The following is a 266,361-nucleotide window of genomic DNA, read 5'->3' as shown; positions in this document are numbered from 1 at the left end:
TTTTCAAGATTACTGTACATTTTTTGGGTAATATCAGTATATGCTATGTTGTAGTGACCACAATATCTGCCTCCATTTCTCAGTGTTTCTGACTTAGTCGCAGAACCATTTTAAAAGACCTGGTTTGATAGCCTACTTAGATCAGGGCTTCGTTTTCTTTTTGTCTCCTTTATCATTTCTTTTTTTCCCATATGAAATATAAAATGGCATTCCAGTGGATAAAACAAAACAATTTTGAGCTGTTCTGGTTAAAGCCATGTTAGGGATCCCAAAACCTGCCCAGTGGGCCTCCTTTACCATTCTCCCCTCCTCTTCTACCCCCCTCTCATCATGAGAACCCCCAAGTTCTCTCTGTCAAGCCACAGGGCTTATGAACACAGATAGAAACCAACTGGCTTGCTGTCATATTCTACTGTCCTGTTAAAATCTCAATATTTGAAATACTCTGCTGTTCTATTATTCCGGTGACAGAGCAGAAATTAGCTTATTAAATAAGCTAATGTGTGACTTCAGTACCTGTGCTCAGTCAATAGACATTTGTGGAGTGTGTTCTCACTACATGTCAGGCTCTGCTAAGTGCAAGGAATACCTGTGAAAAGGACAGGGACTTTGCCTTCACAGAGGTCAGTGCAGTAAGAGATACTGATAGTACAATGTACCAAATATGATGATAGGGTGAACACAGAGGAGAACATAGAATATGTCCTGATCCACCCAGCAGGAGCATGGTGGATCAGGCAAGCCTTGCTTGTTGGAGGTGGTGATATAGTTACAGACCTGTGAAAAGCTTGGAAAGGAGTTTTCTAGCTAGGAAGATAACATGTACCCACAGGCCCCATTGCTCATCTGAGGGACTGGAAGGAGCTCTGTTTCAATGGAGCATGAAATGTATGGTATCAGAACAGTAAGAGGAGAGAAAGATGAAGCTACGGAGGTGAGCAGAGTCCACATCACAAACGGTCTTATAAGTCATTGCTAAGAGTCTGAACTTTAGCTGGAGGGCAATGTAAAGCTGTTGCAAGACTGTAATCAGGGAAATGATTTGATCAATTCAGCTGTAGTGTGAAGAATGGCAGCAAGACTGATCAATGAGATCAATGTGGAGAATGTGTAGTCATCGAGATGAGAGACGATGGTGGTCTGAATCAGAAAATCGCCATTGAGATGGAGAAGATGGATGGATTCAAGAGATACGTAAAAGCTGGAATCAGCAAGACTTCCTTGATTGAATATGGGGCATGAGGGTAGGGGAAAGGAAAGGATAATGCCCAGGTTTCTAGCTTGAGCCACTGAGTAGATGGTGATTCCTTCACCAATATAAGGGCATTAATATGTGTAGAAAGATAATGAGTTTTATTTTGGACATGTTGTGGGACATGTCTATAAGACAATTAAGTGGAAATAGAGTGCAGTTGTGTATAAGGATAAGAAGATCAGAAAAACTATCGGCTAAAGATAAAGATTCAGGAGTCATTAGCATACATGGTAGGTGGTACTTGAAGACATGAAAATATATAAGCTATCCAGAAGATTTTTTAGAGAAACGAAGAGAGGATCTAGAACAGAACCTTACAGGACAAGCACATATGTAAGGGGTAAACAGAAGACAGGCCCCAAAGGAAACAGAGAAAAAAAGAACAGAGGTAGAAAATAAATTTCTTGGAAGCCAAAGGAAAAGAGTGTTTCAAGGAGATAGTTGTTGACTATGTTGAATTTTGCTAAGAAACAATGGAGAACTGTTCTTTGGATTTAGGAAGAAGGCAGTCATTAGTGACCTTGGTGAAAATAGTCTCAGCGGAAGTAATAAGAGTAGAAATCACATTGCTATAGGGTCAAAGGAAAGGGGGAAAGTAGAAACAATAGTGCAAACAGTTCTTAGGAAGCTTGCTCTGAAAGGAAACAAGAGAGATGGTTGGCTGGGCGCAGTGGCTCACACCTATAATCCCAGTACTTTGGGAGGCTGAGGTGGGTGCATCACCTGAGGTCAGGAGTTTGAGACCAGCCTGGCCAACATGGTGAAACCCCGTCTCTACTAAAAATACTAAAATACACAAATTAGGTGGATGTGGTGGTGGGTGCCTATAATCCCAGCTACTTGGGAGGCTGAAGCAGGAGAATTGCTTGAACCCTGGGGCAGGGCGGGGCAGGGAGGTTGCAGTGAGCCAAGATCACGCCACTTCACTCCAGCCTGGGCGAAACTCTGTCTCAAAAAAAAAGAGAAAGAGGTGGCGACACAAGAACAGAAACATGAAATCAAAGCAGGGTTTTTTGTTTTTGTTTTTTTTAATTCAAGAGACTTGATGTGTAGAAATATTTATGGAAAAGAGAGTGTTGTCTTATTAATTTTATAGAACCTCAAAGAGGTTAAGCAGCTTGCCCTAAAGTCACACAACCAGCAGAGTTAGGATGCAAACCCAGGTCTGTCTGACTAAAGTAAATACAAACATAAAGAGTGTACAACTTGGCTCTAAGTACTGGCTTCTCAATAGAATTCACGAGATCAGAATCATATTCCAATTAGCACTACTAGAAAAAAATATATGTATCTTGTTTTCAGCCCTATTAAGAGACCAAGAAACTGAAGCTAAAAGTAAGTATCTGGCTTAAGCTTACGTAGATCACTATTGGCAAATCAGGTCCAGGGGAGTTCCTCGCTCTTAGTCTTCTCATATTCTACCTTTCATAGCATTTCCGTTTGGTTAAGGAGCCAATTTGGAGTTGGAGAACAAAGCATAAAGTATCTTAGTATAACAACTAATTGGATTATGCTATTTAGATTTGCCATATACATGTCTGTATCACAGCAAGGGAAACTGCCAACAGAGTAAACAGACAACCTATAGAATGAGAGAAAATATTTGCAAACTATGCATCCAACAAAGGTTTAGTATGCAGAATCTATAAGGAACTTAAACAACTCAACAAGGAAAAACCACATAACACCATTAAAAAGTGAGCAAAAGACATAAACAGAAACTTTTCAAAAGATATCCAAGAAGCCAACAAACATATGAAAAAACATTCAACATCACTAATCATCAGAGAAATGCAAATCAAAACCACAATGAGATATCATCTCAGCCAGGTGCAGTAGCTCACACCTGTAATCCCAGCACTTTGGGAGGCCAAGGCGGGCAGATCACAAGGTCAGGAGTTCAAGACCAACGTGGCCAACATGGTGAAACCCTGTCTCTACTAAAAATACAAAAAATTAGCTTGGTGTGGTGACACACACTTGTAGTCCCAGCTACTTGGGAGGCTGAGGCAGAAGAATCACTTGTACCCGGGAGGCGGGGGTTGCAGTGAGCCAAGATCATGCCATTGCACTCCAGCCTGGGCAACAGAGTGAGGCTTCATCTCAAAAAAAAAAAAAAAAAAAAAAAGATATATCATCTGACCCGTGACAGAATGGCTTTTAAAAGCCAGAAAATAATAGATGCTGGCAAGGCTGGAGAGAAAAAGAAGCACTTACATGCTATTGGTGGGAATGTAAAAGAGTTCAGCCAATGTGGAAAGCAGTTTTATTTCTCAAAGAACTTAAAACAGAACCACTACTTAACTCAGCAATGAGATTATATGCTCAAAGAAAAGTAAATCGTTCTATGAAAAAGACACATGCACTCACACATTAATCATAGCACTATTCAGAACAGAAAAGACATGGAATCAACTAGGTACCCATCAACAATGGATTGGATAAAGAAAATGTGGTACATATATACCATGGAATACTATGCAGCCATAAAAAGAACAAAGCCACGTCCTTTACAGTAACATGGATGTAGCTGCAGGCCATTATGCTAAGCAAATTAGCAAAGGAACAGGAAACCAAATACTGTATCATGTTCTCACTTACAAGTAGGAACTAAACATTGGGTACACATGGACATAAAGGTGAGAACAACAGGGCCGGGCACAGTGGCTCATGCCTGTAATCGCGCACTTTGGGAGGCCAGGGTAGACAGATCGCATGAGGTCAGGAGTTCGAGACCAGCCTTGCCAACATGGTGAAACCCCCATCTCTACTACAGATATAAAAATTAGTCTGGTGTGGTGGCACATGCTTGTAATCCCAGCTACTTGGGAGGCTGAGATAGGAGAATGCTTGAACCCAGGAGGCAGAGGTTGCAGTGAGCCAAGAACGTGCCACTGAACTCCAGCCTGGGCAACAAGAGTGAAACTCTATTTAAAAAAAAAAAAAGAGAGAGAGAAAAACAGACACTGGGGACTACTAGAAGCAGGAGAGAGGAAGGGGGACAGGGGCTGGAAAACTACCTATTGGGTACTATGCTCAGTACCCAATAGGCAGTGGAAGTAATAAGCGTAGAAGTTAATGATCCTGGGTGATGGGGTATTTCATACCTCAAACCTCAGTGTCATGTAATAAACTCATGTACCAAACCTGCACACATACCTCCTAAATCTAAAATAAAAGTTGATATTATATTTTTTAAGTTTTTAATATACACATGGGATAAAATTTTATGGTATTTCTCACATATACTCCCACACTCACAGTACATGTAAACACTAATGAAAATATGCAACTAAAATCTAACCCAGCAATTGCACTCCTGGACATTTATGCCAGAGAAAAGAAAACACATTCACACAGAAACGTGAATGCTCATAGTGGCTGTATTTGTAACAGCAAAAAAAGTAATCAGCATCAATGTCCTTCAACAGGTGAACGGTTAAATAAACTGTGGTGCATACATACCATGAAATACTACTCTGTAATCAAAAGGAGCAAACAATTGATACACACAAGTTGGATGTATGTCCAGGGAATTTTGCTGGGGGAAAAAGAAAGCCCATTCCAAAAGATTACATGCTATATGATTCCATTTACATAAAATGACAAACTTATAGAGATAGACAGCAGATTAGTGGTTGCCACGGGTCGTATTGGGATGGGGAATTGGGAGGAAAGTAGGTGTGGTTATAAAAGGGCGAAAACTGTTCAATATCTTCATCGGTTGATACACGAGTCTACATGGGTGATAAAATTGTATAGAGCTTAATACACACACAAGGCCGGGCGCGGTGGCTCACGCTTGTAATCCCAGCACTTTGGGAGGCCGAGGCAGGCGGATCACGAGGTCAGGAGATCGAGACCACGGTGAAACCCCGTCTCTACTAAAAAAATACAAAAAATTAGCCGGGCGTGGTGGCGGGCGCCTGTAGTCCCAGCTACTTGGAGAGGCTGAGGCAGGAGAATGGCGTGAACCCGGGAGGCGGAGCTTGCAGTGAGCCGAGATTGCGCCACTGCACTCCAGCCTGGGCGACAGAGTGAGACTCCATCTCAAAAAAAAAAACAAAACAAAAAAACAAATTTGAGTAGGACCCAAGAATCTCATCATGAGAACATGGTCAGTATTTGTCTTGCTCACAACTTTATTCCCGACATCTAGCACAAGGTCTAGCACATAGCAGAAGCTTAGAAAATATTTGTTAAGTGAGTGAATTTCTATGACAGAAAGAAATTCAGGGGAGTCTTTCTTTTCCTTGGCCATCCAGAAATAGATGTTTGAGTTATTGAAGTGCCCCTGTCCTCAAATTATCCCTGCCAAACTTGGCAACCATTTTACCTACTGAAAAGAAACTCCATCAAAAGTCTAAGATAAAAAGGAATGATAAAATAACAAAACAAACTTTTGACCCACTTTGTTGTGCATTGAAAGGCACACTTTGGCAGACAAAAAGGCTCAGTACTATGTAATTGTCATCAGTGTTTCACTTAATATTTTAATGAGCTAAGCAACTGACATTTTGACTGAACACATGCCTCTGGTGGCTCTTGTTGCTAAGCAAAAAAGTGTATAAAAAGCTTGTTGTCCTTTTTTTTAAAAAAAAAATAATTTCTTAAAACGTAAATACATCCCAACTGCCACTTGGATTTATACAGAGACAATTCCTGTCATCCTTCCTCCTTCCTTCCCAAGCCAGCTCTTCTCATCGTTTCCTCTCCTCCCACAGAGTTGCTGAGTTGGGTTCCACGCTCCTCTGCTGGTTCCTGGATTCCGAGCAGATCCTTCTGAGCCAGGACATGTCTGCCAGGACAGGCAGTGCCGTTTTTAGCTATTTCTCTCCTCTCTTCTCCTCAACCTTCCACAGAACAACATTTGTACATTTATTTTAATATTCCTTCTTCTTTCGATTCAGCTGGCTGTCTTAACGTTTTCTCTACATCTGACACTTCTCTCCATTTGCTCCGTGATTTTCTTTTTTACTCCTCTCTCTTTTTTCTCCTTTTCATTTTCCTTTCTCTGGTAGGGGTGGTTGGTTGGAATTCCCACGATGATCAAAAGGCGATTTTTGAGAAACAGGGGAGATGGGTGATGTGCAAAATCAGGAGGGAATCACAGCAAACGGAATACTCTTTAAGCAATTAGATATTTATATTCTTTCTTTGCCAGCCCTTGAAAATAAGCATTGTAATTATCCCATCATACAGATGGAATAACTAAGAACTAAGAGGTTAAACAATGATCCAGCTGGGCACGGTGGCTCACGCCTATAATCCCAGCACTTTGGGAGGCCGAGGTGGGCAGATGATAAGGTCAGGAGATTGAGACCATCCTGGCCAACATTGTGAAACCCCATCTCTATTAAAAATATAAAAATTAGCTGGGCATGGTGGCGCACACCTGTAGTCCCAGCTACTAGGGAGGCAGAGGCAGGAGAATCACTTGAACCCGGGAGGCAGAGGTTGCAGTGAGCCGAGATCGCACCACCGCACTGCAGCCTGGGTGACAGAGCTAGACTCCATCTCAAAAAAAAAAAAAAAAAGCCTTTCAAGGTCTGACAGAGAGTAAATGGCAGAACCAAGATTTAGACTCAGGCAGTGTGACTCCAGATCCCACTCTTACCACTGTCTTCCCCTATCTTGTGTGAGCTGAGATGTGAATAGGGATGAATATAAGTGACAGTAAACACATAGAGGAGAGGGCAAGTTTGGGGAACCATAACATCGACAGAGAAGTAACTAGGAAACAAAAATCTAGCAAACTTAAGAGGCTCATTTGTGACATCGTTTGGGAGGGGAAAAACATGTAAGGTTCATATTTGGGAGATTTGGGTTGGAATGACACTTTCATTCCTTGTTAGCATGTTATTTAACCTCTCTAAGCCTCTATTTCCTCATCTCTAAACGGAAATAGCACACATTTCACAGTTTAATGGCAAGGATTTTTAAAAGATAACATGTGAAAAGGCTTTGTAAACTGTGGAGTTCTATGCAAATATCTTTCTTCCTCTTGGCTTCTTCCCCTCTGTAACAGAAAGTAGATTTCAGAATAGGGACTCAAGAAGCAAATGCAGAATAAAGGACGCTCCAGGAAGCTGGGGCAATTCTTGCAGGCCGTCTTTAGTCTAGGAGTTACTCTTCTCTAGCCTGAACTCTGGGAGGTTTATGAGACCCATCCTATCTCAGCAGCACAGAGAAAAAACAGTTTTGCCAAAGGCATTAAACATTTTCCTACTGGAGGAGAGTTGCACTTTTAACCTCCAGCATTTTTTGAATTTTATGAAATACAATGAGAACAGAAATGGCCAAAACAAAGGAATACCAAACACTACACTTAAAAAACTGAACTTTTAGAAAATATGGAAAAACTGTGGAGTTTGTATATCAGCTCTAATCAAATGAGATGGGGAAAGAGGCGAGGTGGCCATGGGACATGGTCTGGAATAACAGCAGGGGCTGATCAGTAGATGAGCAAGTGGCCCTTGACAGGGGAAGATCTCAAGCCCAACACAAGAGCCACCTCCCCCAGCCACCAGTGGGTTTTAATACAGGGAACAATTTGGAGCCATTGGCAAGTCAGACAATACTAGCTGGCAGAAAATTCAATCTATCGCATTTTGAGGACTTCTCCCCATTCCTAAAGCTCTGGTCTAAGTGCTAAAGACATAGCAATAAGGACAGGAAGCTCACTACCCTCAAGGAGCTTACATTCTAGGACCCAGCTGGGTGGGGGTAAGAAGTCTAAATGAAGCAGATAATTTCAGAGAAAGTGCTAAGGAACACATAGGAGATGCTCAGTAATATTTCTTAAATGGATGGATGGATAAGTGAAGCTTAGGGTTCTCTCGAAAGACCATCTTTGTACAATGAGGCATTCAAGCCACCTGTCTTCATTGGGAATGCCATTTAATACATTCATTCAAATTCTTTTAATCATTCAGACAACAGTTCTTTTTTTTTGAGACGGAGTCTAGCTCTGTTGCCCAGGCTGGAGTGCAGTGGCATAGTCTCGGCTCACTGCAACCTCCACCTCCTGTGTTCAAGAGATTCTCTTGCCTCAGCCTCCCAAGTAGCTGGGATTACAGGCACCCACCACCACGCCCAGCTAATTTTTGTATTTTTGGTAGAGACGAGGTTTCACTGTGTTGGCCAGGCTGGTCTCGAACTCCTGACCTCATGATCTGCCCACCTCAGCCTCCCAAAGTGCTAGGATTACAAGCGTGAGCCACCGCGCCCAGCCCAGACAACAGTTCTTTTTTTTTTTTTTTTTTTTTTTTCCAGACGGAGTCTCGCTCTTTTGCCCAGGCTGGACTGCAGTGGCACTATCCCGGCTCACTGCAAGCTCCGCCTCCCGGATTCACGCCATTCTCCTGCCTCAGCCTCCCGAGTAGCTTGGAGTACAAGCGCCCGCCACTGCGCCCAACTAATTTTTTGTATTTTTAGTAGAGACGAGGTTTCATCATGTTAGCCAGGATGGTCTCGATCTCCTGACCTCATGATCTGCCCGCCTCGGCCTCCCAAAGTGCTGGGATTACAGACGTGAGCCACCGCGCCCGGCCAACAGTTCTTAAGTATCTATTACATGCAGGCACTATGCTAGGCCCTAGGGATATGAAGACAAAACCTACTCCAGAGGCCCAATAACCCTTTCATCAAAAATCAGCTTCTACCGACTCTATTTGTTCTATCTTCTGCCAATTTTGCCCACTTTCAGATTCAGCCTGAATGTGTCTCCTGCCGGGAGAGCCATAAAAGGCTCTGTGCCGAAAGACTTGCAGAGCCTGGATGGCCCAGGCTTGCAATCTAGGCTCAGTAAGATGTGACATTTTCACAAGGCAGGTGGCTCCATGCTGGAGTTTCCCATCACCCGAGAATCTCACGCTGAACTACTAATGACAACGGGAGCTCATCATAAGGTAGTGTAGTGACCGATTCTCTCCCAGTCATGAGCACACGTACCATACTGTTTCATCTGTGGCTGGGTGACCCAACCACAGAACATTCTAGAAGTCTAAGTCTGACTTCTGTAAAGAGGAGTAGGAAATTGTCAAAGAGAAAGAGTCCTACTTGCTGCAATTTCCACAGGGTAGGAAAAAAATCCTGTCACTGCCATATAGGGCCCCTTACCGCTGGATCTCTCTGGACTCGCAATCATGCATAGGCACATACACAGAATAGCCTTAGCCATCTTATTATCAATATTAAAAAAAATTGGCCAGTTCTTTTATTTTATTTATTTATTTTTTTTTTCCTGAGAGAGAGTCTCGCTCTGTCACCCAGGCTGGAGTGCAGTGGCGCAATCTCAGCTCACTGCAACCTCCGCCTCCCGGGTTTAAGTGATTCTCCTGCCTTAGCCTCCTGAGTAGCTGGGATTACAGGCGTGCATTACCACGCCCGGCTAATTTTTTATTTTTTTTATTAGAGATGGAGTTTCACGACGTTGGTCAGGCTGATCTCCAACTCCTGACTTCATGATGCGCCCACCTCGGCCTCCCAAAGTGTTGGGATTACAGGCGTGAGCCACCGAAAAATTGTCCAGTTCTGTAGTGTCTTTTCCTTTCTGAATTTCATGATACCGTTGAGAAAAGCCTGATCTTTCTTGCCAAGATACAGCACTGTCTTCCCAGTGCCTGTTAATACTCTTTTATTTTATTATTTAAGTGAAGAAAGCTTACTGAGCTGACAAAAACATTTAGATTGTGACTTCAAAATTGTGACCAGAGAAGGCTGAATTTGTGAGTTGTTTAAAGAAATGAAAATCTGCCCAGATGAGAAGCTGGAAAGGCTCAGGAAGAAACACAGGTGATGGGAAAGGAATATAATCTACCCCCAGGCTGAGCAGGGAGCAAACCGAAAAAGACAACATGGAATAAGAGCACATTATGTCTAACTGAAAATTGTTGTCAATCTTTCCTCTCCAAAAAAAAAAAAGATGTTTTAATATGTAAGAATAAATGCATGTGTCAAATGGGGTTGTTTGCAAACACTCAATTATTATTGCACAGCAGGACCACACGGCTCTCTTACTCTCCCTTTTGAGCTGGGTGACAACGACAGGAAGAAGAGATCTGAAACATGTTTAAATTTTAGCAGACAGGCCTTCTGGAGGAAAGTCGATCCATAAATCTAAAACATAAATAAACAAGCCACCATCTTAGACAATGTTCTTGAAAAAAGGACAGGAGGGCCGGGCGCGGTGGCTCACGCTTGTAATCCCAGCACTTTGGGAGGCCGAGGCGGGAGGATCACGAGGTCAGGAGATCGAGACCACAATGAAACCCCATCTCTACTAAAAATACAAAAAAAAAATTAGCCGGGCGTGGTGGCGGGCGCCTGTAGTCCCAGCTACTCGGAGAGGCTGAGGCAGGAGAATGGCGTGAACCCGGGAGGCAGAGCTTGCAGTGAGCCGAAATTGCGCCACTGCACTTCAGCCTGGGCGACAGAGCGAGACTCCGTCTCAAAAAAAAAAAAAAGATAAAAAAAAAAAAAGAAAAAAGGACAGGAGACAAATCCGCCTTAAGTTGACAGGTTAACGTTGGAAAAGCGGACCTGGATTCTGTTTGCTTCAATAAAGGACTATAATTGCTGTTCTCTCTAACCTCAGATCCACCCCTCCTGGCACACACACCCATGGACCCTTCCCAGAGATCAATGTGACTATCTCTGTAGCATGCTGAGTTATGTCGTTGGCCTCTTTGGCTCAGCGTTAGTGGTGGAGCCTAGGAATTAGTACGTTGGATTTTCTGGATATGCCTTGGTTTGATTTGTTACTATTCCTTTGCTTTAAGTGGTAGAATCTGTTTTTCTTTTTTTTAAATTTACATATATCATAATAGGCCATAAGTAAGAGCAGTAATGTGACTAATACAAATTTTACATTCTATACTATTATTAGTATGAACTTTGGTAACCCTATGGGGTGATTTTAATTTTGTTTTGACTGTTAAGGAGAACTGATTATGACTTAAACTCTTCTTCAAGATAAAAAGTTCTGTTATGAACCCTAGATTCAGTACTTCAAACGGGAAAACCTTAGCTTTATTTTGGATACTCAGTGAAGTGATATACTCCTGGACAAATGAAGGGAGAGAAGAGGGTGGCAGGGAGGGGGAAGGGCCTTAAACGCAACTATTCCTCTAGATCAGCATCTCTGTATCAGTTTTTTTTTGTTTTTGTTTTTTGAGACGGAGTCTTGCTCTGTTGCCCAGGCTGGAGTGCAGTGGCGCGATCTCGGCTCACTGCAAGCTCCGCCTCCCAGGTTCACGCCATTCTCCTGCCTCATCCTCCCGAGTAGCTGGGACTACAGGTGCCTGCCAACACGCCCGGCTAATTTTTTCTATTTTTAGTAGAGACGGGGTTTCACCGTGTTAGCTAGGATGGTCTCGATCTCCTGACCTCGTGATCCGCCCGCCTCGGCCTCCCAAAGTGCTGGGATTACAGGCGTGAGCCACCGTGCCTGGCCTATATCAGGTCTTAAGTAACAGAACAAACTCAGTTGTAAATGGTTTGTTCTGAAAAATGCAACTGAATATTTTCTTAAGGAATGAAGCCTGGGAAGAATCAAGAAGGGTGAGAACTATTTTCTCTTCAGTGGTTAATACAGTGCCTGGCATAGAAAAAGTGTTGTATAAATAATATATATATATATGTTTTTTTTTATTTTATTTCTTTTTTTTTTTTTTAATTTTTTTTTTAGACAGTCTCACTCTGTCGCCCAGGCTGGAGTGCAGTGGGGCGATCTCAGCTCACTGCAACCTCTGCCTCCCAGGTTCAAGCAATTCTCCTGCCTCAACCTCCTGAGTAGCTGGGATTAAAGGCGTGAGCCACCACGCCCAGCTAATTTTTTTGTAATTTTAGTCAAGACAGGGTTTCACCATGTTGGTCAGGATGGTCTCGAACTCCTGACCTCGTGATTCGCCTGCCTCGGCCTTCCAAAGTGCTGGGATTATAGGCATGAGCCACCGCGCCCAGCCTAAATAATATTTTTAATGAGTGGATGTGCCATTATCCTCCATTAGTATAATTGTCAAGCATCTAACAAAACACCAAAAACTGATTGAGATCAATAACCACTGTATTTGAAGTTTTCAACTTGCCCCACTAACAATACTTTGTCAGCATTCCAGGTGGATGGCAGAATGAACTGACTTACCCTCTCTATGGCCTGGCCTCTTTATCTTTTTTTTTTTTTTTTCTTTTTTTTTGAGATGGAGTCTCGCTCTGTCGCCCAGGCTGGAGTGCGGTGGCGCAATCTTGGCTCACTGCAAGCTCCGCCTCCCAGGTTCACGCCATTCTCCTGCCTCAGCCTCTCCGAGTAGCTGGGACTACAGGTGCCCGCCACCACGCCCGGCTAATTTTTTGTATTTTTAGTAGAGACAGGGTTTCACCGTGGTCTGGATCTCCTGACCTCGTGATCCGCCCGCCTCGGCCTCCCAAAGTGCTGGGATTACAAGCGTGAGCCACCGCGCCCGGCTGGGCCTCTTTATCTTTAAAAGCTGAAAAATGGCCGGGTGCGGTGGCTCACGCCTGTAATCCCAGAACTTTGGGAGGCCGAGGCGGGTGGATCACGAGGTCAGGAGTTCGAGACCAGCCTGACCAACCTGATGAAACCCCCATCTCTACTAAATACAAAAAATTAGCCGGGCATGGTGGCGCATGCCTGTAATCCCAGCTACTTGGGAGGCTGAGGCAGGAGAATCGCTTGAACCTAGGAGGTGGAGATTGCAGTGAGCTTAGATTGCACCATTGCACTCCAGCCTGGACAACAAGAGAGAAACAACATCTCAAAAAAAAAAAAAAATTAATTAAAAAAAAAGCTGAAGGATCAGCGGGGCGCAGTGGCTCACGTCTGTAATCCCAGCACTTTGGGAGGCTGAGGCGGTGGATCACCTGAGGTCAGGAGTTCGAGACCAGCCTGACCAACATGGCGAAACCCTGTCTCTACTAAAAATACAAAAAATTAGCCGGGCTGCGGTCCCAGCTACTCGGGAGGCTGAGGCAGGAGAGTCGCTTGAACCCAGAAGGCAGAGGTTGCAGTGGGCAGAGATCACACTGTTGCACTCCAGCCTAGGCAATAAGAGAGAAACTCCGTCTCACACACACACACACACACACACGCACGCACAAAAAAAAAAAAAAAAAAAAAAAAAAGCTGAAGGATCCCTCACCTGTAAGACCAATGGGAGTAGAGGAGGGCTGTCTGATACTAGTCTAGTAATCCTTTTTTGTTCCACTGCTTGTCACTACATCTTCACTTTCTGCAGAAGGGCAGTGACATATCTCAAGGCCAGAGAAACAAAGGTCTGGGAAATTTACAAACCACGCGTTCATCCCTTGAATCATATAATGTGTAAGACAAAGTATGAGTCAAAGAGAAAGGGTAATCTTCTGTTGATGTTGGCTTTGCTGTGTTTTATTTTATTTCATTTTATTTAGAATGCCTTGTTTAGAATGTGAGTGCTATACTTGTATGCCACCAAGAAGAAACCTTCTGTACCTCAAAAGATTTTTTTATTTGATAGAAGCAATAAAACTTACAAAACTGCTAATGTATTCACTTGTGAGCTTCCGAACCTTCTCCACCCTTTGCTTCTTTGCAGCCGTAAAATATGTTTTGCCCCAGTGCCACCAAGACCATGAGCACACTCTGCCATCCTCAGCCACTTTGAGGCCAAACATGATACTTCACTCCATTTAAAAAAAAAAAAAAGAAATCAAATTTCAAAAGTGTTAATGATTAGTCTAGATTTCTGAGGCATATTCCAGAAAGACAGATGTTATAATGGCACAGCAGTTTCACTAGAAAACACCAACCACAAAGTCCTCCTATCTGTTTACCACTGGTTCTCAAAAATACCCAGGTGGGGCCCATCCAGACTAATAGAATCTGAATTGCTGAAAGTGAAACTCAGGTTTCCTAGTTTTAAAAACTCCCCAGGAGATTCTAATGGAAAATTAAGGTTGAAAACCCCTCTAGCCTTTCTCCTCCCCCACATCTCTTTTCTAATGCAAAACAATTTAGTTCTCTCCTTGCTCCCCTTTACCTCACTCAGCAAAACAAGGTTTCTCATTAAGATACATCCTCCTTAGAAGGTTATAGGTAAGTAGAAAAGTTTCGCCATCACAAATAATTTTCTTCTGGTGATGTGTAGAATTAGTATCTTTTAGAATAACCCAGGTATATGTCTCCTTTTATCGGAGCCAGGAGGCCGAATATGCACATACTGCAAGGAACTTGGTACGGCATTTAACAAATAAGGTAACTGCTCAACGGGTTCACCTTGCCTGCTGCTGAGACAGAGCCGATTTATCAAGACAGGGGAATTGCAATACAGAAAGAGTTTAACTCACGCAATAAAGAGTTTAATCCGGCTGTATGGGAGACTGGAATTTTATTAGTACTCAAATCAGTCTCCCTGAAAACTCGGGAATCAGGGTTTTTAAGGATAATTTGGTGGGTAGGGAGTTGGAGAGTGGGGAGCTGCTGATTGGTCAGGTCAGAGATGAAATCATAGGGAGTCGAAACCGTCCTCTTGCGCTGAGTCAGTTCCTGGGTGGGGGCCACAAGACAGGATGAGCCAGTTTATCCGTCTGGGTAGTGCCAGCTGATCCGTCAAGTGTAGGGTCTGCAAAGTATGTTAAGCACTGATCTTAGGTTTTACAATAGTGATGTTATCCCCAGGAACAATTTGAGGAGGTTCAGAATCTCCAGCTGCATGACTCCTAAACCATAATTTCTAATCCGGTAGCTAATTTGCTAGTTCTAAAAAAGCAGTCTAGTCCCCAGGCAGGAAGGGGGTTTGTTTTGCGAAAGGGCTGTTATTGTCTTTGTTTGAAAGCTAAACTGTAAACTAAATTTCTTCCAAAGTTAGTTGGGCCCACGCCCAGGCATGAACAAAGACAGCTTGGAGGTTAGAAGCAAGATGGAGTCAGTTAGATCAGTCATAATTTTCTCATTTATAATTTTTGCAAAGGCGGTTTCAGTAACAGCCTTGAACTGGGATTTGAAAGACACACTCGGCCGGGTGCGGTGGCTTACGCCTGTAATCGCAGCACTTTGGGAGGTCAAGGTGGGCAGATCACGAGGTCAAGAGTTCGAGGCCAGCCTGGCCAACATGGTGAAACCGCCGTCTCTACTATGAATACAAAAATTAGTCAGGTGTGGTGGCACGTGCCTGTAGTCCCAGCTACTCGGGAGGCTGAGGCAGGAGAATCGCTTGAACCCGGGGGCAGAGGTTGCAGTGAGTCGAGATCATGCCACTGCACTCCAACCTGGGTGACAGAACAAGACTCTGTCTGGAGAAAAAAAGAAAAAAAAACAGAAAGACACACTGATTTTCAGGCAGAAGCACTGGCACTGGAATCATTCTGGTAGGTGGCTACATGTCCTCTTTGTAAATATTCAAGAAATGAGATTCCACATTCTTTCAGCAAACTCTGACAGTGTTAAACAAAAATAACCAAAAAAGTGGTCATTAGCTGAGCTGAGAGGACACTACTAGCCATCAGATCAGATTCCTTCTTTTTGTATTCTCCTTCTTTTTGTTACCTTTTTCCTGAATTAATCGCTGTATTTCTATACTTAAATAAGGGCAATGAGCTGTAGTAGAAAGGACAAGGGGTCTGGGGTAGGTCAAAGTCATTTTAAGATTTCAAGGAACAGAATCTACTCAAGCTAGATCAGTGTTCTCAGCTGTGGTCTGAGTTTCTGGTGATTTCCATCCGGTGGGCCTGGGAGAGGGTCCAGACATCATCTGTAGCTTTTTTTTTTTTAATTTTTTAATTTTTTTGAGACAAGATCTCCCTCTGTGCCCCAGGCAGGAGTGCAGTGGTGTGATCTTGGCTCACTGCAGCATCCACCTCCCTGGCTCAAGCAATCCTCCCGCTTCAGCCTCCCACGTAAGTGGATGTACAAGCATACACCACCACACCCAGCTAATTTTTGTATTTTTTGTAGAGACAGGGTTTGGCCATGTTGCCTAGGCTAGTCTCTGACTCCTGAGGTCAAGCAATCTGCCTGCCTTGGCCTCCCAGAGTGCTGGGATTACAGGCCTGAGCCATTGCACCTGGCCTATCTGTAGCTTTAAATGTTACACATACACTTGTCCCTCAGTGGCCCCTGGTCTCTCCTTCTCTCTGCCTGTGCTTCATTCCTGCCATAGAGAGCTGATTCCTTGGCTACTATACCATCATGCCTGTGGCTCTGGTTTCTCAGGGCACCAACTCTGGGCCCCAGTCTGCAGAACATTTCAGAACTGCCTCTCAGTTCAAATTTCAGAGCAAATATGTCTGCTCACAGCACAGCAAATACATTGCTTCTTCTCTGATCTTTGATCAAATATTGGCCCACCCCCATTTAGAATATATGACTTTGACCATGATACTTGAACTCTGAGTTCTCATGTAAAACAGAAATACAAGCTGGGCATGGTGGCTCACGCCTGTAATCCCAGCACTTTGGGAGGCCAAGGCAGGCGGATCATGAGGTCAGGAGATTGAGACCACCCTGGCTAACAAGGTGAAACCCCGTCTCTACTAAAAATACAAAAAATTAGCCAGGCGTGTGGCGGGCGCCTGTAGTCCCAGCTACTCGGGAGGCTGAGGCAGGAGAATGGCGTGAACATGGGAAGCGGAGCTTGCAGTGAGCTGAGATGGCGCCACCACACTCCAGCCTGGGCGACGGAGTGAGACTCTGTCTCAAAAAAAAAAAAAATTTCCACTTCACTGTGCTACTGTAAGATAAGGATTAAATGCATATATATATGTATATTGCAACTATCACAATGCCTGGCACCTGCCAGTCAGTTTCTATTAGCCTTTCAAACAAAGTGGCAATGCTAAGAGCCCTATGTGCTGTTCGTCTCACCCCCACCTCTAAAGAGTCTGCACAGACAGCCTCAGTGCAGTCAAATAAGGCCTGTTGCTTTTCGTTTTCCTCATATTTGCCAAGAGCCATTTTCATAACTCTTTAGTACAGAAATAGGAAGGAAAACTGCTGAAACTTGAAGTGGTTTGACTTACTTTTGTTACTCTCTAGTTGAGAAGAGAATAAGACTAAAGACCAAAATGAAATTTTTGCTTCGGGCGTGTGGGCTTAATTCATCTGTGCTATCACTCTCGTGGCCCTGAGAAATAGGGGCCGCTCTAAGTAGGCACATGGTAACCACCTACTGATCTGTTTTTGTTAAAGTGTCTTCTGTATTTTCATTTGTACTTGTTTTAAATTTTGTGAGTCTTCTGGAAGTAGACAAAGATTAAACATGGGTAGCAGGTTTTATTTCTTTTCCTTCTGTCTCCTGACGTGTTTCCTATTTCTTTGTTGGGTAGAATTAGCGTGTTTCCTTTGTTTTTAATAGTTCCTTAAACTTTCAGTCCTACTCAGCCCTATTTTAAGTTACTTTGTCTTGTTGTTTTTTGCTTTTGGTCAGTGGAGGGACTCTACAGCTTGTCAGGATGGGCCTCTGTAGGATGAAAACTAGAGAGAAAATTCTGACAAGTAGAGTTTTTTCTTTGATTAGCTTTCTCATGTGAAGTCAAGTCCTCTGTTTGCCTCACAGGACAGGTGGTGAAGAAGCTTTTTAGATCTTTTTTCTTCTAGGAAAGCTTGCACATCTGGAGCACCGCCCTCCTTTCTTATTTTTTGCTATGTTGTTCAAAGCTTTTTAAGAAAAAAAAAAAACATAAACAGCAAAGAAAAAAATTGATTTTTCATACCAAGATGGCTTTTGTTGGATGCCCTCAACTGCAGAGACATATTTAAAGGGCAGCTGGCCACCTTCTTTTGAGGTCAGACAGCTGACTCTTAATCATATTGACAATTTCTGGCTGGGAAGAAACATCTAAAAAACGTATTATGAAACATAAAAGTGGAGGCAGCTCTTTACCTTGCCACTTCCCTCTCCAGTCTCTACAGGGGCTCCTCCAAACAAAGCTCATGCTCCAAGACTGGCAGGCCCACTTCTTCTATCTCATTCGCCTTTGCAGCCTTTGAACCACCTCTCATCCTCCCGTCTCTCACAGCCTCACCTCTCTAGGTAGTTGGAACCTTACGCTTTGGAGATGAGGAAAATTTAATGCCTCAATGACAACTTCAAATGGCATTTTAGCCCCTACAGAAATGAATAAATCATCAGATTCACTTTTCATGTGGGAACTGAAAGGGATTATAGACCACAAGAACTTCAGGATCCTCATTTGGAACCCTGCTTTAGGAAGGCTTTTTTTTTTTGAGACGGAGTTTCTCTCCTGTCGACCAGGCTGGAGTGCAATGGCACAATCTCGGCTCACTGCAACCTCTGCCTCCCGAGTTCAAGCAATTCTCCTGCCTCAGCCTCCCGAGTAGCTGGGATTACAGGCACCTACCACCATGCCCAGCTAATTTTTGTATTTTTAGTGAAGATGGGGTTTCACCATGTGGCCAGGCTGGTCTTGAACTCCTTACCTCAGGTGATCTGCCCACCTCGGCCTCCCAAAGTGCTGGGATTACAGACGTGAGCCACCACACCTGGTCAGGAAGGCATTTTATATAGACATGCCCTGCCCTTGCCCATGACCCTGAGGACATAGGGCTCTATTTCCACTAGTCAGAAGCCCCTAAGGTGAGGGCTTTCTGAGACAAGAAAAAGTAATTTATGGAAACGGTAATATTTAAGTGATAATAATAGGGGCTTGATTGAACGTTTACTCTGTACCAGGTGCTGTATTCCATGCTTTTATAAGCATTATCTCATTTAATCATCTCACCGATCTTATGAATTTTTCCCCCTGTGATTTCTTCATTGGCAGAGAAGAAAACAAATAAATGCAGTATATCGGAAACAAGTATGTATATGCATGATTTGTAGTGGCCAAACACTGGTAACAACCTGTTAACAGAGGAATATTTAAATACATTTTTTAGTAAAAAAAGCAATTTACAAGGCTGGGCACGGTAGCTCATGCTTGTAATCCCAGCACTTTGGGAGGCCGAGGCAGGTGGATCACTTGGGGTCAGGAGTTGGAGACCAGACTGGCCAACATGGTGAAACCCCGTCTCCACTAAAAAATACAAAAAAATTAGCCAGGTGAAGTGGCATGCGCCTGTAATCTCAGCTACTCGGGAGGCTGAAGCAGGAGAATCGCTTGAACCTAGGAGACAGAGGTTGCAGTGAGCAGAGATCGCGCCACTGCACTCCAGCCTGAGTGACAAAGCAAGACTCCAGCTCAAAAAAACAAAACAAAACAAAACCCTTTCTTAGCTAGAAGGAAAGATGAGAAGTAAAGGTCAAAAGAAATTTGGTGGGTGCAGCAAACCAACATGGCACATGGATACATATGTAACAAACCTGCACATTGTGCACATGTACCCCAAAACCTAAAGTATAACAATAAAATAAAATAAAAAAAGAAATTTGGATATTATTAAAATTTAACACAAAGTAAGAACTAGGAAACCACAGCTTCTCCAATAAAACCCCTGACCCATTTAGACTAGTTTCTTGGTCCTGCTTTAAGTATATGGTTTACTGGACTGTCAAGCATAGCATCCTCTTGGGATATTGATAGACTATCTAGTGCAGTGAATAGGTAGGGTGACAGTATAATCTATCATACAAATCAGAACACTTTTAAGAATGAATGGGAGCCGGGCGCGGTGGCTCATGCTTGTAATCCCAGCACTTTGGGAGGCCAAGGCGGGCAGATCACGAGGTCAGGAGATCGAGACCACGGTGAAACCCCGTCTCTACTAAAAATACAAAAAATTAGCCGGACGTGGTGGCGGGCGCCTGTAGTCCCAGCTACTCGAAGAGGCTGAGGCAGGAGAATGGCATGAACCCGGGAGGCGGAGCTTGCAGTGAGCCGAGATCGTGCCACTGCACTCCAGCCTGGGCGACAGAGCGAGACTCCGTCTCAAAAAAAAAAAAAAAAAAAAAAAAAAAAAGAATGAATGGGAGTGCTATTGTTAATTGCCCCAGGCAACAGGTATAAACCAGGAGCATCCTGAGCAGACCAGGACATGCGGTTTGCCTATTAACAGGAGACCCTACAGAGAGCAAGCTCCACACAATCCCAAATACAGCTGTGACTCGGATCCAGGTTCTGCCCTCCCTTGGCTCCAGGGCTCCTTCGTGATCTAACATCCTGTTACTTCATCTGTGTTTTCAAATGTCATGTCTTTTTCCTGCTTATCCTCTGACTGATTTCAGGTATCTCTGCCCCAGCAGACTCCCTGAGGTTAATAGCCTCCACTCGTGTCTCCAAGGGAAAGAGGTCATCCTCCACCAAGGAGAATAGAACACACAGACACTGTCTCAGTCTCATCCTCGATAAACTGCTGCATGATCACTGCCGTCTGCCGAAGACCAGCAGCAGGGCAGAACAAAACAGATGTACGGGAACTCCATGCGGAGAAGCAGCCTTGATCACCATCTATTCAGGGATGCTCAAGGAGACTGGGCAGTCTAAGCTCCAGTGGACTGAAGAAAAGACAAAAAGAGGCAGAGGAAATCCAAAAAGTAGAATGTCAGACTATATTCCACTTAAATTGTCTCAGTCATTTGTTAGGAAGAAAGTACAGAGCCCTGACCCCAAAATAAAGCAAATCCTCATTTTGTCCTCTTCAAAATGAAATGGACTGCTGGCTGGGTGCGGTGGCTCAGGCCTGTAATCCCAGCACTTTGGGAGGCCGAGGCGGGCTGCTCGCCTGAGGTCAGGAGTTCAAGACCAGCCTGGCCAACATGGCGAAACCCCATCTCTACTAAAAATAGAAAAATTAGCTGGGCATGTTGGTGGGTGCCTGTAATCCCAGCTACTCGGGAGGCTGAGGCAAGAGGGTCACTTGAACCTGGGAGGCAGAGGTTGCAGTGAGCCAAGATCATGCCATTGCACTCCAGCCTGAGTGACAAGAGTAAGACTTCATCTCAAAAAAATAAAAAATAAGAAATAATAATAATAATACAAAAGTTAGCCGGCTGTGGTGGCGCATGTACATAATCCTAGGTAGTCAGGGGGCTGAGGCAGGAGAATCACTTGAACCCGGGAGGCGAAGGTTGCAGTGAGCAAAGATTGTGCCACTGCACTCCAGCCTGGGTGACAGAGCGAGACTCTGTCTTAAAAAAAAAAAAAAAAAAAAAGAAATGGACTGCAGATGGGAAATTCATCTTCTCTCCTTGCTCACCCCCTGCCACCCATATCACATTATTCACCAGAAGCCTTTTTTTTTTTTTTTCAGATGGAGTTTTGGTCTTGTTTCCCAGGCTGGAGTGCAATGGTACGGTCTCGGCTTACTGCAGCCTCTGCCTCGTGGGTTCAAGGGATTCTCCTGCCTCAGCCTCCTGAGTAGCTGGGATTACAGGTATTCGCCACCATGCCTGGCTAATTTTTCTATTTTTTTTTAGTAGAGACAGAGTTTCACCATGTTGATCAGGCTGGTCTCGAACTCCTGACCTCAGGTGATCTTTCCGTCTTGGCCTCCCAAAGTGCTGGGATTACAGGTGTGAGCCACTGCACCCAGCCCCAGAAGCCTTTTATGCCACATAAAGTATAGCCCAGGAGAGGCCAGACCCATCAATTCATGGACATATATTTGTATCTGTTTTATGGAGTTCTAAGGAATCCTATTTTCATGGAATAGAAAATGTTGTTTAAAAATATCACACACAGGCCGGGTGTGGTGGCTCATGCCCTTAATCCCAGCACTTTGGGAGGCTGAGGCGGGTTGATCATCTGAGGTCAGGAGTTCAAGACCAGGCTTGCTGATATGGCAAAACCCCAGCTCTACTAAAAATACAAAAATTAGCTGGGCATGGTGGCGGGTGCCTGTAGTCCCAGCTACTCGGGAGGCTGAGGCAGGAGAATGGCTTGAACCCAGGAAGCAGAGGTTGCAATGAGCCAAGATCACGCTACTGCACTCCAGCCTGGGTGACAAGAGCGAAACTCTCTAAAAAAAAAACAAAAACAAAAAAACGAAAAACAAAAAAAACGCCACAATTTATTAAATTCATTTCCCTCACCTTTTCAATGTCCATTTACTCTGCTTTCAGCTGTTGGGGTCAGTTGAAACAAATGCTCACTATTTTGTCCCAATGCAAGATCTGGTAGAAACCCTCCCTTACTCAGCTAATTCTTACCCAGATCAGTCATGCAAGTCAAATCATGTCTCCTGGAAAAAAACCAGCTTCCCATGGAAAATGCCCCACAGGACAGCACCAGACAGGTGTTTGCCCTGGGCTGCCGTCCTGGCTGAGGCCTCAGGGGTATCAGAAAGACGCTGCAGACTTGGATGCTCCACCTGCAGAGTCCCCTGCACTGGGGTTATACCCCTACTCTAAGGCCAAGAGTAGATGCAGTCTAAAGGGTCCAAACGAGGAAAATCTTTCCTTGTCCTGTGGTGGGGGATGGAGATGGCTACATGGATGGGCAGAGTGAATTGAGCTCTCTTCTCACGCACAGACTCTTTTATGACTAATCATTAACACCAATGGCTGAGCTGTTTTCTGTACCTTTAGCCATAATTGGATACAGAGGAAGATTCACAAAGACATCTACAGGTCACAGTTGAAACTGGCATAAAAGAAAAAATGGTGTCTTCTTAATGTGCCAATGCTTTAATTTGGATTATCCCATCAAATACCTAAGTCAATTTATTGAAAGTTAATTGGGCCGGGAGTGGTGGCTCAGCCTGTAATCCCAGCACTTTGGCAGGCCAAGGTGGGCGGATCACAAGGTAAGGAGATTGAGACCATCCTGGCTAACACGGTGAAACCCCGTCTCTACTAAAAAATACAAAAAAAAAAAAAAAATTAGCCGGGCATGGTGGCAGACACCTATAGTCCCAGCTACTCGGTAGGCTGAGGCAGGAGAATGGCTTGAACCCGGGAGGCGGAGCTTGCAGTGAGCCGAGATTGCACCACTATATTCCAGCTTGGGCGACAGAGCCTGACTCCGTTTTATTTATTTATTTGTTTGTTTGTTTATTTATTTATTTATTTTTATTTACTTTTTTCTTGAGACGGAGTCTCGCTCTGTCGCCCAGGCTGGAGTGCAGTGGCACGATCTCGGCTCACTGCAAACTCCGCCTCCCGGGTTCACGCCATTCTCCTGCCTCAGCCTCTCCGAGTAGCTGGGACGACAGGCGCCCGCCACCACGCCCGGCTAATTTTTTTTGTATTTTTAGTAGAGACAGGGTTTCACTGTGGTCTCGATCTCCTGACCTCGTGATCCGCCCGCCTCGGCCTCCCAAAGTGCTGGGATTACAAGCGTGAGCCACCGCGCCCGGCACAGCCTGACTCCGTTTAAAAAAAAAAAAAGAAAAAAAAAAGAAAGTTAATTGGACTAAGTTAACTAAGAAGCAATTTCATTTGTTTATTGATGTACAAGTTATCTAGAGTGGGAAGAAAAGAAAAGTGACATTTGTTGAGCATTTACTGCGGGACAAGTCCTGAACTGGGCACTCTACACTCAGATACTTTTTTTATTTTTTTCTGAGACAGGGTCTCCCTCTGTCGCCCAGGCTGGAGTGCAGTAGGGCGATCTGGGCTCACTGCAACCTCTGCCTCCCAAGTTCAAGAGATTATCGTGCCTCAGCCACCTGAGTAGCTGGGACTACAGGCATGCACCGGCACACCAGGCTAATTTTTGTGTTTTTAGCAGAGACAGGGTTTCGCCATGTTGCCCAAACTGGTCTCAAACTCCTGGGCTCAAGTGATCCGCCCGCCTTGGCCTGCCAAAGTGCTGGGATTATAGGCAGGAGCCACCATGCCCAGCCAAGAATACCTTTTAATTTCAGGACAGCCCTCTGAGATGAGCCTTGTTAAATCCATTTACAGACAACTATGACTCAGAGGTGTTAGGTAACTTGCCCAAGTTCCCACAGGGAGGAAATAGAGTAGAAGAGATGGGTTCAAGCCTAGGTCTATTTGAGGCTAGTGCCTACCCTCTTTCCCCTGTACCAGAATAGCCAGGAGCTTTAAATATCTGAGCTGATTATATCCAGAGGTAAAATGTACACAATTATGTGCATATTATGTAGTTGCAATTTACTCTTATCAGATGGATAAAAATGAAAAAATTGGTATTTTTACACAAATAGGACAAATATCCTTGTGGACACCTAACCACTAAGTAAGTAGCAAGGAGAAAAATAACTAAAGGTCCAATCTGGTTTAAACCTTGGTCTAATGTTACCATTTAGGAGCCCTTTGTTTAATGCTCCATCTCTCTAGATAAAAGTGTTTGGTGATTTCTTGGTCTTCTACTGACTCCTCTCTAAGATGGCATTAGACTACATGAATGCATGTAGAGTTGGGTTGTTTGTCCAGAAACTTTGCAATTTCATGATGGATGGGGTCAGAGACCTCAAGCATGATGTCCTCTAGCCCCTTGATCTGCATGTTTTTGTCATTTGTCCACCCAGGTGCTGCTGCCCTGCTAAGGTCTGCTGCTTCTGTTGTTTGTACGTTGTCCTCTGATTTCTTTAGGCTTGGCCAGAGCCGGGTGGTGCCTCCCAGCTACTTAGCAGCCTCACTTCTGTCTTGTTGGGGTTCTTGCTGGAGTCTCTGAGGAGGTCTTCCTACAAATCTCATTAGGGCTGCAGACCCGCACCGCCATCAGCTAAAGTATGATTTTTCTCCTTTGCTCATCCTGCCTCCCCTAGATACATACAGTGACACCACAGACACACATGGGCACAGAACTCAATTAGCCCTCAGGTAAGCTTTCCCACCAACACCCTCAGCATGGTCAGTGCCCCTCCTGGATACCTTCAGGGCATCGTGGAAGCTGGGCAAGACCCCTGGAGGCCTCAACTCTCTGCCTACCAGGTTGTGCCACTCCTTCTCTGACATTAGCATAGAGTATCAATCAATTTTTTGGTCTTATGCACCCACTTTTAGGTTTAGTCAGCAACACAACTATGCCTAGAAAATGTAGGCCTCAATATTTTTACACAAGACAAAAATGAACATCAAGAAAAACCTTAAAAGGTAATTTGGGGAGTGAGAGTGAGAACAGCCTCAAATGTGCAATCTGTGGACTGAAAGATTACTGGAAGGGGAGAGAGAGCGGCCTGCTGATCTCACCTGGACCATGGGGAGATTCACAAAAGGGGCTAGAGGCAGGGCACAGATGTGCATTTTTTCTACTTATGCATTAGATCTGCTTTTCTTTCCTAATTAAATTTTTGTCTTTTACTTAGTGCCAACTAACATAGCCACTTCCTTCTATGAGTCCTGCTATAGTCTGGTCACTGCAGGCCAACTGGGCCAACCTAGAAATGAGCCTTATTCCAGGGATGATCTGATCCTCCCACCGCAGCCTCCTCTACCTTCCTCACCAGCATCTCCTCACCTACTCCATCCACTCTCAGAGCCCCCAAAGAAGTCGCCAATGTACAGAGCAAGCACCCGCACTTCCTACTCCCACCCTCACTCTCAAAGCTTCAACATTGGAGTTTGTATTTTCTGTTGGGCAGATCTGGAATAGAGTATTGATTGTCTCTGCCCTGTTTAAGCTAGACACTAGAGTTGCCAGATGTCTAATTTCAAATATGTAAACCTTTTTCTGAGAAAGAGCAAAACACCAGATGTATAAATGTCCAGAATTAGAAAATATGTCTTTTCTCAAAATGTAACTTTAAATTTTTTTTTTTCTTTTCTTTGAGACGGAGTCTCGCTCTGTCGCCCAGGCTGGAGTGCAGTGGCAGATCTCAGCTCACTGCAACCTCCAACTCCCGGGTTCAAGAGATTCTCCTGCCTCAACCTCCTGAGCAGCTGGGCTTACAGGCACGCGCCACCACGCCCGGCTAATTTTTGTATTTTTAGTACGGACAGGGTTTCTCCATGTTGCTCAGGCTGGTCTTGAACTCCTGACCTTGTGATCTGTCTGACTCAGCCTCCCAAAGTGCTGGAATTACAGGCATGAGCCACCACTCCTGGCCACTTTAAATTCTTTTAAAGTAACCAAATATTCCCAAGTATTTCCAATCTTCTATGACTGCCCTTGTTTTAATACTCAAATAAAATGGCCGGGCCCCGTGGCTCATGCCTGTAATCCCAGCACTTTGGGAGGCCAAGGTGGGTGGATCACCTGAGGTCAGGAGTTCGAGACCAGCCTGGCCAAAATGATGAAACTCTGTCTCTACTAAAAATACAAGAATTAGCTAGGTGTAGCCGGTCATGGTGGTGCGTGCCTGTAATCCCAGCTACTCAGGAGGCTGACACAGGAGAGTCACTTGAACCTGGGAGGCAGAGGTTGCAGTGAGCCGAGACGGTGCCGCTGCCCTCCAGCCTGGGCTACAAGAGCAAAACTCTGTCTCAAAAAAGAAAAAAATGAAGGTAAAAGAATTAGCTAGGTGTGGTGTCACATGCCTGTAGTCCCAGCTACTCAGGAGGCTGAGGCTGAGGCAGGAGGCGGAGGTTGCAGTGAGTGGAGATAGCGCCACTACCCTCCAGCCTGGGCAAACTCTGTCTCAGAAAAAAAAAAAAAAAAAACCTCAAATAAAATGACTCAGGCTATTGTAGAGAGGTCGGAAAAGTTCCTTGAGGCTTCCCAGAGGCTCAATTTCCATACCCTCCTGAAACTGTCCATTTCCACTAAACTCTTGGTATCATTAGTTTACCATCTCTTTTCCTGAAGTGAGTACATCACCCCTGCACTCAGCTTTGCTTCATTCACCCAAAGCACTACTCACCCAAGGATATTTTAAATGCCAGGTTTTATTAATTTGGGGCATTCATTCAGTCATTGAACAAATATTTATTGAGCAGCTAGTACAGACTAGGCCCTGTTTAGGCCTTCGGGATTCATCAGCAAACAAAAGAGACAAACATCTCTGCCCTCATTGAGCTTACATTCCAGGGGAAACTCTGGGACAATAAATACAACAAATGACATGCTATATACTGTGTCTGGTAATAATATGTACATAGAGAAAAACAAAGTAGACGGGATGCAGAGTGCTGGGAAGAGAGTGTGATTATTTTCATTTTTTTTCTTTGTTCTGTTTGGTTTTACTATCTACATAGGAGTTTGATTGTTTAAACAGAGGAGTCAAAAAGGCTTCACTGAGGAGACTTAACATTAGATAAAGTCATGAAGGCAGCACTGGAGACAGCCATACCCAGGTCTGGGGGAAGGACGACCCAGGTAGAGGGAGCAGCAGGTGCAGTTTCTAGGGACAACATCAGGAAGCTAGTGTGGCTGCAGTGGGAACAAGAGAGGGCAGAGCCGAGATGTGATCATAGGGGTAACAGGCCAGGGGTAGGTGGGAAGTGGATTGCATGGGCCAGTAGGCCAGTGTGACCATTAGCTTTTACATGACTATTGCAGGCTCTGGAATAGAGGAGTGATACAATCTAATTTACATTTTAGAAGGATCATCTGGCTCCTGAGTTGAGAAGAGAATGAAACAGGCAAAGGTGGAAGCTAGAAGATGACTTTGGTAGCCATTACAGTAACCCAGGCTAGAGCTGGCGGCTGGAACCAGTGTTCAGGCAATGGCACTAGGAGGAGTGGTTGGGTTATGATACATGTTGAAGATCTGCCAACAGGACTTGCAGATGTGAAAGAATGAGAGGAAGCAAGGATGAAACTTAAGTTTTTAGACTAGGTTTCGGCCTAGGGATGGCGTTGTCATCTACTAAGATGGGACAGAAAAGGAGTAATAACAACACAGATCAGGAAAGAACATTCAACACAGGTCAAGTTGAATGTCGGGCACAGCAATTTATCTGGGCTGTGTCCCTGCAGAGTCCTAACCTCTGGTCTTTTTTTTTTTCTTTCTTTCTTTGAGACAGGGTCTTGCTCTGTTGCTCAGGCTGGAGTGCAGTGGCACAATCTCAGCTCACTGCAACCTCCGCCTCCTGAGTTCAAGTGATGCTCCTGCCTCAGGACCCCGCAAGGCCCTACTAATTTTTGTATTTTTAGTAGAGACAGGGTTCCACCATGTTGGCCAGACTGGTCTCAGACTCCTGACCTAAGAATCTGATCCGCCCACCTCGGGCTCCCAAAGTGCTGGGATTATGGGCGTGAGCCACCGCGCCCGGCCCCCAACCTCTGGTCTTATTGCTGGCCTCCTCTCTCTCCACATTCTTTTTTCTCTGCCACCTCTTCCAGGCTTCCAACCACCTTCCTTGAGCTACTAAACTAGAAACTCCAAGATTTTTATTATTTATTGTGTGCCAATGAACAATCTAGTCTATGTGCTGAAAAAAACTGAAGAAAGCAAGTTCTCAAACTGATTACAAGAAATGTCAAGAGTCTCATTTCAAGCTTGCTGCCAGGACAGAGCCCTCTGAACAAGTCATACGCAAGTGATTCTCTCTTGAGAGAAACATCTATGAAGAAGAAGAAAAGGAAAAAAGAAGACAAGAGGAAAAACAGAATGCAAAAGAGAAAGAAGGTGGAGGTGTTACAAGAAAGAAGACAAGGAAGATGAGTAAATAAAGGATGGATGAAGACTATGTCCAACCAACCTTCCAGGAGAGGTCCTCATCGCAGCGACATCTATCAAGCCTTTTATTTAGGAATGCTAATTACTTCCCAGAAGAGGCCCAGTACCTTTTAAACTATGGAAGAACAATTCTGCCCCTTGCCAGACTTGGGACCATATTCTTTCTCATTGTTTCCCTCCTCTCTATCCACAACCAATAAACCCTACCAAGTTTTACATTTTCCAAAGAAAGATGAGTACTACCCCTTCACTACAGTGCTTCAAAGTAATAGCCATTTCTTTGTGTCTAGCCAGGATTTTTTTTGCCCATAATGTTATGCTCTAAAGGAAAGGTTTCCCTTACATCATATCGTGGTCTGACTTCTGCACATGTGCTGTAATTGGCGTTCCTGCCCTCCACCTGTTTTTTGTGTACAGGGCTCCACTGGTGGTGGGCTCTAGAACAGGAGTTTGGCCAGGACAGTAACAAAAGCACCAACAGCTCAAAGGACCAATCTTACCGACATCATTTTACTTAACCTCTCTGTTAAAGAGAGTTTCTAACATACGCAAAAAATAGGCAGACTTGTACAAAAAACTTCCTAACACCCATCACCAAGCTTCAACCGTTACCAATATAGCTAGTCGTATTTAGTCTGTATCCACACCCTCTTCTCTTTCTCTTGCATTATTTTGAAGCAAATTCTAGACTTCATATCATTTCATCTGGAGATTTTCACTGTTATCTCTAAAGAATAAGGTGGGCCGGGCGTGGTGGCTCATGCCTGTAATCCCAGCACTTTGGGAGGCCGAGGTGGGTGGATCACCAGGTCAGGAGATTGAGACCATCCTGACTAACATGGTGAAACCCCATCTCTATTAAAAATACAAAAAATTAGCCAGGCGTGGTGGCGGGCACCTGTAGTCCCAGCTGCTCGGGAGGCTGAGGCAGGAGAATGGCATGAACCCGGGAGGCAGAGCTTGCAGTGAGCCCAGATCACACCACTGCACTCCAGCCTGGGCAGCAGAGTGAGACTCCATCTCAAAAAAAAAAAAAAAAAAAGAATAAGGTGGATTTTTTAACATATAAACTCAATACCATTATCACAATTTTAAAATCAACAATAATTCATTAATATTAAATATTCAGTAAGAGAGTTCAAATTCTCAACTGCTTCAAGAATGGCATAATTTTATTTTATAATGTGTTTATTTCACTAGGGATCCAAATGAAGTCCACTTGTAATTGATTGGTAAGTCTTTTATGTATTTTATATAGGTTCCCCCACCCCTTCCTTGCAATTTGTTTGTTGAAGAAACCAGGTTTTGGGTCCTGTAGAATTTCTCATAGTCTAGATACTCCTCACTGCCCATCTGTGGTGTAATTTATCATGTATTTCCTATAAATCGGTAGACAAATCCAGACACTGCTGGCTTGTTTTAAAATCACATTTGCCACTTACTTTATTACTATTTCCACTATGTCATCTTACAATTTCTCAGAAGTGTTACATTTGTCTAACTATCAATGTCTCAAATCTTGCAACATTCTTTTAAGGTAAGAAACATTTCATAGGTTTATTCCAAAAGGGCTAGCCATCTTAAATCAAATATTAGGGAAAAATTATTATTTTAGAACCAAAAATTCAATGATAGCTTTTTGACACAAAAGTTTTATTCACATTGAGAACAAAGATTGTCCTAAACCTTGTCTGGAGGCAGAACTTTTTTATGTGATATAATTCACAACCTCCTCTGGGAAGTAATTGGCCTTGCTGTTAAAATGCTTGAGCACTTTTCTGATAGACCTAAATGAGATTAAGGACTTCTGGGAAGCCAGGGTTACCCACCCAGCTGATTGGCTAGCCTAATAATCTTTAACCAGACATTATTTTTTCTTGTATCCAGTTTAACAATGATTAACCATTCACTTTTCCTATACAATTCCTAAAGGGAATCTTAAATTGACACATTTAAAGGTTTTATCCCTTGTGGCTAGCTAGAAATAAAGCTTTGACCCAGGTTTATAATCCATTTGTCTAAGAAGTTGTTTTAACAACACTTAGGAAGAAATACTGTATGTTTTTACTACTTCTTGTGGCTAAAACAGATCATTGAAAGGTATTAAATATATATGCAGGAGCCCTTAAATATATGGAAAATTTGTTTATTTGAATTATCTCAGTACTTTTATTTGACTAATGGAAATCAATTTTTCTTCTTTGGGTAATATAATTCATACTTAGCCACTATCATGGAGTAAAAGATCTTCCTTCAGATTCTCTCTTTTTCTTATTCTTTTTTTTTTTTTTTTAATTTGAGATGGAGTTTTGTTCTTGTTGCCCAGGCTGGAGTGCAATGGCATGATCTCAGCTCACCACAACCTCCACCTCCCAGGTTCAAGTGATTCTCTTGCCTCAGCCTCCCGAACATCTGGGACTACAGGCATGCGTCACCACACCCGGCTAATTTTGTATTTTTAGTAGAAATGGAGTTTCTCTATGTTGGTCAGGCTGGTCTCGAACTCCTGAACTCAGGTGATGCCCCTGCCTCAGCCTCCCAAAGTGCTGGGATTACAGGTGTGAGCCATGGCGCCCAGCCCCTTCAGATTCTTTCTATAAGCAAATTGTGCCTTGGACATAGGCTTTGAATGCTTTGAGAGAACCTCTCTTGATAAGTGGAAATTAAATCATGATTTAATTGTATCAAATGCATTATGGATAATCTATGGGATTTAATGAATCTAATAGGTGAGGTTGAGTTGGTAAGAAGTGAACTTTACTTCTGCGTCTTAAAAAATGCATTTAACTCAATAGGAAGTAACAGATGAGTAACTGGAAAACATTTTAAACTTGATCATAAAGACATAAAAATTGGCCATGTGCAGTGGCTCATGTCTGTAATCCCAGCACTTTGGGAGGCCAAGGCAGGCAGATCATTTGAGCTTAGAAGTTCAAGATCAGCCTGGGCAATATGGCAAAACCCAACCTATACAAAAAAATACCAAAAAATTAGCTGGGCATGGGGGCATGCATCTGTAGTCCTAGCTACTCAGGAGGATGAGGTAGAAATGGATGGCTTGAGCCCAGGAGGCAGAGGTTGCAGTGAGCCGAGATCGCGCCACTGCACTCCAGCCTGGGTAACAGAGCGAGACCCTGTCTCAAAAAAAAGAGAACAGTTTCCGGCCTTGACTACATAATTTTGAAGCCCCTCACTCTATCTCAAATGGTTAGCCAGCTAAAAATCTTCACACAGAATTTATGTTGATATGCAAAACAGCAGGCCCATTCTAGAAAGCCAGTCCAGGTAATTCATACTGGCTCATCTGTTTTCATCAGTCTATACCAAAAGAGAACAGGACTCTCAAATTAAGAAAATGGAATCTAGGGGTAACTGGGAATAATGTGATCTCACAGATGTTTTCAAAGGATTAAAAGTGATAGATATATAAAGCACAAAGCACAGTGTTCATTGTATACATAAGGTACTTATATTATTTTAATATATTGTTATTATTTAACATACTACTTATAGATAATATATATTATTTATATATTGTGATATATTAATTTTTTTTTGAGATGGAGTCTTGCTCTGTCTCCCAGGGTGGAGTGCAATGGTGCCATCTCGGCTCACTGCAAACTCCACCTCCCGGATTCAAGCGATTCTCCTGCCTCAGCCTCCTGAGTAGCTGGGACTACAGGTGCATGCCACCAAGTCTGGCTAATTTTTGTATTTTTAGTAGAGATAGGGTTTCACCATGTTGGCCAGGCTGGTCTTGAACTCCTCACCTCAAGTGATCTGCCTGCCTCGGCCTCCCAAAGTGTTGGGATTATAGGCGTGAGCCACTGCACACAGCCAACACATATTAAATTAATAATATTTATAAGCTCCTTCTTTTTCCCAAAGTCAGAAGATCCACACATGCTCAAGGTCAGGGGTTGTTAATGAAGAAAACCTAAGGTAACCGAAGTAATGATGTTTGTGTAGTGCTTAATAATCTACAAAAATTTGTGGCGTTTTGTTTGTTTTTGTTTTTTTGAGACGGAGTTTTGCTCTTGTTGCCCAGGCTAGAGTACAGTGGCACGATCTTGGCTCACTGCTACCTCCGCCTCCTTGGTTCAAGTGATTCTCCTGCCTCAGGCTCCTGAGTAGCTGGGATTACAGGCGTCCACCACCACAACCGGCTAATTCTTTGTATTTTTAGTAGAGATGGAGTTTCACCATGTTGGCCAGGTTGGTCTTAAACTCCTGACCTCACGTGATCCACCCGCCTCAGCCTCCCAAAGCGCTGGGAATACAGGCGTGAGCCACCACGCCTGGCCCTACAAAAAGAGAACCGTGGAACCCAGCGACTAATGTTCAGCTCAATTAGGATGAACCCAGGCACTTAGCCTTGCAGGAACAATGGCAAGCCTTTAGCGCAATTAGAGTGGCAATGGGCACATCACTGGATCAGGAACACAGTGGACACCTTGCTGGATCCGGAGGCCAAAGCTCAGCTCCAGCCATAACAATCATGGACCAGAAGAGAGTGCAGTTGCAAGATGTAATAGAGTGAAAACAGAACTCCCATACAAAGGGAGGGGACCCAAAGAGGGTAGCCATTGCTGGCTCCAGTGCCTGGGTTTATATCCTGATCATTGTCCCTCCCCCTGTGCTCTCAGCCCATAGATGACTGGCTATTTCTTTATCTTCTGTTTTTGCCTAATTAGCATTTTAATGAACTCCCTTTACTACCTGATTGGTAGTAAATTGGTAGTGGGAGCTAAGTTGCAAGCCCCGTGTTTATGTGGTCACCTTCCCAGCTAGGCTTAGGGATTCTTAGTTGGCCTAGGAAATCCAGCTAGTCCTATCTCTCAATAACACATTGTTCTGTCTGAAATTATTACATTTCCCCATGGTCTCTACTCCAGTCTCTCGAGGAAGGAACTATGCAATGTTTTCATCTGAATCACAAGGCCCACCACAGTCCATGGCAAGTGTCTGGTGTTTTAATGAGGATTAAATAGATAATGCTGTAAAAACTCTCTAAAAATTATAAAATGTGGGCCAGGAGCCATGGCTCACGCCTCTAATCTCAGCACTTTGGGAGGCCAAGGTGGGCGGATCACAAGGTGAAGAGATCAAGACCATCCTGGCCAACATGGTGAAACCCCGTCTCTACTAGGTACAAAAATTAGCTAGGCGTGGTGGCACGCACCTGTAGTCCCAGCTACTCTGGAGGCTGAGGCAGGAGAATTGCTTGAACCCGGGAGGTGGAGGTTGCAGTGAGCCGAGATTGTGCCACTGCACTCCAGCCTGGCGACAGAGCGAGACTCTGTCTCAAAAAAAAAAAAAATTATAAAATGTGACACAAATACAGGCAGCCGTCATTGTTTATTCAATAAAGTTTAAAATGAAGAAATCTATTTAAAAATAAACCCTTTAAAAGATAAAAGAGTACTGACTCTTTAAAAAGAAAAAGTAATAGCACTGAGAAGAAGGTAAGTAGTATACTGACATGGGCAGGCAAAATGAATCACCAAAGTTCCCTGGAGACCTGATGGTCAGACTTTAAATGAACACTTTCTTTGAAACCCTAACTCAATCCCAGGGAAATTGGGAAGTTTTCATTATTCTAATAATTGTGTTATGATTTTAAAAATCTAAAGAAATTGCCACATTCTAGCTTGCTTAATATTTCCACAGTGGAAATAAATGATAATACAGGTTTTACTGAGATTTTCCATTCGGTGAACTCAGCAGGCAAGGAGGTGGCAGCTGAGCTCCGTCAATGAGAAATCAATTTGGGTTAGACTGATATGAAAATTAAACTACTGTAGTGTATCAGAATATGGTAAAGTGCTTTTAAATCTTAGCCTTGGTGATTTATTGAAAAGAAGGAAGTGACTTATTGGAAAGGAGGAGGTAAAGAAGAGAGTAGCAAAAGGAATTAATGATGATGAAAAATAGAAGAAGTGAGCATGCAAGCAACAAATTCCTTCAGTTTTTGCACCTGTGTTTTATTACATTTAAAGGAAAAGCATCGCAGTTGAATTAATTTTATTTTTTCTCTTTTTTAGGCATAGAGAAAAAATTAAGAGATAAGAGAAAGAACTATGGTAAAGTAGAAATGAAAAGGAAGAGTTGTGAGTAACAATAAAATAGTTGGTATAAAAGAGCAAAGGAAAGACATGGAAACCCAAGAAAAAATAGGAGGAAGAGCGGGCAGCGTTGGTCCCTTTGTGTAAAGTATTTTTGTCACTCAAAATTATAAAACAAGTAACTTGATAATGGTTTAATATTTATTTTCTTCTGCTGCCGCAGCTTTAGGCTCATCATCCTACTTATTCTAAAATGGTAAACATTGATGACAAGTAGCCCCTCTTTCTCACTGTACCCTTAAGTTTTTTTTGTTTTGTTTTGTTTTGTTTTTTGTTTTGTTTTGTTTTGTTTTGTTGGAGACTGAGTCTCCCTCTGTCGCCCAGGAGTGCAGTGGCAGGATCTCGGCTCACTGCAAGCTCTGCCTCCCAGGTTCAAGCAATTCTTCTGCCTCAGCCTCCCAAGTAACTGGGACTATAGGCGCCCACCACCATGCCCGGCTAATTTCTTTTGTATTTTAGTAGAGACGGGGTTTCACCCTATTGCCCAGGCTGCCCGCGAACTCCTGAGCTCAGGCAATCCGACCACCTCGGTCAACCAGAGTGCTAGGATTACAGACATGAGCCACCGCGCCCGGCCTACCCTTCAGTATTTTAACAGTTTTTCTTTAGGCCAGAATTTCAAGATCCATATATCTTGAAGTTTGGAGCAACTGCATTGAGATTATTTCTTCCAGAACAATAAAAACAAATTCTCAGTGGTTAGATAGATCATCAAAACATTAATAGTGGCCCAAACTGTTGGACTCCAAGCCTTTCTAAAACTTTAGAAATGAAAACGAAATGGCTGTATTGGTTTTTGTTTGTTTGTTTGTTTGTTTGTTTTGAGACAGAGTTTCGCTCTTGTTGCCCAGGCTGGAGTGCAATGGCGCAATCTCAGCTCACTGCAACCTCTGACTCCCAGATTCAAGCGGTTCTCCTGCCTCAACCTCCCGAGTAGCTGGGATTACAGGCATGAGCCACCACGCCCAGCTAATTTTGTATTTTTAGTAAAGATGGGATTTCTCCATGTTGGTCAGGCTGGTCTCGAACTCCCGACTTCAGGTGATCTGCCTGCCTTAGCCTCCCAAAGTGGTGAGATTACAGGCGTGAGCCACTGCACCCGGCCAAAATGGCTGTATTGTAAGCATCCTCTCTAAGATTGGGATAACTATATCTATAGGTTACAGAGTCTTTGTAAGAAGGAAATGAGTTCATGTATATAAAGCAACAAGAGTGAGGCACATAGCAAGAGCTCTATAGTTGGATTTTGAATGAAGATTCAGATTTAAATATTTGTGCTTGAATTGTTTTAATAACTAAAGCATAAAAAAACATGCTATTTTTAATATCCCCCCCTTTTTTTTTTCTTTTTTTGAGATGGAGTCTCTGTCACCCAGGCTGGAATGCACCATCTCGACTCACTGCAACCTCAGCCTCCCAAGTTCAAGCGATTCTTCCCCCTCAGCCTCCCGAGTAGCTGGGACTACAGGAGTCGGTCACCACGCTGGGCTGATTTTTTTGTATTTTTAGTAGAGAGCAGATTTCACCATGTTGGCTAGGCTGGTCTCAAACTCCTGACCTCAAGTGATCCTCCCAACTTGGCCTCCCAAAGTGCTGGGATTACAGGCCTGAGCCACCTAGCCTGGCCCTTATTCTTATTCTTTTTTTTTTTTTTTTTTTTTTTGAGACAGAGTCTTGCTCTGTCACCCAGGCTGGAGTGCAGTGGCACGATCTTGGCTCACTGCAACCTCTGCCTCCCTGGTTCAAGAGATTCTCCTGCCTCAGCCTCCTGAGTAGGTGGGACTACAGGCGCCCGCCACCGCGCCCGGCTAATTTTTGTATTTTTAGTAGAGACTGGGTTTCACCATATTGGCCTGGCTGGTCTCAAACTCCTGACCTTGTGATCCGCCTGCCTCAAATAAAAGCCGCTTCAATAGAAGTGCTCAAAGAAGGAATGACAAGAACTTCCCTCCTAATGAAAATCTAGCATAAGATGTTCTCCTTTTTCAAAGGAAAACTGGTCCTTGTACTCCTTTTCTGGCATCATGACTTTACAGTCTTTCCTGTCAGGAAAAGATTGCCAACCTGATAGCTCGTACCATTCGTATAAACAGTACAAGCCATGACAGCATCGCTCCAGCCTCCTCGTCTCATTCAGCTTTTCCCTTTTCAGTTTTCCTACAAGGGGCTAGAATGGAGATAGCATAGGTAGATTCTTATACATCTAGCTGTCTTGCTAAAGTAGTGTTGTAAAAACAAATTCATGATGGCAATTTCCTCAAAGGAAAGGGTCAAAAGTGGGCCAAGTAGTTTAATTTTGAAAGTGATTTTAGGACAGGAAATCAGGGATTGTTTGTGGGTAACTCAGGGAGGGCTGAGGATTGTGATGAAGGCACAGATCCTACACCACTTCAGACTTCGTGGGGTCGACCCCTACGAAGCAAAACTTGTAAGCCCTTTGTAGAACAATATCTTATTTTCAGTCCTCTGACTGTCAGTCCTCTGCTCTGGTTAATACCATCAAGGGAATCCTTGCCTGACAGAATGTAATTTAGGATCTATTAAATATGATTACTTGGCCTTGAAAATGATGGATATTGGACAGAATTATAGAATCACTTCACAAAAGAAAAGTCTCTTTTACATCCTTTCTTGTGGAGCCTAAAATGAAGCCTGGGGAAATCCCTCAGAGGGTTGTGGCATTTATAGGTTAGGTTTATGAAAAAGGCAATTGATATTCATATTAAAAACTGTAAAAATTGAGCAAGGTGGAGATAGTGAGCATGCAGACAGCTGTGACGTGTGTCTGAAGGGTGAGTGGCATGTTGGCCAACTGATTTATTTGCTTTAATTACATTAGTAATGTGAAAGCTGACATGATTCGAAACAAGCTCTTTGGGTTTTTCATTCAAATACTAGCCCCAAGTGACTATTTTTTATGGTCCTCCCAATTTCCAATTACTTAAGTGTTCATAGCAGAAATACTTCAGAGTTCATTGCTGGGTTTGCTTTGGAGGTGGCCTATGCTTGAGTTTTTACTTAATTAAATTTTGGTCCTGATTATAAAAGTAATATATGGACATTGAAACAAATGCAAAACATGAAAAATTGCAAAGAAGAAATTAAAACTCACTAACAATTCTGCTACCCAGAGATTGCCACTAACATTTTCCCGTATACTTTCTAGCTTTTTCATATATATGTATATATACAATACGCACACATATATATACATACATACATACAGGTATAGCTCTTTTATTTTAATTATTTAATTGGGCATAATTATCAATTAAGTAATATCAAAAAAGTAATACCAAAACAGTAATATGTACTGTTTTGTAATTTTTTTAACCTTGATACTATAGCAGACCATATTCCCCTATATTTTGATATTATTCTATAATGAGCTATTTAGTGGTTATATATTATTCATTGTGTGTATGTAACATCAATTTTTAAAATAATCTACAGTTGTGGCCAGGCGCGGTGGCTCACACCTGTAATCCCAGCACTTTGGGAGGCCTTGGCGGGTGGATCACAAGGTCAGGAGTTCAAGACCAGACTGGCCAAGATGGTGAAACCCCGTCTCTACTAAAAATACAAAAAATTAGCCAGGCATGGTGGCACGCACCTGTAATCCTAGCTACTCCGAAGGCTGAGGCAAAGAATTGCTTAAACCTGCAGGGGCGGAGGTTGCAGTGAGCCAAGATCGCGCCACTGCACTCCAGCCTGGGCGACAGAGGGAGACTCCGTCTCAAATAATAATAATCATCATCATCATCATCATCATCTGCAGTTTATGGGAATTTCGGAGACCTAGTTACATTTTTTAAAGCCATTATCAGATAAGTCTTTGTAAACATCCCTAGCTATTTAGGATATATTTCCAGATGAGTCACTGTGCCCCAAAGTTTGCAAAAGAATCAGGCTTTTACATGTAGCTGAATTGCACATTTCTCTTACGCAATTTCTACATTACAGTACTTCTTCACTATATCTTCTGTTTATCTTGCCAAGACCAAAAACAACGGAAGTAGCAGATGGAACTGAGATTACCACTATTACATTTCTGCTTGGCCGTGAATTTTGTGTAACAGATAAGGTGAGAGCAGCATTCAAATTCTAAATTACCTCAAAATAAAAGGAAGTAGGGAGGAGGAAATGGGGAGTTACTGTTTAATGGGTGTAAAGTTTTCGTTTTGCAAGATGAAAGGAGTCCTGGAGATGGATGGTGGTGATGGTTGCCCAACAATATGAATGTACTTAATACCAACGAATTGTATACTTAAAAATGGTTAAGATAGTAAATTTTATGTTACGTATATTTCACAACAATAAAAACATGGGGAACTGGAAAAACGAGAAAGCAAATGGAAAAAGTCTTCACTATTTGTGTTGCAGTGGAGCACATTTAGAAATAAGAAATTTTTTTTTTTTTTTTTTAGACGGAGTCTCGCTCTGTTGCCCAGGCTGGAGTGCAATGGCAGGATCTCGGCTCACTGCAAGCTCCGCCTCCCGGGTTCACGCCATTCTCCTGCCTCAGCCTCCCGAGTAGCTGGGACTATAGGTGCCCGCCACCACGCCCGGCTAATTTTTTGTATTTTTTTAGTAGAGACAGGGTTTCACCGTGTTAGCCAGGATGGTCTCAATCTCCTGACCTCATGATCTGCCTGCCTCAGCCTCCCAAAGTGCTGGGATTACAGGCGTGAGCCACTGCGCCCGGCCAAGAAATTGTTTTTATCCCTCAGGCAAAAATGAAAAAAAAAAGGATAGGCTCGCCATATTCCATGATGTTGCAATGCTATAGTAGGTGAAGCCATAATCATAATTAACATTTATATGGCATGAGTTACAGTTTACAAGTGCTTTTGTACACATAATATCATTGGCATAATAACCTTGTGAAATAGTTGAAATAGTTAATTATCTTCACTTTGTATATGAGAACTCTGAGACTAAGGTCAAATAACTTCCCAAGGTGATATGGCTGGCAAAGAGCAGAAGCAAGACATCATTCCAGGGCCCTAACTCTTGCCACAACCGTCTTCTATGAAATATACTCCCATGTCAGCAGCAAAACTCTTAGCTGGCAAAACCATCAGATGTTTTCACTTGAAAAGTCAAATGTTTCGTATATAAACTGACAAGGACAAATATATTTAAGTTGTGTTCAAAGAAAATCTTTAACTTAGAAAACCTGCTTCTGGCCAGGCACAGTGGCTCACGCCTATAATCGCAGCACTTTGGGAGGCCGAGGCGGGCGGATCACCTGAGGTCAGGAGTTCAAGACCAGCCTGACCAATATGGAGAAACCCCATCTCTACTAAAAATATAAAATTAGCTGAGGGTGGTGGCGCATGCCTGTAATCCCAGCTACTTGGGAGGCTGAGGCAGGAGAATCACTTGAACCCAGGAGGTGGAGGTTGTGATGAACTGAGATCGCGCCATTGTATTCCAGCCTGGGCAATAAGAGTGAAACTCTGTCTCAAAAAAAAAAAAAAAAAAAAAAAAGGATACAAAAAGAAAAGCTACGCATTTTCAAATTAAATATTAGAATAAAACTGGAAGTTTTAAATGTAGATTTTCTCTTTTGCTAAGTTTTCTTTGCCTAATTATTTTTGGACACATTTGATCAAAGATTAAGAAGTTGGTATTGGCTATAATTTTTATTAAATATCTTGAATTGCAATAGATGATTTCTGCAACTTTTTAAGATCTCTTAGAGTTTTGTCTTTGGATGATATGCAAATGATTCGATCTGACAAGCAGGTGGTTTTGGTAAACAGAAATCTGGTCTGTGAGATTTGTTTTGCCTGTCAGCCAATTTATCTTTGGAATTACAAGCATCATAGACATGAACATTTCTTATTCTCATATATTGACTAACCACATGCACTCAATACACATTTATTATAGGCCTGCTACATGCCAAGTACTATAAAAATTAGACATGCTCCTAAGGAATTCTCATCATATTAAGCAGAGAAATTAACACATGTACAAATTTTTAGAATGCAATGGGATGAATACAATACTAGAAGTCTATGTACATAATCTGGGGTCACAGAAGCCATCTTTCTCTCAATAAACAAAGATAGCTTTGGCTGGGCACGGTGGCTCACGCCTGTAATCCCAGCACTTTGGGAGGCTGAGGCAGGCAGATCACTAGGTCAAGAGATCAAGACCATCCTGGCCAACATGGTGAAAACTCGTCTCTACTAAAAATACAAAAATTAGACGGGCATGGTGGCACGTACCTGTAGTCCCAGCTACTGGAAAGGCTAAGGCAGGAGAACTGCTTGAACCCAGGAGGCAGAGGTTGCAGTGAGCCAAGATTGCACCACTGCACTCCAGCCTGGCGACAGAGTGAGACTCTGTCTCAAAAAAAAAAAAAAAAAAAAAGATAGCTTCACAGAGGAAGAATCATCTGACTTCAGACTTAAACGATGAAAACACTTCAGAAGGAAAGGGATGGGAAGGTGTATGCACATTTTTTACTCTGTCACTTGCTTTAAGATTAGATATTTTTCTTCAGTTAATAGTAGGGAGCCATGTAATATCAGATGCTCTGAATGTAACATTGAAAACCTCTATAGATTTTACAGTCAGTTCATCATCCTTTCATAGAATCTACATTCTCTTTTTTTTTTTTTTTTTGAGACGGAGTCTCGCTCTGTCGCCCAGGCTGGAGTGCAGTGGCGCTATCTCGGTTCACTGCAACCTCCGCCTCCCAGGTTCACACCATTCTCCTGCCTCAGCCTCCCGAGTAGCTGGGACTACAGGCGCCCGCCACCACACCCAGCTAATTTTTTCTATTTTTAGTAGAGACGGGGTTTCACCGTGTTAGCCAGGATGGTCTCGATCTCCTGACCTGGTGATCCGCCTGCCTTGGCCTCCCAAAGTGCTGGGATTACAGGCGTGAGCCACCGTGCCTGGCTACATTCTTTTAAATTGGCCAAACTGTCTAATTCCACTCTACTTGCCATTAAGTGGATTGGTAACAATGCACTGTTGATCAATAAACATTAAGCTTAATTAATAAGCTCCTTGATTAATTTACCCCTGCATTAGTAGTGTCAGGATGCTCAGCTGCATGGTGAGCCACTCTCATGGAACCATCCATGTGGACTCTAGGCAGTCTTATGCAAATCTGTTTGATTTGAGGCATTTATCTCCAACTCTGTTGTAAACTGTTCTATTATAACTACTGCATTTTCCTTTCTGGTTGAACTACAGTTCAAGAAGTATAGTTGAATTTCGGTAGAATTTTAAGAAAAAAAAAGTACTGCCTGTTATCTACACTGATGCTGGCTACTTTCCCAGTTAAATGGAATTTATAAAATGGTAGTAATGACTTTCTAAGATACTGTATCATCACCCTGTCTTCCTCTCTTATTGGTGTTGATGTAACATGGATCACTGAACAACGTAATCTCCGTTTTATAGTTGAGAGTGATGGTTTCTAGTCAACTGATATATGCGATTTATTCAGAAATCACATCAACTGAGAGGTTCCCAATCAACTATGTTGTGTGTTCTCTTTTAAACATTAATTGAATTTTGAAAAGGAATTTTATATTACTCTAACTTATTTCTGATGATCAAGCAAATCATAAATGGCCTATTGTCTAGAATCCTGAATGGCATCTACCTTGCTTATTTTTTGCTAGTAAATATTTCAGGTTATTTTAAGCTATGCTTGCATTTTCTTACATATTTGAATCAAATAAATAATAGACCAAGCTGAGTGTGGCGGTGCATGCCAGTAGTCCCAACTAAGCAGGAGGATGAGGTGATTGCTTGAGACCAGTGGTTGGAGGTTACAATGAGCTATGATTGTGCCACTGCACTCTATCCTGGACAACAGAGTAGAACCTTGTCTCAATAATAATAAGAAGAGGCCGGGCGCGGTGGCTCACGCTTGTAATCCCAGCACTTTGGGAGGCCGAGGTGGGTGGATCACGAGGTCAGGAGATCGAGACCACGGTGAAACCCCGTCTCTACTAAAAATACAAAAAAAAAAAATTAGCCGGGCGTGGTGGCGGGCGACTGTAGTCCCAGCTACTCGGAGAGGCTGAGGCAGGAGAATGGCGTGAACCTGGGAGGCAGAGCTTGCGGTGAGCCGAGATCCCGCCACTGCACTCCGGCCTGGGCGACAGAGGGAGACTCCGTCTCAAAAATAATAATAATAATAATAATAATAATAATAATAATAATAATAATAAGAAGAAGAAGAAGAAGAAGAAGAAGAAGAAGAAGAAGAAGAAGAAGAAGAAGAAGAAGAAGAAGAAGAAACAGACCAATACTTAGATGGTTTTTCTGTGTAGCCTTATCTCCTTTCACAAAGTTTTATTCTGGATCTTCTCTATATCAGGAGGCTGCTTTAACTTTAATGTGTTTGCCTGGCAAGGGCTTTAAATGCTGTCATTGTCCCTGATTTAGACTTTTGTCCATCAAAGGCTGTGGACTTTTTCTAAGAAAACGAAACCTTGTGAACAGAGTGGTTTAAATATTTGATATTCACTTGTAAAAATGAATTCTGTTGGACTTTCCAGTTCTAGGATTCTATTTGTTTAATGGCAGGGTGGAAACAGATTGTAGTTGCATGAATGTCATCTGGATTATGTCAGGCAAAGAAACATCAAATTTATCCTGAATTAGATCAAATAGAAAACTCCAAAGATTTTAATCGATGTGAAAAAGTCAATTAACAGAATTGGGAATCATAATTTTCAGTGTTTAGATAATATATATTGAAATAACAGTTTCTAAAAAATATTGATTAAAATCCTTGTAAGGGCTTTTGGATTCCATCACATATATTTTATTTCTTGGACTCTTTTGCATCATCAGTGCTGGAGCATCTGTGCAGGCATGTATAATCACACTATGATGCTTCTGTGTGCGGTCCCTGACACAGTGATCTGTTCCCTGCAGAAACAGGAGGTCATGACAACTAAGAAAGCAGAGATTCTACTGTTAGTACAGACAGAGGAAAACAAATTATTTTTTGTCAGTGGATCTGTCTCTTTCCAATTTTTGCAAGAGAATTTCTCTGCAGGTTATTCAGGAACAAATTAGGTATTTGGTCAGTGCAAAACTGAATCTTTTTTTTTTTTTTTGAGACAGAGTCTCACTCTGTCGCCGAGGCTGGAGTGCAGTGGTACGATCTCAGCCCACTGCAAGCTCCGCCTCCCGGGTTCACACCATTCTCCTGCCTCAGCCTCCCAAGTAGCTGGGACTACAGGTGCCCACTACCACACCTGGCTAATTTTTTGTATTTGTAGTAGAGACGGGGTTTCACTGTGTTAGCCAGGATGGTCTCCATCTCCTGACCTCGTGATCCGCCCACCTTGGCCTCCCAAAGTGCTGGTTTGGGAGGTGTGAGCCTCCCAAATTACAGGTGTGAGCCACCACGCCCGGCCCAAAACTGTATCTGTCCATGAATTACATTTTTTTTTTTTTTTAAAGAATGAGTCAGTAAGGGAGTGGCTTTTTTCTGCACCCAGGAAAATGTGTCCATCTTCTTGTGATTAACATGCAGCCGAGTGGAAGTGCCTAGAGTGTTTCATTAGCAACACATACAGTAATGTTTCAACACCACAGGGCTAATTACCTGTCTAATTCAACTGCTTCAGAGAAATCTTGTTTTCTTCCTACGCAAACCTGAAGATGAATAATAAAAATATTAATATTAATTTCTAAAATTAAAAAAATCTATTTATTGACATTAGGGTAATGATTGTCTGATAGCCATAGCTTCTTCCATACCTCTCAGTAAATGCCAAATCTTACCTCAGTAGCCTGTTTTTTTCAAATGTTCCTCTAATAAGGAATAGACATACTAAATCTCTTTTTTTTTTTTGAGATGGAGTTTCGCTCTTGTTGCCCAGGCTGGAGTGCAGTGGCAAGATCTTGGCTCACTGCAACCTCTGCCTCCTGGGTTCAAATGATTCTCCTGCCTCAGCCTCCCAAGTAGCTGGGATTACAAGCATGCACCACCATGCCTGACTAATTTTGTATTTTTAGTAGTGACAGGGTTTCTCCATGTTGGTCAGGTTGGTCTCCAACTCCTGACCTCAGGTGATCTGCCCACCTCAGCCTCCCAAAGTGCTGGGATTACAGGTGTCGGCCACCGCGCCTGGCCTAAATCTCTTATCTAATAATAATAAAACCTAACTTTTGTTGAGCAGTTAATATGTACTTTCCCAAACACATGTGTATAGTATCTCATCTAATCCTCACTACAACTCTGTGAGGTAGGTACTGTCAATAATTCATTCTACAGATGAGTAGATTGAGACACAAAGTGGCTAAATGACAGCTTGAGGTTACATAACCAATAAAAAAAGGAGATGGAGAACATATTAAAAGCCAGATAGATGACTGTCACGTTGCAAGGAAGAAAAGCTTAGTCTTATAAAGCAAACAGAAAATGAAAGAGCTTCCTTTCTGCCATATGAAGACTATAATGAATTTTTTCCTGAAAAATTATTTTAGAAAGCAGGAGTTGCACCAAAACATTATATATACTAACTTTGGAGGGGAGGGGAATTCCTTCAGGCAGTGACCTTTATTACTAAGGCTTGATTTGGAAGCCAACTTTTATAACTCAGTTAAAAACTGCTAAACCCCAGCACTTATATAAAAGAAATGCTGACATGACCTTAATTCCAAAGGTGCGAAGGGTATAATTGAATTTAAGAACAATGCATCTTACCCATTAAATCATTAAATAGATTGTAATAACCTGATACATTTGGTAAGTACTAAATGAAAGTGATTAACAATGATATGCAAGTAAAATGAGCTTGCACTATTAGCTACTGTGTTTTAGGTTGTGTTTGCCAAATATAACATTAAATTATAATACAGTCATTTAGAAAATGTTATGGTAGTATATTTTAAATGTTCCTGAACATGATGCCAACATAGAGAGAGGGGCTGTTAGAATCTACAGAATATTGCCAAATGCTTATGTATTCAGATAGCTTATATTAACAGTTTTTAGAATTAAACCTAATCAGAAATACACATCTTTTTGACCCAAATTTCTGGAGTTCCTCAGGTGATATGGTACGTCCGGTTGAAGAGTGTATATACGGATGCCAAGTAAATGCCAAAACTGGAACATTCCTCCACACAGTTATATATTTGGCACTAGAGAAAAAACATCCAGATGTTTGGCACTATACGACTAAATGCCTAAATCCAAGTGAAATCATGAGTTAAACACACAGTCATGGAATTTAATCAATGTAGTCATCCAGTTGGGTTTATTCTAGCTCAAACAAAATAAAAAAAACAAAGCCAAAATTCTTCTCTTCATTTTCTTTTTTTTTTTTTTTTTAGACAGAGTCTCACTCTTTCCCCCAGGCCAGAGTGCAGTGGCTCTATCTCGGCTCACTGCAAGCTCCGCCTCCCGGGTTCATGCCATTCTCCTGCCTCAGCCTCCCAAGTAGCTGGGACTACAGGTGCCCACCACCGTGCCTGGCTAATTTTTTGTATTTTTAGTAGAGATGGGGTTTCACCATGTTAGCCAGGATGGTCTCGATCTCCTGACCTCGTTCTCTTCATTTTCAAGGGCAGGGCTGAAGACCTGGATTTTCTATTTATATTGTCTCTCTGTTTAATCTGACTGCTTATAGGATCAGTAGTGAAGTGAAATGCACTAATTGTTTCAGTGCAACAGAGAATCCACTAGTGGAAAACGCGTTAGCCCTCAGAATTCCAACGCTTATTTTGATTGGACCTCCTGCTTATTTCCCTATGTAAATGCTAATACAGCAAATGAGAGTTAATATATAAATGAGGATACATCTAATAGCTTTTCCAGGTAAGAGTTGGTCACAATAATTGCAAATATATTCAAATGTTTTATTTTAGGTTTATGTGTAAGCAGTAAGCTATGGATATGAATACGTGCATATATGTTAAAATATATATAACTCAGTGACCTAAAAATTGCATATTTCAAAAAATCACTGCATAGTAAAATAGATTTTTAAAAATCAAGGGCTTAAATTGAATATAAGTGACGCAATTAGTGTAGTAGACCATGGAAAAATGGCTCCTCTTTTTCCTACTCCTTACAATGTGTATGTGCAGCTCTTCCCATCAAGATGTGAAATTCATTAGTCCGCATGCCCACCCGTTGAATCAGGCTGTCTTGTAGATTGCTTTGGTCACTACAATGTGGTGGACATGATGGGATCCCATTCATAGCCAAGGCCTCAAGAGGTGTTATAGGCACTCACTCACTTGCTTCTCTTCCTTTGCCGTGAGAACAGCTCTGGGCTAGCTGCTAAAGAATGAGAGACCACATGAAAGAGGGCTAAATCATCCCAGCTGGGGCCATCCTAGACCAGCCAGCACCACCCCACACTCCGCTGACCCACCAGCTGATCACAGAAACATAAGCAAGACCAACTAAGAATACCTGAGCCTGACGCAGACCAATGAACTCATCTGGCTGACTTGCAGGCTTATAAGGGAGAAATAATAAATGATTGCTTTAAGTCAATAAGTTTAGAGGGTAGTTTCTTATGCCACAATAGATTACTGATACAATTAGTGTCAGACAATATTTTTATAGCAAAATAATAAAAATATCACAGTTATCTCTAAATATTAATGATCCTTGAATTTACATACATTTAATATTTTTTAATGTACTGTCACAGACTAGGCCTGTAGGCAAGACAGATGTGATTATCCTCATTTTAAAGATGAGATAGGCTGGGCACTGTGGCTCACGCCTGTAATCCCAGCACTTTGGGAGGTTGAGGTGGGTGGATCACGAGGTCAAGAGATTGAGAACATCCTGGCCAACATGGTGAAACCCCGTCTCTATTAAAAGTACAAAATTAGCTTGGTGTGGTGCCGCGCACCTGTAGTCCCAGCTACTCCGGAGGCTGAGGCAGGAGAATCGCTTGAATCCGGGAAGTGGAGCTTGCAGTGAGCCGAGATCGCGCCACTGCGCTCCAGCCTGGCAACAGAGCAAGACTCCGTCTCAAAAAACAAAAAAAAGAAAAAAAATCTGCATCCTGGCCAGACACAGTGGCTCATGCCTGTGATCCCAGCACTTTGGGAGGCTGAGGTGGGCGGATTATGAGATCAGGAGTTCAAGACCAGCCTGGCCAACACGGTGAAACCCCATCTCTACTAAAAATACAAAAATTAGCCAGGCATGGTGGCAGGTGCCTCAAGTCCAAGCTACTTGGGAGACTGAGGCAGGAGAATCACTTGAACCCAGAAGGCGGAGGTTACAGTGAGCCAAGATTGTGCCACTGCACTGCAGCCTGGCTGACAGAGCAAGATTCCGTCTCAAAAACAAACAAAACATCTGCATCCTGGTACTGAGATAGCTAACAAAGCAAGCTCTATCCCCACCGTTAGGAAAACTAGGATATCACTCCTCCAATAAACCCCCTAAAATCAAAAAGAGAAAATATCCCGAAATCCTACACATAATTTAATATTAATTGTTGTTGTTTTGTTGTTGCTGTTTTTGTTGTTGACTATCTTAGGCTTCCAAGGAAGGTGTTTACTTTCATTGAGAAGATAAGAGAGCAGGGGAAAAATTCACCTGTCTTACTTTGGTGCCAACCTTTAGGCTACTTAATAAACCAATTAAATTAAAGATTTAGAATGTACAAATCTTTACACCGAGATAACTACTGAGCAATCAATGATAATTAAAAAAATCAATTGGTCTTCTGTAGTAATTAAATTTGTCCACTTAGATATAATTGATTTGTTTGCAACTAATTATCCAAGAAAGGGCTCTGAGGGACTTTTTAGAGACTAAAGGAATTGAGCCAAAGAATCTTCCTAATTTGAAATTGGACTGAATGCCATGTTTTCTCAAAAACTGATTAAGTCTTCCCTAGAAACACAGTATTGAACAAACTCAAATACAGTCAGGAAATCAGTATTTCATTAGAGACAGTTTAGCATAGTAGCTAGTACTCTGTGTGACCATGGGTGAATGACTTAATGTCTGTGTTTCAGTTCTCTCATCCATAAAATGGAGATAATATCTACTTCACAAGTTGTTGTAAGCACTAAGTTAATATTAGTAAAACATTTAGAACAGTGACTGCCTTGTAATAAGCCTCATGTTAATATCATTATTCTTAGTTGTCTCTTGGCACTATTTTTAGAAAGAAGGATAAGATAGTCACCAATTATAAGTTCATTTTATTGTTTTATTCTCACTTGTACCTAATTCCTATAGGCATTTTATATTCAAGGGTGACTATACTACCCTTTCCCACATTATGAGATTCTACTGTTCTTGGGAAGAAAGAGGGCTAAAATAAGGACATGGGAAGTTCACATCGCTGCATGGAATATCTGGTTACAAGTTATTAAGCGATACCCCTTTCTGTCTCATAAGCAATTCATTTCTCAGCACCAGAGGGGAAAAGTAATAATATAATAAAACACAGGATCATCTTATCACTGATGCTCAGCATTTGTATATTCACTTAAAAATGTGGCAGAGCAATTTACTGCAGCCCTCAGGCAGCCTAAATGACATGTTAGGAAGTTATATGGATATGCTATTACCTATTTATTCTGATATTCAATGCAAAAATGTCAGGGAGATTCCTACTTAAGTACACTAAATTACTGACTCCTGGGGCTGGAAAGTACACTAAGAAGCTATTAGCTATTGAACCCATCCCTCGATAAGAATCTATGGCCCGAATAAAGGCAAACCTTTCCAAATTCTGAAGAAAGCTATTAAACTATCTTCTGCATTAAGCTCCTCAGTCTTCCAGGAAATTCTTTTTAAGGTATTCTGGCTTCAGCTTAAGTACATGTGCATTTGTTCTGTCATTTGATGAAATGAAAACAGCTGGTGAACCTTCTTCCCCATGCAGCATTCCTTGAATTATCTTCTTAGTCCTAGACCTATATTTCCCAGTTCTAACCAGACAGATTTATTTGCAAGTCATCCACTTATTCCATAACCTGCTTTCCCATATGAGATTAAATTAAGAATATCCTGACTGGGTGTGGTGGCTCATGCCTGTAATCCCAGCACTTCGGGAGGCTGAGACGGGCAGATCACAAGGTGAGGAGATGGAGACCATCCCAGCTAACACGGTGAAACCCCATCTCTACTAAAAATACAAAAAGTTAGACGGGCGTGGTGGCCAACACCTGTAGTCCCAGCTACTCGGGAGGCTGAGGCAGGAAAATCGCTTGAACACAGGAGGCGGAGGTTGCAGTGAGCCGAGATCGCACCACTGCACTCCAGCCTGCGCGACAGAGCAAGACTCTGTCACAAAAAAAAAAAAAAAAAAGGAAGAAAAGAAAATCCTATGCCCTCTCAGAAAATACAGGAATAATGAGTTGAGCTTTGCAGTCCAGATGTGCCTTCTCCAGCCTTCTAAAATACTCATCAGTCAAATAAGGGTTAAGGAGAAAGAATAGCCCCAAAGTTAGACACTTCTCTATTGTTACTGCCAATGGTAGGTTAGGCTATTTAGCCAAGACTAAGAATATCAGCCCAGAAGACCACCAAGTGTGGTCTTCATGACATATTGTAGACCCTAATATAGAATTAAAAACTGTTTTAAAAAAATTATAAAATAACAAATAAGTGTATGAATTACACTCAAATACAAGCGCTGGTTTTTACTTTTTATTTTTTTATTTCACTTTTTATTTTATTTATTTATTTATTTTTTCTTGAGACGGAGTCTCGCTCTGTCGCCCAGGCCTGAGTGTAGTGGCACAATCTTGGCTCACTGCAAGCTCCGCCTCCCGCTTCACGCCATTCTCCTGCCTCAGTCTCCTGAGTAGCTGGGACTACAGGTGCCAGCCAGCAGGCCCGACTAATTTTTTGTATGTTTAGTAAAGACGGGGTTTCACCGTGTTAGCCAGGATGGTCTGGATCACCTGACCTCGTGGTCCGCCCACCTCGGCCTCCCAAAGTGCTAAGATTACAGGAGTGAGCCACTGAGCCTGGCCATTTTTTTTTTTTTTTTTTTTTTTTTTTTTTTTTTTTTTGAGTTGAAGTCTCGCTCTGTCACCAGGCTGGAGTGCAGTGGCACGATCTTGGCTCACTGCAACCTCTGCCTCCCGGGTTCAAGCAATTCTCCTGCCTTAGCCTCCGGAGTAGCTGAGATTACAGGCGCCCGCCACTAAGCCCGGCTGATTTTTGTATTTTCAGTAGAGGCAGATTTCACCATGTTGGCCAGGATAGTCTCCATCTCTTGATCTCGTGATCTGCCCACCTCGGCCTCCCAAAGTGCTGGGATTACAGGTGTGAGCCACCGCGTCCGGCCTACTTTTTATTTTTTTATTTTATTTTTTATTTTTCTTGAGACAAAGTCTCACTCTATTGCCCAGGCTAGATTGCAGTGGAGCGATCATGGCTCACTGTAACCTTCTGGGTTCAAGCGATTCTCCTGCCTCAGCCTCCCAAGTAGCTGGGATCACAGGTGCACACCACCATGCCTGGCTGGGTTTTTTTGTTTTTCTTTTTGTATTTTTAGTAGACACAGGGTTTCACCACATTAGCCAGGTTAGTCTTGAACTCCTGAACTCAAGTGATCCGCCCGCCTCAGCCTCCCAAAGTGCTGGGATTACAGGCCACTGTGCCCAGCTGAGCTCTGACATTTGTAAATCTACTTCTTAACTAAGGACTTCCAGTATAAAACAGTTGTGAACGCCTGATGTCTTTTTTTTTTTTTTTTTTTTTCAGACGGAGTCTCGCTGTGTTGCCCAGGCTGGAGTGCAATGGCGTGATCTTTGCTCACTGCAACCTCCACCTCCCGGGTTCAAGTGATTCTCCTGCCTCTGCCTCCTGAGTAGCTGGGATTACAGGCACACACCACCACACCCAGATAATTTTTGTGTTTTTAGTAGAGACAGGATTTCACCATGTTGGTCAGGCTGGTCTCGAACTCCTGACCTCGTGATGCGTCCACCTCAGCCTCCCAAAGTTCTGGGATTACAGGTGTGAGCCACCTTGCCCAGCCACCCTGATGTCTTATATAACAAATTAGATTTTGGCTAGGTGTAGTGGCTCATTCCTATAATCCTAGCACTTTCAGAGGCCGTGATGAGAGGATTGCTTGAGGGCAGGAGTTCGAGACCAGCCTGGTCAACATAGCAAGACCCAATCTCTGGAAAAAAAAATTTTTTTTAAAGAAATTAGATTTTTATTTTTGACATTAAGGGCTGGGCGTGATGGCTCATGTCTGTAATCCCAGGACTTTGAGAGGCCAAGGCAGATAGATCACCTGAGGTCAGGAGTGCAAGACCAGCCTGGCCAACATGGTGAAACCCCCAGGCATGGTGGCTCGCGCCTGTAATCCCAGCTACTTGGGAGGCTGGGGCAATCTGCTTGAACCTGGGAGGCAGAGGTTGCAGTGAGCCGAGAGCACGCCACTGCACTCCAGCCTGGGCGACACAGCAAGACCTTGTCTCAAAAAAAAAAAAAAAAAAAAGACATTAGGAAGCATCCATTTCAAAATGACAGACTAAGCACAGTACTACCACCACCACCATTTTTATCCCAATGTCACTAAAATTCCTATTTATTAATATACATTGTACTAAAAAACAAGAAAAATGAACTATTAACTGACCAGAAAGTTGAAAGAATTATTAGAGAAAAAAGGATAAGACTAATGGAGAAAACAGAAAATCTATAGCCCAAATCACCAAAAGGTAAGGAAAGAACTTTCCTAGCAAGCTCTGGAGAAGACCTAAGTTGGACATCAAAATTGAGCTTTCAGACACTAATCAAGGCCATTAATTAAAAAATTTTTTTCAGAAAAATAAAGCAGGTTGGATCTCTTTTCCCACTTCCATAAAAGCAAAATATGTAAGGCTAGCATCTGGTTTTTGTCCCAATAAAAAAATCCCAGAACTTTCAAGATATCACTCTAGCTTTCTAAAGTAGAAAGGCAATTCAGGCAACAAAAAATATTTTTTTAAAATCTAGGACTGGCGTGGTGGCTCACACCTATAATCCCAGCACTTTGGCAGGCCGAGGTGGGCGGATCACGAGGTCAGGAGTTCAAGACCAGTCTGGCAAACATAGCGAAACCCCATCTCTATTAAAAATAGAAAAAATCAGCTGGGCGTGGTGGCAGGCACCTGTAATCCCAGCACTTTGGCAGGCCGAGGTGGGCGGATCACGAGGTCAGGAGTTCAAGACCAGTCTGGCAAACATAGCGAAACCCCATCTCTATTAAAAATAGAAAAAATCAGCTGGGCGTGGTGGCAGGCACCTGTAATCCCAGCTACTCCGGAGGCTGAGGCAGGAGAATCACGTGAACCTGGGAGGCAGAAGTTGCAGTGAGCCGAGATCGTGCCACTGCCCTCCAGCCTGGGCAACAGAGCAAGACTCTGACTCAAAAAAAAAAAAAAAAAAAGATGTTATTTGATGTTAATATATTAATGTTTTACATGCATATGAGAGTCTCATGGAAAAGGAAGTAAAAACCCAAAGAAGCAGTGAGGCCTGAGAGCTTATATGCCATTTTAACAATGAACAACAAATTTGTGGAGAAGTGACAAGACAAAAAAAAAAAGAGCTCGGGTTTCTAGGGGTGGTAAATATATGCAGGAAAGTAAGTGGAAGATAACAGCTATTTTAGTGAGGTTTGTTTATGCAGATTCAAGCTGGTGCCATCTCTAGCAATAAGAGTCATCTCTTTCTGGTATGGGAGAGGGGTGGGGGAAACCTTCACAAAAAGAAAATTTATTCCCTGCTTTTAGACAGAAAAGAGAAGGGTAGAGAGCTTTTCCTGTATGTGCTATTTCTCAATTGCCTTCAGCTCAAAATCATCCTCACACCAAAGTGGCATATTTTGAGCTAGCATGTTCTGATCCCCTTCAGAATCAACTCATCAACTCAACTCGTGATTCTTTTCTTTTTTTTTTTTTTTTTTTTGAGACGGAGTTTCGCTCTTCTTGCCCACGCTGGAGTGCAATGGCGTGATCTCAGCTCACCGAAACCCCCGCCTCCTGGGTTCAAGCACTTCTCCTGTCTCAGCCTCCCGAGTAGCTGGGATTACAGGCATGCACCACTGCACTTGGCTAATTTTGTATTTTTAGTAAAGATGGGGTTTTTCCACTTTAGTCAGGCTGGTCTCAAACTCCCAACCTCAGGTGATCTGCCCACCTCGGCCTCCCAAAGTGCTGGGATTACAGGCATGAGCCACCGTGTCTGGCCCATGATTCCTGAATCTGGTAAATAAAGAGAAGAATTCAACCATTTAACTTGTCCTTTTGTATTTGATACTCAAGTGCACCACTCAGATAGGCCCCTTTGCAACTGAGATGCTCCTTCAGTCCCCAGGAGCCTCCACTGCTAAAGTTCCTCAGCTGAGCCACTCCCAGGAATTGTTATTGGGTAAAGGCAGCTGTCTTACTCAAGATTACACCCTCAACCCAAGGACAGCCCACAGTGATTAGTCAATGCATGGGCAGGGTGGAGGGTATAAAGGCACAGCCTTAACTTTTAGGAGCTATCCCGGCTTTAAAGCTCACTGTAAGATTATCTGGGTTCTTTAAAATTCCATCACAGTTCAACTTCTTTCTCACTCTGTCCCCAACTTTCCTCACTTTCTTACAGGTGTTTTTCCCTAGAGCTTCCTGCTTTAAACCTCTGACATACAATTTTCATCTCAGAGTCTGTTCTCCTGGAAACTGAGCTATGATACTTTCCCATATGAAATACACCTCAGGGTAAAAAATGGTTGATGAGGGAAGGTTCTCTCAAGAATAAATAGAGACTACTCTGGGCACACTGCCTGTGGGTTATCCCTGCTCCACAAGGAGCAATACCAAGAAGGAAAATAATAATTAAAAAATAAATTTGTGGCCAGGCGCGGTGGCTCACGCTTGTAATCCCAGCACTTTGGGAGGCCGAGGCGGGTGGATCACAAGGTCAGGAGATCGAGACCACGGTGAAACCCCGTCTCTACTAAAAAATACAAAAAATTAGCCGGGCGTGGTGGCGGGCGCCTGTAGTCCCAGCTACTCGGAGAGGCTGAGGCAGGAGAATGGCGTGAACCCGGGAGGCGGAGCTTGCAGTGAGCCGAGATCGTGCCACTGCACTCCAGCCTGGGCGACAGAGCGAGACTCCGTCTCAAAAAAAAAAAATAAAAATAAAAATAAAAAAATAAATTTGTAATGAAAAAAGAATCAATAATGGCAGAGCATGGTGGCTCATGCCTGTAATCCCAGCACGTTGGAGGCCAAGGCGGGCAGATCAGTTGAGGCCAGGAGTTTAAGACCAGCCTGGCAACATAGCAAAACCCTGTCTCTACTAAAAACACACACACACACACACACACTCACACGAAAGAAAAAGAATAAATAGAGAAACAACGATACAAGAATAATACCACTGGCCGGGTGCAGTGGCTGGCTCACACCTGTAATCCCAGCACTTTGGGAGGCCGAGGTGGGTGGATCACGAGGCCAGGAGATCAAGACCATCCTGGCTAACACGGTGAAACCCCATCTCTACTAAAACTACAAAAAATTAGCTAGGAGTGGTGACATGTACCTGTAGTTCCAGCTACTCAGGAGGCTGAGGCAGGAGAATCATTTGAACCCAGGAGGTAGAGGTTGCAGTGAGCCGAGATCGCGCCACTGCATTCCAACCTGGGTGACAGAGTGAGACTCCGTGTCAAAAAAAAAAAAAAAAACAATAGCACCACTTTGCAAATTTCTAATTACATACTCTAGGCAATGATCATCAGTGGCTGCTAATATCACAAAAAGAGAGACAGCTGGATATTATGTGCCTCCTGATGGAAGTACACACCACCATCTAGAAGGTATTCTTGCAAAAAATTTTAACCTAAATCAGGCTAAATCTTTAAATCCAGCTAACAGTTTATAAGAGATACAAATATGCAGAGGATACAATCAGAAAAATCCAGAATATAAGAGACTCAACTGGACAACCAAATTTATTCCACATATAGCTTGCAAGGGAAAAGAGAGAGAGAGGAAGGAAGGAGAAACCTATGAACAAATTACAAACGAAGGGACTTTATTTGGTTTGTGATTTTTTAAAAAGCAAAAACTATTAAAATTTTTTTAGACAATCAGAAATTTGAACCCTCATTAGGTATTTGATAATATTAAAGAAATACCAGCCACGCACAGTTCAAGCGACTCTCCTGCCTCAGCCTCCCAAGTAGCTGGGATTACAGGCACCTGCAACCACATCCGGCTAATTTTGTATTTTTAGTAGAGATGGGGTTTCACCATGTTGGCCAGGCTAGTGTTGAACTCCTGGCCTCAGGTGATCTGCCTGCCTCGGCCTCCCAAAGTGCTGAGATTACAGGCGTGAGCCACCATGCCTGGCCAACAATTAATACTTTTTTAGTGCAATTATTTCTCAAATATTTTTACTTGCGAAATCTGGCAACCCTACTTCAAATTCTTTTTCTTGTTTTTCTAGTTAATCATTTTTTGTTTTTTTATCACAATTTGACTGCCTGTCCTAAAATGTTATCCATATGGTACTTCATTAAGGCAGCTAATATTTAAAACCTCTCATGTTAAGAAGCCGAGGGAGATTTCTACTATTGTTACCTTAGAGATGGCAGTTCTGGCACAGGTATTTAATTTTGAGATCTCAAAATACCAGCAGAAAGATTATCCCCTAGAGAATGAGGAATCTGGAAAGTGTTTTTGACAGATCTACCACATTCTTATACCACAAGTGCTGCCACATTGTTCTCTCTCCTCCTCCCCTTTCCTTTGCAATAACACAAACTGTATTAATCAGCCAGATAATGGCAGTGGTGAGTGGCGTTGATGAGAGCCTCCACTGTACTGACTGTGCTTACCCTCCCAGAGGTATGGCTTGAGGTGGGAAAAATGGAAACCAGAAAGCAGTCCCTTTAAAGATGACACATCTCTTCTATGTCTCCACCAAAGGGGACTCATATTTGTATTGTTTCAAAGCACTGTACTTTCCTACAGTTTGCTACTCAGAAAAGCTGGGAGAGGTTGAAGAGGTTAAACAACTGGCAAAAGGTTACACACCTGGCTGGATCTTATATTTCTGATTTGCATCCCAGAATTCTTGGCACCATAATTTGGATAAGGTTGAGCTTTGGTAAAGTTAGAGAATCTATACACTGGAATTCCTGTGAACTGACCACAGTTCCAGTCCCAGCTTTTAGTCCTTCTAGGTAAGGGGCTCACTATGTACATAGCCTCAGACTCTCAGCTCATTCAATCACTCAGTACAGATTTCATGAACGTTGGACTAGCTATGAAGAAACAGTGATGGACAAAACAACAAAAGTCCTGTCTTCAGAGAGCTCACAGTTTAGGGGAAAACAGATAATTGAATACGTAATAATGATGAAATGTGATGAGTGTGGTGATAGGTGTCAGAACATACACTAAGAGTCTCTAAACTCTATGTTGAGGAAGGCTCCCAGAGAAAGCAATGTTTAAGCCTAGACCTAAAAGATGAATAAGAATGAGATAGGTGTAGAGAGTGAGCAGGCAGAAGAGTGTTCCAGGTGGTGGGAATTGTGTGCAAAGGCCTGGAGGAGAACAGAGGTAATGCGGGGATGGGGTGAGACAGAGCAGAACTAAAATGCAGGGATGCATGAGACAGGTCAGTAATTTTGTGCCTCTTCAAACTAATCTTTTTGACATACCTTTTTTTTTTTTTTTCTGATGGAGTCTCGCTCTATCACCCAGGCTGGAGTGCAGTGTCACGATCTCCGCTCACTGCAAGCTCCGCCTCCCAGGTTCAAGCCATTCTCCTGCCTCAGCCCCCCACCCGAGTAGCTGGGACTACAGGCGCCCGCCACCACGCCCGGCTAATTTTTTGTATTTTTTTAGTAGAGACGGGGTTTCACCATATTAGCCAGGATGGTCTCCATCTCCTGACCTTGTGATCCACCCGCCTCAGCCTCTCAAAATGCTGGGATTACAGGTGTGAGCCACCGCGCCCGGCTCTTTTTGACTTATTTTAAAAATATTTATTTAAAGGAAAGGTTTATTAAGTCTGGAGAAGATAAAGTGAAATGTAGTGGAGAGAATGCGGGTGGCTCCCCATTGACTCCTTTGTGATCCTCAGCGGGGCATTTGCATGCCTCGGACCCAAATCTGCAAAGCAAATCAGCCAAACAAAAGGCCTGCACCTAAGAAGACCTGCCCTCCTTAAAGCAGTTAAATGACCATTGATTGTGACTGAAGCAACTCCACGGGGTGCTTGTCCCCCACTCCCAGTCACCGCCCTAAGAAGCTTCTTTTTTTTTTTTTTTTTTTTTTCTGAGACAGAGTCTCACACTGTCGCCCGGGCTGGAGTGCAGTGGCGCAATCTCGGCTCACTGCAACCTCTGCCTCCCAGGTTCAAGCGATTCTCCTTGCCGTAACCTCCCAAGTAGCTGAGATTACAGGTGCCCACCACCACTCCTGGCTAATTTTTTTGTATTTTTAGTAGAGATGGGGTTTCACTATGTTGGCCAGGCTGGTCTTGAACTCCTGACCTCGTGATCTGCCCACCTCGGCCTCCCAAAGTGTTGGGATTACAGGTGTGAGTCACCTCACCTGGTCGAAGCTTCATTATTTCTATCTCATTGTATATATATTTTTTGTTTTAGCACTCTTCCTGACTGGCTGGCTTTCCCAAATTCTGACTTGGTGGGAGGGAGATATGAGGCTGAGGAACTGGCAGGGGCCAAGAGTGTGAAGTTCACACATAGCTCACTCACTGGGCTGAGTCTTCAGGCCCATATGCAAGAACACATCTTGACTAATTGCTGATGTGGGATCAGCAATGTGGAAAAGAGCTGCAGTCCTCCAACCTCCTTAACACCTTACAGATTCCTTGGTCCCATTCCTGACATAATTAAAATCAGAATTTCTAGGGATGGAACTTTGGAATTTGTATTTTCAAATTTCTTTCTGGGTGAATCTGGTATTAAACAACTCTGGGGCTCACCAGACTCTTGTAAAAAGTACACATTTCAGAGCCACTAAAACCTCAATTCAAACTGTGGCTCCAGCATTTACCTGTGTGATCTTGGCAAGTGGTTTTTTGTTTCATTTTGTTTTGTTTTGCCTGAGCTTCAGTTACTCCAGTTGGAGGAGGAGGAGGAGCAGGAGGAGGAGGAGAAGAAGAAAGAGGAGGAGAAGGAGGAGGGGGGGAGGAGGAGGGGGAGGAAGAAATAACCTGGCAAGTGGTTTTTTGCTTCATTTTGCTTTGTTTTACCTGAGCTTCAGTTACTCCAGTTGGAGGAGGAGAAGGGGGGGTGGGGGAGGGAGAAATAACATGGCTAACTTCATATTATTAAAGGGTTAAATGAGGTCATTAATAGCTAGTACTTGACCCAGTAGTCTATAATAGTAGTAGTCCCTATCTTACCTGACCTCACCTTCCCAGGATGCCAAGCTCAATTCTAGTACTAGCTCCTCCTGCAGCCCTACTTGCCGTCTGCTTTTATTTCCGAAGAACTTGTAGTTTTAACCTTTTTTCATTTTATAAGCAGCTTCTGTGGGGAATGACAGAGATAGTGGTCACTCCCTGCTGAGAAGAGGGACTGAAATTGAAGCCATGGGAAAAAGAGTCTGTTTAAACATTTCCCACCCCTGTCTGAGGCCCCACCTCAGGCACAAAAATCTTCCCAAGGAGCTGGTCATCCCTCCTAGTGAATGGATAAAGTTGCTGTAGGCTGATGAGGGTCAATTTGACTTTTTCTTGAACACCAGGCTCAGCACACAGAAATAGTTCTGAGGTAGTGGTGGCACATACACTGTGTTCCCCTAATGATTGGGGGGATCACTTCCAAACACATCCATTCTGTTATTCATTTATTTTTCTTTTTTTTTTCTTTTTGAGACGGAGTCTCGCTCTGTCGCCCAGGCTGGAGTGCAGTGGCACGATCTCGGCTCGCTGCAAGCTCCGCCTCCCGGGTTCATGCCATTCTCCTGCCTCAGCCTCCTGAGTAGGTGGGACTACAGGCACCGGCCAACATGCCCGGCTAATTTTTTTGTACTTTTAGAGAGACGGGGTTTCACTGTGTTTGCCAGGATTATCTCGATCTCCTGACCTCGGGATTCGCCCACCTCTGTCTCCCAAAGCGCTGGGATTACAGGCGTGAGCCACCGCGCCAGGCTTACATCAATTATTTACTAAGAAAAAAACTGTCTATGGAAACAAACATCAGAATTCCCTTTAAAGGCTGGCTGCAGTGGTTCACACCTGTAATCCCAGCACTTTGGGAGGCTGAGGCGGGTGGATTGCCTGAGCTCAGGAGTTCATGACCAGCCTGGACAAAGTGGTGAAACCCCGTCTCTACTAAAAATACAAAAATTAGCTGGGCATGGTGGTGCATGCCTGTAATCCCAGCTACTTGGGAGGCTGAGGCAGGAGAATCACTTGAACCTGGGAGGCAGAGGTTGCAGTGAGCAGAGATCATGCCCCTGCACTCTAGCCTGGGCGACAGAGTGAGACTCCATCTCAAAAACAAAGACAAAAAAAATTTTAAAAATTTTAAAAAATTCCCTTTAACATAAGTACTGGGATTGCTTAGCACATTTTTGTCAGAATCGAGAGTATTCAAACTTGTTTCCATTTTCCTCTAAACATCATCATAAACTAAGCTAAAGCACATTGTTTTATTAAAAACAACATCTTTTCTGATGGTAAAATTGGTATATGTTCATTAAACACAATTCAGAAAATAACAAATATACTATGTAAGGAAGAAAACTTAAACTGTCTCTAATCACCACCATGAAATAATAAAATTAACATTTTGATTTATTTCTTTCAAGTATTTTTTATGCTTGAAAGAATATTTAGTAAAATTAGCATAATTCGATAGACAGTTTCTAAATCATGTTTTTTCACAATATTATATTGTGAATCTTTGGTATATTGCTAACATTTTTCAAAACTAAATTTTTAATGTTAACAGTACTCTAGCATATAGATATTCTATAATTTATTTCCCTGTTGTTGGACTTTTGAGGGTTTTTTCATTTTTTCTGCCATAAATATTAAGAGCTAAGTTTCTTGTTTACACTTTATCTTTGGGAAAACTGACTTAAAGAGTTAAATGGCTTGCCGCAGGGCTGGAACTGGAATACAAATTCTATACTACAGTCTAATTCCCTTTTTCATAGACCACAAATATTAATTTGTTGTAACACTATTAATCAATGCTTAGAGCATATTTGCCACTTCAATACATTTTATTTCCTGGCCTTTATTTCATTTATTTATTTATTTATTTGTTTGTTTGTTTATTTATTCATTCTTTTTTTTTTTTTTTTTGAGACAGAATCTCGCTCTGTCGCCCAGGCTGGAGTGCAGTGGCACAATCTCGGCTCACTGCACGCTCCGCCTCCCGGGTTCACGCCATTCTCCTGCCTCAGCCTCTCCGAGTAGCTGGGACTACAGGCGCCCGCCACCACGCCCGGCTAATTTTTTGTATTTTTAGTAGAGACGGGGTTTCACTGTGGTCTCCATCTCCTGACCTCGTGATCCACCCGCCTCGGCCTCCCAAAGTACTGGGATTATAAGCATGAGCCACCACGCCCGGTTCATTCATTTTTTTTGAGATGGAGTCTCGCTCTGTCACCCAGGCAGGAGTGCAGTGGCACGATCTCTATTCATTGCAACCTCCACCTCTTGGGTTCAAGCAATTCTCCTGCCTCAGCCTCCCACGTAGCTGGGATTACAGGCTGCACCACCATGCCCAGCTAATTTTTGTATTTTTAGTAGAGATGGGGTTTCACCATGTTGGCCAGTCTGGTCTCAAACGCCTGATTTCAGGTCATCCGCCCACTTCAGCTTCCCAAAGTGCTGGGATTACAGGCATGAGCCACCGCACCTGGCCCTGGCCTTTATTTTAAAAGTAAGCATTGGCTGGGCACAGTGGCTCATGCCTGTAATCCCAACACTTTGGAAGGCAGAGGCAGATGGATCACCGGAGGTCAGGCGTTTGAGACTAGCCTGACCAACATGGTGAAACCCCATCTCTACTAAAAAAAAAAAAAAAAAAAAAAACTACAAAAATAAGCCAGGCGTGGTGGCGTGTACCTGTAATCTCAGCTACCAGGGAGGCTGAGGCAGGAAAATCGCTTGAACCTGGGAGGCGGAGGTTGCAGTGAGCTGAGATTGCACCACTGCACTCCAGCCTGGGTAACAAGAGTGAAACTCTGTCTCAAATAAATAAATAAATAATAAAAGCAAGCGTTACCAACAGTATGGGAGAATATGAGTGGAGTATATATGTGGTCCCAAAGTGGGGGTAAGTGGGAGTGAGGAACCCCTGTAACTCCCATCTTCATTTCTGCCTCTTCTCATTGCACCAACTTCCCCAACTGAAACACCTTATACTGATAATATCCTTTCCTGATTTGATTCATAAAACAAAATAAAGTTTCTCCAGTGCTTGGCATATTCATCAAGACATCAGCCCCAGCATTTACATTTTAGTGCTTCCCTCCGTTTCTTTACTTGATTTCCAGTCTGTCTCTCTCTCTCTCACACACACACACGCAGTCTGACTGATCTTTGATTTTCAGTAGAAATTGTTGGTATTTGTAGCTGTGCTTGATCACATAGGTGAAAAGACATACTTACAGAATAAGAACTACCCTGTGACTATCTTTCTTTCATGTTGCTTAAAGCTATACTTCAAAGGAATACAGCACCACGTTAAGGAAAGACCCAGGCCTGAGGACCTAGAAGCCCAAGTTCCAGGTTTTGGGGCTGAGCTTTGTTACTAACTTCAGTCTGACCTTGGACAAGTTTCTTGTCTCTGTGATCACATTCCATCTTTATTAGAGGATTTTGAGGATTCCTTCTATTTCTGACATGAAATACTTTTAAACAGACTTGTTCCTTAGATGCTCTTTTAGAACATCTCTGAACCTTCCCAATTTAAAAAGTAACTTGTTTGAGGTGGCTTCTCTCTGTTCATCAAACATCTTTGCTTCCATTCCTTATATAGGTCCAACCCAAGAGACAACACCTGTAGGAAGGCCTCGTCCCACAGTTTTCTTGTCACCGGCACTGCTTTTGATCCAGTCAACTTGACTGGGATTTCTTTCCTGGGTTCTGTGCTTTAGAGGACCCTACTCTGGATCCCTTCTGGTACCCACTCTCCCCACAGAGTAATAGGCCTGTATGGCCAAGGGGATTGTTCCACCTGGAAACTCCTTCCCTCTTCTAAATAAAGTTCCCCTTACTCAGGAAACCCGTAATTCCCTTGCTGTAAAGTCTGAACCTGCTTCCAGAGGTTGCTTGAGCTTCTGCCCCTCTCTTGTCTTTTTAGGGGTGGATTATACTGCCCAAAGAGTGGTCAAGGGGCAGCTGTGTATGGTGTTTGGAGTTGTGGACAGAGCTTGGATATGTGGGGTAGAGTCTGAGCACTTACAAGTCTCTGCGAGGTCAGTAGGGACAGAAGGTGGGTGGTCCATTGGAGCAGGGTGAGAAACATCCATTGGCACATTCCCATTGAGCTCACAAATGTTGAGAATGAGCCTACTTGTGAGATACACAATTTTGCAAAGCAAGATACAGAGCAGTCAAGGAAAGTAGCTCTTCAAAGATTCTGTGAGTTACCTGTGGCCACATAGGAGGACCCCTCTGTCTGAAGTCAGTGGGCAGTAAAAAGAGGATGAGTCATCTTTCGCTCTAGCTAGATTAAAATTCTGGACACAAAGTTAATTTATAATTTCTTATCTGGACTTCATACTGCCAAGCTAGAGTTATGATGTTATGCACACAAGGTATGATATTATATTAACAGTAATAATAATGACAGTAGATTATTGAGCCTAACCTCATTCCCATGCTCACATTATGTCTCTCTGTTTGTGTTGGTCCATTTTCTTTCAACTTCCCCTGCCCTCCACCATTAAGGTCATTAGGTAAAGCAAAGCAATCTCTTTAGGTTGATTTAGCCAACCTTCAATTAACTAGTAAATCTGAGACCAGAGTTTTAATACATGGCCTATTAAAAAGCATGTAAATCACAAACCTCATTTAGCCATTTCTTACATCACAGTGTTTTTCAGGATTAAAAGTGGTGATTTTATAAATTTGGTCTGTAAATTATATTATTATATTTCAAAAGGATCAAGATGGAAAAGTATGTGCTCTTTAAAATGGTTTCAGTTGTAGTTCTATTCAAGTCAAAAAATTAGCTTGGGAAAATACTACCCAGTCTACAAATTAGCTGGATGACCCTGAACAAGTTATTTACCCCCTTGAGAACTCAATTTCTTTAACTGTAAAATGAGGGGGTAGGATTAGATGGTCTCTAAAGTTCCTTCCAAATCTAAGGTTTTATGATTATCTATGATTTTATAAGCAGTAATGCCTAGAGCTATTTAGCAGAGAAAATTGCAGAATGTAAAAACCTTTAGGTCTTAGTAAAGAAATGAAAAGACCATTCATCAGGAAATGGGGTCAAGTTAGAGAGCAAAGAGTGTAGTTGCCTGAGCAACTCAAGTTTGAAAAGAAATTATTACAGAGCTAAACACAGGCCTTTGCAGGCCAAGGAGAAAGAAAAGAAACAAGAGCTTCATATTTTCCTGATGCTGTCCTGGAAGAGAAATAATAAGATAGCTTTGCTTCACTTTCTGGAACAAGGTGAGAAATAAAAGAAACAAACAAATACATAAAATACCCAACTGTAAGTTGGCTACAGTTGTATCTGCTGTAGTGTCTTTTCTTAGTATATTAATCATAGCCTAAAAGTTTGAAAGCTAACTGTCCATGGGTACATCAGTGGCTACCCACAACATTCTAATTTTCCTTCCCTCTTTCAGCATCGAAATTCCCCATCTTAGTTGGTTTGGGCTGCTGTAATAAAATACCATAAACTAGGTGGCTTATAAACAAAGGAAATGTATTTCTCATAGTTCTAGAGGCAGAGAAGTCCAAGATCAACGTACCAGCAGGTTCTGTTTCTGGTGAGCACCTGCTTTCTGGTTCATAGAGGGTGCCATCTGGCTAAGTCTTCACATGGTAGAAGAGGCAAGGACCTGTCTCTCTTGGGCCTCTTTTATAAGGACGCTAAGCTCTGCCCTCATGTCCTAATAGCTTCTCAAATGCTCCACTTCCCAACACCATCACCTTGAAGGTTGGGATTTCAACATATGAATGGGGAAGGGGGTGACACAAACATTTAGACCATAACATACTCCCTAAGTCCTACAATTTGGCTTCTGTGCTGAAGCTGAGGTTGAAAGCCAGTGTCAAGCCCTCAAATCTTTTTAGTAATGATATGAGGAAATGAGACATTCAAGATTCTTGTGAAATTAAATCATGATGTGCAGCCAACCAAACCACGTGTTTAACTCAAGGCTATAGTCAAAATACTCCAGAGAATGTGGATGCCCCCCAGATGGAGTGACCCATTAGTCCTCCTTTAGAGGAAGTCAGGAACCATACAGTTTGCCTTAGAAGTCTAAGCATATTGAGAGAAAAAAATTTCACACCTGACTCCACATGCTTTGTAATTGATGAAAATACAGGAGATTGCAGGGATGGTGTAGGAAGAAAATAGTAATAAAAGATATGTAAGGCCGGGTGCGGTGGCTCACGCCTGTAATCCCAGCACTTTGGGAGGCCGAGGCAGGTGGATCACAAGGTCAGGAGTTTGAGACCAGCCTGACCAACATTGTGAAACACCGTCTCTACTAAAAATACAAAAATTAGTCTGGTGTGGTGGCGGGCAACTATAATCCCTGCTACTCGGCAGGTTGAGGCAGGAGAATCTCTTGAACCCAAGAGGCAGAGGTTGCAGTGAGCCGAGATCGTGCCACTGCACTCCAGCCTGGGTGATAGAGTGAGACTCCGTCTCAAAAAAATAAAAAAAAAAGATATGTAAAATCTCGGCCGGGCCTGGTGGCTCATGCCTGTAATCCCAGCACTTTGGGAGGCAGAGGCGGGCAGATCACGAGGTCACGAGATGGAGACCATCCTGGCCAACATGGTGAAACCCCATCTCTACTAAAAATTCAAAAATTAGCTGGGCGTGGTGGCACGCACCTGTAATCTCAGCTACTCAGGAGTCTGAGGCAGGAGAATCGCTTGAACCCAGGAGGCAGAGGTTGCAGTGAGCTGAGATTGTGCCACTGCACTCCAGCCTGGCAACAGAGCGAGATTCCGTATCAAATAAAAATAAAAAGAAAAAAGAAAAGAAAGATATGTAAAATCTCAGATCTGGATAATCAGCTCTTCAATAAATAAAATGTGGCATTATTTCTGACAGTTATAATATTAACATTTGAAAATATAGGATATAAATATATATTGTCAATGAATTTTCTCTTATTTTCTATTCCTAAAATTTTCTGTTATGTTCAGAAAATCAAACATTTCCTGAGAATCCAGGTAATTTTCTTTTCTTTTCTTTTTTTTTTTTTTTTTGTTTTTGAGATGGAGTCTTGCTCTGTCACCCAGGCTGAAGTGCAATGGTGTGATCTTGGCTCACTGTAACTTCTGCCTCCCAGGTTCAAGCAATTCTTGGGTCTCAGCCTCCCAGATTACAAGCACCTGCCACCACACCTGGCTAATTTTTGTATTTTTAGTACAGACGAGGTTTTGCCATGTTGCCCAGGCTGGTCTTGAGCTCCTGACCTCAGGTGAGCCACCCACCTTGGCCTCCCAAAGTGCTGGGATTACAGGCATGAGCCACATGTCCAGCCAGAATCCAGATAATTTTCATTGTATTTGTGTTTCCTAATCAATTTCCTTCTTTCTTTTTATTTTTTTTTTTGACAGAGTTTCTCTCTTGATGCCCAGGCTGGAGTGCAGTGGCACAATCTTGCCTCATTGCAACCTCCGCCTCCTAGGTTCAAGTGATTCTCCTGCCTCAGCCTCCCAAGTAGCTGGGATTACAGGCATGCACTACCATGCCCGGCTAATTTTGTATTTTTAGTAGAGATGCGGTTTCATCATGTTGGTCAGGCTGGTCTCCTGACCTCAAGTGATCCACTCACCTCGGCCTCCCAAAGTGTGGGGATTACAGGTGCGGGCCACTGTGCCCAGCCAGAATCCAGATAATTTTCACTGTACTTATGTTTCTTAATCAATTTCTTCTATGTGTTTTTACAAATATTCTCTTCTTATTAGAATGTGTTGTTGAACACAAAGAATTTTTTTTGCATTTTTTTTTTTTTAGTAGAGACTGGTTTCACCATTTGGCCAGGCTGGTCTCGAACTCCTGACCTTGTGATCCACCCACCTCAACCTCCCAAAGTGCTGGCATTACAGGCGTGAGCCATCGCACCTGGCTCATTCTTGTATTTTTAGTGGAGACAGGGTTTCCCCATGTTGACCAGGCTGGTCTCAAACTTTTGACTTCAAGAGATCTGCCCACCTTAGCCTCCCAAAGTGCTGGCATTACAGGCATGAGCCACCACACCAGGCCCACATCACTTTTTAAGAATATTGTCTGGGTGCGGTGGCTCATGCCTGTAATCCCAGCACTTTGGGAGGCCGAGGCGGGTGGATCACGAGGTCAGGAGTTGGAGACCAATCTGGCCAACATGGTGAAATCCCATCTCTACTAAAAGTACAAAAATTAGCTGGGCATGGTGGTGTGCAATTGTAATCCCAGCTACTCGGGGACTGAGACAGGAGAATCACTTACCAGGAGGCGGAGGTTGCAGTGAGCCGAGATTGTGCCATTGCACTCCAGCCTGGGCGACAGAGTGAGACTCTGTTTCAAAAAAAAAAAAAGAATATTATAATCACACCCCAGAAATGGGTTACCATGCACAGTGTGGAATACATAAAACTAAACAAGATTCATTAACAAATGCTTTCAAACTTTGTTGAACAATGAACCAAATTGTTAACTAAAATTTTAAATGTGGCTTCATTGGTTTTTTGCCATTTCCACTTTTCTTACTGTTTCTTCCCATTTTCAGTGGCTTGCTCTCCTGAGCAGGGACAGGAATTCCTGTCCTAAAGTTGGATGACATCTGGCTAGAACCATAAGATGTGTGCTGCGACAGAAACCAGAGCAGCTGGCAATCTGGGAACTGGAACTGTCTTCATCAATTTTGAATATTTGGTCACCTTATCTGAGATTACACATAAACTCACTTTTTTTAAGTCTCTCTGAAGGCAGCTTTTATTGTGTAATTTAAAAAGAATTTTTTAATGTTTTTTAATGATCTGGGTTAATTTTAAACAAGGATTTATGAAATGTGAGCTGGTGCCAGGAAAACGTGGATCAGTTGTTGCTTCCCTAGAGGAAATAGTAGTCTTTTAATAATATATCTTAATAAAATGTCTATATTTCTTTTAGGACTTAAAAAATAGACAAAGCAAAATATGGGTTAAGTAAGGTTTTGTGGTTTGTATGAAAACAAAATTGTGCATGGCCTGAATAAGAAAAAAAAAGTTCTAATTAGACTCTTGGTTCTAGCAAGTAGATACTCATTTAGATGTCCTTAAGAAAAGGTGTTAATTATATGAGTATCATATCATTTAGGATTAACATTGGCTATATGTGACAGACATCCAAAACAGTGGTGGCTTAAATTAGATAGTATTTATCTTTCTTGTAAAACTCCAGAGATAGGCAGTCCGGAACTGTCCTGGCTCCACGTCAATGGACCAGGATCCTTTTCTGCTACAGACTACTAGGATTTCGGTCAATACATAGAAAATCTAGCCAACCGAAAGGAAAGGGGAGGATAAATGGAATTTCCCCTTCCTTTAAAGATGTGTCTAAGAAACTGCATACTCCACTTCCTCTGACAGCACATTAAACAGAATATAATAAAATGGCAGAACTTACCTGAATGGAAGGTTGAGCAGTGTAGTTCTCATACCAGAAAGCTATGTCCCCAGCTAAAAAGTGAAAGGTTCATTAGATAGGAAGATGGCAAAGACAGATATTGGGGAAAATGAGTAGTTCTTTTAACCTTAAAGAATCATCCGTCCCATCTGATAAGCCGTTAGGCTCAATTTCTGCAGCCTTTGCCTTTCCTTCTTAAATAGCCAGCCATCTCCTTGTTCTTTAATCTAGGGGTAAAGAGAATTACAAAAAGAATTAGTCTTCTATGTTTACTTGACACTTTGCCCCTGGAGGGCAGAGCCTGCCATGTCAGGACAGTTTGTGGATGGCTGGAGCTGGAACCAATTAAACCCTAACCATGAGCCTGGAAAACAAGGTCTAGTTAGGAATCAGGAAGAGAAAAACGAATGCTGCAGAAGCCATCAGCAAATATCACAATGTCTAAGAGGCAGCTCTTAGTTAACACCTTCAAATCAGAATTCTTCATTTCTCTTCCAAATTGTACCTCAAAGTGCCCTACCACCCACCCAGTTGTTTAAGCCAAAAATTTAACTGTAATACTTTAGCCTCTTTTCCTTCACTCCTTATATCCAATCTGGACCAGTTACATAATTTGCAGGTTCAGTGAAAAATGAAAACACAAAGATCCTTGTTAAAAAATTATCAAGAATTTCAAGACAGCAATAGCAGAGCATTAAACCAACTGTGGGGTCCTTCTAAGTGTGAGGCCCAGTGCAACTACATAGGAAGGCAGCCCTGCATCCAATATATATCTATATATTTTGCAAGTTCTACCTCTGTGATGGTAAATTTTGTGTGTCCACTTGACTGGGCCATGGTGTGCCTAGACTTTTGATCAAATATCATTCTTGATGTGTCTGTGAAGGTGGTTCTGGATGAGATTAACATGGGAATAGGTAGAGACAAAGTAAAGCAAATTGTCTTCCCTAATGTGTGTCAGTCCCATCCGATCATTTGAAGGCCTGAATAGAACAAAAGGCTGACCTTCCTGGGAAATAGAAGGAACTCCTTCTGCCTGACTGAGCTGGGTCATTAGACTTTTCCTACTTGCAGACTTAAACTGAAACATCAGCTCTTTTTGAGTCTTGAGCCAGGCGGCATTCAGACTGGGACTTTCACCGTCTGTTCTCTTGGTTCTCAGGCCTTCAGACTCAGGCTAGAACTGCATCATCAGCTATCCTGGGTCTTCAGCTTGCCAACTGCAGATCTTGAGCCTTCTTAGCCTCCATAATTGCATGAACCAATTCCTTATAATACTTTCTTTCTCTCTCTCCTTCCTTCCTTCCTTCCTTTTCTTCTTTTTTTTTTTTGAGACGGAGTTTCAAAAAAAACCTCCAGGCTGGAGTGCAATGTTGCAATCTCGGCTCACCGCAACCTCTGCCTCCCAGGTTCAAGCGATTCTCCTGCCTCAGCCTCCCGAGTAGCTGGGACTACAGGAATCCGCCACCACTCCTGGCTACTTTTGTATTTTTAGTAGAGACGGGGTTTCTCCATGTTGGTCAGGCTGGTCTCGAACTCCCGACCTAAGGTGATCCACCCGACTCAGCCTCCCAAAGTGCTGGGATTACAGGCATGAGCCACCGCGCCCAGCCCTTCTTTCCTTCCTTTCTTTTTCTTTCTTTCTTTCTTTCTTTCTTTCTTTCTTTCTTTCTTTCTCTCTTCTTTCTTTCTCTTTCTTTCTTTCTTTCTTTCTTTTCTTTCTTTCTCTCTTTTTGCATATACCTATATATAGATATAAATATATACAGATAGATCAACTACATCCATTTTATACATATATATGTATATATATATATATATATATATATATATATATATATATAACATCCTATTGGTTTATTTCTCTGGAAAACTCTAATACAACCTCCAAAACATTTCTTAAATTGGTACACTTCTCCCCATCTCCATGACAATGTCTCTGGATCTCTGGTTCTGGACTAAGTTCCCAGTACCTGCTTTCACTTTTGCCTCTTCTTCAATGGTGTTCAATGAGACAAGAAAACCACAAGGATAGGCCGGACGCAGTGGCTCACACCTGTAATCCCAGCACTTTGGGAGGCCGAGGTGGGCGGATTACCTGAGGTCAGGAGTTCGAGATCAGCCTGGGCAACACGCTGAAACCCCGTCTCTACTAAAAATACAAAATTAGCCGGGGGTGGTGACACATGCCTGTAATCCCAGCTACTCTGGAGGCTGAAGCAGGAGAATCACTTGAACCTGGGAGGCAGAGGATGTGGTGAGCCGAGATTGCGCCATTGCACTCCAACCTGGGCAACAAGAGTAAATCTCCGTCTCACCAAAAAAAAAAAAAAAAAACCCCACAAGGATGGAGCTAGATATATACATACACACACATATACATACATATGTAACAAAACAAATATATAAAAATCACATGTTTTATGCATAAAAATGTAAATATATAATATATAACATCTTATAGAAAATTTATGTATATAAATATATTTAAAATATAAATATTGATAAAATTTTAACTATAAATTATATATAAATACACTTATATAAAATATAAATAAATTGATATATATATATATATATATATATACACACTTATTATAGAACTTTGACCTTAGAAAACCGTGGGAGCTGCTTAAACACTATATGTGCCTGGTGCCAGAGGTTGGGGCTGGTACTTAGAAGGGATGATGAATGCAAAGTGAGGACATAAGGATCAACTAGCATCTGGAAAGAGAAACACAAACCTACAAGGACAGATCTCTCAGTACCTCCAAGCTTCCACAGATACTCTAATGCTCTGCCCTTAGTCATGGAGCTAAACATGTTTTTGGCCCGGGACTTAGAGAAGCTAAAGGAGAACATCTGGCAGGAGTTGAAGGAACTGTGGGCTGGATGTTGCCCAAGGCCAGCAAGGTGAGTCAGCAGATTACAACAACATGGGTGAACTGGGATGGGTGCCTGTGCCCTGCGCAGACCTTTCAAGTGTAAAAACAAGCTAGCTTCCTTCTCACCTTTCAAATACCATGCAAAATGCCTCCCATGAGGCTTGCTAATCCTGAGTCAGGTAGCAAAGGAAATTCTTGAAAAAAAAATAAAAGGCCAGGCGTCGTGGCTCATGCCTGTAATCCCAGCACTTTGGGAGGCCGAGGCGGGTGGATCATGAGGTCATGAGATCGAGACCATCCTGGCCAACATGGTGAAACCCTGTCTCTACTAAAAATACAAAAATTAGCTGGGCATTGTGGTGGGTGCCTGTAGTCCCAGCTACTTAGGAGGCTGAGGCAGGAGAATCGCTTGAACCAGGGAGGCAGAGGTTGCAGTGAGCCGAGATCACACCACTGCATTCCAGCCTGGTGACAGAGCGAGACTCCATCTCAAAGAAAAAACACACACACACACACACACAAAAAATCTCGGTTTAGCTAAACTGATACAATACAACCCCACACTCCTTCAACTAACTCCAACATGGCAGCAGTAGGGTTCATTTAAAAATACGAATCAGGCTGGGCACGATGACTCAAGTCTGTAAGCCCAGAGCTCTAGGAGGCCAAGGAGGGAAGATCACTCGAGGCCAGGAGTTCAAGACCAGCCTGTGCCACATAGCGAAACCCGATCTCTACAAAAAAATTTAAAAACTAGCCATGTGTGGTGGGTGACATGTGCCTATAGTCTTAGAAACTCGGAGGCTGAGGCAGGAGGATCACTCGAGCTCAGAAGTTGGAGGCTTCAGTGAGCTATAATCACGCCACTGTACTCCACCCTGAACAACATAGCAAGACCTTGTTTCTAGAAAAAGAAATATATATATATATATATATACCCATACATATAAATCAGACCATTTTTCTTTCCTAAAGTCTTCCAAATGCTTCCCATTGCATTTAGAATAAAATCTAAACTCTTTACTGTAGTTTTACAACACTGCATAGGATCTGACCCCTACCACTTCTCAGAGCTTCTTGCATTTTGTACCACTTTCTCCTTGCTCACCATTCCTGAGCCATTGGCCTTCTTTTTTTTTTTTTGGAGATGGAGTCTTGCTCTGTTGCTCAGGCTGGAGTGCAACCTCTGCCTCCCGGGTTCAAGTGATTCTCCTGCCTCAGCCTCCCGAGGAGCTGGGATTACAGGCACCCACCATCATGCCCAGCTAATTTTCTTTTGTTTTGTATTTTTGTAGAGACCAGGCTGGTCTTGAACTCCTGACCTCAGGTGATTGCACTCCTTGGCCTCCCAAAGTGCTGGGATTACAGGCTTGAGCCACCACGCCTGGCCGCCATTGGCCTTCTACCTGTTCTTCAGTCACTGAGGTGATTCCTGCCTGAGAGCCTTTGCACCAGCTGTAACATCTGCTTGCAACATTCTTCCCATTGATTGATCTTCAGGTCACCAGCTCTTTCTTCTTATTCAGATTTCAGCTTAAACATCATCTCCTCGGAGACCTTCCTCCCTGACCACTTAATCTAAAGAAACCCACCATACCTCAATATTCTCTGTCACATCATTCTGTCTTAATAGTCGTTTTCACCATTAGAAATTATCTTATTTATTGTTTGCTTATTTATTTTCTCTTTCCCACCACCATCACTATCAGAATGTAGGCTCTATGATAACAAGGATTTTCTTGTTTCTCTGCTTGGCACATGACAGTGCTCAATAAATGTTTGTTGAGGCAACTGTAAACCAAAAACAAAATTCTAAGCCCCCCAACCAACTGACTGGATCCTTCATCTTAGCCAAGGGCATTCCAAAGTTAACCTCCAAACTAGTTAAGGCCATGATAGGAAGGGGGAGTTGGACATGCCTCATCATACTCTTCTCCCTCTGGAATTCAGGCACAGCTGACCAACATTAACATTAAAACAGAGACTTTAAGACTGACAAAACAGACTGTAGCAATAAGATACCAACATGACAGATGGTAGGCCCTGAAAAAAATAGAAGTATTTTACCCCCAAATATATTTCTTTGATGTATTTTGAAATGGCCTTACAACGTTGTCTCTTGTGGGGGAAATCTACATTTTGTAGAGAATCTACTTCCTTTTCTAGGTCTTTTCCCTGATCCAGGAGACAATTAACTAAGAGTGTGACACCTTTCTAAGTCTGATAAGGAATATCTACAACAAGCTTGTTCAATCCGCACACCACAACAGCTATGAATGTGGTCCAACACAAATTTGTAAACTTTCTTAAAACATTATGAGATTTCTTTGCAATTTTTATTTTTATTTATTTTTTATTTTTGAGAAGGAGTCTGGCTCTGTTGCCTAGGCTAGAGTGCAGCGGCGCGATCTCGGCTCACTGCAACCGCCGCCTCCCGGGTTCAAGCAATTCTCCTGCCTCAGCCTCCTGAGTAGCTAGGACTATAGGCATGTGCCACCACACCCGGCTAATTTTGTATTTTTAGTAGAGATGAGGTTTCACTGTGTCTACGAGGCTGGTCTTGAACTCCTGACCTCAAGCAATCAGCCCATTTCGGCCTCCCAAAGTGCTGGGATTACAGGCGTGAGCCACTGTGCTGGGCCTTGCAATTTTTTTTTAGTATATTCTATGTGTGACCCAAGGCAATTCTTCTTCTTCCAGTGTGGCCCAGGGAACCCAAAAGATTGAACACCCCTGATCTACAATGTATTCTCTCTAAAGCCTGCTACCTGGAGGCTTCATCCACATAGTAAGAACCTTGGTCTCCACAATCCCTAATTCTAACCAAAATACTCCCTTGTATTAATTCCAGGTCTTTAGATAATAGCTTAACTCTTTCAACCAACTGCCAATCAGAAAATATTTGAATTCACCCATAACCTAGAAACCTCCACTCCGAGTTGTCCCACCTTTCCAGACAGAACCAGAAAAATTCGCATCTGACACGTATTGCTTGATGTCTTATGTCTCCCTAAAACATATAAAATATGCTAGGCGCGGTGGCTCACACCTGTAATCCCAGCACTTGGGGAGGCCGAGATGGGCAGATCACCTGAGGTCAGGAGTTTGAGACCAGCCTGGCTAACACGGAGAAACTCGTCTCTACTAAAAATACAAAAAATTAGCCGGGCGTGGTGGCAGGTGCCTGTAGTCCCAGCTACTCAGGAGGCCGAGGCAAGAGAATCACTTGAATGTGGGAGGCGAAGGTTGCAGTGAGCCGAGATGGTGCCACTGCACTCCAGCCTGGGCGACAGAGCGAGACTCTGTCTCAAAAACAAACAAACAAAAACCAAGCTGTAGCCTGACCATCTTGAGCACATGTTCTTAGGACCTCTTAAGACTGTATCTTGGGCCATTATCAGTCACATTTGGGCTCAAGATGAATCTCTTCAAATATTTTACAGAGTTTGACTCTTTTCATTGGCAGAATGAAAAAAAATGGATTGATATGAGTTTATAGGGCTGCTATAACAAAGTACCATAAAATGGGTGGTTTAAAATAACAGAAATTGGGCCAGGCATGGTGGCTCATGCCTGTAATCTCAGCACTTTGGGAGGCCGAGGCGGGCAGATCACTTGAGGCCAGGAGTTCAAGACCAGCCTGGCCAACATGGTGAAACCCCATCTCTACTAAAACAAACAAACAAAAAAAATTAGCCAGGTGTGGTGGCTCATGCTAGTAATACTAGCTACTCAGTAGGCTGAGGTAGGAGAATTGCTTGAACCTGGGAGGCAGAGGTTGTAGCGAGCCGAGACTGCACCACTGCACTCCAGCCTGGGGGACAGAGCAAGACTCTGTCTCAAAAAAAAAAATAAAATAGGGCCAGGTGCAGTGGCTCACGCCTGTAATCCCAGCACTTTGGGAGGCCGAGTCGAGCGGATCACGAGGTCAGGAGATAGAGACCATTCTGGCTAACATGGAGAAACCTCGTCTCTACTAAAAATGCAAAAAATTAGCCGGGCGTGGTGGCGGGCACCTGTAGTCCCAGCTACTCGGGAGGCCGAGGCAGGAGAATGGCGTGAACCTGGGAGGCAGAGCTTGCAGTGAGCCGAGATCGCGCCACTGCACTCCAGCCTGGGCAACAGAGCGAGACTCCATCTCAAAAATAAATAAATAAATAAAATAAAATAACAGAAATTGGCAAGGTGCAGTGGCTCACACCTGTAATCTTGGTACTTTGGGGGCCGAGGCAGGCGGATCACCTGAGGTCGGGAGTTCGGGACCAGCCTGACCAACATGGAGAAACCCCATCTTTACTAAAACTACAAAATTAGCCAGGCATGGTGGCACATGTCTGTAATCCCAGCTACTCCGGAGGCTGAGGCAAGAGAATCGTTTGAACCCGGGATACTGAGGTTGTGGTGAGCCAAGATCGCACCATTGCACTCCAGCCTGGACAACAAGAGCAAAACTCCTTTAAAAAAAAAAAACACATCTACCATCTTCAAGTCATTCATGCGGCCTCATCCCTCCTGGATGTCAGACAAGAATTTGGGTGCCATGAGTGCAGGTGCAAAAGGCTGTCACACTGACCCTCCACTGACCTGTTAACACTCAAGCTGTCTGCAGACTGCAAAGCTAAAAGGGCACTGAAACACTCCTTCTGCAGCTTCATAGGTCATGGGCAACCCCCCAGCCACTGCCGTGGGGGCTGCATGGAGTTTTGCTCCTGCTGGTGCCCAAAAATGCTCACGCCAGCTCCTGAACCTATTCATCTGTGCTTCCCCTCCAGCAAGGGGTAGAACACGGAGGGACCAAGTTAATTGAGTCTGCCCCTGCTGGCACCAAAGTGGCCAGCTAGTTCTAGTCCCTGTGTACTCCAGTTTCTGCCCATGAAGGGGTCAGGGAAATATCCTGCTTTTCATAAGGACACCAGTCGTTGGATTTAGGGTTCATTCTAAAACCTAGATGATTTCACACTGAAAATCCTTAATTACATCTGCAAAGTCTCTTATCCAAATAAAGCCACATTCAAAGCTACTCAGGGTTAGGACTGGAACATATCTTTTTAAGGGACACAGGACAGATTTCAACTCATTACAGGGCTGATTTAAGGTTTCTATCATGCTTGCTTCTTCAACTGAGACAGAGTCCCTTATACTATAAGGCTTACAGATTAGACTCTAAACTTGAAACTGCCTATTAGGACTACTAGTGAATGCTTTATGCCACAAGAAATACAGACATTTTTAGGTAATGAAGAAAGGAAGATTTTTATGTTCCCCTAAAATATTAATATTACAGGAGTGTCAGTGGGGGGTGTGAACAATAATTAATAATTAATTGAATTAATTAATTCCAGAATTAGGAATTTGATTGCAAACCTGTCAATGCACCTCTGAGGGTACGCTGAGTACCTGAATGCTTAACAATACTTGGCAATGTGATAAATTGCCTGGATTTGTAACTAAAGTTTCTGACAATGTAACAGCTGGAAGGAGAAATGACCTTTGTTTTGCATTTGTGTTTAACATTTAAGAGGCTCTAGAAACAAACCGTTCTACATTGCTGTTGGGAAGCCATTTGGAAAAACCAGGCTTGTTGGAACAAGTTGCTATGGGAGGAACTTAAAGCAAAGCATTGCTGGATAAGCTCAAAACTTCCTGTGAAAACTTGAGATATCCTCCCCACCTCTTGTTCCTCAAGAAGTCATTAAAGGGGAGGCAGAGAGAAGACTGAGTATCAAGAGAACTGTTGAGGCCGGGCGTAGTGGCTCACGCCTGTAATCCCAGCACTTTGGGAGGCCGAGGCAGGTGGATCACGAGGTCAAGAGTTGGAGACCAGCCTGGCCAACATGATGAAACCCCGTCTGTACTGAAAACACAAAAATTAGCAAGGCATGGTGGCGTGTGCCTGTAATCCCAGCTACTCGGGAGGCTGAGGCAGGAGAATTGGTTGAATCCGGGAGGCAGAGGTTGCAGTGAACCGAGATTGCACCATTGCACTCCAGCCTGGACAACAGAGCGAGACACTGTCTCAAAAAAAAAAAAAACAAAAAAAACTGTTCAGTGTTAGAAACAGAGGCACCAGTCCAGCCATACAGAGCTGTCAGTGAGGAAGATTACCTTTAGCCACCTGAGTTCAGATTTCTAACTACTAAAACCCTTGATCATAAGGTAAGTAAGTTCTTACTTTGGGTCAGAGAACACAACAAAAAAGCCCGGAACCTTAAATAAAAATCATGCTTACTATTTACCTAATTGGGAAGCCAGAAGAGATCAGTAACATCTCATATATTTACCCCTAGAATCTAGCAGACACCAGAGACAGACTTAAAGCCCACAATACTACTTGCAGATGGGGACTGAGAAAGGAAATGCTTAGTCTGTTCTGGCTTTTGTGAAGCAGGGCATTTTTTTTTTTTTTTTGGTAGACTCTACCTGTGAGAATTCTATCACCAGCCTCCAGAAAGTAAGATCCAGAAACAGGAGAAAGTCACAATGTCAAGCTCACTTCACTCCATAAGCAAAAACCATCGTTTTTCCCACCCTCCTTGGTTGGCTCAGACCCTTGTCCTAAGAGTCAGAGTGAAACCACCTTTGCAAAAATTGTAACTGAGAAAATTGTGACTGACCTAATTGACTCCATCTTACTTTTAAACCTTCAAGTTGTGCTTGTTCATTCTTGGGTGTGGGCCCAACGAACTTTGGGAGGAACTTAGTTTACAGTTTAGCTTTGAAACAAAGACAATAACAGCCCTTTCCCAAAATAAACATCCTTCCTGCCTGGGGGCTAGACTGCTTTTTTTTTTAAGGATTAACAAATTAGCTACAGGACTAGAAATTATGGTTTAGTAGTCATGCAGCTGGAAGTGGCAAGATTCCGAACCTCCTCAAATTGTTCCTGGGAATAACATCACTATTGTAGAACCTAAGATCAGTGCTTGACGTATTTTGCAGACCCTACACTTGATGGATCGGCTGGCACCACCCAGATCAATAAACTGGCTCATCTGGTCTTGTGGCCTCCACCCAGGAAATGACTCAGTATAAGAGGACAGCTTCAACTCCCTATGATTTCATTTGTGAGTCAACCAATCAGCACTCCCGATTCACTGCCCCTGCCCCAACTAAATTATCCTTAAAAACTCTGATCCCTGAGTTCTGGGGGAGGCTGATTTGAGTAATAATAAAATTCCAGTCTCCTGTACAACCAGTTCTGTGTGAATTAAACTCTTGGCTACTGCAATTCCCCTGTCTTGATAAATTAGCTCTGTCTAGGCAGTGGGCAAGGTGGACCCTTTGAGTGGTTACAAGGGGTGCATTCAGTGGGATTGAGAGGTTGGTCCTGACTCTAAATATGAACAACTATGGTGAAAACTCTATGGGGGATTTCTGCCTGCTTCCAGGTAACTCTGGAACCTCAGTACTACCGAATTTGAACTAACACATGGGAAGTGAGGAAGTGGGGCAGGAGTCAGGGTGTGGAATAATGCAATACCTAACCAGACCCAGAAATCCAATAGATATTATCACCAGTGGAGCTTTAGAGATTTCCAGCAATCCTTTAGGAGATTGGGGCTAGCCTGTGAGCTGTAGACAGTCCAACTGCCCTAAGTAAAATACAGTACAGCCGTATTGTGCTTCATCTTCTGATCTCAACTTATCCCCCACCCTCTCCCTGCTCCAAACCCCCCCTACTCCTATGCCACAATGCTCTCAGAAGTTGTGTTGCACAATGTACAAGAAGTTGCAAGTATTATTCTCAAGGAAGTACAGTATATGATGGGAAGGAGAGGGTTCTATTCACCAAAAATCATCTTAAGAAATAAGGATTTCTACTTTGGGAGGCCAAGGTGGGCAGATAACCTCAGGTCCGGAATTGGAGACCAGCCTGACCAACATGGTGAAACTCCGTCTCTACTAAAAATACAAAATTAGCTGGGCACAGTGGTGCATGCCTGTAATCTCAGCTAATCGGGAGGCTGAGGGAGGAGAATCGCTTGAACCCGGGAGGCGGATGTTGCAGTGAGCCAAGATCACGCCATTGCATTCCAGCCTGGGCAACAAGAGCGAAACTCCATCTCCAAAAAAAAAAAAAAAAAAGAAAGGAAGAAAGAAGGATTTCTTTGTTGAAAAAATTCCTTGACAGTTGCTTGGGGGTAGAAACTGACGCCTGAGGGGTACAGATTTGGGTGGACTATCTGCAGAAGGCAAGCAGATGACTTTGTAGGTTGTTCCACAGAGGGAATGGGAAGAGGAGAAAGGAATGATAAGAGAGATGGGATGGAACCAGGAGATGTCAGCTCCTTGCCAGCCTGTCACTTAGGGCAGGAGGCAGCTTTAACACCATTAAAAGTCAATTTCAAAAATGTCTGTTTTTTAGCCGGGTATGGTGGTTCATGCCTGTAACCCCAGCACTTTGGGAGGCCGAGGCGGGCGGATCACCTGAGGTCAGGAGTTTGAGACCAGCCTGCCTAACATGGTGAAACTCCGTTTCTACTTAAAAATACAAAAAAAAAAAAAAAAAAAAAAAAAAAAAAGCCAGGCTTGGAGGCGCGTGCCTATAATCCCAGTTACTCGGGAGGCTGAGGCAGGAGAATCGCTTGAACCCAGGAGCCGGAGGGTGTAGTGAGCTGAGATCGCGCCCTTGCGCTCCAGGTTGGGCAACAGGAGCAGAACTCCGTCTCAAAAAAAAAAAAAAGTTAAAAAAAAAAGTCTGTTTTTAAAATATTCCAAAAAACATGCAAAATATCCTAAAATTATGGACTCCTTTCAAGTACAATTATTTTGGTAAAAGATGAAAGATTTATAGGATCTGAAGAGAAACTAGAGAATCAAGTACAATTATTTGGATAAAAGAAAAAGAAGAAAAATTTTAGAAAGAAAACATTTGCATATAATAACTTTCTGAGCTTCTTGTTAAGAACCTGGTGAGCAGTAGGTGCTCCAATTATTTCCTGCATGAGTGACTCTCCTGCCACTCCCCACTTTCCCAACCTGTACTTCCCACTCCAGCAATTACTTCTATTTCCTGTTTGCCATTCCTTTTCTGTGTGTCTTTTGTGGTTGGAATATTCTCTGCCTGTCTTTCCTTTCCCCATCCTCCTCTAAAAGCACACTCTCTTGTCCACTAAGCAAGTTGCTACTCATTTTTCTCCCTGCCTCCTACTGTCTCCCATGGGCAAGGCAGTCTCTCATTTCTACCAGGTTTCAACTCAAAAATCACAGAAGTGGGCTGAGTGCAGTGGCTCACGCCTGTAATCCCAGCACTTTGGGAGGCTGAGGTGGGTGAATCACCTGAGATCAGGAGTTCAAGACCAGCCTGGCCAACATGGTGCTAAAAATGCGAAATACTAAAAATGCGAAAATTAGCCAGGCATAGTGGCAGGCACCTATAGTTCCAGCTACTTGGGAGGCTGAGGCAGGAGCATCACTTGAACCCAGGAGGCAGAGGTTGCAGTAAGCTGAGATCGTGCCAATGCACTGCAGCCTGAGTGACAGAGCAAGACTCTGTATTTAAAAAAAAAAAAAAACACAGAACTTCTTATTAAGGCCATCTCTGGCCATCTACTAAAATGCCAGCATCCCCACCCACACCCCCAAATCTTTACAGCCCTCTTCTGTGCTTTTTCTCCTCAGTTCTTACTAATATTTAACATATTATATATCTTATTTGATTTGTTGTCTGTCTCCCTCAGTAGAATATAAAATCTATGAAGACATGGATTTTTGACTTTTTGTCTGCTACTCTATCCCCCTTGCCTAGAACAGGACTTGATACACAGCAAGTGCTTAATATATGCAGAATGGATGGATGGATAGATGACTGATTGAAGCTGCAGCTCAGGGACCATCTGCACCTGGAACCCCCAGGCAGATTTAGATGTTCTTTCCTCCTATATATATCTGCTCTTATCATATTGTATTAATACTTGTTTGTATGTTATTTTCCCCTCTGGGCTAGAAACTAATTTAAGGTTCAGGGCCTAACTGCTTCATCTTTATATAATTAGAAGTGAATATTTAGAGCTTGGTACATGATATGTCTTTTCTTTTTTTTTTGAGACAGAGTCTTGCTCTGTCGCCCAGGCTAGAGTGCAGTGGCACATCTTGTCTATTTTTATTATTACTTACTTTTAAGACGGTCTTGCTCTGTCATCCAGGCTAGAGTGCAGTGGCATGAACACAGCTCACTGCAGCCTTGACCTCCTCGGCTAGAGCAATCCTCCCACCTCAGCCTCCTGAGTAGCTGGGACTACAGGCACATACCACCACGCCCGGCTAATTTTCGTATTTTTAGTAGAGACAGGGTTTCACAATGTTGGCCAGGCTGGTCTCGAACTCCTGATCTTGTGATCTACCCGCCTCAGCCTCCCTAAGTGCTGGGATTACAGGTGTGAGCCACCGTGCCCGGCCCAGGTTAAATAACTTCTAAGCACACAACTAGTAAGCTGCAGCATTAAGATACTAACTCAAACGTATGTCATGCACCCCCTTTATTTTTCATTCTCATACTATCTTTTCTTCACCCTGCCACCTCTGCCCTACCATGTTCTGGCCTTCCCCCCCATTTTTTATTTATTCATAGTCTACCCACTACTGCTAGTTCAAATTTCACATATTCAATGAAATCTTCCTTGATTACTCTTATTCATGTTAATTTCTCTTTTTTTCCAGAAGGCTCCTGAGATAACTCTCAGGGTAAATGGGGGAGGTTATGACACGGGGCATGTGGCCTTGGAGAATAGCCTATTCAAGTCCTAACTGCTTTCACACTCTATATTCAGACTCTCCATGCAAAGGCCAATTTGTTTTGCAGGTAATGGATAAAGAACGAATCTCACCCTCCAGTGGTCCCCAATTTCAGGTAGTGTTTTCTCATGATCTAGATGTATCTCCTAAGGCTGATGTGGCTGATGATGGATGCAATTGTTTGCATTATTTGGCTAAGTTTCCCAGGAGTAGCTGCAGAATGGAGCAGATTTACAAGGATTATCTGGACAAACAGCATCTCCACTTTGGGATTAGCATTTAGGACACCAGAAGTCTTTCCTTTCCCTTCTCCACCCCTGCTTCTGTTGGAAGCAGACTGCAACCCCTCCCAAATCTGACTGCTTCAGGGTTCCTACAGGAGAAGCAAAAGCTCATTTCCTATTCGCCATTTCCTCATGCTAACACATCCAAAACAGAGACTTTTTGTTGGCTCAACTGCTTTTATTTTTTTGGTAAAGGAAAATATATCAACATTAGAAACCATTGATTTTTGTTGCTGATGGTCCTCAGAAAGTAATGCAAAAAGTTGCTTAGAGTTAAAAAAGTATGCCTGATAATCTGCTTTCATTTCCTCCTTTCTCAAGGTGATACAATTACAATCAGAACCTGCAAAAAATCCACAATAAATTCTTCTCTAATGTCTTTTGCACTTAAAATCTTTAGTAGATACCTTAGCATCTTATTCAGTAATAACGCGCCAGCTTAGTCTGCAACTATATATTTGGTCTTCAATTGTGACTACATAAAATGCTGAAATATCTGTAACTTAGGAAGCAGCAAAGTTATAAATGCAGGTCTGATATTAGACAACCTGTGTTCAAATCGCACCTCTATCGTTTAACTGTGTGACATTAAGTTCCCTAATGTCTCTGATAGCCTCATTTTCCTCATCTTAAAATGGGATCCTATCATTTCATAAAGTTGTATTCAATATGAGTAATTAATAATGATAATAGTTCTTTGAAGGCCTACTACACCAGGAATTATGTTGGGCACTTCACACTCATTTTATCTAATTGTGAGAACAGGGCTTCGTACACTGTAGACAACCAAAACATACTGAATGATTGAGGCGGGGCTAATGAGGTCCGCAGCTGGCACGCCATTAGAGGAGTCGCGAGTGGAGCTCAGTCACGTCTGTCCACAAAGCGCCTGCGCTTGACCTCTACGTTATATTTACTTTGGCAACGTACAAAGTGGTGAGGACAGACCTAGCCCGGAGGGTCCCTAATACGTTGTCGTCTTCTTATCCCCGGCCCTCTGCGTTAGAGAGGGCTGCCCCGAATGGGCTTCGAACGCTGACTCGCCCTTTTCCAGTCGGCTCTTGAGCCCACTAGTCCGGGCTACAGCATTTTCCTAACCGAGGTTTAGAGGTGAGATGGAAAATGTACCCGTCTTTATTCTATTCTCTCCCCCGCAATGACAGGGTGAATGGCGGTGGGGTTAGGGGCGCGTCTCTGGAGTCCCAGTGCCCTCGGGATCGGAGGGCCGCTCGCAGGCGACAACGGCCCTGAAATTGGGGGAGCTTGTTTCCAGCCGGGCCGTGTCCCTGGGCGCGCCAGAGCGCCGCGCCTGCGCGCTCAGCCAGTTGCCGCGCCGGCCCTGCGGACGTGCGCGCGCTGCCTTCGCGGCACCTGGGCCTGAGGTGCGTGCCTCCCGGGCCCTCGCCAGCTCCAGATGCGTGAGGAGGACTTCAGAAACCCGACTGAGAAGTGGAGCGACCCCCAGGGAGGGTCGGACCTGCCTCAATACCGCCAAGGTGCCTGGGGACCCAGGAACGGGGGCTCCACAACCTCAGTTCCTGAGCTCCTTTTGCTTTCTCACTTCCCCACCTATTGAGTGCGTCTCACGCGGAGCAGAAATTTGAGAGGAAGGCGTAGAGGGATTTTTTTTTTTTCTTGCTGTGGGTTGTATCACATGTGGCGTTTTCATCCTGGCTGCAGCCAAAGCAGTTTTTACCCTTGCCCTTCCTTTCCTGGCGTGGGATTTTGTGGTTTCTGGACTCGGCTCGACCATTACGTGCTTATTATTGGTTGTGGGCCCTTAGAACGAGGACTGTGTGTCGGTGTCCTTTGTCCAGTGTAGTCCACTGGGAGGGAGAGGTGAGGGTTCAAGGCCAAGAGAATGGGCCCGGGGCGAGTGGGGCAGAAGCAGCCGCCGGAGATTATTCCCCAACTGAAAGTTGTGTGTTTCTCTTAGGTCTTTCATTTCTTGTTCGCTTACTTTCGTGAAATCCTCACATCGTTTTAATGATACTAGTCAAGACAAGAAAATCAACAGGCTTTCAGCCTTGAGGCAACATTGGATATTATTGAGGTCAGTTTTTACAGTTTTTACGGTCTTCACGTAGAGTATCTTGTTCTTGTCAGGATAAATTCTGGATTGAACCACTGAGCAGATCTACTATTCTTTTATTTCAGTTTAAGATAAGAAAAATTACAGTCTTTTTTATTTTTATGTTATCAACAACAAAAAAATCGGTTGAAATGGGATTTGGAGCTCCATGAGTGCGTGAGGTGAGGATCCCTAATCTGGCTCTCAAACAAGAGATACGATCACTACTTGCCACTAATGGTTCTAACAATCTAGGGCTCCTAGTAAGTGCTTTTCCATGTGGTGGGAGGCAAGTGACAACAGTTATCCAATCTTAGTGCTAACAATGGATGATTAACCATAGCTCCTTTTTGGTACAGGAACAGTAGGTAGCCAATCCCTGTTTTAGTCAGAGGTGGTTGTGGTGTGTGATTTTTTTCTTTTAGGCGTGTTCCACGAAAGCATTTATTAAAGGGAAGAAGAAACATACAAAAGGAATTGAATCTGGCTCTATACCAAAATCCTCTGTGTGATCATTCAGTCCTGACATTGGACAATTACCAGGCTTTGCCTGACTGGCCTCAAGGGCCAAGCTGCCCTCCCACACCATACTCGATATGGGCCAGTGCATTGCGGTTTTCTGGAGGGGGTTGCAGTCAAGGACTCGCCCTGCCCCTCCTGCTAGATATGCAAATCCCATAACTTCTTTCCTAGCCTGGGTACCTCCATTTGGAGGCCCTCCTAGGAAGGACCATGGCTAAGACACTTTTCTCCATTTTTGACCCAGCTTCTTTCACTCCTAGACCTTCCCCTCCCTTTCCTATTCTAAAGTTCCATAAGAGGCAGGAGATTTTTGTTAGGGGCGCCTTTCAGTGAGAGGATTACCTCATATGCACTGCATCAACTGACCCTCACCCAGTGTCCTTGTATTTAGTAGACCACTGGGGAGCCAGTGCCTCTTTTTACCACTTGCTTGCACTGTCACAGTAAGTGAATAAAGGCTTGATTACTTTTGGTTTGACTCATTGTTCTGATTGACTACCTTGGCACCTAATTGCTGCCAAGTTCTTTGCAGTTCACTGGATTCATGACTTAATTTTAATTATCATGACTGTTGCTCTGTATTGGCATGTTGAGAGATTTTGGAGCTTGTTCACCTGTAATTTCTCTAATTCAAGCTACTGAAAATGCATATTCACAGCACCAAGAGTTGATTGTTGGTTAACATATCTGGGTTATATGATATATTTTATTACTGCTATACTGGCTTACTGTCAGATTATTTTATTTTGCGTGGATTTATGTGGCATTTTCCATTTGGCCTGTAATTAGATGATTTTTATTTAAAATAAATATTTTGGAATAATATGGGCCAAGTGAAGAAAACCAAACACTTGCTTTCTTTAGTAATCTTGTCTCATACTATGGGCCCCTATCTTTCTCACCTTAATAGATCACTTGGCCACTTTGAATAAAGTGGTTGATTCGTTGTCTAGTATGGAGAGGCATGTTAAGAACAGCTTTCATAAACTTTACTTCTTCCTACAGAAGTTTCACAAAACAATATTTATCCTTGCTATATAGTATGCAGTCTGATACTTTCTACTATTATTTGTCCCCTATTTTTATTTGTTTATTTATTTTTAAATTTTTTTTGAGAGTCTCGCTCTGTCTTCCAGGCTGGAGTGCAGTGGTGCGATCTTGGCTGCTCACTGCAACCTCCGTTCTCCTGGGTTCAAGCAATTCTCCTGACTCAGCCTCCCAAGCAGCTGAGATTACAGGCATGTACCACCACACTCGGCTAATTTTTGTATTTTTAGTAGAGACAGGGTTTCACCATGCTGGCCAGGCTGGCCTTGAACTCCTGACCTCAGGTGATCCCCTGCCTCGGCCTCACAAAGTGCTAGGATTACAGGGATAAGCCACTATGCCAGCCTCCGCTCTTATTTTAAATAACAAAGTGCTGATCATGATCTGCTAAGTTGAATTCACAGTCCATTAATGAGTAATATCCTGCAGTTTGAAAAACACTGTGATAAAATAACTAAAGATATTTGTTAAGTAATTTTTTTTTTCTGTTTCTGATTCATATTGCTAAAGAACCACAGTGGGTATGTTTGTGATTTGGGGTTGAAGGTATCTTCTAGGAGAAAATAGTAACACCGTATTTGTTGGATGTTTGCCAGATCAGCTGACAAAAGAACTCCAGACTTAGAACTCTCTGATCTAGAAGATACATTATATTGAAAGAGCTAGCACAGCTTTTAATTTTTTTTTTTTTTAATCTCTGTCTCCTTTATTTAAGGGCAATGCCATAGTAATAATGAAAAGAAAATTGGCTTCTCTGATAGAAGATAGAATATAAGATAGTTATGAAAGTGCTTGCTAAACTTTTTTTTTTTTTTTTTTTTTGAGACAGAGTCTCACTTTGTTGCCCAAGCTGGAGTGCAGTGGTGCAATCTTGGCTCAGTGCAACCTCCACCTCCCTGGTTCAAGCAATTCTCGTGCTGCAGCCTCCCAAGTAGCTGTAATTAACAGACGTGCACTACCACGCCTGGCTAATTTTTGTATTTTTAGTCGAGACGGAGTTTCGCCACGTTGTTCAGGCAGGTCTTAAACTCCTGGCCTCATGTGATCTCCGTGCCTCGGCCTCCCAAAGTGCTGGGATTACAGGTGTGAGCCACTGCACTGGGCCAGTTTTTTTAAATCTTTATATTAATGCTTAAGACCAAAATGACCCTTTTACTATATTGCCTGATGGGCAAAGCACATTCAACTTTCAATTACTTAGTCATAGATAGCTATATAAGTAACCAATTTGTCAATCTTATTACCTCTATGCTTGTCTTTTGGGAATTTCACAACAAAGTGAAACGGAAAATTTTTTTTTGATACGGATTCTCAGCCAGGCTGGATTGCAATGGCACGATCTTAGCTCACTGTAACCTTTGTCTCCTGGGTTCAAGTGATTCTCCTGCCTCAGCCTCCTGAGTAGCTGGGATTACAGGTGTGCACTACCACACCCAGCTAATTTTTGTATTACTAGAAATGGGGTTTCACCATGTTGGCCAGGCTGGTCTCAAAATTCCTGACCTCAGGTGATCCACCAGCCTCGGCCTCCCAAAGTGCGGGATTACAGGCGTGAGCCACGGCGCCAGGCGAGAAATTTTTAAAACCTGTAAATTTAGACAGTGCGTTTATCTCTTATTGAGAAACGCTTAAAAGTGTTACTAAGACAATAAGGATAACATTTTAAAATTTGATTGGCGTTGAGCTAAATATTAGATTTATGTATTGCTTCACTGTTTTTTAGCACATTCATATGCATTATCTCCATTGATTTTTGACAACAGCTTGTGGTGGTAGACAATCCAGGAGACCTTTTCCCCATTTTACAGATGAGAACTCTGTATTTCCTTCTTCCTACCACCTAGATCATATAGTGGCAAATCCAGGACTAGAACCCAGGTCTTCTGGGAATTTTCTCCTAGTCCACACTGTCCTTGTTGGTCTAAAGAAGTAACTGAGAATAAGTCATGTTAAATTTGTGGCTAAGAAATCCAACTATGATAAGTGAAATTTTCTGTTCTAAGAGCATATTTACAATGTGCTATAATTGAATGCAAGTATATCTTATTTTTAGTATTATGTTTTAATTTGTTACCTTTCTAGCCCATTTTTTAAAATGATGGCAACTAAATACTGGCAAATCTACCTAATAATGAAATAGGTAAATTGGAATTAAAATATCTATTTCATGTTAAGAAATTCAGCCTTGTCCTCATTTAATGTAGCATCTCAATTAGAAAAATAGCTTAAAATTGTATTGATTTTTAGATATTTATTTTAAAGACTCATATCTCTGTATGTATAAAATTAGTATTATTATTCTAAGTATTACTTAAAATGATTATTAACTTGTAAACACTAAGTCCAGGTTCTCCTTTACCTTTAATATCTTCAGCCAAAGAACAACTTAAGTTACTTTTCATATGAATAAATAATTTTAAAATTAATGCTTTTTTTCCTTTAATTTTTAGACATCTGTGGAATTTAAGAACAGTATGGAGCTCATCAGAGTATATCATTGAAGAATATGATGGCTGAAAACAATTTAAAAATGCTAAAGATTCAACAGTGTGTGGTAGCCAACAAACTACCTAGAAACAGGCCATATGTTTGCAATATTTGCTTTAAGCACTTTGAAACACCATCAAAATTAGCTAGGCACTATCTCATTCATACTGGTCAAAAGCCATTTGAATGTGATGTGTGTCATAAAACCTTTAGACAACTAGTTCATCTGGAGAGGCATCAACTAACTCATAGTCTGCCTTTTAAATGTAGTATTTGTCAGCGCCACTTTAAAAATCTGAAGACATTTGTGAAGCACCAACAACTTCACAATGAAACCTATCAGAATAATGTTAAACAGGTCAGAAGATTGCTGGAGGCCAAGAAAGAAAAGTCAATGTATGGAGTGTATAATACTTTTACCACAGAGGAAAGATGGGCATTACACCCGTGCTGTAAGTCCGATCCCATGTATAGCATGAAAAGAAGAAAGAATATTCATGCATGTACAATCTGTGGCAAGATGTTTCCATCACAGTCAAAACTTGATAGGCATGTACTTACTCATACTGGTCAGAGGCCTTTTAAATGTGTCTTGTGTACTAAATCTTTTCGACAGTCAACTCACTTAAAAATCCACCAACTTACACATTCAGAAGAAAGACCTTTTCAATGTTGTTTTTGTCAAAAAGGATTTAAGATTCAAAGCAAACTTCTGAAGCATAAACAAATCCATACTAGGAATAAGGCTTTTCGGGCTCTTTTATTAAAGAAGAGGCGTACAGAATCTCGCCCCCTGCCTAATAAGTTAAATGCAAATCAGGGTGGTTTTGAAAACGGTGAGATTGGTGAATCTGAGGAGAATAATCCACTCGATGTCCACTCAATTTATATTGTCCCTTTTCAGTGTCCAAAGTGTGAAAAGTGTTTTGAATCAGAGCAGATTCTCAATGAACACAGCTGTTTTCCTGCTAGAGGTGGCAAAATTCCAAGCAGGTTCAAAAGAAGTTACAACTATAAAACCATTGTTAAAAAAATCTTGGCCAAGCTTAAACGTGCTAGGAGTAAAAAATTAGATAACTTTCAATCTGAGAAAAAAGTATTTAAAAAGAGTTTCTTGAGAAATTGTGATCTTATTTCTGGTGAGCAAAGCTCCGAACAAACCCAGAGAACATTTGTGGGTTCTCTTGGCAAACATGGAACATATAAAACAATTGGCAATAGAAAGAAGAAAACATTGACTTTGCCATTTTCTTGGCAAACTATGGGAAAAAATTTGAAAGGCATCCTTACGACAGAAAACATATTAAGCATTGATAATTCAGTGAATAAGAAAGACTTGTCAATCTGTGGTTCATCAGGTGAGGAATTCTTTAATAACTGTGAGGTACTTCAGTGTGGTTTTTCAGTTCCAAGGGAAAACATACGTACTAGACATAAGATATGTCCTTGTGACAAATGTGAGAAGGTATTTCCTTCTATATCCAAACTAAAAAGACACTATTTAATTCATACTGGACAGAGGCCCTTTGGCTGTAATATTTGTGGGAAATCTTTTAGACAGTCAGCTCACTTAAAAAGACATGAACAGACTCATAATGAAAAGAGTCCTTATGCATCTCTTTGCCAAGTAGAATTTGGAAACTTCAACAATCTTTCTAATCATCCAGGTAATAGTGTTAACTATAATGCTTCCCAACAATGTCAGGCTCCTGGTCAAAACTACGAGGTCTCAGAGTCAGATCAAATGTCAGGAGTTAAGGCAGAGTCACAGGATTTTATTCCTGGTAGCACCGGGCAACCTTGTCTTCCTAATGTACTTTTGGAATCAGAGCAAAGCAATCCTTTTTGCAGTTATTCAGAGCATCAGGAGAAAAATGATGTCTTCCTGTACCGCTGCAGTGTTTGTGCTAAAAGTTTCCGATCTCCATCTAAACTGGAAAGACACTACCTAATTCATGCAGGGCAGAAACCATTTGAATGCTCAGTTTGTGGCAAAACATTCAGACAGGCTCCTCACTGGAAGAGACATCAACTTACTCACTTTAAAGAACGACCACGAGGGAAAGTGGTTGCCTTAGATTCGGTTATGTAAATTGTCGCAACCACTAACAACTGTGGTCTCTGGTGATCTTATTTTTAAAGCCTGTATTATTTAAATTGCATTTTTATTGAAAGGCCTGCATTAAATTGAATGGTTTCACAGGCATATGCTTGTCCTGCATAGTAAGGAGGCAGAATACACAGAAAATTAATACAATGTTTTAGAAACAGCCAAATTAATTTTTAGAGGCAAGAACATGATTTGATGCTATAAAGTAGGCATTTTAATATTGTAAACATATGCTTTGGCTGTATTGAAAAATATAAATCCATGATGGCTGTACAAATAATTTAGCCTCATTCATTTTTTAAAGGAATTATTCCTTAAGACATGCCATCTCTTTTTAGATATACTGAAAAGATTGAGAGGCAAAACTTGGTTTTTAGCTGCAGCACGTAGCCCTGTTATATTTGATTTATTTTACATTTCATATGAAAGCATAATTTTGTCCACACGTGGCTCAAATTGCATTGGTAATTTTTTTTTTTTGTAAATTTAAAAAACTACAGAGGCACTAGAGGTGAAAATGGATGAGAAAATTATAGTATTATTTTCATTGGTCTTTTTTTTTTTGAGACGGAGTCTCACTCTTTCACCAGGCTAGAGTGCAGTGGCGCCAACTAGGCTCACTGCAACCTCTGCGTCCCGGATTCCAGCAATTCTCCTGCCTCAGCCTCAAGTAGCTGGGATTACAGGTGCCTGCCATCATGCCGGACTAATTTTTGTATTTTTAGTAGAGACGGGGTTTCACCAAGTTGGCCAGGATGGTCTCGATCTCTTGACCTCGTGATTCGCCCGCCTAGGCCTCCCAAAGTGCTGGGATTACAGGCGTGAGCCACCACACCCAACGGTCTTTTCAAAGCTATCTATTTTTAGGACTGTGATAATTTCACCTTCAGGTGATAAGGATTTTATTTTTTTTCTCCCAGCTAGTGCTATCTTTCTCAAAATAATTTAAAAGTAGGCAAGAGGCTAGGATGTACCTGTATTTACCATGTTTACTTACCAGGAATATTTTCTTTTTTTTTTTTTTGAGACGGGAGTCTCGCTCTGTCGCCCAGGCTGGAGGGCAGTGGCGCAATCTTGGCCACTGCAAGCTCCGCCTCCCGGGTTCACGCCATTCTCCTGCCTCAGCCTCTCCGAGTAGCTGGGACTACAGGCGCCCGCCACCACACCTGGCTAATTTTTTGTATTTTTAGTAGAGACGGGGTTTCACTGTGGTCTCGATCTCCTGACCTCGTGATTCGCCCGCCTCAGCCACCCAAAGTGCTGGGATTACAAGCGTGAGCCACCGCGCCCGGCTCTCCAGGAATATTTTCTAAGTGCCATAGTTTTTTTCATAATATGTATGAGTTTTATCTTTTCATAGGAATAATTTCAAGTCGTTTATTTGCTCATTAATGATAGCAGTAGTCATAGACTTAAGACTATTCTAGAGATCTTCATCTCCGTAAGACTTTTACATTTATTTTAGTAAACTTTTCTTTTTATGCCTCTTTAATGGAGTGGTTCTGTTATTTAAGCCTGTTCTTTTTTTTTTTTTTTTTTTTTTTTTGAGATGGAGTCTTGCTCTGTCACCCAGGCTGGAGTGCAGTGGCGCGATCTCGGCTCACTGCAAGCTCCGCCTCCCGGGTTCACGCCATTCTCCTGCCTCAGCCTCCGGAGTAGCTGGGACTACAGGCGCCCGCCACCACGCCCGGCTAATTTTTTGTATTTTTAATAGAGACGGGGTTTCACCGTGGTCTCGGTCTCCTGGCCTCGTGATCCGCCCGCCTCGGCCTCCCAACGTGCTGGGATTACAAGCTTGAGCCACCGCGCCCGGCTTATTTAAGCCTGTTCTAAGTTTGATCAAATGGCAATGACTAGGTCTAGTTTTAGTTTTTATTTTTGCAAGAGTCTATTGCTAAAGAATTTTATTTTGATCCTTGTTAAATTTTTATTTTAATTAGTAAGGTAGTCATTCCTGTAGAGGGATAAGATGCTTGTAGAGTTGTGGGTATCATTCCAAATAGAACTGTTATGATTTGGGAAGTATTCTTTACTACAAAGGACTTATTTCATAATGACAAATTGTCTTTCACATTTGCCTTTGTTTATAAAATCTTCAGGAATGACATTCTCTAGCAATAAAAGGAATGAACCGTTATGTTTCTAAGCTGAAAAGAGGAACAGGTGGGTAATTATCCTACCATACTTAAATATAGTGGAAAATCCTCTATTGAGAATGTGGATAAATGAACAATTGTAAGTTTTGCATCATAATCTGAGAACTTTCTTTTGACGGGGGAGGCGGGAGGGATAATAGGTGGGGGTGATCTGCTTGCTGCTTTTACCACAGGTGATTTTTAAGTAACTTGGATTTAATTTACAGAGATGAACATGACAGTCTGAGTAAAATACCCAATGATGTAGAAGTGTGCCTGTTTATTATGTAGATACAGACATCCAGCAAAAACAGGAGAATCACATGCTTTAAAGAACACTTTCTCTTAGGTTTCCTTGAGATATGTTCCTCCAGTGCAAGCAAGATAATGGTTTACCGAATTTGCTTTACACAAAACTTTTCAAGAACTCATCTGTTACACAAAAGCAAGGAATAACTAGTTTATATTTTCCAATAATTTTCAAGGTTTTCTCCTTAATATGTTTGAAATTATTGATTTTGGCATTTTTCTAAGCAATTTATGTAATTTTATTTGAAGAAAATGTTTTATATATTGTTTTTCCCAGCCTAAACAGGGAGAGTCCTAACAGTGTTGTGCTTGTGTGATTATGAGACTTTATTTGCATAAGTGATACTACTATACTTTATTTTTGACCCATGCCTTTTTAAGCTGTTTCATATTGAAAGTTGGAATATTGTAAAAATTTTGTCAAAGATGTACTGTAGTGCTATTTGAAGTACCTGTAACAAAACACAGTTGGCCCTCTGTATCCATGTACTCTGCATCTGTGGATTAAACCAATTGCAGATCAAAAATATTAGAAAAAATAATATAAAAATAATAAAATAAAAATACAGTATAATAGTTATTTAAATAGCATTTACATTGCATTAGGTATTAGTTTAGGGATAAAGTATACAGGAGGATGTGCGTTGGTTATATACAAATATGTCATTTTATGTAAGGGACTTGAGTATACTTGGATTTTTGGTATCTGTGGGTTGGGGGGACGGTCCAGGAACCAATACCCCATGGATACCAAGGGACAACTATACTTATTTACCTTTATTGTCATTGCAAGCTTCTTATGGAAACTTTATAGGAATGAAAATATACACGTTAAGAAGATTAAACATTAGATAGTAGATGGTTTGTTGCATGCTAGAACTGTTAGTATTGTTGAATCAATTACTTTGGTTTCATGAAAAAATAAACGATAAATATCTTTAAAGAGAACTAGAAGAATTCTTTGTTTGAGTGATTCCAGGCTGTAGTATGATCATTTACTGAAGTAGTTTGATTGGCTGGCTAACTTAGAATTATCGTTTCTTGTTTTGTACTGCAATAGGGGTTATAATTGTAAGATAAAAATGTGTGTGTGTTAAGGGAAGTAGGTGGTGGTTAAAATTCTTGAAAAATTTTCAGAATACTTTAAAAATAAAGTTTCAAGTTATACAGTGTGGCCTTTTTTTGGGGGGGGCGGGGGGAAGTTACAAAATATTAGAGCCAAGGTACTGATTGTCAGATACTTTTGTAGGTCCACTCCAGTCTACCTTCTACACCAAATTTACATGGATATTTGATCATTTACCCTCTTGTTCATGTTACATTTCCATGCTGTTCCCTTCTGTGGAAAAAAAAAAATCCTTTGACAGCTCCCTATCACCTACAAAAGAATATGTTAACTCCATTGTATATGGTATGATCTACCTATTTATCTGTTGATCCTCCTTTTTGGCCTTTCTCTTCAGATTTGTACTAAAGAAATACAGAATTAGGGGCCGGGCACAGTGGCTCAAGCCTGTAATCACAGCACTTTGGGAGGCCGAGGTAGGAGGATTGCTTGAAGCCAGGAGTTTGAGACAGTCAACAAAGCAAAACCCCTGCCTCTAAAAAAATTTTTTTAAGCCGGGTGAGGTGGTGGCACACACCTGTGGTCTCAGCTGCTCTCAGAACACAGAAGCGGGAGGATCGCTTGAGCCCAAGAATTGGAAGTTGAAGTGAGCTATGATCATGTCCCTGCACTCCAGCTTTCCATGCATGGGTGACAGAGCAAGATCATCTCTTTAAGAAACATTATATAGAATTGGTTTCTCCAATACATACTAGTATTGTTATTCTTTTTGCTTTCCATCGTGTCTATCTTGTGTCAACTTAAATTAGAAACAGACTCACAATCTGTTCAAAGAAGAAATTTAGCTGAGTCAAGTTTCATTCCTTTTCCTTTTTTTCATGATTATGGGGGAAAACAAAAGTGCTTAAAACTGACTTGCAGAGAACACGGATTTCACTGTACATGTTATATAAGACAACAAATTAGAATTATATTTTTAGGATGCAGCAACAGTCTTTGAAATCTTTTACAAGAATCTTTGTTAGAAATAACATTTGCCAAGTACTGTTTTATGATGCAGAATGGTGTCTGCTTTTTTGAAGCTACAGGGAAGGAACATTTAATCCCTAGCTTGTTGAGATTTCTCCTTATTGCCAGTTAGAAGGGCTTAGAATTTAAGGGCTAATTCTATTAGCAGTAAGAGAAAAAAAGGAAATGTAACTGAAAAGTAATATAATGGTATTACATGAAATACAGAACATGTAATATTTTGCGTCTAAATTGGCAATCTATTTGTTCTTTGAAGTTTGAGCTTAAATACTACCTCCGGGAGACTGATTTACCCAAGTTCTCCATCCCCTGTATTCCCCTTAATTTTTGTTTATAACTCTGTTGATCTTCCACTAGAAACTAGTGCTTTTCAAACTTTAGTGTGAATTGGGCTTGTTAAAAGCATAGATTGCTGGGCTGCATCCTCAGAGTTCTTGATTCAGTGTCTTTTAGGACCCCAAAATTTGCATTTAGTGACTAAGGTTAGCTGTTGTGAGACTATACTCTGAGATCCACTGAACTACATGCTTCTGGAAAGCAACAGGATGAATATCATTTATAGAGAAGGCTTAATACTGTGGCAAGCATTAGGTTCTCAAATATATGTTGAATGTATGAAGGAAGAAATGAATGGAGCAATTATTACCAACCTTTTATGTTTTCCTTAAATCCACAATTTCACTTAGATCCTTTCAGAGGATGAGTTTGCCTTCTACTGTGTTGTGATCAAAGCCTGTCCAACATGCCCTCTCTAAACTTGTCTTCACTCAAAACTTTATCTTTTCTCTGTTTCTCCTCGTCTGTATCAGAATAATGTTCCTTCACATTCTGACTAATGTTCCTTCACCTTCTTTTCTTGCCCACTTCTGGGAACTTAATAGTCCCTTTTTCTGGTATCTAGTTTTTCTCTCTCTAATTGTTCTTTCCCCTCTGCCTAAAAACAATTTCATGTGTTCCCTATTCAGTAATGGTGCTTTTGGCTGCAAGTGACGGAATACCTGACTCAAACTGCTTTAGCAATAAGGATCTTAATTGGCTTACATGACTTGAAAGTCTAGTGAATAAATAAGCTTCAGAGTTGTTGAATCACGTTGTTGAACTGATTGTGCGTGCTTCTGTCTGCTCTACCTTTCACAATGGCACGGCTATTTTCCTGTGGTTTTAGGATGCTTTGTAATCAATACGTCATGCTCCCTTCACAGGGTGTAGGGCATGGCAGATAGTGAGTGAGAGAGCTAGAAACTCACACAAGACCAAGGGACAACTTTCCCAAAAGCCTATAGCAAAACTCTCCTCTCTCATCTGCCAGAATTGCTTCACAAAACACATTTTTGTTTGTTTGTTGCTTTGTTTTTTGTTTTTGAGATGGAGTCTCTGTTTCGCAGGCTGGAGTGCAGTGGTGCGATCTCGGCTCGCTGCAACCTCTGCCTCCTGGGTTCAAGCTATTCTTCTGCTTCAGCCTCCCTGAGTAGCTGGGATTACAGGTGTGTGCCAGCACACCCAGCTAATTTTTGTATTTTCAGTAGAGATGGGGTTTCATCATGTTGGCCAGGCTGGTCTCGAACTCCTGACCTCAAGTGATCCACTGGCCTCAGCCTTCTAAAGTGCTGGGATTACAGGTGTGAGACACTGTGCCCGGCCCAGATTTCTGACCAATCACTGACAAGGATAACCTAGAACTGGGGCTGGAATTCACCTTCCTTTTAAGCACATGGTTTCCAGGGAGTGATAGGGATACTGGTCAAATTTGAAGTTGTGTTTAGAAAGAGAAATGAATGGATAAGCAATCTATGTTGTTCCCTGTACCTAGCTTAAAAAGGTGTGTTTGTGGGGACAAACAACTTTAGTTTTGTTATTCTGGATACTGTCACAATTGACTTTTTTTCTTTTATGGTAAGAACTATTGCAAATTTATCTTGCATTTACCTCTTTCATGGCCTTTTCACTCACTAACTTCTTAGCCCTTTATTATTGAATACATGTTTTCTTCACCATCCTTTGGGAGTTGCTCTCTCAGTGGCTACTGTAGTGGTCATTGTTGGTTGTAACCACATCTCCTTCTCCCTTCACTGTATATCAGCCAAGTAGTCAGGGTTAGACTGACCTAGTTGCAGCTCAGCCATGGGTCATGATCAGTCTAAGGCTGTCAGAATACTCACATCTCCCTTGCCATGATGACTGTTCAGAAATAGGTAACCCAGGTCTAAGCCAGGGTAATTGGCTTGGGGGTGAGCACTGACCTAAGTTAGTTCTATCAGAGCGAAACCATGTACTTACTTTAGTGATTCAGGAAGGATTAGTGGGTGTATAGAAGAAGCTCCCTCCATTTTGGTACCATGAGGGACACTGATCTGGTGATGAAGTCAAAACACAGAGGGAATGGGGTAGGGGGGCAAAGAAAGGAATCACAGAGTAATGGAGCTGGAAACCTGATTCAACTGCCTGAAGCCTAACTTATCACCCCTATAGATTTTATTACTCCTATAGATTTTACTTACTGTTAACCAGTTTAGAAGTAGACTTTCTTACAACATATCCCAATTAATAATGGTCACCAATGGTCTCCTAATTGCCAAGCTCATGGTCTTTTTGAAATTCTTGTCCTTTCAGATTTCTTTGAAGCATTTGACACTAGTGACAATCTTGTCATTTGAAACCCTTCTTTCTTGACTCCCTGGTTCCTTTGCTTTCTGTCTACAAAACACATTGTAGAAAGCTTGTAAAGAGAAAACCATAAAATACACATAATTTTAGAATGTCCAAAACCATTAGTTAGAAACTTAGCTAAGAGAAGTTGATAAGAAAAGTAGATAGAGATGAGAGCAAGGGGGAGGGGAGATATTATGATACTACGTTTTGTCATAAATCTGCTAGGTATTATAAATTAGAACCATTTGGCCGGGCGCGGTGGCTCAAGCCTGTAATCCCAGCACTTTGGGAGGCCGAGGCAGGCGGATCACAAGGTCAGGAGATCGAGACCAACACGGTGAAACCCCGTCTCCACTAAAAATACAAAAAATTAGCCGGGCGTGTTGGCGGGCGCCTGTAGTCCCAGCTACTTGGGAGGCTGAGGCAGGAGAATGGCATGAACCCGGGAGGTGGAGCTTGCAGTGAGCCGAGATCGCGCCACTGCACTCCAGCCTGGGGGACAGAGCAAGACTCTGTCTCAAAAAAAAAAAAAGAACCGTTTACGTGTTAGATCAGTAGAAAGCTACATGTGATCTGTAGCTTATTGATTTAATTTTTTTTTTTTTTTTTTGGAGATGGAGTCTTGCTCTGTCACCCAGGCTACGGTGCAGTGGTGCGATCTTGGCTCACTGCGATCTCTGCCTCCCAGGTTCAAGTGATTCTCGTGCCTCAGCCTCCCTAATAGCTGGGATTACAGGTGTGTGCCACCACGCCCAGCTAATTTTTGTATTTTTAGTAGAGACGGGGTTTCACCATGTTGGTCAGGCTGGTCTCGAACTTCTGACCTCAGGTGCGCCATCCACCTTGATCTCCCAAAGTGCTGGGATTACAGGCATGAACCACCACACCCGGCCCCTAATATTCTCTTGGCCACAAAATTATGAGATACATTATGAATTTAATAAACATATAATTTGGAAAATAAACTTTTATCATCACCTGGCTGTCTCCCTGCTACCTCAGACTCTATATAAAGGAATCATTTTTCCTTTTAAAACCTACTCTACCCTCTGTCTTCTCTATTGTGCTTTATGGTTCCACGATTCTTTCAACTACTAAAGATTATTTCTCTTTTTCTGTGTTTCCAGTGTCTTCCACATTTATTCCTTCCTTTTCATTTTGACTGTCAGAACCCACATTTAGTCCTTTTTATTTTAGCTTTAGATTTGCAGTAGTCTCCCAGCTGATATTCCCATCCCCATAGTACCTGCACCAACCCATTTGACATACTACACAGAAGTCATCTTCCAAAAATAGATTTACAATCAGTGGTTTCCCATTGTCTTCCACAATCGTTACTGTGGAAGAGAGCTTCCTCTCCCTAGCTTTCAAGGCTTTCAACACATCAAGCCTTATTGCTGACTCCTGACATAGCCCTGCATGATCTGCTTTGGTGGCTTTATCTGTGCTGTAACTATAGCATATATAGAAATACAGTCCCTGTGGTTTTTGCTAGTCAAAATATTATATGTCAAGATTCATCGTAAAAGCCATCAGAATCTTATTTTTCTTATTTTATAGACACTGTGTTTGTAAATAAAATGTCAATAGATATTATACATTCAAAATCTGTTACATTTAAAATTGTGATTATGCAAATTTTAATCACTAGCACTCTAAAACTTTACACAATAACATATAGGGGGAAAAAGGACTTCACATTTAATCTCCATTCCTATAGGCCTTTGCTTTCACGTTCACACTATTTTTGTTTTTATTTTTTGTTGTTGTTGTTTTGAGATGGAGTTTCACTCTTGTTGCCCAGGCTGGAGTGCAATGGTGCAATCTCTCCTCACTGCAACCTCTGCCTTCTGGGTTCAAGTGATTCTCCTGCCTCAGCCTCCCGAGTAGCTGGGATTACAGGTGCACACCACCATGCCCAGCAAGTTTTTGTATTTTTAGTAGAGATGGGGTTTCACCATGTTGGCCAGGCTGGTCTTGAACTCCTGACCTCAAGATAATCCACCTGCCTCGGGCTCCCAAAGTGCTGGGATTACAGGCGTGAGCCACTGTGCCTGGCCCACACTGTTTATTTTTTTACTGTTTTATTTTTATTTTTATTTTTTTGAGACGGAGTCTTGCTCTGTTGCCCAGGCTGGAGTGCAGTGGCCCGATCTTGGCTCACCGCAACCTCCGCCTCCCTGGTTTGAGCGATTCTCCTGCCTCAGACTTCTGAGCAGCTGGGACTACAGGCGCCCACCACCACGCCCGGCTAATTTTTTGTATTTTTAGTAGAGACAGGGTTGTTAGCCAGGATGGTCTCAGTCTCCTGACCTTGTGATCTGCCTGCCTCGGCCTCTCAAAGTGCTGGGATTACAGGCGTGAGCCCCTGCACCGGCCTACACTGTTTATTTTTGAACATGTCATATATATTACAAAATTCTAAAGTTACAAAAGGGTATAAAATATGGAATAACTTTTCTCCCCTTCCTGTTGTCCCCTCCCCACAGTTCCTCCTTCTTGGAAACAATAGTGTTATCAGTTTCTTGCACGTGTTCATCCAGGGAGAGTTTAACTAGAGACACATGTTTAATTTATGTATGGATTTGGGAATGGTAGGGGTGTGCATTGAAACTCAGTAATAAGAAACCAAGTTATTCAGCCGGGCGCGGTGGCTCACGCTTGTAATCCCAGCACTTTGGGAGGCCGAGGCGGGCGGATCACGAGGTCAGGAGATCGAGACCACGGTGAAACCCCGTCTCTACTAAAAATACAAAAAAATTAGCCGGGCGTGGTGGCGGGCGCCTGTAGTCTCAGCTACTCGGAGAGGCTGAGGCAGGAGAATGGCGTGAACCCGGGAGGCGGAGCTTGCAGTGAGCCAAGATTGCGCCACTGCACTCCAGCCTGGGCGACAGAGCAAGACTCCGTCTCAAAAAAAAAAAAAAAAAAAGAAACCAAGTTATTCAATTTAAAAAAGGGCAAAAAATATGAATAGAGGCTTCCCCAAAGAAGATATATGAATAGCAAATAAGCACATGAAGAGATGCTCGATTAGTCACTAGGGAAATGTAAATGAAAGTCACAACGAAATATATCACACACCTATTAAAATGACTAAAATTAGGGGCTGGGCACCCCCGGTGGCTCATGCCTGTAATCCCAGCACTTTGGGAGGCCGAGGCGGGAGGATCACTTGAGGTCAGGAGTTCGAGACCAGCCTGGCCAACATGGTGAAACCCCGTCTCTACTAAAAGTACAAAAATTAGCTGGGTGTGGTGGCGTGTGCCTGTAATCCCAGCTACTCGAGAGGCTGAGACAGGAGAATTGCTTGAACTTGGGAGTTAGAGGTTGCAGTGTGCTGGGATCGGGCCACTGCACTCCAGCCTGGGCGACAGAGTGAGACTCCATCTCAAAATAAATATATAAATAAATAAAGACTAATATTAAAAGATTGTCCATATTCACATAGAGGGGAACAATGCACACTGGGGCCTTCCAGAGGGTTGGGTGGGTGGAGGGAGAGGATCAGAAAAAATAACTAATGTATACTGGGCTTAATACCTGAGTGATGAAATAATCTGTACAATGAACGCCTATGACACACCTTTACCTATGTAACAAACCTGCACATCCTGCACATGTACCCTTGAATTTAAAAATTAAAAAAAAATTGTCCATATTAAGTGTTGGTGAGGTGGAGAACAAACTAGAATTATATGCTCCTGATGTGAATGTAAAATAGTACTACTTTAGAAAGATGGCAGTTTCTAAAAACTTAAACATACACTTGCTGGGTGCAGTGGCTCATGCCTGTTATCCCAGCACTTTGGGAGGCCAAAGTGGGCAGATCACAAGCTTAGGAGTTCAAGACCAGCCTGACCAACATGGTGAAACCCCATCTCTACTAAAAATACAAAAGCTAACCGGGTTTGGTGGCGCATTTCCTGTAATCCCAGCTACTGAAGAGCCTGAGGCAGGAGAATCTCTTGATCCCAGGAGGCAGAGGTTGCAGTGAGCCGAGATCACGCCATTGCACTCCAGCCTGGGCGACAGAGGAAGACTCTGTCTCAAAACAAACAAACAAACAAACACACCTATGGTGTAACCCAAATATTTCACTCCTAGGTATTTAAGAGCAAAGGAAGTATATGTCCACATGAAGACATATACAAATGCTCATAGTGGCTTTTTTTGTAATAACTAAGAACTTGGAACAACTCAAATGTCTATCAGCAGATGAATAGTTTATCAAACTGTGGTATATCAGTAAAATGGAACGAATGTTAAGCAATAAAAAAGGAATGAACTACTGATACATGCAACATGAATCCATCTCAAAATCATTTCGTTGAGTGAAAGAAGGCATGCACTGTATTATTTCATTTATATAAAATTCCATGAAAAGCAAACTATAGTGACTGCAGATCAGTGGTTGCCTGAAAAGTGGGTGGGACTAGTGAAAGGCACAGATTGCAAAAGTGCACGAGGAAACTTTTAGAGGCTTTGATATGCTCATTATCATGATTTTGGCAATAGTTTCACAAATGTTATGTTCACGTCAAAACGCATCAAATTTTACAACCTAAATATGTGTTTTTATTATTATTTTATTTTTATTTTTTGAGACGAGTCTCGCTCTGTCACCAAGCTGGAGTGCAATGGCGCAATCTCGGCTCACTGCAACCTCCGCCTCCCTGCTTCAAGCAATTCTCCTGAATCCGAGTAGCTGGAACTACAGGCGGGCGCCACCAGGCCCGGCTAATTTTTTTGTTTTTTAGTAGAGACGGGGTTTCACCATGTTAGCCAGGCTGGTCTCGAACTCCTGACCTCAGGCAATCGGCCAGCTTCAGCCTCCCAAAATGCTGGGATTACAGGCGTGAGCCACCGCGCCTGGCTGGGTTATTGTATGTCAATTTTTGCCTCCATAAAATTGTTAAGGCCTGTAATCCCAGCACTTTGGGAGGCCTAGGCAGGCGGATTACCTAAAGTCGGGGAGTTCGAGACCAGCCTAACCAACACGGAGAAACCCTGTCTCTACTAAAAATACAAAAATTAGCTGTGCATGGTGGCGCATGCCTGTAATCCCAGCAACACGGGAGGCTGAGGCAGGAGAATCGCTTGAACTGGGGAGGCAGAGGTTGCCGTAAACCGAGATTGCACCATTGCACTCCAGCCTGGGCAACAAGAGTGAAACTCCCATCTCAAAAAAAAAACAAAACTAAACTAAAACACTGTTAAGGGCAGTTAAAACCCAGCCCATATTCCCAGGCTGTTTTTTGTTTGTTTGTTTTGTTTTGTTTTTTCTTTAGGGTTGAAAAAAAACTAAATCCCCATTCACCGCACACGGCACTCTTCACTAACCACGAGAAACACCACCCAACACCATCCACCGGGTCCGTCCCTTGCCATCCTAATCCCGCTAGCAAGGTGTCTTCTCTCTGCCGCCCGCTAGAGAGCGCGTACAGAGGAGGTCAAAGCTTTTGGCTCGCTAGCTCAGCCCCAATGCCTGCATGAACTTCCGGCTACACGCCATTCCGCTTCCCGGGGAACGCTTGGGCTGTCGTACGGGTTCCCTACGGGACTCTGAAGACTGAGGATATCCGGCCCGGAGCGTTTGTGCGGCGCGGAGTTAAGCGCCCGGGCAGTAACTTAGGGGAAGTGGACCAGGGTTGCCGCTGCCCAGAGCGGTCCTTTCGTTTCCACTGGAGTGGAGGGGAGAGTGCTGCCATGGCAGCCCCTGCGCAGCCCAAGAAGATCGTGGCCCCTACGGTGTCCCAGATCAATGCGGAGTTCGTGACTCAGGTGAGCTCGGGCGAGTCTGGTGTGTGTGAGTGGGTATGGACGTCGTGGCCCCGAGGCCTGGTGGTGGGTTTTTTTTTCAAGATGTAGGAGCACGGAGGAGGCATTCGTTTGTTAATTGATTCACACACGTCTTTTTACTGAGTATCAGCTCCGTGCCGGCCACTATGCTAGGTGCTGGGCATACCGTGGTGAAAGAAGCTGCCCTGCCCTGATGAGTTCATGGCCCAAGGAAGACAGACACATGAAAAGAAAAGTACTGTATGAGTTTTGCTGTGTTGGAGTTTGTCTCAGGAACAATGGATTCAGAAAGGAGGGAACACCCCAATCTATCTGAGACTGGCAAGTAGGCTTCGCAGCAGAGTGATGCTGCACTGCCTCTTCAAGTAGGAGTAGGCTTTTTCCCGGTCCTTAGAGTTTCCTGAGTTTTTGAGCAGTGATGAGAAACTGACAAGACACCTCCAAATAGACCCGTCTAAAAAGAGAGTAATTCTGTGATTTGAGAGCGTTCATTTAGAATCTGTTTACTATCTTGCATTGTGAGCCACAGTTGGCTTTGGATAGGGAACCACAGTCCTGTGATTGTCAGCATCATTCCTCATTCTTATTTATTTGCGAATTGCGTAAGAGTGTAAGTAGTTCAATGTAGAAGTTATCATGCCCACCTGCTTCTTTATTCTTTATTCCTTGTCTCAACAGATTTGCCAGGGCAGAAGCCTAGGGAGTGATTTTGAATCCTCCCTTTCCCTTAGTCCCTACATTTCTACATTCTAAATATGTTTTGAATCTATCTGGTGTTCTATATCTCTGTCACCTTAAGCCTAGTTGCCATTGTTTTCTGCCTGGACCAAGGTATCGTAATCTGTTATATTGTCCTTCCTCTTGCTCTCCTCTAGCCCATTCTTCATGTTGCTTTCCGAGTGATTTCGTACAAGTGCAAATCTCATCATATCACTTGCCTTCTTAAAATCTCTTCCTTCCGGCCGGGCGCAGTGGCTCACGCCTGTAATCCCAGCACTTTGGGAGGCTGAGGCGGGCGGATCACGAGGTCAGGAGATCGAGACCATCCTGGCTAACACGGTGAAACCCCGTCTCTACTAAAAATACAAAAATTAGCCGGGCATGGTAGCGGGTGCCTGTGGTCCCAGCTACTCGGGAGGCTGAGGCAGGAGAATGGCGTGAACCCGAGAGTCGGAGCTTGCAGTGAACAGAGATTGTGCCACTGCACTCCAGCCCGGGCAACAGTGTGAGACTCCGTCTCAAAAAAAAAAAAAAAAAAAAAAATCCCTTCCTTCCTTTTCTTCTTTCAAGATAGGGTCTCGCTATGTTGGCGGGGCTCAAGTGATCCTTCCACCTCAGCCTCCCTTGTAGCTGGGACTACAGGGACTACACTAAGGCTAGCTGTCCTTAAAATCTTCAGCCGGGCGCGATAGCTCATGCCTGTAATCCCAGCACTTTGGGAGGCCGTGGCAGGTCGATCACCTGAGGTCGGGAGTTAGAGACCAGCCTGACCAACATGGAGAAACCCTGTGTCTACTAAAAATACAAAAGTAGGCAGGCTTGGTGGCGCACGCCTGTAATCACAGCCACTCGGGAGGCTGAGGCAGGAGAATTGCTTGAACCCAGGAGGCGGAGGTTGCAATGAGCCAAGATCGCACCATTGCACTCCAGCCTGGGCAACAAGAGCAAAACTCTGTCTAAAAACAAAACAAAACAAGACAAGAAAAATCTTTAAAGAATTCTAATTACCCTTAGGTTAATGGCTGAAATCCTTCATAGTGTTGTGTGATTTGACCTGTGCTTATATCTTCAGTTTCCTCTTTTTCCTCTTCCTTTCTAACTCTGTGCCTTAGCCGTACAGAACTTCATTTATTTGAATGTGCCATGCTATCTTTCATCTCCTGGCCTTTCAACATTATTTTCTCTGCTAGGAATCCTCTTTTTTTCTCTCTCCACCTTCCTTTATTCATTCTCATCCTTCTACACTACTTTAGAGAGGCTTTTCCTGACAACTTAAACGAGATTAGAGGTCTCTTTCCCCATATACCTGCATTTTTGCAGTAGAAGTCATTTATTAGTTTACTTCTGTCATGGAACTCACATTTTAGAGGGAAGAACCAGACAGATAAACAGTATAGTTTCACACACTGATAAATGCTATGAGGAAAATGAAACAGGGCTGTGACAGACTGGTTTGAGGTGTACGAAAGACAGTCAGGAAAGTCCTCTCTGAGGTGACATTTGAGCTAACACCTGAATGCAAAGAAGGAGCCAGTTTTGAGAAGAGCAAGGAAATAGCAAGTACACACACCTTAAGGTATGAATGTAAAGAAGGCCAGGGTGGGCCGGGTGCAGTGGCTTGTGGCTCGCAGTCGGATTACGCCTGTAATCCCAGCACTTTGGGAGGCCGAGGTGGACGGATCACCTGAGGTCGGGAGTTCGAGACCAGCCTGGCCAACATGGAGAAACCCTGTCTCTACTAAAAATACAAAATTAGCCGGACATGGTGGTGCATGCCTGTAATCCCAGTTACTCAGGAGGCTGATGCAGGAGAATCACTTGAACCCAGGAAGCAGAGGTTGCAGTGAGCTGAGATTACGCCATTGTACCTCAGCCTGGGCAACAAGAGTGAAACTCCATCTCAAAAAAAAAAAGGCCAGGGTGGCCTTGAAGGCAAAGATTACCTTTCTTTGCACTCTAGAAGAGCCTAAACAGTATCTGGCAAATATTAGACATTAATGATTGTTCCCATGGCCCAAGATTGCTGAGAGCCTTCCTTTCTCGCACTACATCTTAATGATCTGGCATATTTGTTCATTAATTCACTTATGTATTCATTTGACAAATACTCATCACACAGTGTGTGCCTAGTACGATACCAGGTGCTGGGAGTACATGGGGAATAAAACAGACATGTTCTCACAATCTAACGCACAGCCTGTGGAAGGAGACTTTAAGAGACTTGAAGAACTCACTGTAGTTTAATGTGAGAAATGCCAGATTGGGGTATGAGGGAAGTGCTTTGAGAAAAGGGCATGAAATTATTACTTTGTTGAAGGAAAGAATTTCCAAGAAGAATTTTCTCATTGAGAAAGTATCATTTGAGTTGGACTTTGAAATGTAGAGAGGAAAGTGGGGGAATTGGTTTTCTAGGTAGAGCGGACATCTTGGGCTTAGGTGTTTTCTTCTTTTTTCTTTTTAATTTAATTTCTGAGCATCTGGCATACCTAGCCAGAAAAGGTACTTTTTAAATTATTTATTGAATGAATGAGATCAAGAGTTTAAAATTTAGTTTTAAGGAGATTAGAGATCTGAACTTTGTGACCTCACTTTTTTATACCATTATATTTTTATTTCCTGTTTTGTCTTTCAGTAAGGTTTACTTTAAGCAGTTTATACTGTCATAGCTGTACTAAGTGGAGAATGGAAACTTTTTATTTTACATGAGACTAGAGAGTTTGAGGGAGGGCAGTGTGTATATACTGCGAGATCATGATATTTGAGACATTACACGTTAGACCCCAAGGGAAAGGAGAAACTCAGAGAAGAGACATGATAGATGCTTAATAAATGTTTGCTAATCTTTAATCAAGTACAGATGTACAGTAAGCAGTTTCGATGGGAAGATAGGATATACATTTTTATTTGTAATTTCCTGAGTCCATCATAACAGGTTAGACTTAATTCTCTTAATGGTATGATGTAAGAAGAAGATGACTGAATTTATGATGCCCGTAGGGAGCAGAATGAGGAAATGAGGACACCACAGAATAACTGGGGGTGAGGTGAAGATTTTGTATTGAGTTGGAGAGTGATTGGTAATTTGGGAAGGTGTTGTTTATTTATTTATTTATTTTTGAGATGGAGTCTTGCTCTGTTGCCCAGGCTGGGGTGCAGTGGCTCGGTGTCGGCTCACTGCAATCTCCACCTCCCAGGTTCAAGCGATTCTCCTGCCTCAGCCTCCCAAGTAGCTGGGATTATAGGTGCACACCACCACGCCTGGCTAATTTTTGTGTTTTTAGTAGAGATGGCGTTTCACCGTGTTGGCCAGGCTGGTCTTGAACTCCTGACCTCAGGTGATCCGCCTGCCTTGGCCTCCCAAAGTGCTGAGATTACAGGCATGAGCCACCATGCCTGGCCGGAAGGTGTCATTTAAGTAGGAAGTTACTGTAATATTTTTAGAGGCTATTCCTCAGGGCCAGTGTCCTAACTGCTTGGGAGGCTCTTTAGTTGTGTTGTATGTGTTCATCGCTGAGCTATAAAAGCAAAGAAAACACGTCCCATCTCTCAAGTATTCCAATTAAGTGAGAAGGAAAGATGGATAAGCAATCAAATATTTATAATATAGAAAGGTAAGATTATAAAGAGTTATATGCAAAATGAAGAGAAGGAGAAAGCAATTGTCACCATCAGGTAGTGTTGAGGACGGCCTCACAGAAGTAACATTTCAGATTTTGCTTCATTTGTCCATCCATTCATCCATCAGACTTTATTAGTGCCTCTGATATGCCAGACACTGCAGAGTAGTCACCTTTTTATAAATATGTTGAGTCTTTGTGCTTGCCAGTTTTCTATTTTTAAAGAGATTATAATTGGGTTTTGAAACAAAACCCTATGAATAAGACTACGCTGTTTCTTTAAATATGTAGAGAGAGTTATATATTTGTTTAAATTTCACAATTTACAGGTCAAGCCTAATCTGCTGAAATATGCCAGCTCTTATATTCTCTGTAATAAACAGCTGATAGACTACAATTTTTTTTTTTTTAGGTTTTGTTATGGGTATGAGCTAATCATTTAAAGGCTCATTATTTTAGAAAGTATTCATGAAGATTTTGAGTATCATTTGTAATACTTGCTCAACTATTAACTAACTGTAATCTTGGGCAGATCACTTATTTTTTCTAGACCAGGGTTTCCTTATTGCTGTGCTGAAGATGTTTGGCTCTGTGATTATTAACTGAGCTGTATTGTTTCTGTAGGGGTGGTTGGAGAGGATTTTTTTGTTTGTTTAAATCACAATGGCATGTTGTAGTGCAAAGCACTACTGGCATTTAGTGGTTTGGGGTCAAGGATGCCAACTGGCCTGCATGCCTGTGTAGTCCCTTCAGATTTACTCTGTCCCCCAGTGCTGAGTAGGGCCTTGTTAAGAAACAGCTTATCACTAAATGATCTGTCTTCCAGCTCTACAATGGCAAGAATCTGGAACTTAACTGTTTATACTGTTTACTTTTGCAGTTAGCGTGTAAATACTGGGCTCCCCACATCAAGAAGAAATCACCTTTTGATATAAAGGTAAGTATTTTTGGTTTCAACATAATTCTTGAGAAGTTACACTCCTTTTAAAGGGTTATTTCAACAAAAGCTTTCCATAATTTTTTTAAAATTAAAAACAACCTAAGAATCTACAAAAAATACAATTTTTTGCTTATCAAACTTAGCAATTATTTATGTTAGGAAATTTGGAAGACATAGAAACTACACATAAGAAAATAATCACTACCCAGAGATAACCTCTCTTACCATTTTGTTGTATTTTCTTTAAGCCTTAAAAAAAATGTGTATGTGGCCGGGTGCGGTGGCTCACGCTTGTGATCCCAGCACTTTGGGAGGTCAAGGCCGGTGGATCACGAGGTCAGGAGATCGAGACCATCCTGGCCAACATGGTGAAACCCCATCTCTACTAAAAATACAAAAAAATTAGCCAGGCATGGTGGTGGGCGCCTGTAGTCCCAGCTACTTGGTAGGCTGAGGCAGGAGAATGGTGTGAACCCGGGAGGTGGAGCGTGCAGTGAGCTGAGATCGCACCACTGCACTCCAGCCTGGGCGACAGAGTGAGACTCCGTCTCAAAAAAAAAATAAAAAAAAGTATATGTGTATAATTTACTTAACTGTTTTTCTGTTTATAGATTCTTAGGTTGTTTTTAATTTATCATTATTATAAATGATCATGTAATAAATCTTTGTAAATATACAGAAATTTTTGTACAAGTTTTTGATAGTTCACTTAGGATTAAATCTCTTGTGTTATCTTGTTTTTAGAGTGGTGAATGAGGTAAAGGTCTATAATAAAGATGGAAGGAGCAGCAGTTGTATAGTGTAATAACTAAAGTCCAGTAATATTCAATGAGGGAATTGAACTTATTCAATTGACTAAGTCCAACTGAAGCAATTTAGAACAAATAATATGACAAATTCCCAAATATAGGGTTAATTCTTATTGGAATAGGTTCTTAAAGAGAGGTCTAAGGCCAGGTGTGGTGGCTCATGCCTATAATCCTAGTGCTTTGGGAGACCAAGGAGGGAAGATCACCTGAAGCCAGGAGTTTGAGACTAGACTGGGCAGTAGTGAGATCTCGTCCCTACAAAAAAATTTAAAAAATTGGCTTGGTGCAGTGGCTCACACATGTAGTCTCAGTTGCTCTGGAAGCTGAAGTGGGAGGATGACTGACTGAGTCCAGGAGTTGGAGGCTGCAGTGAACTGTAATCAGGCCACTGCACTGCAGCCTGGGCAACAGAACGAGACCCTGTCCCTTAAAGAGAGTGAGGTCTTTAAATGAAATAGATGTTGACGTATTGCATACCATTCAACAAGTAATGAAGACTCTTAAGCTCTGCCATTATAAATTTAATGGTGATGCTTTAGGCACTCTTGGTAAAACTGAACTTTTTACCCAAAATTTCTTACTTTATTTGAACTTAAATTCTTACGAATATATATTTGTTTCTGCCAGTAATCTTTTTTTTTTGGAGATGGAGTCTCGCTCTTGTCACCCAGTCTGGAGTGCAATGGCATGATCCTGGCTCACTGCAGCCTCCACCTCCTGGGTTCAAGCAATTCTTCTGCCTCAGCCTCCTGAGTAGCTGGGATTACAGACGCACGCCACCACGCCCTGCTTATTTTTGTATGTTTAGTAGTGATGGGTTTTTGCCATGTTGGCCAGGCTGGTCTCAAACTCCTAACGTCAGGTGATCTGCCCGCCTTGGCCTCCCAAAGTGGTGAGATTACAGGCTTGAGCCACCGCACCTGGCCAACCAGTAATCTTTATTTTATTATTTAATTTGAAATTCGATGAAAACAGTAACAGAGCATTTCATCTAGATTGAACAAGATTTGTTTTCCTCAGGCCGGGCGCGGTGGCTCACGCTTGTAATCCCAGCACTTTGGGAGGCCGAGGCGGGCGGATCACGAGTTCAGGAGATCGAGACTACGGTGAAACCCTGTCTCTACTAAAAATACAAAAAAAAAAATTAGCCGGGCGTGGTGGCGGGCGCCTGTAGTCCCAGCTACTCAGAGAGGCTGAGGCAGGAGAATGGCGTGAACCCGGGAGGCGGGGCTTGCAGTGAGCCGAGACTGCGCCACTGCACTCCAGCCTGGGCGACAGAGCAAAACTCCGTCTCAGAAAAAAAAAAAGATTTGTTTTCCTCATCGCCTCTCTCCCTTTACCACTCACAAATACTTATTACCCAAATATACTTGGAGCAGTTAAAAGATATTATAGGCTAGGCACCATGGCTCACGCCTGTAATCCCAGCACTTTGGGAGGCTGAGGTGGTAGATCACTTGACTTCAGGAGTTCAAGACCAACTTGGGCAACATGGTGAAACCCCCATCTCTACCAAAAATACAAAAAATTAGCTGGGTATGGTGGTGTATGCCTGTGGTCCCAGCTATTTGGGAGGCTGAGGCTGGAGGTTAGTTGAGCCTGGAAGGCAGAGGTTGCAATGAGCTGTGATTGCACTGCTACACTCCACTCTGGGTGACAGAGTGAGACCCCATGTCAAAAAAAAAAAAGACATTATAGTTACCATACAATAATATTATACCATGTTAAAGCACTTCATAATTTTACAGTAGTATTTTTTTTTTTTTTACTATTATTAATGCTAGCACTACTACTGCTGCTATTGATAACTGTTACTGAAGGCTCACTGTGTGCCAGTATTTGTACTAATTGTTTATATGCCCTGTCTTATTTTATTTGCAGTAATCCTGTGTAGTAGTCTGTGTTATTAGATCTGTTTTGTGGGTAAGGAAACTGAGCCTTGGAGAGGTCAGGCACTTGCCTAAGAGTTCCAGCCATCAGTAGTGAAGGCGTCCAATTCCAGAGTCTGAGTTCTTTTTTTCTTTTTTTTTTTGAGATGTACAATTCCAGAGTCAGAATTATTATTATTATTATTTTTGAGATGGAGTCTCACTCTGTTGCCAGGCTGGATGGAGTGCAGTGGTGTGACCTTGACTCACTGCAACCTCCGCCTTCCAGGTTCAAGTGATTCTCCTGCCTCAGCCTCCGAAGTAGTTGGGACTGCAGGCATGCACCACCACGCCCAGCTAATATTTATATTTTTAGTAGAGACAGGGTTTCACCATGTTGGCCAGGATGGTCTTGATCTCTTGACCTCATGATCCACCCTCTTCGGCCTCCCAAAGTGCTCGGATTACAGGCGTGAGCCACTGTGCCTGGCCAGAGTCTGAATTCTTAAGTAGTACACCATTCTGCCCACCATCACTCAAATGAATGGAAATTCTGAAGCTCTATCATATTCATTTGGATAACGAGATGTAACAATTAGAATTTGTGTCTGTTACATCTTCAGACTTTTAACTTATTTTCTGTCTGGGTTTTGAAGTCACACAGTTATCACTCTTAAATGGAGTCTGATAACATTTATACACTTTAAGTTTAAAAAAAATCCTGATCTTGTGAATTTTTATTTTCCCTAAAAATGTTTATAAGCACATCATTTTAATGAATCTAAGCCTCTTTTATTATTTATTTTTTCTACTTTGCTTTCTGTTAATTTCACATTTTGAGAAATATAATGGGATTATTTTAAATATTTCATTATTTCAATAGCAGTAATATTTGATGGCTTTCCTAAACCAACTTATTTTATATAATCTCACTCATTAAAAACTGTCAATTAGGGTTGAAAAAAGTTGTTGAGATATTAAACATTTTTATATTTTTGATAACAGGTTATTGAAGATATATATGAAAAAGAGATTGTCAAATCAAGGTAGGAATGAATTTAAATTTTATACAATGTGATTGGGGTGGACCAAGTTGGATCTTGGCTGAACTTCTAAATGTGATCATAACTTGAACCTTTTTTTCTGTTTCAAATTGGTCGTCAGGGAAATGGTGACTAGAAAAACTTTAGGTGCTGAAGAGTCATAAATTATTTTTTGCCTTCTAACTTTTGGCTCAGATTAGAGGTATCAAATCCCATAGGGTTTATTTGGATTTAGATGGAATTTGAGAAAAAGTAAACATGAAGATTTTATTACTAGTATTTTCTTATTTCTGATTCACCTTTTAAAAATATTCTTAAGTTATGAAAGTAAGACATTATTAAATTTACAATAATATAGCATACATATGTAATGTATAAAATGTATAATAATAAACACAGAAGTGATAAAAATTATTTTTGAGCAATATGCTGTAAGGGGTGAGTTTCAATAAGTCATCTTTTCTGCCCCCAATCCCTGGTTCATGTATATGGTTCGTATACATCTGTTCTATTCCCCACCCCTTCACGTGTTTTTTCAAACACAAAAGGGTTTGTACTCTACATGCTATTTTTCATCATGCTTCTTTTAAAAAATTTAACAATGTGTCTTGGGCATCTTTTCGTATATGCACTGCAGACATGTATGTCCAGTGAGTATTTTAAAAGGATATTTGACCAAATGGGTCAAAGGCCATCTTCAGGATTTTGTTCTTTATTTGAAAAACAGTAGGAAGTAAGAAGAGTTGTAAGCACAGTGGTATTTGAAAAAGAGAATTTGGGTTTGTTTGTTTGTTTTTTTTTCTTTTTTTGAGACAGGGTTTCACCATGTTGGCCAGGCTAGTCTCAAACTCCTGGCCCCAAGTGATCCACCTGCCTTGGCCTTCCAAAGTGCTGGGATCACAGGCATTAGCCACTGCACCCAGCAAGAATTTGGATTTGGAGGGAGCAAGAGGCAGGGAATTAATTAGGTGAGCATTGTAGTTGTCAGCTTCAAGATGTCATAGATTTGGCTTGCGTGGAAAGTTGGGAGAGGAATTGTCCATTTGAGAGAGACAGAGATAGAGAGACTTGATGTTTAGATGTGGCAGATATAGGAAAAGGAGGAATCAAAGATGGTCCTAAAATTTTTTGCTTAAGTTGCTGAGTGATTAGCGATGCCATTACTGACTTTTGCCACGTTGTTGGGGGTAGGATTGGGTGTAGATCATTATTTCATTTTTGGATATATTGAATTCTAGCTACTTAAGAGCTATGAAGATGGAGATATGGAATAAGCAGTTGGATATCCAGGTGTGTAGCTCAAAAGAGGTTGGGTTGGCTGGGCATGGTGGCTCATGCCTGTAATCCCAGCACCTTGGGAGGCCGAGGTGGGCAGATCGTTCAAGCCCAGTAAGTAGTTCAGGACCAGCCTAAGCAACATGGCAAAACCCTGTGTCCAGAAAAAATACAAAAAATTAGCTCGACATGGTGGCGTATGGTTGTAAAGTCCCAGTTACTCAAGAGGATGAAGTGGGAGGATCACCTGAGCCCAGGAGGTTAAGGGTTCAGTGAGCCACATCGTGCCACTGCACTCTAGCCTGGGCGACAGAGTGAGATTCTGTCTCAAAACAAACAACAAAAAGAGACCGTGTTGAGCCTACTTTGTATTAGCCACCATTTCGATGCTAACAGTACAACAGCAAAGAGGGGAGATACAGTCCCTGCTGTCATGGAGCTTACATTCTAGTAGGTCAGACAGACGGACAGACAGATATCTATATATCTCTATGTAATGTAATGTCAGGAGATAGTAAATGCTGTGAATTAAAGTGTGGTTAGAGGATAGTGACAAGGGCTGGTATTTCAGAATAATTAGGCAAATTCTCTCTGAAAGTAGGGCATTTGAGCAGATTTGTAACATATGGCCTGTTGGTCTGAAGGTGAGTATGAATGAAGTTTCTTGAGAAAACTAAAAACGAGTGGGTGGATTAATTCTAGTATCATTTTTTTCTTCTATATTAAGGTTATACTAATTTGAAAATTATTTTGAATCTTCAGAATAGATTTTCACTCCAGTGGAAAGTGACTGTTTATTTTTTCATTTAAACTTTTGCTATTAATATTTCTTCTTCAGAGGTGATTTTTTATAACAACCAAAAGCTGCTAATGATTTTTTTTTTTCTTTTTTTTTCTTTTTGAGACGGAGTCTCGCTCTGTCGCCCAGGCTGGAGTGCAGTGGCGCAATCTCAGCTCACTGCAAGCTCCGCCTCCCGGGTTCACGCCATTCTCCTGCCTCAGCCTCTCCGAGTAGCTGGGACTACAGGCGCCCGCCACCACGCCCGGCTAATTTTTTGTATTTTTAGTAGAGACGGGGTTTCACCGTGGTCTTGATCTCCTGACCTCGTGATCCGCCCGTCTCGGCCTCCCAAAGTGCTGGGATTACAAGCGTGAGCCACCGCGCCCGGCCGCTAATGATTTTTAAGCCATATACATTTGGCTGCTTTTTGTGTGTAGCTCTCTTGTGTGTAGCCGAGATTGCACCATTGCACAATGTGTGACAGGGTTGCTCTCTTTCACCCAGGTTTGAGTGCAGTGGTGTGATCTCACCTCATTGCAACCTCTGACTCCTGGGCTCAAGTGATCCCCCAACCTTAGCCTCCCGAGTAGCTGGGACCACAGGCACAAACCACCATGCCCAGCTAATTCTTTTTGTATTTTTGGTAGAAACAGGGTTTTGCCATGTTGCCCAGGCTGGTCTCACTCCTGAGCTCAAGCAATCTGCCCACTTTGACCTCCCAAAGTGCTGGGATTATAGGAATTAGCCACTACACCCAGCCCCTACGTTATTCTTTTTTTTTTTTTGAGATGGAGTCTCGCTCTGTCCCCAGGCTGGAGTGCAGTGGCATGATCTCGGCTCACTGCAAGCTCTGCCTCCTGGGTCCATGCCATTCCCCTGCCTCAGCCTCCCGAGTAGCTGGGACTACAGGTGCCCGCCACCAGGCCCGGCTAATTTTTTGTATTTTTAGTAGAGACGGGGTTTTACCATGTTAGCCAGGATGGTCTCGATCTCCTGACCTTGTGATCTGCCCGCCTCGGCCTCCCAAAGTGCTGGGATTACAGGCGTGAACCACTGCACTCGGCTGGCCACCCCTATGTTATTCTTAGTTCTGAAAGGAGTAGCTGTCTTTGGCATGGCTAAGATTTATCCTGGCACTTTTAACAGTCGTTTTCTTATCTTGGACACGTTTTTTATTATTATTATTATTATTTTTTATGTTTTTTTGAAACGGAGTTTCGATCTTGTTGCCCAGGCTGGAGTGCAATGGTGCAGTCTCGGCTCACTGCAACCTCTGCCTCCCAGGTTCAAGTGATTCTCCTGCCTCAGCTTCCCGAGTAGCAGGGATTACAGGCATGCTCCACCATGCCTGGCTAATTTTATATTTTTAGTAGAGACAGGGTTTCTCCATGTTTGTCAGGCTGGTCTCTAACTCCCAACCTCAGGTGATCCGCTTGCCTCGGCCTCCCAAAGTGCTGGGATTACAGGTGTGAGCCACCACGCCTGGCCTACATTTTTTATTTCTGAGTACACTTCTGTAACACATAAACTATAGTATGTATTTAAAAATTTAACATGGTGAAACCCTGTCTCTACTAAATACAAAAATCAGCTGGGTGTGGTGGCACGCATCTGTAATCCCAGCTACTCGAGAGGCTGAGGCAAGAGAATCGCTTGAACCTGGGAGGCGGAGGTTGCAGTGAGCTGAAATTGTGCCACTGCACTACAGCCTGGGTGACAGAGCGAGACTCCATCTGAAAAAAGAAAAAAAGAAATTTAAATGACCAGTTTTTTAGGCTAGGTCCTGAGGAAATTATTTTGCTGAGCTATGTGCTCATGGCATTTTCAGTATTGGGCGAATGGCTTGATGTAACAGCCATGTTACTGTGTGGTACATTACACAGTTGATTCATATTTGCTGTTCTTGCCATTATCAGATTTGGCAGGCTTATCTTAATGAATTCTTTTTTTTTTTTATTATACTTTAGGGTTTTAGGGTACATGTGCACAATGTGCAGGTTTGTTACATATGTATCCATGTGCCATGTTGATTTCCTGCACCCATTAACTCGTCATTTAGCATTAGGTGTATCTCCTAATGCTGTCCCTCCCCCCTCTCCCCACCCCACAACAGTCCCCAGAGCGTGATGTTCCCCTTCCTGTGTCCATGAGTTCTCATTGTTCAATTCCCACCTATGAGTGAGAACATGCGGTGTTTGGTTTTTTGTCCTTGCGATAGTTTACTGAGAATGATGTTTTCCAGTTTCATCCATGTCCCTACAAAGGACACGAACTCATCATTTTTTATGGCTGCATAGTATTCCATGGTGTATATGTTCTACCAGACAAGACCCTCAGCTGCAGGTCTGTTGGAGTTTACTAGAGGTCCACTCCAGACCCTGTTTGGCTGGGTGTCAGCACCGGTGGCTGCAGAACAGCGGATTTTCGTGAGACCACAAATTCAGCTGTCTGATAGTTCCTCTGAAAGTTTTGTCTCAGAGGAGTACCCGGTTGAATGAGGTGTCAGTCTGTCCCTACTGGGGGGGTGCCTCCCAGTTAGGCTGCTCAGGGGTGAGGGACCCACTTTAGGAGGCAGTCTGTCCGTTCTCAGATCTCCAGCTGCGTGCTGGGAGAACCACTACTCTCTTCAAAGCTGTCAGTCAGACAGGGACATTTAAGGCTGTGGAGGTTCTCGCTGAGTTTTTGGTTGTCTGTTCCCTGCCCCCAGAGGTGGAGCCTACAGAGGCAGGCAGGCCTCCTTGAGCTGTGGTGGGCTCCACCCAGTTCGAGCTTCCTGGCTGCTTTGTTTACCTAAGCAAGCCTGGGCAATGGCGGGCGCCCCTCCCCCAGCCTCGCTGCCGCCTTGCAGCTTGATCTCAGACTGCTGTGCTAGCAATCAGCAAGACTCTGTGGGCATAGGACCCTCCGAGCCAGGTGCGGGACACAATCTCCTAGTGTGCCGTTTTCCAGGCCTGTTGGAAAAGCGCAGTATTAGGATGGGACTGACCCGATATTCCAGGTGCCGTCTGTTTCCCCTTTCTTTGACTAGGAAAGGGAACTCCCTGACCCCTTGCGCTTCCCGAGTGAGGCAATGCCTCGCCCTGCTTCGGCTCGCGCACAGTGCGCTTCACCGACTGTCCTGAACCCACTGTTAGGCACTCCCTAGTGAGATGAAACCGGTACCTCAAGCAGAAATGCAGAAATCACCCGTCTTCTGTGTCGCTGGGGCTGGGAGCTGGAGACTGGAGCTGTTCCTATTCGGCCATCTTGGCTCCACCCCCCTGCAGCTGAATTTTTCTCTTAATGAATTCTTAATCCAAGTTTGATTTTAAAAATATTTTTTAAATAATAGTTAAGTGCTTACTGTGTGCCAGATTCTGCTGTTAGCACCTTGCATTCTGCTACAAGCATCTAGCTCATTTATTCCCACAACAACCCTATAACACTATTATTATCCTCATTTTATGGATGAGGAAACTGAAGTAGATAGGTTAAATAACTTGTCCAAGATGTTTCCCAGTATTCAGAGGCACACCAGGTATTGAATCCTGGTTCCCTGGTTCTTTTTTTCTTTTTCTGAGTTCTTACTGAATATTCTGCTCTGTTCTTTTATTTTTTTGAGATGGAGTTTCACCTTTATTGCCCCAGGCTGGAGTGCAGTGGCACAATCTCAGCTCACTGCCACCTCCGCCTCCTGGGTTCAAGCGATTCTCCTGCCTCAGCCTCCTGAGTAGCTGGGATTACAAGCATGTGCCACCATGGCCTGCTAATTTTTTGTAGTTATAGTAGAGACGGTTTCACGATGTTGGCTAGGCTAGTCTCGAACTCCTGACCTCAGGTGATCCGCCCACCTCGGCTCCCAAAGTGCTGGGATTACAGGTGTGAGCCACCGTGCCCGGCCTTGAATACCCTGTTCTTAAATAAGAGTCCTTTGCCTTCTAGAAACCTTTTAACTAGTACACTCTGGTATGATGTTTAATCCTGTTATGAACCAACTAAGTGGTTTTTATGCTTTCAAAAAGGGTGATTTACAGAGTAATTTACTTTTCCCAAAGTGTTTATTTTTATTTGAAATGTATGGACTCTTTTATTATGAAATGTAACACAGAAAAGAGCATAAAACAAGTGTATAGCCTTACGAATTATAGTAATAATTCATAACCACCACCTAGGCTGAAAAACTCCACGAACATTGTCAGTGTTCCAGAAGCTCTCTCCTTGTTTCTTTTCTTTATCGTTATAATATGTAAGTATGCAAACAAGAATACTATAATTTTGGTTCTTTTTCAACTTTAAATAAATAAATAGAATCACACACTATGTACTCTTTTGTGGCTGGCTTTTTTTTTTTTTTTTGAGATGGAATTTCGCTGTTGTCGCCAGGCTGGAGTGCAGTGGTGTGATCTCGGCTCACTGCAACCTCCGCCTCCTGGCTTCAAACGATTCTCCTGCCTCAGCCTCCCGAGAAGTTGGGATTACAGGTGCCCGCCACCACGCCTGGCTAATTTTTTGTATTTTTAGTAGAGATGGGGTTTCGCCATGTTGGCCAGGCTGGTCTCGAACTCCTGACCTCAGGTAATCTGCATGCCCCGGCCTCCCAAAGTGCTGGGATTACAGACGTGAGCCACTGTGCCTGGCGTAGCTGGCTTCTTTTGTTCACCGTTACTACTTGTTGTTTTAATCATCTGCTTAACAGATCTGGAAGTAGGTAGCTCAGAAGTTAACAATGTCAAGGCCCTTGTCAATCTTGTCAAAAGGTTTTATTGATTTTTTCCATATGGTTGTGGTGGGGCTGCCACAGCTCCAGACCTCATATTTCACACAGTCATCCCAAAAGAGGAAGTTGTTGGGGCAGGGGGGAATGTAATAGAAAAGAACTCTCATTTGTGTGGCCTCTTCTCTTTTTCTTATCATATTTAATGATACAGTAATAGATCGGGTTTATCGTACATAAATTATTCAACTTTGGAAGGATTTAATGAAATGCACGTTAAGTCCTTGGCAGTGTCAGGCATAATGCATGCTCTCAGTAAATATTGGTAACTTAAAACCATCCAAAAATCCTTCAAATTATTTATATTTGTGCTTATTGTTTGTAACTTTTCATACTTATTTATTTATTTTTTTGAGACGGAGTCTCACTCTCGCCTGGGCTGGAGTGCAGTGGCGCAATCTCAGCCCACTGCAACCTCCGCCTCCCGAGTTCAAGCAATTCTCCTGTCTCAGCCTCCTGAGTACCTGGAACTACAGGCACATGCAGCCACACCTGGCTAATTTTTTGTATTTTAGTAGAGACGGGGTTCCACCGTGTTGTCCATGCTGGTCTCGAACCCCTGAGCTCAGGCAATCCACCCTCCTTGGCCTCCCAAAGTGTTAGGATTACAGGCGTGAGCCACCGTGCCCAGCCTTCCATACTTATCTTTAAAATTCTTCTGACACGGTGTCTAGTTCATAGACCTGTTTTTTTATCTTATAAGTACACTTTCAGTTAAGCTGTTCACTTTATCTGTCTCAGAGAGTTCATTGGCAAAAGTATAAAGCTCCAAATTTAATAAATACCACTGAGATTCCTAGAAGAGGAATTGAATGTTTTTCAGACTGCTTTTGCTTTATTTTGACATATCAAGAGTTATCTTTCAAGGCCAGGCGTGGTGGCTCATGCTTGTAATCCCAGCACTTTGGGAGGCCGAGGTGGGAGGATTACTTGAGCCCAGGAGTTTGAAACCAGTCTGGGCAACATAGTGAGACTTCATCTCTACTAAAAATCAAAAAAATTAGCTGGACGTGGTAGCACGTGCCTGTAGTCCCAGCTACTAGAGAGGCTGAGGTGGGAGGATCGCTTGAGCCTGGGAGATTGAGACTACAGTGAGCTATGTTTGTGCCACTGTACTCTAGCCTGGGCAATGGAGCAAGCTCTGCCTCAGAAAAAAAAGAAGACTTATTTTTCACTTGTCTAGTTATCATAAAGGAAAGTTGGCTGCTCTACCATTTTTATACATGAGGAAACTGAATTGCAGAATGTTTAAAAGACGTCGGGTGTGGTAGCTCACGCCTGTAATCCTAGCATTTTTGGAGGCTGAGGTGGGCGGATCACCTGAGCTCAGGAGTTCGAGACCAGCCTGGACAACATGGGGAAACCCCTATCTCTACTAAAAATACAAAACATTTGCCAGGTGTGGTGGCACGAGACTGTAATCCCAGCTACTCGAGAGTCTGAGGCACAAGAATTGCTTGAGCCTGGGAGGCGGAGGTTGCAGTGTACCGAGGTCGTGCCACTGCACTCTAGTGTGGGCGATGGAGCAAGACTCTGTCTCAATAAAAAAGAAAAAATAAAAAAATGTTTAAAAGACATTGTCAAAGTAACACTGAGTCACTACTAGAACACTGGTATTCTATCTTTTGAGCCAGGATTTTCTCTCTTTTATCGTGAGGTCCTATTTGTGACTGAAGAAATTTAATGTAGAGTTTTGTGTATAATGGGCAGTGAGTGAATTCTGTTGTCTAACATACAGTTAATTCAAGTGAAATGTCTGCAGTTGAAGATTTAGAGTGTGTCACTCAAGATGGCCTATCCACTCAGCATCTTGGCTGGCTGTAGAAGCCAGTACTTTGGCAGTATTCTGTCTTTTTTTTTTTTTTTTTGAGACGGAGTCTCGCTTTGTCGCCCAGGCTAGAGTGCAGTGAAGCAATCTCGGCTCACTGCAAGCTCCGCCTCCCAGGTTCACACCATTCTCCTGCCTCAGCCTCTCCAAGTAGCTGGGACTACAGGCGCCCGCCACCGCGCCCGGCTAATTTTTTGTATTTTTAATAGAGACGGGGTTTCACCGTGGTCTCGATCTCCTGACCTCGTGATCCGCCCGCCTCGGCCTCCCAAAGTGCTGGGATTACAAGCGTGAGCCACCGCGCCCGGCCGTATTCTGTCTTTTGCATAGTAAAAACCTTCATTTCATTCTCACTAAAGTTTTCTGACATCGCATGCTCAGTGAAACCAAGAGATCAGAAATCAGTGGAATAGGATTTTTGACAGGATAGTGGTTTCCTGGGGCATTATAAATTCATAATACATGTACTTTTAATTTTCAAAGCTGGAAACTATTACCTAGTGACAGTGTTCTGATCTATTTCCAATATTATAAAATGATAAAGCTAAATTAGTGGCCATTTGTATCTGCTTCGGGACAACGTAAGTATGCTTTGGACAAACATGATTATGTCATTGTTTATTCATATAAAACAAAGTAATTCTATTTAAAAAAGACAGTATATTAAAGACAAATATCTGATATTTCCTCCACAATATTTTAGTATTTTAAGCTCACTGTCAACACTACGAAGCAAGTGAAACATCTGATTTTCACATTTGCAATATAGATATGTGTCCTGCGTGCTTTTAGGAAGGCATGACTCTAGCAAAGTGTTTCATTTGAGTATTAAATGAAAACATGTTTGTCAGTGCTTAAGAAGTTGAACTGACATTGGAAGTTGTGATCTGATATTATGAATTTTGATAGGTGGGTTAATATGGAAACAAAACATCCCTAAATGCATTTGTGTTAATAACTCTGAAACGTTTGTATTCTCTATTTTAAATATTTTGTTTATTTTTATGTTTTCAGGTTTGCTATTAGAAAGATAATGCTCTTGGAATTTAGGTAAGTTATAAGACATTCTGTTGATGAAAAAGATAATGTGATTTGAGTTTTAGCTAAATTTTGTGTGTTATTTCTGTGAGTGACTAAGAAAATCTAAATTTGTGAAGATTTATATTTCTGTGATTGGCTTATTTTGGAATATGTGTATGATAGCCTTTGTTTTCAAAGATGATGGCCCATTGTTAGAATAACTTGTATTTTGATTTGTTTCTTACTTGTTAAGCTAGCATGTGGTGAATAATTTCTGAACTCAAACTTGGTTTCTGTAGTGATCAGTGGAAATAAATTACAGTGTGTTCTATACCCACTTTTTTTCCCTGCCAAGCTAAAATGTTATCATCAAGGTCGCATTGTTCCAGTCTAGCTACTAGTAATATAAATATTTCAGACAAAAGATAATGTATGATTTTTAGATTGCAAAGGTAGATTAGATTATGTTGCAACCAGATCTAGCCAGTATGCTGAAAATAAAAGCCAGGATTGTTGTTGATGATAGTTACATTTACCATTTCTTAAACAGAACACCAGTTTTGTGCTCACCACACTGTTAAGCATTTTACATACAGAGTACTCACAACAATCCTGTGAAGTAAGTACTATCCTCTGTATTTACTGGAAACAGAAGCTGAGATCAGAGAGGTTAAATACTTTGCTCTAAGTAATTGGCAGAGCTGGGATACCAATGTCTGATGCCAAAGCTCATGGTTTTCCACTTCTCTACACTTCCTTGACATCTGGTTTACATCAGAGGTCAGGTCCTCTGTGTTAATAATTGTTACTCCTACATACACAGATTTGATCCTTACAAAAAAAATGACATGAAGTAGATGGTCTTATCGTTTTTATAGAGGGAAATTGAAATTTATTATTATGAATTAACTAGTAAGTTGAGTGCCTCCTGTATCCTAAGGACTGTATTATTATTAAATGATCTTATTTAATCCTCACAACACCACCAGTAAGATCTTCCTTATTTTGTAGGGGAGAAAACTGAGGCTAGAAACTGGACCCATCTGGCCCTGAGATAAATATGCTCTTTCCATCATATTGTGCCTCCTTTCAAGAAGACAGATTAAAATCAAGAGGCTACCAATATGCAATTAGAATTAACCAGAATTCTAGAGTCCAGAAACCAAGAGAATTGCAGGAACTGAAGGAGAAAGCAACAAAACAGATTGAAAGCATCAATGACAGTGAAATTTTTTTTTTTTTTTTGAGACAGTCTCACTCTGTTGCCAGGCTGGAGTGCAGTGGCACGATCTCGGCTCACTGCAACCTCTACTTCCCGGGTAGAAGCGATTCTCCTGCCTCAGCCTCCTGAGTAGCTGGGATTACAGGTGTGCGCCATCACGCCTGGCTAATTTTTGTATTTTTAGTAGAGACGGGGTTTCACCATGTTGGCCAGGATGGTTTTGATTTCTTGACCTTGTGATTGCCTGCCTCGGCTTCCTAAAGTGCTGGGATTACAGGCGTGAGCCACCGCACCCAGCTGACAGTGAAAAATTTTTAATAGCTGAAAAAGTCGGTTGTTACCTTTCAGAAACTCTTATTTAATTTTATGTGACGATATCATTTTCCCTGGGCCAACTTCCAAACATAACCAGTCTAAAGTTTGTTGTAGAGAGTAATTGATGGTTTCTTGCTAAAGTGGAAAGTAAGATGGCATGGAGAAGGTAGCTGGATATAGGAAAGTGAACTGAGAAAAGGGTTTCCATGGATGAAAATCATTAGAGGAAGGCATTATTTTTTATCAATATTGTACAGAATTTGCTGCAATTGCTGAAATAGGATCAGGAAGTTATTGAACAAATCCTTAAGTTTGAAGAAAAGAGATGTAGTTTGGAGTCAGGACCATACCTGTGTAATCAGGCAAATCATTGACTCTCATTATCTCAGTTTTCTCATCTAAGATTTTAAGATAGGTTTGGAATTTGCTGTGTAGTCAGATAACACCCAAGATAAGACTTTACTCTTAAAAACTGTGGCAAGCCAGTGACATCTGTGGGACATCTGGCAGAAACAGTTATAAAGATACTCTGGAAGCATATGTATTCCAACTATACTGCAAAAAACTCTATAAATAAAACCTTGGTAAAGGTGAGTTTATACTCCCAAATTACAGAGCACATTAGGGTAATATTCTCTACTATAAGCAAGAGTGAAGAGCAGAGAACAAATATTTACCCCTGCCCCCACCACCAAGAACTTCAGATAATTAAATAATTGATACACACTGTCAAGTCATTATGTTTAAAATTATTATTGGCATAAGAGAAGAAATATAATATGTGAGAAAGAAACAAGACACTAAAAATGGATAGACTTGGGGGAGGGAAATGGAGATAAAAAATCATTGAAATTTAAAAACTCAATTAGCAAAATAAATAACATGTTAGACGCAGCTAAAGAAGGAATTAATGAACTAGAAAATAGATCTGAGGGAATGAACTAGAAAATAGCAAAGAGGGCCGGGAGTGGTGGCTCACACCTGTAATCCCAGCACTTTGGGAGGCCAAGGTGGGTGGATCACAAGGTCAAGAGATCGAGACCATCCTGGCCAACATGGTGAAACCCTGTCTCTACTAAAAATACAAAAATTAGCTGGGCGTGGTGGCATATGCCTGTAATCTCAGCTACTCAGGAGGCTGAGGCAGGAGAATCGCTTGAACCTGGGAGACAGAGGTTGTAGTGAGCTGGGATTATGCCACTGCACTCCAGCCTGGCAACAGAGTGAGACTCCGTCTCAAAGGAAAATAGCAAAGAGAAGTAAAAATGAAAAATACGAAAGGAAAATAAGATATGTGGAGACTAGAATGAGAAGGCTTAGTAGGAGTTTCAGAAGTTTTTTTTTTTTTTTTTTTTTAGTTTTGGAGATGGGGTCTCACTCTGTTGCCCACGTTGGAGTACAGTGGCACAATCATGGCTCACTGCAGCCTCAACGCCCTAGGCTCAAGTGATCCTCCTACCTCAGCCTCCTGAGTACTTGGGACCACAGGTGTGCACCATCACACCTGGCTAGTGGTTTTTTTTTTTTTGTAGAGATAAGGTCTCACTATGTTGCCCAGGCTGGTCTCAAACTCCTGGGCTCCAGCAGTCCACCCACTTTGGCCTCCCAAAGTACTAGGATTACAGGTGTCAGCCACCACACCTGGCCTCATTTTGTTTTAGAACTGATATTTGTCAGGTATTTTTGGATTTTCCTTTTTTTTTTTTTTTTGAGACGGAGTCTGACCGTTGCCAGGCTGGAGTGCTGTGGCACGATCTCAGCTCACTGCCATCTCCGCCTCCCGGGTTCAAGTAATTCTCCTGCCTCAGCCCCCTGAGTAGCTGGGACTATAGGCATGTGCCACCATGCCCAGCTAATTTTTATATTTTTAGTAGAGATGGGGTTTCACCATGTTGGCCAGGATGGTCTCGATCTCTTGACCTCATGATCTGCCTGCCTTGGCCTTCCAAAGTGCTGGGATTGCAGGCGTGAGCCACTGTGCCTGGCCAACTTTTACTTTAAGAAGAGCCTTAAAGTTAAAGGCCCAGTGCAGTGGCTCATGCCTGTAATCCCAGCACTTTGGGAGGCTGAGGTGGGTGGATCACCTGAGGTCGGGAGTTCAAGACCAGCCCGACCAACATGGAGAAACCCCTTCTCTACTAAAAATACAAAAAATTAGCCGGGCATAGTGGCGCATTCTTGTAATCCCAGCTACTCAGGAGGCAGAGGCAGGAGAATCGCTTGAACCTGGGAGGTGGAGGTTGCTGAGAGCCAAGATCACGCCATTGCACTCCAGTCTGGGCCACAAGAGCAAAACTCCGTCTCAAAAAAACAAAAAAAAAACAGCCTTAACTAAGGGAATATCCAGTGGTTTGGTGGTGATAATTATGTATGTTGGCAACGTTTGATACCGTTTTATTTGAATTTATAAGACTGTCATTCTCCAAAGCTGTATTTTCTATATATAAATTTGTAGCTGGTAGCAGTGACCTAGACTGCAGGTAAATTTGTGGAGGATTCCAAGTTTTGTTTTTTGTTTTTTGAGACGGAGTCTAGCTCTTGGCCAGGCTGGAGTGTAGTGGTGCAATCTCAGCTCACTGCATCCTCTTCTATCTGGGTTCAAGTGATTCTCCTGCCTCAGCCCCATGAGTAGCTGGGATTACAGGCGTGTGCCACCATACCCAGCTAATTTTTGTATTTTTAGTAGAAATGGGGTTTCACCATATCACAACTTCTGACCTCAAGTCAGGAGTTGACCTCCACCCACCTCGGCCTCCCAAAGTGCTGGGATTACAGGCATGAGCTACCACAGCCAGCCAAGGATTCCAAGTTATAAATAGAGATTTCCAAAATATTTTCAGAAAGTTGTAAATAATTATGCTTTTCTGGGTGAGTTATGCATTACAGTGAGTGGTGGTAACTAATGAAGTATTCTATGCTTTTTACTCTTTCCAGCCAGTATCTTGAAAATTATCTCTGGATGAATTATTCTCCTGAGGTATCCAGCAAGGCCTATTTAATGTCAATCTGCTGTATGGTGAATGAGAAGTTTAGAGAAAACGTGCCTGCATGGGAGGTAACTGATTTAAATTACTTCATAGCTTTCATACTGACCCACATAAGCCATTACAAAGTGGCAGAACTTTTACTGATAGTGGTGCTTTTAGAGCAGAACTTTACCCAGTAATAAAGCAAATATTCAGAATAAGAATGGGTATGTGAAAGATATGTTTTCTTTTGGTTTCAATACTTTCTTCAAATGATTTAATAATTTATGAATTGAAAATTTGTGAATGTGAGTTACTTTTCTGCTTTGTGTTTGAAACAAAGAATGGTATATGTTATAACAACTTACATCAGGAGCTGGCAAAATGGAAATTATATTAATAAGTACAAACAGGCTGAGTGCTGTCATTCATGCCTGTAATCCTGTACTTGGAAAGCTAAGGTGGGAGGATTGCTTGAAGCCAGGAGTTCAAGACCAGCCTGGGCAACAAAGCAAAAACTTGTCTAAAAAAAAAAAAAAAATTAGCCAGGCATGGTGGCATGAGGCTGTAGTCCCAGCTACTTGGGAGATTGAGGCAAGAGGACCACTTGAGCCCAGGAGTTCGAGGCTGCAAGGAACTATGATTGCACCACAACACTCCAGCCTGGGTAACAGAGCGAGGCCTGTCTCTAAGAAGAAGAAAAAAAAGCGCAAGTATATAATGTTCAAATGAGATATTTTTCAGTGTCTTTTTTCATAAGAGGGAGTTTATATTTGTAGTTTTACATGAAGAAAAAAAGTTACCAAAGTCAAGACAGATGCTTACATTATAATTTCAATGGTCTTGGTTTTTTTTTTTTTTGAGACTAATTTCGCTCTTGTCATCCAGGCTAGAGTGCAAATGGCATGATCTCAGCTCACTGCAACCTCTGCCTCCCAGGTTCCAGCAGTTCTCCTGCCTCTGCCTCCCAAGAAGCTGGGATTACAGGTGCCCACCACCATGCCCAGCTAATTGTTGTATTTTTAGTAGAGACGGGGTTTCAACATATTGGCCAGGCTGGTCTCAAACTCCTGACCTTAGGTGATCCACCCACCTCGGCCTCCCAGAGTGCTGGGATTACAGGCATGAGTCACTGTGCCCGGCCTGTTCTTTTTGTCCTGGATTTGGGATCTATTTTTCCTTTTAGAAATTTCTAATGCACTGATGTTTCCTTTTTGTGCTGGTGCAATAGAAGCTTGATCAGTAGGGATCCAAAATCTTTGTTTTCTTTGCCCGCCATATAATGGTCACTTCATCAAGAGTTTCTTCTCTTCCAGTCACACTTTTTTAAATGAAAAAAAGGAATGGATGCCTGTCATCTGTTTTGAGTAAATGGTCTCCAAAGTGAAAAGGTGGTAGAGTCTTTAAGATAAAACCATGGACACTTATCTCAAATATTCATTAAATGACTACCATCTCAGGGCACATTAGAGATGGGTTTTATGTCACTATCAAGAGAGCCTGAGGTTTCTTCAAGTTGCTTCAAGCTATTATAGAAATATAGAAAGGAAGAAGGAAAATTTTTTGAGCCAGGGAATAACCTGGTCAGTTTGCCTGTTATAAAGATCACTTTGGTGATTAGGCCTTGAAATAGAGAAATGATAATATAGATTTAGAGGATATACAGAGATGCAGAAGGTAGAATTGATTGAATTTGATAATCAGTTGAAGTAGCATTAGGAAAGGGTGTTATTTTCAATAACCTTCCAGGCTTGGACAAATGAATATAATATATGATGGTGCCATTTACCAAGATAGGTAATAGAGAGTGAGGAATAATTTGGAGGATTCAAAATTGTTGAATTGAATTTGGACATATTCAGTTTAAATTGCCTTTGGAATATCTAGATTAAGTCGTCTAGTAGAGGAATCTAAGGTTTGAGAGCTCAGAAGAGAAATCTGGACTGCAGATGTATATTTGGAATCATTGGTATTTAGTGGTTGAAGTAATAGGGGGAGAAGAATGAGGCTAGAACCCTAGGAATATTGCGGTTTAGATAACAGACAAAAGAAGAAGAGCCTTCAATATGGTGAAAAGGAGTTGAGGGTTAATAAGGGTCCATAGGACTTGACAGCCATACAGCTTCAGGAAAGCTTGTCTTAGAGAAGTGAATGAAAACAACTAGTGTAACCACACGCTTGGAGCACTTGTCTGTGGCAGTAACTAGAAACAGAGGTAGGTCAAAGAGGCTTGAATATATTTACATTATTTACAAGTTAAGTGTAAAGACCTAATATAAAGCAGGAGGGGCTGTCCTTGAGATTCATTACAGTGTGAAAACTACAATTTTTGCTAAAGATGTAGTTTCTTTTGTTTAAATCAGAGAAATTAAAACACTTCAGATCCTTAATAAGAAAACAAAGCCTAAGCTAAATACAGGCATAATCCACAGGGAAAAACTAAAGAAATTAAAGCCATTATTTTATTAGCTAAAGGTTTCTGCAGCTCTCTCATAGTCCTGTCAGAAACCTGTATTTGACTTGCCATTAATTATAAGTACATGATGCTTCTTTTATAGATATACAAATAACCCTTTTGTAATTATTCGTTTTTTTTAATAGACTGCTAAAAAGCCTACTAGGGCTTCTTTAAAGCTTAAGTGAGCAAGCCAGTTCAAAATGAATTTTTATTCTGTTTCTTTTCAGATTTTTAAGAAGAAGCCAGACCACTTCCCATTCTTTTTTAAACACATCTTGAAGGCGGCATTAGCTGAAACTGATGGTGAATTTTCACTTCATGAACAGACAGTCTTACTACTTTTTCTTGATCATTGCTTCAATAGTTTGGTACTTTTACTTTATATTTTGGGGTAATTTTCAAGTTTTCTTGTTCTTTTAGGTTGAGTTTAAATGAAATTACCTCTGTAGCCAACTCTTCATCTGTAATAGTGGGGAATAAGGATAATGCTAAAAGCTTGATTTCAGCCACTTATCAGTAAAACCATTTTATATGTTCACTTTTTAATAGATTTGAACTTGATACTTAATTTTTTCTATCTAGACTTTTAAGAAAAACGATTATAAGAACAGAAACTCCAAAGGGAGAGCACAAAAATGAAAAGCAGCAAGGAGACTGGTTAATATGGAATTGGAGTAATGAGATCTGTGCCACAAACTGCATATACATACAGGAATGTAGTTTCATTACTTTTCATCATGCCTCATGCATAGGCTGGTTAGTCAGCAGGAGAGTTGTATTTTGAGTTGACTGATAAATGCCAAGTGTAGATGATCTTTGAAAATGTCTTATGTGTGATACATTTTCATCCTTCATAACATTATCTTCTAAAAAATTAAATATTTTCAGTAATATTTTATTTGAGCTTTCCTATGTGGTTAGCTGATAAATACACATATTTATTTAGTGCCTCTGAATTGATAATTCACTTACACCCATGCAGGAGAATGCATGGAGTTCTTTCTTATTCTGAAGACCGAGTGTTAATAGATGGATGGTTATTACCGGTTTCCATGTACTATCTCACATAGATCTTTTAAAGGCATAAAAAAAGATTTATGATGCCTGCACTGGATACCACTGTTATCTCTTTAACATTTATTTTTATTTATTTATTTATTTATTTTTGAACATAAACTCAAGATTTTGTGGTCTTCATAATAAAGATGATACTTAGAACTGGATCACTTGTCCCTTTCTCTTCTTATCTCCTCCCAGTTCAAAATGCTTGCATCTTTTAATAGCCAGCATTCTCTTAGATCTATAGTTGGGCTCAGTGCACTCAAGCCTTAGCACAATCTTCTTTGTAGTTTTAGCCTTTTTCCAGAAGATCGGCTTAAGTTTGCCCACCATAGCCACTCTGCTTCCTGTCATAACGCCGCTTTCCCTGGGCATACAGAGAATCCTTGCCCTTCTTGTACTGTGTCACTTTATGGGGTTGGTGCTTGCCACACTTCTTATAGAAAGTCAGGCTGGTTTTAGGGATGTTAACCATGCTTGCGTGAGCGTTATCAGCATGAAAAGCCTCTTTAACATTTATTAAACTAAACAGAACAAATAGAAATATAAATAGATATGATTTTTTTTATCGGAAACTAAACAGAAACAAGATTTTATTAGTATTAGTAATTTGGTGATAGTTTTAACCAACTTAGCAAACTAGTTTGTTATTGAAATGCTTTATCTTGCTGGGCACAGTGGCTCACACCTGTAATCCCAGCACTTTGGGAGGCCGAGGCAGGCAGATCACGAGTTCAGGAGATTGAGACCATCCTGGCTAACACGGTGAAACCCCATCTCCACTAAAAAATACAAAAAAATTAGCCGGGTGTGGTGGCAGGCCCGTATAGTCCCAGCTACTAGGGAGGCTGAGGCAGGAGAATGGCGTGAACCTGGGAGGCGGAGCTTGCAGTGAGCCGAGATTGTGCCACTGCACTCCAACCTGGGTGACAGAGCGAGACTCTGTCTCAAAAAAAAAAAAAAAAAAAAAAAAAAAGAAATGCTTTATCTTTTAAAATATGCAGTCAATTCTTATTTGAGGTAGTTATGTTTATTTTATAAAGTAGCTGTGAACACTGAATGAGCTAATACAGAACTATTACTCTTTGGGGAAATACAGGGTTAGGTTCCTGCAAGCCTCGGTGATGGCATTTTACAAACTATCAATACATAGCCTTATTTTATGTGTGTTTCTATTTAAAGACAGCTTATTTATTGTATATTGTTGATTCATTAACCATGAACTCACTGCCAACAGCACTGTAATTATGCCTGAACAAAGCTTATCCAACATACGTATTTACTCTGTAAGACATATCACAGCCTTCTTGCACCCATGAACATCAGACAGCACTTCAGCCTTGGGCTTGCTGCCATTTTAAACAGCAAAATCATCAAAAAGCACAAACGTGCCCCAAAAAATAGTACTCAATAGACCACAAAAAGGATACTTGTTTCTTATAGTTTGAGAGCTGAGAATGAAGCAGAGCATCAGCTCAGTCTCACCTGAGAATGTGCACGTTAGGCAACTCAGATTTTTGTTTGGGCCATCTGGATGACTGTGAAAGCACATAGAGTGTAGACTTTGAGGTTTCAAATACATTTTTGTTAGTATATGAATTTACAAATACAAAATCTGTAAATAATAAGGATAGAGCCTTTTTTAAAGCATTGAACTTCTTCATATCAAAATATTAATTTGAAAATATTTGTGGCATGTTTTCCCTCCAGGACATAAAAAGGCAGTATACTTCTTATGTAAAAACTTAGGTAGAAATGCTGGTATGTTTATAAACTTGTTTTCTTCATGCCCTAAACAGGAGGTAGACTTGATACGAAGTCAAGTACAGCAGCTTATCTCCCTCCCAATGTGGATGGGCTTACAGGTGGTAAGTCTCTAATTTCAGTCTTATGAATGTATGTGTTATAAGTAGAACATGTGGTTGTAGAGTCTATAGCCTTAATCTGGATATACAAGTGGTAGCTAAATACCCCTTTTCTTAGAAAAGCCACTTTGCATTAACTTTTCATAGATACAGTTTTTATTTTAAAGTTTTTATGTGCATTCGATATTTAACTTAATTTTAGTAATATAAAATGAATATGGTAGTATGTATTGAGCTTATAGAGAAAGGTAGTTAATTTAGCAAAGTATAGATGAGACTAAATGTGGACTTAAATTTTTTTTTCCTTGATTAGAGTATATATATATAGCTGTAGGAGAAGATCTGGATCATACCTAATATTAATGACTTCCATTTTTCCATAAAGTCTTTATTGGGTAATATGTGCAGGTACCAAAGCCAAATTAATACATCTCAGGTGGTTTAGTTAAAACTATCAGATTTCAGTGTAATGCTTTATTCAGAATTTCATTTCCTGCACATGGATGTTTCTGCATATACTCAGATATGCAGACTCATTTATAAGCACCAGTTGATGGGGATGAAAACATAAGGCACATTAAATAATTAATACTGAGTTAAAAAGTGGCAAGTGCCATAAGAGAGAATATGCTGATGTGGACATTTCCTTATTTACTTGTGATCGCTGTTTTTTGTGCATTGTTTCAGACTCATATTTTTCAAACCTCAGTGATTATGCTAAGTGTTGGTGCATATATTTTTCAGACTTAGCTCTCTAAGTTTTGAAATAAAAAAAAGTTGATTATTGAGCTTACAATCTTGATTTGTATTTTTATTAACAAGAGCAAGAATTGAATAATTTTTTAAAATATCGTTATTCATTTCTTGATTTTCAGGGTTTGTCATGTTATTTTTAGGTTTTATCAAATTGCTCTATTTTGTACTCGTATATTAGAAAACTAGCAAATAGTTGATCTAATCCTTATCCTTGTAAACTTTGAGGTTACTGGTAATTTAATAACACATCTCTTCTTCAGGCACGATTGGAATTAGAATTAAAAAAGACACCTAAGCTAAGAAAATTCTGGAACTTGATTAAAAAGAATGATGAAAAGATGGATCCAGAAGCAAGAGAACAGTATGTTGGCAGAGCTTCATTTCATGTTGGCTTATTATGCTGGATTGTGGACCTTAGATGATGTTGACTGGTTTGTTGTTTCCCTTTATATAGTGCTGAGCGCAAATAAATTATTATAATAAGTGCTTTTACCTAGACTATCATTAAGAATATTTTTCACAAAGATCTAAAGCAGAAGCCAGAACATTATGCTTTTCTTCTTTTCCTTCTTTCTGTGCTGCTAAGTATATATAGTTGACACACTGTTTTTCTCCCTGCCTATTGTCCGTGTCCCTCATGGATGGTTCTCAATTTTCTCCACTATCTTCAGGCTATTAATATAACTTTTCTTTCTTTTTCTTACTCCTTCACTCTTTTTTTATTTTTTTGAGACGGAGTTTCGCCCTTCTTGCCCAGGCTGGGGTGCAATAGTGTGACCGTGGCTCACTGCAACCTCCGCCTCCCGGATTCAAGCGATTTCTCTTCCCCAGCCTCTGAGTAGCGGGGATTACAGGCATGCGCCACCATGCCCGGCTAATTTTGTACGTTTAGTAGAGACAGGGTTTCTCCATGTTGGTTAGGCTAGTCTCGAACTCCCGACCTCAGGTGATCCGCCTGCCTCGGCCTCCTGAAGTGCTGGGATTACAGGCATGAGCCACCGCGCCCAGCCTAACTCTAAACTTCTTACAAGGCTTTCAGAAGCTTGCAGCTGTTTCTTGTGACTCTTGCAAATCACTGGACTACTCTAGTCATTGTTTCTGTAGCATTTCTTTCCTAAGTCCCTTTCCTCTTCACTCCACTTAATTGAATATTAACCATATAAACACTCTTCCAGACCAACTATTTTACTTTAGATCATAGTGCTTTCATCTGAACTCCTAGAACACATGCACCATGACTTTTTTGAAAACATACAGCTGTTTATGTAATGATTGGGATATGTATAGTAGTTGAGGACATAGGTTCTACAATCAGACTTAGCTAGATTCCACACTCAATTGCCGTATGACTTTGGGCAAGTTACTTCACCTCTAAGCCTCATTGTGAAATCTGGACAATAGTACCCATTTCCGAGGACTGTTATCAATATTAAATAAGATGTGAAGTGTTTAGCGTAGCTCAGATCCTGGCAAAATGCGTGCTTAATTAATATCAGGCAGTTTTATTAATCACATACTGGCATGTATTACTAATTGTGTTTATAATATATGACTTGTTATTGCAAGTAGATTTTAGCCATTCCCCTTCTTTGTATTTCCAGCAGGACTGTTACAAGCATTTACAGCTATACAATACTTGATACATGTCTGTTCATTAATGGATAGATCTTAAAGTAGTAATGAATAGAAAATTATTTTTTAAACATTTGATCTTTAGCTATTGTAATACTCTGTTATACTTAATACTTAAACGTTAAAATATAATATTGTTCATCTCATTTTAACTACATTAAATGTGAGATTTTTAATGGTAAGGGCAGACTATAAACGGAATTTTGAAACTTCTTTCTGGGTCTGACTTGTAAATCACAAATGAAAATGTTTGGCTGGGAGCTGTGGCTCAGGCTGGGCGCCATGGCTCACGCCTGTAATCCCAGCACTTTGGGAGGCCGAGGTGGGTGGATCACAAGGTCAGGAGTTCAAGACCAGCCTGGCCAAGGTGGTGGAACCCCATCTCTACTGAAAATACAAAAATTAGCCAGGCATGGTGGCAGGCGCCTGTCATCCCAGCTACTCGAGAGGCTGAGGCAAGAGAATTGCTTGAACCCGGGAGACAGAGGTTGCAGTGAGCTGAAATCACGCCACTGCACTGGGCAACAGAGCAAGATTCCACCTCAAAAAAAGAAAAAAGAAAACATTCACAGTGAGAGAAGGAGGTGCTTGCTTAGGTGGCTTATTAGGTCAGTAATGTGACTCTCCTTTTCTTCGTATAGCACTGTATTTACATAGAAAGAAGAAGCTGTATATCCAAGTTATAGTCCCAGTTTCACAAAGAAATGAACAGTTGAACAGTATTGGAAAGCTGTGGTCAACATTTAAAATTTACTTTTGAAATGACTATTTTTCAAAAATAATTGGTCAATGTTCTTTCTGATTTTAGGGCATATCAAGAGAGGAGATTTCTTTCACAACTCATCCAGAAGTTTATCTCTGTGCTGAAATCAGTCCCACTTTCCGGTAACTATCTTCTTTTTTACTCAGTGCATTTGTGAAATTATCATATAGCTGCCCCTATGGTATTTACTCATCTCTAATCTAAAAACTGTTCTTGGAATGATTTTAAATTGTATTGGCAAAGTGTATGTCCTCTCCTTTTTAAATATATTACCAGTGTGAGTATTGGGACTGCCTTTAAGGGTTATTTTATTTTATTTTATTTATTTATTTTTTGAGACAGAGTCTTGCTCTGTCACCCAGGCTGGAGTGCAGTGGCATGATCGCGGCTCACTGCAACCTCCCCCTCCAGGGTTCCAGTGATTCTCCTGCCTCAGCCTCCCGAGTAGCTGAGATTACAGGGATGCGCCACCATGCCCAGTTAGTTTTGTATTTTTGGTAGAGACGGGGTTTCTCCATGTTGGCCAGGCTGGTCTTGAACTCCTGACCTCCAGTGATCCATCCACCTCAGCCTCTCAAAGTGCTGGGATTACAGGCGTGAGCCACGGCGCCTGGCCTAAGGGTTATTTTAAAGGCACCAGTGTGGTTATTGAAATATTCCTTTATGTAGCAAATATTTTTATCACCTAATTACTAGACCTAGGTCCTGTCTAAGGTGCTGGGATACAGTTGTGAAGAGGAAAATTACAGACCATATTTGATGTTATTTATAATATGGTGCTGAATAGTGTTTTTAAGTCCTGTTGATGCTGTTGGAGGAAAAAAAGGAGAAATATTACTGAGATATGAGCTAAAAGACTAAATAGAAGGATTTTCCTCCATCATAGCTCCATTTATTGATTTAAAAACTATATACTATATAGAGTATATACTATATTAAAATTATAAAATTAAAATATAATTGTTTAATTATTATTTTTTTGAGACAGAAGCTGACTCTGTCAGCCAGACTGGAGTACAGTGGCACAGTCTTGGCTCACTGCAACCTCCGTCTCCTGGCTCAAGCAATTCTCCTGCCTCAGCCTCCTGAGTAGCTGGAGTTACAGGGGTGTGCCACCATGCCCGGCTAATTTTTGTATTTTTAGTAGAGATGGGGTTTTACCATGTTGGCCAGGTTGGACTCCTGACCTCAGGTAATCCGCCTGCCACGGCCTCCCAAAGCACTGGGATTACAGGCGTGAGCCACCACACTCGGCCAATTGTTTTAATATTTTTAAGTGGAATATAATCTAAGAACAGCTCTATAGGTATACCATATTTATATTTTTGCATCAGAAAGTACAGCTTTTAAAAAAATACAATGGAATGAGTTATAAATGCTGACCCTCCAAGTAATATTTTACAACTGAAAATCATAGCTACAATTCAGTGAGGAGTTGATACCAATGCAGTAAATCAGTTGTATCTGATTTGGGGCACAGTACTGCTACTAGCATTAGTATAAAGAAAAGGTTTTGGCCAGGCGCAGTGGCTCACGCCTGTAATCCCAGTGCTTTGGGAGGCTGAGGCGGGTGGATCACGAGGTCAGGAGATCGAGACCACAGTGAAACCCCGTTTCTACCAAAAATACAAAAAATTAGCCGGGCGCAGTGGCGGGCGCCTGTAGTCCCACCTACTTGGGAGGCTGAGGCAGGAGAATGGTGTGAACCCGGGAGGTGGAGCTTGCAGTGAGCCGAGATTGCGCCACTGCACTCCAGCCTGGGTGACAGAACGAGACTCCGTCTCAAAAATAAATAAATAAATAAATGAAGAAGACATTTTATGCTTATAATCTTAAGTCTGTTAATGTTAGTATATCTAAATCTTTCCACTAAGTGCCTTCAAACCTGGAAAGAGGACTAAGATTGGGTTTTCTTGGCACAAAGAATAACATTGAGCACTTTGAGCTACTAATGTCTATAATAAAAATTGATATCTCTAACTATGGAATGTTTATTTAGGGTCGTCTAGGTTTCAAAAACAAGAACATAGGGCCTGCAGTAATTTAACAGCCTATGAACCGCTTGCTGTTGCCACTATTGTTTATATACTGTCAGAAAACAACTTTTTTTTTTTTTTTTAAAGATGGAGTCTCGTTCTGTCTCCTAGTCTGGAGTGCAGTGGCGCAATCTCAGCTCACTGCAACATCTGCCTTCTGGGTCCAAGTGATTCTCCTGCCTCAGCCTCCCAAGTAGCTGGTACTACAGGTGCACACCACCATGCCCGGCTAATTTTTGTATTCTTAGTAGAGATGGGGTTTCACCATGTTGGCCAGGCTGGTCTTGAACTCCTGACCTCAAGTGATCCACCCTCCTCGGCCTCCCAAAGTGCTGGGATTTCAGGTGTGAGCCACTGCGCCTGGCCAGAAAACATCATTTCTTAATCTTGAATTTTTATCAAAATTTGTCAGCTTGCTGGCAAAGGAACTAACAGGATGATGACAGTAATTTGCCAGTTCAGAATGGGTATGAAGATAGATGGATTATGTAGTTAGGAAAAAGAAGGCTAATTTTTTAAAGATTTTAAGAAGGATTGTAGTTTCCTTTTTAAAATAGGGTCATTAAAAACAGAATGCCCAGATGAGTTGTTGGAAATCTGTGTAGGATAGTCTGAGATGTTAAGATTGCTGTTAGAAGGGAAAAAAAGTTACAGCATAGCTGAGACAAATGATAAGGATATATTTGTGTCTGAAATTGGGATAGCAAGGTTTCTACCTTAGGCAACATGCCCAGTAGGACCAGCTATCATAAAAAAACATGCAACTTTAGTCACCAGAGCACCATGCATTGTTTTCTAATTTTAAATGGGCCATTTCCAGTAATTTCTCAAGACGTAAATAAAGATACAGAATTCAGAATTTGCTCACTCTTTTAGTTTGGGAAAAAATGTTTTCCTTTGACAGTTACAAGAACGAAAGATAGCAACAAAAGATTGGTTTGAATGGATTTAATTTAAAAATTGCTCCTTTAAATTGTTATTTTAAATAACTGTATATGTATGTCGCAGAAAACCTGGGTTCCAGTTCTAACCAACCATTCTAGCTTTACACCTTTATCAGGTCATTTTCTCTGATCATGTTTTTCTACCTGGAGAATGAAGATCTAGAATAGATGCTCTCAAAGGTCTTTTCCAGCTAATAATTTCTATACTTCTGTTATTTCAGGTTTGGATTATGGGCATATGCTAGCTGAAAAAGTTCCAGTTAACATTTCTGTATATATTAATCACAAAAGTATTCACATTTCTTGCTTTACATTAAGCTTTCCGTTTTCCTGTACACTACAAATAAATAAATGGATTTTTATGTAAGCATTTGTAGGATGCCTTCTATAGGTCTGGCACTGGGTGTTAGTCACTGCTGCAAGTCTTTAAACTAAGTAGCAACAGGAAACCTAAAATTATCTTTGTTTTAATTGAAACCAACTTGACAGGATGGTTTTAGTTGGTAAAATGGTAGACCATTTCCTGGCATTAGAAAAAAAGCTTGTACTCTGAAAATACTTCGTGTCCCAAGGTTGTAATTATTTAAAAACAAAAATAAATATTTGTAAAAATAGTATATTATGCTCATAAATAGTACATAATAAGCTAGTGATTTAAAAGGTATTTTTATTGTTCTTTGTGTCATTGGCATTCTAATGTTAAAGTAATACATGTACAGTGGAAAAAAATCACAAAAATTACCTCTCTAATTAGTTTTCAGTGCACTTTAAAGGTGTGTGTGTGTACATATACATAGGTGTGTGTGTTTATACATACGAGAAAACTCTCAGAAGTTTAGAATGTAAAGACAATAAGGAAAGTGGATCAAAAACTGATATAAAACTGCCTTCTAGTTTTTATATCTCTTAAGTTTTTTCAAAATCTAATTTAATACAGATTTTTAAAGGTTAATACTTTTAAAATATCTTTGCAAACCTGATTTTTAAAATGTGCTTCTGACCCAAGCTAGATTTTTTATTTTCTCATATTTGTAGAGCTAAGTATCAGGGTAAGGCCTTCCTTAAAAATATATATATGTGAGATCCTCATTCTAAATCATAGTCCAATTCTGATGAATAAAAGACAAATGGCTTTATTTAAGTTATTAAATAACTGCCAGTTTTCAGAAACAGCATGCAAAATGCCCTAGTAAGAAAATTCTATGATGCTTTTCTCTCTTATGTCTAGAACCTGTCACTATGGACAAAGTTCATTACTGTGAAAGATTCATTGAACTTATGATTGATCTAGAGGTAAGAAATCTACAGTGACTTTTTTGTTATATAATCATTAGGGGGTCTAAGATTAAGCATATGACTATATATGAAGTATTTTTTTCTTTTCTTTTCAATACATATGTATATATTTATTATATATTTCAATTTCTCACATTAATGAGAGAAAGGAAAGGTATATATTTCCTTTCTCTCATTAATTAAAATATATTAAAGGTAAATATGTATATATTTATTATATACATATGCATTGTATAATAATACAATACATATTGGGTGCCCATGTATTGTATAATAATATATTATTGTATACAACATTTATTAATATACATTAATATAGATTATACATTAATAAAAATTAATATAATACAATACAATACAATAAAAATACATTAATAAATAAGAAAAGAAAAATTCTTTTTCTTTTCCCTTTTCTTTTCTTTCCTTTTCTTTTTTTCTTTTCTTTGAGATCGGGTCTTTCTCTGTCACCAAGGCTAGAATGCAGTGGCGCTGTCTCGGCTCACTGCAGCCTCCGCCTCCCAGGCCTCAGGTGATCCTCCTGATCCACCTCAGACCCCTGAGCAGCTGAGACTACAGTTGGGCACCACCACGCCCAGCTAGTTTTCCTGTTTTTTGTAGAGATGGGGTTTCACCATATTTCCCAGGCTGGTCTTGAACTCATGGGCTCAAGCAATCCTTCCACCTTGGCCTCCCAAGTAGGAGAATTGCTTGGGATTATAGGCGTGAGCCACCGTGCCTGGTCTATATGAAGTATTTCTTCATCACCTCAAATTGGTTTTACTTTGTACATGTTTCAAGGTGTGACTTAGAGAAGGAGGTCACGAGTAGTTGGCCCATCAGATTTTCAAATGAGTGACTCAGCTATCATGGGCTGTTGTTTGTAGAAAAAACATTACATAGTATAGTTATTAAACATGAGTCCAGCAGTGACAATTTATTTTGTGTCATACTTTAATACCCCTCATACAGAGTTTTCTGTAGTGGATGAAGTCATGGGTTTATAATTGTCTCTTTAAATAATCTCACTTTTCTAAATGTGCCCAATGTTTGTGAAGAAAAATATAGCTGCTGTGTTCAATTTTTTAAAATGAAGATTCTTAAAAAAAAAAAAAAAGGATTTCATACTCTTAGGTGCAGGATTTGCTGACAAGTTCAGATACAGAATTGGGGTAGCTCAGATTGAATTGATTTCCTTTCCTTTCTCTCATTAATGTGAGAAATTGAAAGAAGATCTGTTACTTGTATGGAGAAGTAAGGTGGTTTTTTGATATGAGTATTAGCATATTGGACTAGCAGTCATTCATGAGATCTTTCAAATTCTAGCTCTGCCAGTAACTAACTTCTAACTTCTGAGGATCTCAATAACTTCATCTATAAAATGAGGATATTTGATTAGATTAGTGATTTTCAAGCTATAGTGTAGGGGAACATGAGGAGAGGGGACAAAGACAGGAATCTTTGGGATTTGTACTTCCTTTTTTCTCAGAGCAACTCCACTTTTAAACTTACACACGGTGTATATTGGAATTTTACGTAGGATTTTGTTGGAAAACTACTGGCCAAGATGATCTGTGAGATTCCTTTAGTGCTAGATTTTCTTTCTTTTTTTTTTTTTTCTGAGACAGAGTCTTGCTCTGTTGTCCAGGCTTGAGTGCAGTGGCACGATCTTGGTTCAAGACAACCTCTGCCTCCTGTGTTCAAGCAATTCTCACTGCCTCAGCCTCCCGAGTAGCTGGGATTACAGGCGCCCGTCACCACAGCCACCTAGTTTTTGTATTCTTAGTAGAGATAGAGTTTTGCCCTGTTGACCAGGCTAATCTTGAACTCCTGACCTCAGGTGATCTACCTGCCACACCACGGCCTCCCAAAGTGCTGGGATTATAGGCATGAGCCACCGCGCCCGGCCTTTATTTTCAATTTTATCTTAAAAGTTCTTTTATCATCATTATTGTTTTTAAAACCAAAAACATTGCCACTGGGTTTATTTACAGCATAAACGGGACCTCTTGCATTGTATACAGTGTGTTTATTGGAAGGTTGGAGGGTACCTGGTATGTGATTAATACTTGTGAGTTAAATATCAGTAGATTTCACTTCTAGCTGTGGAGAATAGATGCAAACTTACTGTTATGATGTTTTGTTTTTCCCAGGCCCTGTTACCCACAAGGCGCTGGTTTAATACCATCCTGGATGACTCTCACCTTCTGGTTCACTGTTACCTTTCCAATCTTGTTCGTAGAGAAGAGGATGGCCATCTTTTTTCCCAGGTGAATATTGATGTATCTGAACGTATTTATTGTTTTACTCTCTAAATTGATCTTTTCTTTGCCACACAACTGGGAGTATCAGGGCATAACACAAACTCCTAGTTATTTTAAAGTCATGTCTTAATATATAAAATGAATGTATTCTTATATAGGTTGCCTCTAGTAATTATATAACTTTTTGTTAATTATGTATGATTTTTATTATTGGACTGAATTATGATTTGGGGAATACAGTCACACATGTTGACAAATTTTGATTTTATGTGAAATATAGTAGCTGATGAGCATTAATTTTAAATGAACTATGCCCCAATACTGTGACTCTTTCTATAAGACGATAGATAGTTGATAGTTCTATAGATAGATAAATAGTTCTGTAAGATAGTTGATCATGTAGAAGTATACATGCTGCCTTGAATAAGGAAGCTGCAAATGCACTTAACTTTGTTGTCTTGGGTAGGAAGACACAGTATTTTACATTTCCTGTTATGTCATGCAGAAGAAAGCATTTCTTTTGGTTTTGTTTTGTTTTGTTTATGGAGACACAGTTCGCTCTGTCACCCGGGCTGGAGTGCAGTGGCAGTGGCATGATCTCGGCTCACTGCAACCTCCGCCTCCTGGGTTCAAGTGATTCTCCTGCCTCAGTCTCCCCAGTACCCGGAATTACAGGCATGCACCACCACACCCGGGTAATGTTTTGTATTTTTAGTAGAGACAGGGTCTCACCATGTTGCCCAGGTGGTCTCACACTCGTGAACTAAGGCAATTTGCCCACCTCGGCCTCCCAAAATGCTAGGATTACAGGCGTGAACCACGGCACCCAGCAGAAGAAATCATTTTTAACAAACTTCTATTGCTATCTTTCAGTGAGATCATAGTTAGAGATACAATTTTGGTATGTGTTTACATATCCCCTTTGTTCTTTTATATCTGGGAGCATTCCTCTTATTCTCTTTTTAAATTTCTATCTAGTGATTTGCCACGTATATTAAAATATATTAAAATCTTAATATCTGATCTGCCATAGATTAGATCTAAAAATAATAAAGATTTGGGGTGAGTGCAGCCAGTAGGCTCTGTTGATGCTGCTGCTACAGGGGAGACATCAGAGCCTCGTTAGCAAGAGAAACTAAGCCAAAGGACTTTGATGGCCATGGAGAAAAAAGAATAACTTAGCTTTCCCTCTCTTAGTGTTTTTCCGTAAAAGAAGCGGCACAGCCGGGCGCGATGGCTCACGCCTGTAATCCCAGCACTTTGGGAGGCTGAGGCGGGCAGATCATGAGGTCAGGAGATCGAGACCATCCTGGCTAACACGGTGAAACCCTGTCTCTACTAAAAATACAAAAAATTAGCCAGGCGTGGTGGCGGATGCCTGCAGTCCCAGCTACTCGGGAGGCTGAGGCAGGAGAATGGCGTGAACCGGGGAGGCGGAGCTTGCAGTGAGCCGAGATCGCGCCACTGCACTCCAGCCTGGGTGACAGAGTGAGACTCTGTCTCAGAAAAAAAAAAAAAAAAAAAGTGGCATATAAAAAAGTATCTCCAATTATGAATTGCAAAACCTGTAGTAAGAGACCTCAGGAGTTCCCCCTGGTGCTATAGCTTTGTAAGTTTTCAGTGATGTAGATGGATAAGATAGATTTTGTTTGTTTGTTTCATTAAAATATTGGGCTTCTTTAGATTACCTCCTTAATTTCTTTTTTTTTTTTTTTTTTTTTGTTTTTTCTGATTTTTTTTTATTATTATTATACTTTAGGTTTTAGGGTACATGTGCAAGATGTGCAGGTTTGTTACACATGTATCCATGTGCCATGTTGTTTTGCTGCACCCATTAACTCGTCATTTAGCATTAGGTATATCTCCTAATGCTGCCCCTCCCCCCTCCCCCCACCCCACAACCGTCCCCGGAGTGTGATGTTCCCCTTAATTTCTCTTAGGTATTGGGATTGCAGTATAAGTTTTTCTTTGCAGAAGTAGACCATGTATATGAAACAGACTTAACAATTTATTCACATACTTTATTTTCACGTAACTAAAACATTTTTAGTTGGATATGTTATAAAATCTTTTTTGTAATGTTTATATTCCTGAGTTTTTTAGCACCTCTGAGAAACTGTATGAACCTGTTTATTATTTTAAACAGTATTGTGCTTTCTTGCCCTTATGTTCATATGATTTATACATTTAAACGTGTTTCTTCAGCTTTTGGACATGCTTAAATTCTATACTGGTTTTGAAATTAATGACCAAACTGGAAATGCTCTGACAGAGAATGAGATGACCACAATTCATTATGATAGAATTACTTCTCTACAGGTAATTAAAATACATTATAGACTTTGTATATGTTCCATAAGGTTTTATTATACTACAGTTTAGGTTTTGTATAGGTACAGATTGAAAACGACGTTAATTTAATAGTGTTTTTATATTCAACATTTTTAACGTTTCTTTTTCCGATGAATTCTTGAAAAATAAGACTTTCTTTTATAACCTATCTAAATTCTGTGAATCAATATACTGATATTTGCTATTCAGAAATGTTAGTTACTGGGCCACTTTGGTGGATTTAAATATTAGTTCTGCTGTCAGTTTTATTTTATTAAAGAGTATTTCAACACATGGCAGGGGATGTGTAACCATTTTGCACATTTTTAAGATGAACACATATGATGGGACTGAAATTTACCAGTGTAGTTCAGATACGCCCAAAAAGGTATCTTCACTTGTTTTCTGTTGCTGATCTTATCTTGTTCTTGAGCTCCAGTTTCTCTGATGGCAGAAGGAAGTTTTATTTGTCAGTTTAAAGTAATCCAGCTATTTCTGTTTAAAGTAATCCAGCTATTTCTGTTTTAAAGAGTCTTTTGTTGGGGGTAAAGATTCAGTTCAAACTCTTTTGTAATCAAGTTAGCTATCTCTTAAGAGATCTCTCTTCTCCAAAGCTGGAGGCATCATGACTTCAAACTCTACTACAAGGCTACAGTAACCAAAACAGCTTGGTACTGGTACCAAAACAGACATACAGACCAATGGAGCAGAACAGAGACTTCAGAAATAACACCACACATCTGCAACCATCTGATCTTCGACAAACCTTACAAAAACAAGCAATGGGGAAAGGATCTCCTATTCAGTAAATGGTGCTGGGAAAACTGGCTAGCCACATGCAGAAAAGTGAAACTGGACCCCTTCCTTACAGCTTATACAAAAATTAACTCAAGGTGGATTAAAGGCTTAAAAGTAAAACCCAAAACCATAAAAACCCTAGAAGAAAACCTAGGCAATACCATTCAGGACATAGGCATGGGCAAAGACTTTATGACAAAAATGCCAAAAGCAATTGCAACAAAAGCCAAAATTGACAAATGGGATCTAATTAAACTAAAGAGCTTCTGCATAGCAGAAGAAACTATCATCAGAGTGAACAGGCAACCTACAGAATGGGAGAAAATTTTTGCAATCTACCCATCTAACAAAGGTCTAATATCCAGAATTTATGAGGAACTTAAACATATTTACAAGAAAAAAAACAACCCCATCAAAAAGTGGGCAATGGGTATGAACAGACACTTCTCAAAAGAAGACATTTATGTGGCCAACGAACATATGAAGAAAAACTCAACATCACTAATCATCGGTGAAATGCAAATCAAAACCACGATGAGATACCATACCATCTCACACCAGTCAGAATGGCAATTATGAAAAACTCTGGAAACGATAGATGCTGGCAAGGCTGCAGAGAAATAGGAACGCTTTTACACTGTTGGTGGGAATGTAAATTAGTTCAACCATTGTGGAAGACAGTATGGCTATTCCTTAAGGATCTAGAACGAGAAATACCATTTGACCCAGCATTCCCATTACTGGGTATATAACCAAAAGGATATAAATCATTCTACTATAAAGGCACATGCACATGTATGTTTATTGCAGCACTATTTATAATATTAAAGACATGGAACCAACCCAAATCTCCATCAATGATAGACTGGATAAAGAAAATGTGGCATGTATACACCATGGAATACTATGCAGCCATCAAAAGGAATGAGATCATGCCCTTTGCGGGGACATGGATGAAGCTGGAAGTCATCATCCTCAGCAAACTAACACAGGAATAAAAAACCAAATACCGCATGTTCTCACTTATAAGCAGGAGTTGAACATTGAGAACACATGGACGCAGAGAGGGGAACAACACACACCAGGACCTGCTGGGAATGGGGGTTGAGGGGAGGGAACTTAGAGGACAGGTCAATAGGTGCAGCAAACCACCATGGCACATGTATACCTATGTAACAAACCTGCACATTTCCACACGTATCCCGTTTTTTTTTTTTTTTAGAAGAAAAAAATAAATAAATAATGGTGTAAAAAGCGAAAAAAAAATCTGTTTTTCTTCTTTCCTACTAGGTATGTGGAGACACCAAAATAGCCTTATTGTTTTGGAAGGGGGATTAACTCAGATGTCTTTTCCTGCTTTTTTCAGAGCATTAGTGTTTTTGTCCTGTCTCTGCCCTTGAAATAACCACAGCTGGTGTGGCATGTGGTCTATTGTATTGACACAGGCAAGGCATCATTATTGCTTCCAAGGAACTTGGCTATTTCCCCTGTTGAGGAGGCCCCAACTTTGCTTGATGGTGCTAGCATTCTCCTGAGGACTGACTTGTTTATTTCCTTGGTTCATTCTCATGCTTGGGTTGCAGAGTCATTTTGCCATTGTGTGCAGTAATCTCATAATCCCATGGCAAGCTCACTCATGGCAACCTTGGCAACCTTCTGTGTCATCCACCATGGAACACATGAAAACTTCTGGATCTCTTCTGTGCCACATGGACATCAAGGAAGACGAGGGATATTATTTCAATCACTCTGTTGTTAAATCCCAAGGAAGCCTAGGGATATTATCTCAGTCACTCTGTTGCAATACTACTATTTCTATTTTCTTACAGCTTACCCTGTGTTGGTTGAGAGTGTTACCCTGTGAGGTCTTTTCCCAGAGTTCCAAACCAAAGCAAGGCACAAGCATAATGTTTTTGGTCTCTCCTTCAAGTTCTCTCTGCAGCCAGAGTTTCCTTGGGACTTTCTTTTAGTCTTGTTAGACCAGTTCTTGATAATCAAGTGTGTGTTTGTTTTTTGCTCCTCTTCTATCAATAAAGCTAGGCTTTGTGGCTATTTTCATATATATTGAAAATCCTTTTAGATGTCGAAAGCTGAATGCCAACTTTGTGTTTTTTACATTTCTGCTATGACAGTTGTAGTTTTTTCTCTTTTTATTATATGCTTCTGTCTGACTAAGGTAGAGGTCACATAAAAGAAGCATATAAGAAAGAGAAATGCGTTAATATTTTTATAAAATATTTTCATTCTTAAATAGTAGGTGTTTATATTAATATGTAGACATTAATTATTAATATTTTTTGCCATTATCTTCTAGAGAGCTGCTTTTGCACATTTTCCTGAACTCTATGATTTTGCCCTCTCAAATGTGGCAGAAGTAGATACTCGGGAGTCCTTGGTCAAGTTTTTTGGACCTCTTAGGTAAGACAACATGAAAAAACTATATATTCTTTTTTTGTATCATGCTCCCTCAATTTTACTTTTCTTTATTGCTTTTAATCATTTTGCAGTACTTTAGGTAATATTACTTGTTATTTCACTCTTCATTGATGTCTTCAACTAGTGCTTTTCTCCAGCAGTTTGGTGTCTTTGTCACTTATCCATGTTTGGTAAAGTTTCTATTTGTTATGACGTATACAATTTTCTTAGATCTTAAATTTTTCTTAGAGTAGAATATAAAGCTGGTCAATCTCATCAGTCATAAACGACATATGACAAAAACCAATAACGATTCATTATGTGTGATATTAGAGGTGTGACTTAGGGAAATTTTTGCATGTTTAAAATTTATAAAATTAGTAATATCCTCTGGCACTTAGCTATCTGCTAATATATCCTTTTGAAAATAGTAATAATAATGGCATACATTTATTTACTATGTGATAGACATTCTGTTAAGTGTGTAAACAACTCTGAAAACATTAATGCTAGAAGTAGGTACCATTTTACATATAAGGTATCTGAGGCATAGAATAGTTAAGTAATTTGCCTAGGTTACACAGCAAGTAAGTGGCAGAGATACAATTTAAACCCGGATTGTGTGATTTCCAAGCCCTAACTTTTAACTACTATACTGTATCATCCCCCAGCTCTTGGGAGAAATTATGTTTAGTTCCTTGACTATTTAAAATGTAATAAACTGAGGTTGGTTTGGTTGTTCAGTCTCATATGAGGATTTAATATAATTAATAACACATAGATTCATTTCATTCTTTTAAATAACTACATAGAGTTCCATTAAACAGGACCACCATACTATTTTTTTAAAAGTTAATCCCCTATTGGTGAATCTTTTTTTTTGTTTTTTTGAGACAGAGTCCTGTCTGTCACCCAGGCTGGAGTGCAGTGGTACGATCTCGGCTCACTGCAACCTCCGCCTCCTGGGTTCAAGTGATTCTCCTGCCTCAGCCTCCCAAATAGCTGGGACTACAGGCCCATGCCACCATGCCCAGCTAATTTTTGCATTTTTAGTAGAGATGGGGTTTCACCATGTTGGCCAGGCTGGTCTCAAACACCTGACCTCAGGTGATCCTGCCTCAGCCTCCCAAAGAGCTGGGATTACAGGCATGAGCCACCGCGCCTGGCCTCCTATTGGTGAATCTTTAATTTTTAAGTTTTGGCTTTTACAAACAGTTCTGCAATGAGCATCCTTTTCATACTGATTCCTAGAAGCAGAATGGCTGATTCAAACGGGGCATGTGTTTAAAATTTGTTACATATTGCTAAATTTCCTTCAGAAAAGACTGTATCAATTTACACTTAAACTAGCAGTGTATGAGGATTTATTTTTCTCCCTACTAATGCTGGGTAAATTAGACTTTAATTTTTGCTATTTTTATCTCATTTTACTTTGCATTTCCCTGATCTTATTTGGGAAATTAAGCATTTTTCTGTTTTTTTCTTGGCCATTTACATTTCTTCTGTAACCTTCTTATTTTCCTTTGCTATTTTGCATTTCATTGCTTGCCATCTTACTGATTTTAAAGAACTTAATATTTTTGATAATAATCCTTTGTCTAGTTTGTGTTGCATTTATTTTCTCTCAGTTTTTTGTTTGTAACATCTTTTGTCATTACAGATATTTTAAATTTTTAATGACAACTGTCATTCTCTTTAATAACTATATTAGGTGCTTTATGTAGAACTCCTTCTCACCCTAAGGTTATAAAATGTTTTCCTATATTTTAAAAATACTTTTATTGCCTTTTTTTTTTTTTTTTTTTTTACGTTTAGCTTAGCTGCATAATTCATCTAGGGAATTTATTTTTGCCCATAGAACTCCTTTACACTCTTAAAAATTATTGAGTATCCCAAAGAACATTTATGTGTATTATATTCATTATATTCACTATAGTAGAAATAAAAACTGTAAAGATTTTAAACATTTATTAATTCATTTAAAAATTTCAATTGAGGCCAAGTGTGGTGGCTCACGCCTGTAATCCCAGCACTTTGGGAGGCTGAGGTGGATGGATCACCTGAGGTCAGGAGTTCGAGACCAGCCTGGCAAACATGGTGAAACCCCATCTTACTAAAAATACAAAAATTAGCCACGCGTGGTGGTGCACCCCTGTAATCCCAGCTACTTGGGAGGCTGGGGCAAGAGAATGGCTTGAACTTGGGAGGCAGAGGTTGCAGTGAGCCAAGGTCGTGCCACTGCACTGCAGCCTGGGCAACACAGTGAGACCCCATCTCAAAAAAGAAAAAAATATATTGATTGAAATCTATTATATGTTAGCCATATGTATTGCTAATGAAAAACATATTCTCCAAAATGAAAAAAATGCACCATTAAAAGAGTGTCATTGTTTTACATTTTTGTGACTGATTTAATTGAAGACAGATTTTCAGATCTGCTTCTGGATTCAGTTTGTTGTGAGATATTGTTTTGGTTGCAGTAAATTAAGAAAATTTGGCCTTACACAGAGGGAAGTGTATTTTGATAAGCTTTATCAAATAATTGGGAATGTTCTTCTTTGATACACTATGAAAACTTGACCAGTGGTAGTTTCTTTAAAAATTAGTTTCAGAGTAGAATCTGAAACCATGTAAGGAAGTCTGTACAATTAAAATGAATTAATTTGAAAAATCAGAAGCTAGGTCTTGCTTATGGATAAGAGGACCCAAGGTGTGAATCCTTCCCAAATTAATCTATAGATATATTTTAATTCCAATCATAATTCTAGCATAATATTTTACAGAAATTGACAAACTTATTTTAAAAATAACATGGAAAGGCAAAGGAACTATAATAACCGAAACCATTTTGTAACAGAACAAAGTTGGAAGATTTCTACTAATTTCAAGACTTGCTGTAAAGCTATAGTAATCAAGACATTATGGTATTGATAAATGGATAGATATATAGATCAATGGAATAGAATAGAGTCCAGAAACAGACCATACCTATATGGTTAGTTGAGTTTTGACTAATGTGTCAAGGCAACTCAGTAGAGAAAGGATTTCATCAGTGGTGCTGAAACAATTAGATATCCATATGCAAAGTATGAACCTTGACCCATACCTTGCATCGTATACATAAATTAACTCAAAATGGATTATGGACCTAAATGTCAAAATTAAAACTTCTAGGAAATATGGGAGAAAATTTTTGCGATCGTGGTTTGTGCAAAGATTTCTATAGACACCAAAGCACAATCCATAATGGAAAAAAAAATGATGAATTGGACGTGATCAAAACTAAGAGACTTCTGTTCTTTGAAAGACATTGATAAGAGAATAAAAAAACATGCTACAGCCTAGGAGAAAATATTGGCTAAATAGATATTTGATGAAGGAATGGTATCCAGAAATCTCAGAACTCAATACAGTAGTCCTCCACTTTCCACCGGGGGTGTGTTCCAAGAACCCCAGTGGATGCCTGAAACTGTAGATTGTACTGAACCCTATATATACTGTGTTTTAACATGTAATGTAAAAACCTATGATAAAGCTATGAAGTAGGCACAGTAAGAGATTCACAACAACAATAATAAAAGAACAGTTATAACAATATACTATAATAAAAGTTATGCGAATGTGGTCTCTCTCTCAAGATATCTTATTCTACTATACTTAACTATTTCCAGACTCTCATCAACCATGAGTAACTGATATTATGGAAAGTGAAACCACAGATAAGGGGGGACTCCTATAATAATAAAACAATTTACAAGTGACAAAAGATTTGAACAGACACTTGACCAAAGTAGATAGATAGATGTCAATAAGCCCATGGAAAGATGCTTAACAAGTTTAGTCATTGGGGAAATACAAATTTAAACCGTAAGAAGATACTACATACCTATTAGAATTTTTTTTTTTTTTTTAAATGGATAAGGCCAGGCACAATGGTTCACGTCTGTGATTCCAGCACTTTGGGAGGCTGAGGCGGAAGGATCACTTGTCTACTAAAAATCAAAACAATTAGCCAGGCATGGTGGCACATGCTTGTAATCCCAGCTACTCAGGAGGCTGAGATAGGAGGATTGCTTGAGCCCAGTAGATAGAGGCTGCAGTGAGCTGTGATAATGCCACCGTACTTCAGCCTGGATGACAGAGCAAGACCCTGTCTCAACAAAAACAAAAACAAAAACAAAAACCCCAAAACGGATAATATTGACTCTTGGCAAGGATGTGGAGCAATTGGAATTCTCATAATTGCTGGTGGGAATTCAAAGTGGGATAGCCACTTTGGAAAAATTTGAGTTTCTTACAAAGCTAAATAAGAACTTAACATTATGATCCAGTGTTTTCCACTTACAGATATATTCAAGAAAAGTGAAAACTTATGTTCACACAAAAATATGTACAAAAATGAATATAGTTGCTTTATTTAAAATTGTCAAAAACTGGACTACACAAATATCCCTCAGCTGTTGGATGAATAAACATGCTGTGATACAGCTGTATCATGAAATACTACTCAGCAACATAAAGGAATCAACTACAGATAAATATGCAGTGTGGGTGAATCTCAAATGCTCAAATGCATTATGCTAAGTAAAAGCAGCCGTTCAAAACGCTACCTACCTAAGACCAGGCATGGTGGCTCACACTTGTAATCCCAGCACTTTGGGAGGCCAAGGCAGGTAGATCACTTGAGCTTAGGAGTTTGAGACCAGCCTGGGCAACATGGTGAAACCTAGTCTCTACCAAAAATACAAAAATTTATCCGGATGTGGTGGTGGGCACCTGTGGTTCCACCTATTTGGGAGGCTGAGGTGGGAGGACTGCTTAAGCCCCAGAGGTGGAGGTAACAGTGAGCTGAGATCATGCCACTGCACTCCAGTCTGGGCGACAGAGTGAGACTCGTCTCAAAAAACAAACAAGAAAAAAGACTACCTAATGTGTGATTCCATTTATTTGACCTCCTGGAAAAGACAAAATTACAAATAGAAAACTGATTATGGTAGTGGGACTGGGATGGAGAGGAGGATTTGCTATAAATTAGCATAAGGGATTTTGGGGAGGTGATGAAACCAGTTAAATAGTGGAAAGCTGTGAAGCTCATGGTGGCGAATACCAGTTTTCCAAAATTTGAATTTTTCACGTTCATGTGGAAGTTAAAATTTTATCATTGACAGCAAATATTGGTAGTTGTTTTCCTTGAAATTGTAGTCTTATTTCATTCAAAATTTGAAATTTGAAAAAAAATTTGCCATTTGTCCAAGGCTGGTATAAACAGTTTGTCTTTTTTTTTTTTTTTTTTTGAGATGGAGTCTCGCTCTTTTGCCCAGGCTGGAGTGCAGTGGCGCGATCTCGGCTCACTGCAACCTCTGCCTCCTGGGTTTAAGCGATTCTCCTGCCTCAGCCTCCTGAGTAGCTGGGACTACAGGCGCCCACCACCACGCCTGGCTAATTTTTGTATTTTTAGTAGAGACGGGGTTTCACCATATTGTCCAGGCTGATCTCAAACTCCTGACCTTGTGATCTGCCCACCTCGGCCTCAAAGTACTGGGATTACAGGTGTGAGACACTGCACCCGGTCCAACAGTTTGTTGTTTTTTTAAAGTAGAAGTTCTGTGCAAAATATGTACTTCCCATTTTTTTTTTTTTTTTTTTTTGAGACGGAGTCTCGCTCTGTCGCCCAGGCTGGAGTGCAGTGGCGCAATCTCGGCTCACTGCAAGCTCCGCCTCCCGGGTTCACGCCATTCTCCTGCCTCAGCCTCTCCGAGTAGCTGGGACTACAGGCGCCCGCCACCACGCCCGGCTAATTTTTTTGTATTTTTAGTAGAGACGGGGTTTCACCGTGGTCTCGATCTCCTGACCTCGTGATCCGCCCGCCTCGGCCTCCCAAAGTGCTGGGATTACAAGCGTGAGCCACCACGCCCGGCCGTACTTCCCATTTTGTCACAGAATTTAAAATAAAACGGGTACTTGAGTCCAAATTTAATAATACTAATTTTTACTGCTTCATCAAGGGCATTCTTAAATAAAACTGTGAAACAATGTCTTATTATTATTATTATTATTATTATTATTATTATTTTTGAGACAGAGTCTCACTCTGTCACGCAGGCTGGAGTACAGTGGCAGGATCTCGGCTCACTGCAAGGTCTGCCTCCCGGGTTCATGCCATTCTCTTGCCTCAGCCTCCCAAGTAGCTGGGACTACAGGTACCCGCCACCACGCCCGGCTAATTTTTTGTATTTTTAGTAGAGACGGGATTTCACCACATTAGCCAGCATGGTCTCGATCTCCTGACCCTGGGACCTGCCTGCCTCGGCCTCCCAAAGTGCTGAGATTACAGGCCTGAGCCACCGTGCCCGGACAGTATTAATATTTAAAAGCGTTCTTGAGGACTGCCCAGAAGGATCTTGGGTACAATGAGATGTTTGCAGAAAATATTTTGAGAACCCTTCACTAAAGCCTTAATTTTTATTGCTGGTTTTTGATATTTGCTGCCCATGTCATAGTATTATATTTGTTTTTTTTAAGCTATTTGTAAAAATACATGTTTCAAAAGTGAAGTGAAATAAGTTACTATGAATAAAATATTGTTCTCTATTCTGCAGTTCAAACACACTCCACCAGGTGGCATCATACCTCTGCTTGTTGCCAACTCTTCCTAAAAATGAAGACACAACTTTTGATAAAGAATTTCTTCTAGAATTGCTGGTAAATATTAATGTTCTCTGAATTTTGCATGTGGTTTTCTCTGCCTTTTTAAGTCATTCTTAAAGATATAGGTTCATATAGATTTTTTTGTGGGCCAAAGTTTAGGTGGATAATTTCCATTTTGTTTTTGGAATTGTATTATCATTTGATTTTTTGTTTTCTCATCTTTTGCATTTCTTTTCTCAAGTATTTTATCTCTTCAAACTACTTTCTGGATGAATCATTCTATTAGCAAGTATTTATATGCAAATCACTTTTCATTGTCTCTTTCAGTTCCTAAAAATTCCTGTGCTATTTTCTGACAATGTAAAACCTCTCATGAGTAAGGTTTTTGGAATTAATAATAACTCTTTACAATAGAAAGAAATGAGGATTTTTTTCAGGAATTCTTCTTTTTTTGTTTTTGTTTTTGTTTTTTGGTTTTTTGATACCGAGTCTCTCTCTGTCGCCCAGGCTGGAGTGCAGTGGTGTGATCTCAGCTCACTGCAACATCTGCCTCCCAGGTTCAAGTGATTCTCATGCCTCATCCTCCCAAGTAGCTGCTATTACAGATGTGTGCCACCACTCCCGGCTAATTTTTGTATTTTGAGTAGAAGATAGAGTTTCGCCACGTTGGCCAGGCTGGTCTTGAACTCCTGGCCTCAAGTGATTGACCCACCTCAGCCTCCCAAAGTGTGACAGGCATGAATCACCGTGCCCAACCTGTTTTCAGGAATTCTTCTAATGGAAATAAGTTTGAGGATAACGTTGATCCTGTGCCTATTAGGTCTTGTGGCTAGAATTTTATTCCTAAAATTTAAATAGTTCCAACAAAAGAAAATAATTTTTAAAATGTATAGTGCTACAACATTATGTTTTGTTTCCTCCCTTTCCTAAAGGATTTCCCCAGGCTTTGGATTCTTCTAATATTCAATTTATGATTAAAAATTAAAACATACATATTGTTTAGATATCATGTTTTTTTTCTATAATTATACTATCTTCACTGAAGAGAATGTGATACGTTTTAAGAATATGTCATTTTAGCATTATTAGACAAACACTTATTTTTCTTTTCTTTTCTTTTTTCTTTTTTTTTTTTTTTTGAGATGGAGTCTCACTCTGTCCCCCAGGCTGGAGTGCAGTGGTGCGATCTCGGTTCACTACAACTTCTGCCTCCCGGGTTCAAGCAATTCTCTTGCCTCAGCCTCCTGAGTAGCTGGGATTACAGGTGTGCGCCACCACGCCCAGCTAATTTTTGTGTTTTTAGTAGAGACAGGGTTTCACCATGTTGGTCAGGCTAGTCTTGAACTCCTCACCTCAGGTGATCCACCCGCTTCAGCCTCCCAAAGTGCTGGGATTAAAGGCATGAGCCACTGTACCCGGTGTAACACTTATTTTCATGTTTGAGATAGATTATTAATATTAAGGGTACACAGAGGTCATCATGGAAAGGAACATAGAGTGAGAAGCCTAGGATGATAGATTAATAAACCTTCCCAGATGGTATAGCTAGTTAGTATAAGAATGAAAACTATAGTCCAAAACCTAGAGCTCCTATTTTTTCCTACATTGATTAATGCTAAGTGTCATGGTTTTTAAACCCTTGGCATGTGCCAGGGACTTTGACAGTATTTCATAATATTTCATTGGAAACTTGAGATGTGTGGCACTTTATCTGTTTTAGTGAAAAGGAAACTAAGGTTAGGAAGGTTAAAGTAACGTGCCCAGCTTTTACAGTACTCATAAGTAGAGGAGCTGGGATTTGAACTCAGGTCTGTCCGATTCCAAAGACCATCACCATTGGTTCGTTTCTCATCTTTGATCTATGGAGAAAATAGGAAAAGAAAAAAAAATCTCTTGTTGAACTGCTACAATAACTGATAGGCATGAAACTTCTTCCATAAATTATTTTGATTGAAAAAAGATGCTTCTGGCTGGGCGCGGTGGCTCATGCCTGTAATCCCAGCACTTTGGGAGGCCGAGGCAGGTGGATCACGAAGTCAGGAGATCGAGACCACTGTGAAACCCCGTCTCTATTAAAAATATTTAAAAAATTAGCTGGGCACGGTGGTGGGCACCTGTAGTCCCGGCTACTCGGGAGGCTGAGGCAGGAGAATGGCGTGAACCCGGGAGGCGGAGCTTGTAGTGAGCAGAGATCTCGCCACTGCACTCCAGCCGGGGCGACAGCGAGACTCCGTCTCAAAAAAAAAAAAAAAAATAAATAAATAAATAAATAAATAAATGAAAAAAAGATGCTTCTAACCTTCTGCATGAACTTGTTTCCTTTCTTTTAGGTATCTCGTCATGAACGTCGAATTTCTCAGATTCAGCAGTTGAATCAGATGCCTTTGTATCCAACTGAGAAGATTATATGGGATGAAAATATTGTCCCAACTGAGTACTATTCTGGAGAAGGTATGGTAAAGAAATACGGATTCAGCTGTACAATGAAACAATTTCAGATTTATCATATATAATTGGCAATTATGGACAGTGTATTTCAGTCTACTCTGTACCTTAGGATAATTTCCTGGTGCCCAGAAGTTAACTTTGGAAGCTAGAAAAGATTGAGCATTTTGAATGCTTTAGCACTAAGGGTTTTTTTTTTTTTTTTTTTTTTTGTTTTTTTTTTTTTTGAGACGGAGTCTTGCTCTGTCACCCAGGCTGGAGTGCAGTGGCGCGATCTCGGCTCACTGCAAGCTCTGCCTCCCGGGTTCACGCCATTCTCCTGCCTCAGCCTCTCCGAGTAGCTGGGACTACAGGCGCCCGCCACCACGCCCGGCTAATTTTTTTGTATTTTTGGTAGAGACGGGGTTTCACCGTGGTCTCGATCTCCTGACCTCGTGATCCGCCCGCCTCGGCCTCCCAAAGTGCTGGGATTACAAGCGTGAGCCACCGCGCCCGGCCTAGCACTAAGGGTTTTTATTAAATTTAACTATACACTGTAAAAAATATGACTATAAAACCCTAAGACTGTTTTGGTTTTTTTTGTTTGTTAGTGTGAGACAGGGTCTTGCTCTGTCACTCAGGCTGGAGTGCAGTGGTGCAGTCTCAGCTCACTGCAGCCTCTGTCCCTGGGCTCAAGTAATCCTCCCACTTCAGCCTCCTGAGTACCTGGGACCACAGGCATGCACCACCACACCCAGCTTTTTTTTTTTTTTTTTTTTTTTTTTAGTAGAGACAGGGTCTCACCATGTTGCTCAGGCTGGTCTCGAACTCCTGAGCTCAAGCGATCTGCCCACCTCAGCCTCCCAAAGTGCTGGGATTACAGGTTTGAACCACTGCACCTGACCATAAGACTGTTTTCAAGGAGACCTGATAATGCATGAAGTAGAGCTTTCATTTTGTCACTATGATAGGCTGTGTTTGATAGAGCTTTTGTTTTTCAAAGGCTTTTTTTAGGGGCTCTTTTGAATTCTATGTAAAGCCAGGTAATGATCACCAAAAAAAAGACATTATCATTTATTGATAGTAAACCCTTAGTGTTGATCCAAAATGGTATTGCCTAGTTTGTTCACTTATTTCCCCAGATTTGGATCTAAACACTTTACACTCATCCTCTGAGGATGAGAATTTGCCACAACTGAGTATATGCAAAAGTGCATTCAGATAAACTTTGAAGGTATATTTCAAAAGAAATTTCAGGACATTTTTTGAACAATGGCATCATTAGTAGAAGAAATGTGACCATTTTAAAGAAATCACAAGTATAAGTATTGGTATATTTACTTAAAATGGTTACTCTAAGACATATCCTAGAGCCGTAACTCCGATAGACCCAGTGCACTAATATTGTGCTAGATTTCAGAACATAGGCAGTCTTCATATCTTTTTATGTTCTCACAGTGGTTAATATGTTGCTTTTTCATGTCTAGGGATGCACACCTGGATGATAAAACTATAAAGAAATTCAAGATAGTGATTGCTATAAAAGTCAGAAAATAGTTACTTTCAGGTAAAGGGAAGAAGCTGTAACCAGGAAAGGGCACATGGGAGGATTCTGGGATAGCTGACAAGGTGGTTACAGGTTTCATTTAAAAAAAGTCTTTTACTTTACTGGTACCTTCTATACATTCCTTTTTTTCTTTCTTTCTTTTTTTTTTTTTTTCCTGCTGAAGAACTTGAGTTGTTTGATCGTAGAGTTCCCATAGTCTATAGATTTTTCTGATTGAATATTCATGGTATATTGCAGCATGTGCCTCTGTTCTTTATTTTTCTTGCAAATTAGTACCACCTTGTGCAGAGGCTTGATTGGGCTAAGGTTATCCTTGGCAAGATTCTTGGTGGTGGTGTGTTCTTTCATCAGGAGGCACATACTATCTACTTGTCTCTCTTTTTGTGCTATTAGTAGCTGTTGATACTTAACACCTAGATTTGTTAATTCAGTGAGTGTTGCAAGGTGGTGACATTTTAATTGTCATTTTTTTAAATAAAAATGTGCTATTGAAAGAAATTGAGTTAGATTACAAGTCAGAATTTACTAATATAAATAATGTTAAATTTTTGTACATCAATATTTGTTGTATTTAAGTTTATTTTTTTTTGGTAGTATGGACAACAGTGATGAAACTATGACTTATCAGTAAAATGTGTTCTGGGATTTTTAAAAACCTTTTTGATATTGCAGCTCAGTGGTCACTTACTGTCTAAGAGAAATAGTGTTAAGTGAGAATAATGAAAAGGGGGAGTCTGGAATAACATACAAACAATGTCTTGTCCTTAAAGTTTAGCCAGAAGGCAAGTTCAGAGCACAATAATAATCATTGGAGATTGATTTATGCAATGTAACATAATAATTCGGTGTTCATGCTAAATTTTGTCATGGGCTAGATTTATGGTAACAGTATTCACTTCAGTATTTTGCCAAATATAAATTAGGTGATAAGGGAAGAAGTTTTAAACTACTTGAGACTGTTAGTACAAGTATCTTTAAGTACTTTGAAGGAGTACTGTTTACATACAGATCACTCATATGCAGATTACATGTATTAATAAAACTCATCCTTCACCCCAATTCTCTCTCTTTTTTTTTTTTTATTTGAGATGGAGTTTCGCTCTTGTTGCCCAGGCTGGAGTGCAAGGACATGATCTTGGCTCACTGCAACCTCTGCCTCCCGGGTTCAAGTGATTCTCCTGCCTCAGCCTCCTGAGTAGCTGGGATTACAGGCACCCGCCATGACACCCAGCTAATATTTTGTATTTTTAGTAGAGATGGGGTTTCACTGTGTTGGCCAAGCTGTCTCAAACTCCTGACCTCAGGTGATCCACCAGCCTCTGCTTCCCAAAGTGCTGGGATTACAGGCGTGAGCCACCGTGCCTGGCCTCACCCCTAATTCTTAATAGCAAACATTTATTAATCTGGTTTTAACATCTGTGTGAAAACAAAAATAAGTTGTTATCAGATATGCTGCATTTCAGGCATTCATTAGATTCTTATAGTTTTGAGGTGCCAGTTTTTTAATACAGAGAGCAAATGTCTGATTAAAAGAATAATTCAGGCCGGGCGCAGTGGCTCACGCCTGTAATCTCAGCACTTTGGGAGGCCGAGGTGGGCAGATCACGAAGTCAAGAGTTCGAGACCAGCCTGGCCAACATAGTGAAACCCTGTCTCTACTAAAAACACAAAAAATTAGCCAGGCGTGGTGGCAGGTGCCTGTAATCCCAGCTATTCAGGAGGCTGAGGCAGGAGAATGGCTTGAACCTGGGAGGTGGAGGTTGCAGTGAGACGAGATTGTGTGGGCAACAGAGCGAGACTCCATTGCAAAAAAACAAAAAAGAAAAAGAAAGAAAGAATAATTCAAATATGGATCTTTTCCTTTTCAGGTTGTCTTGCTCTTCCGAAATTGAATTTGCAGTTTTTGACTCTTCATGACTACCTGCTAAGGAACTTTAACCTCTTCCGCTTAGAATCAACTTATGAAATTCGGCAGGACATTGAAGATAGTGTCAGCAGAATGAAGCCATGGTTAGTAAATTGGTTCCACCTATAATGAAGAGATGCAAACAGTGACTGATAAACTTCTGTCAGAAACCTTATAAGTATATTTAGAAATAATATACTGGCACAAAAGTGCCCTCTAAAATAGGAGATACTCTTTGAGACATTTTTAAATGTGAATTAACATACATCAAAAGTGCTAAAATATAAACCACATATCTGTACTTGGGAATGGGAATGGGAGACTGGGGATAAGGAAGAAGAAGTCATCATGCTCAAGAAGGGAAGGGGGAAATATAGAGGGAGTAGGTCAGACCTTATGTAAAGGCCGATTGGAAGGCTAGGGGTTGGCCAAGCAGGCCCGTACTAGGTCAGGACAGTTTAAGTCCTGGAGGAAGCTTATGATAAAGGGGTGTTCCATTAATCCAGCTACTCTTGTCACTGTTGCCACAGTATTCTCAGGCAGCCTCTCTAGGGGAATGGACAGAGGATTAGGGCTGTTGCCGCACATTGCCTGGGGTGGTACATTAGAAAATCTCTCTCTCTACCCATAGATTCTGTGGAAGAAACTAAATCACCAGGATTTACTTTTAGGGCCAGTTGAGTTGGTCTTGTTATTTGAGGAATTCTTCTGCATAAAGTCCACTTCCCACCTGCTAGCTCATGTCTGGAATTCCTTTAGCTAAGAAAAGTCTTTCATTCTGGTAATTGTAGCAGCTCTGCATTACAAGAATTTGTAAGGTTAATTTGGTTTTATAGATATGGCTGACTTTAGGCAAATGCTCTTTATTCACTATTTCATTCGAAGTATGAAATTGATGGATGTAAGTTATACATCACAAGTGATTATAAATGAGTAAAATAACTATGAGATGGATTTTTATTACATTATATAATAGGACACCATGTAAACATACACGATTATACTGCATTTTACGTGAAAAGCTGAACAGCTTTGGAATGTGAACTGATTCAGGTGTCTTCCAGGCTTCTGCTTACTAATTATAGAGAGCTACCACAGACACTGTGATTATGATCTATTTTTTCACTTCCATGTTTTATTTCATAGAGAGTTCTATTTTTTAATTATTATGTGAAAAGTTATTCTGGGTGAGACTATAAAATACAACACAAAGCATTTTTGACTTAATAATCAGTTGAGTCAGTAGGCAGGCAAACACTTTGAAATTTGTATACCCACTGGCTGATCATTCCTGCCCACAGCTTTGCTGAAATTGTTGCCCATTGTTTGCACCCTGGGGGAGGGATTGATCAGAAAACTTCTTTACAATTTACAGTTACCTTGAGTTTATATGCTCAGATTCTGTGCCTAATTTTGGCCATTTTGCAAACTAGGGATTTATTAACTGGTAGTTCAACAAATAGAATTCATTTATATTTTACTTAAATGCCAAGTGCAACAAAAATACTTTGAGTTCTTTTGGTCTTTATTAAAAAAATTTTTTTTTAATTATACCATTTTCTGGCTGGGGAAGAAAATGTCACTTTTTGGAGTTAATTCATTCACATTTGTAATAAGAGATTTTTCTAAATTTACATTTTTAATGCCCATCATGGAAAATTATTAAAAATGTTGAAACCTAAAACGGGGCCAGGCTTCTTTCTGTTTCATATATCTTGAAGATGAAAACTAACAGAGGCATTTTTACTCATTACATGGTTCCAATGATTATGTTTTCAGGGTGCAGAAGCCCACTAACCAGCAGTAAGAGAGGACGTGCTTAAGGGCCAGAAATCTATACTTTTTAATGCTTCAAGTAGATTTTATAAGAAGAGAAAGGGGTAAGGGGAGTAGATTAGCAGTTGCTTGGATTTGGTAACAGGGATTGACAGCAACTGGACAAGAGGGATCTTTTTAAAGATGATGGAAATGTTCCACAACTGGATTTTGTGGTGATGGATGCACAACTCTGTAAATTTACTGAGAACTATGGACTTGTATATTTATAGTGGATAAATGTTATGGTATGTAAATTATACTGCATTAAAGCTGTAAAAAATGGAGGAGGTGATAGGAAGTTGTTTCACAAGGGTTTAGCCACTAAGTGATTCCTTTTAGACATTGTCCCAATACTAACCAAGCCATTGATTGCAGAACTTTGTTTTTAATTAGTTTCTCTTTTTGATGTTATGAAGTTCTGCAATTTTTTGTTGTGACATAAAGTCTTTACGTTGGAGGCAGTTTATCTTTGTAGATATGTCGTATTCTGCAGTACTTCCTGACTTTGGAGTGTTGCTTCCGTTTTTATGTTACATATTTCCCAAATACAACTTTTTAATATAAAAACTAAAGACTAGTTAGACTGACATAAGAAGAAAGAATGGGCATTGGGATGTTAGTGGTTCTGGTTATTACAACTAGCTTGTTTTTTTTTTCCTTCCAATCCATAGCAACATCTTTTAAATGATTCAAATATGCTCCAAAGGAGGTTTTTGCATAGATATTATTTGTTTGCTTGTTTTTAATTTTTTTGAAATTATAGCTTGTCCTAAAATGTATTTGAAACAGCTTATAGAAATACGTAAAATATAGAAAATAAAATATTAACAATTGAAATGGTCTTTAGGAAGAGGATAAAAGGATAACAATATAAAATAAAACTAAGTAAAGAGGTCCTTCAGAAATGAAAGAGAAATAAAGACAGAAAAACAGAAGAGAACAAAAACTGAGAGAGTTTATCACCACTAGACTGCCTTACAATAAATGCTAAGGGAAGTTCTCCAAGCTGAAATAAAAAGCTGCCAATTTGTAACATGAAGAGACCCTGAATAGCTAAAGCAATCTTGATCAAGAAGAACAAAGCTGGAGACATCATACTTCCTGATTTCAAATTATATTACAAAGCTACTGTGGTCAAAACAGTATGGTACTGGCATAAAAACACATAGACCAACAAAAGAGAACAGAAAGCCCAGAAGTAAACCCACACTTGTACAATCATTTAATCTTTGATATATGTGCCAAGAGTATACAATGGGGAAAGGAAAATGGTCTTGGGAAAGCTGGATATCTACTTGTAAAAAAATTAAATAGGATCCCTATATTACATGACACACAAAAGTTAACTGAAGATAGATTGAAGATTTTAACATAAGACCTGAACACATGAAATTCCGAGAAGAAAACTTAGGGGAAAAGCTCCATAACATCGATCTTGGCAATGATTTTTGGGTGATACCAAAAGCACAGGGAACAAAAGCAAAATAAAGTAAGTGGGGATCACATCAAACTGAAAAGTTTCTGCACAGCAAAGGAAACAGTCAACAAAATGAAAAGGCAGCCTTACAGAATGGAAGAAAATATTTGCAAACCATGTATCTGATAAGAAGTTAATATCCAAAATATGTAAGGAACTCATATTACTCAATAGCAGAAGACCAGATAACCCAATAAAAAATGGGTGAAGGACTTCAATACTATTTTTTGTAAGAAGACATACAAAAGACAGATAGATGAAAAGGTGTTCAACATCACTAATCATCAAGGGAATGCATATCAAAACCACAATGAGATATTCAAACCTCACGCCTGTTAGAATGGCTGTTATCAAAAGTCAAAAGATAACAAGTGTTTGCAAAGATGTGGAGAAAAGGGAACTCTTATACAGTATTGGTGGGAATGTCAATTAGTACAGCCATTATGGAAAGCAGTATGGAGGTTCCTCAAAAAATTAAAAAACAGAGCTATCATATGATCCAGAAAACCCACTTCTGAATGTTTATCCAAAGGAAATAAAATCACTATCCCAAAGAGATGTCTGCACTCTTGTGTTCATTGCAGCATTATTCACAATAACCAAGATGTGGAAACAACTTAAGGGCTGAATGAATAAAGAAAATGTGAAAATGTGGTGTGTGTGTACATATATAAAAACACAGTGGGATATGATTCACCTTTTAAAAAGAAGGAAATCCTTTTTTTGACAACATGGAGAAACCCAGAGTACATTATGCTAAATGTATTAAGCCGGATACAGATAGACAAAAACTGATGATCTCACTTTACATATGGAATCTAAGAAAGGCAAATTCACAGAAGCAGTACAAGGGCAGTTATCAGATTGTGAGTGGGGGAAATGAGGTCATATTGGTCAAAGGATCTAAACTTTCAGTTACAAGATACATAAGTTTGGAGATCTAATGTAAAGCATAGTGACTATAATTAATGTTTTATGTACTTGAAACTTGCCAGGATAGATCTTAAGTATTCTTACCTCACACAAAAAAAATGATAACTGTTGGTAATGATATCACAGTGTATACATAGTTTAAAATATCACATTGTATTCCTTAACAATATACAATTTTTATTTGTCAAGTGTACCTCAATAAAGCTGAAATAAAACTAACTGTGCTGGATTATTTATTTCTTTGATAAAATGGCTCAGCCCCAGAATGCTCTTATGTACATAGGGTTAGCTTTTTTCTTAGGTTCGGGAGGAGACATTCCTCTACTTCTGTTTCTTTTCTGGACCATGTTTGCCTGTTTCATGCTATCATATCCCTGTTTCATGCTATCACACGTACTTTGTATACTTTGAGAGTTAAAGGTTTTTTTTTTTTTTAGTTAAGAAACAAGGGTTACTAATATTAGGACTTAAATACTAGCTGAACAGTATTCCTACTTACTAGTTTTAACTTGTCTAAAAGTTGGGGATAAATTATTTTTTGTTTTGAGTAATCATCCATTTCTTTGGTTTCAGGCAATCTGAATATGGCGGTGTAGTGTTTGGTGGTTGGGCGCGAATGGCCCAGCCCATTGTGGCTTTCACTGTTGTGGAAGTGGCCAAACCCAACATAGGTGAAAACTGGCCAACCCGAGTTCGTGCAGATGTTACCATAAATCTGAATGTCAGAGATCACATCAAAGATGAATGGGAAGGTAAGTTTGTATTTCAAAAAGTGACATTACCTTTTGCCTTGTTATGAACTTTCACTTAGAGCATTAACAAAGTACTTTTACTAAATGTTATCCTTTTAAGCTTTTATTAAGCTTTATCCTTGAAATTTGATTTAAAGAATAGCAACTTTTTGTCTAATTATTTTAATGCCTTTTTTTTTTTTTTTTGAGACGGAGTCTTGCTCTGTCGCCCAGGCTGGAGTGCAGTGGCGCAATCTCGGCTCACTGCAAGCTCCGCCTCCCGGGTTCACGCCATTCTCCTGCCTCAGCCTCTCCGAGTAGCTGGGACTACAGGCGCCCGCCACCACGCCTGGCTAATTGTTTGTATTTTTAGTAGAGACGGGGTTTCACCGTGGTCTCGATCTCCTGACCTCGTGATCCGCCCGCCTCGGCCTCCCAAAGTGCTGGGATTACAAGCGTGAGCCACCGCGCCCGGCCTCTTTTTGTCTAATTATTAGTTTTAAAAATACCAGGGATCATACAAGAATATTTAGGTATCTTAATATTTTAATAAAAAATATAAAATTGCATACATATCAAAGTTTTGAAAACTGAAGTTTGCAAAGCCTAGAGGAGAGCATTTTAAATCTTAAATTTAGCAAAATAATATTTATGGATTTGTGGGATCAATATAAAAGAATGAAAATATCAGTGTTCACCAAAGAGCAGGGAGAAAGCCCACACATAACATGCAAACATGCAGAGCAGTAAGGAAAATTGGTATTTTTCAAAAGATAAAAGTAGCTAAGGTGAAAAAAATAGAAATGCATACACTTTGTGGAAAATAAAAATTAGGCAAGCTTAAAAAGAATATGTGGGGGTGGGCAGGGCTATAGTGAAACAATTCAGAAATAAATAATAGTTTATTTGCACCTAAGGCAGAAAGGATAAAGAGTCAGTGAAATCAAATGTAGTCAAGGATATATAATAATTGCAAAGAAATTAAAGGAGTTATTCCTCCTATTTTTTGCTAGGCAAGAGTTTAAGGATTAGAGTTCCATGTCAAAATTAATTTGTTTTGGAGGCAGATATGTTCAAAATTACTAAGTCCAATAGAGTTAAAACATCAATAAGACTTCTGCCAGAAGTGACATATGAACTGATTTCTAATAGGCAGTTTTATGTTTTTCTCCCAGCTGTCTTGTGAGAGGTCTTAACTTGATGCCCTGTTTTGAGAAACAGTAGTCAGTAGGTTTTACCTCCTTTTACCTTCTTGGCATGCCAGAAGGAAAGGGATAGTCCCTTAATGGATCTGTTTTCAGAAATTATTACTACCAGTGTAGCTGTTTATAATCATGGGAACTATATCATTATCAAAGAATTCTGAAGGAATCCAGCAACAAAGCTAGCCAAATGTTTAACAAATGCCTACTGTAGTGGGTATAGTTTGTGACAGATTGTTTTATAACCTTGTATCCTTCAAAAGAGTTCCATCCTGGTATATTACTCATCTAGAATAATGTGCAGCTTTATTATTGCTGAACCTCGAGAAAGCCATTAAGTTGCTGGAGAAAGTCTCATATTTATTATTCTTTGAAGCTTAAGGAGATATTAAACACTGTGGGTAATAAGCTGAGATAACTTACTGAGTACCCCTAGAAGTAGTAAATGGTTGGAATTTTGTTTATTTTAAAGGACTCTGTAGGAATTTATAGATGAGAGGTCTGCATTTTGGTGTTAAGGAAAACAAAAGGATGTTTAAAAACAGGCCACTTCCTGCATTACTGACTGCTTTCGGAAGGACATGAGACAGTCTTTTCTTCTTTTAAACATTAGCCTCCCATTCCAGTAGAATGAGAACTGGAATGGGTACATTTTGATGGGCAAGATAGGGCACAATAGGGTATTGTGGGATGAGTGATAATCTGGGGTATGATGGAGAGAAAAGTGTTTTCTGGGAGGCCTGGGCCAAAAACCAGCCCCTATATTGATCACAGATAGGGTAGCCAAATAGAAAATGGGAGCAAAAAGGAGAGATTCTGTAAACAATAATAAATATATATATATATATATATATATTTTTTTTTTTTTTTTTTTTTAGACGGAGTCTCACTCTGTTGCCCAGGCTGGAGTGCAGTGGCACAATCTCAGCTCACTGCAACCTCCACCTCCTGGCTTCAAACGATTCTCTGCCTCAGCCTCCCGAATAGCTGGGATTACGGGCACCCGCCACCAAGCCCAGCTAATTTTTTGTATTTTTAGTAGAGAGGGGTTTCACCATCTTGGCCAGGCTGGTCTTGTGATCCACCCGCCTCAGCCTCCCAAAGTGCTGGGATTACAGGCGTGAGCCACCGTGCCCAGCCGAATATTGTTTTATAAAAGTAAATTTTAAAGATTATTAAACTAAATAGCATAAAACATTCCTTTTGTCCCTTTGAAAAGGTGTGAACCTCAAGCCCTTATCTTCTTCAATATTCTCATTTAAAGCTAAGGAAACAAAATTCGTGAAATGGAATGCCAGATTTGCTCCAGAAAGCACAGCTAGGATAGGGTGGTTACAAATGGTTGCAAGGAGAGAGACAGTTGAGCTCATTGAAATATGGGATTTAAAAAAATGTGGATCTAAGATGTCCCAGAGTAAAGTGGTTTGTTTTAGGAAGGAACAAGAGGTCATCCCTCAGTGATGCCAAAAAGTAACTCCTATCTTGGGAGAGAATAAATGACTTCTTAGGACCGCTTCTTTGGCTTTAAGACTTAGAAGTTTTAATGCGCTGTGCAGATCAGACGTCACACAGGTAGTACAACTCAGAGAGTAGAACGGTTCCCATTTATTCTCATTACTTCTCTTGCTGCTTTGCATAGAATTTATTGGGAAATAATCAAGTCAGTATTATGAATAGAGTTACTATTTCTACCTTTACCCATACTCTAACCAGTCACCCAATTAAAACAAACCAAAATATTTTCAATACTATTAGCCATATACCCACATCATTGATTTGATTTCATTGTGTTTGTTGTTAACAAGGTTATGAGCAAGCAGACTGTTTACATTTACATTTATGTCATATAATGGCTAACAAAAACATCAGAAATGGAATGAAGATTAAGTGGTGTAGCATTACATGCTGTGAGGTCTAATTTTATAATCCTTGTCTTCCAGTTTCTCTACTTTTAATAGAGCTGGGAAGCCATTTGAGTTCATTATTGGGTCTAGTGACCAAGAAGCTGTGGACTTTGGCACAAGTCTCCTATTTCTTGACATTCACTTAGAAAAATGTTCGCGATTTGCCAACTGAAACTGTATATATTCAGCCATCTTTCTCAAGATCATATCTGTAAACAATACTTTTTTGCCTTGATGAATTATTCTTGAGTTGACCTGTTTTAGTGAAATACAATTGGGCTGTCTTTGGAATGACACTGATAGATAGTTTAAACTGATATTAAAAACCTGCTAAATATGCTATAGATGGATTATATGCCAGTCATATTTTTGGTTACTTATTAAGAATGTTAAAAATAAGAATGATGACGAACATCCAATTCTGGAGCTGTAGCATGACTTGGAGGACTTATTCAGTAATAGATTCATGGCATGAATGTTTCTAATTTTAATATAAAGAGGTTTTCATTTCAATTAATGCTATGAAATATTGAGTATTAAAGATTATAGAAAAGCCCATAATTGTGTTACAATGCGATAATAATCATTGGTCACTCATAGTATCTCTCTACCAAAGATAAGAGGTAGAGAGGCAAATAAGAATTTGCCCACAAAAGACTGAAAACAATGAAATTCTAATAAATGAAAATGTCTTTATATCTTACCAGGTCTTCGTAAGCATGATGTATGCTTTTTAATTACTGTACGTCCCACAAAACCTTATGGCACTAAGTTTGACCGGAGGAGACCTTTTATTGAGCAGGTTGGCCTGGTTTATGTCAGAGGCTGTGAAATTCAGGGCATGCTGGATGATAAAGGACGTGTCATTGAAGATGGTATGGTGACCTATATTTTTGAAAGAGTATGTGTGTAGAATGATAAATTTCTTTGCTTTTTTTCCTTTTTTGCTTCTTAGGTAATATTTTTTAGTTGTTTTACCTACTAAATTGACACAAAGGATTTTGTATCAAATATGTGTAGGGTGCCTACCATGCAGTTTTAGATATAGGTAACGTGGTTTCTCACTGTGTCACACGGGCTGGAGTTCAGTGGCGCAATCTCGGCTCATTGCAACCTCTGCCTCCTGGGTTCATGCGATTCTCCAGCCTCAGCCCTGCTAGTAGCTGGGACCATAGGCACGTGTGACCATGCCCGGTTAATTTTTGTAGTTTTTGGTAGAGATGGGGTTTCCCCATGTTGCCCAGGCTGGTCTCAAACTCCTGAGATCAAGCAGTCCACTTGCCTCAGCCTCCCAAAGTGCTGGGATTACAAACATGAGCCACCACCATACCCAGCCAGTTTCAAAACTTCTATGTTAGATATTGGAAAGGATAGGATCTTTTTCTTTTTATCCCCCTGAGACGGAGTTTTGCTCTGTCAACCAGGCTGGAGTGCAGTGGTGCGATCTCGGCTCACTGCACCCTCTGCCTCCCAAGTTCAAGCAATTCTGCCTCAGCCACCCCAGTAGCTGGGAATACAGGTGCCTGCCACCGTGCCTGGCTAATTTTTGTATTTTTAGTAGAGACAGGGTTTCACCATGTTGGCCAGGCTGGTCTCGAATTCTGGGACAGGATCTTTTGAAATCATCTTTATTCATAGCTTTTTAAAATATATAATACTTTACAATATTGCTTTTTTTTTAGAAACACTCTAAATATTTCTTACAGTTGTCCAAGCTTTTTTGTGTCCAATGATAAATTTTTTTCTTCTTAAATTTGACTATTTTAATTCATTGTAGTGGTGGTTCTTAATTCGGAACAATACTGTCCTGCGTTTGGAAATGCATAGTGATGTTTAGTTTTTCAAATGACTGGGATAAGGCCGGGCGCGGTGGCTCATGCCTGTAATCCCAGCACTTTGGGAGGCCGAGGCAGGCGGATCACGAGGTCGGGAGATGGAGACCATCCTGGCTAACACAGTGAAACCCCGTCTCTACTAAAAATACAGAAAATTAGCCGGGCATTGTGGTGGGCGCCTGCAGTCCCAGCTACTCAGGAGGCTGAGGCAGAAGAATGGCGTGAACCCGGGAGGTGGAGCTTGCAATGAGCCGAGATCGCGCCACTGCACTCCAGCCTAGGCAACAGAGCGAGACTCCGTCTCAAAAAAAAAAAAAAAATGACCAGGATAGAGGTGAGGAAATGGCAGGCTCTTGGCATTAGGTAACTGTGAGCCAAGGATGCTAAACATCTGAACAGAACTAAAAGAAGGAATTATCCTGCATAAGATGCCAACTTTACTGCATTTAAAAACACTGCTTTACAAAATTAGTTATTTGATTTCTTATGTGTATCACTTATTATCCCTTTGAAATTCTTCCTTCTGTTGTCCTGACTTCATTTATAATACTTATTATTAAATTACAACTGCATACATGCCTAGTGCTTATTTTACAATTTGGTTGTTAAACTTCTTTTGAAACTTCAGTGAGTTTCTGCCATCTGTGGTTTAGAGATTATATCATTGCTAAACTGCTGATGATTAAGTTATTTATCTCTAGAATAAGAGGAAATAGGAGAAGGGAATGGAAAATGGATGGAATAAGCATAAAGCCACATAATGGAACCAAAGTTGGAGGTCTAAGACCCCCCTCCCTCCCACCCCCCCAAAAAAAGAGGAGATATGTCAGAAAGGAAAGAAAAGGCGCTGGGCTTTCAACCATTAGTATCCTACATTTCTGTGTGTGCAAAATTTCTTTTCATGCTGGTTATACTAGGTATGGAATGTGGAAGGGTGAGAAAAGTGATGAACCTCTGTCAAATTAAGGAATAGAAAACTATGCCTTAAATTCTAAAATACATATATTTAATTAGAAAATATTTATTGAGTACTTACTATATGTAAGGCAGCAGTGGGAGCTATGAGTGACAAAAGTAAAGATAAGTTCTTTGACTTCTAAGTGCTCCTATTTTAGTTGAGTGTGTGTACACATTATTGCAAGTCATGGCATTGCATCATAAATATTACATGACTGTTATGGAAGGAAATAGTAAGAATTTAGAGAAAGAAGAAAATACTTTCAGCGTCTTAGAATTTGAAGTGGGTGAGTGGAGGGCATTCTAGTTTGGGAAGAATGGTTGGAGTTAAGCCTGAACCATTTACTCACCATTTCTAGAAAAGAAATACTGTTAACTTACTTTGATGTTTGAAAAACATGTATTTTATTTAACAAACTTTTTCAAATTGTCCAGGACCCGAACCCAGACCCAATCTTAGAGGAGAATCAAGGACATTTAGAGTGTTTTTGGATCCAAACCAGTATCAACAAGATATGACCAATACTATACAAAATGGAGCAGAGGATGTCTATGAAACTTTTAATATAATAATGAGGAGAAAACCAAAGGAAAATAACTTTAAGGTAATTTGGGGGTATGTAACTAAAAGTACTATATCATAATTTAAGTAACTTTTATGACATAAATACAAAGATATTTGGTTAGAGGAAGATTTGTTAAGAAAAAATAATGACTGCTTTTATTTTTACTGTAAGCAATCCTCTTAAACTTTTAACGTTGATGAAATATAAAAATTTAAAGAAATTGATTTGTTAAATCTATTTTGTCTTTTGAGGAGTTTAAAAGCTTAAAATATACATGAATCCAAGTGTTATTCTAAAGGTCCACCTCCTTTTTTGCTTTTTGTATATTAGGTACTCAGTTAATGCCCTATTATGAAGTGAAGAAGACTTGCTTACTTGTTTACTGGGGCTTCTTTTTTGAATCAAAAGTAGGTATACTTCCAGGTCACTTTCAGAATACAGATATGGAACCTCAAGGCTCTGAATTACTATATGATATAATATATTTTTACTCATTAGTAGAAAAGGGAGGTTTGGTGGCTTAAAGTTTTACTTTTAGAATAACTTTGTGGGGAGAAGAGTTTTAGTAAAGGATAGTTTTAAAAAACCATTATTTGAAACATATTATAAAACTTAAACATTGAACAATTCTAGCATTTGATAATACGTAGCTTTTGCAGGAAGAGTGCCTTTCTTTTCTCTTTCTCCCAAAATGCAGTACTTCTTAGACATTCCTATCACTTTATTACTTTTATGTAACCCTGTTGTTGTGATTGAAGAAAAGAAAATCTTTTGAACAACAGAAGTTGTTCACCTCTCCCTGTCATTGAACACAAATGGAGATATCCTTGATTTCTCTTTGTCTCATATTCTACCTGTAATATCAGTAAGTCTGATTAGCTCATCACTTCTGCTGATGCCACGTCCAAGACGCCTTTATCTCTCACATCCCTGCCTCCTTTCTTGTCTATTCCTCCCCTTACACATATCCACATAATGGCCGAATAATCCTTTTACAATGGGAAGTATACCTTGATACCCCCACTTAACATTCTTTAATGGTTTCCCATCACATTAGAAAGTTCCTACCATAATCCAAAAGGCCCTCTCATTATCTGTCTTCTGGCTACCTCTCCAACATCATTTTCTAACACTTTTTTCTTATTCACTCCATGTCAGTCACACTGCCCTTTTTGCTGTTTTTTAAAATAATCCAAGACTTTTCCCATGGTGTTCCTTTTACTAAGGTAATTATCCCCAGGTATTTACATAGTTCATTTCCTCACCTGACATGGGCAACTCTTTCTCAATGTCACCTCCTAAGAGAAGCCTTCCGTGGCAACCTTACCTAAAGTAGCATCTTCCCTTCTCATCATTCTCTACCCTATTACCTTTATTTTTCCTCAGAGCCTTTATCATAACTGATAATTATACATTTGTTTTGTATCTGAATTCTTCATTAGAAAGCAGTGAAGCAAGCAAGTCTATGAGGGTAGGGTCTTTGTTTTGTCTGCCAGCGTATCCTTAGCACCTAGAACTGTGCCTGTTATATAGTATGTTCTTAATAAACATTTACTGAGTGAATGAAGGGTGGAGAAATCTAAAAGTTTCCAAGTTTTATAGTACCTATGACTGTCACAGTTGGTCAGTTTTCAGTAAATAAATCTCAGTTACTTCACTGAAAACTAAAACATTGTTTTCTTATATTCATTTGTTTGACTAATGCCTACTGTAAGTCTGATATTGAACTAAGATGAAGCTTATGAAGATGAATCAGACACAACTTATACCTTTAGAAAAGCTAGAAATATAGACAGATGCCTACCATGAACAGTTAGAAGGTACCAAAAGCCATAAAAAGGCTGTAGATAAAAGTGTCCTGAAAGTTCAAAGGAGGCATTTAGTTTCTGATCCAAGAAAGAGGGGGAATGATTAACTTGCCTATGTTTAGGAAAAAAAGAATACTCTTTTGGTGTCTTTGGTGTTTCATTATGTACCTGTGTAGCATCTTTCATTTATTGCCTTTTCTCTTTTCCAGTTTGTACAACCTGTCCTAATCTGGATACTTTATTTTTTGCCTAGACAGTTATAATAGCCTCCTCTTTGTCTACCCTTGAGTCTCCTCATAGCCAGTCACCTGTTTTTCAAATGTTTCCTCCTACTGTGTGACACTGATCATTTTACTCTCCTTCTCAGAACATTTCTTTGACTTTCTATTCATGATGAAATAAATCAAAGCTCCTTCACAAATCTTTTACTTGAGTTCAATAAAAATGCCACTTTCCTCCATGAAACGTTTCCTAATGTTAAGTGTCCACTGCATCCATCTCTCTAATTTACTGTGAACTTTGTTCCCATTGTATTTTGTAACATTCTTTACTATTTACCACATTCTGCTGCTTTGTGTTACAGTTAAGGACATATTTTATCTTGCTACTAAAACTGTAATTTCCTTAGAGGGCAGAGCCCTGATCTTATTCATCATTGTTACGTGAATATACTCATTTGGGTATTCATTCATTCACCCGTTCCATATTTAAACTGTTCTTTATCCCTACTCGTGTGGGAATTAGTAGGGATTAAACAAATGATAGTAGGGATAGTAGGGATAAAACAAATAACCAAGTACCTGAACAAGAGAATTTCAGGTACTGATAAGTGTAAGAACATAAAGCAAGGCAACGTGATTAACATATACTATCTTATCATTTTCAAAAGTTGTATAACAGTTATGATTTAAAAATTGTCAGTTTGGTTATTTTATTCTTTGAAATTAATAGCCTAGTCTCCAAATTTCTATATGTGAGATAGATCACTTTGTTGAAATGATTTTTGGGAAGTCTAAGAATTTCGCTTGGCTTTTTGTAATTACTTTTGACAGTATATATGCTAACTACTGTAATGACCTTTTGTTGTAGTCCTGATTCTTTCCTTCTGAAATTTTATTTGATATTTCCTTTATTTTTATCATTTTGTTCACTTTATTTTTTATTTCTTCTCACAGTGCTAATTTTAATATTTCTAAATTGTGACGTTTCATCACAATTGAAGCATACATTAATGTGCTTCTGGTTGTGCGTGATTTTAGCATTAAAGAACTATTGAATATAAAGAGGGAAAAATTCCAGGAGTTTCTGAGAGGAAGTATTTTCTTTAAGGGTTTGCTCTATATTGTTTTCTTACTGCTGTGTCGACCTGAGTCTGGTTTTCATCCTACTCAATAGGAGTCAAATGGTAAATTTATTTATGTCATTCTGTCTAAGCGAACTCTTAATGGATAAACTGTTCTTGCTAAGTTTGGTCTTTTGTTTAACTCAGTGTGTGGTATCAGCTGAAAATATAGCTGTTGATTCAGTCTAGCCAAGCACCTGTCAGCCAGCGGAAAATAGCTTCTTGCTCTGAAACACTCGGGAATTCTGGATTAGTGCAGCCAGCTCTGCATTCCAGTAAGTGCAAATGTTTGAGATGTCTTACTGACACAATCTTTTTCTGTCCCTTTACTGACAGGCTGTGCTGGAGACTATTCGGAACCTGATGAATACTGATTGTGTGGTACCTGACTGGCTGCATGATATCATTTTAGGTTATGGGGATCCAAGTAGCGCACATTATTCGAAAATGCCCAATCAGATTGCTACCCTTGATTTCAATGATACATTTCTCTCCATTGAGCATTTAAAAGCCAGCTTCCCTGGTCATAATGTTAAAGTAACTGTAGAAGACCCTGCTCTACAAATACCCCCTTTCAGGTAAAGTCAGAACTGGGTACGCTCCTCTCCAGCATTCTGTAGTCAATGTGCATTACGCCATCAGGATTGTTAGCTAAAGTGGGTTTTGAGTACTATATTTGGATTTTGTTTTAGCAGTCCCTACCTTCACCATACAATCACTGGGATAACTTTATTATATTTGAATCTATTTCTTAGTGCAGAAGCTGTTTTAAGACCACAATAAAAGTAGTCTAATACCTAATAAGGGATCAGTAAATACTTATTGTCTGAAGAGAACTATATAAATATATTTATAGCATTTGACTAAAATATGTCTTTGCAGTTATGCATAGTCTGGTATGTTTCTCAACTAATACAGCTGTGTGATGCTGAACTTTGTTTTTAGGAAAAAAATCCTTTTTTCTTTTAACTTTGTGTGCTTTCACAAATTTGAAATGTTCACAATATAGCTGGGCACAATGGCTCATGCATGTAATCCCAGTGACTTCAGAGGCTAAGGCGGGAGGACTGCTTGAGGCCAGGAATTCAAAACCAGCCTGGGCAACACAGCGAGACCCCATCTCTAAAAAAATTCAAAAAAGTAGCTGGGCATGGTGGTGCACACCTGTAATTTCAGGAACTCAGGAGGCTGAGGCAGGAGGATTGCTTGAACCCAGGAGTTTAAGGCTGCAGTAAGCTATGGTTGTGCCAGTGTACTGCAGCCTGGGTGACAGAGGAAGACCTCATCTCTAAATAAATAAAATAAATACAATAGTCATATTTAATCTTAAATTAGGTCTGGTCTTAAAATTTAAGTGAAAACAGAACAAAGTACCTGAAATAATTGGTTGTTATTCCCTGAATTCCTTCATATGGATTAGTGGTAAGGCACTGAGTATACCTGTGGGTGGTAGCCCACAGATTACTTTCTTAGCTAGAAATCAGAAAACACACAGCTTTCAACTGTACATATATATATATAAATAATAGGCCAGGTGTGGTGGCTTATGCCTGTAATCCCAACACTTTGGGAAGCGAAGTTGGGAGGATTGCTTGAGGCCAGGAATTCCAGACCACCCTGGGCAACTGAGACCTCATCTCTATTAAAAAAAAAAAAAAAAAAAAAATAGCAAGATTTGGTGTGTGCCTACAGTCCCAGCTATTCAGGAAGCTGAGGTGGGAGGATCACGTGAACCCAGGAGTGTGAGGCTCCAGTGAGCTATGATCACACCACTGCACTCTAGCCTGGGTGACAGAGCAAGACTCTATCCCAAAATAATAATAATAATTAATTCTTCATTTTAAATATACATAGCCTTTATACACCCAAACCTAGTCTTCCTCCATACTTTCCTAATCCTATTTATGGCAAAGACATTTTTCTACTCCTCCATCTTGAAATCTCAGCATTATTTTTCAATCTTTTTACTCCCATAAAACTCCTGCTATATCTCAGAGATTCTGCCTTGAGGATAGTTTTTTTTTTTTATTGAGACAGTCTCGCTCTGTCACCCAGTCTGGAGAGCAGTGGCGTGCGGTCTCTGCTCACTGCAAGCTCCGCCTCCCGGGTTCACGCCATTCTCCTGCCTCAGCCTCCCAAGTAGCTGGGACTGCAGGCGCCTGCCACTGCGCCCGGCAATTTTTTTTTTTGTATTTTTAGTAGCGATGGGGTTTCACCGTGTTAGCCAGGATGGTCTCGATCTCCTGACCTTGTGATCCACTCACCTCGACCTCCCAAAGTGCTGGGATTACAGGCATGAGCCACCACGCCCGGCCAAGGATAGTGTTTTCTTTTTTATTTTATTTATTTATTTTTTTCGAGACGGTGTCTCGCTCTGTCGCCCAGGCTGGAGTGCAGTGGCGCCATCTTGGCTCACTGCAAGCCCCGTCTCCCGGCTTCACGCCATTCTCCTGCCTCAGCCTCCTGAGTAGTCGGGACTACAGGTGCCCGCCACGACGCCCGGCTAATTTTTTGTATTTTTAGTAGAGACGGGGTTTCACCGTGTTAGCCAGGATGGTCTCGATCTCCTGACCTCGTGATCCACCCGCCTCCGCCTCCCAAAGTGCTGGGATAACAGGCGTGAGCCAACGCGCCCGGCCGAGGATAGTTTTTCATGTGCCATTTGTACCGCTCCCTCTTTAGGCCCTCAGCAGTCTTTATGGTAGCAAAATCTTTCCTCCCTATCTCACCTCACTAGAATCCATTACATGGTTTACTGCTAGAGCTATTCACTGCCTAGCTAAAAGCTGATTGCTCCTATTTCTTACCAAAATAAGTGCTGACCACTTAGCCTCATCGGCTCTTAGCATTCTTTGGTGTTATCTATTTTTTTAGAATGTGAAAGACAACTGGAAAAAGTACACATAGAGAATGAGTTTTTTAGTTCAATTTTAGGGAGTTCATTGACTTCCCTGAGGTATCTGTGGGGAGTTACCTCCTAACCCCAGGTTATGACCCTCTGCCTTAAAAGCTTCATATTCTAGACGTGTCATTACAAGGTTCCTGTCATAACAAGGCTTCTCTCTTCAGCCTTATTTTTCTCTACCCTATGCCCAGGCGAAATACACTGCTTGTACTTGGCCTCTACTGTTGCTTCTTTCTTCCAGGAATGTCTTCTCTTCCCATCTTTGAATGTCTAAATTCTTTGAGACTCATCTGAGATGCCATCTGTCCCACGAAATTTTTTTCTGATTAAATGAAGGACAGACAATGAATAAAACACTTTACAATGCACATGACATAGTATTTAATGTTTCTTTAAATTCTCCCTTAATTCTCCGTTAACTGGGTGACTTTTTTAAATCTGAAAACTCTCAACACACATGTTAGTGCATGTAACTCTACCATTTTCAGAGTTTACATACAGATAGTGAGTTCCTTTAAGCCAGAAATGTTTCTTACTCCTCTGATTATCGTGCATACAATGTCATGCACCAGATAGGTACTCAGTAAGTCCTTGTTAATTGTAAAAATGAACAAAAGTTTTGGTCTTGTAGGATAACTTTTCCAGTAAGAAGTGGAAAAGGAAAGAAAAGGAAAGAGGCGGATGTGGAAGATGAAGACACTGAGGAGGCAAAAACCTTAATTGTTGAGCCCCATGTTATTCCTAATAGGGGTCCTTATCCTTATAATCAACCCAAACGGTAATTTTGCTACCTATTCTAATTGTAATAATGAATAATAGTTTGCCATTTCAGCTGGATTAGGAATGTATTTAAATTTTCTGTTTCTTTTAAAACTCCACAAAACTCCTGTTTCTGAACCCTCTTTCTTTCTATTCTGTCAGTCAGCTGAATAACTGACATTTTAGGCCATTCTGTAGTCATAATATTTCAAAAAGAAACATTTTCAGGTACTATGAGAAATAAATGTTAGAGGGCTACCTTAATTCGAGCAAAGGGTTCTTACTTCATCAGTCTGTGTTACATATAGCAGTAGCCCTAATGCATGTGTGCCATAACTAGTAAATTGGCATTATATTTAGTGTTAGAATGGGAACTAGAACTTTGGCACTCCAAATGAGGTCTGGGATGGGCTAAGTACTGAAAAATAACTGTAATTCCATTTTAATTGTCTGTGTTGGGGGGTAGAGGTGAAGGGAGTCATTCAGAAGAGTTTGAGAGAACTGGGATAAATACAGAGCAGATGTTTAGACCACTGGTCATTGTTGTCTAAATTTGTATTATAGTAAGTATCATTTAACTGTACCAACTTTTTATTTACTCTCACTTGCAGTAATACGATTCAGTTCACTCATACACAGATAGAAGCCATCCGTGCTGGAATGCAGCCTGGGCTGACTATGGTAAGAGAATTGTTACACCTGTTTATTTGTTTGTTTTCTGAGACGGAGTTTCGCTCTTGTTGCTCACGCCGGAGTGCAGTGACGCGATCTCAGCTCACTGCAGCCTCCGCCTCCCAGGTTCAAGTGATTCTCCTGCCTCAGCCTCCCAAGTAGCTGAGATTACAGGCACCCGCCACCATGCCCAGCTATTTTTTTGTATTTTTAGTAGAGACAGGGTTTTGCCATGTTGGCCAGTCTGGTCTTGAACTCCTGACCTCAGGTGATCCACCTGTCTTGGCCTCCCAATATGTTGGGATTACTGGCGTGAGCCACTGCACCTAGCCACACTTTTTTTTTTTTTTTTAAACATAGATTAAGACTAGAAGTAAGTAACAGATTTTAGAATGTGTTCTGTTTCAAGTACAGCAATCCTGATGAATTTAAGTGTTTATAAGTAAGTGTAGGTTCTTAAGCATTTAGAGATCTTGCTGCTCACTTCAGTGTTCATAAAATTTTATTAGAACATGACTGCCCATTTTTTAAAAGTTTTATTTTTAATTGACATGATTGTACATATTTATGGGGTATGATGTGATGTTTTGATGACTGTATACATTGTGTAATGACTAAATCAGGGTAATTAGCAAATATATCATTCACTTGTTTTCTGCATTGCTTATGGCCACTTTTGTGCTGCAGTGGCAGAGATAAGTACTTGCAACAGAGATTGCTTAGCCTGCAAAGCTGAAAATGCTTCCTCTCTGGCTCTTTACAGAAAAAGTCTGCTGACAACTGATTTAGAAGTGTGTTTAATTTTTAAGTATTTGGAGGTTTCCCTGTAATCTTCCAGTTATTGATTTCTGGTCAAAGTCTATTTTGGTCAGAGAACGTATTGTATGATTTTAATTTTTTGGTTTTTGCTTTTAAATTTGTTAAAATTTGTTTTATGGCCTAGCATATGATCTCTCTTGTTGACTATTTCATGTGCACTTAAAAAGAATGTGTATGGCCGGGCGCGGTGGCTCAAGCCTGTAATCCCAGCACTTTGGGAGGCCGAGGCGGGCGGATCACGAGGTCAGGAGATCGAGACCATCCTGGCTAACACGGTGAAACCCCGTCTCTACTAAAAATATAAAAAATTAGCCGGGCGTGTTGGCGGGCGCCTGTAGTCCCAGCTACTCGGGAGGCTGAGGCAGGAGAATGGCGTGAACCCGGGAGGCGGAGCTTGCAGTGAGCCGAGATCACGCCACTGCACTCCAGCTTGGGCGACAGAGCGAGACTCTGTCTCAAAAAAAAAAAAAAAAAAAAGAATGTGTATTCTGTTGTTTTGGAGTGGATTGTCCTATAAATGTCAATTAGATCCATTTCGTTGATGTTGTTATTTAATTTTTCTCTATCATTGCTGATTTTCTGTCTGTTGTTTTCTTGATTACTGAAAGCAGACTATTGAAGTCTCTCACTATAATTATGAATTTGTCTGTTTCTCCTTTAGTTCTGTCAATTTTTGCTTAACGTATTTTGAACCTTCATGGATAAGTGCTTCACACCTTTAGGGTTGTTATGTTGTCTTGGTGATTGGCCCCATTTATTATTACGTAATGTCTGTCTTCATTGATGGAAGTTTTCTTTGCTCTGAAGTCTACTTTGTCTGATATTGTTACTGCAGCTTTCTTTTAAGTTGTGTTTGCATGATATTTCTTTTTCTGTTTTTTGTTTTTTTGTTTGTCATTTTACTTCTACTTGTTATATTTGAGGTGAGTTTCTTATAAACAGCATATACTTTAGGTATGTTGCTTTATCCATTCTGAGAGTCTCTGTCTTCCAACTTGCGTGTTTAGACTATTCACATTTAATGCAAATTAATGGACACATTTGAATTTAGGCCTATCATTTTTTGTTTATTTTCTATTTGTTCCCTTTATTTTGTATTCTTCTGTTTCCCTTTTCCTGCCTTCTGTTGTGTTATTTGAATAGTTTTGAGTATTATGTTTTTGTTTATTATATATATATATATACATATATATATATATGTATATATATATATATTTTTTTTTTTTTTGAGACAGTCTCACTTTGTAGCCCAGGCTGAAGTGTAGTGTCACCATCTTAGCTCACTGCAACCTCTGCTTTCCCAGGTTCAAGTGATTCTTGTACCTCAGCCACCTGAGTAGCTGGGATTACAGGTGTGCGCCACCACGGCCAGCTGATATTTTTGTATTTTTAGTAGAGAATTGGGTTTCACTATGTTGGCCAGGCTGGTCTTGAACTCCTGGCCTCAAGTGATCTGCCTGCCTCAGCCTCCCAAAGTGCTGAGATTACAGGTGTGAGCCACTGTGCCTGGCCTATCATATTCTTTCATTATATTTTTGGGTGTAGTGTTTTCTTAGTGGCTGCTCTAGGGATTTGCAATATACTTAAGTTTTCATAGCCTACTTAAAATCAGTATTATGTCACTTCAGGTTGAATGAAGCATGAATACTTACTCCCATAAAGATTCCTTTACCTTCCTTCCCCTTTTATATTGTAGTTGTTTTATGTGCTACATCTAAATACATTAAGATACTATCAGGTAGTATTAGAATTTTTGCTTTCAACTGTATACGTATTTTAAAGAACTCTAGAGGAAAAAATAGCCTCTTATATTTGCCGTTTATTCTACATTCCAGATATTCCAAGTTTCCTCTGGTGGGCATTTTCTGTCTGAAGAACTTTTTTTTTTTTTTTAAACCACTTTTTATAACATGTCTACTAGATATGAGTTAGTTTTGTTTTTCTTCATGCAAGAATGTCTCTAATTCATCTTCTTAAAAGATATTTTACCTGGACATAGGATTGTGGGTTGATAGTTCTTCCTTTTAGCACTTTACATGTTATTACCTTTCCTTCTGACTTCTGTGTTTTCTGATGACAAATCAAAAGTCATTTTAAACATCTTTTTGTAATATGTAATGCATCATTTTTCTCTGGTTGCTATCAAGATTTTTTTTTCTTTGCTTTTTGTTTTTAACCATTTAATTTTGGTATATCTGGGCTTGGATTTCTTTGGGGTTATTCTATTGGGGTTCACTGAGCTGCTTGAATCTGTAGATTTATGTCTTTTGCCATATTTAGGAAATTTTCAGCCATGATTTTTCTAAAATTTTGTCTATGCCATACTCTTTTTCCTTTCCTTCTTAGAATTTGTTGACATGAGTGTTAGACTTGTTAATGTTGTTCTATAGATTCATGAGTCTCTATTTCTTTCAGTCTTTTTTTCTGTTATTCAGGTTGCGTAGCTTACTGATCTGTCTCAAAGTTCCTCCTCTGTCCTGTTCATTCTGTTCTTGGGCCCATCTACTGAGTTTGTTAATTTTATCTTTCAGGTTTGTACTTCACTTTTTCTAACAATGTGTGATAACTGTGATGACTTAGTAGCTTGCTATGTGTTCATCTTCTTTGTAGGTTGTGGGCCCACCTGGTACAGGCAAAACAGATGTGGCAGTTCAGATTATATCCAACATCTACCACAACTTCCCAGAACAGAGGACTCTAATTGTTACTCATTCCAATCAGGTAAATGACTGTGTATGTGTGTGTGTGTGTACGTGTGTGTGTGCGTGTGTGTGTGCGTGTGTGCATGCGCATGCACGTAGGTATGCAGGTTAGGGGTTGAGGGGGAGGTAAGTGTGGGACACAATAAGTTCCTCTTCAAGAAATCTAGTTTCATTATTCTTTGTTCTCCATTTTTCCGAGCCTGGCCTACCTGTTCCCTGACATATTCTGGCATGCCTAAGTCTCAGCCGGTTTGTGGCTCACATTCCTTCCTTTATTTGGGAATGCATTAGCTCCTGGTTTCCCATGAGGACCCCCTCCTCTCCCTTACTTCCCCATCACACGTTGACCATATTTAGAAAAGCTTAAGTTTTAGCCAATCAGGGTAGTTTAGATTGTGTGGTCTTACTCCAGCCAATGGGGAAAGGACACAGATACAGGGGCTGAGTTAGGGATAAAAACCCTTCTCTCCTTTGTTCAGTGTGCTCTTGCGAACGTGACTGACGCAGGTGGCACCCACCTGCAGTTATTGCCTTGCTGAGAAAACTTTTTGTCTGAGTGCTGGTTCTTCCTTGCGGCACTGAGCACTTGTTCCTAACATAAGGAAGGAGCAGGGGATTCATGAAATGAATGTATTAATAGATGATTTCTCCTTGTATGAAAATCAGATCATAGGTACCACTAAATACCAGGAAAGGCTAATTGGTATAAATGGTCCCTGACTTTTGGTTCTACTTTTATTCTGACCTATAATATTTTGACTTTATGATGGTGTGAAAGCAATATGAATTCAGCAGAAATTGTACTTCAAGTACCCTTACAACCATTCTGTTTGTCACTCTTATTTTGCTATTCAATAAATTATATGAGATAGTCAACATTTCAGTATAAAATAGGCACATTGTGTTAGATGATTTTGCCCAGGTATAGGCAAATATATGTGTTCTGAGCATGTTTTACATAGGCTAGGCTAAGCTATGGTGTTCAGCAGGTTAGGTGTGTTAAATGTATTTTCAGCTTAGGATTTTTCAATTTATGATAGGTTTATTGGAATGTAACCCCATTGTAAGTTGAGGAGTATTTGCTATTGAGCTACTCTTGGATTATCACTGCTTATAATGAGATGACATTGAGAGATACATAAAACCAATCGTTTGTTTCTACTGGAGAGGGTCATAATACGAAAAAGTTAAGACTATTTGGATATATGGTTAGATATTTGGATTAAATTAAATTGCCATTTTTTCCTTCTACACTAAACTAGAACTTTTACTTTGAGATTATAAGCAGTAACCCTTACTGGGAGCATTTTTCTTCGTTTAGTAGAATGAATATTCCTGAAAGACTAAGGTCTAAAGTGCGTTGATACTGGATTAAATTTCAAATCCATGTGAAATGTATACCTGTATTACATGAAGGGACTGTATTCTACGTTATTCATTCTGAAGCTGTCAGAAATGAGGGAAGAACAAGGAACATTTATTAGATCTGGTATAAAATGAGACAGGCAACTCTGAGAACATCCTGAAGCACATTATGAAATTTGTGTGGTAGTCGAAACCTCTGAAAGTTTTTTCTCGGAGTTTATGTTAACAGTGGTGACTTCAGTTGACCAGTCTTAAAAAGAGTTGGTATACACAGAAGCACTGTGTTTTTGGAATGCCAAGTATCGATTATTCTGGTGATCATTAACTTTTAATTTGTAAGGTTTTAAAAATAATACTATTCAGTTCATTTGCCTGACATATTTTTATATATTTTGAAGTTTATAAGTAGTAAACTTATCCAATATACTGAATATGTTATACATAATTGTATAACAACATATTACATAATATATTGGACATAACACGTCTAATATACCGAATTTGTAGTAGTTGAAGGGGGATCAATTTGGACTTTGTCTTGATAAAAGAAACAAATTATGAAAAGTTTTTTTCTTCTGTTTATAAAATTTGTTCTGTAATATGCCTATTGTAAATTCTTAGGATGAACAGAATAATTCATGTGTTGTTTTAACATATTTTTTACTGTTTTGTCATACCTTGATATGGCTTTCTATAGTTATCCTTCACTTTACGATTGATTTGTATAGCACAATCATTGAAAAGATTAATTTGCAAAAATAGACACATAATTCACTGCTTGCTAAACACCTGCTTTGGTTTTTTGAAATTCAAATCCTTTCCCTTGATGCCCATCAAATTGATTATTTTCCTTCAGTTAACTGTTTTGTTTGACAGATCTTCATTTGCATGTATAGTTCAAGTAGTTCTCCAAAATCACTCTAATTCACAATGAAATCATGTAGTTTCTTCTGGGATTATAGTGTGCAAGTTTGTGGGGTTTTTGTTTTTTGTTTTTTGTTTTTACTTTTACTCTAAATCTATGTGGTTCTTGAGTTTGAATAGTGAAGGTTTGGATAGTGAGTAACACCATGTAATCTGCTCTGTTGGGTGCCGAGTTTTGGATGATGAGTATCAAGAGTTTGGATACTGAGGGATTTTTCTGAAAATTTGTGTTAAATCTCTTCAGTTTCAGAGCTCAGATTGCTAGAATTTTGATGGTCAAGGATATCTATATCTACATTATATAACCTAGGTGTTTATAAGACTGGATGTTGACTTCACAGGCAGGATTGGACTAGTGATAAGTGAGGAGAGATGTTTGAATGGCGGCTCATTTTTAAATAATACCTTAATTAGCGAGTCTTTCCATACTATGAAACTTTTGCCTTTCTGTAAAACCTTGTAACTGCAGAAGTTCAGATAATGAATACTAGGATTCGAGGGAACCCTAATTATGAACATTTCATAGATAGAAATTAGTCACTTAAATGACTTTCATCAGAATAGTTTGCAATAAATGAGTGCTCTGCTCTTTATTATATTGAGAACATTAGACTTTCAGACTAAGATTTGAAAGATGCAATTTATGTTTCCACCTTCTGGTCCCTCTTAATGTATTCTACCTACACACTCACTGCCTTCTTATTGTCTTTCTCCAACTGCAAAAGCTTTTTCAGTTCTCTGCAACCCAAGGAAATGCTGTTGAATGAAATGAAACTCAGTGTGGTTGTTTATTTTAGGAATTGTTACAACTTGGAAGAAATAATATCTGAGCCAATGCCTTTCTCGTTTCATAAATTAAAAGCAGATGTTTAATGGGTGGTTGGTTTTATGGTTTCTAGTTATCCATACAGCCAAATAGACATAGATGACAATATCAGAAATCAATATAAATACTATTTGATTAAATTATAAATGGCCTAATATAAGGCGGATTTACTTCTGTGTTTCAACTTTGATTCTTTCTAAATGTTAGTTTTTGCCACGTTTAAAGGTGGCATCACCCTTCTTGCTTTATTCTCTAGGCCCTAAACCAGCTGTTTGAGAAAATCATGGCATTAGACATTGATGAGCGCCACCTACTGCGTCTTGGTCATGGAGAAGAAGAGCTGGAGACAGAGAAAGATTTTAGCAGGTGAGCAAATGGGAGTGAGTAACAGTGTAAAAAGGGATTTTTTATTTAGTTTTCATTTCTTTTATTATCTTAAAGAAGAAGAGAGCAATGAATACTGAAACTTAATTCTGAAAGGTTCTAATGTAACTTACTAAGACTATATGTTGACCTAGAAATCTGGTCATGATGTCCCTCAGTTTCAATTGTGTATGGTTATGCCATTTTGTCTTCAAATACACAATTATGTTAATGAAGAGAATGATCTTGTTAATCTTTTTAAAATTGCAGATTGCCTTTTGCTTTCTATTTATTGAGGTAATTTTTCATGCTTCCAGTTCAAAACTGTACAACTTTGAGTGATTCCTTTTTCACATCTTATTCAGGCATTTAATTTGCATATATTTTAGGTACCAATTAGGAGGTTGATTTATTTATTGAAATAGAAATTACGGGAGGCTGACGCAGGAGAATTGCTGTAACCCGGGAGGCAGAGGCTGCAGTGAGCTGAGATTGCGCCATTACACTCCAGCCTGGCGACAGAGCGAGACTCTGTCATAAAAAAAAAAAAAAAACAAATTAGTGATTAATGATAATATAAGCTTTGGGGTTATAAGTATAACTTCAGATACTTCTTGCCAGTTTGGCTGGACTTTGTTTGATATTACATACTGTGAATTGACTAAAACTTTACAAGTCGGATTTCTTCTGCCATTAGTATTTTAATTTTTTTCCTTCAAAGTTGCTTTATAATGTCTCATTTTATTTATATTTAAATCCATTTTTAAAGACCAATTTTAGATAATAAGCACAATTAACAGCTGGACATATTTAATGTAGCCTTTGGCTATTAAACATGATCTTTGACGAATTGATCATAGACATTAAAAGAGTTTTAAATTATTATGTGCATCTATTTTGAGTTCTTGTATTATAGAGCTTACTGAACACTTAGCTTCTAAAAAGTCACTATGTTGCAGAGGGGCAAAGAACAACATGCCATAAGTTATTTAGGGCTCTATATTCTTAATTTCAGATTAGCCAGTAATACTTTTGAATTCATCCCGTAGGTATTTCCTCATTTTAAAGCCAACTTACAAAGGTAGGTTAGACTCTAAAATCTAATAATTCAGAATTCAGTGAACATGAAGGTGCTAATAGAATGTTTGACTACAATTATATTGAAGCAGAATTTATAGTTTTTAAAGAATATTAGAATAGGGGTAGAATTTTTACGATGATTTCGGATACCACCAAATTTGTTAGAAAAAATATACTTTTTAATTCTGACACATAACCTAGATATTGTTAGTTTGCATATTTGATTGGACATATTCTTTTTCTCGTACAATTAAAAAGAAAAATTCTGAGTATTGTTTCACAATAAAAGTAGTATCACCTTCTCTGAAGAAAAAATTGTAAAATCTGGTGAAGTTGTAGAGGAGTGGTTATCCATAATTACACTATCCTAAAACAACTTTTTGCTAGTCTTTTTCTGTAATGCTGTTATTTGTAATTTTTATATTGCTTTTTTTGTTTTTTTGAGACAGAGTTTCACTTTATTGTCCAGGCTGGAGTGCAGTGGCACCATCTCAGCTCACTGCAACCTCCGCTTCCTGGGTTCAAGCAATTCTCCTGCCTCAGCCTCCTGAGTAGCTGGGATTACAGGTACCCACCACCACGCCTGGCTGATTTTTTTGTGTTTTAGTAGAGATGGGGTTTCACCATGTTGCCTAGGCTGGTCTCAACCTCCTGAGCTCAGGCATTCCATCCATCTTGGCCTCCCAAAGTGCTAGGATTACAGGTGTGTGCCACCGCACCCAGCCTTATGTTGCTTTTTAAAAATAATTCTTTATCTTTTAAGTGTAATAGTGTACTAATTGAGCAGATAGTAGAGTTTAATTGTACTGTATATTGCTTTTATTTATTTATTTATTTATTGAGACAGAGTCTTACTCTGTCACCCAGGCTGGAGCGTAGTGGTATGATCTCGGTTCACTGTAACCTCTGCCACCTCTGCCTCCTGGGTTCAAGGGATTCTCATGCTTCAGCCTCCTGAGTAGCTGGGATTACAGGCACCCACCACCACACCTGGCTAATTTTTGTATTTTTAGTAGAGACGAGGTTTTGCCATATTGGCCAGGCTAGTCTTGAACTCCTGACCTCAAGTAATCCACCTGCCTCGGCCTCCCAAAGTGCTGGGATTACAGGCGTGAGCCACCATGCCTGGCCTGTCTATTGCTTTTTAAGTTTAACATTACTTCACAAGAATTTTGGCATTTTATTAACAGAGTCTGTAAGCATTCCTGATTTTTTTCTCATTAACAAAGTGTTCATTGTAGATAAAAGTTTATAGATAAGCAAGCAGAAAAAAGTTATCTGCCATATGTTTATATCCTTGCAAGTTGAAAAATTCTTCAATCATAGATCACGTTTTAGATCTCTTTTTTATTCTTAATCATCCCTTGCTACCTCAAATGCGAATCTCTGAACTACAGACAGCTAGGAACGTGACTTCTTCTTTTGTTGAGTCTTTAAACATGGGAACAACAGTGACTGATTAAATTATTTTAGTCTTATTTTAAGCATTAAAGGGTTATGGGAGACCCTTTGTTGTGGTGGTGGTGTGAAAAGAATGTGCATAGAATTTGGGATCTAATTCTGGTTCCACTACTTTCTTCCCTAACTGTGTGTTTTCGGACAAGGTACTCTCCAAACTTCAGTTTTCTTACTGATTCAGCAAACATTATGAACCTGCTAGGTTTGGGTGCCAAGTTACGTACTGGGATATGTAGATGACAGAGATAATCAAAAACATTTAAAAATTACTTTTCAAAGCCTTTAGATCTAACCTACTTTTATATAGTGTAAAACAGTGATGTTTGAAGCAGCCAATTTGTGAACTTACATGTTCTTGGTCTGTGATGAAATAAACTAGCACCAGAATGCACTGTCCTACTTTCTTCTTTGTGAAAGTGTCTTGTTGTGAGAAGAAAGATTGAGACCTGAACTAAGTGGTGTATTTAGTGATGTAGTTGATTTTCCCTCCTCCTAGACCAGTAACACCCTTGCAGATCAATGCTGTTCCATGGAGTATACTCTAAGTAGCTTTTTTTAAAATTTTTTTATTTTTTTTGAGACGGAGTCTTGCTTTGTTGCCCAGGCTGGAGTGCAGTGGCGCCATCTCTGCTCACTGCAAGCTCCGCCTCCCGGGTTCACACCATTCTCTTGCCTCAGCCTCCTGAGTAGCTGGGACTACAGATGCCAGCCACCATGCCCGGCTAATTTTTTTGTATTTTTAGTAGAGACAGGGTTTCACCATGTTAGCCATGATGGTCTCAATCTCCTAACCTCATGATCTGCCCGCCTCAGGCTCCCGAAGTGTTGGGATTACAGGCGTGAACCACCATGCCCGGCCTACTCTAAGTAGGTTTTGTGTAAAGTAACCCAAGAACTACCACCAATAGTTAAATAGAAGCCATATTTTCTAGTTTTTTCCCCTTCTTTGCTATTATGATTTTCTTGAATTTTGCTGATTGTTTCCTTCAAAGTCTCTTTATTACAGTTTTGTCATTTTGCCTAATTGAAATGTCTAGGTATGGAAGAGTTAATTATGTTCTGGCTCGAAGAATAGAACTTTTAGAAGAAGTCAAACGATTGCAAAAGAGTCTAGGGGTTCCAGGAGATGCCTCATATACCTGTGAAACTGCAGGCTATTTCTTCTTATACCAGGTAAGATATTAAGGGTTTCTGAATCATACTTCATCATAATATGAACCCCAGTTGGAAGCTGGAATGAGTTCTTGTGATCCTTCATGAAAGCTTATTTTTTTGAGTAGATTAGAATATATGGTATTGCAAATGCTATATTTATGAATGTTAAATGTATTTTGTATTATCTTCAGTTTTCTTTGCTAAATAACTTTGCTTGATGACTCATTCTGTGAAAGACCAATGTTGCTACTTTTTACATTTTTTCTTTCTATTGACAAAGTTCTAGTCACTCTTTTTTCTTTTTTTTACGGTAGAAATACAACTAAATAAATATTCTAGCTAGCCAGTGGCAACAAAGTACAGTTGACTTTTATTGTATACGTTAATCAGCTAATGAAGGAAAACATTCTTCTTTCAAATTTCCAGAAATAAATTATGTCTTACAACTAATTGCACAGTGGGTCTTGAAGTTAAAGTCTTCTGACTTCAATATAAAGATGTACTTTTACTTTTGTTAGGGTTAATTTTGGAAGTATGAAAACCAATGAGAAATAGCCAAATAAAGTGAATAAAACTAAACTTTAATAGTCAGTTGGATTACTAATAATTTTAAATGGACTAGGACATAACTGGCTAATGAAGATTTTTGTATAACTTTATTTGTTCTCTTTGTTCTAATGCCAATTATAGATTTTAGATATAAATTATAATATTGTAAGCTCATTGTAAGTGGATATCACAAACCAGTTAAGTCCATTCAAAATGAGCAGCTTTCGTGGTTTCTTGTGAAGCAGGGAAAATACATAATATAGTCTACATAAGATTCAAGACTGTTTAGGACTTGCATAAAGGAGTAAAGATCGTGCTTAAATGCTTTTTTGACACAGAAAATTACTTGGCTTTCAGTGAAAATAATGTTTAAAAGTGGGGAAAATAACCTATAAATTATGAAGGTTTATGTAATAAATTTGGGAAAAATGAACTTGAGGCTTCACAGTGTAAATTGGCAGTTTTCAACATTTAAGAATCATATCGGGAAAGTTGTTTATGAGTTAAATTCCTAGCCCTTGTTCCTATAGCTTCTCATTCAATAGAAGTGGAATCCAGGAATCCACATTTTTATTTAGCTCCTCAGATATTTTGCATAAGGACTACACTTTTGAGAAACACGGAGATAATAACAGAAAAAGACCTGGGAGAGTTACAGAAATTGAGGTTACATAGTAACTGGCTGGTAGACGCATAGCTAACATTATACAAAGTAATTGAACTATAATCACAAAAGTCATAAGATAAGCTTTCAAATATACACTCAGCTTAACCAGACGTTCTTTATAAATGTTCTAAAAATCTGACAGAAGGGTTGACAAGTGCCAAATTGATTAAAAAGCTGCTAAAGCTGAGCTTACCATATATGGAGAGAAACAGAGATGAAAAAAATCAGAAATTTCTTTGTCCAGAGAGCTTTCTTTCCTTTACATTTCTTTTAAGCATTAATAATAAACTCTCTTGAGTTACGTGGAGAATCTGAACTGTCCGAGTTAGAGTTCCATGAGATGATGTTAAGGCTCTTTCCAGTTTGTAGAAATTTGTTATTAAAGAGCCTTTTTTTCTCCAAAGACAAGGTTACTTTTATAACAGAAGAGCAATCTGTCAGTTACAGGAATGAAGAACAGTTATATTGGATCAAAGATTGAATTTCTTTTTTTTCTTTTTCACCTAGCAGATCTTGTTTTTATAAGATTTATTTATTTATGCTTTAAAACATCATAATTAGCTAGCAGTTAACTTCAAGTCCTTTTTTCTACAGGTAATGTCTCGCTGGGAAGAGTATATCAGCAAAGTGAAAAATAAAGGTAGTACATTGCCAGATGTTACGGAAGTCTCCACTTTCTTCCCTTTCCATGAATACTTTGCAAATGCTCCTCAACCCATTTTTAAAGGAAGATCTTATGAAGAAGACATGGAAATTGCTGAAGGATGTTTCAGGCACATTAAGAAAATCTTTACGCAGCTTGAGGTAAGGATTCTCAAGTTCTTTGAACTTCCCTTTAGTGGTTTTTAGTTTTTTGTTTTTTTGTTTTTTTTTTTTTTTTTGAAGTAAATGTGAAATATTCAAATCTTTTTTTTTTTTTTTTTTGAGACGGAGTCTTGCCCTGTTGCCCAGGCTGGAGTGTGGTGGCACGATCTTGGCTCACTGCAACTTCCGCCTCCCAGGTTCAGGCGATTCTCCTGCCTCAGCCTCCGAGCAGCTGGGATTACAGGTGCACACCACCATGCCCAGCTAATTTTTGTATTTTTAGTAGAGACAGGGTTTCATCATGTTGGCCAGGCTGGTCTCGAACTCCTGACCTCAAGTTATCTGCTTGCCTCTGCCTCCCAAAGTGCTGGGATTACAGGTGTGAGCCACCATACCTGGCCCAAAATATTCAAATCTTAGAAATTAGATTAATTTTAAGTAAGATATAAATTGGATCTTTATTCTGGCTTTCCTGATGTAAAGGTCTTAGTATTTTTGAGAAAGGAATGCTTCCATCAAGAAATTCAATAATAGTTCTTTGAATTGGAATTTGAGACTGCCATGTGGCCATTCTAAGTCCTGTATGCCTCTTGATCAGTAAAATAGTGGGGTTGCTGTAGTAGCCAGGATGATTGATTCTGATTATTAAAGTGAAATGAGTCATAGCTACACAGTGGGAACAGAGAACATGTCTGGAACCCAGTGCCCCCTGGATATGTCTCCTAGTTTTTGCCACATCATTGCAGAATCATCATTGCAAAAATAGATAGCAAACTTCATTGAAAAATTACAGTGGTCCTATAAGGGGATCATATTCAGGCTCAGACTCCTCAGTAAGAAAATTTAGGATTAAATTTTCAGGTAGAAAGTAGAAAGGTCAGGGACATTGTTTCTTGTCTTTGTATCTTTTAGATGTGATTACATACCTACTTCCTAGAACAGTATCAGATATGTAGTATATGTTCAGTAAATATTGAAATGTATATGGTTAAGTGGATGGATGGTAGGTACAGAATAATAAATGTAAAGTATTATGTTTATGGTTACATAAACACAAAGTAAAAGGATAAAAACATACTCAATTCATAATAATAGCTGCCTTGGAAGGGAGTAGGCAGAAGGTTATACAGGGTACCTCATCTATATTTGTAATATTTTAATTATTTAAAAAACAAATGTTTTTTGTTTTTCCATACCCTTTTCTGCTCTGCTGGGGATCCTCTGCCATGGTTGATGTTCTGGCTTATCCTTGCAGGTTTAATTTCCCAGCTTCCTATGTCAGCTGACTTCTTGCTTAGTATAGCCGATGAGAGAGTACCAAGGTATTTCTTCATTAGTTTCCTCTGCCTTGGGTTTCATCTCTTTCATGATTCCAGTTTCTGCTGGAAAAACTTGTGGTTCCAGCTTTTTTGTGTGACTATAGTCCTTGGGCTCTGATAATACCACTTCCTACCTTTATTCTTTCTAGTCTAGGGATGATAGTGACTGCTGCTGTCTCTAATTTCTATGCTATATTACCTTTATAGTTCCTCTATCACTTGTATAACCAGTTTCTTGCTAAAATTTCCTTTGATATGAATACCTGAAATCGTTTCCATTTTCCTGGAGGGATGTTGAGTAATACAGGTACAATGATCATTGAATTTTATTCAGTATTCTTGTTTATATTGTACATATTTTACCTTACATATGAAAAAGTTTGAATTATAACTTTTATATCAGCTATTATTTAAACTCAATTAGTACCCAAATCATAATGAACAGAATTATAATTCATTAGGCTTAGTTTATATTTATGTTAATTTCTCAGGAATTAAGTCTGACTGGATTGTGTGGTTATGTGCAAAACTCCGTTTTCCTAAAATTATCTTTCATTGCTCCTCATTTCCATAGGAATTCAGAGCCTCTGAATTGCTTCGAAGTGGACTGGACAGATCTAAATACCTTTTAGTGAAAGAAGCCAAAATTATTGCTATGACCTGTACTCATGCTGCCTTAAAACGACATGACTTGGTCAAGCTAGGTTTCAAGGTAAAGACTTATGGTAGTTTTTTTTTTTTTTTTTTTTTTTTAAGATTATCAGAGATTGGCTCACTTCTTACTGAAGTTTGTATTTGTAATTACCTTAAAATATTTCTTTTATAAGTGGATGATAATATCCCATGTTTACGTGATTAGTGAACTCTGAATCTAATTTTTCTGAATCTAGTTATTAGTAATATTTCCATTAGGTAATGTTATAACCATATGGTTGTCTGACCAAATTCTCATAGTTGTTAAGGTTTTATTTTTACTGAGTATCACTTATTTAAAAATCTCCAAATAAAGCTTATGAAAAAAACCTAAAATTCACCTAATTAAAAAAATAGTAATAATAAAAATATCTCCAAACAGAAGTAAAAGCTATAAAAAGAACATTTCAGAATTGTTTTCAGCCAGGTGTGGTGGCTCATGCCTGTAATCCCAGCACTTTGGGAGGCCAAGGTGGGCGGATCACTTGAGGTCAGGAGTTTGAGACCAGCCTGGCCAGCATGGTGAAACTTTGTCTCTATTAAAAATACAAAAATTAGCCGAGCATGGTGGTATGCGCCTGTAATCCCAGCTCCTTGGGAGGCTGAGGCAGGAGAATCACTTGAACCCAGGAGGCAGAGGTTGCAGTGAACCGAGATTGTGCCCCTGCCCTCCAGCCTGGGCGACAGAGTGAGACTCCATCTCAAAACAAAAACAAACAAAAAAAAACAAAGTGGTTTTCATCTATTAGACATCTGTATGCTTAGATTATTCACATATTAAACATACAACCATTCCGGTTATTTGTGTACTTAGCAAATGAAAAGCCTTTCATATGAGGATATGGAATACTCTTATTTAGACTGCAAAATGAGATATTAAAATGGTTTCATCATATGATAAAAACAGGAGGACAAAATAGCCTGTTAATCTGTGACTCATTTGAAGTGGAATGTAATGATTGAGCAGTAAATTTGAATTTGCAAATTTTTTGTGACTTTGCTAGTGATACTGATCTGAACTTAGATTTTAACAGTCATTTAACTTTCCTGCAACTGGTTTGTCTGTTGTTTAAAACAGTTCTGTATACAGGTTTGAATTAAAACTTAATAATTCACTTGTTGATTAAAGTAACTGACAATTTAAAAATGTTGTGAGCTCACTGAAAGATAGGCGCTAAATAAATTCAAGGTGATGAAATTGTTATTTTGGATGCAAGGTTCTTCAGCTGCCAGGTAGGACACATACGACAATTTATTAAAAGGTAGTGTGAACGTACCCTAGTGGTGTGAACTTACCCTTTTGCAAATTATTAGTGAGAATTTTTCACCTAAATATTTTGTTCTTGGGGCTGACATATAAAATATACTTTGATATTAAATCATAGCTTAATAACAAGGGAAAATAATGCAACCATAATTAACATTTTTTGCTTTCATGGAGCTTTTGCCTGTGTTCTAAAGAATACTACTTATCAAATTTTCAGTAGTCATTTTCTACATTTAAATCATGCTACACGTCAAAGGGTAGTTAGCATGAGTGCTAATAGGTTTTCTATATTTTTGATTTTGAAGTTTTATTTTTATCACACTTAAGAGTTTTAAAAACCTTGTAGGTCCACTTAACAAAAAAAGGCAGTCCCCCACTATGCTCATCCATCCCGTTTATCCAATCCTTCAACTCTTTTAGATTTTGTCCTTTTCATCTATATCAGTCAAGAATGGTAAATTTCCATTTTAGGCATTGTCTTTTGATTCTGTGCTGACCCAGAGGACAAATAGACACACATTCATGCATGTGTGTGTGCACCTTTCCTTCCTTAATGCTCCAAATATAGTTATGTCATAACTTTGGTTTGCTCACTTTTGGGTATTTACATCATTATTAACACATGAACACTTTCACATCCAAGCAAGGGAATATACCATGATTAGTTTTCCTTTCATGCACAATTTTTTTTTTTCTTTCTGGAATTAATGATTTTCGCCTTTTTTGTTTGTTTAGTTTCCTGTTTTTATCACCAATTCAACCCAAAACTGTTTAGTTTTAAAATATTTTCTTAGTACATTTAGACACATCACATACTTGTTTTTGGAGATCTCTCTCCTAGATACTCCTGACCTATTTCAGTTCACATTGCATCCATTCTAAGCCTTTGCCTTTCTCATATGTCAGATTCTGTGTTTTGGGGCATTCCGTGTCTTTCTCTTCTGTATTTTTAGTAGAATACATCCTCTAGTATCTTTCATGTGAAAGGATGCATAGGAGGTAATATTTTTAAGACTTTCCATGTCCAAAAACTGTTTTCAATCTACTGTCACATTTAATTATTATGGCTAGGTATAGGTTTCTAGATTGGAAATAATTTTTCTTAAGAATTTTGAAGAATTGTTCCGTTTTCTCTGTCTTCCAGTGTAGCTGTTCAGAAGCCCAAAACCATGATTTTAAATGTATTTTGTTTTACATTTTTGTTCTGTCAAGAAGCCCTACAATCTTTTCTTTGTCCCTAGAGTTCTGAAATTTCAGTGATATGTCTTAGGGATACGAAGGGAGAAAGAGGACTCTTACTTTCCTGGATCCCTGGGTTGTGGGAGATGGATGGAGAAAGAGAGCCAGACTTCTCCACATTCAGTTATGTACACAGACTTTTGACATAATTCCCACTTTTTGTATGGTGCTTATATCTGATCCCACCCTCTTAACTCTGCCTGCTTTCTCCAAGTTCCAAGATCCTCTCCAGACACTAAACCTGTTGTCTATTGGGGGTGAGAGAGAGGGACATTTCATTTGGTTCCTTGAAGTGAGGAAGTCTAATTGCCTCTTTAAACCATTCCTACTGTTACCAAGCAAAAGGGACTTGCTGCTTGGTGCACTAGAAGCCAATACTCTAACACCAGGTTTTTGAGGGAAAAAAAAAGCTTCTGTTGCAAGTTGACTCATGAGAAGAACATAGTCAAGCTCAAATCTATGTCCCCATGCTGGCTTTAAGGCAGTAATTTTATTAGAAAAGGTATAGGGGGTGGATCCTGGGATTAGTAAGTGATTGGTGGAAGGAAAGGGGTCTGGAAAGTCTTCAAGCATGCGCAGTTCTCTCTTCATGCTACCTCTTGGATGGCATGTGTAGATTCTAGAGGAGTTAACGTGAAACATGGTAGAAATTTGGGTTGTGATGTAAGCAAGCTCCTTCTGCGCTCACTCTGGTTGGCTATATTGGTTCCAGCCAGTTTCAGCCAGTTTTATTATCTTAGAAGCAAAGGAAGTTTCAGCTTTGCAGCAAGGTGTTTCTTTTCTTATCTATCATCCTGTAAACTCAAGAATTTCTGTTAGTTGCTGGTTTCTTTAACTCTTTGGGATACAATTTCACTATATAATGTCAAGCGTTATTTTAGGGGGTTTCCAGAGATAGTGGTGATCATTATGTGTTCAATTCATCACCTTTTAACAAAAGTCTATCACTTGTTTCAATTTGTATTTTGTTGAAGCCTATTTATTTATTTATTTTTTGAGACAGACCCTTGCTCTGTTGCCCAGCCTAGAGTGCAGTGGTGCGATCTCAGCTTACTTCAACCTCCACCTCCTGGGTTCAAGTGATTCTCCTGCCTCAGCCTCCTGAGTAGCTGGGTTTACAGGCGCCTGCCACCAGGCCCAGCTAATTTTTGTATTTTTAGTAGAGACAGGGTTTTACCATGTTGGCCAGGCTGGTCACTCCTGACCTCAAGTGATCCAGCCTTGGCCTCCCAAAGTGCTGGGATTACAGGCATGAGCCACCGCACCCGGCCCCAATTTTTTACAAACATGAAGTTAAATATTAATTCTAATTAGCTTGTCTGTTTTCAGGAATTATTAATTCAATGTTGATCATCTTAAACCCATTTTGAGTTGTAGAAATTGTAGAAGGAAATGTATCAGAATGATAATAAAAGTGAACAATGATAATAATCATCATTTGTTGAGCGTCAGCTATGTACCAAGTTCTGTGTTTACAGTGTACAAAGTTCTATGTTTACAATGATTTATTTCTCTTCTTCACAACTAGATCTTTATATGAGCTATCTCCTTTTTTTTTTTTTTTTTTTTGAGACAGAGTCTCATTCTTTTGCCCAGGCTGGAGTGCAGTGGCATGATCTCGGCTCACTGCAACCTCTACCTCTTGGGTTCAAGCACATCTAGTGCCTCAGCCTCCTGAGTAGCTGGGATTACAGGCACACGCCACCACACCCAACCAACTTACCGTATTTTTAGCAAAGACAGGGTTTCACCATGTTGTTCAGGCTAGTCTTGAACTCCTGACCTCAAGGGATCCACCTGCCATGGCCTCCCAGAGTTCTGGGATTACAGCTGTGAGCCACTGCACCCAGCCAAGATATCTCCATTTCATAGTTGAGAAAGGGTGACTCAAGAGAGATACTACCTTAGAGTCACAGGTAATCAGTTACAGAGCTAGTATTGAAACATGGTTTTCTAAGAATTTAAAGTCTGTTGTGCCCTTACTCCTACACCACCCTGACCCCATCCTAGCAGCTATAATCCACTAAAGAACCATAGAACTGGTAACGGTGGCTGTACAATTTAGGAATCCTTTGAAAGTCCACAAAGACAAGCTCCTCGCCTGGTACCTGGCCTGGAGCATTGAGTGCCAACCCAACGTGTAATATGTTGGTAGAGATTAGTAAGGGTTGAATGAATGATCTGACTAATAAATACATGGAGCAAGTAGCTAAAGTAGTGATAATTTTGCTTTGGAATTAAAATCACCCTTTTAAAAAGCAAAATCTATAAATATGTTTTTATAAATAAAATTGCATTATATTTTCAGAATTGATTTTCAGAAAGCAGACTTTTTAAGCTATCTCCTTTTGAGTTGCCCCCACTCTGTTTTGCATATTATACCTGTTATCTTGAGAGTCTACACAGGGACGTCTTAGAAAATGTGAGTGTTTGAATTCCTCCTTCTGTTCAGCTCCCACAAAAATGACCTAATCATTATAATAGGGAAATGCCTACACCTTCAAGTAGTTTCAATAACAGTCCAGAATTGAACCATAACTTTAGAAGAGGAGAGTTAATCAAACATTCAGAGTAAATATGCTCTCCCCATCTCCCACCGCCCTGGAAAATAAAATAATGGGAGAAATCTTTAAAAACAGAAAGCAACTGAACTCTAATGTGTACTTAGATTCAAGAAGAAGGTATTGTACCAAAACAAGAAGATGTCATACTAAGTAACGATCAGAATTAGAAGTGAAGAGGAAAGATAAAACATATTGAGACTAGATCTAAATGAGATAGAAGAGTAGTAATTATCAAAGAAGGAATGAAATTTTCTCATGTTTTAGAAAGACTTGATTTTTCGTTCTTTTACAGATGTGTAATACCTAACATTACTGGGAACTGGGCTACGGAAAAGATACAGATATTAAACAAGTAAATATACAGATATAATTACAAATTGTGAAGGTCTGGAAGACAAAAGAACAGTACTTTAGTACTTTGAGATCAGTTTTAGATTGGGAGGTCAGAGAAGGCCTAGATAAAGAGGCTTTTAAGCTGATATTTTAAGGATAAGAAAGAACCAACTAGACTAAAAGTGAAGAGAATAGCATGTGCAAAGGGCCTGAGGCAGGAAAGGTTTTGCCATTTTGGACAAACTGAAATAGGTCATTGTGGTTGAAGCTTAGTGAGTAGGGAGAAAGATAAAGTACAAGAGGAAGTCAGGGACTAGATTGAATATAGATTCTTGGTAAATACATCCTTGCTGGCAATGTTAAGGAATTTTTTTCCCTAAAACAGTGTTGTGAAGGATTTGAAATAAGGAGTTGTGTAAGTGCCTTAGAGGAGTCAAGACAGGAAGAGGAGGAACTAGTAAGGAGTTTGCTATCCGTAGTCATAGTGGTGGCTTGGATTTTTAGAGTGGTAGTGCTGGTAGAAATAAAGAAAAATGAATAGACTCAAGAGTTTTGAAGGTAAAATTGACATGCTCTGGTGATGGATTGAATGCCCAGGGGTGAGACTGAAATGAATTGTTGTGATGGGTAGGATTCATATAGGAAAAAAAAATTATCCCAAAATGCTACCAGAGTAAGAGTACCAAAGGGAACGACCTCATATATAATTATAAATTGATGCTTTCTGATGTAGAAATAAAGAACTAAATTGAAAAGGACCAAATTGGCATTGCAATTCAAGAAATGATACACAAGATCTCTTCAATGTAAAGTTGTATATTTAGGCGGCTTTCCTGAAGTCAAATACTTGAATTGGAAATGCAGAGGCATAATGATAAATAAGACCATGAAGTTTCTGTTTGAATAATATGTATGTTGTTATTTTTATCTGTCTGAATAATTTGTATGTTGTCGTTTTTATCTGAAATTATTTGGGGTTTTTTTGATGATTATGATGGTAGTTGTTTGGCTTTTAAGCTGTCTTTATGACAAGCTTTCCTCTTTCTTTCTCAGTATGACAACATTTTGATGGAAGAGGCTGCTCAGATTCTGGAGATAGAAACTTTTATCCCTCTTCTTCTACAGGTAAGAAATATAAGATCTGAGGCAAAGAAAATAGAGTTCTAAGAATGATGAGGACAGCATCAGAAAGTAGTACAGTTTGGGTGTGCTGATTGCCATGGTTATGTATTTTCCTTAACTTCATTATGTTTGGTATTCTATTTTAAGCCTGTAAACTTTCTTCAATCTATTCACTGGCTATTTAGTAGTAGTTTTGCTTCCAGAAGTACTATTTAAAAATTCATAGTTTATTTCTGTAGTTTTGAAAAGATTTAGTAATTTTAATCAAGAAAATTACATTGTTGTGCAATTTGGTGGGAAGATGAGCTGTTTCTTCATTTCTTTCGTTATAATTGTTTGTAGAATTATTTTTTCATATTCACTGAGTGCATTGCTTTTCTTTATGCCTAAGTTTTTGAGCTAAATTGTGCTATTTAAGAATGTTTTTTACTGTACAATATTCTTTACTGTTGAAGCATTAAAAACAAAATGTGGAATTCCCAACTTAAGGATTAGAGACCACTCTAATATGCAGATAAATTGAGTTCCAAAAGTTGTTTTTATAAGTGAAGCTACTTGGAACTTGGAATGTATTCTATCAGGATATGTTTCAAGGAACTAGGAGACATATAGAGTAGGAAATTGAAGTAGTAGTGTAGATAATTAAAGAAGGTAGTTTTTACTGCATTAGTGGGTTCAGAATTGGTCCTCAGCTAATTGTGAAACATGTTTATTTCACATCTTTCCATTTCTCTTCTTGGGCTTCTGTTTCCTTATGTGTACTCGTTACCTAATGCTGACCTAATCCTTCCAGCCCTCTTTGGATTACCCTGCCTATTAAAGTAGGGTAATTCCATGCTTGCCTTCTAAATACCTCCATTCTCCCTCACCCACTGTCACCCAAGAGCAAAAACATCCATAATTGGTTCACAAATTGTTCTGTAAATTTGCTAGACTCCTCTTTGTGGAGCTGGTAAAGATTGGTAATTTGTAAGATAAGGAAGCTGTTTGATGAAGAGTGAGTCTCCCAGGTAATAAATTGGAGACTAGAGGATAATAGAGTATTTTGCCATTTCCTTACTTTTCATTTCTAGAATCCTCAGGATGGATTTAGCCGACTAAAACGATGGATTATGATTGGCGATCATCACCAGTTACCTCCAGTTATTAAGAACATGGCCTTTCAAAAGTACTCAAACATGGAGCAGTCTCTCTTCACTCGCTTTGTTCGCGTTGGAGTTCCGACTGTTGACCTTGATGCTCAAGGGAGAGCCAGAGCAAGGTAAAGGAGACAGGAAAAAAAATTATTCAAATTTAAGGACATTTGTTCCATGATCCAAATATTTGTGAATAGCTTTTGTGTAGACTATTATCATTCCTGGCTATCCAGGAACTTGGCTATCCATAAATCCAAAAGCACTTTTGTCAACTTCTGCGAGAGATATGAATGGACCAAATAATTTATTTCCTTCATTTCATTCATTAAGATTAATTTATATAACTTATAATCTAAAGGCTTCTTTTCATTGTCCCTTCTCCTTTCATCATGTCCCCAAAAGATATACAGTTAATATAATTTTGAAATCTAAAAAAAAAGTGAACAAAAGGAGAACACACCAATTCTTACTTCATAAAGGATGCAGGCCCCATCTCATAGTTACCCCCAAATGTCCTCAATTTTTCGTCTTCCTTGATTTTTTAATTTAAGGGATAAAGATAGCATTGACCTCAGAGAGCATAATAGAACTCTCATTTTTGTAGTACCTTCAGTCTTCTGACCCTTGGTTACTTGAAGTAGGGAAGCTAAGGTTGAAAGAGCATTATTGCTTAAAAGATGAGCCAAAATGGCTAACATGAAAATTTAAAAGAAGCACAGAAACAGAAACCTCCTTATGTATATTAAAAGATATTTTACACTGCTAATATTTTCTGTTTGTGGGGGTATTTGTCTTTGGAAAGCTTGTGCAACCTCTACAACTGGCGATACAAGAATCTAGGAAACTTACCCCATGTGCAGCTCTTGCCAGAGTTTAGTACAGCAAATGCTGGCTTACTGTATGACTTCCAGCTCATTAATGTTGAAGATTTTCAAGGAGTGGGAGAATCTGAACCTAATCCTTACTTCTATCAGGTAAGAAAAAATAGGAAGCTTGTAAGTTTATTTTGCATTTGCTGGCTGACGTATGCCTAAATCGGTGATACTTAACCATTTGGCCATGGAGAAAAGGAAAGTTGGAACCCCACCTTACACATAGCATACGAAAAATCAATATCAGATTGATTAAAAATACATGCACTAAAGAAACTATAAACAAACTAGAAACTACTAGAAGAAAATATTGATGAATATATAGTGTTGGAGTGAGAAAGGTCTTCCTAAGCTTGTTACAAAAGCAGAAATCATAAAAACATTGATTGGAGAAAAGATTTATTTTCTGTATTTAAAATTTATTTCAATATTTAACAAACAATAAGTCGAATTCTGAATATATTTATAGAACTCATAAATTGCTTTAAAAAATCAAGCCTAATAGGAAAATATGAATATGCAATTCATATTTTAGAACAAGTATAAATCATTGAATCACATTTTCACGTCTTTAACAATGCTCACTGTTGCGATAGGTTTGGGGAAACTTTATTCTCATACAATGCTAGTAGGAAAATAATTTGGTGGACAAATTGTCAGCATGTATTAAAAGCAGTGCTCTCACTTCTAGGAATTTATCCTAAAAAAATAATTGGGCAAGTTTGCAAAGACTTGTATGCTTCATGTTCATCACTGCAAATTATTTTGGAAATGAGAAACAACCTAAATATCTGTCAGTAGGGATTAATTGCATTATTACATATTCCATATAAAAGAAATACTAGATAGCCACTAAGAATGATAACATTGTATTTACTAACAGGAAGAATGTTTATGCTATATTAAGTGGAAAAAAGCTGCAAAGTATATCTATAGTATCTCATTTTAAAAAGGAGCTGCAATACATACATACAGAAATGTGTGCAGATAATCTATACAAAATGACCTGGCAGCATATATATCAAAATATAGTCTTTGGTTGGTAGCATTTGGGGTTATTTTAATTTTTTTCTTTTTTTCTCTCTTTCTTTACAGCAAAATATCCAATATAGGTTGTTATATAAATTAGAGATCTTGAGTTATTCATGAAAAAGCATCATTTATCATCAGCTTAAATGTGTATGTGTAGATATAACTCATGCAGATCTTACTGTCCCTCCAAATATTTGGTTATATTAAATCAAGTTACTCTATTTGTGTACTTAATGCCTGAGAACAGATGTGACCTTTAAATGATAACTTTAAAAATATTAGAACCTAATTCAAATCAGTGATGTTTCCTAATAGCCACCTTTGAAATTAATTATTCTATCAGTAATCAACTGATGTTTTCATTACATAATGGTTTTTTGGAATTTCTCCTTTGAGTCAGTTTCATTGCCTGAGTCATACTGTAGTATTGTTTGAAACATTTTTATCCAGATTGGTTACCTGTTTTTCTTATTCATTAAGCCTAACTCTAGATGAGTTTTTAGCGATTCAAGAAATAAATATATTTTCAGATGATGATTTGCCACTGTTAAATATATTTTGAAGAGTTGAAAACACTGTCCCCCAAAATAAGAATACTATGCATTTAAGTGATAACATTTGAAGAATTAGTGTCTGAGAGGGAATGACTAGGTGGATAAGTGAATAAAAGTCACTAATTTGAAGGGGACTTGACTCATTTGGAGCGAGTTCTAAAATGTTTGGTCACAATACAGTTCATGTTGTTTTATTGTTAATGCTTCATGTCTAACCTTTGGGCAAAGTACCAAATTGGGCAATGTTAAAGAACTAGAAAACTTGGCTGGGCGCAGTGGCTCACGCTTGTAATCCTAGCACTTTGGGAGGCCGAGGCGGGCGGATCACGAGGTCAGGAGATCGAGACCACGGTGAAACCCCGTCTCTACTAAAAATACAAAAAAAATTAGCCGGGCGTAGTGGCAGGCGCCTGTAGTCCCAGCTACTCGGAGAGGCTGAGGCAGGAGAATGGCGTGAACCCAGGAGGCGGAGCTTGCAGTGAGCCGAGATCGTGCCACTGCACTCCAGCCTGGGTGACAGAGCGAGACTCCATCTCAAAAAAAAAGAAAACCAGCTTGGTCAACATAGCAAAACCCCATCTCTACTAAAAATACAAAAATTAGTTGAGCGTGGTGGCGTGTGCCACACACAGCTGCTCGGATGGCTGAGTGAGGAGAATCGCTTGAACCTGGGAGGCAGAGGTTGCAGTGAGCCGAGATTGCACCACTGCACTCCAGCCTGGGCGACAGAGCAAGACTCCGCCTCAAAAAAAAAAAAATAAAATAAAAAAGAAACTAGAAAACTTAAATGAACTTGTAACTCAAGCTGTGTGTCACAAAGAACCAGAATATAAATGATATTTCTAGAAGTCTTCTAGTAATCTTTCTGTTGCCTTTGCATGAAATCCAGCTTCCCTTTTTTTTTTTTTTAAATAATTGTGTTTATATTCTTATTTTACTTTCTTCTTTCATCTAGTACTTTGGATTTAGTCTCTACTGAACTGGACCAAACAGCTTTGTGTATGATTCCTCACCTTTAAGTTGAATAAGCCTTAGTTTTAAGCTCCGTACTAGTCTGTAATTTAACAGTAAACCAGACTGACCAATTTGAGGTCACATCCTCATCCCACCTAAAGTGATCTAGTAGAAGTGACAACCATTACGCAGAGAACAGAAACAAAGCATACAAAAAACATTAAGAAACATGAGGAAGGAGGAAAAGTATTGTGAAAAAATTGAGTCAATTATAATACTGTTAGTTATATGCTATTAAACTGGGTATTGTATTGGCTTCTTAGTTACTTTGTTCCTTTATAGTTTTGTGTCTCTGTGTAACTACAGTCATAGCACATTGTATAGAATTTTTTTTTTTTTTTTTTTTTGAGATGAGGTCTCACTTTGTCACCAGGCTGGAGTGCAGAGGCGCGATTGCAGCTCGCCACAACCTCCGCCTTCCAAATTTAAGCGATCCCCCCACCTCGGTCTCCAGAGTAGCTGAGACTATAGGCATGCATCACCATGCCCAACTAATTTTTGTATTTTTAGTAGAGACAGGGTTTCACCATGTTGTCCAGGCTGGTCTCAGACTCGTGGACTCAAGTGATCTGTCTGCCTTGGCCTCTCAAAGTGCTGGGATTACAGATGTGAGCTACCATGCCTGGCCAGAATAATATTAATCTATATTGTGATTGTTATGGTCTTAAGAATATTAAGGCTTTAAGTTGGTAAGTTTTATTTTAGGATTGTTCCATGTATTGCAAATTAAAAGTTTTTATTTATCACTGTTAATGTAGCATAAAATTATCCCTCAGTTTTATGAAAGATCCTCACTTATCCAAGTTACTAAGTCTTCACTTCTTGCAGTGTGCAAAGTGAAGTTGTGCTTATCTAAATGAGATATTTTCTCTATAAAATTGAAACAAAAGCAAATAAATGCACAATCTGATTATGTTTGCATTACAGAATCTTGGAGAGGCAGAATATGTAGTAGCACTTTTTATGTACATGTGTTTACTTGGTTACCCTGCTGACAAAATCAGTATTCTAACAACATATAATGGCCAAAAGCATCTTATTCGTGACATCATCAATAGACGATGTGGAAACAATCCATTGATTGGAAGACCAAACAAGGTACTTTTATAATTATAATATGTTCTCTTATTCATCATTTTGGCAAGATGGAAAGGTTTATATTGTTCTACTTTGTCTCTTTACTATCTCTTTTTAAGATATTTGAGAAAAGGAAATAATGGGTACTATAAATAATTCTCTGACAGTCTTGCTGGTTTGCTGTGACTTTCTCAACTACCGCATAAAATATATTTATTGATGGTAACAGAAATATTTATGAAACTTTTTGTTTAGAAAATGAGATATAACAAAATCACATTATATATGTGTACTGTTACAAGGAGTATGTTTGTTTTGCTTTGCAAAGGTATAATTTAGACTGCTTTTTATTGTGTATAGGGGGAGGTTGTCTTGGGAATAAGGGAAGATTGTAAAATGTATTCAGACCTTGGGATTTTAAAAATATGTGTATATATTTTAGATAATGAAAAATGCATAGTATCAAATAAAATTGATGATTCATTAATGAAGGGTTGAATTCATTAGAAAAAACATGAAGATAATGCTAATGATAAAATTAGGACTTTGGTTATGAACATGGCTATGTAAAAGCTCACCTTTTTTGGAAATTATGCAAAAGTTAACAGGAAAATTATAGAAAGAGGGGACAAACTCTATTTTTATAGACTATCTGGGCAGTAGCAGAAGAAAAGAGGGCCTTTTGTTATGAAAACCATCCAGCCTTCAGAAAACAGCCTTGCTCACCCCATCTTCATGTCTCACACATAGCTAATCTAAGAAACTTACTTATTCAGTAATGAATAGTATAAAGGGAACTAGCACAAGCTCAGTTTATAGGAAAAAATGAAGAACAGCAAAACGTAGATAGGATACATGCTCCAGAAAACATGTTGGCCTGGAAAACATGAAATTTTCAAGTATACATTTTGTTGTAAATTGGAAAATACTTAATGAAGTAACCATATCTTTGAGGAAAAGCTACAAAGCAGAGAAATGTAAGAACTCAGAAAGAGATGAAATGTAAGCTGGAAGAAAATAAAATCAGAGGAATGAAAACAAAATCAAAAGGAATACAGGGAAGAATAGACACTGCAGAATACTTCATAAGGAATAGAGTGAAACTGAGAAACTAATAATTTTGCAAGTTTAGAAATAGAAGGACCTCAATATTTGAGTCCTTTTACAGAAAATCTTAAATAATAAGGAAAGTTACTTTCTCTCATAACAAGATGGAAATAGGGTGGTTCCAAGGTTGGGTTACAGGATAGCTCAATGATGTTATCCTGCCCTGCCAATGTCAGTGTGTGAGCCCAGTTCTCCACATGGTCAGAGTGGCAACGGAATTCCCAGGTACAATATCCACGCATAACAACAAAGGACTTATATCCAGAATATATGAACTCCTATAAAAGTTATTACTAAATAAGGCAGACCAATACAAAATGGGCAAATGACTTGAACAGACACTTCACATAGGAAGACCTACAGGTAGCCAATACGTCATGAAAAAGTGCTTACCATCATTAGTTGTCAAGGAAATAGAAATTAAAACTACAATGATACACCACTACCTACCCAAAAGAATGGGTAAAATGATGAAGATTGACATTATGACAAGTGTTGGCAAGGATATACAACAACTGAAACTCTAGAACTGGAACATTGCTGGTGAATGTGTAAAGTGGGATAACAATTTTGGAAAAGTTTGACAGTTTCTTATAAAGTATGCACTTACTGTACAGCTCAGCAATTTCACTCCTACATATTTATTCAAGAGCAATGAAAACATGTCCACAAAAATATTTGTACATGAATATTTATTGCAGCTTTATGCAAGATAGCTTCAAACTAGAAACAGGCCAAATTTTCATGAAAAGGTGAGTGGATAAACTGTGGTATATTCATTCAGTGAAAGAATACTCAAAAAGGTATGAATTTCTCATGTACACATACATGAATATATCTCAGAAACATGCTGATTGAAAGAAACAGGACACAAAAGAATATATCCTTTTGATGCTATTTTTATGTAATTCTGGAACTGGCAAAAAATATAGTGACAGAAAGTAAATCAGTGGTTGCCTGGGGCTGGGGGATGCAGATTTGACCAAAATGGGGCCTGAGATGATGGACATTTTTACTGTGGTGGTGGTCACATGGGAAAATGTATTGTCAAAATTCATCAAATTGTACACTTGAACACATTTTATTGTGTATAAACTATACCTCCATGTAGTTGACTTAAAAAGTGTTTTGTAAACTTCCTAAAGATAGAGAGACTATAAATTACAGTATCTGCAGGGTAAGCAATAAACTTTTTGTTGAATTGACGAAAAGATAAATGCCCGAGTTGTCAGTATTAGTGACTGAAATCTTTCTGAACTTCCCTATTTGTACATACGTTTTTTCTTTTCTTTTTTTTTTTTAGAAACAGGATCTTACTCTGTTACCCAGGCTGGAGTGTAGTGTCATGATCTCAACTCACTGCAACCTCCACCTCCTGGGATCAAGCAATCCTCCCAACATAGCCTTCTGAGTAGCTGAAACTACAGGCACATGCCACCATGCCCAGCTAATTTTTGTATAATTTGTAGAGATGGGATTTCACCGCGTTGCCCAGGCTGGTCTTTAACTCCTGGGCTCAAGCGATCTGCCCACCTTGGTCTCCCATGGACATATATTTTCAAACTGAACAGAAAGTACAGTGAAGATTATTGTTTTTTTCTTTGATGGAAGAATGCTGTAGACATTTACTAGTGATAAGCAATAAATAAGCATACTAAGTTATATTGCTGAGCATCAAACTGGGATACCAGTTAATAAGCTAGACATAGTCCCTGCTTTCATGAAGTTTTGCAATCTAATGGAGGAAGACTGTTAATTCCAAAAATAGTTATTTATCAGCAAAGGTAAAGACAAGTGCTGTAAGTGTGAATAACATAAGGATGTAGTTTGATCTGGTTAGTATGGTTTATTTAATAATGTTCATTAACTTGTTCTTGGAATTCCAAGCCTGTGATTATGTTTCTTTTGGGATTGATTATTTTAAGGATAAGATGTTTGTTTCTAGCACATTATTTAAATGATCTCTAGCATCTTTTGGCTTTTGCAAATGCACCATATTTTCCATTTTTTGTTTCTAGGTGACAACTGTTGATAGATTTCAAGGTCAGCAGAATGATTATATTCTTCTTTCTCTGGTACGAACCAGGGCAGTGGGCCATCTGAGGTACGTAGGAAAAAACTTTCATAGTATTTATTGAACTTTACTATGTACTTCAGTTTTGAAATTCTGTGGCTAAGTGTTCTAAATATTTTTTAAGTTTAAACTATAATTACTAGGCAACTTTTGCTGCTTTTTGTTGGAATGTAACATCAAATTCCTTGTAGTAACTATTGTCATTGCTGCTGGATTTTTTTTTACTCTTAAATGTTTTAGTAATTTTAACAGTTTTACTCTTTAGTAACAGTCAGAGATAGCGTTTTATCATAAAATGTTAATCTGTATCTGTTAGAAACTTAATATCAGAAATTAAAGGAGATAAAGAAGTAAGAAGTCTTCAGAATAAATTTTCATTGTATAATATGTTTTCTCATTTTTTGTCATACACAATCTTGCAGCCTCAGTGTTAGAGGATAAAGGAGCCATTTGTTCTCCCTGGATTAAGAATTGTCAAAACAAACAATAATCTACTTTTATCATTTATTATGATGTATTTATGTGCTAGAGATTTATGGAAAAATATCTTCTTATTATAAAGCATCCATTTAGTTTTATATAAACCTTCATCTCATATGACATACTAACAAAACTAAGGAGAGTTTATTTTATTACTTTATTGGATAGACATAAAAAGAAAATTCTCCAAGCTCCCATAATATTGTCATTAAGATCTATTTGGAGCTTAACCCAGTGATCAGGTTTCATGAAATTGATAACTTTTATGTAAGGTAAGTAAAGATGTAATGTTTTAAAAAATTGTTTCGCGTTCTAAAATAGTTTGTTTTTGCATATTGTCAAGCCAATATTTACAGACTTAACTTTTTAAAAAAGCAATTCCTTCTTATTGAGATGTATAACTGCCATCTGAATGGGCTGTCACTATGGTTTACATAATTAACATCTCAAAAACTTACAGTATGAATATATGAATAATCCTTCCGCCCCCCTCCTCTCCCTACCTTTTTTCTTAACTCTGTGGTACTTGGTCTTCAAATTCCAGTGACTTTAGGTCTTTGTTGCCCTTTGCCTAATTTTTCTGTAAACTTAGAAAAAAAGAAAGATTTTGAGGATAAAATGCTTATAAATAAAGGGTTAAAAGAAAACCTGATTTCAGTATTGTCTTGAACATCAAAATTTTCTAGCAAAAATACCTTTATCCCAATAAGTTAAATTTATTTGTATTCGCCAAAATTTTCCTTTGAAACTCCAGCTTCTTCATGGGGGATAGTGTTGGTGGTGGTTGTGCATAGAGGGGATATGTCAGTTCATTATTTATGATTCCAGTTACTCAGGTAGCTTAGCCTAGGTATCTTAGCTAGAATTTCATCAAATTTTTAATAAAAATTTCTGATTTTTAGAGAGCTAATCTTTCATATCCTTCCTTTTATATATAGGCAAGAAACTATTTCTGTTTCAGGATATCAAAGAAACCTACTTCCTGCCATATTTCATTTTTTTGATAACATTATTGAGTTGTAATTTGCATATATAATTTATCTATTTAAAGTGTACAATTCAATGATTTTCTTAATATATTAACAGCTATGCAGTTATCTCCACAATCAATTTTAGAACATTTTCATCACTGTAGCAGGAAACCCTGTACTTAGCAATTACTTCCCTCCCCTCTCCCCCAGACCCTTGACAACCACTAATTTACTTTTTATCTCTGTAGATTTGCCTAGTTTGGACACTTAATATAAATGGAATCATATAATATGTGGTCTTTTGTTACTGGCTTCTCTCACTTAACATATGTTCAAGGTTCATTGTCGTAGAATGTATCAGTGCTTCATTCCTTTTCATTGCTGAATAGTATTCCATTGTGTGGCTATGTCACATTTTATTTATCCATTCATCAATTGGACATTGAGTTGTTTCTACTTTGTGGCTATTAGAATGAATAATGCTGCTATGAATATGCATATACAATTTTTATGTGAACACTTGTTTTTCTTTCACTTGGGTATAGACCTAAGAGTAGAATTTCTGGGTCAAATGGTAACTCTGTATATAGCATTTTAGGGAACTGTTAGACCGTTTTCCAAGTGCCTGCCTTATTTCTTTTGCTCACACCTTTTTTTCAGCCAGGGCAGACTAATTGGGTGATTGGGTTGGAGCCAGCTTCAGTTCCAGAGGCCTGTTTTAGGACAATGTGGAGCTGTTTAGTAGCCAGAGTAGTGGGACAGTTCTGGTCCCTTTTCCAGCATCCATTGTTCTTGTACCGAACTGATTTGGACAGCCTAGCTACCAACAGAAATGCGTGTAACCTGTTCTGAGCCAAGTAATGAGGCTGCAGCTTTCCTCTGTTGTTTCCTCATAGGGGTTCTATCAGAGTGTTGGCATTGTTGTTTAACAGTGCTTTTCCTCTCCAGCCATCTTCTGGGGACTAAGAAAGAATGTTGTAGTCCACATTGCCCTGCTTTCAAGACATAACTGTAAGGAACTCTGCCTACTCATGTTACCATCCTTTGTTTCTTTGTCTGGTAGTTTGTTATGTTCATAGTATTTGGTCATTCATTTAACAAACATTTTCAGATCCATCCATTGTTTGTCAGTGTGCTAGATTCTTAATATTTAGTAATAGATCTAACATTCATGATCTCTGCCCTTGTGGAGTTTAGGGTCTAGTGGCAGATTCATTAATATATCCTTGGAAGATACCTACATTTGAATCTGCAGAAAATTTTTAGTTCAAATCTCCTCATGTACAACGGAGATCATACTTACAAAAGCCACTTTACTGTACTATAGCACTGAAGGCTGGGGAAAAGTTTTCTCAGAGACCATACAGTGGTCATTGCAATAGTGCTGTGTCTGTGCTCTGTCTAGAGATAGGGCCTTCTGGATGTAAGAGGTCACCATGAAAACAACAGTTTGTCACCTGCTTCCACCACTAACCCTTTTTCCGCCTAACAACATTAAATTCCACTATAATTTTATTTATAATATTTGTGTAAGAACTTATGCTAGGTATTTCTAGCAGTGTACCTTCAGTTACCAGTGTTGGAACTACCCAACTGTAGCATGACCCCTTGGGGTTCTAAGGAAATGTGGTGAAAATAAAAATTTGGCTGACAGTAACTTAGAAAATAATATTTCCTTCATGAATCCAGTGTGTCACAAATGTAGAGATTCCTCAAAGTTTCTGTAAAGGAGTATGTCTTTTCCTTCTACCTAAATAAGCATGTCTTAATTTTGTTTGTTGCTGAGGGAAGGGTACCTATCCCTGCTCTGTCCCCTCACACACATACACATAACACAAGAATATAAGTGATAGTATATGCTAGTGTCACACTGTACCTCCTTAAGGAAACTAGATTCTTTTAAGACCATAGACTAGACCATAAAAAAACACCATACAAAATGAGGCCAAATTAGAGATACTCCCCAAATACCTTGCATTACACAAAGAAAAGCTGTTAGATAAATATTCCAATTCCTGGTTCCCTCTGTCTCTCTGAATGTTACAGAGAACAATCTCTGTAACACTTTCACACTTTCTTTCAGAGATTGGAGGTGATTCTCCCAGGCTTTATTATTCTTAATGAAAGTCTTCTCTTTTGCAGAGTACTCAAAAATTTAAATAGCCATCTAAAAACATCTCAAGTAAAAAATCTGTCCTCTGCATTTGAAACCAAAATTATCTTTTCTCACTAAAACACATTTTATCTAATAGTGAGATGAAATTACATTAGCCCTCTTCACATTTATTTGATTCAAACCTTTTTTAAAAAAAACTTAGATTCTTTTAAAAAAATAGATTAGGCCGGGCGCAGTGGCTCACGCTTGTAATCCCAGCACTTTGGGAGGCCGAGGCGGGCGGATCATGAGGTCAGGAGATCGAGACCACAGTGAAACCCCGTCTCTACTAAAAATACAAAAAAAAAAAAATTAGCCGGGCGTGGTGGCGGGCGCCTGTAGTCCCAGCTACTCGGAGAGGCTGAGGCAAGAGAATGGCGTGAACCCGGGAGGCGGAGCTTGCAGTGAGCCGAGATCGGGCCACTGCACTCCAGCCTGGGTGACAAAGCAAGACTCCGTCTCAAAAAAAAAAAAAAATAGATTAAAGAAAAATGACATTCATTCATCAGATAGCCAGCTACCTGTGTAGTCTGATCGTTCAGTTTAACCGTTTTTATCCCTGTTGATATGAACATTGAGTATCTATTATAGGCCAGGCATTGAATCTAAATACCAGAGCAAATTCGTGGATAAGACATGTTATAGGCTGACTGCCCCTTATCTGAAGTTTCAGTTTTTGAGTTTTCACATTAGGGATGCTCAACTTGTATTGTTTTATAACATCATCCTATATTTCCATATGTACTTATTATTGTAAATAAGTATAAAACAGTGTGGTAAGAGTTATCTAGGAAGTAAAATTTTACCTTCATGGAGCCTGGGATTTTGGTAGGTGAAGTGGAAGAAGAGCTAGTTCGGATTGACTCAATGACAGTGATACAGTAAATTGGTAACTGACAATTGAACTATACTGTAATACTAATATATTACTTAGAACTTTTTATTAAGTGCAGTGGTTATTTTGTGATCCTCCCCCTCAAAAAAACAACAAGAGGTTAGTAATAAAGCCTTAACTTTTATTTGGTTTATTAGTCACATAACATTGATTAACTTCTATTAAGTTTTTAATAAGCTTAACTTTTTATTGCCAGGGCTTAACAGGACTATCTAATGAAATATGTGAGAAAAAAAAAAGCTGCTTAAATGTTAATAATCTTGAAGTGTGCTAATTATTTTGTTTATTTCCCAAAGGGATGTCCGTCGCTTGGTAGTGGCCATGTCTAGAGCCAGACTTGGACTTTATATCTTCGCCAGAGTATCCCTCTTCCAAAACTGTTTTGAACTGACTCCAGCTTTCAGTCAGCTCACAGCTCGCCCCCTTCATTTGCATATAATTCCAACAGAACCTTTCCCAACTGCTAGAAAGGTAGGACTTCTTTCTTCATTTTATAAAACAGCATTCCTCAGACTGGGACATTGGGATTTTCTTATAGGTGACCACATTAGCTTGGAACATTATTACAGATAATTTAGTCCCTGTTTTAGAGTGTGCTGCACTGAGGAACTGAGTTAGATTTTCTATATAAAAATGATGTCGGTAGGGCGCAGTGGCTTATGCCTGTAATCCCAGCACTTTGGGAGGCCGAGGTAGGAGGACTGCTTGAGCCCAGGAGTTTGAGACCAGGTTGGGCAACATAGCGAGACCTCGTCTCTATAAAAAATAAATAAAAATTAAAAATAATAATGTCAGCCAACATTTAGTAGCTACCATGTATTAGGCAGGCAGTTCTTTACATACATTATCTCATTTTCATCTCAGTAAAAACAGCTTATTAGGTTATTAGATTATTTTATTAACCCCATTTTACAAATGGAGATACTTAGGGTCAGAGAAGCTAAGTAGTTTGGCCATGCATCTAGCAGATAGAGAATCCAAGATCTGAAAAGCCAGGAGATCTTTTCGAATAACATCCCAGAGTTCATGTTATTTATCATTATACTGTACTGTTTGTCTTCAGCTTTGTAAGGAGAACTTAACTACTTACATGGAAATAGAAAATAAATAGTTGAGTTCTTAAGAAGCTTACATTCTGGGGAAATGAGGGAGGAGAGAGCACATATATTTAAAGAAAAGATAGAGAAATACTACTCCCTCTTATCTCCCCTTCTTTCTCCCCTTCTCCTAGCACCTTCCCTCCATAGGTAACCAGTCTCTTTAGTTTCTTGTTTATCCGTATATTCCTTTTGTATAAAGGAGAAGAGATATGTTTATTTTTATATTATTTTCCTTCTTACGTGAAGGTTATTATACTATAGACTTTTGGGCTTTGCTTTTTTATTTAATGAATTGTCCTAGGGGGGTCCATTGGATTTTAAATAACATTATTTTAGATGTTCACAGTATACGTCTTCCCTCCACCCCTCTAAAAAAAAACTTAAGTCTCGTGTGTTTAATAATCATAAGTACTTTTTTAAAAACTGCCTTTTTATTTACTTATTTTTGAAGAAATGCTGCTGTGGAGAAATAGGAAAATGGTGGAGAGAGATCATGGGATGGTAGGGTCACATAAATGCTCAAGTGCCAGGCTCAAGTCTAGACACAATCCTATTATATCTGAGTTTCTAGATCTTCTGTGGGCTAGTAAACAGGCACAATCCTGACAAGAGGTCTGGGACAGAGCCTAGGTGTCATCATGTGTAACAAGCTCCCCAGGTGCTTTCTGTGTAAGGGTTACACGTCACACCTGAAGAAATCTGGAGTGCAGGTCAGACAATGTCACTGAACAGAAGGCTTGGAAACCCATGCTTTAGATAACACTCATGAGTTCAAGGCCCTGGGGAGGTTAGGGCTGAGAACATCTCCCCATCTTCTCCTGAAGAGATAGTGAGGGGCGGAGAGTGCTGCATCTCAAGAAAGGCAGCTCTTGGCAAGACTCCAGAAAAGAAGCTAACAAACTAAAACTCTTCTATATTCCTAGTCATAATAGCATGGCAGTATTTGTACATACGAATTCTGACCATTGCAGAAAATGACCATTAATCAAAAGAATACCTGCTTAGATGGAATGCTGCCATCCTGCTTACTTCTGAGAAATGTTTAGTTTACTAAATTATTTCTAACTTCATGCTCTTTAAATAATTTGTCCCTTTAAGATTGAATGCTCCTTTTTTGGGGTATGTTTTTTACCTTAATGGTTTTCTAAATTGCTCCTATCATAAGAAAGGATAAGACTTTATAAACATTTTATTAATAACTATAAATAGGAAAGTCATTAATCTTTATTTTAGGGTGGTTTAAAAAGAAGTGTAAATTCTGTATTTTCTTGATTTGCTTTACTGCCTTACCTACACTTATAGAGCAGTGTTTCTTAGATTGTTGTCAGAAGCTACAGAAGAATCAGCTCATTCCACCCAGACCTTCTGAATATGAATCTATAGGGGCTGGAGCCTAGGTACCTGCAATCTAACAGTCTACCCCAGATGATTCTGATAGACACCAAAATTTTAAAAAGAGCGTTTGAATATTCACCCTCTTGACTCGTAGTATATGTGTTAAATAAAAGTAAATGTTAGCCTCTTATTTTTTAGAAAAATATAAGTAGGACAAAGAATGTTAATACTTTCTTTCTGAATTATCTTATGAACTGTCTTTGGAGCATACACAGTCTTAGAAACTGCTGTTTCAGACCATGTTGACTTTTCTCTCTAGTCAAATAATTACTTATCTCGTACTAATTCTTTTGTATTAGATAGTAGAGTAAAACCCATACTTCACTTACCAGCCCAAAATTATATTAAAAGCTGGCGACTCTTAGCTCTTCTAGTCTCTAACCTTTCAAAATTTCAATGGAATCACTATTCTTCGTGAAGTCTTTTTTTTTTTTTAATTTAATAATCTTTTTTTAATGGGAGTCACGTGGCCAGCAGGCAGAGCGTGCTGACCTGGGCCCCCTTTTTATTAATTCTATTTAAGTCTTTTTTTAAACATTCATGAAGTCTTCATTGGACTCTTCACACTTGCATTTTATGTCCTCTTACTGTTAGGTCTTCCAGACCCTAATCATGCTTATTCATAAGATTAAGAAATGGGTTTATGTTGAAGTGTTACCTTCTAGGGTTGTTTTACTAGATACTTAACGTTCTTTTTTCCTTCTTCTAGAATGGAGAGAGACCATCTCATGAAGTACAAATAATAAAAAATATGCCCCAGATGGCAAACTTTGTATACAACATGTACATGCATTTGATACAGACTACACATCATTATCATCAGGTGAGTTTCTGAAAATTGACTTTTATTTTTCTTGCTGTAGAAATGATTTTCTTTTTTTCAGAATAAATCTTTAAAGTACCTTGTGGGAAATCAACTAAACCAAAGCAGGCTATTATTATTTATGTAACATTTGTATTTTTAAAACATCTTTATATAGTTAGAATTCCACATACAATAAAGTCCACAAACTTAAAGTGTAAAATTTTATATGTTCTGGCATAGGTATTTACCTGTGAAGCCGTCGGCACAGTCAAGATAAAGAGCATATCCATTATCCCAAGAGTTTTCCCTTGTGCCCATTTGTAATCCTTCCTTGCCCTTCACCAGTCCCCTTTTTACCTTCCCAGGCAGCCAAGGATCTGCTTTCTGTCATGATAGGTTTGCTTCCATTTTCTAGATTTTTATATAAATGGAAGCATACAGTACGTATTCTTATTTTTTCTGGCTACTATTGCTTATACAAGTCTTTGTACTTTATCTTGGGTAGATACCTAAGAGTGGAATGGCTGAATTTATGTTAAGGATGTGTTTATTAACTTTTTAAGAAACTACTAACCTGTTTTTCAAAGTAGTTGAACCACTTTACACTCTCACCGGCAGTGTGAGAGTTCTAGTTGCTACACATCTTCACCCTCACTTGATATGGTAGGTCTTTTTAAAATTTTGGCAGTTCTAATAGATATACAGTGGTCTCAGTCTGGTTTTAATTTTCATTTCCCTAAGGACTGATGATGAGCATCTTTTCATGTGGTCATTTGCCATCTGTATATCTTTGGGGATGTGTCTGCTCAGGTTTCCTGCTCAATTTTTTATTAGGTTATACATTTTATTAAGTTTCAAGAGGTTTTTTATTTATTCTGGCTACAAGTCCTTTATCTGATACGTATTTTACAAATATTTTCTCCCATTCTGGCTTGTTTATTTATTTTGTAAGTGTCTTTCAAAGAGCAAAAGTTTTAAATTTTGATGAAGTTCAATGTATCAAAGTGTTCTTTTATGATTCATGCTTTTTATGTCCTAAAAATACATAGCCTAACTCAGAGTTACAAAGGTTTTTTCTAGAAGTTGTATAGTTTTAGGTTGGATACTTAGGTATGATGCATTTGAGTTAATTTTTATATGTACAGGTAGGACTGAGTTTTATTCATTTGTCTGTGGATATCCAGTTGTTTCAGCACCACTTCCCTAATAGGCTATTTTTTCTTTGTTGACTTGCTTGTCATCTTCGTCAAAATATCAATTGACTATATATGTGAGAGTCTAATTCTGGGCTTTCTATTCTGTTCCATTGTCCCGTATATCCGTCCTTCATGATTGTACTACCTTGATTATAGTAGCTTTACAGTCAATCTGGAAATTATATAACATAAGTCCTTTAGCTTTGTTCTTCATTTTAGAAATTGTCTTAGCTATCCCAGTTCCTTTGCTTTTCTATATACATTTTAGAATCAGCAGGTCAGTTTCTACGCCCAAAAGCATGCTGCAGTTTTTAAAAAGATATCTTGAAGAGGAGGATTATTTAGGATCCGTTTGGGGAGATTAACATCTTCACATATTGAGTCTTCCTATCCATGAATAAGATCTCTCATTTATTTAGATCTTCTTTAAATTCTCATCAGGATTTTTAGTTTTCAACATACAAACCTTACACATATTTTGTTAACATTTTGCTAAGTATTTTTCTTTCTTTCTTTTTTTTTTTGCTGCTATCGTGCACGGTACTTTTTAAAAATCTTCAAGGCCAGACACGGCTCATGCCTGAAATCCCAGCACTTTCGGTGGCTGAGGTGGGTGGATCACCTGCGGTCAGGAGTTCGAGACCAGCCTGGCTAACGTGGTGAAACCCCATCTCTACTAAAAATACAAAAATTAGCCAGGCGTAGTGGTACATGTCTGTAGTCTCAGCTACTTGGGAGGCTGAGGCAGGAGAATCGCTTGAACCCGGGAGACGGAGATTGCAGTGAGCCGAGATGGCGCCACTGCACTCCAGCCTCGGTGACAGAGTGAGACTCTGTCTCAATCAATCAATCAATCAATCAATCAATTCAATTTCCAGCATTGTAAGCAGAGTCCCTGATGAGAAAGTCACTAGACTGCTGTGGGGCAAAGGGCAAGCTAAGCATATAGAGTTGCTCCAGTTTTCTGGTTGAACGGAACAGAAACCTTGTTCCTTGCTGCTCCCTTCTCCCACGGCTTTGCCTTAAGGCCAGGCTCCTCTCTACCTCTCACAGGTTTCTTTTCTTTTTCTTTTTTTTTTGAGATGGAATCTCTCTCTGTTGCCCAGGCTGGAGTGCAGTGACACAATCTCGACTCACTGCAACCTCCAACTCTCAGGGTCAAGTGATTCTCCTGCCTCAGCATCCTGAGTAGATGGGATTACAGGCTCCTGCCACCAGGCTCAGCTAATTTTTGTATTTTTAGTAGAGATGGGGTTTCACCATGTTGGCCAGGCTGGTCTCAAACTCCTGACCTCAAGTGATCTGCCTGCCTCAGCCTCCCGAAGTGCTGGGAATGCCACCATGAGCCACCGCTCCCAGCTCACAGGGCTCTTTGATTAAAGTTGACCCTTTCTTGAGTTAGTTTTATAATCAGTCCTAATCAGTCACTGTTTTTTGCAGAAATGTTGACAGCAAAGTCTGTTGCTTAAAAATCTAATAGCTTTTCATGGTTGTTTTCCTCTCTGAAGATTTTATATGTATTTTGATTATCAGTATATGACATCTGTGTAGGCATATTCCTTGGTGTTAGCAGAACCTAGACCATTGTCATCAGAGGTGTTACATCTGTAGTATAAAATGGTCAGCACTGTTTTGGAGAACTCTAGAATGGTAATGTGAGAGCTTAGCTTTATAAGCTGTTTTTCATACTGGTATTGTCTTTTTTTTTTTTTTATTAGACTTTATTACAACTACCACCTGCTATGGTAGAAGAAGGTGAGGAAGTTCAAAATCAAGAAACAGAATTGGAAACAGAAGAAGAGGCCATGACTATTCAAGCTGACATCATACCCAGTCCAACAGACACCAGCTGCAGTCAAGAAACTCCAGCCTTTCAAACTGACACCACCCCCAGTGAGACAGGAGCCAGTTCCAATCCAGAAGCCATCCCTGCTTTATCTGAGACCACCCCTACTGTGGCAGGAGCAGTATCTGCACCGGCAGAGGCTAACACACCTCAGGATGCCACATCTGCCCCAGAAGAGACGAAGTAGCCAAACTGGTCCTTCTAAAGGAGGACATGGCATTCAAAAAGTCTGAGTAAAGTTATTTTTTGTATTTTGTATTTGCTTCTGCCATTTTACTAATTAATGTTCAGTTCTTATATTTGTTAACTGATTGTGGTGTCTTGAGTATATTTTTTAAATTATGTGTATGAACAATTCTAATTTCATTTGTTCAATCAGAAGAGCAAATAACCATTCCTTTCATGTTTTGATCACTGAGTGTGTCTGTAATCATACCTACATTAAAATCATTTTGTATAGAATATATAATATATACTTCACATTTTTAGTGAACTTCTCTAAAGAAGAGGACAGAATACACTGGACTTAACCATGAATACCCTTAAGTGTCCCAGTTGGGAAGGAGCTTGTTTCTTCTGTTATACTATCAAATGCTTAAATTCTGTTTCCTTTTTTCTTACCTTTCTTTGCTGTCTTTATGTAAAATATTACTAGCAGTAAGATATAGGTTTCTCCAATCTATTAAAGTGGTTACATGCATTTCCTTCTCTCAAATCTTAGAATGCCTTAGAATCACCTAAGATGTCTGTTTATTCTTGAGGCATACCTCAGACTGAATGAGTCAGAATCTCAGGAATAGAGCCCAGGAATCTATATTTTAGGAGGTTCTCCACACCACTAATGTTTGGGTTGCTGGCAGAGTGGCATCAGCCAAGGCTGGTGAGGCTGAGCCAGGATTTGTCATCAGCTAAATAGGAAGACTCTGCCAAATCAATCTGGGCAAGAAGCAGGATCCTGATTCTGGGCAATGAGAGTCAGAGAACTTAACTCCTGTGTGCAGGGTAGAATTTTCCCATGGCAGAAATTCTGAGTTTTCTGCCTTATTTTTCTTGGGATAACCAGCCACAAGGAGACCTTCAGGTAAAATGTGGTTCAAATATGGGAAGGCAGAGGTACCTAGGACCTTGCTAGTCAAGTATGATTTGTGAACCAACAGCATCAACATCGTATTGAAGTTTGTTATTTATAGAAATGCAGAAGTTTGGGCTCTGCTCCAAACCTATTAAATCTAGATCTACATTGCAACAAAGTCCCCAGGTGATTCACAGGCACTTTGTAGTTTGAGAAGCACTATACTAAGATTACTGTGTTGTCTTCACATGAATGAGGCTGTAATGGTAGAATTACCAGTGAATGTGACTAATGTTTTCTGACAAGGGACCTCTGCTTATAAGGTCCCTGGGCATGGTGCCCAGAACTGAGAAAAAAAAAAAAAAAGAAATGTTTATATGTATGTGTAGAGGGGAAAATTGCCCACTAGTTCTCTATTTCCCATTTTGATCATCTGCTGGAGTATCTAAAGGGGAGCATTTCCCCCGAAGTGTCTCCTCTAGTGCATCTACCTGTGGGCCTGGCCATGTCCAAGGAATCTTTGAAGAAACAAGCAAGCACTGCACACTACCATTGAAATCCTTCTGATCCTGACATTTCGAAGGAATGATTGCTTCATAAGGAAATTAAACCCAGAAAGTCAAGTCAGTTATATTTTTGAGTAACTAGTGTTTGCTCAACTCTACCAGGCTGTGTTGAATATGGTCCAGACTCTCATTTTATGATGTATCCTACTGCATCAGGACGTTTGTGTCAATGTCAGGCGAGGAGGGAGAGGTGAAAGTGATGAGACGATGAGAGGAGTGAAATACCAAGGACGCGATACTAGGAAACCCAGGTCTATTTGTTATCAGAGTTAAGGATCAAGCCAGATAGCCTGTTATGTAATTTCTCTGATAAAAGATTTTGAAAGCAGGTGCTGTGGGCATCTGTATGGGGAATCGCACTCATAGAATTATTTTCATTTGTAAATATATGGTATCAGGCCAAGCAAGGGAAAGAAGCTTTACTGTATTACCATGTTTCCTGGAAGCGATTGATTTTTCTCTCTCCCTTAGGGGACACGAGGTATGATACCTGCAACCAAAATAAGCTGACTGTTAAGCGCTCTCTCCTTAACTATTTTCTAAGCAATGTACATCACTCTTGCCTAGATGGGTGACCATACTTTTTTCTTTGCTTCTTGGTTTTTCTGTCACTAAGAAGCAAATTTAGGTGGAAGATGGATGGGTAAGTCCTTTGTCCTTGTCAAAAGAATTTAAAAAGGGTAAAGGGGGTGGGATTTGAATTCTTTTAAACTGTTTATTCATTGGAAAGGCAAGTGAGTGGCAATTGACTGTAGAATCTAGGGAATTTGTGAAGGAATTTAAGAGCTCTACTTATTTTAAATAATGAGAAAACAATCAGACTTAACCAGGGTGGCAACTATGGAAGAGTGGGGTAGAATCCAAGTCTACAGTTCTACGGCACTGTTTTGTTTATTTTTTCAATCAAGCACACATGAGGGATTGCTTAATAAATACAAGAGTTTTCTATATAGTTTGGGATTACTACAGACACAGGTACTCTAGCCATGTGACCATTTCAGATTAGTGTTCCCATTGCTGTCCATCCTATTTTTCATATCTAAATGTGTCATGATTTTAGAATCTCTTTTTAAAGAAAACCAAAAAGAGGCATGCCCAAAAGAATGAGTATGAAATGAAGCAATTCAAGTATTTAGAATTTCTTTTTTTTTTTCAAAATGCTGAGTTAAGAAAGTTCATTGCCAACAGTTGAGAATAAATAGCTCTATTGATTTAGGCAAATGAATGAGAAGATTTAAACATTATCAAGACTCCTGAAGTTGGTATAATAAAAGTTGAGATGTTTTGCTAGATGCTGAGAGAAAAGGCATAAATAGGCCATTTGTGCTCCTGTAAACAAATGAAATTTTGTAATGATCAAGAGACAGCATGATATTGTAAAACACACTTTGGACTCATCCAGACCTGGCTCAGAATTGTACCTAATTTGCTTATCAGCATTTGGTTTGACCTTAGACAAATTTTATAACCTCTCTAAGCCCATTTTCTTTATCTATAAATAAAGGAAAAAGATCTGTTTGGATTTGGGGCAGGAGAGTTGTCTGTTTTATAGGGTAATGTTTATGAAAATAATCTATCACCTAGGTACTTAGTAAATACCAGTTTCTCTCTCTGTTTTTCTTCAAAGCTTTGTTGACAATGTAGGATATTGCCAACTAATCCTTTGACTTGAGTGCTTAGCCATGCCCCAATCCAGGGAGCATGAAGGATGATCAAGAAGGGGACACCTAGTGGCAGTTGACCTTTGAGGATCTATGTAGGATCAGGTTACTGATTTGGGACCTCTGAATCAGTACATCATAACATCGAGAGTGATCTCTGCCAAAATTAAAATTCTGGCAGAACAGTATAAGCAGAAGGAAGACACTAGGTCTTTCTGAAATATGGAGCTGATAACTTCTATCAGTTCTGAATTCTGTACTGTCCCACCCCCAAATCATCTGTATTGTTGCATGTACTTAGCTTTGTGCCTTGAATTGCTATTTCCTTTTTATCTTGCACTCAGATGGTATTTTTAGAGATGTTTCTTCAATCAAAACAAGATAAAGATTAAAAAAAAAAAACAAAACAGTGACCCTTTTGCATAAGCCAGAAGAGCAGTGCCTTGCTTCCTGTGAAAAGTGCTTGGCAGTTAGCCTGTGTAATTATTTAGCAATCATGTTAATAGATGTTTAAGAATAATGGAACTGGAGCTGTACTGAGCCAAGGATGGAAATGAAGACATGTGAGACTATTTTTTCTTCATCCACCGATACTCTTCAGTTACAAGGATGTAATTTAAAAGGGTTTTAATTAAATGGAATCCAGAGGCTTTGGACACTCCAGTTTTTCTTCTTAGAGACAAACCCTAGCTCAGTTTCCTGGAGCTTGACTCAGAATGCAGCATGGTACTCCGGACTGACAGTGTGCCAGCTTTATTCACTTATCTCTCTACCTTTTGGCTTACATTTATTTCAGGGCTGGCTGACATTTTGAGCTTATGTACAAAGATGGCCGATACCATTATTTTTCAACATATATTACAGAAAATACTACTCTTGAAAAATACTCTGAGAAATATGTTCTATGGTCAGATAAGTTTGGGAAACAGTGAATTATTGTTCCTCTTTTGCAGAATCACAATGCATTGTTAGCTAATCAAAGGCTCTCAGATGTCCCACTGGAAAGAATCATGTTTAGCTTTGTTTAACCTAGCATTTCCCAAACTTATAGAGCATAAAACTTTTTTTTTTTTGTAAGATACCTTAGGTTAGCTATTTCCTTACAACACAGTTTGGGAAACTTTTTTTTTTTTTTTTTTTTTTTTTTTTTTTTTTTTTTTTTAATAAGATACCTTAGGTAGCTATTTCCTTAGAACACGAGCCAGGCGCGGTGGCTCACGCCTGTAATCCCAGCTGTGGGAGGCCCAGGCGGGTGGATGACCTGCGGTCAGGAGATCGAGACCATCCTGCCCAACATGGTGAAACCCTGTCTCTATTAAAAATACAAAAATTAGCTGGGCGTGGTGGCAGGTGCCTGTAGTCCTAGCTGCTCTGGAGGCTGAGGCAGGAGAATCACTTGAACCCAGGATGGGGAGGTTGCAGTGAGCTGAGATGGCACCACTGCACTCCAGCCTGGGCGACAAGAGCAAAAACTCCGTCAAAAAAAAAAAAAAAAAAAACCTTAGGTAGCTATTTCTTTAGAAACACAGTTTGGGAACCAATATCTTTACATTGGCTAGAACTGTGAATCGCCCTTTAAAGATAAAGCCCCAAAATACATTTTTTTTCCCTACAGGTAACCAGAGGGTGAAGTAACATAGCCGAAGAGGAAACCAGAAGTGAAGTGATTTGTACAAAATGTCGTAGTGTAATTTATTGAGTGTCATGTGGTATTAATTGCAACATCCTGAAAATGCAAATGAATAAAAGTTTGGTCAATGTACCATGATATTCCTTCATGTGAGCCTCCTAAGAAAAGGTCACCGAGCATTCTCTGTTTACATTTTAATTTTAGACTCCAGAATTTCACACTAAGTTTTTCTTCTCATTTCTTATGCAGTAAAAGAAGAGTTCTTTTTTGCAGTAAAAGAAGAGTTAGTTTTTGTTTCCTTAAAAAGTTTAAATTCCAAAAAGAAAAGGATTACTTAGCATAACCAATAGAGATGGTCTGGAAACAATAAAAGAAAATTAAGGCAAATATAAAACATGAAGACAGTTTCCCCTCATAAGAATGTTTAACACACAAGGACCCCAGCAGTTGCCTTGCATTAAGCATACTGAATTCTTTCTTGATCTCCAGAACAACTGTCCCCACAATCCTCTTCCCCTCCACCTTTGATTTAACGTTGTGCACTCTCTCTATTATACTTATCTCAGTGTTGCAATCTAAGTTCAAGAACCTCAAAGGTAGCTGCTTCTCTTTGAAAGATGCGTGGTTTAATATAAAAAGCTCTTTTAAGAATCTGAATTTGTTGACATTTTTCAAAAAACAGTTCTGGATGGGAAGTGATCCTTTTCTACTTTAGTTCACTGGTTCATTTGGGCCATTTTTGATTGGTTGGTTGGTTGGTTTTTTCCATCTGGTTTCTAGTTCAGTTGTCCACAAAGTGAACTAAAAGTGCTCACTGTGTTACTGTATTTTCATTACCTTTTTGCTTCCAGTGCTAGTTTCTTCTAATCTCAGACTGCCATGAGAATAGTATGCAACAGGAGTAGACCTTGTTCATTTGCATGACATTTCATTAGTTGACTACTTTTCACAGAAATGAATTGAATTCAATATAATAAAACTTTTGAAGATGTTTATGAAACTAATATTTGTATATTAACAGACTATTGAATGCCAACTCTGTGCCAAGCAGCAATGCCAAAAGCAACTCTAGTACTTTATAGATGAGAACACCAAGGCATTGGGTGATTTGCCTGGGACACCACAATTAATTGAACAGAGACTAGAACCATCATATAACTTTTAGGCAAATTTCTTACCATGCTGGTCTTTAAACTTCTTTGCTTGAGACACATTAAACGACAGAACAACACCAACTGTGCATAAGTAAGACAAGCCTACTAAATAATTTCTCTTATGGTCAACATACCAAAGAGACTAGGCTGCCAAAATCAGGGTAGAAAATAAAAGAATGTCCCAGTGATTACAATATTTATTCTTACAGGAGAAAGACAAATTAGTATTTGTTTTGGTTTGAAAAAGGAATGAGAAACACATAATAGAAAGGGACTCTAGTAATACTGTATGCCTCAAAATGCTAATTATCCTAAAGTCATTTTACATTTAAGCAGAAGCAGAACATGTTAAGTAATAATAGTTTGAAAAGTGTGATTTCTGAGTGTGTTACCTTGACCCTTAGCTTCTCAGGAAAAGTGACCGGGACCTGGTGTCTGCTCCTGTTGCCTTTGCCCCTTAATCCCTAGCCACTATGCGTGAGCACATCTCCATCCATGTTGGCCGGGCTGATGGCCAGATTGATAATCCCTGCTCAGACCTCTGCGGCCTGGAACACGGCATGCATCCCGATGGCCAGATGCCAAGTGACAAGACCACTGGGGGAGATGACTCCTTTGACATCTTCAGTGAGACAGGTGCTGGCAAGCATAAGCCCAGGGCAGTGTTTGTAGACCTGGAGCCCATATTCATTGACAAAGTTCACGTTGCCATCTACCACTAACTTTTCCACCCTGAGCAGCTCATCACAGGCAAGGAATATGCTGCCAATAACTATGCCCAAGGGCACTATACTATTGGCAAGGAGATCACTGGCTTCTTGTTGGGCCAAATTCTCAAGCTGGCCAACCAGTGCACAAGTCTTCAGGACTTCTTGGTTTTCCATAGCTTTGGTTGGGGAACTGGTTCTGGGTTCACCTCCCTGCTGGTAGAATGTCTATCTGTTCATTATGGCAAGAAGTCAAAGTTGGAGTTCACTTACTCAGTGTCCCAGGTTTCTACAGCTGTAGTTGAGCCCTATAACTCCATTCTCACCACCCATACTACCTTGGAGCGCTCTGAGTGTGCCTTTGTGGTAGACATCTGTCATAGAAACCTCAATATTGATTGCTCAACCTACACTAATTTTAACTGCCTTATTCATCAGATTATGCCCTCTATCACTGCTTCCCTTAGAGTTGATGGCTCCCTGAATGCTGATCTGACAGAATTCCAGACCAACTTCGTGCCTATCCCCACGTCCACTTTTTTCTGGCCACATATGCCCCTGTTATCTCTGCTGAGAAAGCCTATCATGAAGAGCTTTAGAGCAGAGATCATCAGTGCTTGATTTGAGCCAGCCAACCAGATAATGAAATGTGACCTTCGCCATGGCAAATGATGGCTTCCTGCCTGTTGCACTGTGGTGACACCATGAAGATGTCAATGCTGCTGTTACCACCATAAAGACCAAGCACAATATCCAGTTTGTGGATTGGTGTCCCACTGGTTTCAAGGTTGGCGTTAATTACCAGCTTCCCATGGTGGTACCTGGTAGAGACCTGGCCAAGGTACAGAGAGCTGTGTGCATGCTGAGCAATACCACAGCCTTTGCTGAGGCCTGGGCTCACCTGGACCACAAATTTTGACCTGGTGTATGCCAACCATGCCCTTGTTCACTGGTACATTCATGAGGGGGGCATAGAAGAAGGGTTTTCTGAGGCCCAATGAGGACATGGCTGCCCTTGAGAAGGTTTATGAGGAGGTTGGTATAGATTCTGTTAAAGGAGAGGGCGAGAAAGAGGAGAGAAATATTAATTATCCATTCCTTCCAGCCCTGCAACATGTCTTACTCCCAGAATTTAAGCTTCAACATTAATTGACAGCATCAAAGCTTTCTGGTTAGATTGTTTACACTCACTGGAGATCAATGTTCCATATGTACCTGTAAGATTTTTCCATCATGTCTCAAAGTAAAGGCTTTAAGATTAAAAAAAAAAAAAAAAAAAGATTTCAAATAAAGGGAAAAACAGGATTTACCAAGACTTACATTTTAAATCATTACACATCAGCTGGGTCAGCCTTCTGATTACACTTCCTATCACAAACCCAGCATTAATGCATTTGAGAGCTGAAAATAACATCCATGGGAGTTAAAGTTCCCAGGAGTAAAAGTCTATTTGTAAAATAAATCAAGTTATCTTGTGTAATTACAGAAATAAATTGTGATAAGTTTTTTCAAGGCTATCATTGTAAATCTTGATCTAGTTGAACTCTATATTAAAGGAATGGCTTCGTTTGAGCAAGTGGAGAATGTGTCTGCAGAAATACAGTCCTACCTTGGGGAAAAAGTCGTGAATGTCAACTGTGGTATCTCAGGAATTAAATTGGTCAGGTGGATCTCTTAACTTGCCAATGTATTATTAATAATGGGCATTATTAAGTGAAATTGTTGGTTCTTGTCTAGAGTTAACAATGACTAGAAGCAACTCTTTCTCTGGCTAGTCTGAAAGATAGATTGCAAGTCAAATGAATGCCAAGATCTCTGACATCAGCCTCAGTGCTCTGAGAACAGTTGATACCAGTGCTCTGGTATCAGCTATGAGGAGTTCCTTAATTAGCAGGACCTGGCATGAAGCAGGACATGCTATATATCAGTAGGGATTCTGGGATCCTGAAGGATACATTTAATATGTTTTGTGACGCATATACATATATTTTTTGAAAACAGTGACAATAGGAGAGTGACTTTTTTCTAGTCTAGCCAAAGGTTTGTCAATTTTATTTATCTCTCCCAAAAAACCAACTTTTCATTTTGTTGGTCTGTATTGTTTTTTTGGTCTCAATTTCATTTATTTCTGCTCTAACCTTTATTATTTCTTCTACTAATTTTGGGTTTGGCTTGTTCTTGCTTTTCTAGTTCCTTGAGGTGCATAATTGGGTTATTTGAAGTCTTTCCACCTTTTCGATACAGGTGTTTATTGCTGTAAACTTCCGTCTTAGTGCTACTTCTGCTGTATCCCATAGATTTTGGTGTGTTGTATTTCCATTTCCATTTGTTTCAAGACATTTAAAATTTCCTTCTTAAAGTCTTTATTGACCCATGGTTCGTTCAAGGGCATGTTGTTTAGTTTCCATGTGTTTGTGAAGTTTCTGAAGTTCCTCTTGTTATTGATGTCTAGTTTTATTCCATTGTGGTCAGAAAAGATACTTGATATGATTTCTACTTTTTTGAATTTGTTCAAAGTTGTTTTGTGCCATAAGATATAGTCTATTCTAAATCATGTTCCATGAAAAGAAGGTACATCCTGCAGCAATTGGGTGAAATGTTCTGTAAATGTCAGTTAGACCTATTAGGTCTCATATATAGTTTAACCCTGGTGTTTCTTTATTGATTTTCTGCCTAGATAATCTGTCCATCACTGAGAGTGGAGTGTTAAAGTCCCCATATTATTATTGTATTGGAGTCTATTTTTCCCTTCAAATCTATTAATGTTTGCTTTATATGCTTGGGAGCTTTGGTGTTTGATGCATAGATACTTATAATTGTTATATCCTCTTGCTGAATTGACCCTTTAATAGTTAGTGACCTTCTTCGTCTCTTTTTACAGTCTTGATTTGTAGTCTATTTTGTCTGATATAAGTATAGCTACTCCCCTTTTTTGTTGTTTCTAGCTGCATGAAATATCTTTTTCCACTGTTTTACTTTCAATCTATGTCTTTGTAGATGAAATGGTTTTCTCGTAAACAGCATATAGTTGGGGCTTCTTTGTCCATTCAGCCACTCTTTGACTTTTAATTGAAGAATTTTGTCCGTTAACATTCATTATCATTATTGATATATAAGGACTTACTACTGTTGCCTATTTTCTGATTGCTTTGTAACTCCTGGCCTGTATGCTTTCCGTTGAGAAGTTTGTTGCCAGATGAATTGGAGCTCCTTGATATGTTACTTGCTTCCTTTCTCTTGCTTCTTTTATGATTCTCTCTTTGTCCTTGACCTTTGAGAGTTTGATTATTATATGCCTTGGGGTACTCTTATTTGGGTCAAATATGTTTGATATTCTCTGACCTTCCTGTACTTGAATATTTATATCTTTCTCAAGTTTTTACAAGTTTTGTTATTTCTTTGAATAAGCTTTCTACCCTTTGCTCTTGCTCAACTCCCTCTTGAATATCAAAATTCTTAGATTTGATCTTTTGAGGTAATTTTCCTTATTTTGTAGTTGATCTTTATTACTTTTCATTCATTTTTCTTTTGTCTCCTCTGTGTATTTTCAAATAGCCTATCTTCAATCTCTGATTCTTTCCTCCACTTAATCCATTCTACTGTTGAGAGCTTATAACAAATTGTTCAGTTTAGCAAATAAATTTCTCAGTTTGAAAAATTTCTATTCTTTTTTTGTGTTATTTCAATCTCTTTATTAAATATTTCTGATACATTTCTGAATTGCTTTTCTGTGTTAGCTTAGAAATCACTGAGTTTCCTTAAGCTACTATTTTGAGTTCTTGGTGAAAAAGTTCATATATTGCTTTCTTGCCTTGCTTTTCTTTTTTTCTTTTACTTTAAGTTCTGGGATACGTGTGCTGAACGTGCAGATTTGTTACATAGGTATACATGTGCCATGGTGGTTTGCTGTACCTATCAACCTGTCATCTAGGTTTTAAGCTCTGCATGCATTAGGTATCTGTCCTAATGCTGTCTCTGCATGCATTAGGCATTTGTCCTAATGCCTTCTTGCTAGGGTCAGTCACTGATTCCTTGCTTTGCTTGTTTGGGGAGATCATGGTTCCCTGTTTGCTGCTGTTTCTTCTGGATGTATATCTATGTCTTTGCATTGAAATATTAGTTTTCTATTCCGGCCTTCTCTGCGTAACTTGTTTTGGTTTTTATTGCATATATTTGGTTAGAGGTTCTTTACTGCTAGGTCACTGCCTCCTTTTCAGCTCTAGGTGGTGCCTTAAGCCCAGGTTTCACCTTGGCTCCAGTAAACACTCCGAGCACAGCTCTTCCTGAATAGGAGAGGTTCCAAAGGGAATTTTCTGGCATTGTAGGAAGGCCGGCTAGGGGTTTTTGCTCAGGGGATCTGTGGGATGGATCTCCTATAGCATGGTGCTGCTGAGCAGCCACTCTGATTTGGCATCTCCTTTGGCAGAGTTACGGAGCAGAGCTTCCAGGGCTGGGGATGATAATCCCATCTTCCCCCTTTGTCTCTGCCTGTCCTCAGCGATATTTCTCTCTTCAGGCACTCAAGATACTTTCTGCAGGTTAAGAGAGGGACAGGTCTCCCGCCAGGAAACCCAACATCATGGGAAAACTGGTTGTCCACATCAATCTCACTTTCTCCAATATGGAAACAAGTGAGGCTGGGCATGGTGGCTCACGCCTGTAATCCCAGCACTGTGGGAGGCCGAGGCGGGCAGATCACAAGGTCAGAGATCGAGACCATCCTGGCTAACACGGTGAAACCCCGTCTCTAGTAAAAATACAAAAATTAGCTGGATGTGGTGGTGGGCATTTGTAGTGCCAGCTACTCTGGAGGCTGAGGCAGGAGAATTGCTTGAACCTGGGAGGCAGAGGTTGCAGTGAGCCAAGATCCTGCTACTGCACTCCATCCTGGCTACAGAGCAAGACTCCATCTCACCAAAAAAAAAAAAAAAAAAAAAGAGAGAGAAAAGATAAAAGAAACTAGTGACCAAGTAAGTTGGAGGAAAATTTTCTGTGGACTTGGTGCCCAGCAGAAAGGGAGTCTTATTTTCTTACAGTCTTCTCAGTGTTTTTCCACTCCTCTGTGGCCCCAAGAACCATCTCTCTTCATAACTTGAGTTCTAAAATACTTCTCGTGATAATCTTGGTGCTGTATATTTGTTTTTGGTTTTCTACAAGAAGGAATAAGAACAGCTTGCTTCGACACTGCCGCTTTGAAACCAAGTTAGACTGGCTGATCTTTAAGGTCCCATCTTCTATCACAGTTAGTTTTGCCTGTTTTTAATCTTTGTATAAGTTGAATCATTTGTGTTTGCCTTCTCAAATCCATTTCTCTGAATGATGTGAGGTAGGGTTCAGCAGATTAACTGAGTACTATTTATTCAAAAGACCATCCTACAGTACACTGCGCTACAATGTGGTAACATCTTTGTCATAAATCAAGTGATTATATATATGTGGATCTGTTTCTGTAATTTCTTTTGTTTCATTGGTATATATTTCATCTCTTTTGCCAACATTTCACTGTTTTAATTACTGTAACTTTATGATAAGTTTTGATTAACTTTTGTATATCCTTTAGCTATATTCGTCAAGATTATTGGCAATTTTTAGTCCTTGTATAAATTCTAGAATTATTTTGTCAGTTCCACAAAAAAACTTACTAGATTTTTATTGGGATTACACTAAATCTATAGATCAATTTGGGGAAAATTGGCATCTTACAACCTAGGAATATGGTAACTCTTTCCATTTACTTAGGCCTTCTTAAACTCAATAACGTTTTATAGTTTTTTGTATAAAGATCATCGTCATTTTTTGTTAAATTTATTCCTAGGTATTTATTTATACTAGTGTAAGTGATACTTTCTACAATTACATTTCTAGTTGTTTGTTACTAATATATAGATATACATCTTTGTATCTTGCACTGGTATTTAGCAATCTCAGTGAATTCTCCTATTTCTTATAATTTGACTATAGATTATTTTGGGTTCTCTACATACATAATTATGTCATCTGTGAATACAAAAGTTTTTTTCTTCAATCTTTATACTTTTAATTTCCTTTTCTACCTATATGCCTTTCATTTTCATTTTCGCCCTTATTGGCCTTTTGAAGGCCTCCAGTACAATGTTGAATAGAGGTGGTCAGAACAAGTATCTTTGTTTCTTCCCAGTTTTAGGGGCAAACGTTCAATATTTCACCACTAAGTATAGTGTTTGCTATAGGTTTTTCCATATAATCTGTATCAGATTTTAATAATTTCTTTCTATTCCTAGCTTGCTAGGTGTTTCTTTTTTAATCATTAATGTATGCTGAATTCTAACAAATGCTTTTTCTGTATCTATCAAAATGATCATATGCTTTCCTTTATTTATTTATTTTTATTTTACTTTAAGTTCTGGGATACCTGTGCTGAACGTGAAGGTTTGCTACATAGGTATTTATACATGTGCCATAGTGGTTTGCTGCACCCATCAACCCGTCATCTAGGTTTTAAGCTCCACGTGCATTAGGTATTTGTCCTAATGCTCTCTCTCCCCAATCATGTGCTTTTCTTTATTTTGTTAATGTGGTGGATTACATTGATTTATTTTTTCTATTGATTGGATTTTTTCTAATTAGGGCCATAAGTTGCTACTCTTCACATGCCTGGTAATTTTTCATTGGATGCTGGACATTACAAATGCTGTGTTGTTGGATGTTTGGATTTTGTAGTCTTCCTTTAAAGAGTGTTGAGGTTTGTTTTGGCAGGCAGTTACATGTGGATTAGATCTACCTTTTTGATGTTTGTTTTTAAGCTTTGTTACACAGGTGTAGAGTACCTTTACTCTGGGGCTAACTTAGCTCCATTACCAATCTATGACCCTTCTCTGGTTCCTGTTGGATGCCCCAGGTTTTCAATGAAGTATTTCTACTTGGGTTGATATAAATTAAAACCTTTTTTATTGTATGAGCTCTAGGAATCGTTTAGTAGAGCTCCCAGGCAGTTGTCCTTTGACCTCAGGAAGTTTCACCCCATGAATGTACAGATTAGTATTCAGCCAAGACTCAAGGGGACCGACCCCTCTTTAGATTTCTGGAGCCCTTTCTTTGTGTAACTTCCTCCTTTTAGTTACTCTGCCTTACAAATTCTAGCCAGCACAGTCTTCCCAAGTTTCTGTCTCTTTTTCCTTTTTTTCCAGCATTCAAAATCTTTTTAATAGGAGAGTAGGATCCAGGGTTAGTTTTTGTAGCCTCGGCTGGCCCGTTGGCCTCTGGCACGCCCGAACTTCTGGCCCTTGGAGAGGACGTAAGGTTTGGTGTGGCTGTGCGGGGTTCCTGGGGCCTTGCCGAAATGCCGGTACACCTCTCGGCCCTTGCGAGGACCGGAGAGCAGGACAGTGCCGCAGCCCTTGGGGGACTCCAGGGCCAACTGGTCGAAAGTGAGGATCTTGCCCCCTGCCCTGAGGATGCGGCTGTGGGCCCGGCTGGTCACGCACAGTGCACATACCTTCAGTTTGGGCACCTCCTGAACCCGCACATCATCCGTTATGGTCCCCACAACCACGGCCGTTTTGTTTTCCCGGCCAGGAAGCTTCATCTTCCGGATCATCCGGGAAAGGGACAGAGGCGGCCGGTTGGTACGACTCATAAACAACCTCTTCAGCACAACCTGGTTGAATGTGGAGTTGGTTCTTCTGGCCAGAAACCTGTACAACTTGACCAACAGCCTCAGGTAGATATCCTGGCTCTTGGGCTCCTTGCGCCGAACCTTCCGGTCCTTGTTGTGGCGGATGTCGACTCCCATGATGGCGCCTCCTTCTCGGCCAGGACCGGAAAGAGCAAGTTTCTGTCTCTTAAATTCAGTGAGACTGCTGGGCTTCTACTTAGGTTCCCCCTTGGTAAAGGCAAACTGCTGCTCTTCAAAAATTGCCTGTAGGCGAAAGCCAGGGCAATCACAGGGCTAACTTTTTCCTTTTCTTCCTCTCCAGGATGATGAAACTATGCTGCCTGTTGGTCAATGTCTGAAAATAGTTGCTTCATATATTTTGTCCACTTTTACTTGATTATAGTGGGGATGTACTGGGATGAGCAGAAGTAGAAGTTGACATTGTTTTTTTTCAAATATTAAATTAACCTTACAATCCTAATCTTTTAAAATAATTATTATATTACGTTTGCTAGTATTTTATTTAGCATTCTTGTATTCATGTTTATGAGAAAGATTGGTCTATCAGAATAATAATTATTATTGTACCATACTTGTTAGGTTAAATATCAAGATTAGAGTGACTTCATAAACTGAATTGGGAAGTCCTTTTTTTTTTTTGAGACGAGGTCTCATTCTGTGGCCCAGGCTGGAGAGCAATGGCACAATTTTGGCTCACTGCAACCTCCACCTTCTGGGCTCAAGTGATCCTCCCACATCAGCCTCCCAAGTAGCTGGGACTACAGGTGCACACCACCATGCCTGGCTAATTTTTGTATTTTTTGTAGAGACAGAGTTTCACCACGTTGCCCAGGCTGGTCTCAAACTCCTGGACTCAAGAAGTCTGCCTACCTTGGCCTCCCAAAGTGCTAGGATTACAGGCAGCAGGGTGTTTTCTTGTTTTGTTTTGTTTTGTTTTGTTTTTTGAGTACTCTATTCACTGGAAGTGTTTTTTGTAACATTGATATTATTTCTTCTTTAAACACTTGGAAAAATTCAACAGTGAAACAATCTAAGGCTAGATTTCTTTGTGGGAAGATTTTAAATTTCAGATTCAATGTATTTATCAATGTAAGACTACACTATTTCTTTTTGTGTTGGTTTTGGTAAGTTGTGTTATCTTAGGAATTTGTCCATTATAAAGCTGAATTTTCAGATTTATACTGGGAAAAGTAATATATAATATGTTCATAGCACAGCTTTAGCTATATCCCACACATGCTGTATCACATTTTCATTAACATTCTGTTCAAAATGTTTTCTAATTTCCATTGTGATTTCGTTTTTAACCCATGTTTTTTCATTTTCACTGAAAATGTTTTAGAACATTAATGGAGATGATGGTTGCACAACATTGGGAATGCACTAAATGCCACTAAATTCTTCACTTAAAATGAAAAATTTTAAATTTCATGTTATTATTCATTTTAAATTGGTTAGTTTTGTGTGAGTTTCACCTCAACAAAAAATACTTTTTAAGAAGTGGGCTGGCTTTGGTGGCTCATGCCTGTAATCCCAGCACTCTGGGAGGCCGAGGTGGGTGGATCACCTGAGGTCAGGAGTTGGAGACCAGCCCGGCCAACATGGTGAAACCCCGTCTCTACTAAAAATACAAAAATTTGTTGGGCATGGTGGCATATGCCTGTAATCCCAGCTAGTTGGGAGGCTGAGGCAGGAGAATCGCTTGAACCCAGGAGGTGGAGGTTGCAGTGAGCCGAGATCGTGCCATTGCACTCCAGCCTAAGTGACAGAGCAAGGCTCTGTCTCAAAAAAAAAAAAAAAAAAAAAAGTGGATTACTTAATTTCTAAGCGTTTGGGCATTTTTCTTCTTTTTGTTATTAATTTCTAGCTTCGGCTGCATGCAGTGGCTCATGCTTATCATCCTAGCACTTTGGGAGGCTGAGGTGGGCAGACTGAGCCCAGGAGTTTGAAACCAGCCTGGGCAACATGGCAAAACTTTGTCTCTGCAGAAAATGAAAGAAATTAGCCAGGCATGGTGGCAGATACCTGTAGTCCCAGCTACTTGGGAGGCTGAGGTAGGAGGATCACCTGAATCCAGGAAGGTCGAGGCTGCTGTGAGCCATGATGGTGCCACTGCACTCTAGCCTAGGCGACAGAGGGAGAGACCCTGTCTCTAAAAAAAAAAAAATTCTAGCTTCTCTACTGCAGTCAGAGAACCTAGCCTGTATTATGATAATCCTTTTAAATTTTTCATGACTTTTCCAGTACATGTTCCACGTACACTTGGAAAGATTGTGCTGTATATTCTATAGTACTTAGGTATATATAAAAATTTGGCCGAGTTTGTTAATCATTTTGTTCAAATCCCTTATACCCCCTCATGTTTTGTGGGTTTTTTTTCTGTCTGCTTGTTCTATCAGTTACTGTGAAATGTGTGTTTTTAAAAAAATCTCAGTGTAATTACAGGTTTATTTCTATTTTTAGTTCCATCAAATTTGCCTTGTGTATTTTGAGGCTGTGTTATTAAAAGCATACAAACAAAATTATACCTTCCTGATGGATAGTCTTTATTATTATTATTTACAACTGTCTGTCTTTAACTCTCAATATGCTTCTCATTTTAAAATCTACTTTGTCTTATATTAGTATAGCTTCACCAGGCTTCTTTTGGTTGCTTTTTGAATGGCATATTTTTTCCACTCTTACATAACCTTTCTGTGTCTTTGTATTTAGGATTTTTCTGTTGTAAGCAACATATTGTTGGGCTTGGGATTTGATTGTACCTATTTACAAGCTAATAAGTTATGCATTGCTGGCAGAAAGCCTAAGACTCCTGGGTGATAAGCAGAAGACTCACTCAGCACAGTAAGTAGCATGAGTGTCAGCATGTTTGCCTCTGTCAGTTCCTCCTTCTCCCCAAGCCCTACAGAGGTAATGTGAAGGGTCCAGCTGAAGGCCTGAGTGCTCAGTGGGTTGTGTTATAGGAGAGAAATAATGGGCAATGCATTTTACAGCAAGCATCAAACAAGCCTGCTCTTTGTCCCAGAAGGAGACATAACCTCATCCCCCAAGGCTACTTGCTGCAAACTCAACCCTATGGAGAAATGGCCTGAGAAAAGAGCAGTCTTGTATTGGCACACCCTACAGGAGCATGGAGGGGTACTCTATGATGATGAGCTGATTTATTCCACTTTGGCATTCTGTCATATTTTGCTTGATGTAGTTCAAGACTATGTTATTAGATATACACAAATTTAGAATTATATTCCTGGTAGATGGGCCTTTTCATCAATAGCAAATGTCCTTAACTCTAGTAATGCTTTTTGACTTAAAGTGTACCTTGTCTTATATGACAATATAACTACCCCACTTGTCTTTTGGTTAGATTTGTCATGGCATAGGTGTTCTCATCCTCTTGCTTGATCTTTCTGTTTCTTTATATTTAAGGATTTTTTTTGTAAGCAACATATATAATTAGTCAAGCTATCTTTGTCTTTTAATTAGAGTATGTTTGAATTTTATGTAATTACTGGTGTATTTTGATTTACTTTAACTGTTTTATTTCTCCATGTTTTATGTTCCTTTTTCTCATCTTTCTTGCCTTCTTTTGGATATATAAAGGAATTTTAATTATTCCATTTTCTCCATTCTATTAGTTTGTTAGTAATTCATTCTTTCACCCGTGAGCCTGAAGATTACAACAGGCATTGTGGCTTATTACAGTCTACTAAGAATGGATACTTATTTCACTTCCCAGATGATGCTGCCAATGCTAAGACCTTATAAAACAACTACCTTGGCCACTGCTTTGTGCAATTGTTCTTGTATAGAGATTTTTCTACCTTTTTGTTTCAGACAGAGTTTCGCTCTTGTCGCCCAGGCTGGAGTGCAGTGGTGTGATCTCGGCTGGCTGCAACCTCCGCCTCTCCAGTTCAAGCGATTCTCCTGCCTTAGCCTCCCAAGTAGCTGGGATTACAGGCACTTGCCACCAAGCCCAGCTAATTTTTTGTATTTAGTAGAGACGGGGTTTCACCATGTTGGTCAGGCTGGTCTGGAACTCCTGACCTCAGGTGATCCACCCACCTCAGCCTCCCGAAGTGCTGGTATTACAGGCATGAGCCACCACACGCGGCTCATGGCTGTAATTTTTCTACCTTGTAATCAAAACATTATTATTGTTTTATAAGCTAATATTCATTTAGATTCACCCTTTCCATTGCTCTTCATTCCTTCCTACCATTTTATGCTTCCTTCTGGATAATTTTCTTTCTTTATGAAGAATTAAAGCTTTTAAATGTTTCCTTTCATGCAAATGTGCTGCTGACAAATTCTCTGTCTGGAGATGTCTTTTTTTCACCTTTAATTTTGAAGGGTATATTCACTATGTATAGAAGTCTAGATTGTCAATTATTTAAGCACTTTAAAAATTGTCAGTTTATTTTCTTATGCCTCTGTTTCTCATTGGAAAAGTCAGCTCTCAGTCTTTTTCTGCTCCTTTGAAGATAATGTCTCTTTTCTCTTGCAGCTCTTTAAAATGTTGTGTTTGATTTTTTTTTTTTTTTTTTTTGACAGTCTTGCTCTGTCATGCAGGCTGGAGTGCAGTGGCACAATCTCAGCTCACTGCAACTTCTGCCTCCCCAGTTCAAGCGGTTCTCCTGCCTCAGCCTCCCACCAAATAGCTGGGATTACAGGCCTGTGCCACCACATCTGGCTAACTTTCATATTTTTAGCAGAGATGGGATTCTACCATGTTGCCAGGCTGGTCTCAAACTCCTGGCCTCAAGTGATCTGCCTGCCTCGGCCTCCTAAAGTGGTGGAATTATAGGCGTGAGCCACTATGCCTGGCCTGTCTTTGATTTTCCTCAGTTTGCCTAGAAGGTGCCTAGATGCAGTCTGCGTATTTTTGACTCACTTTTCTTCCAGCACACCAATCCCCTCTTCAGCTCTGCTCTGCTTGCTATTAAACCCATCTACTGAGTTCTAATTTTAGTTGTACTTTTCATCTTCATAATTTTCATTCTATTCTCTTTTAACAAATTCCAATTCTTTGAGCAAACTCCTGTCACCAATTTTCTTGAGCATATTGATTACAGTTATTTTAGTGTGCCCAATTACTCCAGTATCTGGAGTTGTCTGTTGTCAGATTTTTCTTTCAGTCCTGTATCTTGCTATGCCTGACAATTCTTTAATGAATGCCTGACATTGTATCTGAATGATTGCGCAGGCTCTGGATGATGTTTTCTCCCTCCAGACAGGATTTACCTTCTTCTTTTGCAAGGAGCCAGAGGCAGATCACGCCAATCCAGCTGGGACCATGCTGCCTCCCTGGCTGGTTTGCTGTCTTTGAGAAGGTCCATCTAGCTCTGGCTCACCCTCTTCCTAAGATGTAGCCCTGTAAAGATCCCAGCTAGGCGCCTGGGATATTTTTCAGGTCCTCCTTGACAAGTTCTGAACTCAGGTTTTGTCTGCATAACATTATGAGACTGTCTGAAACCCTACTTTGCCTTGCACCCACTTTCTTTTTGACTTTCGAGCCTCTTGTACAATTTAATCAGAAAATAACTTGAAAACTGTTGCTGATGTTGGCCTCACATTTTTGCACCCCTCTTCTCTCTGGCTTCTTGATTCTCTACAAGTCCTAATTGCCTTGGCAACTTCTAACTTTAATTTTTATCTTCTCAGACACATCAAATTGTCTAAAACTGCTTTAAAATCACCATTATACTTAAGAGAAAACTTCCCTAAGCCACATTTGTCCAAAGCCACAAAATTAATAAGTGAGAGAACTGGGATTAGAGCTTTGACTCCAAAGTCTGTCATTATCTAAGCTATTTCAAAATATAACCATTTTGTTGTGTTTACCTAGAAGGGTCTGGCTCAGAGTTTGGTTTTATTGTCTATGATGATATTAGAAAAATTGCTTTATGATATTGAGAATACAGTAAGATCATAAACCTACTTTCCTCTCTATTAAATGGAGATGATAAACTCTTTAGTCAGTGTTTTGCTGATAAAGCCATAAGTTGTTTCATGCAGTTCCTCTTTGGTTTAGTCACCATGGTTATTAATTTATTTACATCATTATTATTTAAATTTATTTAAGAATGATGTAATATTTAGTTACATCATTTGTATTTAAAAATTTTTTAGTTCCTTGCGAATCCAAGGTCAGAGAAATCTTCATTTGCATTTATTCCTAATGTGTACCTAATTTGTGTATTTAATTTAGAACATAATAAGGATATATGCTCATGATCATGTTATTATTTATTGCAAGAAAAGTCAGTACTCCTCTCGCACCAGAAGAAAAACCAAACAGACACTATTTCAACTTAGCAGGATATGGAGTTGTACCGTTGCCTCTTGTCAGCCCTGCTTATATAATTCAGAAGAAGAGCACTTGCCACTGTTGAACAGACTTTTTCACAGAGGGCCTGGGTGTGCAGCACCCTGCCAAGTTTCCTATTAGTTATGGAGAAAAGCCATTTGTATTCTGAAATTGCAAATCAGCCAGGCAATCACCACACAGAAATAGCCCCCATGAAAATAAAGCAGTGCTATATTTGAAGCCTTAATCATGTGTATTTATAGACCTGAGTTTAGTTCTATTTGGAAAATTTCACATTATACAGTAACATTGTGATTACCAACATACTCAAAGGGTGAGGGGATGGGATGTTTGATCCACTTAAATTTTCTGAGTAATGAGGAGTTAGTCACAAAGAATTTTTCTGTCCACTTACTAGTGAATGCCTTTCAAAAATTGCTTTAGTCAGCTCAAAGGAGATCAGAAAGCCAGCTATGAGTTATTCTGGGTGGGAGAAGTAGGGAAGTGTGTTCTCGACAGATTTGTCATTGATTCATAAAACCCCACCATGAGAGATTCAGTCTTATAGCTTAGGACCCTGTTCCAAATTAAAATGAAAACTACTTGGGTTGGCTAACATTGCACATATTAGTGTTTTAGGACTTAGTATTAATAAGTGTATCAGGACATTTTCGGGGAGAAGATTTGAAAAGATAGAAGGTACTAGAAGGCCTTGGGTACCTGGGGTGAGAGAGTGGTGTTGCTTGTTTCCCAAGTCTGCTCTGGATCAGGCCTGTCAGGACACAGTCTACCCTTCTTCAGTGAACACGTGTCAGATATTGATCAGCTGACCTATAACCAGCATTTTATGGGACCCCCTCAAACTCAGCACACGCAGAAGGACTCATCATTCTTCCTCACCCTCGCATCTGCTTCGCGATGCTCCTAGTGTTCATGCTTACAAGGCACCAGTGAACAAACCCTTGCCGGAGGTGAGGGAGGGAGACTTTCAGAGACCTAGAGCAAGAGTATTCCAAGCAGAGGGAAAGGCACCTTGAGGGCCCTGACACAGGACCTGGCCCAGGGTGTTCAAGGTGAATGAAGGGAGCAGTGGCAAAAGAGGAGGCCAGACAGGAGCTCTGTAGAAAGCATTTTCTACTGTTCAAATAAGAAAGCTTCGAGTTGTCTTTGTCTTCTTTCTCTGCCTCTATCCCCTGACTCAGTCTTTCCTCAAGTGCTCTGAAACATTCCTCAAAATTGTGACCTCCTCTCCATTCCCACTGCTACCACAATCAGTTTCTCCCAGCTGCTTTCCCTGACTATGGCTTTTCCCTCCCAAATCTGTCCTCCATTTTGCTGCTACAGTTAGCTTCTCCAATTACGTAGCTCATCATGTTATTCCCCTCTTCAGCATCCTCAACAGCTCCCCGTTACCTATGCTGGCACTTTCCAATCAGACTTTCTGCAAAGACGGAAATGTTCTGGAATCTGTGCTGTTCAGTGTCCACATGTGCATTTGAAATGTGGCTAGTGAGACTGAGTAATTGAATTTTAAATTTTATTTAATTTTAGATAATTTAAATTGTTGCATGTAGCTAGTGGCTACAAATGGTATTGAACAGCCCAGCACTGATATCATTTTTAATCTTTTGGAAAAGCCAGGTTTCCTTTCCTTTTTTGACTCTAATGAGAGCTTCATTTTCCCTTAAAACTTCAGCTACAATACTTTTGCGTGTATTCTAATGGTTTGTGAATCTATGGAGCCCATCTACGTATCTGCAGTTAGGAACCTCTGGCCTAGAAGGTAATGTCTAAGCCTATTTTGGGGGCTCAAGACAGCACTTGGAAAATGTCCTCTGTCTTAAGCTAGATTCTATGAGCTGATTGTTCTGAGTGACAGGAAGCAGACTATTTGGAGGAATTAATGATGATCGGGAAAGGAAGCCAGGGACCAGTCCCAGTAGGGCAGTATTACATGTCAGGTGGCACAGCATCTGGAGTCGAGGAGAGCAAGAAGAGATTGGAAAATGTAATGGGGCAAGGCAACATCGTATGCCCTACCAGCTGCGAAAGAAGCAAGGCGGTTGTGCTGGTTCTGGGACACTATAGTCAACCCAGAAGGATCAGGCTGGAAGATGTTGGCGTCATTTCATGTGCTCTGTGCTGCCATCATGCTGTGCACATCCTTCCCTGGTCCCCAAATCCAGGATGTTTCCATATGGTTGTTCACATGGCTTCTTTTGCTAAAAAGCCCTTTCTTGCTGCCCTAGCAAACTCCTTCTACAAGGTCAAATTCATCCCCTCTGTGAAGATTTTCCCACCTCCCTTTCTTATGAAATCAGTCACTCCTCAGCTGTGCTCTCCCATGGCTGCCTCTCTCAGCCTTCCAGCCACCCAATGTGGATTAGTAGTTTTGGAGTCAGATGGACCTAACTCAAAAATAACTGAAGTAGCTCTGCCACTTGCTAACTGGGTGATCTTTGACCACATTGCTATAGTTCCCTCATCTGCATGATTGGGGTCATGATAGCATCTGTGAAGAGTTGTTATAAAGACTAAATATGTTGAGATATGGTAATTGACCAGTATAATGCAAGACATATAGTTGGACTCAATAAATAGTAGCTGTCATTACCATTTTTATGACTGTTATCATCTGGCTGGTAGCATTATCCCATGATGGTACAGTTAGTTGCTTGTGGATGTCCTTGTCTCCCACACAAGACTGAATTCAAGAGTAGCTTTCCTGTTTGAAGCAGCTTAGAAACCACCAGATATGAACAAGAGGCATATGCCTTGGTTTGCTTGTCCAAAAAGTTTCAGATATTATTTAATTGGCCAAAACTTTTTGGGATGCCCTTGCCAGGCATCACACCCTTCCATTGGATAGAACTGTAGTATAATAAATAGGGACCAGCCTTTCACCTGCTTTGTATGGTTTGAAATGTTCTAAAAGATCTGGTCAAACATGTTCCTTCTCAGTCCCAGCATTGCCCAAATTCTCTGCTTTTGGCACACATTGGTTTAGCAAATCAGTGCTGGAGAACAGCACGCTGAGGGAGGAAGACACAGGACAGGCATAGCCTGAGTGGGGAAAAGACCTGAGATGCCGCTGTTGCTATTGCTGCTGATAATGATGCTGAAGATAATCGTGATGGTGATCATGATGGTGATGATGATGGTGAAGGTGAGGGTGAGGGTGGTGATAATGATGAGGATGGTGGTCGTGGTGAGGGTGATGGTGATGATGATGATGATAATCGTGATGGAGATGGTGATGATGGTGATGGAGATGGTGATAATGGTGATGGAGATGGTGATGATGGTGATGGAGATGGTAATGATGGAGATGGTAATGATGGAGATGGTGATGATGGTGAGGGTGGTGATGATGACAGTGATGGTGTTGGTAGTTGTGATTATGATGGTGATCGTGGTAGTGATGATGGTGGTGGTGACAATGATGTAATGATGGTGATGGTGATGATTATGGTGATGGTGGTGGTGGTGATGTTGATGATAGTGATGGTGATGATGATATTTACCGAGCACTTATGCATCAGATACAGTGATATGTGTTTTATACAAATGATTACATTTGATGCAAACCCCATGGTACTATAATATTTTCTGTTATGCAAATAAAGGAAATCGAAGCTTAAATTTCTTAAGGAAATTAAGAAGCATGCCCAAGTTTTACATAGCTGGTAAGTGGTGGAAGCAGGATTTGAATTGGGATATTTGAGTACAGGGCCTATACTGTGACTGGCTCATGCATGGAAGTGCTGCCCAGAAGGGTGGACTCTGGGTTTAGTGAAACAGGAGAGGCTGGTATGTGCCACTAGGAAATAAGACAGAGGCTCTGGGGATGTGGAGAAGGAGCTGCTGAGACAATTGGTTGCACAGAATTTATTTTTGTCTATTATTGAAATACATGTGATGGTGAGCTGGCTCACTCTGGCCTCTTAAATGAGTAAAAGCCCTCACGTGGCTTTTGGAAATGTTTTTCTGGTGGACAGTGGTGCATTGAAAGATCCTCAAATGTCACTGCTGGCCAAACAACATCTATCCTTTGGCACCACTGGCAGCATCAATGATGGACGAAATTTATTAATGTAGCACCCATGGTGCTCTTAAGACGTGGCTGCTTTTATTAGTAAAACATATAATAGGTCCACTTACATTCTTTATGAAGGAAAAATAAAAACAGTTTCTCCTTGATCCTTTTGTATTTATTATTTTTTCAGAAATGACTAGAGTCTTGGCTTCAAAAAAGGATGAATGACTGCTTGGTGCTGACTCACCACTCAGCTGTGACTGCCTCTGGCCAAGAGGGAGGCTCAGGCAGGCATCTGCACAGTAGCTGCCTACCATTAAGGTGGTGCTTGCTGGACTGTGACTGCTCAAAAGCCTCTCCTGCTTCTGACTCATGGCCTGGACTCTTCCATGTGTTCCTGTCTGCTTCCTAACAACATTCACTGCAACCTTCCCTACTCATAGGTTTTAAGCTTCTCACTGCCCTCCCCAATCTGTTTCAGTCCCCTTGTCTTCACTGGCCTGTTTTCTCCTCCACTTACCATTACTCAATGGGGCAGAGAGTCAATTCTCACCTCTCTTTTCCTTTTCACTTTCACCGAGGCCCAAATGAAGTGTTTTCCTCCTTCTTCTTGAATAGAGAAGGTATGCAATAGCACTGTAGACTGAGAAGCCAGGAGGCACAAAGTCTGAATCCCAGCAGCCTTGATTTGACCAGATTTTTAAGGGCCATTCCAGCTCCAAGATGCTGTGATTAAATCTTGCCTGGAGCATTGAACAAAGAAAAACTTTGCCATTGTGGGGTCACTAAGACATCTAAAATCTGACCACTTGGAGGAAGGAGGTGTGGATATTAACAGAGATGTTTATGTGTGGAGGGGAGCCATAAGAAAGCTTATGAGCTAAGGCCACCTTCTTGGTGTGGTGGCCTAAATGTCCTAGGAGATTGTCCTTTTCATTTCTTTTCAAGCCTGGGAAGCTAGCATGGCCCCACTTAACAACTCAGCGGGGGAAGTTCACCAATCATGTATCCATTTGTGTGGAGCATCTGAAGGATGCTGGCCGTCCTGCAGCTGTATATGTTGCTTGGGGTCGGCATTAATCATTACCTAGTGAGTTCCAAACTCTTGCTCACCTGAATGTGGCAATGTGCATAGACAAATCCATTCTTTTTTCTTTTTTTTTTTTTTTTTGAATCTCGCTCTGTCACCCAGGCTGGAGTGCATTAGAGCGATCTTGGCTCACTGCAACCTCTGCCTCCCAGGTTCAAGTGATTCTCCTGCCTCAGCTTCCTGAGTAGCTGGGACTACGGGCACATGCCACCATGCTCAGCTAATTTTTGTACTTTTAGTAGAGATGGGGTTTCGCCATGTTAGCCAGGGTGGTCTCAAACTCCTGACTTCAGGTAATCTGCCTGCCTCGGCCTCCCACAGTGCTGGGATTAAAGGCGTGAGCCACCATGCCTGGCCCAAAATCTTAAAGACAGGAAATTTATGCTTGGGTATCTTTGCTTCTCCCAGGCATTTACAATCATTCATTCATTCATTCATTACCCTATCTGGAGAGCCAGAGATATGCAAAAACGTTGGTAGACTGCTGTCATCACCATCATCTCTAGAAAAGGTAAGAGAAACTAATCTAGGTGTTGTCTGTGCTTTGGGGGGTATTACTCAAGATATTTTTGCCCAGACTGATGTCTTGGAGAGTTTCCCCTGTGTTTTCTTGTAGTAGTTTCATAGTTTGAGGTCTTAGATTTAAGTCTTTAATCCAAATTTATTTGACTTTTGTATGAGGTGAGAGATAGGGATCCAGTTTCATTCTTCTGAATATGGATATCCAGTTTTCCCAGCATCAATTATTGAAGAGACTGTCTTTTCCCCAATGTGCATTCTTGGCAACTTTGTCAAAAATGAGTTCACTGTAGGTATGTGGATTTGTTTCTGGGTTTTCTATTCTGTTCCATTGGTCTATGTGTCTGTTTTTATGTCAGTACCATGCTGTTTTGGTTACCATAGTCTGCAGTATACTTTGAAGTCAGGTAACATGATTCCTCCAGTTTTCTTCCTTTTACTCAGGATAGCTTTAGCTATTCTAGTTTTTTTTTATTCCATATACGTTTTAGGACTTTTTTTCTATTTCTATGCAGAATGTCATTGGTATTTTGATAGAGATTACATTGAGACTGTATATTGCTTTAGGTAGTATGGATATCTAAACAATAGTGATTCTTCCTATCCATGAACATGGAATATCTTTCCATTTCTTTGTGTCCTCTTCAGTTTCTTTCATCAGTGTTTTATAGTTTTAATTGTAGAGATCTTTCACTTCTTTGGTTAATTCCTAGGTATTTAATTTTGTTTGTAGCACTTGTAAATGGGATAGCTTTTTAAATTTCTTTTTCAAATTGTTCTCTGTTGTCATATAGAAATGCTACTGATTTTTGTATGTTGATTTTTAGGTTTTTCCAAATATAAGATCATGTCATCTGCAAAAAAGGATAATTTGAGTTCTTTCTTTCCAATTTGGATGCCCTTTATTTCTTCTCTTGTCTGATTGCTCTAGTTAAGACTTCCAGTAGTATGTTGAATAACAATGGTGAAAGTGGGCATCCTCATCATGTTCCAGATCTAAGAGGCTTTCCATTTTTCCTTATTCAGTATGATACTAACTGTGAGTCTGTCATATATGGCCTTAATTATGTTGAGGTATGTTCCTTCTATAGCTTTTTTGAGGGTTTTTATCATGAAGGGATGTTGAACTTTATCAAATGCTTTTTCAGCATCAATTGAAATTATCATCTGTTTTTTGCCCTCCATTCTGTTGATAATGATGTATCACATTGATTGATTTGCATTTGTTGAACTATTCTTGCATCCCTGGGATAAATCTCACTTAGTCATGATGAATGATGTTTTTAATGTATTGTTGAATTTGGTTTGCTAGTATTTTGTTGAGAATTTTTGCATTACTATTAATCGGAGAGACTGATCTGTAGTTTTCTTTTTTGATGTATCTCTGTCTGGTTGTGGCATCAGGATAATACTAGCCTCCGAGAATGAGTTTGGAAGTATCCCCTCTTCCTCCATTTTTTGGGAAAATTTGAGTATTGGTATTAGTTCTTTAAATGTTTGATAGGATTTAGCGGTAACGTCATTGGGTCCCAGGCTTTTCTTTACTGGGAGACTTTTTGTTACAGCTTCAATCTCATTGCTTTTTATTGGTCTGTTCAGGTTTTGGATTTTTTCATGGTTCAATCTTAGTAAGTTGTGCATGTCTAGAAACTTACCCATTTTTTCTAGATTTTCCAATTTATTGGCATACAATTGCTCATAGTAGCCACTAATCATCCTTTGAGTTTCTGTGGTAGCCGTTGTGATGTCTCCTTTTTCATCTCTGATTTTATTATTTGGGTCTTCTATCTGTTCTTCTTGGTTAGTCTAGCTAAAGGTTTGTCAATTTTGTTTATATTTTTCAAAAAAACAGCTTTTTGTTTTATTGATCTTTTGTATTATTTTCTTCATTTCAAATTCATTCAGTTCTGCTCTGATCTTTATTTCTTTTCTTCTACTAATTTTGGGTTTGGCTTGCTCTTGCTTTTCTAATTTAATTTATTTATTTGAAGTTTTTCTTCTTTTTGATGTAGGTTGTTATAGCTATAAATTTTCCTCTTAGCACTGCTGTTGCTGTATCCCATAGGTTTTGGTATGTAGTGTTTACATTATCCTTTGTTTCAAGAAATATTTCAATTTTCTTCTTAATTTCTTCATTGACCCACTGGTCATTCAGGAGCATATCATTTCATTTCCATGTGTTTATGTAGTTTCCAAAAATTCCTTTTGTTACTAATTTGTAGTTTTATTCCATTGTGGTCAGATAAGATTTTTTTTTATTTTTTGAATGTTTTAAGTCTTGCTTTGTGACCTAATATATGGCTTATTCTTGAGAATGGTCCATATACTGAGGAGAAAAATATGCATTCTGCAGCCATTAGATAAAATGTTCTGTATATATCTATTAGGTTCATTTGTTCTATAGTGAAGATTAAGTCCAATGTTTCTTTGTTGATTTTCTGTCTGGGACATCTGTCCAATGCTGAGAAGTGGGGTGCTGAAATCTCCAACTCTTGTTGTATTTAGATCTATCTCTCTCTTTAGCTCTAATAATATTTGTTTATATAGCTGGGTACTCCAGTGTTGAGTGCATACCAATAGCTTTTTAAAGAGGCAGAAGATGGGACTAATACCAGAATCCTCTCTATTCCCCTTAAAGTACAGTATAATAGGAGTTGCCATGCTCAGAAAAATCTTTTTCTCATTATCTTTAAATTTTATCAGAATTGAACAACCTTTCAGGCTTATTCATATATAGATATCTAAATCTTTCCACCCCACTATAGTCAGAATATTGGTGTTCCCTCCACCAAATTCATATATTGAAACTTAATCCTCAATGCAGTAATATTAAGACATGGGGCCTTAGGTAGGTGATTAGGTCATGAGGGCTCTGCTGTCATGAATGGGACTAGTGCCCTTATAAATTAGGTTGAAGAGAGCACCCTAGCCCCTTCAGCCAAGAATGCAGCAAGGGGCACCATCTATGAATCTACGAGTGAGTCTTCTATAGACACTGAATCAGCTGGTGTCTTCATCTTGGACTTCCCAACCTCCAGAAATATGAGAAATATATTTCTATCATTTATAAATTATTCAGTGTACAGCACTTTGTTATAGCAGCCTGAATGGGCTGAAACACACCCTATTGTTGAAAAATCTGCTGCCCAGAGTCAACAAGACACAGAAAACAGCCATCCCCTTCTCCTCCCTTATCCTCTTACAGAATTCTGCCTTAACAATACCCATTTTTATCAGTATCTGTTGTTGCCATATAATTCTCCTACACAGCAATGTTCTCCACTCCATAATAAGTGAAGCTTTTTTTTTTTTTTTTGAGACAGAGCCTTGCTCTGTCGCCCAGGCTGGAGTGCAGTGGCGCAATCTCGGCTCACTGCAAGCTCCGCGTCCCGGGTTCACGCCATTCTCCTGCCTCAGCCTCCTGAGTAGCTGGGACTACAGGCACCCGCCACCACGCCCAGCTAATTTTTTGTATTTTTTAGTAGAGACGGGATTTCACCATGTTAGCCAGGATGGTCTCGATCTCCTGACCTCGTGATCCGCCTGCCTCGGCCTCCCAAAGTGCTGGGATTGCAGGCATGAGCCACCGCGCCCGGCCTTAGGTGAATCTTTTCTTAAGGACACAAAAATTCTCTTGTACCCTGTGATATTAGTGAACTGGATTTTTTAAGCCCATTGATGGTGTTTCCCATACTGAAACTCTAGGTTAGGCCATTACTAAGTGGGGTTTAAACCAATTCAAGTTGGTTTAACATTCAAAAATGAAACAATTATCATCAACTTAGTTCCCCACATTAACAGAAAAAAGGAGAAAAAATATGTGATCATCTCGACAAATGCAGAAAAATGTTTATAAAATTTCAATGCCCATTTTTGGTTAAAAACTCTCAGCAGTCTGGGAATAAAAGAAAACTTCCTCAATCTAATAAAAAGCAGCTACAAAGAAAATTACAGGTAACATCATGCTTAATTATAAAATAATGAATGCTTTACCCATAAGATGAGAAAAAAGGCAAGAATGTCTGTGCTCATAATTTCTATTCAATATTGTCATGACAGTCGTAGCCAGTGCAATGGGGGAGGAGGAAATAAAAGGCATATTTATCAGAAAAACGTGAGTAAAACTGTCTTTATTTGCAGATGACATGATCATCTACATAGAAAATCATAATCTACAAAAAGTCTATGCAATCAAATTAATTTAGCACATTTTTAGGATAAAAGCTCAATATACAAAATTAAAATTTATTTCTATATACTAGCAGTCAAAAATTATGTTAAATTTTACATTTACAACAGCATCAAAATTATAAGAAGAGAAGAATAAGTGTAATAAAAGGTAAGCAAGATCTCTACTAACCTAACACTATAAAACATTGCTGAGAAAAATGAATACCTAAATAAATTGAATGACATACCGTGTTCATGAATTGAAAGACTTGATAATTGTTGAGATGTCAGTTCACCCCAAGTCTATTCACATATTCAGTGCAAATCCAAGTAAAATCCAATCACACTTAAAAAAATTTTTTCTTAAAAAATATTTTAATAGAGACAGGATCTCCCTATGTTGCCCAGGTGAGTCTCAAACTCATGAGCTCAAGGGATCCTCCTACCTCAGCCTCCCAAAGTGCTGGGATCACAGGCATGAGCCACTGCACCCATCCCAGACTGTTTCTTTGTGAGAAATTGGAAAACTGGTCCAAAAGCTATTAGATATCCAAAGAATCTAAAATAGCCAAAAAATTTTGAAATAAATAAAGTTGAATGACATACTACTCGATTTCAATACTTTCTGCAAAGCTACACTAATCAAGACTAGAATATTGGCAAAATTACAGCAAAATATGTTAATATAACAGACTAGAGTCCAGAATAGGCCCAGATATATATAGCCAAGTGATTTTTGGCAATAGGACCAAGGCAATTCAATGGCAATTCAATTCAATTAAAAGAATAAATCTTTTAAGCCAACAGAATAACTGGATAAATCTATAAACCTTGATTCTTCACCTTATACCTAACAGAAAAATTAGTTTGAGATTGATCATAGACCTAAACATAAAATCTAAAGCTATAAAGCTTTTAGAAGAAAACAAAAGAATATTTTCATGTCCTTGAGGTAATCACAGATTTCTTACACAAGACACAAAAAGCATGAAGTAGAGAAAAACGATAAATTGTCTTTCATCAAATTAAAAACTACTAGGCCGGGCGCAGTGGCTCACGCTTGTAATCCCAGCACTTTGGGAGGCCGAGGCGGGCGGATCCCGAGGTCAGGAGATTGAGACCACGGTGAAACCCCGTCTCTACTAAAAATACAAAAAATTAGCCGGGCGTGGTGGCAGGCGCCTGTAGTCCCAGCTACTCGGAGAGGCTGAGGCAGGAGAATGGCATGAACCCGGGAGGCGGAGCTTGCAGTGAGCCGAGACTGCGCCACTGCACTCCAGCCTGGGCGACGGAGCAAGACTCCGTCTCAAAAAAAAAAAAAAAAAAAAAAAAAAAATTAAAAACTACTTACTAAAAGACACCATTAAGAAAATAAAAAGCCAAGCCGAGAATAGGAGAAAACATTTGAAATATTTATATTTGCTAAAGGGCTTACAGTTGAAATATACAAAGAATTCTTACAAATCAGGCTGGGCAAGGTGGCTTACTCCTGTTATCTCAGCAATTTGGGAGGCCATGACAAGAGGACAGCTTGAGGCTGGGATTTCAAGACAAGCCTGGGCAACATAGCAAGATCCCATCTCTTAAACAAAAAATTAACCAGGCATGGTGGATCATGTCTGTAGTCCCAGTTACTCAGGAAGCTGAGGCAGAAGGATCACTTGAGCCCAGGAGTTGGAGGCTGCAGTGAGCTTTGACTGTGCCACTGCACTCCAGCCTGGGCAACGGAGTGAGACCCTGTCTCTTAAAAAAAATTCTTACAAATCAATAACAAAAAGACAATCCAATTTTTTAAATGGATGAAAGACTTGAATAGACACCTCACAAAGGAAGACATACCGTAGTCACTTGAGCATATTCTGAGAACAGAAAAAAATTCTCAGAATTATTAGTCATTAAGGAAATACAATTAAAAATGAGAAAATTTTATACCCCATAGAACAGCTAAAATTATATATTTATTGTAAGATAACATCAAATATTGGTGAAGTTGTGGATCAACTAGAACTATCACACATTGCTGATGAGACTGTAGATTGCTTCAATAACTTAGGAAAACATTTTGGTAGTTTCTTAAAAAGTTAAACATTAAAAAATATGTAATTTTTTTAAAAAGTTAAACATATACCTACTTTGTTACCCAATAATTCTACTTTTAGGTGTTTACCCAAGAGAAATGAAAACAAAAAAGACTTGTGCAAGAATGTGTATAGGATTTTTATTCGTAATAGTAAAAAATAAGAAATAACCAAATGTCTATCCACTGGACCAAGTATTCCATTTATATACAAGGCATCATTACTCAGCAGTAAATAAGAATGAACTACCAAAGCACAACCCCGTGCTTGAGTTTCCGAAAAAACATTATGTTGAGTGAAAGAAGTCACACACTAAAGAATACAAAAATACATTTAAGAAAATTTTTTAGAAATTGGAATCTTGGTATGTTGCCCAGGCTGGTTTTGAACTCCTGGCCTCAAGTGATCCTCTCACCTCAACCTCACGAAGTAGCTAGGATTATAGGTGTGAACCTCCGTGCCTGACAGAATACATACATTGTGATTCTATTTACATAAAATTGGGGAAGACAATGATAAGAATATATAGTGGTAGGAATCAGAACAATAATTGCCTGTGGGTGTAGAAATTGACTGGAAGGGGATCTGAGGGAGCTTTCTGGGGGTGATGGAGATGTTCCATATCATGATTGGGGGTATGAGTTATATGGGTGTGTACATTTTTCAAAAATCATCAATTTACATACTTAAAATCTGTGCATATCAGATTGGTAATTCTAAGGTAAAATTTACAGAATTTTAAGCCAACACAAAGGGAAAAACATTACTCAATCCGTTAGGTTGTTATGTAAGTATTTTCTAGAATAGCCGCTCCATCAGAACACATTCTTACCTCTCAGATTTTCAGTTCCCTCTTTCTTCCTAGCATCTGCAAATTTCTTTTTCTTACAGAGACTTCCATAAACTTATAAAAAACATGTACTGCTTTATTTGATCTGGCCTTTTTAGTTGTTTATCATGAGATAGTTTAAGATTATTCTAGTAAACCAGAAGTCTTTACCTTCTCTAATGATTTTGTCCATGGTATCTCTTGCTTTGTACTTGAAAAGTATACACACACATTCATGTAAAAAAGTCTGTTTTTCTTCAGTAGCTTTAAGATTTCTGTCTTGGGTTAAAACTTGTGCTTTAAAACCATCATCCAAAATCTGTTAGTGGACAAGCCGGGCTATATATCAGCAATACCTAAAGATAGTTAACTATTATCAGTTGAGTCTCTCTCAATCCTATACCTGAATGTTGCTAACATGCTGCCCAGTATAGAATTGAAAAAGAAAGCAGGAAACGCTGTCATGAGAAACAACATATCCTTTGGGAGGCCGACAGATGGCTATGTCATCTTCTATTCTTGTTTATCTTCTATCTTCTGCCTTATATTTTTCTCCTGTGGTTAGGAGCCATGTTTAACTTTCCTCAAAATGTCACATCTAACCTGTTTACTTTATTGAGTTCTAGAAAGTGACTGATCCTAAATAATTAAAATTAGATGAATCGACATAAAAAGAATCCAGTTTCATTTGTAATGTGATTCAAAAACCTCTAACCACAATGAAAATCAAAGTCAGGATTGCCACTGCTATTTAAACGTAGCTAGCTTGTGCGAATGTGATGTTTAGAAGTTCTTTATCTACTTTGGGAATTTCCTAAAGTAAATTTAAACTTCCCATGATATTGTCATGCTGAAATTCTCATTGGCACTGAAATATTTAAAGAAGGGAAAATGGCACCCAAACCGTGAGAATTATATCACTTATGTGAGAAGTGTGCTTCTACTAGTGGCATGTGCTAATCGGGATGTGAGATTGAAATATATTTACTGTGTTTTCCCACATTGATGATGATGATGATGATGTGTGTTGGTTGGAGGAAGAGAATGAGAGAGAGAGAGTCAAAGAGAGAGAAAGAGAAAGGAAGGGAGGGAGAGAGGGACATACATTGAAATATACATAGGTGTACTTGTGAGAAAAAATGGTGTATATGTATATGTATTTTATGAGAAAGTTTTATTTCCTATATTCTAAGATGTACCTTTCCTCTCTATTTTAACATTTACAACTATATATGTGCTTTATAGAATGGCTTATTTTCCCCCAAATATCTGTTATTGAATCAACAGTATGTTTCACAAATGATAACCTCCAAATCATGGAAGTACTGTGTTGTCACATAGAGAATTGGGACTTTTGGAGGACGGGTGGCATACTGGTGTGCATTTCATCAGTGACCCATATGTTTTTACCTAGTAAACAAGTGGGGAATTATTCACAGAATTAACATTTTCTGTTTGTCAGGTTGTATTTTCTGGGGACAACTTTAAACATGCTTAGATAATCCAACACCAGAAAAAACAAATACGAGAAATATTTATTTTAATTAAAACATACCTTAAATACAGCTGAATTGGTTTGGCCAAAGTGTCCAAAAAAAAAAAGATGTGCTAAATAAACAAAAATGTGACCATTTTTATGGCATTCCAAGATACATAAATTGAATGTCTCTAAGAGAAACATTGAAGGGTAGAAACAAGGAAACACATTTTAAAACCTGGGAAACTTGGAGAATAAATCTTCCATCTTTTATTCAGCCTGTCAAAGTATCATACACAGTGTCTTGCACATAGCTGATATCCAAATACTTTATGATTGCAAATATTTATTTTACTTTTTATTTTATTTTAAGTTCTGGGATGCCTGTGCTGAACGTGCAGGTTTGTTACATAGGTATACATGTGCCATGGTGGTTTGTTGCACCTATCAACCCGTCATCTAGGTTTTAAGCTCTGCTTGCATTAGGTATTTGTCCTAATGTTCTCCCTCCCCTTTCCCCCTACCCCCTGCAAATAGTTACTTAGTGAAGTGTATTTACCTGTCAACAGACGAGAATAATTTCAGTTTTTCCATGAAAAAAAAAATCAATGTGCAATGCTAATGACTTGTCTGATGCAGGTATGATGAGACGTGCTTCCTAAAATGTTCCCTTCATGCTATTGGCCACTACAATAAAGTAGAGATATAGCCGAAAATTTGGAAATGTATGCATGTGGAGAGATACATTTGAGAAACCTTACTTGATCCATTATCTCAAGATTAATTTCTCTCTAGTTAGAAAAGGCTAATAACTAAGCTGCTGAAATCATGCACCGTGCCACACACTGTTTTTGTTTTAGAGACAGGATCTCATTCTGCAGCCCAGGTTGGAGAGTAGTGGTGCGATTCTAGCTCACTGCAGACTTGAACTTCTGGGCTCAAGTGATCCTCCTGCCTCGGCCTCCTAGAGAATTGGGATTATAGGCATGAACCAATGCACCTGGCCACACATTGTTTTTACACTTGATCTTAGCCAAAAGGCCGAGAAGCGATCACACATCGTTTTTTAACACCAATTTCATAAGTTGGTTCAGTACAGTGACAATAGGACAATAGAAAATAAAAACTGATTAAAACGAAGTACAGGCAATTTGAAAACATTAACTACAAATTGAAAATATAACTAGTAGAATGTAGGTGGTGGCTTTTCTTATCTCAATTTTTAGCACTAACTGCCCAAAATACCTACCAAAATTAGCATATCAGAAATAAGACCATATGTTAAAATGACATAACTTGAGACCTCACTGCTTTATGTATAAATGTGGGAGCTTTTTTACCGTAATGACAAGTAGAAGAAAAAATGGGATGTTAAATTTCCAAAAGCGAGCTAACTGACTAGATCCAGCCATTTTAACTAGTCTGTGGGTTGCACAGTTGTGAATTCTCCAGTTCCGTTCAGTTCAATTCAATTCACTTTGCTCCTCCCACATATTCAAACTTTCTAATAGGAGGTAACTACTAGCTTTGATTTCTTCCCTACTTCCCCATAATTTTTTTGGTTTTGTGGTTTTGTTTTACACCTCAAATATTTAAAAAAAAGTCAGAAATACATCTGATTATTTTGGAAAAAAATAGATTTCTAATAGATAATTCAAAGTCACGTGTTTTATCAAAATTTGTCTTTTTGCCAGCGCTATAATCTATATTATGAATATATTTCCTTTATCTTTAACCTGGCTCGGTGGCTTACAGCATATTCTCTAGAAACAGCGTGTGTCTTTCTCTTTCCTTTTATCCCTAACTAAACGTTCTTTGTCGTATGGGAATCCACCTGACCACGGGTTTCCATATCAACTTAAGTATCTTTTTAAAAATGTACTTTTGTTCACCTCAGACTACTTTCAACATGTTTCCTCCCACCACATCCGTGATGTCTAGGAGATCATTCCAAATTCATTTAATTTATTGTCCATGAATTTGGATGTAAATGAACACCACTTGAGAACAAACAGAGGCTATTCAGAGCTGGCTATAACAAGGGAGCCAGCCACCATCACTGGCGTTTGGCAGAGACTCAGAGGCAGGCAGGGGAGTAGGAAAGTTTTATAGTGAAAAAAAGAAATTCCCGGTATGCTCTGCTTGGAGGTTGTTGGCATGAGGAAGCTAGAGGTAGGCTAACTAGAAGCAGGGCATCTTATGTGATTGGTTTGGAAAGCATATTTGGCTTTCTCTGGCCGGTCCTGAGATGGAAGCAGGGATAAAAAAGGAGGGAATCTGACAGTCATTGACCAAGTCCTGACCTTCCTGGGCTGATGGCTAGAGGTTGAGGTCTTGCTTGCTGCAGAGCTTGAGCATCAGAGTTCTATTGACATATGTGGTCTGACCATTTTTTTTTGTTTGTATATTCAGTCTCTCAAGTGTCAAAAATGTGGTGTAATAGCTGTTTGGACCAGACCCAGGGATGGCTGGTAACTGGGTAAATTCACTGGCACATAGCATAAGAGTTGGGCCAGCTAACTGAGCATCCTGATGTCTGGCAGCCAAATCTAAATAGACAATGGACAAAATGACATGGATAGGAAAGTAGATGGAATAACCCTAAAGACTTCCTTCAACTGTAAGCCCTGCAAGATTCTGTGAGATAATTGTTGGGAAAGGCCGTCACGTGCATGCAGTCCTGAGACGTCTGCCTGGACACATAAGAATGAGCTTTGTGGGCCTGGAGCACTTCTTTACCGACAGTTTAAAGAGCCCTCACAGCTGTGCTGGGCTTATCACCTTGTGTGGGAATACGTCCCTTTTCACTCAATATGGACTCTTGTGTTTGCCTAAGCCAGTGTATCATTTGGTACCTGGCACTACGACATCTATTCCAACATGAAGAGAGCTGAGTCCTTTGCTTGCAGCATGAGAGGAGTGTGTGCAGATACTCACCCTGCATCAGCTGCTGGCCATGGGGGAGTGATGCCTACTGTTGAAGCTGATCTTGCTCTGTCTCTTCTCTGTGTGAGCAAAGCATTGTTCTACCCAGTGCCTACATGAGGCTGGTGTTTCTTGGTGACCTCAAACCATGGAATGGGCTGACATCCTGGGACCATTGCTCCTGGTTGAGTGCACTCCTCCCCTGGAGGTCTGGAGATGATAACAGGTGTCATTTGCTTGATAGTTGTCATCATAGAAATCTGGCTTCAGAAAGAGGGGACCCAGGCATGAGAATATGATTCAAGAGGAGGATTTTAAACCCCAGTTTTCAGAATACTAGCAGGCATGTAGTAGGTAAATAAATGAATGGGAGGACTGCGAAGAAGAAAGCACAACCTAATCCAGCAACTTAGGAGGATAAGAACCTGTATTGGATCTGGGGTATAAGGTTCTAAGAATCAAGGCAGAATCCAAGTACTGTTAATAGAACAAGGACCTGCTTGATGCTGAGCCACTCTAAACTCCTCCTGATTCGAAATTAAACAGGCCGTAAGCCACTTTATCTGAGATCGTGCTGCCTGGCAGATACCATCACAAGCCTTGATCTCTGCCATTAGACCCGGTGCCCACCTTCCTGCAAGAGACTGTTGGGATTGCATTGTTCATGCTGTTCTTCCTCCTAGAACTCCACCCTTCCTCCCTGCAGACACACCCTTGCCTCCTTCTGGAGTGTTCCTGCACCTCCAGGGGCATCCCCCAGCTCCCCAGTTCCCTCTGCCCTCTTCTTCAGTGTCTTCTCCCTCCTCTTCCTCTTGGCCTTAGCTTAGTCGGGTCTCTCCCCAAGGTCTTTTCCCACCAGCCCTTCTGAGGGGCAGATACTCCTTCTCTCACACTCCCCAGAGTCCTTTTTCTCCACTTGTCACCATTGCTGCCCCTTCCTTTTGGAACAAAGCTCCTCCTTTGAAGCTTAGGCCTCTTAGCTATAGCACCTTCTATGCTACCTTTAAACCTGCCTTCCACTGTTTAAATCTTTTGATATCTTTCAGTTTCTCTTAAGATAAAGACTAACATCCTTAATGAGGTCTTGTGAGGCCCTAAGTGAGCTGGCCCTGGCCAACAGCATTGACTGAGGATAAATAAATTCCCAGGATTCATATGGCTTTATGTCACAGAGAGTTTATTTTTAACCTAAATGAACATGACCACCTCTAGGTGCAGAGAGCTCCACCTCAGGTTCATGGGCCATACACTCCTTTATCCAACAAATATTTATCAGGTGCATATCTCTCATAGGATGCTGAGGTAGACAATGAGGATGCGGCAATAAAACAAGCAGGTGTGCTCCTTGCCCCTCAAGGAGTTAAGACTCGGTCCGAATGGTGCTCAAATTTCAGGATGCATCAGAATGACATGAAGGCTGCTTAAAACCCTCCATGCTGGGCCCCACATCCAGAGTGTGGGATTCAGTAGGTCTGGAGAAGTTACATCCCTGACAATTTCCCAGGCAATTCTGATGCTCTTGGTCCAGGTACCATATACTTTGAGAACTCTTGCTCTAGCAGAGCACACAAGTAAAACATAACTCATTACGTATTATATTATTATTAAAAATTACATTATTTATAATAGATGCTGAGAAGCATGGAACCACCTAGGTTAGCAAAGGCTGTCTTTGAGCTCAGCCTTAGAAATGGGGTAGAATAGGCTGGAATAAACAGAAGAGGGAGCAATATCATTCCAGGCAGAGGATCTCTGTGAAGGGTGGGAGGGTTTGATGCATTTTGGGAATTGAAAGGAGGCCTTGGCTGGAGGACAGAAAAAGAGTGAGAACTTGGTCTCAGATAAAGTTGGACTCTTTTATCTTTCTTTACTAATCTATTTAAATCACAAGGGGAAGGCAGAAAAGGAAGGAAGCCCAAGAGAATGGGAGCAGTGGGCCATGGAGGAGAGAAAATGCATCCAGAGCAAGAAATTTGCCAACAACCTCAGGAATTCCACTCACATGGCGGAGGGGGCTGGGCAGAGGGGATAATCAAGAGGAGATAGTGTGGGTTGAGTCTTGAGGCACCCCCCACATGCAGGGTTTCATTTCATCCTCACAAATGCCCTGTAAGATGTGTACTATTATTCCTATTTTGCCCATGAGGGAATCAAGATGCAGAGAGTTTACATAATTTTTTTTTTTTTTTTTTTTTGAGACAGAGCCCGGCTCTGTCACCCAGGCTGGAATGCAGTGGCATGATCTTGGCTCAGTGCGACCTCTGCCTCCTGGGTTCAAGTGATTCTCCTGCCTTAGCCTCCCAAGTAGCTGGGATTACAGGATCCCACTAATTTATTTTTTATTTATTTTTTATTTTTAGTAGAGATGGGGTTTCGCCATGTTGGCAAGGCTGGTCTCAACCTCCTGGCGTCAGGTGATCTGCCCACCTCGGCCTCCCTAAGTGCTGGGATTACGGGTGTGAGCCACCGCGCCCTGCCCTACATAATTTTCTTACAGCTACGCAGTTCTACTCTGTGCTAGGCACTGTATTAAGTGCTTTCCATGAGCTATTTTATCAAACCCTGTAACTTCTTGAGTTTGACACCACTATCCCCTTTTTACGAGGAAAGAGTTTTAGAGAGGCAAAATAACTGATTCAAACAGAAGAGGTGAAAGTGGGATTTGAACTCATTCAGGACTTTCTCAAAGGACCCAAATTCTGGGCTCTTAACACTCTTCTGCCTCACATGCTGAAGTGAGATGGATTGGGTTAACCCACAGTTGCTGGCTTTTTCAATGACACACACTGGAGAGGAAGAAAGAGAAGTACATAGCATAGAGAAAAGAGGGTCAATCAGGGAAGGACTTAGAAAGCAACAGGCACAATGAGACACCAGATGGCACTGATTGACATTTATGAATGCTGTTCCCCTGAGGTGACCTATGTAGAGCTCCATACCTGGCTCAAAGCAGAGGGGAAAAGGGAAAAAAAAAGTCACAGCCTCTGTTCTTGAAGATTCAAGGGAAGATGTAAATAGCTACTATGTGCATGCGAACACAAAGGGAAAAGTGACACTATATAAATAGACCAAATTAAAAATGCATAAGGACTAAGGGCATTGCTAAAACTGGATTGAGGACCTGGAGACAGGGGCGTTAGCCAGGGAAGCGAGTATGAGCTTGAAATTGCGGTTGGTTATTGGGAAAGAAGGTGCAGGTGGGAGGAATGTTTTAAAGATACTGCTAGTGTAGACCTTGGACCAGCAGCACACATATCATCTCAGAGCTTGTTAAAAATGCCTAACTCTCAGCATCCTGACCTCTCTCCTAAATTAGGATCTACATTTTATCAAGGTCCCCAGGTAATTGTACATACATTGAAGTTTATCAAGCACTGATGGAGCGTGCAAAAGAGATGAGTTCTTGCCTCTTGTCAAGCAAGCACAAGAACTATCCCAGAATGCTAAGGAACCAGACATTTGCTGAGGAGGGAAGAGGCTCTTTAATGCTTCTTTTTGTGCTTCCCTAACATTACCTGGTCCTGCTAGAATATTGAACTTCGTAAGCGGTAAAAGGTGAGCCCCAACAGGTGGAACCATAGAACGTGTAGTTAGCATCCTACAGGTCTAATGTGAATGATTTAAGGATACTTCAGCCAGCTGATCCTGGTTGTCTTGACCCTGTTTTCAAGCTCAAAATCCCTACAAAGGCCAGGGAATGGAGGCCCATAGGAACAGTTGTCTGAGAAATGAGAAGGTTGCACAATGCAGCACAGGTAACCCAGAGAGCCTGCTCCTGTGGATTGGTTGTTTCATATTTCAAGATGGTAGTAGCTTGAAATTTGCCATGGTGGAAGTATGTACACCACAGAAATCAGCCAACAATACAAATGAAGGCTTTATTTTTTCAGAGAGCCAGCTTGCCAGCACACAACTGTGGAAAACTAGACAAGTCAGAGGAAAGCCTTGGAGTTAGTGTGTATAAAGTGTGGAAGGAGAAACTCACGAAAGGAAGGAAGGGACAAGAGAAGTCTTAGAAAAGATGTTATTAGACAGCTTGGGCAATATAGTGAAATCTTGTCTCTACAAAAAAAAAAACAAAAATAAAATTAGCCAAGTGTGATGGCACACACCTGTGGCCCCAGCCACTTGGGAGGCTGAGATGGGAAGATTGCTTAAACCTGGGAGGTGGAGGCTGCGGTGAGCCAAGATTGTGCCACTGCACTCCAGCCTATGTGACACTGGGTGACACCTTGTCTCCAAAAAAAAAAAAAAAAAAAAATGCTACTAGAGATAATATGTTCCAAGCTCTCGGGAGTGACTTGGATTCATCCATTAACCTCATTTCTAAAACTCCTTTTCACAGGCCGGTCTCAGGAGTGGAAGTTCATTGAATCGTTGAAGGTTTGAAGAGAATGGAAAGGATGTGAAATAATACAGAAATTTAATCATGGGCTGACTAGAGAAACATAGAAAGATGAGTGGGCAGCTGTTGTTCTATGGGGTAAAATGTCCTCCTCAGTCCTCATCTGCTCAGCTATCTGCTTGGAGAAGGTGGATGATGGGTTGAGCTAGGGTTGGAGCTTTTTGTCAGTCACATGGATATTGTCTTTATTATTAGGCTTGTACTCAAACCAGCCTTTTCTGGTGTCTTAGATTTACCCATGTGCTTCTAATATTATCATTACTTCTGGTTAAAAAGCAAGTTTTTGATTAAGAAGTGAGTCCTTGGAAAGCATCTCTGTCTCAATTACTGTTAAGTGCATTTAATAAGCTATATTCCTGAAGTTCTCCCCTTCAGCCAGGCCACTTTTCTCAGTTTTTGTTGAAAAAATCTTGAACTTTCCCATCTCTGTGGCTTTGCTTTTTCTCTGCCTCTTATTTGGGATGCCATTCCCTTTTCTATGCTATTGGTCAACTCCACCCGGACCTCAAGGCCAAATACTACCTATTCCAGGAAGCCTTCCCTGATTACTCCAGCCTTGTAGTAACCCCTTTCTCCATTCAAAACTTTGCCTGGACAAAATTTTTGGGGGACTGTGCCCTATACTTTTTTCAAATGAATATTAGGGAGTGGACCATCCACTGCAGAATTCCAGCTATCAAGAATTACAACACCCAACAATTGTCTGCAGGAGGGCACTTGATAAAAATAGTACACACTTCCTCTTCCCAAATCTTCTCTCCACTCTCAGGTTCCCTGGCAGCCTTCTAAGTATGCCCCCTCTGTACCAGTTAGCATTCTGCTCTTTGTTGTCCCAAAACTAGACATTGTGACAATTGCAATGGCACCTGTGGCCCTCCTTTCATCGTGGCAGCTAACTCAAGCCAGCAACTTACTTTGGTTCCAATCAGAATCTTTGCCTTTAGGTAATCAAATTGCACAAAACCTAATGGAAATAACGAATGGTAATCTGCATACACAATACAATAGGAATAGGCTTACCCTTACTGGGGTAAGGGGAAAAGTAAATGTCCTGATAATTTTTAATAAGTCTCTAATTAGTTGAACAGAAAGAGATATAGTTTCAAGCACTGGAGAGAAGGCAGTAGGACAAATATTCCCAGAGACGCTTCCTGCCATTCTATGCTACCCACAGCAGCACAGCTGGATGGAAGGGTGGCCAGGTAATGTGGACATTTTTCTTATGTGTGGGGGGCTTTTTCCTTGCAGGGAGGACTTTTTGTCACCAGGTGCATCAGGCAGTGTTTAGACTATATTTGATCACACAGGGACGTGAACAGATCACTGGAAAAACTTCTAATCATAAACATAGTGTTTACTTTCCTGGCCTTGTGACATCAGATTTTCTTTTCATTTACATGAAACAGGAGACATCAGCTTTGAAGACTTGCTGACACATTAATGAAAAGAAATGTGGTCGTGAGTTGGTTGCTTTTTATTTCTGTTTCCATGAATTCCCTAAATCAAACATCTCAAACTCACATTGGAGGTGAGATTCACATCCTACTTTCTACCAGAGAAAATCCATAAATTAGCACAGGATAGGAATCTGGCCCTGACTATGCAGGCAGGGCAGAGTGACAAGTTCAGCATAGGTCTCACACTCTCACGATTGTTCCCTGCTTTGTTTGGCCAGAGTTAACTTGTTTTCCATTGTATTGGCACAATGTGATACGTAGTCAGTCCACTGAAGCCCAGGGTAGAAGCCGTGTAGCTGCGTATCCTCCCTCTTCTTCTGCCAACTCACACATATCCTAATTTATTTTTTTCAGTGTAACTCAGCAGAATGTGGAGATGATTTGTCACACGATAAGAATTTTTTCTCAGTTTATTGCTCAGAAGATGTATTATACAATCCTTTGGTGGTTTTTTAAGACTGTGAAAGCAGTAAGTTGAAAATAAGCAATAGCAAAGATGACTAAACTCTTTGTTTGTTCTCCCCCCTCATCCAAACACTCTCAGTAATCAAAATATGGAATAAACCTTCCTTTGGAACAGATAAAAACAAAGTTCTTTAAAACCATTTTATTTTTCTTAGCATCAATCCATTAAAATTATAATTCATTTGTAGGCTGTAGATAAACGTTATGGTTCTTGGCCTTTGGAAGTCTGAATTTCAAAAGGAGAGAGAAGATAAGCATGAAGAAGATATTAAAGACACCTGGCTGAAGCTCATGTGTTTATGAGCTCCAATATATACAGAATGGGCAACCTGCATACGCTTAGAAGATGGGAGCTGGGGAAAGCAGTGACTGGCTAGGGGGTGTTGGCCCAGGAAGGAGTTTATTCTTGTGCTGGGAGTCAGGTGGTGGTGTGCTGGAAAGATTTTTTTTTTTCTGAAAGGGAATGCCTAAAGAGATTAGAAGAAAAGGAGAAACATGATTTGGCATGAAAGATTAGAGATTATATTCTTGGAAGAGTCCTAAACCATATGACTGGGGAGGGAGAAAGAGAAAGACAGAGAGAAAAGAAACCATAACAATTTTAGCCATTCTACTGGGTCTCGTGATTTTATTTGCATTTCTCTTTTACTATTGAGGTTGAATGTCTTTTCACATATTTATTGGCTGCATAGATAGCCTCTTTTGTGTAGTGCCTGTCTGCATCTTTCATCCATTTTTATATTGGCTTGTCTGCATTTTTCTCATTGACTTATAGGAATTCCTATTTAACCTGGATCTAAGCCCCTTATTGGATAAATGTATTGTAAATACTTTCTTCTGTAAGTTTGCTTATCTTTTCAACCTCTTAATAGAATCTTTGTTGAGGCAAAGTTGTTGTTGTCCAATTTATCATTATCCTGTGGTTAGTGTTTTTTGTTTAAAAAATCTTTGCTTATCTCAAAGTAATCAATGTATTATTCAATGTTATATTCTAGGAATTTGATTTTTAAACTTGCCCATTTAGATCTATTATTCACTTAGAATTGATTTTTGTAGATGGTGTGAGATGGAGTCTTTATTCATTTTTCTTATATGGTTATCCAATTGATTCAGCACAATTTATTGAAAAGGCCATGATTTCTTCAATATTATTTGGGGTGACATTTGGTAAAATCAAGTATACATATACGTGCAGGTCATTTTCTGGACTCTATTTGTCTTACCTTGCAGCAATACACCACTGTCTTAATTACTATAGCTTTATAATAAATCTTGATATTCAGTAGTTTAAGTCTTTCAGCTTTGTTGCTCTTTAAGGTTACTGTAGTTATTCATGGCCTTTTGTATTTCTATATAATTTTAAAATCAGCATTTTGATTTACAAACACACACAGCTGGCAATTTGATGGCATCACATTGCATTTAAAAATTAATTTATGTTGAATTGACCTCTTTATAATGTTAAATCTTTTGACTCAATAGAGTTAAAAGAGATATGTTCATGAAATGGAGAGAAATGACATATCTTTCCATTTATGAGCTCAACTGGTCACGTTATATTATCCTCTACATATTGCTGTATTCCATTCACTAACATTTTGTTTAGGATTATTGCATCTATGTTCAAGAGAGATTAGCTTACATTTTTCTGTCTTTTAATAGTCTTGTTAGGTTTTGATATAAATGTTATGCTGTCCTCACGAAAAGAGTTGGGAAATTTCCCCCCTTTTTTCTCTTCTCCAGAAGAGTTTGTGTAATGTTGATGTTATTTACTTCTTAAATGTTTTGTTAGATTTACTAAGGAAGCCAATGGATCTAGAGACTTCTTTTTGTGGGAAATATTTGTATTATATATTCAGTTTATACAATAGATATGAAATTATTCAGCTGCCATTTATTGTCGTGTTGGTTTTGGTAAATTAGGTTTTTGTAGAATTTTTCCCTTTCATCAGCATCTTTACAGATCTTGATATAAAATTGTTTATAATATCTTATTTGTTAAATATCTGAAGGAAATGATGTCGCTTTTTCATATCTGATATTGGTAATTATGCTTTCTCTCTCTTTTTAAATCAGTTTTACTGTAAGTTTATAAACTTTATTAGCTTTTTTTTTTTCAATAACCTCTACTCCAACAGAGAACATTATTAGCTTTTGTTGAAAGAACAACCTTTAGGCTTTGTTGCTTTTATTTATTTATTTTCTATTTTACTAATTTCTGCCTTTATTTTTATTGTTTCTTTTCTTTGGCTTTCTTAGCTCTTAA

The 266,361-nt window shown here is 39.9% G+C and overlaps 3 protein-coding genes, 1 long non-coding RNA gene and 2 pseudogenes across 9 annotated transcripts; 3 read left to right on the top strand and 3 right to left on the bottom strand.

The window, feature by feature from the left end:
* Positions 1-67,425: 67,425 nt before the first annotated feature.
* LOC129482598 (uncharacterized) lies at positions 67,426-83,780 on the bottom strand. Of its 3 annotated transcripts, none has more exons than XR_008657775.2 (3): positions 83,615-83,780; positions 68,584-68,810; positions 67,426-67,494 (listed from the first exon to the last, which is right to left on the bottom strand). It is a non-coding gene; the product is annotated as an uncharacterized lncRNA (long non-coding RNA). The 3 variants fall into 3 exon arrangements; XR_008657776.2 differs by lacking the exon at positions 83,615-83,780 and adding an exon at positions 83,284-83,417; XR_008657777.2 differs by lacking the exon at positions 83,615-83,780 and adding an exon at positions 69,589-69,820.
* On the top strand, positions 83,316-94,334 carry ZNF770 (zinc finger protein 770). Of its 4 annotated transcripts, none has more exons than XR_010120741.1 (4): positions 83,803-83,982; positions 84,423-84,539; positions 88,577-92,886; positions 93,086-94,334. XR_010120741.1 is itself a non-coding variant. In XM_055278619.2 (4 exons), the coding sequence occupies exon 4, from the start codon at positions 88,633-88,635 to the stop codon at positions 90,703-90,705; it is 2,073 nt and encodes a 690-aa protein (XP_055134594.1). In that variant the 5' UTR covers positions 83,807-83,982; positions 84,423-84,539; positions 86,216-86,317; positions 88,577-88,632; the 3' UTR covers positions 90,706-94,334. The 4 variants fall into 4 exon arrangements, 3 of the variants coding, with proteins under 3 accessions (XP_055134595.1, XP_055134594.1, XP_055134593.1); XM_055278619.2 differs by adding an exon at positions 86,216-86,317 and having other exon boundaries at positions 83,807-83,982; positions 88,577-94,334; XM_055278620.2 differs by lacking the exon at positions 83,803-83,982 and adding an exon at positions 83,316-83,596 and having other exon boundaries at positions 88,577-94,334.
* Positions 94,335-103,405: 9,071 nt separating this feature from the next.
* Positions 103,406-220,355, top strand: AQR (aquarius intron-binding spliceosomal factor). The gene is made up of 35 exons (XM_055278617.2): positions 103,406-103,692; positions 108,928-108,984; positions 112,670-112,710; positions 122,359-122,394; positions 126,836-126,956; positions 129,553-129,693; positions 132,184-132,252; positions 133,266-133,366; positions 135,446-135,522; positions 139,609-139,673; positions 141,827-141,943; positions 144,143-144,256; positions 147,381-147,484; positions 154,081-154,183; positions 156,460-156,580; positions 159,989-160,130; positions 164,828-165,006; positions 168,799-168,966; positions 171,319-171,488; positions 174,936-175,177; positions 178,136-178,282; positions 178,875-178,944; positions 182,365-182,475; positions 185,828-185,937; positions 189,510-189,645; positions 191,438-191,647; positions 193,541-193,678; positions 200,116-200,187; positions 201,258-201,445; positions 202,123-202,294; positions 205,720-205,890; positions 208,995-209,080; positions 213,848-214,022; positions 216,756-216,869; positions 219,766-220,355. Exons 1-35 carry the CDS (start codon positions 103,618-103,620, stop codon positions 220,078-220,080), a joined length of 4,458 nt encoding a protein of 1,485 aa, XP_055134592.1. The 5' UTR covers positions 103,406-103,617; the 3' UTR covers positions 220,081-220,355.
* On the bottom strand, positions 130,533-130,871 carry LOC129482597 (large ribosomal subunit protein eL42-like; annotated as a pseudogene).
* A 5,995-nt stretch (positions 220,356-226,350) lies between the features above and the next one.
* Positions 226,351-228,359, top strand: LOC129482593 (tubulin alpha-1 chain-like; annotated as a pseudogene).
* A 5,499-nt stretch (positions 228,360-233,858) lies between these two features.
* LOC129482596 (large ribosomal subunit protein eL18-like) lies at positions 233,859-234,488 on the bottom strand. Its single transcript, XM_055278624.2, has one exon. The coding sequence runs from the start codon at positions 234,452-234,454 to the stop codon at positions 233,888-233,890; it is 567 nt and encodes a 188-aa protein (XP_055134599.1). The 5' UTR covers positions 234,455-234,488; the 3' UTR covers positions 233,859-233,887.
* Between the last annotated feature and the right edge of the window lie 31,873 nt (positions 234,489-266,361).

This window comes from Symphalangus syndactylus, chromosome 5 (genome assembly GCF_028878055.3).
Source record: "Symphalangus syndactylus isolate Jambi chromosome 5, NHGRI_mSymSyn1-v2.1_pri, whole genome shotgun sequence".
Lineage (NCBI taxonomy): Eukaryota > Metazoa > Chordata > Mammalia > Primates > Hylobatidae > Symphalangus > Symphalangus syndactylus.
Note: the sequence above shows the minus strand (reverse complement) of the source record. Positions and strands in the feature narration are given on the sequence as shown.

Coding starts and splice junctions, on each gene's coding strand:
- LOC129482596 (XM_055278624.2), bottom strand. CDS start 234,454: ATGGGAGTCGACATCCGCCACAACAAGGACCGGAAGGTTCGGCGCAAG.
- AQR (XM_055278617.2), top strand. CDS start 103,618: ATGGCAGCCCCTGCGCAGCCCAAGAAGATCGTGGCCCCTACGGTGTCC. Junction 154,184..156,459: donor AATTTCTTCTAGAATTGCTG/GTAAATATTAAT, acceptor CCTTTCTTTTAG/GTATCTCGTCATGAACGTCG. Junction 171,489..174,935: donor CAAAGGAAAATAACTTTAAG/GTAATTTGGGGG, acceptor CTTTACTGACAG/GCTGTGCTGGAGACTATTCG.
- ZNF770 (XM_055278620.2), top strand. CDS start 88,633: ATGATGGCTGAAAACAATTTAAAAATGCTAAAGATTCAACAGTGTGTG.